The sequence below is a fragment of the Thamnophis elegans genome, chromosome 14 (genome assembly GCF_009769535.1).
Source record: "Thamnophis elegans isolate rThaEle1 chromosome 14, rThaEle1.pri, whole genome shotgun sequence".
In the NCBI taxonomy this organism is placed as follows: domain Eukaryota; kingdom Metazoa; phylum Chordata; class Lepidosauria; order Squamata; family Colubridae; genus Thamnophis; species Thamnophis elegans.
This window is the reverse complement of record NC_045554.1, coordinates 6,318,636-6,566,415: the sequence shown is the minus strand read 5'-3', so window position 1 is coordinate 6,566,415 and position 247,780 is coordinate 6,318,636. Positions and strand designations below refer to the sequence as shown.

At 45.3% G+C, this 247,780-nt stretch overlaps 9 protein-coding genes across 15 annotated transcripts in view; 7 read left to right on the top strand and 2 right to left on the bottom strand.

Annotated features, from left to right (window-relative positions):
* Positions 1 to 1,579: 1,579 nt before the first annotated feature.
* Positions 1,580 to 16,498, bottom strand: CDR2 (cerebellar degeneration related protein 2). The gene is made up of 5 exons (XM_032230548.1): positions 16,357 to 16,498; positions 7,425 to 7,537; positions 6,497 to 6,645; positions 5,074 to 5,238; positions 1,580 to 3,870 (listed from the first exon to the last, which is right to left on the bottom strand). The coding sequence occupies exons 1-5, from the start codon at positions 16,433 to 16,435 to the stop codon at positions 2,994 to 2,996; spliced, it is 1,383 nt and encodes a 460-aa protein (XP_032086439.1). The 5' UTR covers positions 16,436 to 16,498; the 3' UTR covers positions 1,580 to 2,993.
* Positions 7,472 to 30,610, top strand: LOC116517537 (transmembrane protein 180-like). Of its 4 annotated transcripts, none has more exons than XM_032230546.1 (7): positions 7,472 to 7,549; positions 21,779 to 21,959; positions 24,045 to 24,776; positions 26,581 to 26,735; positions 26,884 to 26,967; positions 28,193 to 28,336; positions 29,538 to 30,610. In XM_032230546.1, exons 2-7 carry the CDS (start codon positions 21,807 to 21,809, stop codon positions 29,665 to 29,667), a joined length of 1,398 nt encoding a protein of 465 aa, XP_032086437.1. In that variant the 5' UTR covers positions 7,472 to 7,549; positions 21,779 to 21,806; the 3' UTR covers positions 29,668 to 30,610. The 4 variants fall into 4 exon arrangements, with proteins under 4 accessions (XP_032086437.1, XP_032086435.1, XP_032086436.1 ...); XM_032230544.1 differs by lacking the exon at positions 7,472 to 7,549 and adding an exon at positions 16,776 to 16,825; XM_032230545.1 differs by lacking the exon at positions 7,472 to 7,549 and adding an exon at positions 16,820 to 16,890.
* A 2,116-nt stretch (positions 30,611 to 32,726) lies between these two features.
* On the top strand, positions 32,727 to 50,112 carry METTL9 (methyltransferase like 9). 2 transcript variants are annotated; one of them, XM_032231206.1, is made up of 5 exons: positions 32,727 to 33,201; positions 41,103 to 41,293; positions 42,962 to 43,171; positions 45,774 to 45,958; positions 49,260 to 50,112. In XM_032231206.1, the coding sequence occupies exons 1-5, from the start codon at positions 33,028 to 33,030 to the stop codon at positions 49,460 to 49,462; spliced, it is 963 nt and encodes a 320-aa protein (XP_032087097.1). In that variant the 5' UTR covers positions 32,727 to 33,027; the 3' UTR covers positions 49,463 to 50,112. The 2 variants fall into 2 exon arrangements, with proteins under 2 accessions (XP_032087097.1, XP_032087096.1); XM_032231205.1 differs by having other exon boundaries at positions 32,729 to 33,201; positions 49,257 to 50,112.
* Positions 50,113 to 56,828: 6,716 nt separating this feature from the next.
* OTOA (otoancorin) lies at positions 56,829 to 100,290 on the top strand. Its single transcript, XM_032231004.1, has 28 exons — positions 56,829 to 56,862; positions 57,327 to 57,355; positions 58,052 to 58,082; positions 58,180 to 58,207; positions 58,746 to 58,836; positions 60,210 to 60,341; positions 62,118 to 62,353; positions 63,625 to 63,728; positions 64,902 to 65,002; positions 65,868 to 66,007; positions 67,563 to 67,686; positions 69,192 to 69,407; positions 70,812 to 70,979; positions 72,491 to 72,631; positions 74,235 to 74,290; positions 75,238 to 75,355; positions 76,838 to 76,911; positions 78,379 to 78,514; positions 80,171 to 80,361; positions 81,496 to 81,589; positions 82,504 to 82,636; positions 86,469 to 86,656; positions 92,313 to 92,468; positions 93,480 to 93,622; positions 94,773 to 94,909; positions 96,284 to 96,381; positions 99,500 to 99,692; positions 100,223 to 100,290. Exons 1-28 carry the CDS (start codon positions 56,829 to 56,831, stop codon positions 100,288 to 100,290), a joined length of 3,360 nt encoding a protein of 1,119 aa, XP_032086895.1.
* A 13,090-nt stretch (positions 100,291 to 113,380) lies between these two features.
* KDELR2 (KDEL endoplasmic reticulum protein retention receptor 2) lies at positions 113,381 to 137,492 on the top strand. Its single transcript, XM_032230647.1, has 5 exons — positions 113,381 to 113,567; positions 124,544 to 124,644; positions 128,378 to 128,536; positions 131,428 to 131,680; positions 136,255 to 137,492. Exons 1-5 carry the CDS (start codon positions 113,477 to 113,479, stop codon positions 136,287 to 136,289), a joined length of 639 nt encoding a protein of 212 aa, XP_032086538.1. The 5' UTR covers positions 113,381 to 113,476; the 3' UTR covers positions 136,290 to 137,492.
* A 1,924-nt stretch (positions 137,493 to 139,416) lies between these two features.
* DAGLB (diacylglycerol lipase beta) lies at positions 139,417 to 164,639 on the top strand. Its single transcript, XM_032231080.1, has 16 exons — positions 139,417 to 139,594; positions 141,627 to 141,751; positions 143,374 to 143,525; positions 146,420 to 146,594; positions 148,080 to 148,338; positions 148,454 to 148,576; positions 149,504 to 149,631; positions 151,734 to 151,860; positions 153,909 to 153,992; positions 154,813 to 154,890; positions 156,731 to 156,811; positions 157,756 to 157,883; positions 160,388 to 160,456; positions 160,991 to 161,063; positions 162,922 to 163,175; positions 163,772 to 164,639. The coding sequence occupies exons 2-16, from the start codon at positions 141,657 to 141,659 to the stop codon at positions 163,953 to 163,955; spliced, it is 2,010 nt and encodes a 669-aa protein (XP_032086971.1). The 5' UTR covers positions 139,417 to 139,594; positions 141,627 to 141,656; the 3' UTR covers positions 163,956 to 164,639.
* A 3,643-nt stretch (positions 164,640 to 168,282) lies between these two features.
* On the bottom strand, positions 168,283 to 187,955 carry RAC1 (Rac family small GTPase 1). 2 transcript variants are annotated; one of them, XM_032230753.1, is made up of 7 exons: positions 187,671 to 187,955; positions 177,470 to 177,541; positions 176,300 to 176,417; positions 174,278 to 174,334; positions 172,270 to 172,332; positions 170,895 to 171,054; positions 168,283 to 169,245 (listed from the first exon to the last, which is right to left on the bottom strand). In XM_032230753.1, the coding sequence occupies exons 1-7, from the start codon at positions 187,703 to 187,705 to the stop codon at positions 169,115 to 169,117; spliced, it is 636 nt and encodes a 211-aa protein (XP_032086644.1). In that variant the 5' UTR covers positions 187,706 to 187,955; the 3' UTR covers positions 168,283 to 169,114. The 2 variants fall into 2 exon arrangements, with proteins under 2 accessions (XP_032086644.1, XP_032086645.1); XM_032230754.1 differs by lacking the exon at positions 174,278 to 174,334 and having other exon boundaries at positions 187,671 to 187,953.
* Positions 187,956 to 189,876: 1,921 nt separating this feature from the next.
* Positions 189,877 to 203,858, top strand: LOC116517828 (small integral membrane protein 10-like protein 1). The gene is made up of 3 exons (XM_032231003.1): positions 189,877 to 189,941; positions 198,498 to 198,630; positions 203,838 to 203,858. Exons 1-3 carry the CDS (start codon positions 189,877 to 189,879, stop codon positions 203,856 to 203,858), a joined length of 219 nt encoding a protein of 72 aa, XP_032086894.1.
* A 16,632-nt stretch (positions 203,859 to 220,490) lies between these two features.
* CYTH3 (cytohesin 3) overlaps positions 220,491 to 247,780 on the top strand; it is a 68,321-nt gene continuing 41,031 nt past the window's right edge. Inside the window, exon 1 of one of the 2 annotated variants that reach the window (XM_032230716.1) lies at positions 220,491 to 220,707. In XM_032230716.1, the coding sequence (XP_032086607.1) occupies positions 220,671 to 220,707 (37 nt within the window). In that variant the 5' untranslated portion in view covers positions 220,491 to 220,670. Of the gene's footprint in view, positions 220,708 to 223,326; positions 223,574 to 247,780 lie in introns of those variants that run through there. The other variant, XM_032230715.1, reaches the window with a different exon arrangement.

The following is a 247,780-nucleotide window of genomic DNA, read 5'->3' as shown; positions in this document are numbered from 1 at the left end:
CTGAAAATGGCTCCAAAACAGCCTAAAAACAGCTTAAAAATGCGCTGTCTTTTGGCCAGTTTTGGCTGCTTTCTGGTGCTCTGGCATCTGCGAAGACCAGCTGGTCAGCATGAGAGGGCTGTGTGCCACCTCTAGCATGGTTTGCCACCATTGGCACAGATTAACTCTGTTCCGAGTTACGTAAAATTTCCAGATCCAGACCAAAACTTTAAAGATGTTTAAAGTATCCTGTTTCCTTTTGAAAGGTGGCTTTGTTCAGATTTAACAATGCAGGCCAGGTCTCCATGGCAACTAAACCCCCTCCCACCCACCCACCCCTTTTTTTAATTCTGTAATGGAGCAGGTGACATTCATCCTTTGCTCAGTTCGGGCCAAATGATACTTCAGTGAACCTGGCACAGGGAGTGAAAATGCTGACATTATCAGGAAACAACTAATCAGATGCCCCCTTATAACCCACTTTGTGGGTTGAAATGGAAGATTAGTGCTGTGCATTCTGAAGAGCATGAAAGATGATAGAAGCGATAGGAAACTCAACATTAAGAAAACTAAGATCATGGCATCCGGCCCTCTCAATTCCTGGCAAACAGATGTAGTGACAGATTTTATTTTCCTGGGCTCCAAGATCACCGCAGATGGGGACTGCAGCCACGAAATCAAAAGACGCTTGTTCCTGGGGAGAAAAGCTATGGCAAATCTAGACAGCATCCTAAAAAGCAGAGACATCACCCTGCCAATCAAAAGTGTGTATAGTCAAGGCTTTGGTTTTCCCAGTTGCAATGGATGTCTGAAAGTTGGGACCATAAGGAAGGCTGAACACCAAAGAATGGAGGCCTTTGAACTCTGGTGCTGGAGAAGACTCCTGTGAGTCCCTTGGACTGCAAGGCCATCCAACTGGTCAGTCCTAGAGGAGATCAATCCTGGCTGCTCTTTAGAAGGCTAGATCCTGAAGAGGAAACTCAAAGACTTTGGCCACCTAAGGAGAAGGAAGAAGGACTCCCTGGAGAAGAGCCTCATGCTGGGAACGATGGAGGGCAAAAGAAGAAGGGGACGACAGAGAAGGAGGTGGCTGGACGGAGTCACCGAAGCAGCCGGCATGAGCTTAAATGGACTCCAGAGGACGGTAGAGGACAGGAAGGCTTGGAGGAATATTGTCCATGGGGTCGCGATGGATCGGACATGACTTCACAACTAACAACAACTTTAATACAGTTAGAAAGATTCCCTTTGAAAAATAATTGCACAGGAAGAGATCCACTTACGGGCACCATGATCTGCTTGCAGCCTACATCCAACACCATCTCTTGCAATGTTTTGTCCGAGATCCCACTGAACAAGAGATTCCCAGGAGGTAAACTAGACAGATGAAGGTTAAATAACCGAAGAAGGGGACGACAGAGAATGTCAGAGCCCTCATCAGAGCCTTCCCCAGACTCCAGGACTGATTCATGTTCCTCCCCAACCTCCTCACTCTCTGAATCACCACTACTCATAAACATCATTACCCCCTTCTACTGCACCCTTTCTTTGACTGAAGTCGGAAGCACATAAAATGCACCCACCAGAAACCATCACAGACTTAATTGCAGAAAGAATTTATTTGCTCTTTGCAAAACACCAATAAGACCAAACAACTGGTAGTAAATGGAAATACACCATGTGGCAAGAGTTGAGTTCCCACCTGGAACTTCTTAATTGAAGCAGAACAAGCCATCCTCAGTAGCTAAGGCAAGGTAGAACTTGTAACAGCGGCCAAAAGTTTAAAACTGCAATTGTGGGGATTTTTTTCTTTTCTTTTTGCAGGCAGCTCAAATTCTTCTTTTTAAATTAGGAATGCAATATGAAACACATCCCTTTTCTTTTTTTGGGGGGGGGGGGAGGAGGAGGGGGAAACAAGTCACTTTTTGTGACGCCGGTTGGCAACTGACCTATTCGTGGATATTTGGAGAGAACTATTTGAACTTGGTACTCTTAATTTTTCTTAAAAACTCAGAACTAAGGGAAGGGGCTTTAAATTCTCGACTTCTATTCCCAGGAGTTCCTTCTGACAAAAAAAAATAGCATATGCTTGCTGTAAAACTAATTATTGGACTTTGCAACCAATATAAGTTTCTGCAGGAGGTTTAAAAGGATGAAATATTATCACCGCATAATATTTGGCCCGTTCTACGTACAGCATATTTGCTGGTGTGATAATAGGAGACTGTGGGTGAAATTGCTGTAAATCCTTCCCAATTTGGCCTCCAGTTGGCTGTGGGGTAGACCATTTCCAGAAAATCAAATCCTTGAAGACGCGCTAAAAGGATTTAAAAGTTAAAGTGAAATTGTTGTTTTTTTAATTTTGCTCTATGCTAATCAGTTTACTTTTTATATGGAGGCTGTTTTGTAATATTCAGCCTTCTAATGCAGCGGAAGATTGACGCACCAGGAGTTTTAGTAGCCAAATTATGTACTCCAATATATATATATGGATTTTAAAATAAGACAATGGCATCCCAGCATATCGAACAGTGACAGATCTGTAAAATTTCCTCAATTAAGGAACGTGCACAATGTTTTAACAGCATGTTTGCAGTTGTATAGGACAATGGCACACTAACAAAAATCATCTCTATTTTGCTTTTCAACCCCAGGAAGTGTCCCAAGTCCAAAAAAGTTGTCATTGTGCGTAATATAACCTATGTGGCTCTTGTTTCGATAACACGGCGGGTTTTCTTCCCAGCAGAACTAGAATTGTTGAGTTGCGTAACAAAATTAATTTGCAAACTGGTGGTCAAGAGACTCACCTTCCCGAGGGAGCTTGGTTCAGGGCGAGATGGAATCCAACCGGATTCCAACTCGGTAGAACTAACCAAACGAATCCAACCCATTTTTTTTTACAGGAAATCTGCCAATCCTGAGCTTACATCTTGTTCCCTAAGAAACATTAAAAGGCTGATATCGTGGGAAAAAAACAACAATAATTATCTTTTGATCCCCGCCATATCTTTTTTTTAAGGACATTGAGAAGAGAAAGACTTATATTTTGCCCGATGTTCGTCAATGTCCTTTTTAGTTTCTTCGATACGGCTAAAGATTTCCTTGAAGAGGAGTTTATATTCGGGGAAAACGTTGGAAGAGAAGTTGGCTGAATCAGCAGTCGGGGAACTGGGCTCCCTAAAACCCCTGTCCAGGGATACCAAGCTCCCGCCATGGACATCTTTGGAGCGCTGTTTTGAGGTCTGCACAGCCTTGTGGTCCAGCAGTCCTTTGTCCGTTTGACACTTCTGCAGAAGTTCCTCGTACTTGACCTTCAAGGCGTTGTATTGGGCGTCCACCTCGTTGAGGAGGGACACGCCCCGTTGCTTGACGGCCTCCGCCCTCCTGATGCAGGTCTCTTCGTGGCCTTTGAAGAGGTCATCGCCCGCCGCGCCGCCGAGCAAGCTCTCGCTGCTGCTTCTTTTGAGGGACCTCTTCTCCAGCTCAGGAAAGATGAAGGACATCCCATCCCAAGGACCGTGGCTGAGTTCTTTTTCTAAGGGGCCCTTGAGGGAGATGAAAAAAGATTCTGGGGGCAGTTGCTCCATCCTGTTCCAACAGGGACTTCCAGAATTAAAGAGCTGCTTCATTTCGGCCACTTCCGTCTCCAGTTCCTCGGCTCTCGCCTGGTACAGGTGGATGTCCACCAGCTGTTGCTCCAGACCTGTGTTTTCCTTCAGCAGAAAACTATACTCTTCCTCCATAGACAACCGCTTCTCTTTCTCCACGTTGAGCTGCGTTTGCAAGAGATTCACCGCCTTCTTCAAATTCTGGTTTTCCTCTTCTACGGGGCTTAGTTGACTGTCCATTGATATAATCTTTTCTGCAAATATGTGATCATAGACAAAATACCTAGGTGTACACAGAAAGAGAGAAGGAAAATGCTTAGTGTGTTTATTGAGTATGTTTAGTCTGATGAAAAGAAGGACTAGGGGAGACATGATAGCAGTCTTCCAATATCTCAGATGTTGCCACAAAGAAGAGGGAACCAACCTATTCTCCAAAGCACCTGAGGACAGGAGAAGACGCAATGGGCGGAAGCTAATCAAGGAGAGAAGCAACTTAGAACTAAGGAGAAATTTCCTGACAGTTAGAACAATTAATCAGTGGAACAACTTTCCTCCAGAAGTTGTGAATGCTCCAAGACTGGAAGTTTTTAAGATGTTGGATATCTATTTGTGATGTTGGGTTTCCTGCCTAGGCAGGGGGTTGGACTAGAAGATCTCCAAGGTCCCTTCCAACTCTACATTAGACATATTAGTTTAGCATTTTAAACACCAATTTTCAAATCAAAGCACGCTATGGCGTCCTCCTTGTATGAAAACAAACCACTGGGAATTTTTTTTGGGGGGGGAATGTGGCATGCGATTGAATTGAATTTATTTCATTTATATGCCGCCCTTTTCCCCGAAGGGGACTCAGGGCGGCTCACAATCCAAGTCAAGGGAAGGGGTACAAACAAAGAATAAAAAAGACGAACAAAACAATACACAATTTAAAAACACACAACAACCATACCATTCGAAGGGGGGGGGGGCAAAAGCTCTTTAGCCCCAGGCCTGTTGGAATAGCCAGGTTTTAAGGGCTTTGCGGAAGGCCTGGAGGGTGGTGAGGGTTCGAATCTCCACGGGGAGCTCGTTCCAGAGGGTCGGAGCAGCCACAGAGAAGGCTCTCCTCCGGGTGGTCGCCAGTTGGCATTGGCCGGCGGATGGGATTTGGAGGAGGCCTAATCTGTGGGATCTAATCGGCAGTAGGTAATTGGCAGTAGGCGGTCTCTCAAGTACCCAGGTCCAATACCATGAAGGGCTTTATAAGTGACGACTAGCGCCTTGAAGCGTATCCGAAGACCGATAGGCAGCCAGTGCAGCTCGCGGAGGATAGGTGTAACGTGGGTGAACCGAGGTGCACCCACGATCACTCGCGCGGCTGCATTCTGGACAAGCTGAAGTCTCCGAATGCTCTTCAAGGGCTGCCCCATGTAGAGCACGTTGCAGTAGATCCGTATTAATTTTCAACGTCCCCCCCACACTGCGGCTTGGTGAGTGCGCGACTTACTTGCGGAGATCGTAGAGTTCTTTCAGGCATGGAAAACTCTGGACCGATTTGGGCTGCTCGGGTCTTTCGTAATTGACGTGGCTTTGCCCAGAGGCCTTCAACTCTTCCACCTGCCTCTGCAGTTCATCGATGTGAGTCTGGAGGTTTTCGATGGTCTCCGTGAGACTAAAAGGAAAGTTTAGAAAGCACATGAACCAGCATGGATAGAGCTGTCCAACTCCTTCACGTATCTGAGATGGTTGCACTTGCTCAAAGTAAAGTTTGATGTTCTCCTGACTTGGGCCTCAAAGTATAGTTTAATGTTCTCCTGACTTGGGCCTCAAAGTATAGTTTAATGTTCTCCTGACTTGGGCCTCAAAGTATAGTTTAATGTTCTCCTGACTTGGACCTCAAAGTATAGTTTAATGTTCTCCTGACTTGGGCCTCAAAGTATAGTTTAATGTTCTCCTGACTTGGGCCTCAAAGTAAAGTTTAATGTTCTCCTGACTTGGGCCTCAAAGTATAGTTTGATGTTCTCCTGACTTGGACCTCAAAGTATTGTTTGATGTTCTCCTGACTTGGACCTCAAAGTAAAGTTTAATGTTCTCCTGACTTGGACCTCAAAGTATAGTTTGATGTTCTCCTGACTTGGACCTCAAAGTAAAGTTTAATGTTCTCCTGACTTGGGCCTCAAAGTAAAGTTTAATGTTCTCCTGACTTGGGCCTCAAAGTATAGTTTAATGTTCTCCTGACTTGGGCCTCAAAGTATAGTTTGATGTTCTCCTGACTTGGACCTCAAAGTATAGTTTGATGTTCTCCTGATTTGGGCCTCTCAAAATAAAGTTTAATGTTCTCCTGATTTGGGCCTCTCAAAGTAAAGTTTAATGTTCTCCTGACTTGGACCTCAGAGTAAAGTTTAATGTTCTCCTGACTTGGACCTTGGCTGAATCCCACCGCTGCATAAATCCTTTTTTTAAAGAATAGAATAAAATAGAATGCTTTGTTGGTCATTTCCAATGCCCTTGTGACTTTGAACAGGTGGTTGTAAGTTGAAAAGGACCCGCAACATTGCAAAACCTACGAAATATTGAACCCTTTCACAATCTGCAGTTGATGGACCTGATAAAAACTCCTCACGGCACTCCTGCCCGATTCGTTTCTCGTCCTGCATTGGATGAAGTAGCTGCAGCTCACGAAAACTCAAGGCCTCCTAGCACAATTTCGTCCTCAGAAAAAAGGGCCTCTGGGACTCCCCCAGCTTTTCAGGGAGGGGGGGAGAAAAGGAGCTTCATGGGGATGGCGGGAGGAAGCACACCAGCCTATAATTCATTCTACCAACTCAAGGTCCTGCTTAGATAATCCTTTGATAAAACCGGTAATGAATCGATTTATAATAACCTGGCAGATAAGGGGAAAATATACTGCCGGCAGCCAACTTAATTACCTTCCTATCTTTTGCTGAGAGGCCCTGCTGTCGGCGATCAGCTTTTGATTCGTATCTTCTAGTTCTCTCGCCGTAACGTCCAGTTGCTCGTAGACTTTGGCGTGCTGATCGTTCATTTGGCGTAGAAGATCCACCTGCTTGGTGAGATACTGCGGAATGAAAACAGATACAGGTATTAAACCAACCTCTCCGGAGCAACTTTCATCGTTTCAAACACAGAGAGTTGTCTTTATTTTAGGACTCGTGGCAGCAGCATCCTCTTTTAATGATCCCATAATCCCTTGCGGGATGGAGGCTGGGCAACTGAATGGAGCCGAGTGTTTAGTGGCCGGATGCTTTACCTGTCGCCAATGCGGAGTTTTTCCCCCCCCAGCAGATACATTCTCAGTGTGCCCAGAGAGAGAAATATCTGCCTCTACCTAGGATTGAACTCACAGCCTTAAGTCTAGAACGGACAATATTTAGTTATTGCTGAAATTCAACCTTAGTTGACGAATTATACGTGTTTCGGTCAACCATATTTGGGGAGCATTTCCCTCTGAAGAAATGGAAGGCGTTCCTAACGAAGAATTCCCAATGAAAAGGCGTTTGTGAGTTTGCACAAGACAAATTTTATGTCGAAAAACGTGGCATTTAACCTACGCTGCAGTTGGCATCCAATAAGATCTGCTCCATTTGCATTTCAGTCCCAAAATGGGCTGGATTTACAAACTTGACTACAGGTCAGATAGTACAAAACCGTCAGCTGAAAGTAAACCCTGTGATAACTCAATACGTGTTGACTCGGCTCCTGATGCTCTCCACTTTACAAATCTTGGGGAAAACATGGATTGCTGGCCTGCCTCACCGTACTTCCACACCGTAACAGCCAACAGGCAGAGCTGAAGCGGGATATGTAATTCACATTTATAGGGCAGTCTTCAATCACCTCTATTTCCTGCAGTTGCTCCTCATTGGTGGAATACATGTGCTGCAGAGAGGACTCCAGTTCTGTGTTTCGGTCCAAAAGGGTCTTCCCCAGCTCAGCAGCCAGTTGAAGATCTACGACAAATTGTGGGTATGACTTTATTTAATGCACCAACTCGTTTTAAGGAATGTATAGGCATGAAAAACAATCAAGCACAGTATATAATTTGTAGAGTAGCGATTGGCGAACTTGTTGCCAAAAAGGGGGCACTTCTCACGTGGGCGCAGGCCTTGTATATGTGCCCACACTCATCTAGGCCACAACCAGGAAGAGGAAAATGAACTTGGTGGTTTCCGGCACGCACATGCGCCCCAGCAAGTCTTCGAGTAACTGCTGCGCATGTGCAGACGCCCATCAGCTGGCCAGCACACATGCTCACATCCTCCAAAAATGGAAGACCAGCTCTTCCGCTTTCCAGCACTGACGCATGCGTGCCAGCTGATTGTCACATGCGCATGCGCGCCAGAAACCTGGAAGAGGAATGGGCAACATCGCGCACGCCAGGCAACATGGCTCCGCGTGCCACGGTTTTAGAGGAACAAAGGTTCGCTTCGTTCGTGGAGATTAATGGTGCATTTCAAAATCTCTATAGCTCTACTTTTTGGGTGCTAGATATCAAAGTTGCCTTATTATCTGAAGCTTAATCTGTGCTTCTTACTTTGCCCTGCAGCCGTCTCATTTGAACTGTGAAAAGGTGCAGAGTGTGAAGTCCTCGCAGGATAGATTTCGAAAACAGATGCACCAGATAATTCTACTTTTCACCCGTGTCTTTTGCATTCAGTTAACCAAAAACTACCACGTCGTAAAATTAGCAGCCCCAACGAACAAGATAACATTTTATTTGCGCGGCCCTTAAAAACAGCACGGTTTCAAAACACCGCTTTTGTGGCTTGCCTAAGCGTTTGGTGTTAAAATGCTGGCTTGATCCCCGGGAATGCAAGTTATTTTTAAACTGGCTGGTATTAAGTTGGTACAAGTTTCATCACGCAAAGAATTGGCAGGTTGCAAAAAAAAGGGGGGGTTGCTAAGACTTAAGGAGCTTAAAGTTTTCCCATTACCTGTATAACGTGCAAAAAAACTTTTGCTGTTAACAATATTTTGATTGACTGGTGGTGAAATTCATTCCAAAGATTGTCGTGCTGAGAAATAGGACAACACAATGACAATTTCTTGGGGAAACTAAACACCCCCAAATGGCTGTAGCACCTCAACACGTCTCTACGCTTCATTTTAAGTTCTCCATTTGTTCTGTTTTGGTTAAACTTTTGCACTTAAATGTTGTTGGTTTTTTGCAAGTTAAATGTTTTGAAAAGAAGCTCGCTGAGGCTACAAAAACTGCTACAACTTTGACAATTTGAAATAGAAAAAAAACACATACTGTACATTGACTGGAAACCAAACAAAGGACATCAAAACTTAAAAACGCACTGATGCGTTGTAATTTTTCTATTGGATTTCTCGGTGTAAAAATTCTAGGGAAACATATTTGGGCTTCGTAACATGTCAGAGACCTCAAACCACAAAGGACAATTTTCTCTTCTTTGGTGTCTATAAAGCTACGGCTCTTGATCTTAGAAGTACGGGAAAACAATCACTGATGCTTTTTGCAAAACATTCGAGCTAGAATTTGGTGTAATCTTTTCTGGCAATCAGGGTGGCTCAGTGGCTAAGACGCTGAGATTGTTGTTTAGAAAGGTCGGCAGTTTCACGGTTCGAATCCCTAGCGCTGCGTAACGGAGTGAGCTCCCATGACTTGTCCCAGCTTCTGCCAACCTAGCAGTTCGAAAGCACGTGAAAAATGCAGGTAGAAAAATAGGGACCACCTTTGTTGGGAAGGTAACAGCGCTCTGTGCGCCTTTGGCATTGAGTCATGCCGGCCACATGACCATGGAGACGTCTTCGGATAGCGCTGGCTCTTCGGCTTTGAAATGCAGATGAGCACCGCCCCCTAGAGTTGGGAACGACTAGCACATATGTGCAAGGGGAACCTTTCTGCAGAATTGTCAGGAACACAAATGGTGACATTTTCCCAGGCTTAATAGTTCAAAGACTATCAATAATTTTCACATGACTATAATATTCTATGACCTGTCTCAAGCAACATTCAAAGTTTATAAAATACATTTTTTCTCCATCAAATTATCAAAGGAAGAACAGATAAGTCTTCGCATTGCAACAATTCGTTGAGCAACCATTCAGCGTTACAGGGGCACCGAAGAAAGTGACCCACGACAGTCCTCAGAAAACATGTTGCAGCATCCCCATGGCCACGCGATTAGCGGTGCTTGTGAACACGCGTGTATTTGCAATGTCCCCGGGTCATGCAATCCCCCATTTGTGACTTTCCTGCCAATGAGGGAAGCCAGGTTTACTTAACGACCGCACGATCCAGTTAATTGCAGAGATTCGCTTAGCAACCGTGGCAAAAAATTGATTGATTGTAAAATTGGGTGCAATTCATTTAATAGTGCCTTGCTTAGCGATGGAAATTCTGGTCACAAGTTGAGGACTGTATTTGATGACATCCCTTTCCCCAGTCTGATTCTCCCCTGGATGTATTCAAGTTCTAGATTTGCTATGGGAATGGGAGTCAAGAGCTCCATACTACGCAGATGCACCTGGTAGCAGAAATCTATTTTCCCGTGTTTTCTTTGGCATCGTTTCAGAGCAACTATTCCAATTCCAGTGAAGCTTTGCTAGTATCTTTGATCATTTAATTGCAAAGCCGTGGAAAAGTCCCTTAAGTCCACTTCTACTACTACGAAAAGCATCCACCCACGTATTCCAAAATGTACTACAGACTGAAGTTCTGTATCTCTCTTCCAACGCATCGCTTGTGCTAAAGTCTGCAGAAGTCTATTTCGGATGAAGCATTCCCTGCGGAGAATATTGAAGCTAAATTAGCTGCATCTCTTAGTATTTTTACCAGAGCGTATAACAATTTTCAGGCGAATTGAAGATCAATTGAAAGTACTCAGCAAAATTATAGGGTGATCTCAAGTGGATAACTAGCAAGAGAATTCACCTTCTCATTATCTTGCGATCTCTGCAGCATGGAGGTCGCTAAGCACTGAGCAAGAAAATTTGAAATTTGAGAGATACTCAGAAACACACCTTGCTTCTTTCACTACCGACAGTCCTCGACTTACGATCCCAATTGGGCCCCAACATTTCTGTTGTTAAAGCGAGACATTTGTTGAGAGGATTTTGCACTATTTTACCACCTTGCTTGCCACAGTTGTTAAGCGAATCACTGCGGCTGTTAAGTTAGTAACACGGTCGTTAAAAGAATCTGGCTTCCCACTTTCACTTTGCTTGTCGCAAACGGGGGGTGGGGAAATCACATGATGCTGTGCAACCGTCATAAATATGAATCAGTTGCTAGGCATCTGAATTTTGATCATGTAACCATGGAGGCAGTTCGGCGGTTCAAATCCCTAGTGCTGCATAACGGAGCTAGAATTTGGTGTAATCTTTTCTGGCAATCAGGGTGGCTCAATGGCTAAGATGCTGAGCTTGTCGTTTAGAAAGGTCGGCAGTTTCACGGTTCGAATCCCTAGCACCGCGTAACGGAGCGAGCTCCCGTGACTTGTCCCAGCTTCTGCCAACCTAGCAGTTTGAAAGCACGTGAAAAATGCAAGTAGAAAAATAGGAACCACCTTTGGTGGGACGATAACAGCATTCCTTGCGTCTTTGGTGTTGAGTCATGCCGGCCACATGACCACGGAGACGTCTTCGGACAGCGCTGGCTCTTTGGCTTTGAAACAGAGATGAGCACCGCCCCCTAGAGTCGGGGATGACTACCTTTACCCATGGAGATGCTTCAATGGTCAGAAGTGTGAAAAACAGCCATAAGTCACTTTGTTCATTGCTGTTGCAACTTAAATGGTCACTAAGGGAACTGTGTCAAGTTCACTAAAGTCAAGGATTACCTGTACCGTACGAAAAATAATCAGTTTGAAATATCTTGTAAAGCCATAATATGAGAATATGGACTGTTATCGTGTCTGGAAAATTAATCATAAATGCCACAGTCCAATATTAAACAGCATGAACCGTCTGGAACAATTAGGCTAAAGTTCAGAGTACAATAAAAGAAAATAGGTTTGCAATGTTAAGTTGTTGGGAAGGGAAATTATGTGCATGATAGTTGATAAATTTCTACCTCTCAGGTAATATAATCTTTTAGCTGAGTATGCAATTTATTTAGATGTTGCAACCGATGCAATATTTCTAACTGGCCATTTGAAGCAACAGAATAGTCCCAATGGTTTATTATGAATTTGTCTTTGTTTTAAAAAGATATGCCTTTTCCACGCTTTGAAACTGACCTAAAACTGACTTAAAATGACAGAATGTGACCACAGCTGCATTTTCGTTGCATCCAAAGCCAAGAAATCAGGGCTGTGATTCAGAATTTAAAAACCCAGCGCCGTACAACATTTTTGGAGAATAAAAATCTTGGATTAAATGAATGTATGTCTCAGATATTGCATCATCAAGCAAGAGAGTCAGGAAAAGGGAAAGGTTTGAGCCATATTGCAAGAAAGTTCTTTGTGTACAGCATTTCTTAAACAATGTATGATCTCAAATTAAAGCTATGCGCCATTTAAATATGCAGGCTTTTAGAAATGCTAAAAGTGAAGGAGATATGTTTCCACACCAGCTTTATTACACTTTTGAAGGACAGGTAATAATAGTTCCTTTCCAAAATATTTCAATATTTTTCCAACATCCAAAAGCAGACAGGCGTCTGATAATACAGAAAGGCAAAAATGTAATTTTTTTTGAGTCCTTAGATAAAGGTAAAGGTTCCCCTCGCACATATATGCTAGTCATTCCTGACTCTAGGGGGCGGTGCTCATCTCCGTTTCAAAGCCGAAGAGCCAGCGCTGTCCGAAGACGTCTCCGTGGTCATGTGGCCGGCATGACTAAACACCGAAGGTGCACGGAGCGCTGTTCCATTCCCACCAAAGGTGGTTCCTATTTTTCTACTTGCATTTTGTACGTGCTTTCGAACTGATAGTTTGGCAGAAGCTGGGACAAGTCACGGGAGCTCACCCCGTTAGGCGGTGCTAGGGATTCGAACGGCCGAACTGCCAACCTTTCTGATCGACAAACTCAGCATCTTAGCCACTTCTATTAGCCCTTTTATTATCCCCTATGATAATGCAGAAAGGCAAAAATGTAATAAAGACGTGGTGTCTCTGGAATTCACACCCAAATCCTATGCACCATTGGAGCAACCTGGCAATTTTATAGCGCAACAGAGTTGTTTGGAAAGCTCTAAATTCTAGAATAAATTTCCCCTCTCCCCCCCTCCAGTCCTATGGAACGTGAGATAACCCTCATCGTAAATTTAAAAACAGCTGTAAAACATGTGGATGGAGATTCTCAAATCATCCAGGTCACGGCTGAAGAACAGAAACGAAGAAGCTTTTTGGATGAGAAGTGAAACATTTCTCATCCAAAGGAGGAAAAAAATAAAACCAAGAATGTCCAATAATAAGATAAATAATTTTTATTTTTATTTTGCATGGAGCTGAGGTGGTGCAGTTGTTAGAGTGCTGTACTGCAGCCACTTCAGCTGACTGCTAAGCTGCAGTTCGGCGGTTCAAATCTTACCGGCTCAAGATTGACTCAGTCTTCCACCCTTCCGAGGTGGGTAAAATGAGGACCCGGATTGTTGTTGGGGGCAATATGCTGACTCTGTAAACCGCTTAGAGAGGGCTGAAAGCCCTATGAAGCGGTATATAAGTCTAACTGCTATTGCTATTGCTTATTTGCCAATTGATTTAGAATCGGAATGTTGTGCCGGCCCTAAACTCAAATTCTTTTTGCATATCTGCGCTAAACTGTGGGAATATCCCCAAAATGTTGTCTGCTACAGCGTTCCTACCTCTCAACCACTATAGTTCAGCTTCGACCGCAATAATACACAGGCAAACAATCGATACAAACCATTCCAAACTCGATTGCAGAAAATATGACTTCAGCAACAGAGGGGTCAACGCCTGGAATGCTCTACCTGACTCCGTTGTAACATCCTCAAACCCCCAAAATTTTAACCTTAAACTGTCCAGAATAGACCTCACCCCATTCCTAAGAGGTGCATAAAGGGAGTGTGCATAAGCGCACCAGCGTGCCTTCCGTCCCTGTCCTACTCTCCCCACTTATTTGTACCCATTTCCTGCGTTCACATCCATGTTTATACTTATACCTCTTATCTCGCAGATGTTTGACACACTACGTGAGTAAAATAAATAAAAGCTAAAAGTTCACCGATCTGCAGCTTTCCAGAAGCCTAACCTTTTTTCTTTTGGAAGCTGCCTTTAGCTCTGTTACTCCCAAGCCAGGATTAATACTCTGCCTGAACTCCGGATTTAGTTTCCAAATTAAACACAGCAAGGAATCAGGCTTAGCCACGTTTAATTGCATTTAAAAGTCTTTCCCCCGAAGGCTTTCGAAGAACATTACCTTCAAGGGCAACGCTTTTTCAACCTCAGCAACTTTTAAGAAGGGTTGGAATTCAACTCCCAGAATTCCTCGGCTGTGGGAATTCTGGGAGTTGAAGTCCACCCATTTTAATGTTGCTGAAGTCTGGGGGGGGGGGGGTTGTCTTCCGCCCACATTTATTTATGCTTTGTAAAGCCCCGTTTATTTTCCTGAGCTCTTTCTAGTCTTCCCCAGCCTTCCGTCCTTGTTCTCCACCAAGTTACACATCCATCATTTGTCCTTAAAGGGGCTTCCCAACTATGCCCCTCCTCTATTCATTGTCCTCCTCCCCCCCCCACTTTAAGGGCCCCCTCCCTGCCATTTTCCTTTTGACTCGTTCAAGCTCTTTTGAGGTTCTTTTTTGAGGTTCGCCTTCCCCGCTTTCTCCGTGGTGAAATGCCTTTTGATAAGGCGTTTCTTAGAGCGTTGTTCCGATGGGAATAATAGAGCAGAGGATGAAGTGGAGGAACAAAGCTGGGCAGGACAGATGTGGAAAGGAGGAAGGAGAGAAGAGAAAGAAATGGAGAAGGGTGGGTGGCAGAAAGGAGAGAAAGGGGAGTGACGGGGAAAGAAAGGAAGGAAGGGGAGAAGGGATGGAGAAGGGATGGAGAAGGAAGAAAGGAAAGTGAAAAGGAAGGAGGAGGGTGATAGAAGAAAGGAAGATGAGAAGGATGACTGACGGAGGAAGAAAGGAAAGAGGAGGAAGGGTGATAGAAGAAAGGGAGAAGAGAAGGGAGAAGGGTGATGGAGGGAAGAAAGGAAGTAAGAAGGAGGAAGGGTGATAGAAGAAAGGAAGGAAGGGGAGAAGGGATGGAGAAGGGTGATGGAGGGAAGAAAGGAAGTAAGAAGGAGGAAGGGTGACAGAAGAAAGGAAGGTGAGAAGGATGACTGACGGAGGGAAGAAAGGAAGGAGAGGTGGAAGGGTGATAGAAGAAAGGAAGAAGGGTGATGGAGGGAAGAAAGGAAGTAAGAAGGAGGAAGGGTGACAGAAGAAAGGAAGGTGAGAAGAAAGAAGGAAACAGGGAAGGGTGATGGAAGGAAGGAAGGAATAGTCGGGCTGGGGATGATGGGATTCCTTTGAGGAACAATGGGAGTGGGGATGGGGGTAAGGACAGGTGGGCAGAATTAACCAATCAAAAGATGAGGGAGGGAGAGGATGCTTGCACAGGTGAGTAGGAAGAATTAAAAGACAAAGCCATTGTCCGAAGGGAGGGATGGAAGGGACTGAGAACCCCCCCTCAATTAAGGAGGGGGGGGGTGACCCCTGCCAACCCTGAGCCGGCATCCTGCAACTACTCAACCCTTCCAGCTGGGGAGGATGGAGACTGGGGTAGAGGCAGGGAACTAACTCTCTGCAGCTGGAATCTACCCCACCCACCCCCATCTCCTTTGGATTAGCCAGGGGGTGATGGGAGCGGGAGTCCTTTGGCTGGCGGAGCACACTGGGGATGATGGGGAGCTTTCCCATAAAGGACAACGGGGATAATAGGTGTTGGAGTTCCCCTCCCCCAAAAGACTAGAGGATGTTGGCTGGAAGGTAGAGTTGCGTGGGGCGGGGACAATGGGGATTGTAGTCTGAAGCTTGAACGTAGAGCACAGGAAAAAAAATAGGAAGGGGGAGGATAATAGGCACTGGAGTTCCAAACCCTCTGCCCCAGCCTCAGAGGATGGTGGGGTTGGGTTAGTTGGGGATAATTGAGAGTGTAGTCCAGGGTTTGAACTCAGCAATGACAGGAGATGGGAAGGGAGAGGATAATAGGCGCTGGAGTCCTCCCCCCCCCCCAAGCCAAAGAGAACATTGGCTAGAAGGTGAGGGTTGGGCTGATTGGGGGATAATAGAGAATGTAGTCCAGGGCTTTGAGCTCAGAGAGGACAGGGAAGGATAATAGGTCCAGGACTTGAACTCAGATGGGAAGGGGGAGGATCATAGGCTCTGGAGTCCTTGCCCCCCCACCCCACCCCAAGTCAAACAGAACATTGGCTAGAAGGTGGGAGCTGGGCTGGTTGGGGATAATAGGCAGTGTAGTCCAGGGCTTGAGCTCAGCAAGGAGAGGAGATGGAAAGGAAGTTGGCTAGAAGCTGCGTCGGTTGGGGATAATGGAGAGTGTAGGTCCAGGGTTTGAATTCAGCGAGGAGAGGAGATGGGATGGGAGAGGATAATAGGCGCTGGAGTCCCGTCCTCCCCCCCCCACCCCCGAGAACATTGGCTAGAAGGTGAGGCTGGGGATCATAGGCAGTGTAGTCCGGGGGCTTCAGCTCAGAAAAGGAGAGGAGACGCGGGAGGATAAGAAACGCCATAAGTCCCAACCGCCAAAGAGATGGGGGCGGCGTCGGCTGGGGATCATGGGGCGTGTAGTCCAAAGGAACAGAAGCAAGTCCCGGCGCCCGGACGGCTCACCTTGCTGCAGGTCCTGCTGGTCATACCACGGCTCATCCTCGCGGATCTCGAACTCCTCCACCAGGCTGTCGGTGAGCATCGCGCTGCCGTTGCCGCCGCCGCCGCCGCTCACCGTCAGTGAAGGCGCCGGGCTGCGCGCTGCCTTTAAAGCCGCCCCCGAGCGCTTCCGAGCGCCTCCGGACGCTCCCGAACGCCCCGCCCCGCCCCTCCCGCGGGGCTCAGGGGGCGTGTCCATGAGGCTTGGACAGGCAACGTGGCAAGGACGCCCGGCGCGATTCAAAACCAGGAACCCACGCCGGCGGCAGCCAATCAGCGCGCGTCCTCCGCCGGCTGGCCCGGGCCGCTCCGACCAATGGCGAGCAGAGGGCTCCGGCTGCGGCCAATGGCAAAGAGGTTTGAGAGGGGAGGGGGTGGGGGGGAAGAAGACCCGCCCTCCGAGCTTTCTGCGCTGCCCGAGGCTGGAGTGTGGGTCAGTGCGGCGTCGCCTGGAGGGAGGGGGGGCGGTCGCCGTTGCTAGGCGGTCGCCGTTGCTAGGTGACGCGAGGGGTCGGTTGCTAAGGGGAACGAATGACGGGTCCCGTCGCCTTGAAAGCAGTTGCGGGCAGGACACGGGCAGGGTGGTCGTGGGAAGGGTGACGGGAGAGGGGGAAGGAAGTAGGCGGGTTGTTCGGGGGGGGGGGAGGGAATTCCCCCCGAGCCCGGACAGGGAATGGCGTTCCTATCTGGCAGCAATCGGTGGTCCAAATGGAAAAGGTCCCGCGGCTCATAATTCCTCTAATATATTGACTATTAATTAGAATGGCGTACATAGTCTGAAATAATTATAATCATTATAATCCTGTTCGAGCAGGGGAGGAGGGTTGGACTAGAGGACCTCCAGGGTCCCTTCCAATATTGACTATTAATTAGAATGGCATACATAGTCTGAAATAATTATAATAATTATAATCCTGTTCGAGCAGGGGAGGAGGGTTGGACTAGAGGACCTCCAGGGTCCCTTCCAATATTGACTATTAATTAGAATGGCATACATAGTCTGAAATAATTATAATAATTATAATCCTGTTCGAGCAGGGGGGAGGGTTGGACTAGAGGACCTCCAGGGTCCCTTCCAATATTGACTATTAATTAGAATGGCGTACATCGTCTGAAATCATTATAATCCTGTTCGAGCAGGAAGAGGATTGGACTAGAGGACCTCCAGGGTCCCTTCCAATATTGACTATTAATTAGAATAGCGTACATAGTCTGAAATAATTATAATAATTATAATCCTGTTTGAGCAGGGGGGAAGGGTTGGACTAGAGGACCTCCAGGGTCCCTTCCAACTCTGTTGTCTATGGAGATTCTCCGTCATAGTTAATATATAACCTTTATTGTCACTGTACATCATGTATACAATGAAATTGGTTTTAGCCTCACTGGTGCAATCCATGACCACAAATGCAAACAACATAAATAGCATAAAGAATAATCCCCATGCAAGTAATTAGGGGGGGGAGGAGAGAGAAAAAAAGAAAAAAACTAGTCCTATGTTTCATGTATGTGTGTGGAGTGATCGGGGTTGTGTTTTAAGAGTGACAGCCCAAGGATAGAAATGATTTTTAAATCTATTTGTTCGGCTGGCTACGCTCCAATGTCTCTCCCCCCCTCCCCCATGGTAGAAAGTGCGAAGAGACCCTAACCAGGGTGTGAATCATCTCTGAGTCTTCTCCAGCACCATAGTCCAAAGGCCTCCATTCTTTGGCGCTCAGCCTTCCTAATGGTCCAACTTTCACAGCCATCCATTCAGTGGTGGGATTCAGCCGGTTCGCACCTATTTGGGAGAACCGGTTGGTAACTTTCTAAGCAGTTCGGAGAACCAATTGTTGGAAGAAATCTACCTTTGTTTCTTTCCACTTTGCAGGGCTAATCCTGTAAGGAAGGCAGGAAGGAAACATTCTGGTGTTGTTTCTAGCTTAATCTTTATTGACCTGCTTACAGAAACTGCCTCTCCGGTTAACCCTTATTACATTATAACAGCTAAGGCCCATCAACCTGAGTGACCTTGAGTTGGCTATGCCCACCCAGTCACATGACCACCGAGCCCCACCTACCCAGATGGTCATTAGGGCAGAGAACCGGTTGTTAAATTATTTGAATCCCACCACTGCATCCATTGCAACTGGGAAAAACCAGAGCCTTGACTATACACATCTTTGTTGGCAGGGTGATGTCTCTGCTTTTTAGGATGCTCTCTAGCTTTGCCATAGTCTTCCTCCCCAGGAGCAAGCGTCTTTTGATTTCTTGGCTGCCGTCCCCATCTGCGGTGGTCTTGGAGCCCAGGAAAATAAAATCTGTCATCACTAACTCCCTTTCTTCCCCATCTATTTGCCAGGAATTGAGAGGGCTGGATGCTATGATCTCAGCTTTCTTAATAGCAATAGCAATAGACTTATATACCGCTTCATAGGGCTTTCAGCCCTCTCTAAGCGGTTTACAGAGAGTCAGCATATTGCCCCCAACAATCTGGGTCCTCATTTTACCCACCTCGGAAGGATGGAAGGCTGAGTCAACCCTGAGCCGGTGAGATTTGAACAGCCGAACTGCAGAACTACAGTCAGCTGAAGTAGCCTGCAGTGCTGCATTTAACCACTGCGCCACCTTGGCTCTACTAATGTTGAGTTTGAAGCCAACATGAAGAGGCTCTTGAGTTCCTCTTCACTTTCTGCCATTAGAGTGGCTCAAACGTGCTTTATTATCCAGTCTTTAAATAGGGGAAGTGGGGGGGCTGTTTGGTGCCCTTTTACAGCATCAAAGGGGCATTTGTGTTTGGAAACGCGAAGCAAACCTTTCGCCCTGTAGAAATCTTGCATCGATTGGACAAGGCACTATGAACATAGCCATGAAAATATATGAGAAGGAAAACGTGCCGTAGAATAGATGTTATTGTGCTAGGCGCCAAGATGTGGGATTGAAGCAGGGATGGGAGGTGGACCTCCCACGCAGTCAGCAACCCCTGATTCCTGCTAAATATTCTGCGTGTTGCATACCATTCATTTTTTAATCTTACCCCAGGCATTAAATGCATCAATCTTGGGATTCCATTGAAATAAATATTACTAAAGGGCAGCATTGCTCTCTATGATTAACTGATTTTTAGCTTGCTTTTGTAAAATATTGTACAAATAGGTGGATTAACTCTCTCCTTTTACAGGGGTTTTGTAGTGTCGTTGAATTGCAGATATTTTATTTGGTATATACAGTGGATTGTGGTCCATATCTTGGTTTGTTGTTGTTAGTTGTGAAGTTGTGTCCGACCCAATGTGACCCCATGGACAACGTTCTTCCAAGCCTTCCTGTCCTCTACCATCCTCTGGAGTCCATTGAAGCTCACACTGACTGCTTCGGTGACTCCATCCAGCCACCTCCTTCTCTGCCGTCCCCTTCTTCTTCTTTTGCCCTCCATCGTTCCCAGCATGAGGCTCTTCTCCAGGGAGTCCTTCCTTCTCATTAGGTGGCCAAAGTCTTTGAGTTTCCTCTTCAGGATCTGGCCTTCTCAAGAGCAGCCAGGGTGGATCTCCTCTAGGACTGACTGGTTGGATGGTCTTGCAGTCCTTCTTCTTTTGTCCTCCATCGTTCCCAGCATGAGGCTCTTCTCCAGAGAGTCCTTCTTCCTTCTCATTAGGTGGCCAAAGTCTTTGAGTTTCCTCTTCAGGATCTGGCCTTCTCAAGAGCAGCCAGGGTGGATCTCCTCTAGGACTGACTGGTTGGATGGTCTTGCAGTCCTTCTTCTTTTGTCCTCCATCGTTCCCAGCATGAGGCTCTTCTCCAGAGAGTCCTTCTTCCTTCTCATTAGGTGGCCAAAGTCTTTGAGTTTCCTCTTCAGGATCTGGCCTTCTCAAGAACAGTCAGGGTGGATCTCCTCTAGGACTGACCGGTTGGATGACCTTGCAGTCCAAGGGACTCAATGCAGGAGTCTTCTTCAGCACCAGAGTCCAAAGGCTTCCATTCTTTGGTGCTCAGCCTTCCTTATGGTCCAACTTTCACAGCCACCCATTGCAATTGGGAAAACCACAGCCTTGACACTTTCATTGACAGGATGATATCTCTGCTTTTTAGGACGCTCTCTAGATTTGCCCTAGCTTTCCTCCCCAGGAGCAAGCTTCTTTTATTAGATAGCTTGGTTTATTAAAATTTAATTTTTAAAAAAACATAAGTGAAAAGGGAGGGGCAGGCTCTTTTGTGCTCCTTCTGTATTATCTCAATTGGAAGGCAAGAGATGTCCTTCCCCCCCCCCCCCCTTTCCGGATGGATTTTGAAGGTCGATGAGGTTCTTATTTTCTGTTGTTAAATCTTGTCCAATTGCTAAGCCTTCTTGCTAGGCGTGGATCAATGTAGGTGAGAAAACGTTGCCCTCTAGTGGTTCATGTGAATTATATTCTAATTAAAAGAAGATTTATATTCTCTGTCAGCATTTAGCTTTGTTCAGCCAGGCACACTGTTGTCCTTTTAACTAATTTAATCAACGGTTTTATGCGCTAGCTGAGGACGAAATGTTCTGATTTGTAACACCCAGTTTTGGCCCTGTGTTAAAATCTAGTTTAACACTAACCATCTTATTCTAGCTTTTATTTATATATTATTTATTGTTCAAATATACGGTATATAAGTCACCCATCTTTTGTTCTTTTCGTTGGCTGCGTTCACATATATTGGCCAAAATCCAATGTACTCTTGCTTGTTCTTTTTCGTTACTATACATGCAAATAATAAATAAATCCTTTCTCAATTTATTCCTTGCCAAATTGTACAGCCCTTCTAATATATATATATATTAATTGCTTCCCCACAGAGAAAGGAACACACCCTGTGCAGTTGATAATCGCAAATTAATTTCTTTTAAAAAATTCAGCACAGTGCATTAGATCATGCAAAACTTTTTTTCCCATACTAAACTCATCAGATTAATTAGATCAGGTCATTCTGTTTTGAATTACCACCTATAACAGACTTACCCCTTTGGGAAAACAATGAAGGAGTTGTATCAAAGTGGTTACAAATCAAAAAGCATAAAACTGCTGTTTTAAATATTTGGTATTAATTAGCCTTTTTATTGTTACCCATGAACAATGTTTCTGTAATAATTTTGTTCCATTACAAACTTACTTTCGTTTTATTCTTTAGTGTGATGTTCATGTTGTGCTTTAATCATCTACTGATGGCCTCTAAGCACTGTTAAATATTGCACAAAAATGTCTTAGATTCCACAAAATTATGATTGTGCTTTAAACTGAGGCACTTCACCCTTAACCCTCTTAAGCTCTGATTCCAGCTGCACATAGATTTTAAAAAATTAGAACGCGTACTCTAGGATGTGCCATGAGAAAAGCTATATATACTTATATTTTTCCTCCCAATGGCTATTCTTTCTGTTCCACAGGGAAGAAGAAAAATATTACGGCGGAAAAATGAAGACTTTTTTAGGACTTCACCCTAATGCTCTTGCCTACTCAATGACCACATTAGGCGCTGGAATGATGAACAGCATCTTCAATTTCTATTATGTGAAACTCTTTTTAAACAAGTACAAGATCTCAGAAGCGGCATTCCATCAAGGGCAGGTAACCCTAAATAGTATTGATGTCGCTCAGCCGCCTGTTCAATTCTGGAGCCGACTGGAAGGCTGGTTGCCCCACCAGAGAGTCTCCTCCTAGCGCAACATCCTTTTTCCTCTGCCAACCAGAAGTCCAGTTCCCCTACCAGAGAGTCTCCTCCTAGCGCAACATCCTTTTTCCTCTGCCAACCGGAAGTCCAGTTCCCCTACCATAGAGTCTCCTCCTAGCGCAACATCCTTTTTCCTCTGCCAACCGGAAGTCCGGTTCCCCTACCATAGAGTCTCCTCCTAGCGCAACATCCTTTTTCCTCTGCCAACCAGAAGTCCAGTTCCCCTACCAGAGAGTCTCCTCCTAGCGCAACATCCTTTTTTCTCTGCCAACCGGAAGTCCAGTTCCCCTACCAGAGAGTCTCCTCCTAGCGCAACATCCTTTTTCCTCTGCCAACCAGAAGTCCAGTTCCCCTACCAGAGAGTCTCCTCCTAGCGCAACATCCTTTTTCCTCTGCCAACCGGAAGTCCAGTTCCCCTACCATAGAGTGTCCTCCTAGCGCGGCATCCTTTTTCCTCTATCTGTCCTAACCAAAATCCCTATCAATTGTGTAGCTGACTGGTAGCAGGGAGCCACAGCAGAGGGATGAATGAGCCACATGCAGCTCCGGAGCGGCGGGTTGTCGACCCCTGATGTAGCCGTTTATATTTTGTTTCAAAGCGTTTTTACTGTACACCCAAAATGAACAGTTTCCCATGGGATGTATTAAACAAAGGTAGCCGTAGATTATTGCCATTAGTAAAAAATTCATTCTGTAATACTCCTGGTTTGCAGTTCAGCAGGACACTTGACTTTTTTTGAGAGTAATTGTGATATTCAGATAGTCCTCGACTTAGGACCGCAATTGAGCCTGGTATTACAACTGTAAGGCATGCCAGTCATTAAGCGAGTCATCCGGTCACCATGCCCGATTTTACTAGCTTTTTTTGCAGCCTTCCTTAAGTGAATGCTGCAGTCATAAAGGTGAGCCCATTGTCCACTATGGGCCCATTTTTACTGAAAGCCAGAAGTTTTCATGCAAACTGTTGTAAAACAGGGTCACTGAGCACGAGACACTGCAAATGCCTATAAATGCAGCTCTGTTGCCGAGGGCCCCAAATGCAGTCACATGACGGGAGGGGGGCAGGGGGGGGACGACCACCACAACTTTGGATTCAGCTCATGGCCCCTTTTTCAGGTGGGTCATAAATTAGTTAATTAGTTACGAAGTTTATTTGCTGCCCCTCTCGTGTCAAACAACTCTGGGCAACTTACAGCACAATTTAAAAAAATAAATAAATAAAAATCAACAAATACAAAATGACAAAGCAGATAAATTAAGTTAGAACTAAGCCACTGACCCTAAATCAAGGATTGCCCGTATGGGGCATTTGTTATAGCCCACTGGCGACCAACAGAGCTGGCGGCAGAGTCGGACAGTGAGGAGGTTGGGGAGGAAGATGGGCCAGTCCTGGAGTCTGGGGAAGGGTCAGACGAGGGCTCTGTGTTGGAGGCAGAGAGGGATCTAGAGTCGTATGCCAGTTATCAGCTGCCTTCAGAGTCAGACATCAGTGAGGCAGAAGAACAGGTGGAGCCTGTTCCCAGAGTGTGCATGCGCAGAGTTGCCAGATGAAGGGAACAGCTGCAGAACAGGGGTCGACTTGGGAGTAAAGCCACAGGTGGACAGTGAATGGCCCCTCCCAGAGGGAATAAAAGAGGAGCAAAAAGAGAGTGGAGTTTGCAGGACACCATTAATTCATTCCCGCATTCTTGCCAAGTATTGCGGCATCTGAAAGAGTTGCCTTGCCCTGCGCTTGGAAACTAGTTATCTGGCAGCTCTCCAAGCAAGATAAGGTGCGTGTGGATAAACATTCCTTTGCTAAAGCCTTGCTGACTGTGAATGAAAGGAATTCACCGTCGTGTAAATAAAAGGGGTTTTGCCAGGACCCAGACGCTGCTTCTCACTTTTGAAGGAAGCCTGGCTCAGAACAGAATTCTTGGATTTTGTTGAGTTCCCAGTCTTGCTTGCTGAAGAAAAAACTGACCTGTCCCGTTTGCTCCTAGGTTGTTTTCATGATCTGGAATGCCATCAACGACCCTCTTTTCGGGTACCTTCAGGACAACTCTCAGGTGCCCTGCTGCTCCCGCCGTCAGTTTTCGATCCTGTACGGCGCCCCCTTGTACGCTCTGGCTTTCCTCCTCCCGTGGTTCCCTTGGAAACAGTACGGGGAAGACGACTGGCTCTGCGGGCTGCATCTGATTGTGGCCTTGTGCGCCTTTGACGGGCTGCTCACCTTCGTCTTGCTGGCGCAATGCGCCCTTTTCGCCGAAATCTCCACCCGGCACGAGAGTCGCCTCCAGCTGATTAAGTACAACCAGGTGGCCAGCTTGATTGGCTCGACCAGCATCCTGTTCTGCGGTTTGATCTCGGACAACATGGAACGCTTCGCCTACTTCCAGGCCTTCGTGGTGCTTGTAGCGGTCATCGCAACGGCGTGCATGTCCTACACTGGCTTCTACAGCACAACTCAGTACGAGCAACGGGAACTGTTGATGGAAGGGTCTGATTCAGAAAAGGGCCCCTCCCTCTCTTGGTCTTCGGTATTCTCGTTGACCCGCCAGATCTTGACTCAGAAAAACTTCCTGCTTTTTGTCGTCATGAACTTTTTCCAAGTCTTCCACTTAGCCTTCTGCAACAATTTCATGATGATCTTTGCAGATAATCTCATCCCGAACGGAGTCCTTTCCTCCTCGGTCAGAAGTTTTATGTATGGGGCAGGTTTCATTTGTCCTCAGGTAGGCAGGAAGCTGCGAGCTCTTTTTGTCATTTTTTCACAAAAAAATAATAATCGAGTCCGAACATATTTTAAGTCCTCTTTCTTGCTAGGAAAAGTTAGGGAAGATCTTGGGAGAAAAATATGATCCAGGATCCGTGACCCGACAAAAGCGCGCCCGACAACAGCGCGCTGACAAAACCATGTTGATAAAACCGCGACGATAGCGCGCCCACAAAGGCGCGCCCACAAAAGAGCGCTGACAGTAGCACCATTACAGTTAAGGTAAGGTTTAGGTTCAGGGTTAGGTTAGGGTTACGTTTAGGGTTACCTTTGGGTAAGCGCGCTTCTGTTGGCGCGCTGTTGTCGGCGCGCTTCTGTCCTCATTCTTTGGCGCGATTTCAAACTCGCGCTTTTGTCCCCACGGTTTTGTCAGCGCGCTTTTGTCGAGCGTGCATTTGTTGGTGAACCCCAGGATCATGGTTATAGAAATGGTTTGTACATACTGTTATGTAAAAGCAAAAAGTTTGCTTTTAGTTGTGTGGTTGTGTAGTTGTGATGTTGTTGCCTTTGTGCCAAAGAAAGTCAGAAGTTGGTGCCTTTTTTTTCTTTTTCTCCTCACATTACACTATACCCCATCTTTTTTTTCCCTTCCTCCCTTCTTACTTTCCCATGTTATTTTTTTCTTTCTATTTTATACAAAAAGTTTTAACTTGAGAAAAATATGATCCAGGATCAAAGATTGGGCACGACTGAGTTCGTCTAAAATTGCCTGACTTTTACATACAGTGGTACTTTGGTACTCAAATGCTTTGAAACACAATGAATTTGGTACTCAATGCATTTTGAGGTGAAATTTTTGTCCCGGTACTCATTGTTTGGTACTCGACTCACAAGCTAAAACAGGCTGTTGGCTGCCTTGTGACTCACTACATTGTTCCTTACGAAAATGTGTTTAGTATTCATCATTTTTGGTACTCATCAAACCTCCTGGAATTAATTGATGAGTACCAAGTTACCACTGTATATGATTTAATTAATGAAGGAGGTGTTTTGTTTTCACTTGTTCCCAGCATATGTATAGTACGCATACACCTGTAAAATATTCCACATACTTGTTTTGAACACAGCATGTATGTCAGAATATAATGAATAGTTTCCAAAAAGCATTTTGTTTTCTGTTTTGATAACACCATCATGACAAGAAAGAGGATTTGAGAATTACCCCTTCACCTATAGCGCCACATGATTTCTTCGTGGCACGACAAAACCGCGCTCCACTAAAGCGCGCCCGATTAAACCGCGTCGCTGACGTCATCAGCAGGGCGACAACAGCGACCACGGAGAAAAAAGGGTGCTTTAAATAGCGCTTTAAAAGCAAGCCAATTCAAGTTAAGGTAAGGGTTAGGGTTAGGGTTAGGTTAAGGGTTAGGGTTAGGTTAAGGGTTAGGGTTAGGTTAAGGGTTAGGGTTAGGGTTAGGTTTAGCGTTAGGTTAAGGGTTAGGATTAGGTTTAGCGTTAGGTTAAGGGTTAGGTTTAGGGTTAGGTTTAGGATTAGGTTTAGGGGGGTTAGGTTTAGGTTTAGGGGTTAATTTTAGCTTTAGCGTTTACAGCGTGCTTTTTTCTCCGCGCTGTTGTCGCGCTGTGATGACGTCAGCTACGCGGTTTCATCGAGCGCACTTTAGTCGAACGTGGTTTTGTGGTGGAACCGATTTCTTTCCCCATTTTTTTACCTCTTAAAGAAAAGTCTACATGCAATTCAACTTTGGTGCTAATGTAATTCTCTCTCTCTCTTTCTCTTTTTTTTTATTCCTGTTCTGTTTCAGTGTCTTGTGCTTCTCAGTCACACGTTGTTAGTGAAATTTGGTTATTACAAGATTGTCTTATTTTCTTTCTACCTGGAAGGAACAGCTGCAATTCTTATGCTCGCTCTGGGTCGAGAATATTACTATTTCCTGGCTATTTATCTCACTGTCAACATGTAAGTAACTATTCACCATCAATTTTAGGAACTGAAAGATATTGCTGACCGTTGTAGGCTGCCAAAATGGGGGAGGCCAAGATGATGTACTTTTGTGATAATGGACAAACTTGTGGGCCAAATTCACCGGATTATTTTATTCCTTCAGGGTGATGGTTCAAGCCTCCTTCAGTCTGTTTAATCTACCATTGGCCGATATCGTGGATGCCGATTTAAAGAAACATAAACGAAAGTGAGTACTGTGCCCCCAACTTTGATCATAAATGGAGCAATGGGTGCCGTTGCCGTTCTGTCTGTGCATATAGTTCATGAACTGGAATAGACATGGTAACAAGGTCAGCCAATGTATAGGCATGAAATAAAGCCCTTCATGGTATTGGACCTGGGTACTTGAGAGACCGCCTGCTGCCAATTACCTCCACCAGACCGATTAGATCCCACAGACTAGGCCTCCTCCGAATTCCATCCGCCGGCCAGTGTCGACTGGCGACTACCCGGAGGAGGGCCTTCTCTGTGGCTGCTCCGACCCTCTGGAACGAACTCCCCGTGGAGATTCGCACCCTCACCACCCTCCAGGCCTTCCGCGTAGCCCTTAAAACCTGGCTGTTCCGACAGGCCTGGGGCTAAAGAGCTGTTGCCCCTATCTCGAATGGTATGATTGTTGCGCTTTTTAAATTATGTATTGTTTTGTGTTGTTGTTAAACTGTCTGTATCCCCTTTCCCTTGTTCAAGTTGTGAGCTGCCCTGAGTCCCCCTTGGGTGAAAAGGGCGGCATACAAATGAAATAAATGAATGAATGAATGAATGAATGAATGAATGACAATTAAGTCAGCCAATGAGGGCTGTTTGGGAGCTGAAACCATTTGGAGCCTGGGCGTGGCTTAGGTCAATTGATATGTATAAATATAAGTTTTTGTGCTCATTTTATCGTCCTTCTTTCAATATGTCCTCCTTTTATACTCCTGTTAACTGTCCTTCTGTTCACTGTGCTTCTGTGATTATGCTTCTGATTCTGAGAACTGGAGGGGTATTGTATATATTCTTCAGTGGTAGGATTCAGAAGTTTTTACTACTGGTTCTGTGGGCGTGGCGTGGCTTGGTAGGCGTGGCAGGGGAAGGATACTGAAAAATCCCCATTCCCTCCCAATCAGCTGGGACTCGGGAGGCAGAGAATAGATGGGGATGGGGCCAGTCAGAGGTGGTATTTACGGGTTCTCCGGACTACTCAAAAGTTTTCGCTACCGGTTCTCCAGAACTGGTCAGAACCTGCTGAATGCCACCTCTGATTCTTCTATATAAAGAGAAGTTAATGAATCCTGCTGAATCAGTCATCTCTATGTGCTTTCTGGAATTGATTGCTGCACCAAACTCTTGACACTTTCTTATTTAACACATAGATGTTAAATGCTAAGCTGTTTCCAATATTATGTCAGATAAAACCCCTTTTTACATTTCAGATCTCCACTCTCGTCGATGGTCTTTGGAACCAACGCTCTCTTCACGAAACCAGCTCAGTCCTTAGCGCCTATGCTTGTGGTTTCCGTACTAAATCAATTTGGCTACGCAGATCTGAATAGTAAAGCCGTCAATCCTGACTCCAGGTAAGTGGCCGGTTGTTATTAAAGTGAACCCCGTGTATCTGCCTAAAAGAGTTTAAAGTTGTACAGGTAGTCCTCGACTTACGACCACAGGTTAAGTCCACAGGTTTAAGCAAACCTGGCCTCCCCCCCCCCTTTCCCCTCCTCATTAACTTGCTGGAAGCTGTTTGGGAAAGCTGTAACTGGTGATCACTTGATCACATGCCAATTGCCTGAATTTTGAACACGTGACCATGGCGATGTTATGACGGTCATAAGAGCAAGGACCTTTTTTCCCCCCAGTATCGCTGTAGCTGCAAATAGTCTTTAAGTGAATAATTGCAAGTTAAGGACTGCCTATGTAAGTTTTTTTTTTTTACACACATAGTTTGACTCTTGATTTACAGCGCTCAGTAAGATCCCACAGATTGGGCCTCCTTCAGATGCCGTCAGCCAGACAGTGTCGGCTGGCGGGCCCTCGGAGGAGAGCCTTCTCTGTGGCTGCTCCGACTCTCTGGAACCAGCTACCCCCGGAGATCCGGACCATACCCACTCTCATGGCCTTCAGGAAAGCTGTAAAAACTTGGCTGTTCCGGCAGGCCTGGGGCTGTTGACCTCACTGTTGAGGTCCAGCCCCGACTAGAATGAATGTATGAGGGTGTTTGTTGTTTTTAAATTGTTTTCTTTATCGTTATGTGTTTTTCTTATATTTTTTGTAAGGCGCCCGGAGTCCTTCGGGATTGGGCGGCATATAAATATATTTAATAAATAAATAAATAAATAAATAAACATTAGGACCCAGATTGTTGGGGGCAATACACTGGCTCTGTAAACCATTTAAAGAGGATTGTAAAGCGGTATATAAGTTTAACTGCTGTTGCTACTAGATTCTGTGTTTGATGAAATGGATCTTAATTCTGCTTGCCACGATCAATCAGTATTAAAGGTGACAGACAACTTTTTTGGTTTTGCTGGCAAAAGATGAGCATAGCTGGAGTTGGGTTGCCTGGGAAATCAGCGTATGAAATCAATAAGGAAATGGGTGGGTGTGTGTGATTTTTCTGAATAATAATAAACAAGATTTCGCTCAGGAAGCTGGGTTCCAAATGCGAACAAAAGACAGCAGGATCATTCTGAAGAATGGGAAATAAATTAGCACAGGACAGGCCGTAGCGATGCTTGGTTCTAGGAACCCGGTGGAAAATTGTACAATGTTTTCTCCTAGTCTCTACTTAGGTCTCCACGATGCTATGTTCTACATGATTTGCCTAGTGCCTCTCTGCATTGCGGCGATACAGATCCTTACCTGGACTCCTTTTTCCATCCAGAATACTCACCTGACGCCAATACTATGAACTGTGTCAAGGTGAGCATTGCTGAACGGTGTTCAATTTGACAGGTGTCAATGGCTTTTCCTGGATTTTCCTAACTCTCTGAACGAGCCAATCAAATGCAGCCTGTGCCATTTCGTGATCCTCTGCAGTTTTAAATCTTATCATTCTTTGTTATGAAGTAGGAATCTTTTTTTCTAAGTTCCATTGATATACCAAGTCAATGGAGACCAATTAAACCTTGCAAGTAAATTGGGTGCACTCTCTTTTAAGTTTCTGTCTCACCTTAACAACACGCAAGGGATAAATAAAATGCCTACGTACCACCTATTAAGACCAAAAAAAGGGGGAGATGATAAATGAACTCAGGATGGGACATCTGAACACCATACCACCATGAATGGTTTTTGGAAGGTTGAAGGAAATACGGAGGGCTGCATAACCAGGAAACCAAGTGTGGCAATATCCTAGAAGCTTTTGCTTTCTATAGAGGCCATCAATACTGGTTATATTTGTTAGAAAGAGCAGTGGTGATTTGGCATACCACAGTGTAGTTTGTCAGTGGTGGCCAAGGGGAAACTAGCAGTCTATGGTGGAATAATCGAAGTGAAGGACAGAAATTTTTGTAGGAACCTGATGAAAAGGCTTGAGAGCAGGAGAAAAGCTGTTTTCTTGGAATTTTTTCTCAAGCTGTGAAGCTTAATGTTGAGTTTCTAGGGTGATAGGAAAAATATATATTAGGAATATAGGCCTTGAATGTCTTTTAAGTGCCACTTATATATCATCCGATGTCTGCATTTTGTTTTTCTGCCTTATTAATTTGGGATTAATTTGGGATTTCTTTCTATAAAAGTCTTCCATTTTTACTGTTTTCAATAGTATTTGTAATGAATGAAAAACAAATGTTACTTGACAGGGTGAAGTCTGAATTACAACCAAAATAAATCGTACTAACCTTTGCCCAGTGGATTATTGTGTCATTTATTCTTGTAATGCATATATCCAAGCCAACTCTCCCACCCCCTTTTCATTCTTATTACAACATTGGAGAAAGGAACTTCTTAGAAAGACTAAGTTGGGCTTTAGATTTTTTTTTCTTCTTCTTATGTTGAAGTAGTTCTGGTTTATCAAATTCTTCTGTTCCAGGCCAGTGGCTTTCCCACTCCTTTTAATACATTATCCTAAAGTTTTTAATCTAATAAACCCTTAGTGCCTTTTATTATGAATTAAACTACTGTATAATGGTTCTAAATGGATTGCCTTTTTAAATCCTTACTTTTCTGCTTCTTGGGCATATTATAGGCAACCTAATGCAACTGGCTTGTATAGGTGATATTTTTGCTTGCTTGGTAAACTGGATGAACTGGTAACAGAACAGGCTTACAATGTGGAATACTGCTTAAGAATTGGAAAAAACACCCACATTTATTTAAAACACTTCCTCCGAACATTCTTATTATAGATGATGGTATTTTTCAGCACAGCTTAATTGACCGAACAAAGCTAAAATACAATTTGTCATCTGTAATAACATTATAATGCTTCTCCCTCCCCCCCCCCACCGAGTTATCTGCTAGAATGGTTGCTGATGCCAATGGCTTTTATTTATTTACTGCAACACTAATCATCCTAAAACTATGTTGGCAGAATAAGACAGGTCCTAAATCAATAGTGTATATATATATATTGCCCTGGAGTTTGTGCTTTCGTAATACATAATCCGTTTGGCATAATTGTCCAGCTCTTTTAAAGTTGGGAATTATGCCAATCCAGCAGTAGATATGTTTTTTTTTTTAAATAAGCTGACTTTCCAGTTAGACAATCTTTAATTTTTGAATATGTTTACCATGGAGAATATGGAAAAGTTCAATATTTTTTACGGGGTTTTTTTCTGGAGTGACGTGGAAGCTCACTATTGTCCATTAATTTTTTCCATTTAAAATAAGAGGCGCGTTTTCTTTTTTGCTGAAGGCTGCAGGTAATTTCTGGGTGCTTAAAGTTATTGTTCTGCCAAAGTGGTTTTATTTTGAAACCTGGAGTGTGAAAATGAAGAGTTAGGAAAAAGTCTCGCAAACAGGTACAACAGTTTAAGCTTCTTTATGAGCCATAACAGCTGTTCTCATCCATGCAAGGACAGCAAGACTTCCTTTTAAGTGATTTTCTTTCAGGAAAAATAAATACTCCTTCCCATTATTTCCATTTGATACGGGAGAAGTCGCTTCCATCAGACGCGCAAACGGCTGTTTTGGCAGTGACAGATCAAGTCGTTCATCTCATTTCTAAAATTCCGGTTCTGCAGGTAGAACCTCCTCGTATAGGTGCAGTGTATCTGGTGAACGGATATTTTCATGGTTTCTTCCCCAGCGTGAAAAGGACGGGGAAAAGGATGCTGGAAAGACAAGAATTATTAACAACACATACTAACCTATCACACTGTGCAGTTGTTATAATTATATAAATACCTATATTACATTTTTATCACATCTTATCATATTCTAGTTAGTCCTTAGAAAAGGTATTATGTATATAAAAAGGGAAAAAAGACATAAAATAACCGGTATATACAAATGAGCCGAGGTACACTGATACTGAAGTGTTGTAAAGGTGAAAATTGTGATATAAAATGAAGAAAACTGTTCAATAAAAATCATTAAAGAAAAGACAAGAATTATGATCATATTTTTTTTTCTTTTGGACTGTGTGAAAGGGAACCTCCCCATGTGGGTAAAGTCTACCTTAGGAGACCAGGCTTTGGAAAGCGTCGTTTTAACGACGGGACTTTCCCCGGGAGGGAGTGGAGGGTGGAGAGATCGCTTTACGACCATCCCACAGACCGTCTCAGAGCGGGGCGTTGAAAAGTGGAGCCGGGGGGGGGGGGTGCAGGAAGAAAGGAAAAGAACGCGTTCGGGCGGGCATGCGTGCGCGCGCGTTCGGGCACGCTCTCCCCACTCGAGGCGCGCCCCCGCGAAGGGCATTGTGCGGCGGGCGGCGCTGCTCGGGCCGTTCCGGGATTGGAGGAGCGGGGCAGAGAGGGGTGGGGGGAGCGCGCGCGAATGCGCAGGCGCGCGCCGAGGGCTTCGCGGAAGGAAGGCGGCTGGAGCCCCGAGCGCGCTCGCGGCGCGAAAGAGCGAGCAGGCGGCCGTCGGGCGCGTGCGTGTCCCTGGCCATCCTGTCCGGCCGGGCCCCCCTTCCGCGGGCCTCGGGTTCCGGCCTCGGCTGCGCGCCGGTGAGGGCGCTAAATGGGGGTCTCCGCGCTGGCTCTGGCCGCCTCCTCCTCCTCCTCCGCCGCCGCCGCCATGGAGCAAGGAGGCGGTGGTTGCGGGCGGGGGTGATCGCTCGCCCGTCTCTTTCTTCCCGTCTCCTCCGCGGCCCCTTTTTCCCCCCATGAGACTCTGCCTGGCCTGGCTGGGCTGCTGCGCCGTCTCGCTGTGGCTGCTGAGGAGGAGGATGTGGTCTGGCCCCGCTCGCTACCTCCGGAGCCCTTTATCCCGCTCTCTCTACGCGAACATGATGAGCGGCCCCGGCCACGCAGCGCCGGGCGACAAGGAGAACCAGCAGGTAGCCCCCCCCCTTCCCCTCCCCCCTCCCCCCCACGAGGGAAAGCGAGGAGGGGGCCAGCCTGAGGAGAGAGAGCCTGGGTGGGTGGGGGGCTTACCAAGACAGACGCCCCCTCTCCTCGCCTCCCTTTTGTGGTCTTCATACCCCCCTCCCTGCAAATGTGTGTGTGTGGGGGGCTTCAAGAATCCCAGCCTTTATTTTGTATGGAATATCTGGGACAGGTTCGGAGGGGGTGGAGGGAGGAACCCTCAGGACGCCCCTTGCAACTCGAAGGCCCCCTCCCCAAGGAGTTCCTGACGCTGCCCATTGAGCGGGGGGGGGGCGCGACACCCCCAGTTTGGGGGTGTCAAGCCTGGTCTGGCCTTAATGCTACACCACCACCACCCCTTGGTTGGACATCCTCTCCCCTTCAGCAGGGTCCTCTTCAGGAAGGGGAGAGTCTCTCTCTCACCCCCTTGGTCTAAGAGGGAAGACCCAAAGTCAGAGGTCTGAAAATGAGGACGGAAGGAAGGAAGAAGAAGTGGGGAAGGAGAAAGGGTGGTAGGGAAGGAAGGAAAGAGAGAAAGAAGGAAGGAGAAAAGGGAAAGGGTGAGAGGGAGGGAATGAAAGAGAGAAAGAAGGAAGGAAGGAGGAAGAAAGGAAAGAGAAAGAAGGAAGGAGAAAAGGGGAAGGAAAGAGAAGGAAGGAATGTGAATGGGTGGGAAGGAAGGAAAGAAGGAAGGAAGAAGGGAGGGGGAAGGAAAGAAAGAAAAAGGGAAGGTGGGAATGAGGGAGGAAGGAGAGAGAAGGAAGGAAGGAGAAAGGGAGGAAGAGGAAAGGGAAGTAGGAAGTCTGTGCTGGGGCATTTCTTCTTGTAGAGTGGTGATCCAGCTGCTTTCCTCCTTTGGAGGACAAGCCAGGAAGGTGCTTTTCCAAAAGGCAGCTGGACTTTTTACTTTCTTTCTTCGAAAACGTTTCGCTTCTCATCCAAGAAGCTGCTTCCATTTTTGGATAAGAAGCAAAACATTTTGAAAGGGTGGGGGGAAGAAACCCCAAGAAAGTCTAGTTGCCTTTTGGGAAGGACATCCTCCCCACACACACCTTTGGCACAACCCTGACCTGGATGATGGAGAATCTCCCCAGCCCCAAGGCAAGGAGGTGAAAAGTTCCCAGGGTCAAAGACAGGGATGGGTGATCAAGGCAGGTGATCCCGTGGTTCCCCTCTGCTTTCTCCCCTCCCAAACACGAAGAGCAGAGCCTGAGGAATAAACAATAGCAGCTCATAATCCGAACTGGGAAAGAATAGATCGGATGACACGTCTTTATAGGCTCCGTGACCGAAGGGTTGGAAGCAATTAGGGCAACGTAAGACATTTTCTCAGCCCTCCCCACTCCTTCATCCCACTTTGGTGGGTCTGGAGCAGGAAAGCAGGAAAGGGCTGGCGAAGACCGCTAAGACTTAACGCACTAGTGGTGCCCCTGCTGTGGATGGATAGTGGGGTGGTGTAAATTAGAAGGAACTTAATTTGCATTTCCCCCAATTTTAGTTTGCAAGAGCGTGACTTGTGAAAATGTCAAGAAAGATGTTTTTTGTGTGCTTTTCTCTTGAAAGAGTTTTGTCCCACTTAGCATTCTCTGGAGTAAAATTCCCAGCATTCTGAATTCCATGTAGCATTTGACTGCCTTATACTTTCTATAGGTCATTAATACCACCTATTCACTCATATTTCCATTGTTTTCTTGTTTCTTTCTCACATCTTTTCATTGGTTCCCCCCCCCCCTTAATTCTTCCTTTTTAGTTAGATCCGGGTGTCCAACCTTGCCAACTTTTAAGACTTATGGACTCCAACTCCCATGGCTGGCAGAGGAATTCTGGGAGTTGAAGTACACAAGTCTTAAAGTTAGGTGCTCTTTTTCTGATTTGATGTCCCTGGTCTCGTCCATCTTCTTCTATTTCCTTGGGGTTTTCCCCCCCCCCTTATAAGTCTTCTACATTCAAGTATTACTATTTGAGCTATATCCACAAACATCTGGACAGCTCTGATCTTGATACTGCGTGTTATTTGTATGCCTGACACTTAGTAGTAATTGAATAAGTGTAAATGTTTTCAGGTCCTAAACGTGGGCCAACATCTGCTAAAAAGCTGGAACTTTGAAAGAAACATGATTTATGGGTATTCCACTTGTGCCAGTTGGAGTTAGATCAGTGGTGGGATTCAGCCGGTTCGCACCTATTCGGGAGAACCGGTTGGTAACTTTCTAAGCAGTTGGGAGAACCGGTTGTTGGAAGAAATCTCCTTTTGTTTTTTCCCCACTTTACAGGGCTAATCCTGTAAGGAAGGCAGGAAGGAAACATTCTGGTGTTGTTTCTATCTGAATCTTTATTGCCCTGCTTATAGAAACTGCCTCTCTGGTTAACCTTTATTACATTATAACAGCTAAGGCGAAGCGCCCGTCAACGTGAGTGATGTTGAGTTGGCCATGCCCACCCAGTCACATGACCACAAAGCCCCACCTACCCTGCTGGTCATTAGGGTAGAGAACCGGTTGTTATATTATTTGAATCCCACCACTGAGTTAGATATAAATATTATCTGAAGTCTCTCCATTTTAGGGGGCTTGGATGGGTCAAAAGGCCATCCAAGGCCAAGAAAGGGCAGCTGTCCTATTGTGGATTTTTAATATGGGTTTCTAAAATGGAATCCACATTCACTTTTTACTTTTCATTGAATGAGAGCTGTTACCCTTTAAGCTTGTGGGTTTGTCTTTCTTCTTGGCATACTATTAATAATAGAATTGACTGGGTCAGTATTCTAACAGCTGCAACAAGTACAGGTAGTCCTCGACTTACGACAACAGTTCATTTAGTGGCCATTTAAAGTTACGACGATACTGGAAAGAAAGTCACTTACAGCCGATTTTCACAGCTTCCATTGCAACTTCCCCTGGGTCATGCGATCAAAATTCAGGTGCTTGGCATCTCGTATTTGTGACGGTCGCAGTGTTCCAGAGTCAACGCGATCTCTTTTTTTGCAACCTTCTTCTGACAAGCCACTTCACAGCCGCGTGACTCACTTAGCAAACGCAATCATTTACTCGGTATCTGCAGCAAGAAAAGCCGTAAAACGGGACAAACGCGCTCAGCAAACGTTTCCCTTAGCCCAGTGTTTCTCAACCTTGGCGACCAGATTCTGGGAGTTGAAGTCCACAGGACTTAAAGTCGCCAAGATTAAGAAACACTGCCTTAGCCGCATAAATTTCCGTCTGGGTTCTGGTCGTAACTTCAAGGACTTACCTGTAACCGTGAAAGGTTAAATGGATAACCAGCGACCAGTTTTCCTCGTTAGTTCATCAGGAAAACCTTCTCGTGACCCTTCTGGATGAATATTCCCACTTGCCTTCCGGCTGCCAATGTTTGAAGTCCTGTGCTAATTCATCAAAGGAGTTAAAGGCTCCTTACATTTGGCTAACGACGTTTTGATGACCTATTTGGATTTAATATATATTACTGCAATGTGCAGATAAAATCCCCCCAAAAAATGAATTGTGAAGTTTAACTGTTCTGAAGCCAAATAACCAAACAATGATTTCCCCCGTCTGGAGAATGGAAGATTTAACTGGATCCATGCATGGTTTATTGGCAACAGCATATAGTCATTTACCATTCCTTCCCCCACCCCCCTTCTGGAATTTTTCTTTTTACTTCTAAATCTAGTCTACCGCCTTGGGATATCTTTATGGTCTTCCATCTTAAGTCTTAATAAGGCCTGACAGGATCAAGGAAGTCCTGGCAGCTGCAGAGATATGACCTAATATTAAGCTTCAACTGCTTGTACAGGTCGACTTAGAGACAGTTCAAAGTTAGAAGAAAGCGACTTTGGATCCACACTTACGACCGCCGCAGCATCCCCATCGTCACGTGATCAAAATCCAGATCCTTGGCAACTGATTTCATATTTACGACGGCTGTAGTGTCCTGGACTCATGCCATCACCTGTTTTGTGACCAGCAAAGCCAATGGGAAAGACTGATTCACTTAACAACCATTACAAACTTAACAGCTGCGGTGATTCACATAACGGCGGCAAGAACTGTCGTGAAGGAGTTGCAAAATTCACTTCACAACCGTCTGGCTCGGGAACAGAAATGTTGGGCTTAACTGTCGTCGTACGTTGAGGACTAATTGTATATCGGTTCTTGGTGTGTCTAGTAGTCCTACCTTTCCTGTTAATTCTAAATTCGTTTTCTCACATATTGTAAGATAATGACAACCCACACACCAAGTCAGGCTGATGTGTCAGGCTCCCAATCATAATTATGGTGGCTCACCAGTGGAGCTGGCAGCAGATTCGGACAGTGAGGAGGTTGGAGAAGAACCTGGGCCAGTCCTGGAGTCTGGGGAAGGCTCTGATGAGGGCTCTGTGTCGGAGGCAGAGAGGGGGCAGAGCCCTATGCCACATCAGCTGCCTTCAGAATCAGACAGCAGTGAGGCAGAGGAACAGCTGGAGCCTGTTCCCAGTGTGCGCATGCGCAGAGTTGCCAGACGAAGGGAAGAGCTAAAGAACAGGGGTCGACTTGGGAGTAAGGCCACAGGTGGACGGTGAATGGCCCCTCCCAGAGGAGCGAAAGGGGAGTGGAGTTTGCAAGAGACAATTAGTTCACTTAATTGGTTCATGACTCTTCAAGACTCCTTGCCAAGTTTTGCAGATATCAGCCTGGCAGCTCTCCAAGACAGATAAAGTCTGTGACCGTAAATCCTCCCTCGAAAGACTTTGCTGGATGTGAATAAGAATTCACAGGAAATTAATCAAAGGATTTTCATCGAAGCCTCAGTCAGAACAATAATATTAACATCTTACACAGTCTTGTCCCTTCCGTCAAATTATCCAGGTGATCATTGAAAGTTATAATTTCATCCATTATAAACCTGGGGAATTTTTTTTTTAAAAAACCCCTGCTGTCTCAGAATAACAATGGGATTGAAACTTTGGACGTTTCCCTGCATTATTGTGCCTTTTTCAATTTATGACGGTAACTCAGCCTTTCGCTGCTGAATTTTGTGTGGCTGGGATCCTTTCTGTAAAGCAAATCCCTGTCTTGTAATCCCTCCCTCCCTCCCTCTCAAGAAAAGCACAGAAGACTTACCAGCTTTTATAGTAGATAATTAGAACAGCAGGAAGCCCTACAGTCAAGAGATTAATACATTTCCTGACAAGAAGTGTAAGAACTGTAAAATGGCCTCGCTGATGTTTCTAAGATTGCTTTAAAAGAGCCAGATTCTGGGTAGCCCCATCTAGGCCAGAAAGGGGAGAAAAAAACATCCCATCAGGAGTGATCAATTGGGTGTGTGTGTGTCCAGGTGTTGATTCCAGGTTTGTCCAAAGCCAAATGGTAATGAGATGTGTGAAGGGACTGTAACCGTAATTCGAATTCAAAACAATAAATCCAATTTTAAGATGCATCCTGTTCCCAGTCCCCATTGATTTTTGGAGCAGAGTGTTGTGGCCAGCCAGGAGAGCTGGCAGCAGATTCGGACAGTGAGGAGGTTGGGGAGGAATATGGGCCAGTCCTGGAGTCTGGGGAAGGCTCTGATAAGGGCTCTGTGTCGGAGGCAGAGAGGAGGCCAGAGCCGTATGCCAGTTATCAGCTGCCTTCAGAGTCAGACATCAGTGAGGCAGAAGAACAGCTGGAGCCTGTTCCCAGTGTGCGCATGCACAGAGTTGCCAGACGAAGGGAACAGCTAAAGCACAGAGGTCGACTGGGGAGTAAGGCCACAGGTGGATGATGAATGGCCCCTCCCAGAGGAAATAAAAGAGGAGCGAAGGGGGAATGGAGTTTGCAGGAGACAAATTAGTTCGCTTAATTGGTTTGTGACTCTCTGAGACTCCTTGCCAAGTTCTGCAGATACCGGCCTCCTAGCTCTCCAAGCCAGATCAGGTCTGTGACCGTAAATCCTCCCTCGAAAGACTTTGCTGGATGTGAAGGAGCAGAATTCACAGTCAATGAATAAAAGGGGTTTTTGTCGGGACCAGGAGTCTGCTTCCTGCTCTCGGGAAGCCTCAGTCAGAAAACAGGGATATCAGCTTGCTGAGAAGATTAACTGGCCTAACAAATAATCTGAGTGATTCTCAGTTGTTTCCTTTAGCACGGACTTCCTTTAAATGCCCTTTGTATGCCCACAAATAGCAATAGCAGTTAGACTTATATACCGCTTCATAGGGCTTTCATCCCTCTCTAAGCGGTTTACAGAGTCAGCATATCGCCCCCACAGTCTGGGTCCTCATTTCACCCACCTTGGAAGGATGGAAGGCTGAGTCAACCTTGAGCCGGTGAGATTAGAACCGCTGAACTGCAGATAACAGTCAGCTGAAGTGGCCTGCAATACTGCACCCTAACCACTGCGCCATCTCGGCTCTTAATCCCCAAGGCGAAGCTCAAAATTTAAATCATAACATTTTTCTCAAGCCTTGTGACAACATCATGGGTCCGTGGACCACAGGTGGAGAACCATCTATCTAATCTGGAAGTAGGACCAGGGGATGCATGATAGCGGTGTTCCAATATTTGAGTGGCTGTCCCAGAGAAGACATGGTGGTTAAGACGCTGAGGTTGTCGATCAGAAAGATCAGCAGTTCAGTGGTTCGAATCCCTAGTGCCGCATAACGGAGTGGAGGGAGAACAATCAACCAAAGGGACAGAAGTTGTCATCAGAAGTCGTGGGAGCTTCATCACTGGACGTTTTCAAGAAGAGACTGGACAGTCATCGGTCAGAAATGTTGTAGAGTCTCCTGCTTGAGCAGGGGGTTGGACTAGATGACCTACAGGATCCCTTCCGATTCTGTTATTCTGCTTGATTTTACCGCGAATACAAGTTACCAACATGTTGAAATAGATTCCTGAAGGATCATAGCAATTTTTGCCCTCTTAAATTATCAACCGAGGTTCAAAAAAAGGCATCCTTTCCTTGGCTTAACTTTTTAGCCAGTTAAGTTAAAAAGTTAACTTTTAAACTTTTGGCTTAACTTAACAGCCTAGTGTTCGCTACTCTGACTAGCAGCTCATCTCGGCAATCTTAAACATGGGAACTGACTTATTTGTATTTTTAAAATTATGTGTTTGTTAAATGTATTTGCCGCCTATTACGTCGTGGGGCTGCCGATCCATTGTCCGTGCTGACTGGCAGGAACCAATTAAGATTCCCATCATTGATCTTTGAGATATTGAGAATGGATGTTGGGACTTTGGATACACAAACTGGGTGCTTCTGGTGGATTCTGGGAGTTGAAGTCCACCCTTCTTAAAATGGCCAAGATTGAGAAACACTCTTACAGACGATAAATGCTGGGAATTTTCTGCACGCAAAACATAGGCATTGCCTGGCAATTCTTGTTCCATCTAATGGAATAGAATTCTTTATTGGCCAAGTGTGACTGGACACAGAAAGAATTTGTGCAGATGCTCTTAGTGTACATAAAGGAAAAGATACATTCATCACAAATCATATGGTACAGCACTTAATGATAGCCATAGAGTGTAAATAAGCAATCAAATCATACTAGGAAACAATCAATATAAATCGTAAGAATGCAAGCAATAAAGTTACAGTCATACAGTCACAAGTGGGATGAGATGGGTGATAGGAACAATGAGAAGATTAATAGTAATAGCAATGCAGCCTTAGTAAATAGTTTGACAGTGGTGAGGGAATTATTTGTTTAGCCGAGTAATGGCATTGGGGGGAAAAACTGTCCTTGTGTCTAGTTGCTCAGGTGCGCAGTGCCTTACAGCATCGTTTTGAGGGTAGGAGCTGAAACAATTTATGCCCAGGATGCGAGGGGTCTGTAGATATTTTCGCAGCCCTCTAATGCGCCTTCTGGCTTGGCACATCTCAAATAACCAGTCTTCATTCTTTCTCTCCCTAGTGGTATCTGTGCAATACGGAGCAGTTGTGTGAATCCCTCCAGCCTCTCTTCATCCAGAGTTACCTTGACCAAGGGACACGGATCTTCTTAAACAATAGCATTGAGAAATCTGGCTGGTTGTTCATTCAACTTTATCACTCCTTTGTATCATCTGTTTTTAGCCTGTTCATGTCCAGGACGTCCATTAATGGGTAAGTGTGAGACGTTGGCCTCTTGGGTTTGATTAAAGGGGGGGGGGGGGGTTAAAAAAAAAACCCCAATTTTTGCACATATTCCGTTACTAGTAGACTAGCTAGGAATGACATTCTCCAGCAAAATAAGCGCCATCCATTGACTTAAGGTCACAGCGTAGCCTAACATTTCCACCACTAAGCAAGGCAGTTTTAAGTGAGCTTTGCCTCATTTTACGACCTTGCTGCCGTTGTTAAAGGAATCACGGCAGTCGTTAAATTATTCCCAGGGTTAAGTCTTCCCCGTTGCCTTTGCTTGTTAGAAGGTTGCGAAAGGGGTTCGAACTAACTCGGGACCCCTTTAACCGTCCTAAATAAAATGACAAGGCAGAATTTTGATCACCTGACCCTGTGGAGGCGCCAGCGGTCGTAAGAGTGAAAACCGGTCGTAAGTCACTTGATGCAGTAACTTTGAATGGTCACTAAAGAATGGTGGCAAATTGAGGATTACTTGTATATGTTTGGATGGCTTCTGTGCCCTCTCTAATTAGCAGAAAGTTAATTTCTAAAAGGAAATGGCCAGTTTTTATGGAGAGGTATATTGATTTATAATGTGGCCTTTGTGTGTTGTGTCCAGCCATGCCTGAAAAGGTTACTAGCCCTGGATGTCATTATTGAAGTACCATGTTTCCCCTGTTATTTTCTTTCGACCCCCCCGTCCCCGAAATAAGCGCTTGGCCTTATTTTGGGGGAGGTCTTATTATTTTTGAGGTGCAGGAAGCCGCGAGCGTGGCCACCTCATGTCCGCTGCTGTGTTGGCATGTTCTGAGGCCGTCCAGCCATCTTTCCAGGACATGGCTCCATGCTGTCGGCTCGACCACCCCTCTGCGACTGGATGTCCCGTCGCTACCATCTCCTTCCTGTTCTTCGCTAATAGCTTTTGCGGTGGCCATTAGCGTGACAAAGGGGGGGGGTTGGCTAGGGTTGCGGGAGCGGCCATTAGAAAGGGCGTATGGGGTCCGTGGGGCATGTTCCCCCCTCCTAAGAGCCGAGGTGGCGCAGTGGTTAAATGCAGCACTGCAGGCGACTTCAGCTGACTGCAGTTCTGCAGTTCGGCTGTTCAAATCTCACCGGCTCAAGGTTGACTCAGCCTTCCATCCTTCCGAGGTGGGTAAAATGAGGACCCGGATTGTTGTTGGGGGCAATATGCTGACTCTGTAAACCGCTTGAGAGGGTTGAAAGCCCTATGAAGCGGTATATAAGTCTAACTGCTATTGCTATTGCTGTTCTCCCTACGGCCTCACCACCTTACCTCATGTTGTTTGCACGGCAAGCAACCAGAGGAAACGGCGGGGACTGACTGCGCATGCGGTTAAATATTTTCGGGGAGGGCTTATTTAAGCGCATGTGCTCAAAAGCCCAATTGGGCTTATTACCTGGGGAGGTCTTATTTTGGGGAAATGAGATATGTGTGGGCTCAATTGCAGTCACAAGTCAAGGACGATCCGTATAACCTTTTTTAGAGATGACTCCATCAATGTCTTAATTCTGGAGAAGGCTTTTCCTTCCCTCCTCTTGGTTTCTCCGCAGTGATCGGTCCCCTTCATGTCCCCAACGTTGAAGAAAACACGGCCTCCCGTTTGCCCCCTTCCAAAATAAACTCACCTCTCCCCATCTTTAACCTTTCAGCTTGCTGGAAAGAGGTTCCATGTTTGTGTTTTCACCTGAACAATTTCAGAGACTGCTTAAAATCAACCCAGACTGGAAGTCGCGCCGACTTCTCGATTTAGGAGCTGGAGATGGTGAAGTCACCAAAGTCATGAGTCCCCACTTTGAGGAAACGTACGTGACCGAGTTGTCGGAGACCATGATTTGGCAGCTTCAAAAGAAGAAATACAGGTAGGGTCCTGAGGCGACAACCATCTCTCTCCGAAACAGATGTTTAGCAATTCTTCATTCCACCCTAGAGCATATTGATGGTCTTCTGTGTTTTCCAAGGCTGATGTTAGAATATTGGGGTGTCCAAAAAGACAACTTCCTCATTCCTTACACTACCTAACCCTAAACTAGGTAAACAGAAAGAAGCAGAATTTTGTAGTTGAAGAACAAAAGAACAAATCCTTAGACTTAGTCCATGTATGTTAAAGTTTTGAGGTTGAGAAGCACCACTCTGTCCACCATGGTCTCTCCACCCTGACCTCCACATCTGAGCCTCTCCACCCTGACCTCCACATCTGAGTCTCTCCACCCTGGCCTCCACGTCTGATCCTCTCCACCTTGGCCTCCACATCCGAGCCTCTCCACTCTGACCTCCACATCTGAGTCTCTCCACCCTGGCCTCCCCATCTGAGTCTCTCCACCCTGACCTCTGAGTCTCTCCACCCTGGCCTCCACATCTGAGTCTCTCCACCCTGGCCTCCACGTCTGATCCTCTCCACCCTGGCCCCCACATCTGAGTCTCTCCACCCTGACCTCCACATACAAGCCTCTCCACTCTGACCTCCACATCTGAGTCTCTCCACTCTGACCCCCACATCTGAGTCTCTCCACCCCGTCCTCCATGTCTGATCCTCCCCGCCCTGGCCCCCACATCTGAGTCTCTCCATCCTGACCTCCACATCTGAGTCTCTCCATCCTGACCTCCACATCTGAGTCTCTCCATCCTGGCTTCCACGTCTGAGTCTCCCCACCCTGACCTCCACGTCTAATCCTCTCCACCCTGGCCCCCACATCTCAGCCCCATATCTGTGCTGGTCTGCCTCTTCTCCCACCAGCTGGACTCCTTTGCCTGCTTCTCTCCTTATTAAATTGAAACTTCCATTTGGCCAAAAGCTAAGGAGAATCAGCCGAACGGGGAGGACTCTGGCCTTGTCCTGTTGAACGCCAAGACCTCTTGCCAGCAAGGCCACTAGAGAGAGCGTTAAGTTGTTCTTGCATCATTCTCAGGTTGAGTGAGGAGTGAAGAATTACCCTTGACCAGGTGTCAGCGTTCCAAATATGATCCAGAATTAAATCAGAGTCCAAGGCAGAGCTTTCCTCAAAAGTTCCAATTTATTAAGAGAGACATGTTGGCACATCTGTGGAAAACCTGAATCTGAAAGCTTCCTGGGCTTTCCCACCCAGTTGAAAGTTCGTGATCTTGCCCCCTCCCCCCACAAGTCCATCACATTATCCAATCTTCCACTGCCACGCTGACATTTTCACCCATCTAGTTCCGGTCAGGTGCAGAGACAAAGGATAACCTTGGGCTTCTAGAAAGGAAGGCATTATTTTGACAACAACACATTCTACTCCTTTTTTTTTCTCCTTCAACAGTTTTTTATTTTTTTAAATCTGGAAAAAAAAATGTCATTTGCATTCTCCTGGAATCAATAGTCCCATTTTTGCATAACCAGTGAGAAAAGAATATATAACATGAAATCTTGTTTTTATTGAGACAGTACAGATTTTGTCCTAGTAAAGAGAATCCTAGCTTTGAAGGATTGATTTTCCAACCATTTCTGAAAGGCAGAAACCCCTGTTTGTAATTCTATTTTAACAAAATGCTTCTGTGGTAAAGGGGCCTAATTAATTTCCTATCAAATCCTCCTATCCCTTAAGGCATAACCCATCCCACACATTGAGAACAGCTAGAATACTTGTGTATCTCATGTAACTTTATGCATTCAGTGCTCAGTACCAGAACCTTTATTTGCTCAAACTGCATTATATAAAACTGCCAGTGACGTGCAGTCAGGGGAGGCAGAGCCTCACCACTGTCATCATGAAAAGAAAAAAAAATGTAAAAGGAAAAAGGCTGAGCTAGTTGCTGCCAGAGTCACAGTGGATGACTCTGCTTAGTGCTTAACTGTTTAAAAAAGCCTCTGAAAAAATGCTCTCTATAGGAGGAGGCAGGGGAACCACGTGCTTCATCTAGTCTGACTTTATGATCACTCAAGCAGAGTTAAGCAAGGGTTAAAAGCTGAAAAATTCCTTATGTAGATGAGGCACGTGGTTCTCTTGCCTCCTCCTGTAGAGGGCACTGTTTTAGAGGCTTTTTTAAACAGTTAAGCAGAGTCATCCATTGGGGACTCTGGCAGCAACTAGCCCAGCCTGACCTCGGGCGAAAGAAAGAAAGCGCTTTAGACATTGGGATGTCGGGGGAAAGGACTGCCTCACCAGTCATAAACCTCACCGCACGTCACTGAAAACTGCCTACCTAGAGAAGACAGTAGGAATACAATCAACCTCCTTTGTACAGCGATGTTTAGTTACCGTTTCTGGTAGTGACAACTGAGATCAATAGATTGGGAAATCTTGGGCTTCTAGAAAGGAATGTTTTATTTTGAAAACAACACATTCTGCTCCTTACTATTCCTCCCTCCCAATTACCCCACTAATGAAACAGCGTAGTAAAATAAGAGAGAGGGTGGCAGGCCAGAGATCCTAAAAGGAAAATGACAAATACGACTGCAGGCCTGACCCCAGGTATAATTCTGCGCTTCTTCCCCTCCCTCCGCAGAGTGCTTGGCATTAACGAATGGCAGAATACGGGATTCCAGTATGACGTCATCAGTTGCTTGAACCTCCTGGATCGCTGTGACCAGCCACTGACTGTATTGAAAGACATCAGGAGTGTGCTGGAACCCACGAGAGGCCGAGTCATTCTGGCACTGGTTCTGCCTTTTCACCCGTACGTGGAAAATGGTAAGGCCTCCCAGATACAGATAGCTCTCAACTTGCAACCATCCATTTAGTGACCTGTTCTGACCCCCCCCCTCCGTACGGTGAGTCACGCCGACACAAGATTACTGCTAGACAATTTATTCACAGTAAATTAACACACTGACAAGACTTTGGCAGCAACCCAGACTTCTGCAGATAAGAAATACATACCAGAGTTTCTCCAGCTTTAGTATAATAGTTGAGTCCTGCAAACAGCCTCCTCCCAAAGTCTCTTCTTGTATACTCTCTTGGGAGGAGCCTAATCACAACCACCTGGCCCCAATTATCTTCTATATCTCCGTAGTTGCTGTCGGCGCTTATCTGCCCGTCTTTGCCTGGCGTCCGGGACCAACTCCCTTAGCTCCTCCCCACTGCTCCGGGGCCTGACGTCAGGGACAAACTCCCTTTGGCTTTCACCGCTGCTCCATGCCTCAGGCGCCTCCTGGTGGCCAACCAGCCTCTCTGATCCCTGCTCGGAGTCTGAACCCTGTCCAGGGTCCTCCATATCTTCCAGAGCCGACTCAGAGGGTCCCTCGCTATCGGAGTCTGTTTGCAGCTCCAACGGCTCCTGCTGGGCCACAACAGTGACCATTCAAGGTTATGACAACACTGGAAAAAGTGACTTATGACCAGTTTTCACACTTAATGACCATTGCCACATCCCCGTGGCCACATGATCAAAATTTGGCATGTGTTTCGGATGGTTATACTGTCCCGAGGTCAAGAGATCACCCTTTATAACTTTCCTAGCTGGCTTCCGAACCAGAAGACTCAATAGGCAAAGTCAGATTCACTTAACGTCCGCACGATTCACAACTTTGATTCACTTAGCAGCGATCCGCTTAACTGTGACAAAAATGGTCGCAGAACGGGGCAAATGCATTGAACAACTGCCTTGCTTAGGAATAGAAGTGTTGGGCGCAATTGTTGGCCGTAAGTCGAGGACTTCCTGTAATCAAATGCTTGTTCGGATATAGAAAGGGGGGAGCATTGTATCATTGTAGGAGGAGCGCAGGCAGAGTTAAAGGTGTCATTAGTTTAGAGTCACGGCGTTGCCACAAAACACCCAACTCCAGCCCAATTTTTTGAATTCTGTCAACTTTTACCTAGTACGAATTTTGCGCTGATCATTAGCTGACTAGATGCTTGTGTACAGGTTGCGACAATTATAATTTACAGTGTCCGTGCTTTGAACCCAACAAATGTTCCTGGTTATTTGTGCCCAACAATCATACTTGATTGGCCCCTGGTGTCTTCTCTCGCAATTCTATAATTACAATTCCCATTTTGTCCCAAAGGTGCTTTTTCAAGAGGAAATTGGACTTTCTGGGGTTTTTTTTTAAAGACATTTCACTTCTCATCCTAGAAGCTTCTTCAGCTCTGACTGGACGGTGGGAGATGGAAGGATTGATATTCCTTGCAGGCAGAGCTGGTCATTTGCATCCTTTTAGAGAGTCCTTGAGGCCACTTGGAGGTTTATCTGTGTCCTCAGGGTCACCTGAGTGGTGCAAATGGATGCAGAGCCTTCTTGGGCCGGTTGAAAGGACCGTGTTGTAGACGGGAGATAGATGATGTCGCATCCCTCCTCCTCTGTTGAGAGAAGGCTGTCCAATTTGGACATAGACAGCCTCTTCGACCCCTCTTCTTTCAAACTAACCCCCAAGTGGCCTCAAGGATTCTTTAAAAAGAATGCAAATGACCAGCTGTCTGTCATCCAAGAATCTTCTTCAGCTCTGAGTGGATGGTGGGGGAATGGAAGGGTTTATATCCCTTGCAGGCAGAGCTGGTCATTTGCATCCTTTTAGAGGGTCCTTGAGACCACTTGGAGGCTTCTCAGTGTCCTCAGGGTCACCCGAGTGGTGCAAATGGGCGTGGAATCTCCTTGGAACTGCTGCAGATAAAACCACCAAGTGGCCTGAACAACTCTCTAAAAAGGACAGACAGCTGGTCATTTGCATTCTTTTAGAGAGTCGTTGAGGCCACTTGGAGGTTTATCTGTGTCCTCAGGGTCACCTGAGTGGCGCAAATGGATGCAGAGCCTTCTTGGACCGGTTGAAAGGACCGTGTTGTAGACGGGAGATAGATGATGTCACATCCCTCCTCCTCTGTTGAGAGAAGGCTCTCCAATTTGGACATAGATGGCCTCTTCGACCAATCTTCTTTCAAACTAACCTCCAAGTGGCCTCAACGACTCTTTAAAAGAATGCAAATGACCAGCTGTCGGTCATCCAAGATGCTTCATCAGCTCTGACTGGATGGTGGGGAACAGAAGGATTGATATTCCTTGCAGGCAGAGCTGATCATTTGCATCTTTTTAGAGAGTCCTTGAGGTCGCTTGGAGGTTTATCTGTGCCCTCAGGGCCACTCAAGTAGCCTTCTTGGAACCTCCAATTGGCCTCAACAACCTAAAAGGATGCAAATGACCAGCTGTCTGCAAGGAGTATCAATCCTTCCGTTCCCCACCATCCAGTCAGAACTGAACAAGCTTCTTGGATGAGAAGCAAAGCATCTTCAAAGAAAAACCACATAGTCCAATTGCCTTTTGCAAAAAGCTGTGTGCTGGCTGAGGAATTTTGGGAGTCGAAGTCCACAAGTCATAAAGTTTGCCAAGGTTGGAGCCCCCTGCCCTAGACAATGCCCATTTCTGTTTAATTCCGCTTACAGCATCCCTTCCATTGTGGCCCGCCAGTGGCCAGCAGAGCTGGCGGCAGATTTGGATAGTGAGGAGGTTGGGGAGGAGGAAGGGCCAGTCCTGGAATCTGGGGAAGGCTCTGATGAGGGCTCTGTGTTGGAGGGGGCCAGGGCCGTATGCCAGTTATCAGTTGCCTTCGGAGTCAGACATCAGTGAGGCGACGAACAGCTGGAGCCTGTTCCCTTGCCAGACGAAGGAAACAGTTGAAGAAGAGGGGTCGACTTGGGAGTAAGGCCACAGGTGGATGATGAATGGCCCCTCCCAGAGGAAATAAAATAGGAGCGAAGGGGGAGTGGAGTTTGCAGGAGATGATTAGTTCGCTTAATTGATTCGTAACTCTCCAAGACTCCTTGCCAAGTTCTGCAGATATCGTCCTGGCAGCTCTCCAAGCCAGAGAAGGTCTGTGACCGTAAATCCTCCCTTGAAAGACTTTGCTGGATGTGAATGAGCAGAATTCACAGTCAGTTAATAAAAGGGGTTTTTGTCGGGACCAGGAGTTTGCTCCATGCTCTCGGGGAGCCTCGGTCAGAACACCTTCGCCCTCCGTCTTGGGAAATGCGCAGCTAACAAAATCCTCTCTCCTCTCAGTAGGTGGCAAGTGGGATAAACCATCCGAAATTTTGGAAATCAAAGGACAGACGTGGGAGGAGCAGGTGAACAGCCTGCCGGAGGTCCTCAAGAAAGCCGGCTTCGCCATCGAGGCGTTCACCAGACTACCGTACCTGTGCGAAGGCGACATGTACAACGATTATTACGTCCTGGATGACGCTGTCTTCGTCCTTAGACCGATTTGAATTCGTCGGGTCCTTGGGAGTCCAGCCGGAAGCCACCAGCAAATGAAACCATTTTGATTCTTTGGATGGGTTTCGGGGGGTTTCGGTTGGGGGTTGGTTTATTTTTTATTTTTTGGGGTTGGTTGATTTTGGTGGTTTTGTTTTTTAATTGAATGATTCCTTCCCGGAAGAGGGATGTTTGTGGTTTGTCTAATCTCAGTGGACTTCTTTGACTGAAAAAAGGAAAAAAAAATACTAATTTCTTCGGAACATTCTCTCCCCCCTCCTTTTTGGTTTTGTTTTTATTTTTATTTTATTTTTTTAAAAAGGACATCTTTTTTTAAAAGACCCGAGGTTTCTCTCCATTAAGGTTTTCTTAAAACCCGAGACGTGTCTAATGAAATGGAAATATTTTTATACCTAGCCGTTTAGGACTACTGGTCAAAGTAGATGCCCAAGAAATAACGCCAGCCCGGCTGGTTCCCCCCCCCCCCCCCGAGTACCGACAGTAGAATCGTCTGTCCGCTCAACTTGGAAATCTGGATTGGTCCAAACGTCCGGCTAGAGACTCTCTCCTCTCCTTTTCTTCTGTGTCCCTGAAATGATTTGATCTGTTGGTCTCTTCAGCACATGTTTTTAATCACGCTAATAAAACTTTTTTTTGAGATGGTGCTTGTAGAAAAAGCTTGGTTTTCAGAGCCGTGGTTGCGCAGTGGTCGAAATGCAGTACTGCAGGCTGTTTCTGCTGACTGCCGGCTGCTGGTAGGTCGATCCTGACTGGCTCCCGATTGAGTCAGCCTTCCCATCTTTCCGAGGTCGGTAAAAAGAGGGCCCAGATTGTTGGGAATCAATATGCTGACTCTGTAAACCCGCTTAGAGAGGGCTGTAAAAGCACTGTAAAGCGGTATACAACTCTTCTATTGCTGCGAAGGGAAAGAAGGAAGGAAGCTGGGGTGGTACAATGGTTAGAATGAGGAATTTCAAGCTGACTCTGCCCACTGCCAGGAGTTCGATCCTGATTGGCTCAAGGTTGACTCAGCCTTCCATCCTCCGTGGTGGGTAAAATGAGGACCCAGATTGTTGGGGGAACAATAGGCTGACTCTGTAAACCGCTTAGAGAAGGCTGGAAAGCAACTATAAAGCGGTATATAAGTCTTAAGGCCTATTGCTATTTAGCCGAAGGGGATCTCAGTTTCACTTGGAGATGGAGGGATGGACAGACAAATGGACACACAAAGAGGGCCTTGAAATGAATTGATCGGGTTTACCCAATTACAGGTAGTCCTTGACCTACAAGAGTTCGTTTAACGACCGTTCAAAATTACAATGGCCCCGTTTTTCACAGTTACGACCTTTTGCGGGGTCCCCACGATCTCCTGATCCAGCTTCAGACGCTTGGCAACACTGGTTCATACTTAACGACGGTTGCTGTGACCTTCTGTCCAGCAAAGTCCATAGAAAAGTCAAAAAAATGGGGCAGAGCAAATGTCTCACTTAACAACAGAAACGTTGGATTCAAATGCAGTCATAAGTCGAGGACTACCTGTATTCAAAGTTGCAAGGCCACTGAAATAAGGGACTTAATGACCGGTTCTTGTATTTATGAGCATTGCGGTATCCCAACAGCGATGTCATCAAAATTCAGCATGTTTTTAAAACGGGTTGTCACATCATCACGCAGCTGGCTTGGGGGGGGGGGGGGTTGTAAGCCAAGTTCATTTAATGACCACACGACTCAAACAATTGCAGTGATTCGCTTAACAACTGGCAAGAAGGTTCTAAAATCCAGGCGCTGCTCACTTCAAAATGGCCTGGCTTAGCGATGGGAATTCTGATCGTAGCTCAAGGAATGCTTGTATGGTTGAACTTCCAGCCATTGAAAAGCTGCCTCAAGCCTATCGGGGGTGTTGTGGGGTGCCCAGGACAGGATCCCTTGGGGCAGTTTCCTAGGCTATTGTCATCATCATCTCCTTTTAACGACCTCAAAATCCTTTGCGGGGTGGCATCTGGGCAATTGAATGGAGCTAGATTGTTTCCTGGCTAGATGCCTTTCCTATCACCAATGAGAAGTTTTGTTCAGCAGATATATTCTCATCATGCCGAGAGAGAAATATCTGCCTCTAGCTAGGATTGAACTCACAGCCTCCTGATTGTGAGGCGAGAGCGCCGCCTCTAGGCCACCACCCCACTCTTCCTAGGCCATTGAAATGAGCATGCTAAACTTCTGCCCCCAGTTTTGCATTTCCTCCTGCAACGACATTCAAATAAAATGCATGCTGGAATTCCATTCAGGGGAAAATGATGTTAAAAGTGTTAAGATTGCAGGAGGACTAACGGCGATTCCATAAACTCTCAACTGGAATTGTGTGTATGTTGTGTGTGTATATTCACTCCACTAACCAATGGAGCTAAACCTTGAGTTTGCACAGAAGGCCACCTGTGTATTTAGGCAATGCCACCTTCCCAGGGACGTGATGGCTCAGTGGTCAAGGCACTGAGCTTGTCGATCAGAAAGGTTGGCAGTTCGAAACCCTAGCACTGCGTAACGGAGTGAGCTCCCATTACGTATCCCAGCTTCTGCCAACCTAGCCGTTCGAAAGCACGTAAAAATGCAAGTAGAAAAATAAGAACCACCTTTGCTGGGAAGGTAACAGCGTTCCTTTGGTGTTGAGTCATGCCGGCCACATGACCACGGAGATGTCTTCAGAGGGCGCTGGCTTTCCGGCTTTGAAACGGAGATGAGCACCGCCCCCTAGAGTTGAGAACGACTAGCACATACGTGCGAGGAGAAACCTTTCCCTTTTTACCTTTCCAGGATGTAAAAAGGAAGAAAAACTTGAAATCCTGATTCTCCCACTTCCCCCTAGGGGGCGCTAGAGCTCAAGGTCTACAATCTCTCTTGCCTAGAGACATCAGTTGCTAACTCTTAACCTTGAAATATAAGCTAGTTTAAGTTACCCTCTGCTGGCAAGCTAGCATCCGATGAGCAAAGCAATTCTTAGCTTCTTGGTTTGGAAGATGTCCCTCCTTTGCTGCTACGGGATGGTCAGCAGTTTGGGGGGAGGTCCAGGAGCAAACCAAGAATAAGCCAGAATATCCCAAACGGGCTATTTAACCTCGGTGGGCAGCTATCAAATCATTGCAGTTAGGAAATCAATAATGTTGTGAATCAATGCTATGGATTGAGCACATAATTTTAAAGCCATTGTACACCTCCAAACTGGTTATCTAAGCTTCCCCTCCTTTCCTTCCTTCTCTCTTTTCCTTCTCCTTTCTTCTATTTCTCCATCTCTTTTCTTTCTCCTTTTGTCTGCTCTTTTTCCCTTTCTTCTCCTCTCTTCTTTGCCTTTTCTTCTGCTCTTTCTCCTCTCTCCTTTGCTGCCTCCTTTCTTCTCTTCCTCCTCCCCCTCCTCCTGCTCTTTTTCTCCTCCTTTTTCTTCTCTCTTCTTCGCCTTCTTTCTTCTGCTCTTTCTCCTCCTCTTCACCTCTTCCTCCACCTTCTGCTCTTTCTTCACCTCTTCCTCCGCCTTCTGCTCTTTCTCTTCTTCTCCCCTTCTGCTCTTTTTCCCATTCTTCTCTACCTTCTCCTTTCTCCTCTTTTCCTTCACTTCCTCCTTTCTTCTCTTCCTCCTCTCTTCAGCTTTTCTCTTCTCTCTTCTTCGCCTGCTTTCTCCTCCTCTTCCTCCTTTCTTCTGCCCTTTCTCCTTTTCTCCTCCTCCTCTTCCTCCTGCTCTTTTTGTCCTTTCTCCTCTCTTCCTTTCTACTCCCCCCTCCTTTCCCCTCCTCCTCCTCCCCCCCTCCAGCCTCTTTCTTTCTCGGTCCCTCCCCATCACCCTTTTTCTGTCGTCCCCTTTCCAGCTCAAGAGCTGTGCTTTCCCCTCCAGCCAAACATTCTTCCCGCCAACCCATTTGATCTTAAAAGGGCTCTCGGCTTCAGGTGAGTCCAGCGCTGAGATTCAGCATCTCGTTTTTGATGGCAGGAAAGAAAAAAATCCTACTGTTCTGGGTTAGGGTGGTGGGGCCAACGATTTGAAGGATGTTTCCAGGTAGAGAAATCTTTCTTTGACGTTGGCAGTTTCATTCCTGGAATTCTGTCTGATAACTGCTTGATGCTTTTGAGGGTGTTACCGAGAGGCAAAGGATAAAGGTGTTTTTTTATATATTTTTTTCCCTTGCCCCAGATGATGAACTGATCAAAAATAAAGTAATAAAATCCTCCGATTTTCCTTTAGTTGAAAAAAAGTTTATTTTTCTATTGGATACTAAAAAAGAGAGCTTCTAGGCGTACAAAAGAATTTTAAGTTTCTTTCGATGAACGTCATAGATGGCCGCAATTCATTTTCTTTCTCCTTCCCAACTAATGTAGAGAAGGAGAAATTAAGAAACGGAGTCAGGGAAATGATGTTTTCTGAAGGCATCCGCAAAACATGTAAACAATCAAGCCATCTTTTTCACTTGAATTTTTAAAAGGAGATTGAAGGACCGCGTGGATTCATGCTCTCTACTCCCATAGTTGTGGATTCGCGGAATAAGGTTGGTGAGAATTCATACCCTGCCCTGTTAACAATGGTTTGGAAGTTAGCAAAGGTTGTAACTCCAGCTGACATTTGAGGTTCGTTTACTACCCCACATTTAACAACAACGAACGTTTGCTGTGTTGTGTGAGCCTTGTCATCATTTTGCTGAAGCGTCTTTCAGGGGTTCGGGGACCGGACTAAACCATGATCAAACATGGTGATCGCACGACCCTGGGATTGCGCAACCATCATAAATACATGCCAGTTGCGCCAAGCATCCAAATTTGGATCACATGACCATGGGAATGCTGCCACGGGCGGCCTTGTGAAACCTGGTAATAATAAGTCACTTTTCGTGGGGGGGAGTGCTGCTGTAACTTTGGTCGTTAAATGAACGGTTCCAAGTTTAGTTTTTGGGGAAATGCAGTGGTAGAAATCAAAAACTTTGTCTCTAAGAAAATTGCCCCTTTCTTTGGAAGAAAAGAATTGAAGTTGAATGTAGAACAATGATGGCCTTTGTTGTTAGTTGCAAAGTCGTGTCCAACCTATCGCGAACCCATGGACAACGTTCCTCCAGGCCTTCCTGTCCTCCATCATCCTCTGGAATCCATTCAGGCTCATGCCGACTGCTTCGGTGACTCAATCCAGCCACCTCATTCTTTGCCCTCCATCTTTCCCAACATGAGGCTCTTCTCCAGGGAGTCCTTCTTCCTTCTCACGAGGTGGCCAAAGGATTTGAGTCTCCTCTTCAGGATCTGGCCTTCTCAAGAGCAGTCAGGGTTGATCTCCTCTAGGACTGACCGGTTGGATGGCCTTGCAGTCCAAGGGACTCGCAGGAGTCTTCTCCAGCACCATAGGATCCAGCAGTATGTGGATCGAGAACTACCAAAAATACAGGCAGGATTTCGAAGAGGCAGAGGAACTAGAGATCAAATTGCCCAGATACGCTGAATCATGGAGAAAGCTAGGGGAATGGTCTTTAGCCGAGAATATTCAAGTCATAGGAAAGGAGAAACAGGGATAAAGTTTCTGTGGGTAAATTTTGGCCTCATTTGGATGTTGTACAAAACATTTTTTTCTCTAGTTTAGCTCCCCTCCTCCTCCTCCTCCACCTCCCTCTATGAAAGGTAGGGTTTGTTAAACTCAGCTGCCAGGTAATTTCAAACCTTCCCGTAAATGAATCAAGGAAAGTCTCCCACAAACACAACTCGGGTCATTGTTAGGGAAACTGGACACGGAGACAAAGCAGGGACGTGGTAGGGAAATCCCCACGGAGCAGCTTGGCAAAGCAATCCAGGGGCTTTTAACGGGGGGCAGGAGAAGATCTAAAACCAGGCTGGTTCCCAGGATTCCGATCCTTATCACCAGTCGCTCAAAATGTTCCCATCACCCTCATTCCACGTTTTTCAGCCAGCTAAATACAAGCCAGCCGTGTGCGGCGGCCGCCCAAAAAGTCAATGCAATCCTAAATTGCAATTAACAGAGGGATACAATCAAGATCAAGTGAGACACTAATACCACTCTATAAAACCTTAGTAAGGCCAGACCTAGAGTACTGCACCTGGTTTTGGTTCCCACACTATAAAAAAAGATGTTGAGACTCTGGAAAGAGTGCAGAGAAGAGCAACCAGGATGATTAAGGGACTGGAGGCTAAAACATATGAAGAACAGTTGCAGGAACTGGGTATGTCTAGTTTAATGAGAAGAAGGACCAGGGGAGTTTAATGAGAAGAAGGACCAGGGGAGACAGGAGAGCATCTTCCAATATTTGAGGGGCTGCCACAGAGAGGAGGAAGGGGTCAAGCTATTCTCCAAAGCACATGGAGTCCAGAGAAGGAACAATGGATGGAAACTGATCAAGGAGAGATTCAACTTGGAAATAAGGAGGAATTTCCTGACAGTGAGAACAATCAACCCATGGAACAGAAGTTGCCTTTGATTTTTGATTGATTTGATTGATTTTATTTCATTTATATGCCGCCCTTTTCCTCAAGGGGGACTCAGGGCGGCTCACAATTCAAATCAGGGAGGGGGGTACAGACAGAAAATAAAAAGACGAAACATAACAATACATAATTTAAAAACACACAACAGTCATACCATTCGAGACGGGGGGGCAACAGCTCTTTAGCCCCAGGCCTGTCGGAACAGCCAGGTTTTAAGGGCTTTGTGGAAGGCCTGGAGGGTGGTGAGGGTTCGAATCTCCACGGGGAGCTCGTTCCAGAGGGTCGGAGCAGCCACAGAGAAGGCTCTCCTCCGGGTAGTCGCCAGTCGGCATTGGCCGGCGGATGGAATTCGGAGGAGGCCTAATCTGTGGGATCTGATCGGTCTATTGGAGATAATTGGCAGCAGACGGTCTCTCAAGTACCCAGGTCCAATACCATGAAGGGCTTTATAAGTGACGAATCTCCACGGGGAGCCTTTGGAGGTTGCGGGAGCTTCATCCCTGGAAGCTTCCAAGAAGAGACTGGATTGCCATCTCTCAGAAACAGTGTAGGGTCTTCTGCTTGGGGTTGGACTAGATGACCTTCAAGGTCCCTCCCAACTCTGTTAATATGTACCTCCAGGGTCTTTTGATGGCAGGGATGGGGAGTGGGGAGTGGAGAAGAGGTTCCAACCTTAACTTATGGGGCAAAGGTGAGGAAAGCAAGGTTTGAAGACTTTAGGTAGGTTTCCTGATTGTCGTCGTTTCTTTTTAAAGTGGCTTCATCTCAGTTTTCTCTTTTGATTTTTATCTCCACAAAGCTGAAGGCAGGTAGTCCTCGACTTGCAACAGTTCATTAGCCACTTCCCAACCGTTGGAAAACACTCCAGAAATGTTTCTCCTGGACTGGAGAATATTTCTCCTGTTGGCCATAGTGAATTCCACCATGGAATCCGGGAATCCTTCAAACGAAAGCCAAGGTGAGATTTAAAAAAAAACAAACAAACTTCTATATCACAGAAATAGACCTCAACATTTTGGAAGAAAAGAATTGAAGTTTTGCATGTAGATTACATAGAACAATAATGACCTTTGGCGTAGAATATTTGGGGAAAGGAGAAACAAGGAGGAAGTCCAAACTTTCTGTGGGTAAATTTTGGCCCCATTTGGATGTTGTACTATACCTTTTTTTTATAGCTTAGTTCCCTTGAGATGTCTCCTCCTCCTCTTCCTCCTTCTCCTTCATCTCCTCCTCCTTTTCCTTCTCCTCCTCCATCTCCACCTCCAGCTATTCATCTCCAGTAACTTTAAACTGCTATTTGAAGATATACAGTAGCATGAATCACTATCTTTTCAGTTCTTTTAGATGCCTTATTATCTACTTTTTTGGAAGCAATTTCTTAATTTTTTTTTAAAAAATAGCTTTCCCCTCTCTGCTCCCCAGATCTACCTCCACAGCTACAAAGAACCATGGTAAGTATAGTCTCTGTCTGTCTGTCTGTCTGTCTGTCTCTGTCTGCCTGCCTGCCCGCCCGCCCACCCGCCCACATCTATCTATCTATCTATCTATCTATCTATCTATCTATCTATCTATCTATCTATCTATCTATCTACCTACCTACCTACCTACCTACCTACCTACCTACCTACCTACCTATCATCCATCTATCTATCTATCTATCTATCTATCTATCTATCTATCTACCTACCTACCTACCTACCTATCATCTATCATCTATCTATCATCTATCATCTATCATCTATCATCTATCATCTATCATCTATCATCTATCATCTATCATCTATCTATCTATCTATCTATCTATCTATCTATCTATCTATCTATCTATCTATCTATCTCTATCCATCCATCCATCCATCCATCCATCATCTTGTTTGATCATTTCTGCAATGTTTATTTTTAACATGTGTACACTGCCCTTCAAAACAATTTATATTGTTTTATATCTATTGTTTTCTATGATTTGATTTGTACTCTATGACTATCATTAAGTGTTCTACCTTATGATTCATGATGAATGTAACTTTTCAAATACACTTAGCGCACTAAAATGCATGACATTAAAACAATAAAAGCAATAGATTAAATAACAGTTTCTAACCATTTTTACATTTCCTTAGCTCAACTGTAATACTTTTTTTTTTTAGGAAGATATCATAACAGGGCAGTATTTAAACGGTAATTGGCATTAATTTTCTCTTTCTCTCTCTTCTTTTTTTTAAAATCTCATTTAATCTACTTTTATTAACTTTTCAAATATTCCCCTTTTTTCAAGCTCTCCTCAATATTCTTAATTTCCAAAGGTAAGAATTTGATTTATGTTTTTCAATGATTTAACTGGGGGAGCAGAAATCAAGCTGGATTGGATCCCAGCTTCATTGAAATAATATCCTGTAATTACTTTCTAAATGCAAAAATTGGCATTCATATTAAAGAAACTGTTGTGCCAAATAACAACCACAGCCAGTGTTTGAATTTTTGCTGCAAAATCATAAAATATGCTCATCTACAAATGAACCCAAGGATATTTTAACCTAACATTGCATGAATTTGAGCCTATGGGAAATTAACATTCTTCATTACACAGACTGAAATAATTGTGCTGATGGCATTCAAACCATAGTTTATTCCATCAGCCCAACGATCTCAGTTTGTGTAACAATCAGTATAAGTTTCCCACAGGCTTGGATTTATGCTATACAAACAATGCCAGTATGTAAAAATAAAAATGATTTGTTCTTAATAATGTGAATGATTTTGCTGCAGGCTTACAAGCATTACATTTTCCTGTACCATTCTTTAGGATAAATTATTGATTCCCTCTCGCCTTCTTCTTTTTAGCTCCAGTATTTGGACCAAAGATCTCTTCAATCAAATTATGACACATTGCCATGCTCAGAATTTTCCAATTACTTATGGCAGCTTACAGGTGGTATAGACCTCAAATGCTCATTCCAAATTGTTTAAATGTCCCACGAGGGCAGAACTAGAAATAGGATTTTTCAGGAATAAAACACTGGAAAATTGGGTTGTTGTTTTTTTTTTACATATCCCATCCTCCTTGCCTAATTATGTCATAGGTTACCCTGCTCTTGTCTCTTATCGGCTTCAGATATTCAGTGTATAATTTAGTGAAAGCACTGTGACCCAATAATTCAGGATGGGGTTGTATTTTAGTGATTGGGGGGAGGCATGCTTAGCTTTAGGGGGAAGGGAAGGGGAGAACTGTGGGTCGGTTCCACCACAAAACCACATTCGACTAAAGCGCGCTCGACGAAACCGCGTAGCTGACATCATCACAGGGCGACAACAGCGCGGAGACAGAAGCACGCTGTAAACGCTAAACCTAAAATTAACCCCTAAACCTAAACCTAACCCCCCTAAACCTAATCCTAAATCTAACCCTAAACCTAACCCTAAACCTAACCCTAACCCTTAACCTAACCCTAAACCTAACCCTAAAGCTAACCCTAAAGCTAACCCTTACCTTAAGTTGAATCTGCTTGCTTTCAAAGCGCTATTTAAAGCGCCCTTCTTTCTCCGCGCTCGCTGTTGTCGCCCTGTTGATGACATCAGCGATGCGGTTTAATCGGGCGCGCTTTAGTCGAGCGCGGTTTTGTCGTGCCACGCTGTGGGTCACCCTAGAGCAGGACAAAGGATGCCAAGGAGACTTAAAGCATCCTGTCCACGGAGGGGCTGTTCTGATCTAGAACCGTGATGGCGAATCTATGTCCCAGTTCAGCCCCACCGTGCTCTGGCCAACTGATTTTCGGGTCACTGACACACATGTTCAGGGGGCGTGGTGTATTCAGGAGATGTGTGTGCATGTGGGAGGGTAGCATGCATGTTGGGGGCAGGGGATGCATGCGCAGGGGGCGAGGGGGAGCACAGGGTGGTGCACCCCGCCCCCAATGGCCCATTTTTGGTCCCAGGAGGCTGCAAGGCAGCCTACTATGCTCAAAATGGTGCACGGGGTGGGCTGTTGCATAAACAGAGGGGCTGGGGGGTGTCATGTGCGCATGCACAAGGGGGCACGCATTGCATTATGGGTGCAGGCATGTGCGCGCTTTCGGCAGGCGAAGACCAAAAGATTAGCCATCACTGGTCTAGAGCAGAGCTGGCTGGAGAATTCTGGGAGTTGAAGTCCCCAAGTCTTAAAGTTGCCAAGTTTGGGAACCACTGGTCTAGAGGATGGATTTGCTTAGCAAGCATCATCAGAAAGACCCCTGGCATTGAGTGGGGGGGGAGATTTGAGTCTCCCCTTCCCGTATTTGAACTTGCAAAACTTTCTGCCCTGTTTTCCAGGAATCAATCAGCAGTTATTTTGAACATCTTTTCCACAACCCCAGAAGGTTGCTTTCGATCTTTCGGGATATGAGTCCTGAGGATTTTCAAGCAGCCATGAAGTACCTCTTTGGAAGGACCCAGAAGTATTTGGTAAGGACGGTTGCAGAGGCAGTATTCAGCCGGTTCGCACCAGTTCACTCGAAGCGGTAGCGGAAATTGCGGGTGGGCCTGCTCTATGCTGTCCTATTTAGGCACTTTTTCAAGCTGTGCGCATGCATGCAAGCCGTGTGTGCAATAAAAGCGCATGTGCGGAAGGCTAAGTGCATGCGTGGAATGGGGTCACGCATTTCTGTGTGCTCCCATTTGCAAAAAGGTACGGAAAATAAGTGTATACCACCCCTGGTTGGTTAGGTTACTGTTCTGTCCCCCCTTCTCTGCTCGTTAAACAGACGACAGGCAAACAAAAGGAACTCTCTTTATCAGTTCTCGGCTCCGACTGGTTGTGAGCCCAAAATAAACCTAATTACAGTCTCTGCCTGAAGATAACGGAATGAAAAACAAATCTTTCTTATGGCAACACAAGTTGAACAAAATGAAAGCAAAACACTTCTTCCAAAGTCTCTACGAATCAGGGTTACAGAAAAACAAAGCACTTATCCAAGTGTATCTTACATAAACCACGACCGATGATCAATCAATGTTGAACGAACCAAGGAACGTTGACTCCTGCAACTAGGGCGTGGCACCATCCATCCTTTTATCCCCAGAATATGCCCCTAACGAGCCCCAGCTGCATAATTAATCTTGCATCCCGAAAAGACTCACAAAAGACTGCTGCTGAGTCACAACAGGTTACTATGTGTGACAAAAAAAAACCCTGAAAGAGCGTGCCTTAAATCACCTCTTCTATCAAACATTTTTATTGTGGGTGTTAGGGCTGCAGCCATATTTGCTTGTAGATCTTTGACCTGCTGCACTTTCTATTATTCTACTATGCCTTTTCTATGGTGGGAAAATGGAAGGGGGGATTGTATGGCATTAGATGATAGGTAGCCATAACAACATTCTTTCTAGAAAGCCAAGGTCATCCTTTGTTTCGGCACCTCTGCACCTGACCGGAACTAGATGGATGGAAGCTGCCAGCATGGCCGTGGATGATTGGTCCATAGGATGGACTTGTGGGTGTGGGGGGCAAGATCTTGAAGTTTCAACTGGGTGGGGAAAACCGGGAAGCCTTCAGATTCGGGTTTTCCCAGGTGTGCCAACATGTCTCTCTTAATAAATTGGAACCTTGAGCAATACTTTGCCTTGGACTCTGATTTAATTTTGGATGCTATTTGGAACCATGACATCGGGTCTCACTCTGTGCCCTCCAAGAACTTTTTGTCTGCTCCACCCGTGCGCAGTGCGTTTGAAAAACTTACCTTCTACTGCAGCCCCGGTGTGTAAAACAGCTGAGGCGCAGCAATCCGCTGCGCCTATCAGCTGGGGCTTCAAACGAAGGAAATATAAGTGAGTAAAGCACAGAAGTGGGTGGGCAGTCGGAGAGAATTGGTTCGCTCTCAGCTGATTGTCAGAGCTACAGGCTCACCCGAACTGGTCCGAACCATCTGAATCTCATCCCTGCTTGCTGGGGAATTCTGGGAGTTGAAGTCCATGTATCTTACAGTAAAGTTGAAAAGATTAACAAACTCTCCTCCAAATTATTCCAGTTTTTTTTAACCTTTCTTAGATAGGACAATCTGTAGTCGTCGTCGTCGTCGTCGTCCTCCTCCTCCTCCTCCTCCTCCTCCTCCTCCCAATCACCGATAATTTATTTTCTCTCTGATGAATGTTAAGATTCCTGCAGAGCTCCAGTCTAACTCCTGTTGGAGATCTCCTTTTTCTTGCCATGGCTTACTGTAGATCTTTCTCTCGTATCTCCAGGATCTGGGAAATATCCTAATCGATCTACATGGAATAAGAAAGAGACTTTTCCAAAGTCCTGGAGGGAACCGTACCTTGGTCCTTATTACGTTAGAAAAGTGCTTTGGGCTCCTCAATTCTGCTGAATGCGTGGACATCTTAAGGCAGATCCTTCAAGCCTCTTCGGCCACCTATCTCCAAGCCCACAACGTGGCAAGCTTCCCTCAAGATCTTCAGAAAGAGGCTTTCCGGAATCTGTAAGTCATTTTCCTCAACAGTTTATTATGCCGAAGGAAAACAGTTATTAATGTCAGAGTTTTGGCGTGACTATTATTATGAGGTAAACCCAGGAGCAAAACACAGCACACAGAGCCTTTAGACAATTAATAGTGGTTTATATATATACATATACATTGCAGCTAAATCCCTTACCACTCAGCTACGAAAACAAGGAGAGAAATGAGATACACGATGAGAAAGAGAGAGATGCCCTCTAATGGCCACCTATATATAGACACCTCTTAAAACAGTAAAAGACTTGTGTGCACCAGCTTCTTAAACTAGCTACACCTGTATTGCTGATTCATCCTTCTGGCATCAGCTTACAGTTTACAGCTTACAACCTTACATCAACTGGCAGCTATTAAATCACTAGTACCTGAAAATTAATATTATTTGCCCAATGAAAGGGAAGGCTCGAGAAATGGATGTCCATTAATGCCCAGGGACATCACCTTATAATGCCCAACATCTTTTGAACCCACCTGATATTCTGCTCCACCTTACGGGTTTTTTTCCCAGTAAGTCACTTAGATTTTTGTTAAAAATATGCTGGCTTCATGTAAAATTAAGCTCCTGTTTCTAGCCTTACATTTATTTGTGTTTTGGACTCCATGACAGATTGAGACTTATTTTACTTGCTGGTTATCCAATCTAAACCTTTCCCTCCTGTCTCCAAGGCCATTCCCACAGACCATTATTCAAGGTTTCCCTTGCTCTAGGACAGGGGTCAGCAACTCACAGCTCTAGAGCCGCATGTGGCTCTTTCATCCCTCTGGTGCGGTTCCCTGTCGCTTAAAATGTGTGTCGCAACCGCCAATGCGCGACACCCGCCGGCACACGATTTATTGAGCTTTTCAACCTCTGGTAGGCCAACCATGGTTAAATCCAAGAAAGGAAAAATCTCAGAAGAAAACAGAACGTTTAATTCAACTAAATATGCTAGTTTTGTGATCGCGCTGTGAAATAGCCAGGCACGGGAAAGGGTTTTGTGGCTCCCAGTGTTTTCTTCTCTGTGGGAAATGGGTCCAAATGGCTCTTTGAGTGTTTAAGGTTGCCAACCCCTGGACTAGGAACATATTGGTTTCCCTCTCCATTAACCAGATTTTATTTAGTTTCGATTTATTTTATTTTAGTTTTATTTAGTTTTATTGAGTCGTGAGATAGTTTGAGTGGATCCCCCCCCCCTTTTTGCAAACAAATGAATGGGCCACCCTGTCTGATTCTTGTGTGATTTTTGGCCCAACAGATCAACAGTCTTCAAAGACCTGTATGACAGGCTAACGACAAGCTCTCAAAGGGCCGTGTACGAGTGGATGATGCAGAACCTACAAACATTCGACAACACCAGCGGTAAGTGAAATGTATTATTTCTCTATCTCTTTCTCTTTCTCTTTCTCTTTCTCTTTCTCTTTCTCTTTCTCTTTCTCTTTCTCTTTCTCTTTCTCTTTCTCTTTCTCTCTCTCCCTCCCTTCCTCCCTCCCTCTCTCTCTCTCTCTGTATGTGTGAGTGAGTGTGTGCGTGCACATGCATGGGTTTCTGGGTGCGTTTGTGGGTCGTTTGCACAGAAGTACAGCAATTGGCACCCACCCAGCTGACAGACCCTACAAACGCTAAGGAAAACAGGACACTAGTTACTGTGAGGATGGGAGACCACAAGGAAATCTCAGAATGGAAAAGCCAAAATAATATCTGAGAACCAAGCGACATCAACCAGTTCCTTTCCATTGCCAAGAAAACTATAGGAATACCAGTAGCTGGATACCCGTGCTTCGTGACAAAACTATGTGATCGGGCTATGCAGGAGAAATTTGGTTCACAATCCATTGGCTCAGTGGTGGTCGGTGATTGAAACACACAAGGGGATATCGCTCCTGCTACCTTGAGTCCAGAAGCAGTTCCATGGGTGGAAGGCATAGACATTTTGGTGAGGTATCGACGTTTAGTACTGTTAAGGAACCCCAGACCACTCCTGAGTGAAGGAGTGGAACGCCTGCCAGTTTGAACTGAGGTAACGGAATGTGAGGCAACTGGCAGTTGGAACAGAGTTCTTTTCAGGTGGGGAGGGGGAGTAGAATGTCTACCTCCTTAACATCAGAGCATGTTAATATAAGGCAACTGGCAATTGGACCAGAGTTCTTTTCAGATGGGGAGAGGGAGTAGAACTCTTTAGCATCAGAGCGGGCTAATTACTGTATAAGAAACACTAATGATCTAATAGTCATTTTGAAAAATCCTTTCTTAGCGAGCACCTAGAAGCCAAGAAGAACTTACCTGCCAAATTTCAAGTTTGTAGGCTTTACGGTTCTAGAGATTTGGTGATAAGTGAGTGGTACCTGCCTTTTATATATATATAGATATCTTGTATGTCCCCAGGAGTTGAGTTTCTGAAGAGGTTAAGCGTTTTGGTGATGTTCAGTAGAGGGCACTAGAAGAAAACAATATTGTAATCAGCTTTTTACACTGCTGATGTTCCTAGAGTTAACTAAGCATGCTGTTATAACATTGTGGCCTTCCAAGTTTCAGACAATTCCATGTCTTGGGTCAGCGCTGAAAACCTGTGGATTCTCGGGAGGTATATGGTTCACCTCCCCCTTGAAGAAATCCAGAAAATTAACCCGTATGAAGTAAGTAAAAAGAATGTCTGATTATGAAGACCGGTTATGGAAGGTCTAACCTGAAATGAATCTGGCTTTGGCCGCTGATTTTGCTTGGAAGCCAGCCGTGGTGGCACACTGGTTAGAATGCAGAATTTCAAGCTGACTTTCCACTGCCAGCAGTTCGATCCTGACCGGCTCCAGGTTGACTCAGCCTTCCATCCTTCTGAGGTGGGTAAAATGAGGACCCTGGTTGTTGGGGGCAAATAGGCTGACTCTGTAAACCACTTAGAGAGGGCTGTAAAGTACCGTGAAGTGGTATATAAGTCTGCTATTGCTTGTAAAGGTAGGTAGGTAGGTAGGAGGGAAGGAAGGAAGGAAGGAAGGAAGGAAGGAAGGTAGGTAGGAAGGAAGGAAGGAAGGAAGGAAGGAAGGAAGGAAGGAAGGAAGGAAGGAAGGAAGGAAGGAAGCAAGCCGTGGTGGCACACTGGTTAGAATGCAAAATTTCAAGCTGACTTTCCACTGCCAGCAGTTCGATCCTGACCGGCTCCAGGTTGACTCATCCTTCCATCCTTCCGAGGTGGGTAAAATGAGGACCCTGATTGTTGGGGGCAAGAGGCTGACTCTGTCAACCGCATAGAGAGGGCTGGGAAAGCCCTGTGAAGCGATATGTAAGTCTAAGTGCTATTGCTTAATACCTGCCAGTTGCTGAACAGCTGAATTTTGAGAATGTGACCATGGAGATACTGTGACAATTGTAAATGTGAGGACCAGTCAGTTGAAAGTCACTTTTTCAGCGCTGTTGCCACTATGGTTATGAAATGAATGGTTGTAAGTCCAATACTAACATGACAGTACAGTAACATATGAGATTTTTTTTTAAAATTAATCTTAGATGTGGCTGTTTGCCAGCTACGACAATGCAACCAAACAACTGGATATGGTGTACGATATCACACCGGATCTTGCGCGAGCTTTCCTGGAAAGAATCAACGCATCTGGCTTCGATATGAGGAACATATCCACTTTGTACAGGCAAGATTGATTTCCTCCAGAGTTGCCTTTCGAAGAGCTGAGCAACAGTGGAATAGTCTAACTGTGAAGGTTGCGGGTTCCCTATCTGGAGATTTTTAAGAAGAGGTTGGTGGAAACCAGAGGTGGTATGATTCAGCCAGTTCTGACTGGTTCTGGCGAACCGGTAGCCGAAATTTTGAGTAGTTCGGAGAACCAGCAAATATCACATCTGGCTGGCTGTGCCTCCATCTATTCGCTCCCTCCCGAGTCCCAGATGAGCGGCGGGGTCTCCTTCTGTTACCCTGCACCGGAGAATGGAGGTGGAAAGCAGGTTAGTGGTGTGGGGAGGGAATGGGGATTTTGCACTATCTTCCCTCCCTCCAGGAATGGGGATTTTGCAGTATCCTTCCGCTGTCACGCCCACCAGGCCAAGCCACACCCACCAAGCCACACCCACAAAACTGGTAGTAAAAAATATTGAATCCCACCACTGGTGAAAACATCTTTTTTGCGCACAAGTTGGTCTTTTGGCCCATCACAGAAGATGGATGTAGAAGGTTTCTGTCCTCCTTCCAAATTCTAGATAGTCTTGGCGGTTTCTTCCAAATCCATCATTCTTTGATGTTTGGTAAAGTTGTCTGAGGGGGGAATGTGTAAATTGGTCAAAGCCCCTCCCTTAATAATGCGTTTTGGAGGTCCACCTTGCCTTAAGATAATTTGGGACAAGTTGGGTCCACTTTGCTCACCCCAACTAGACAGGGACATGTGGCTTGAGAATTACATCTGTCTTCTTGAAAGACACCAAGAAGACACCAAGGCACCAACTTCTCAGACTGGAGTTCAGTTGCCTGCTATTTTGAGGTGGAAAACACTTCAAGTCTGAAATAGGCTTAATGAAGATAGATGGGGAGAAAAAACCATAGACAACTGTTCTGACCCCCCTCCTCCGTCCAGGAACGAAAGCTGAAACCAACGTAAATGAGAATGTTTCTTTTAATCAGTCCAGACTCTCATTGGCTGCAAGCCACATAAACAAGGAGATAAGCACTCTGGCAGCAAGTCCTACAAAACCTGGCAGCAATGCGAACAAACTCTGGCAGCAATCCAGCCTGCCAAGTTTGTTTCTTGTTAATCCTTAACGTTGACTTCTGCAAGAAGGGCGTGGCACAAGCAGTCTCTTTTATAATCAGGAGAGGATCTTAATGAGCATCAGCTGAGAGTAATCGCCTCTTGTAATTACGCTGTTGTTCTTGACGCCGAGTAGCCCTTCAACGGCGTGCATCCCGGAACAACTCACAGGTGTTTTCTGGATCACTCACTCTTGTCTCCTCCCCACTGATCCAAGGCTCAGATCCCACCTGGTGGCCAACCAGTCTCTCCTCGCCCTGCTTGGAGTCGGAACCCTGTGCAGGGTCCTCCACCTCCTCCAGGGCTGACTCATAAGACCCCTCGCTGTTGGAGTTTGGTGGCAGCTCCAACGGTTCCTGCCGGGCCACAACAGACAACATAGTTTCTCCAGAAGAAAACAAAGTCTAGAGACAGGACGGGCAGCTAACTTCTTCTGTTCCTCATGCAGGCTTGGTTTGCTGGTTTGCTTCTACCATGATTTGGCAGAGATGGATTCCACCATGGCTCGGGCCTTGCTTCACCAGATGATTAAATGTCACCAGTTAAGAAGCTTCCAGGCCAATGTGCAGAAGGTAAGGAGAGACTGGGACAACATCACTAGAGGACTGGAGATCAAAACGTATGAAGAACAGTTGCAAGAAGTGGCTATGTCTAATTTAAAGAAAAGAAGGACTAGGGGAGACATGATAGCAGTGTCCCAATATCTCAGGGGCTTCCCCAAAGAAGAGGGAGTCAAGTTATTCTCCAAGGCACCTGTGGCAGAGGTGGGTTCCTACCAGTTCGCACCTATTCAGTAGAACCAGTTTGTCAAATCTACCGAACCAGTTAGAAGAGGTTCCACCAGTGGACCCGGAAAGCAGGCCACACCTACAGAAGAGGTTCCAAAATTTTTTGAAGCCCACCACTGGTCCTTGGATATGATTATTCTACACTATCATGCTCCTATTTATAAAACTCAGTGCCTCTGTGAAAGGCAAGGATGACTACAGCGTTTGTGGTGCAATCAGAACATTGCGTGTGTTGAAGTTGTTTTAACACAAACCAAAGAAGCCTTTTAAAAAACAAGTTGACATCCTATTCTTATGCATGCCAGTGCTGTGTGTGAGGTCATTTAAGGTGGTTCTGACAAGTGTCGTCGGCATCTTCATATCCGCTCACATGGGCGGCAAGCCACTCCCATCCAGTCACATGAGCGGCAAGCCACTCCCACAAAGGAGGCCACACCCACAGAGTAGGTTCGAACAATTTTTGAAACCCACCACTGACCTGCGAGTAGGACAAGAAGCAACGGGTGGGAACTAATCAAGGAGAGAAGCAACTTAGAACTAAGGAGAAATTTCCTGACAGGGAGAACAATTAACCAGTGGAATGATTTGCCTCCAGAAGTCGTGGATGCTCCATCACTGGAGGTTTTTAAGAAGAGATTGGACAACCATTTTTCTGAAATGGTATAGGGTTTCTTGCTTGATCAGGGTGTTGGACTAGAAGACCTCCAAGGTCCCTTCCAACGCTGTTATTCTCTTTAAAAAAAAATAATTTTTATTGAATGCTCTAATCTTTAAAAACTGAAAGAAAAACACCACAAGAAAAAATAAAACAAAACACAAAACGTACATAATAATATAAAGTAATTATACAGCCCTCTGTATCGGCTTTCCTGGTTCCCTTTATAATTTTCCATTCCGCATTGCCTTCCTATTGCTTTTGCCTTGTCCTATAATATAACAACTGTAGTGCTAACACTTATAATAATATTGATTATTTATACTACCATAGATTTACATTCTCTATTTTCTGTTTTGGCTTCTGTTTTCTAGCCACTTATAAATTTTGTTCCATATTTTAAAGAAATCCGATTCTTCTCTTTCTTTTAGTTCTATTGTCATTTTGTCCATCTCTGCGCATTCAAGTACTTTTCTAATTATTGTTATTCTCTTATCACTGTTGAGGATTTCTAGTGATGTCTCAACTTTAAAACCATGCGTCTAAGCTTCTTAGCAACAGCTTTTTAAAATATTGTGGTGTGTGGTTTTTTTTTTTGCTGTTATTATCTTTGGTGTTCTTGGAATGGTTCCAGCTGAAGGCCCAACTTCTCAACGTTGCTGTCCAAAACCAGACTTTGAATGACGTCCTCGGCACCCTCTCTGATGCTGTCGTGGGTCTTGCAACCAGCCAGCTGGAATCTCTGTCCCCCACAGCTGTGCACGCTGCCATCTCCACCTTAAACCAAGTCTCCAGGTGGGCCAAGAGCCAAACTATAATTCTATCCAGCAAGTACCTGCTTTACGAAAAGGTACGTTTGGTTCTCAGAGGCGTTTTAATCACAAAACTCTTTTGCTGTGGAATTTCTTGAGATGAGAATGGAATTCTGAATAGAATAGAATAGAATAATAGAATAGAATAGAATAATGGAATTCTGAATAGAATAGAATAGAATAGAATAATGAAATGAAGAATAGAATAGAATAATGGAATGTAGAATAGAATACAATAGAATAAAATAGAATAATGGAGTGAAGAATACTATAGAATAGAATAATGGAATGAAGAATAGAATAGAATAGAATAGAAGAATAGAATAGAATAGAATAGAATAGAATAGAATAGAATAGAATAGAATAATGGGATGAAGAATAGAATAGAATAATGGGATGAAGAATAGAATAGAATAGAATAGAATAAAATAAAATAAAATAAAATAGAATAAAATAGAATAAAATAGAATAAAATAGAATAATGGAATGAAGAATAGGAAATAATGGAATGAAGAATAGAATAGAATAGACTGGAAGAATGAAATGAAGAATAGAATAGAATAGAAGAATAGAATAGAATAGAATAAAAGCATGGAATGAAGAATAGAACAGAACAGAACAACAGAACAGAACAGAACAGAACAGAACAGAATTCTTTATTGGCCAAGTGTGATTGGACACACACAAGGAATTTGTCTTTGGTGCATATTCTCTCAGGAGAATAAAATACATTCATCAAGAATAAAAAGATACAAAACTCGGTGATAGTCAACTAATAATCTATCAAATCATACTAGGAGACAAATAAAAAAATATAAATTGAAAGATACAAGCAAAATGGTTATAGTCATAAGTGGGGAGAAATAGATACTAGGAAGGAAGAGAAGAATAATAGCAATACCGTCTTAGTAAATGACAGTGTTGTAGGAATTAGTTGTTTAGCAAAGTGATGGCATTCGAGAAAAGCTCTCCTTGTGTCTAGTTGTTCTGGTGTGCAATGCTCTATAGCGTCGTTTTGAGGGTAGGAGTTGAAACAATTTGTGTCCAGGATGCGAGGGCTCTGTAGATATTTTCCCAGCCCTCTTTTTGACTCGTGCAGTGTACAGGTCCTCAATGGAAGGCAGGTTGGATTGTTTTTTCTGCGGTTCTGATTCTCCTCTGAAGTCTTGTGTCTGTCTGCCTTGTTGGGTTGCAGAGCCAAACCAGACCGTTATGGAGGTGCAGATGACAGACTCAATAATTCCTCTGTAGAACTGAATCAGCAGTTCTTCGGGCAGTTTGAGCTTTCTGAGTTGGCGCAGAAAGCTCAAACTGCCCAAAATGTTAGTTAACTCCTGCAAATGGTGGTTTACTGAACCATTTATCAATTAAGGACAATTGGCTAGGTTCGCGCGATCCTTTCGGCCATACATCCTGATTTACGCCTTCGGTTTTCTTGTAAGGCATTGTCGTTTCACAATGTTAGCCAAATGGGGGCTTTAGCACCTGGAATCGACACCCCGTCCTTCTACAATATGAACCCCAGCGAACTCTCTCAGGCCATACCGAGTGTCTTGGCACACCGGGCACTGGATCTGTCCCCAGCTCAAAGACAAGGAATCTTCCGGAAGGTAAGCGCTTATATTTCTGAGCAATAGAGAGCGGGTGAGTGAGTTGGAGAGAGACATCACGGGTTTAGAACTAGAAATATTTCCTTTCCATGTTCTTCATTAGCAAACGATCTTATCAAGAGGACTAGCTTCAGAAGTCTTAATTCTACTTTGCTGCAAAATGGGAATAACAGAATCTTGCAAGGCAGGGATGGGACTTAGCCGGTTCGGATTGGTTTGGATGAACTGATAGCTCTGACAATCACCTGGGGAGCGAACTGGTTCACTCTGATGATCAGGTGGGCTGCCCACCCCTAGCTTTGCTTATCTATATCCTCTCAGCTGATTCACGCAGCAGAGTGGGCTGCCCTGTCTCAGCTGTGTAACTCCGTAGAGGTAACATGGCAGGTAAGTTTTGTTAACCCTGTGCATTCATGCAGAGGGCGTGTCAGGCGCAGGGGCGCGAGGCACACGATCCGCAAACCAGTTGTTAAACCGGCAGGATCCCAACCACTGCTGACGGGACATCTCTTCCCCCCTCAACTTTACGGTCCAAGAAACTAGGGAGGGTTTCTTCTGAGACAGTGGTGGGTTTCAAAAAAATTTCGAACCTACTCTGTGGGTGTGGTCTCCTTTGTGGGAGTGGCTTGCTGGCCATGTGACCTGGTGGGAGTGGCTTGCCGGCCATGTGTTCTCTCTCTCTCTCTCCTTCCTTTTGTCTCTCTGTCCCTTTTTCTTTTTTTTCTTTCATCTCTCTCACTTTTTCTTTCTTTTTTTCTTTTTTATTTCTTTCTTTCTTCCTTTCTTTCTCTTTCTCTCTCTGTGTGAGTCTGTGTGTGTGTGTGTGTGTGTGTGTGTCAGTGGTGGGTTTCAAAATTTTTTGGAACTTCTTCTGTAGGTGTGGCCTGCTTTCTGGTGGAACCTCTTCTAACTGGTTCGGTAGATTTGACGAACTGGTGCGAACTGGTAGGAACCTGTTGTGACTCAGCAGATGTCTGCTGTGAGTCTTTTCGGAATGCAATGATTAACGATGCAGCTGGGGCTCATTAGTGGGGTTTGGGGAGATAAAAGGACGGATACTGCCACGCCCTAGTCGCAGGAGTCAACGTCGTTCCTTCGTGTGTTCCTGGGTTCATACAACATTGCTTGTTACACTTGGATAAGTGCTTTGGTGTTTCCTGTAACCCTGATTCATGGAGACTTTGGAAGAAGTACGTTGCTTGTAAGAGTTTTGTTTTGCATTCTTGTCGGAGACTTGTATTTATGTTATTTTTGGGCTCGAAGCCAGTTTGAACTGAGAAATGATAAAGAAAGACTTCCTTTTAAGTTTGCCTGCCTGCGTTTGTTAAGAGCCGTGAAGCGGGGACAGAACAGGAACCCACCTCTGTTCTGAGATGTGTATCACTTCCCATTCCTTCTGTGGGCTCAGCTGCCTCCTATTTGAGCGTTGTCTCGACTGTGGTTGTTCCTCCCAAGGTTGTTTCCACAGACGGTTATGGAAAATTCTCAAACGCTTCCGTTTTTTTTGACAGATCCTGGCCTCTGTGCCGCTCACGTCGGTGCTCACCGATCTGCCTAGTGCCTTTTTTACTGAGGTCTCCTTGTTCGATTTATGGAAGGCAGGAAGCTTCAATGCGTCACTGGTGGGGGGAAAAGAGCTGAGAGCAAGCCAGGTAATCTGAAAGAGCGACAGATGGATGGGTGCATGAGGGCACTTTGTGGACACCTTGGATCTGACAACCAGGAAGTGGGAGAATGGAAAGGAAATGAGGAATAGAATAGAATAGGAAGTGTAGGGTAAAATAGAATAGAATAAGAAAGGGTATGGTAGGATAGAATAGAATAGAATAGAATAGAATAATGGATGAGAATAGAAGAGAATGGAATGGAACAGAGCAGAATAGAATAGAATAATGGAATGAAGAATAGAATAGAATAGAATAGAATAGAATAGAATAGAATAAGAAGGGTAGGGTAGAATAGAATAGAATAATGAAATGAAGAATAGAATAGAATAAATGGAATGAATAGAATAGAATAGAATAGAATAATGGAATGAAGAATAGAATAGAATAGAATAGAATAATGGATGAGAATAGAAGAGAATGGAATGGAATGGAACAGAACAGAATAGAATAGAATAATGGATGAGAATAGAAGAGAATGGAATGGAATGGAATGGAACAGAATAGAATAGAATAATGGAATGAAGAATAGAATAGAATAAGAAGGGTAGGGTAGAATAGAATAGAATAATGAAATGAAGAATAGAATAGAATAAATGGAATGAATAGAATAGAATATAATAGAATAGAATAATGGAATGAAGAATAGAATAGAATAGAATAGAATAATGGAATGAAGAATAGAACAGAACAGAACAGAGTAGAATAATGGAATGAAGAATAGAATAGAATAGAATAGAATAATGGAATGAGGAATAGAATAGAAGGAAATGGAATGGAATGGAATAGAGTAGAATAATGGAATGAAGAATAGAATAGAATTAGAATAGAATAGAATAGAAAATAGAATAGTATAAAAAATAGAAAACAGAATAAAATAGAAAATAATAGAATAGAAAATAATAGTAATAGAATAGAAAATAAAATAGAATAGAAAATAGAGAATAGAATAGAATAGAATAGAATAGAAAATAGAATAGTATAAAAATAGAAAACAGAATAGAATGGAATAGAATACAATAGAAAATAATAGTAATAGAATAGAAAATAGAATAGAATAGAGAATAGAGAATAGAGAATACAATAGAATAGGAAGGGACCTTGGAGGTCTTCTAGTCCAGCCCCCTGCTCAAGCAGAAGAACCTATATCATCTCAGACAAGTGACTGTCTAGCCTCTTCTTAAAAACCTCCAGTGATGAAGCACCCACAACTTCTGGTGGCAAGCTGTTCCATTGGTTAATTGTCCTCATTGTTAGGAAGTTTCAATTCCAGGTTGCTACTCTCTTTGATTAGAAGACAAAGAGGATGACAAAGGGGGAAGTTCTCCTACAATTTGGCCCTAATCTGGATATTCTCCCAATCCCCATTGTCAGAGTGCCCCCCCCCAAAAAGCCAAGATGGCACAGACAACCATGTGATGGAAACTTGCCCCCTTTTAATCAGTGTCTGTCACTTGTCAAAGAGGGATTGACATGGTTATATGCTGGCTGGGGAATTCTGGGAGTTGAAGTCCATCTATCTTAAAGTTGCCAAAGTAAAAAATAAAATTGCTATAACATACAAATAAATCCCTTATCTGTTTAATTTCAGGCTTTGTTTCTGTATGATTTATTGTCAAGGAAAACGTCTCTGTCTGATCTCTTAAGGTAAGGGAAGCATCCCCTGATCTTAGAATGAGAACCGAAGATCCTTGTTCAAGACAACATTCTAGAACTGACGTCCTCTGGAGAGGTGGTACTACACCACCCATGCTCCTTGACTGGTTGGGAATTAGGATGCTTGTAATAGGACTCTTTGGAAAGACACACACATTGAAAGAGAGGGGTTTTTTTTATCCTAACTTAGAAAACGTCCTTTTTCAGACGTTGAGTCTGATTGAACGAGAGGGAACATTCTTAGAATTAAATTGCATCCCACACAATTACAAATACAATAGCAGAGTTGGAAGGGACCTTGGAGGTCTTCTAGTCCAACCCCCTGCCTAGGCAGGAAACCCTACACCGTTTCAGACAAATGGCTATCCAACATCTTCTTAAAGACTTCCAGTGTTGGGGCATTCACAACTTCTGGAGGCAATTTTGTTCCACTGATTAATTGTTCTCACTGTCAGGAAATTTCTCCTTAGTTCTAAGTTGCTTCTCTCCTTGATTAGTTCCCACCCATTGCTTCTTGTTCTACACTCAGGTGCTTTGGAGAATAGTTTGACTCCCTCTTCTTTGTGGCAACCCCTGAGATATTGGAACACTGCTATCATGTCTCCCTTGGTCCTTCTTTTCATTAAACTAGACCTACCCAGTTCCTGCAACCGTTCTTCATAGGTTTTAGTCTCCAGTCCCTTAATCCTCTTTGTTGCTCTTCTCTGCACTCTTTATAGAATCTCAACCTCTTTTCTACATTGTGGTGACCAAAACTGAATGCCGTATTCCAAGTGTGGCCTTACCAAGGCATTATAAAGTGGTATTAACACTTCACGTGATCTTGATTCTATCCCTCTGTTTATGCAGCCTAGAACTGTGTTGGCTTTTTTGGCAGCTGCTGCACACAGCTGGCTCAATTCTTACTTTGTATTTTTGTTTTTCCTATTTTCCTCCAGTCATGGACAGCTGTTGAAAGGACTGACCTGCCGGCACATTGAGAACCTGAGCCCAATCTCTTTTCTGAACCTTTTCCACATATTTGAAAAGCACCTTCGCCTGCTGTCTTCCTTCCAGGTCAAATATGAACATATCCTAATATGTTGGTTTTATTCCCAACGGAGAGCCTGTTTGGTCTCTGGATCACGATTTCAACTAGGGCAAATGAAATACTTGGGATTTGCATTATAAAAAGAGGATGCTTTCTGAGGGAGAATTGCATTTTATGGAGATGTTGCATTTTGGAAATAATGTCATAAGAAAAACGGCAATTCGGCACCAGTGGTGGGATTCAATTTTTTTTACTACTGGTTCGGTGGGCATGGTTTGGTGAGCATGGTTTGGTGTTCTGACCCGCCTCGTTCCGCACCAAAGCACACTCCGAGCCAGAGATAAATTACGGCATTTAATTAACAGACAAACAGGTCCTTGGCAGCAACCCAGCACAGACAAGCTTGGACAGCAATAAACACAGATAAGGCTCGGCAGCAATCCAGCCTGCCAAGCTCATACAAAGTTCTCCGACATTCAATTCTGTGTGGACTTCTGCAAAGAGGGGCGTGTACACAAGTAGCCTTTTTATAGTCTGGAGAGGAGCCTAATGACCACCAGCTGAGTGCAATCACCTCCTGTAATTGCGTAATTGTTCCTGACGCCTAGTAGCTCTTCGATGGCGTGCAGCCAGGAACAACTCACTACTGTCTTCTGACTCACTCTGCCTTGTCTCCTCCCCACTGATCCAAGGCTCAGGTGCCTCCTGGTGGCCAACCAGCATCTCTGCGCCCTGCTCGGAGTCGGAACCATGTCCAAGGTCCTCCACATCCTCCAGAGCCAACTCATAGGGCCCCTCGCTGTCGGAGTCTGGTGGCAGCTCCAACGGCTCCTGCTGGGCCACAACAGTTTGGTGGGCGTGGCAGGGGAAGGATACTGCAAAATCCCCATTCCCTCCCCACCTCACTAACCTGCTTCCCAGCTCCGTTCTCCTGTGCAGGGCAATAAAAGAAGACCCAGCCGATCAGTTGGGACTCGGGAGAAGGCAAATAGATGGGAGCGGGGCCAGCCAGAGGTGGTATTTGCCGGTTCTCCGAACTACTCACAATTTCCGCTACTGGTTCGCCATAACTGGTCAGAACCTGCTGAATCCCACCTCTGTTCCGCACGTCTCCGAATTTGGAAAGATGACACTTTTATCTAAGCAAATCCATAAAAGCATCGATGTTAGCTCTCCTACACATCTTGGTGTGTATCTGTCTGTGTGTTTAGCAGACATTAAGGAAAGCAACTCACTCAAAATGCATCATTTTGTGGGTATCAAATTGCTTGTAAATTGTGTTTAGGGATTCTACGTAGAGTGTGCCAAGTTTTGGGTTTAAAAAAAAAATCGCAGATGTGCAGAAAAAATGACAACATGTAGTTTGATATCATGTTGACTAAATGACTTGACAATGGATTAAAATTACGGATAATATGTTGGCATATATAGAAAAAAAATAGTCACTTAGGATTATAGCTTTTTTGTCTTGTTTCTATGCAATCCCATTTGAAAAATCCTTTTTGCAGGTCAATTGTTTGGCTTGGAAATTCTGGACAATTTCCGAAGCATCTGTCCCTGCCTACCTCTTAGCTGTGCTTCCGTAAGCCATTCTTTTTAATTACCTTCCTATTCTTTTTTTTCTCTGAAAAACATCATGAAAATGATAGATCTTTATAGTGCCAATACGCATATAGCATTCCAGCCAATATTCATTCATTTCTTTCACGGTTTAAAAAAAAAAAGTATTTATGATAGCTGCTGTGTCTCCAAAATAATGAAAACTTTTAAATTGGATTTTAATTATGGTATTTGGCATAGGATTGAAAGGGCTATAGGTAAGGGGAAAAATTATTTCATTGCAATCATGACAAAATTGCCACTAAATCAACATACAATGAAAGTTAAGACATCAAATTTGGAGAGGAACGGAGATTCAAACACAAGGAATTTAGTGGCCGCAAACAATTGCTTTTTTTGCATTATTATTACTAATTGGATTTGAGGCTAAGTGGCCATTTTACTAATTCTTTGGCAGAGACATGATTCAAATTTCTGGATATAAAACTCATTCGATACAAATAGCTGGGTGAATTTCACATTCAAATTTATCCATATACAACTTAAACTAAAGGCTGCCAGGTATCTGCACTGTATGTTTTTTTTTAATTGAAAAGGGTCTTTGATCTCTATTTTGGAGAAATGGCTAATTAAATTATGGAAGTATGCTTTCCTAAATCTGCTGCAAAATGCCGTTTCAAACTGGAAACCGTTTCAATCCTGAGCTACAAATATTCTCCTTTAAATTGGAAATCATTCTCGGACTTTGCTGTTTCATACACTGAACTTGTCGATCAGAAAGGTTGGCAATTCGATAGTTCGAATCCCTAGCGCCGCGTAACGGAGTGAGCTCCCGTGACTTGTCCCAGCTTCTGCCAACCTAGCAGTTTGAAAGCACGTAAATAATGCAAGTAGAAAAATAGGGACCACCTTTGGTGGGAAGGGAACAGCCTTCCATGCGCTTTTGGCGTTGAGTCATGCCGTCCACATGACCACGGAGACGTCTTCGGACAGCGCTGGCTCTTCGGCTTTGAAATGGAGATGAGCATTGCCCCCTAGAGTCAGGAATGACAAGCACAGATATGCGAGGAGAACTTTTACCTTTTTACCTCTATCTATGGTGCCCCTTGGGGTTTCTTTTCTATAGCACCATATTTCAACTTGATCCATAATTTTACTACCGGTTTAATGTTCACTGTTTGCAGGTTCTATAAGAGGTTTGTGTCTTGCTAACCGAATATGTTCAATTGAAAATTTGATGGGATAACCACTTGCAACAAATCTTTTGTTTTCTTTTATGTTCTGTCTGTCTTTCTCTCTCACTTTTTTCTTTCTTTCCATTAAAATTTTACTTAAAAATCTATACGGGCAGCTGGACATAAACCCTCCTGAAGTCAACGAGGGTGCATTTCTGATTCAGCTGATGTAGGTTAGAGGGAAGAGAGAAATAAATCCCATCTCCTTTGCTGCATTTCCACAAAGTGATCTCTGGAAAACTTTCTCTTGGCAGTGCTGAGTTCCTGGAATCTGTCGCCGGATCCCGCTGTGTCCCTTTTCTGATCAGTTTGGGAAAGGCGGGCCTTGATCATCTCGTCTGGAGCGAGCAGAAGAAGGGAGTTCTCTTGCAGAAAATCCAGAGATGCTTAGTAAGAACATCCATTATTCTAATTCCGGGTCTGTTTCTCGTTCAGGCTGATGTACAGGTAGTCCCTGATTCACGACAGTTTGCTGAGTGACCTTTCAAAGTTACAACCTGCACTGAAAAATGGTGACGCCTGACCGTTTTTCAACCTTACCGCATCCCCCACGGCCATGGGATCAAAATTCAGATAGCAATAGCAATAACACTTAGACTTATATACCGCTTCGTAATGCTTTATAGCCCAACTCAGATGCTGAGCTTGTTGATCAGAAAGGTCAGCAGTTCGGCGGTTCGAATCCCTAGCACCGCGTTAATGGAGTGAGCTCCCGTTGCTTGTCCCAGCTTCTGCCAACCTAGCAGTTCGAAAGCACGTAAAACATGCAAGTAGAAAAACGGGAACCACCTTTGGTGGGAAGGTCACAGCGTTCCGTGCACCTTTGGTGTTGAGTCATGCCGGCCACATGACCACAGAGACGTCTTTGGACAGCGCTGGCTCTTCGGCTTTGAAACGGAGTTGAGCACCTCCCCCCTAGAGTCGGGAACGACTAGCGCATATGCGCGAGAGGAATCTTCACCTTTTTAAGTAGTTTACAGAGTCAGCCTCTTGCCCCCAACAATCTGGGTCCTCATTATACCCGCCTGGGAAGGATGGAAGGCCGAGTCAACCTTGAGCCGGTCAGGATCGAACTGTTGGCAGTGGACAGAGTAAACTATAGCAATAGCACTTAGACTTATATACCGCTTTACAGTGCTTTACAATTCTCTCTAAGCGGTTTACAGAGTCAGTCTATTGCCTCCCAATAATCTGGGTCCTCATTATACCCGCCTTGGAAGGATGGAAGGCCGAGTCAACCTTGAGCCGGTCAGGATCGAACTGCTGGCAGTGGGCAGAGTTAGCCTGCAACACTGTAAAAATATGTCCGATGCTTGGCAACTGACTCATAGTTATGACAGTTGATGTGTCCCCCCCCAGGGTCATGGGATTCCTTTTTGCTACCTTCTGACGGGCAATGTCATCGGGGAAGACAGACTCCCTTAACAACCATGTTGCTAATTTAACAACTGCAGTGGTTGACTTGACAACTCTGGCAAGAAAGTTCATACATCGGGTCCAAATTAATAATGGACTCACTTAGCAACAGAAATGTTGGTTGTATCTCGAGGACTAACGGCACAGGGGAAAGGCCTGGGGGAGGTGGAATAAAAGAGATCCTGCCTAGGGAATGGTCAGAGAAGAGGGAGCAGAGCAGGGGTGGGTTTCTCGCCTCGTTCCAACCGGTTCGGTTGGAACGGGGCCGGCGGCGTCCTCGTGCACGCGCGCGGTGCACACATGCGTACTAGCGTCTGCGCAATGCTCCAGCTGCTCCTGGATGATCGTGCAGGCGCTGTATGCGTCCTGCGCATGCGTGGAAGCACAGAACTCGTCAAAACTGGGTAAGGACCGCGGGCGGGCGGGCGCGCCCTTCGCCGTTCCCAGAAGTTACTTACTTCCGGGTTCGGCAACCAACCGGTTCGCAGGGACCACCGCGAACCGGTTGAAACCCACCCCTGGAGCAGAGCCCACAGTGGCATAGTGGATGGAGAAAGGGGCCTCGAGGAGGACCCTCCCGCATTTCTCTGCCTCTTAGTTTGACTGTTGAATTGATGTGTCTTGTTTCAGGAAGGTTCGGTGGCCGATGAATATACTGTGGACTTGTTGGGCAATCTCCTTTGCCATTTGTCCCCCACGTTCATCTGTCGAGGGGTCTCCCCAGAAGTTATGACAGTCATCCTCCATCGATATAGTCAGTGCCCCCATCTCAGCTACGAGCAGAAGATGGAAGTTCAGCAGAAGCTGATTGCATTGCACGGGTAAGGCCTTTGCAGGGCCTCGTTGAGTAACAACAGCCAAAGAAGAGTGTGGTGGCTTAAACAATGGTTAAAGATGCTGAGCTTGTCAGCTGGATGGGTGCAACAGCCCAGGTTTGAGACCCGAGCGCCACGCAAGGGGGTGAGTTCCCATTCCTTGCTCCAGCTCTGCTCACCTAGCAGTTCAAAAGTATGAAACGCGAACAGATAAATAGGTACCACTTCGGTGGGAAGGTGTTGTGGCCTGCCAGCGGCCAGCAGAGCTGGCAGCAGATTCAGACAGTGAGGAGGTTGGGGAGGAACATGGGCCAGTCCTGGAGTCTGGGGAAGGCTCTGATGAGGACTCTGTGTCGGAGGCAGAGAGGGGGCCAGGGTCGTATGCCAGTTATCAGCTGCCTTCGGAGTCAGACATCAGTGAGGCAGATGAACAGCTGGAGCCTGTTCCCAGTGTGTGCATGCGCAGAGTTGCCAGACGAAGGGAACAGCTAAAGAACAGGGGTCGACTTGGGAGGAAGGCCACAGGTGGACGATGAATGGCCCCTCCCAGAGGAAATAAAAGAGGAGCGAAAGGGGAGTGGAGTTTGCAGGAGACCATTAGTTTGCTTAATTGCGTCCTGATTCTCCGAGTCTCCTTGCCAAGTTCTGCAGATATCGGTTTGGCAGCTCTCCAAGCCAGAGAAGGTCTGTGACTGTAAATCCTCCCTCAAAAGACTTTGCTGGATGTGAATGAGCAGAATTCACTGTAAACTTATAAAAGGTTTTTTTGTCAGGGCCAGGAGTTTGCTTCATGCTCTTGGGAAACCTCAGTCAGAACAGAAGGTAACAGTGTTGAGCAGATAGGCATGCTGGCCATATGATCACAGAAGCATCTTCAAACCATGCTCTGCTACGGAAACAGAGATGAGCACCGATCCTTTGAGTCAAACGTGACAGGCCGGGGGAAATGTTTGCCTTTATCTTTTTATCCCCAAAAGCTGCTACTGTATGTGCAAAGAAACTCATCTGTACTGTAAACACGTCTTCCCTCGTCTCTCTTCCAACCTTGGAAACTTACCCGTACACTTAAAAAAAAAAAAAACTTGATGGCAAATTGAAAGCTTTCTTTTTACAACTGAGATTCCAATTTTCTTTTTCCAGCTCCCCAACAAACTGGACAGTTGAAACAATTAAGGACCACGGAGCTTTTATGGTGTTATTGCCAAAGGATGACTTGATCGCCCTGCTTGAAAAGGTATTAAGGATGCTAAAAAATTTTTTTCCGCGCACTGAACCAGCAGTAATGCCAGGAGTAACCTACCCCTGACCTCACCCCATTCCCTAGAGGTCTTTAAGGGGTGTGGATAAGCGTACCAGTGTACCTACCGTCCAGTGGTGGGTTTCAAAAAATTTTCGAACCTACTCTGTGGGTGTGGCCTCCTTTGTGGGAGTGGCTTGCTGGCCATGTGACCTGGTGGGAGTGGCTTGCTGGCCATGTGTTTTCTTTCTGCCTCTCTCTCTCTCTCTCTCTCTCTCTCTTTCCTTCCTTTTGTCTCTCTGTCCCTTTTTCCTTTTTTCCTTTCATCTCTCTCTCACTTTTTCTTTCTTTTTTTCTTTCTTTCTTTCTTCCTTTCTTCCTTTCTTTCTCTTTCTCTTTCTCTCTCTGTGTGAGTCTGTCTGTCTGTCTGTCTGTCTGTCTGTGTCAGTGGTGGGTTTCAAAATTTTTTGGAACCTCTTCTGTGGGTGTGGCCTGCTTTCCGGGTCCACTGGTGGAACCTCTTCTAACCGGTTCGGTAGATTTGACGAACCGGTTCTACCGAATAGGTGCAAACTGGTAGGAACCCACCTCTGCTACCATCCCTGTCCTAATATTCCATTGTATACATATTCATTTCATGTATTCATAATCGTGTTTATGCTTATATCTGTTATACAATTCATGCTTGACAAAACAAACGAACAAACAAACTAGACATACCCAATTCCTGCAACCGTTCTTACATTTTAATTACTGTAATTTTGCCACAAGGGTTGAATGTTTCTAAGACAAGCCGGAATGTGCTGATATGAAACAGGAGATATATCATATTACACCTTCTTCAGAGCCTTCAACCAAAGCAAAAGTGACTTAAAATCCTCATCATTTTTTTTTTTCATTTCCTCCTGAAGTTTCCTGACTTCGTCTCGGAAGTAGCATCGAAAACATCCCAACGGCTCTCTGCCCCCAAGCAATTTCTCTTAGCTCAATTTGAATCCCTTTATGCCTCCAGAATTCGAATCCAAACCTCTAATTCAACTCCCGGTAAGCAATTCTAGTCTTCATGACTTCTGTCTTGTAAGAGACCCAACACTGATTTCTTTGTTATCCCTGTTGTTTAAGATAGACGTCGATATTGATCTGTCAAAATTTCTGTGACTTTCTTGGAGTGTTTTTTTTTTTCCTTTTTAAATTAGGAGGAGGTAAATGAATATTTGCTAAAAGGCATTGGCTAAACTTCTATTTCATTTTTGTTTAAAAAAAAATTTTTTTAAACAAACACAACACACAAAATCTTCCTTCCTTACATACTGTAGAAAGTGTATCAGTTGGTTACAAAAGGTTTTCGTGCATCTCTTCCACAGTCATCAAACATAATTCATATTAACTCAAGTATTTTGGTTCACCCACAAATGCGCGAACGACAAAAGCGCGCCTGACTAAACCGCGGTGACAAAACCGCGAGTTCTAAAGCGCACCGACGAATGAGCGCTGAAGCGTGCCCACAACAGTGCGCCAACAGAAGCGCGCCGTAACCCTAACCCTAAACCTAACCCTAACCCTAACCCTAACCCTAAACCTAAACCTAAACCTAAACCTAAACCTAAACCTAAACCTAAACCTAAACCTAAACCTAAACCTAAACCTAAACCTAAACCTAACCCTTACCTTAACTTAAATCGCGCTTCTGTCGGCGCGCTGTTGTCAGCGCGCTGTTGTCGGCGCGTTGATGACATCACGGTTTTAGCCCCGTGGTTTTGTCGGTGCGCTTTTGTCATGCGCGCATTTGTCGGGTCACAAAGTATTTTAACTCAAATATTTATACATTTACCCTTATATCTCCATTTATATTTGACTATAATTATTTAAACGTCCTTCATCATAAAATATTCCGAAATTTAATACATAACCACATACTGGCATTTCATTTAATATTTCTAAAATCCTCCAATAACACTGAATCCTTATGTCCTGTTCTACTAAACATCCATAATATTTAATAACAGACTTTTCTAATCCTCCTTTCCAAATCACTGTTGGCAATTTTCATCTAGTTTCCTTATATTATACTCATATATATGTGTTCTGACCCCCTCCTGCATCCAGTAACGAAAGCCGAGACAAGCTTAACTAGAATGTACTTTAATAGCAAGACCAAAATCTCGGTGGCTGAAAGCCAAGCAAACAAACAGATAAGGACCTTGGAAGCAACTCAGACAAACCTTGGCAGCAACTCAGACAAACCTTGGCAGCAATCCAGCCTGCCAAGTTAGTTACAACAATTCTCTTTAGTCAATGCGTTGACTTCTGCAAGAGGGGCGTGTGCACAAGCAGTCTTTTTTATAGTCTGGAGAGGAGCCTAATGACCACCAGCTGAGCACAATTACCTCCTGTAATTGCGTAATTGTTCCTGATGCCTAGTAGCTCTTCGATGGCGTGCATCCAGGAACAACTCACTGCTGGCTTCTGGATCACTCTCCCTTGTCTCCTCCCCACTGGTCTAAGGCTCAGGCGCCACCTGGTGGCCAACCAGTCTCTCTGCGCCCTGCTCGGAGTCGGAACCCTGTCCAGGGTCCTCCACATCCTCCAGAGCCAACTCATAGGGCCCCTCGCTGTTGGAGTCTGGGGGCAGCTCCAACGGCTCCTGCTGGGCCACAACATATATGTATATAGGTTGTCATCATTATCCATTTTTGTTGTTGATGTCTATGCTCAGCCATCCAGGTCATAGCTGTCCCCAAAGTGCTTTTGCAAGAGTTGAAGAAGCTTCTTGGGTGAGAAGCAAAACATCTTCAAAGAAAAATAAGGAAGTCGGGTGACCCTTGAAAAAGCATCTTTGAAAATAAAAATTAAGAGCTGGAAGAGACCTACAACAACAACAAAAAGAAAGGAAGAGAAGAAAAGAGGAGAGGGAAGGAAGGAAGATAGCAGTGAGGAGAGGAAAATGGAAGGGAGAAGGAGAGCAGGTAGGAAGGGGAAGAGGAAGAGGAAGAGGAAGAGAGGAGTAGGGGAGATGTAAGGGAAGAAGAAAGGGAAAGGACAGAGAAAGGAACAAAGTAGAGAAAGGAGGGAGGGAGGAAAGAAAGGGAAAAGAAGGTGGTGTCAAAACAGGGGAGGGATGGTAAACAAAGCAACCCAAATAGTATGTTATAACCCTGTAAACGGAATGACAAATGTATAAGGCGCAGTGGTTAAATGCAGCACTGCAGGCTACTTCAGCTGACTGCAGTTCTGCAGTTCGGCTGTTCAAATCTCACCGGCTCAGGGCTGACTCAGCCTTCCATCCTTCCGAGGTGGGTAAAATGAGGACCAGGATTGTTGTTGGGGGCAATATGCTGACTCTGTAAACCGCTTAGAGAGGGCTGAAAGCCCTATGAAGCGGTATATAAGTCTAACTGCTATTGCTATTGCTATAAGCATGACGAATGTAAAAAAGAATAATAAGAATAATAATATGTGAATGTATACCTATAATTGTGCATAGAGAACAAAAAAAAAACCATTTTCTTTTGGAAAAAAAGAAAAAGCATCTTTGGGACATGATAACAAAGATTCCCATGTGGAATGTCCCAAAGGTGCTTTTTCAAGAGGCAACTGGAGTTCCCATCGAGACATTTTAGGCTTGTGTGTGACCCATAAGAAGCATAGAAATTGGATAAATAAATAGGAGGCTGTAGAAAGGTGAGCCATTTCTCTGCTTCGGGTGATGGATAAGGCGATATTTTCTCACCAGTTTTTTTTTTTAAATATGGTTGATGTCATTCTTTACTCACAGGGAGTGCTCCTCTCCTCTGTACTTGGTGCAGGTACAAATGCCATCTTCCTTTTTATTATGTGTTTTTTTTTTGCAATTTGTTTTTTATTTTTAAACATCAAAAAAACATCAAAAAATTCTCATCCATTACATACAGCCTGTCGTTTGGTTACAAGTGTTTTTGCATCCATATTCTCAATTACATTTACAATCACAGATTTTCCATCTAATATAACTAGATACCTCACTTTCATTGTACACCGTATATTCAATTACATTTAATATTTTTTTTCGATAAACCTAATTCCCTTACATTCTTGATTGTCTGTTTAATAACAATGTACCTTTATATAATCACAGATCCCGATATGAAAAAGATTTACCAACCATTTATATTTGTATATCACTGTTTTCAATTATGTTTAATCCCACCAATCAACTATCAAGTATGCTTATGTTCATTATTGTCCTTGTACATCATACATTCAGAGATATTATTCCTTAATTTTTCAACAAGGTATTCTAAATAGTCACTTCATATATATATACCAATTTTTAATTACTTCCTTATTAAAATTATTTATCAACAACAAGAAATCTTTATAATATATACTTAGAGTTATACATTATATCACCAATCCTCTATCAAGTATACATAAATTCATTGTTATCCTTATCCATTTTAAAACAAAAAGTTCTAAAGTATTCAATTCATATATGTATCAGTCGTCCACTGTATCATTGTTACTCTATTTCACAGCATAATTATATTATCACTTAACTCCTTCAGTTAAAACATAAGTAGAACGTTTTTCATTTCCAGGTTTTTTCCCCCAGCCGCTGATAAAACAAGTCCCATATCTTATAAAATTGCTCGTCTTCTTGTTCTCTAATTTCAAATGTCAATTTACTCATTTCAGCACTCTCCATTATTTTTCGAATAACTTCTTCCTGTTTTGGTATTGTTTCATTTTTCCAGCTTTTTGCAAATACGATTCTGGCTGCTGTTAGAACATTTACAATCAAACATTTTAAGTCTTTGTTATAGTTTTAACCTCTCTGCCTATCGGTGCCAGTTTTCTTCGAGCGTGGAAAGGCCTCCATGTGATTCCATTTTTTCAGACTGTGAAGATGTCGCGGCCCCCTCTTCGGATGAGATTATACAATTATCAGAAGCAAACATGTTTTGGTCCATCCAGGAACTAAACTGCATGGAAAGCGGGACCTTCTCCCAAACGGTGGAAATCCTTGGCCAAGTGCGCAATTTTAACACCTCGCAGCTTGCAGTCTTGAAGGAAAAAGCTAAACAGGTAAGTAATGATAAGAGGGGAACGGAATGGAAATTCCTTGTTCTCATCCAAATCCAGCGACCAACTTCTCATGCCATGATAGCGAACCTACAGCATGCATGCCAGAAGTGGCACATGGAGCCCTCTCTGCGGGTACCTATGCAGTCGCCAGATGCTCTTCTGGTTTCCGGCACGCACATCTGTTTTCTGGCCCGTTTTCCAGCTGTTTTTCAGGGCATTTGGGGGGCATTTCCCAGACCGTTTTCAGGGCTGTTTTGGGGGCATTTTTGGCACTGTTTCAGGTTGTTTTGTACTCTAAAAATGCCCCCCCCAAAACAGCTGAAAAACAGCCTGGAAAATGGCCCCAAAAGGCCATTTTTCATGCCACTTTCCAGTTATTTTGGGACTAAAAACAGCCTGAAAATTGACCCGAAAACAGCCAAAAAACATGCATGGGTACTGGCCAGCTGGTTTTCGGGTTTCCAGCTCATGCACACACATTCCAGTTTGGGTACTTGGTGCCAAAAAGGTTTGCCATCACTCAGTGGTGGGATTCAGCCAGTTTGCACCTATTCGGGAGAACCGGTTGTTAACTTTTTAAAGCAGTTCGGAGAACCGGTTGTTGGAAAAAAATCTCCTTTTGTTTCTTTCCACTTTGCAGGGCTAATCCTGTAAGGAAGGCAGGAAGGGAACATTCTGGTTTTATTTCTAGCCTAATCTTCATTGCCTTGCTTACAGAAACTGCCTCTCCCGTTAACCCTTATTACATTGTAACTGCTAAGGCGAAACGCCCATTGACGCGAGTGACGTTGAGTTGGCCATGCCCATCCAGTCACATGACCACTGAGCCACGCCCACCCAGTCACATGACCACTGAGCCACGCCCACCCAGCCGTTCATTAGGGCAGAGAACCGGTTGTTAAATTATTTGAATCCCACCACTGCCACCACTGCTCTAACGCATCTGTATGCCCACTTCATTAGAGGTAATCCCTGACCTACAACTATTCGTTTAGTGACGGTTCGAAGTTACAGCAGCACTGGGGGGAAAAAATGACATGACTTTTTCCACACTTACAATCCCTACAGCATCCCCTTGGTCATGTGATCAAAATTTGGTTGATCTGGCGGCTGACTCATATTTATGGCGGTTGCAGTGTCCTGGGGTCACGTGACCCCCCATTTTGCGACCTCCCGTCAAACAAAATCAATGGGGAAAACAGATTCAATGCAACAACTGTGTTACCAGCTTAAAAACTGCAGGAATTCAGCTAACGGTGGCGAGAAAGGTTGCAAAATGGGGCAAAAACTCACTTAACAACTGTGTCGTTTAGCAATGGGAACGCTGGCCTCAATTGTGGTCATAAGTCGAGGACTACCTGTATCTTAGCTTGGCTAGTCTAGAGAAAAATAGGACTTGGGATGACATGGTAGCAGTATTCCAATATCTCAGGGGCTGCCACAAAGAAGAGGGAGTCAAGCTATTCTCCAAAGCACCTGAAGGCAGAACGAGAAGCAATGGAGGGAAACTAATCAAGGAGAGAAGCAACTTAGAACTGAGGAGAAACTACCTGACAATGAGAACAATTAACCAGAGGAATGGCTTGCCTTCAGAAGTCATGGATGCTCCATCACTAGAAGTTCTTACGTTTTCTTTCGTTTTCCAGAGGATCAGGTTGGAAATCCACTGGGTTGAAATAGCAATAGCAATAGCAGTTAGACTTATATACCGCTTCATAGGGCTTTCAGCCCTCTCTAAGCGGTTTACAGAGTCAGCATATCGCCCCCCACAGTCTGCGTCCTCATTTCACCCACCTCGGAAGGATGGAAGGCTGAGTCAACCCTGAGCCGGTGAGATTTGAACAGCCGAACTGCAGAACTGCAGTCAGCTGAAGTAGCCTGCAGTGCTGCATGTAACCACTGTGCCACCTCGGCTCAGACTGGGCAGCTGTTGATAGTCATGCCGGCAATTGGGAGGTACAGTAGAAATTATGAAAGTGGACATTAGGACTTCACCCTGCTTGTTCCAATATCTAAGTGTTCCAAGATATAAGTGTTCCAATATCTCAGGGGCTGCCACAAAGAAGAGGGAGTCAAGCTATTCTCCGAAGCACCTGAAGTCAGGACAAGAAGCAATGGGTGGAAACTAATCAAGGAGAGAAGCAACTTAGAACTAAGGAGAAATTTCCCGACAGTGAAGACAATTAACCAGTGGAACAACTTGCCTCCAGAAGTTGTGTGTCAACTCATAAAGCATTTGCATGTCTAATTAAGGCATCTTTCAGAAACCTAACATTGTGATGTTCCATCACTGGGGGGCTTTTAAGAAGAGACTGGACAGCCACTTGTCCGAAATGGTACAAGATCTTCTGCTTGAGCAGGGGGTTGGACTAGAAGACCTCCAAGGTCCCTTCCAGCTGTATTCCGAATCCAGCTCCATCTGCCTATTTTTCTGCTCTGTCTTTCAGATTGTGGTTATTCGCTTTAGCCCAATTTAGAAAGCCATAAACTGTTTTAGCTGTCGTGCGTCTCCTTCCGTGATGCCACCCGTGGTGGATTATTTGCTAAGCTATGGTTAAACTGTAGTTTAGAGCAATTTCAGGAGCCCTTCCATAATCACTCCGATGATTGCAGCGCTTTAAAAGAAAGAGAGAGAGAACTCACAAAAGGACACAAGGAGCGTTAAATTCATGGTTTTCTTCTTTAAAAAAATAAACAAACCAGTGCTGGTTTTTTCTTTTAATGTATTAAAAACAGCTCCCTGGTTTGTGTTTTTGCTTTTTAAAAAACTTTGTTAGCTTGCTATGAGATCTTAAATCCAGTTTTCACTTGTCCTCCTGTTTTATTGCTATTGATTTAGGCTGCGGCTGCTGTACTATTAAAATATTATTGCAATATTATATCCTGAATTATTAGCTGCACTGGGAGTGACAGGGCCAATGGAGGTGGAGGGTAGAAAAAGTAGACGAAAATAATGGTTTGAAAATGCACACGTTAATATCCTCATATTGTAATGCCCAAGGGGTACAAGTAAATAAATAAAAATCTATAATTCCAGGTAAAGCTTCCTAGGAATATTCGCAAAATACGTAATAAGACGGACAAGTGAAAATGTCGATTAGTTTCCATTCCATATCCTAAGATGAGAAATAGATATATAAAATCTTCCCAATTATATGTTTGTTCCCAAGCTTTAAAAAAAAATCACTGCACGATACAAGAGGTTTACTAAGAGTGTAGTGTTGTGGCCCACCAGACTTGAACAATGAGGAGGTTGGGGAAGAACTTGGGCCAGTTCTGGAGTCTGGAGACGGTTCTGGTGGATGCTTTGCATCGGACGCAGAGAAAGAGCCAGGGCTATCCGACACTTCCCAGCTACTGGAGAGGCAGCTGGAGGAGGCTGATATGCATGAGGAGGAAGAACAGCTGGGGCCTGCTCCAGATGCAGGTATGGGCAGAGCTGTTAGGAGAGGAGAACAATGGAGGACAAGGAGTCAACTTGGGAAGCAAAGCCCACGTGGATGCTGAATGGGCCCTCCTTGGCTGGGGAATAAATAGAAGGAAAGGGGAGTGGCTGTCGTAGGAGACAACAGTTCGTATTTCTGGAGATTTTGCTTATTGTGTTTTGTACCACAAAGACTGCTTGCCAGAACTTAATTTACAGTCTCTCGGCTGAGAGCTCACAGCCTTGCAATTATCACAAAGGATTAATAAGGTCTGTTGCTGCCGTTAACTCCTTGAAAGACTCTTGCTTGGATTTTTCGGTGGGTGAATGCAATTAATTCACAAGAGGTAAATAAAGAGGGTTTTTTTCGTGACAAGGAGTCTGTTTCTTGCTTCTGCTCAGGTTGGGTCAGAACATGTAGAAAGAGTTTTGGGGAGTTCTAAGCTCTCCAGAATAATTTGCTCCTTTGCCAATCTGCACTAAACAGTCTCTTGATCAATTGGGGAAATGAAATTGACGTGATTCAGCCTTTGAACCGAAGCAGCAGTCTGGTTCAGCTTTGCTGAAGTTGGGAGTGGCTGGGGATGATGGGATCTACCCTCCAACACATCAGATTCATGAAGGCCGGCGGTGGGCAACCTTAAACACTCAAACAACCATTTGGACCTGTTTCCCACCGAAAAGAAAACACCGGGAGCCACAAATCCCTTCCGGTGCCTGGCTATTTCCCGAGCGGCCACAGAACTAGCATCTGTATTTGAATTAAAGCTTCTGTTTTCTTCTGAAATGTTTCTTTTCTTGGATTTAACCATGGCTGGCCTACCGGGGCCGAAAAGCTCAATCAATAGCGTTCCAGCGGGTGTCGCACATTGTCAGTTGTGATGTATATTTTGAGCGACAGGGAGCCACAGCAGAGAGATGAAAGAGCCACGTGCGGCTCCAGAGCCTTGGGTTCCTCTCCCTGATCTATGCAGTGGAGATTTGAGGGTCTCCTCCATTGGTTCCCAACACGATGTGATACAGGTAGTCCTCTACTTACTCATTTAACGACCATTCAAAATGACAACAGCAGTGAAAAAAAGTGACTTACGTCTGTTTTTCACAAGATCATTGCAATCCGTCGGCGCTCACAGGATTAAAATTCAGGCACTTGGCAACTGGCAGGTATTTATGACGGTTGTAGCGCCCTGAGGGGGTGTCACGTGACTCTCTTTTGCAAACTTCAGATGAGCAACCTTTAACAGGGAAGCCAGAGCCACTTAAAGAATCTGTTACGAACTTCACCCCTGTTTTGATTCCCTTGGCAACTGTGGCCAGAAAGGTGCTAAAACGGGGCAAAACTGTCTCACTTACAGAGACATGCGGTGAGGTTTATGGCTGGTGAGGCAGCATTTTTTTTAGACTTGTGGACTTCAACTCCCAGAATTCCACAGCCAGGCATGCTCAGTTCCGATTTAAAGCGACAGCATTTGTTTTTCTCCTTTGCTAAATAAGTTTCCTTCTTTCTTTTTCTTCTCCCTTCCCCTCCTTCCTCCCTCTCTTCCTCCCTCCCCCTCTCTCAAACACACACACACACTCACAAAGTTGCACCAGGAGGATGAAGTTTGAATTCCTCCCCCTCCCTCCGACCCACACGTACCTTTTCCAGCTGTTTCAGAGAGGATTTCAACTCTGCTCTTGCCTGCCATCATGAAAAGAAAAAAAAATGTAAAAGGAAAAAGGCAAGAGCTGAGGTCAGGCTGAGCTAGTTGCTGCCAGAGTCACTGTGTGGATGACTCTGCTTAACTGTTTAAAAAAGCCTCTAAAAAAGCACCCTCTACAGGAGGAGGCAGGAGAATGATGTGCCTCATCTACGTCAGGAATTTTTCGACTTTTAACCCTTGCTTAACTCTGCTCGAGTGATCATAAAAAGTCAGGCTAGATGAGGCACGTCGTTCTCCTGCCGCCTCCTGTAGAGGGCACTTTTTTAGAGGCTTTTTTAAACAGTTAAGCAGAGTCATCCATGGTGATTCTGGGAGCAACTAGCTCAGCCTGACCTCAGCTCTTGCCTTTTTCCTTTCACATTTTTTTTTCTTTTCATGATGACAGTGGGTGAGGCTGTGCCTCCCCTGCCTCCCCTGACTGCACGTCCCTGCTCACTTAGTAACAAAGCTTTCTGGTTTCATGGTAAGCCATAAGTCGAGAACTACCAGTAATGGCTCACTGTACATTGTGCGTATGTGTTTCTAAAAGGCTTGGGGTCCGCCAGAACACTGGAAAAGATACCACATTGTCTCCCTGGGTTGCATTGTCACAGCGTTGAACGAGAAGGAAATTGAAATGCTGGATCTCAGCTTGATTGACACCGTTTCAGCCTTGACACAACAAACAGCCTGGGATCCATCTCAGGTAATAAAAGTTCACACCGAGAGTCCATTGCTAAGAGAGGTCCAGAGGAACATGGTGGCTCAGGGGCTAAGACACTGAGCTTGTCGATCAGAACGGTTGGCAGTTCGGTGGTTCGAATCCTTAGCGCCACGTAACGGAGTGAGCTCCCGTGACTTGTCCCAGCTTCTGCCAACCTAGCCGTTCGAAAGCACGGAAAAAATGCAGGTAGAAAAATAGGAACCACCTTTGGTGGGAAGGGAACAGCGTTCCGTGCGCCTTCGGCGTTGAGTCATGCCGGCCACATGACCACGGAGATGTCTTCGGACAGCGCTGGCTCTTTGGCTTTGAAACGGTGATGAGCACCGCCCCCTAGAGTCGGGAACGACTAGCACATATGTGCAAAGGGAACCTTTACCTTTATCTTCACTCCAACGTTCAAGGTTTTCCTTCAAACCTTGGATCTCAAGGAGTCCCTTCCGTCTAATGGTTAGATTAGATTAGATTTAGTTTATTTGTATGCCGCCCTTCTCCAGGAGGGACTCAGGGCGGCGAACAACTCGAAAGGGGAAAAGGGGATACAAACACAATACACATAATTAAAATACACAAGAGTCATACAGCCATACAAGTCGAGAGGGGAGGGGAACTCATCAACCCCAGGCCTGCCGGCACAGCCAGGTTTTGACAGCTTTCCGGAAGGCCTGGAGAGAGGTGAGGGTCCGAATCTCCGTGAGGAGTTCATTCCAAAGGGCCGGAGCTGCCACAGAGAAGGCCCTCCCCCGGGTGGTAGCCAGATGGCATTGGCTGGTGGACGGAACCCGGAGGAGGCCGACCCTGTGCGATCTAACCGGTCTATGGGAGGTAATTGGCAGCAGGCGGTCTGCTGGTGAATGTATTTGTGGCTGCAAATTGTTCTGTGATCAGTTTGCATAAAGTAATATGGTTTTAAGTGGAGTGGGGTGGAGAAAGACAGGGATATGCATTGTGGTCATTGTTGTTTATCATTCCACCCCCTCCGCCCCCCCCCCCCAGGCGAAATCTATTTTACAAGGTTTTCTGGATGATTCGGGACAAGAGATAGCCAGTCTCAAAAGCTTCGATCTGGTTGCTCTTGATGCCACTCTTTGCACCTTAAACGCGACAGAGGTTGCATCCATCAACGCCACCGAATTCAGGTACCCCTCTCTTCTTCTCTCTCCTCCGTGGAATGCTTCTAAAAAGTGTTGTGATAGTCCAAGGGGGATATTGCTTTTTTCAAGAGAACGGTCCGCTTTCCGTAGAGCCGTTTCTCAGGCTTGTAAAGCAAACAAAATATTATTGCAGCCAAGCTGCAGAATAGGAAAAATAATTGCCTTCGTCAATCGGGATTCTAATGTTGTCTCTGACAGCTGAAGGGGCAAAAACTTCCTTGCTCTTGTATCATTAAGTCTTTCTTTCTTTCTTTCTTTCTTTCTTTCTTTCTTTCTTTCTTTCTTTCTGTCTGTCTGTTTGTCTGTCCTTCTGTCTGTCTGTCCTTCTGTCTTTCTGTTTTTTTCTTTCCTTTTTCTTCTTTCTTTTCCTTTTTTCTTTCTTCCTTTTTTTCTTTTTCATTAACTTCCTTCCCTCCCCTCCCTCCTTCCATTCTCTTTCTTTCTTTCTCTTTCTCTTTCTTTTTTCTTCTTTCTTTTCCTTTTTTCTTTCTTCCTTTTTTCTTTTTCATTATTTTCCTTCCCTCCCTCTTTCCCTCCTTCCTTTCTCTTTCTTTCTTTCTTTCTTTCTTTCTTTCTGTCTGTCTGTGTCTGTCTGTCTGTCTGACCTTCTGTCTTTCTGTTTTTCTGTCTTACTGTCTTTTTCTTTCTTTTTTCTTCTTTTCCTTTTTTCTTTCTTCCTTTTTTCTTTTTCATTATCTTCCTTTCCTCCCCTACCTCCTTCCTTTCTCTTTCTTTCTTTCTCTTTCTTTCTTTTTTCTTCTTTCTTTTCCTTTTTTCTTTCTTCCTTTTTTCTTTTTCATTATCTTCCTCTCCGCCCTCCTTCCCTCCTTCCTTTCTCTTTCTTTCTTTCTCTTCCTCTTTATTTCTTTTCTTCTTTCTTTTTCTTCCTTCCTTCTTCTTTCCTTTCTTTCTTTTTCCTTCTCCTCCTTTCTTCCTTTCTTTATCTTTGTCTTTCTGTCTTTCTTCTTCTCTTCCTTTCTTCCCTCCTTCCCTGCCTCTCTCGTTCCCTCCCTCCCTTCCATCTGTCCGTCTCTTCATCCTCCCTTCTTCTCTTTCTTCTCCCTACAAGATGTTAGCAACCAGGTGTCAAAATTTTGGCTGATTGCAATAAGTTGTTGTTGTGTTTCCTCCACAGTGTGGTTTTAGCCAGACTGAGTTCTTTGCCGTGTAGCACAAGGACTCTGGGAGAATTTAAAAAGAAAGTCGAATCTGTATTTGGGAGCCCAACGAAATGGAACCCTGCAATTCTGCAAGAAATTGGGACTATTGCTGGTAAGAAAGTTAGTTAATCACTCCAAGCCATCATTTGCCCCACAATCCTCCAGAGGTTGTGGGTGCTCCATCACTGGAGGTTTTAAGAAGAGATTGGATGGCCATCTGTCTGAAATGGCACAGGGTCTCCTGTTTGGGCAGGGGGTTGGACTAGAAGACCTCCAAGGTCCCTCACAGCTCTGTTATTCTGTTCTGAATGGATTCACTTTCTGTGTGTCAGGCGTGCATCCATCTTTTCTTTCGGATCTTTGGCCTGCTACACTTTCTATTATTCTTATGCACTTCCTATTGTTGGAGAAAGGGAGGGGGGGGAATTGCACGGAGTTAGATGCTAGGTAGCCATAACAAAATTCTTTCTAGAAAGCCAAGGTCATCTTTTGTCTTTGCACCTCTGCACCTGACTGGAACTGGATGGGGTGGAACTGCCATGCTGGCAGTGGGAGATTGGACCATGGGATGGACATGAGTGTGGGGGGCAAGGTCTTGAACTTTCAACTGGGTGGGGAAAACCGGGTGTCAGCATTCCAAGTATCATGTAGAATTCAATCAGAGTCCAAGGCAAAACAATCCTTTTTCTTCCATTGTAATAAAGCAGACATCTTGGCATTATGCTATGAATCCCAATACTGGAAATGACATCAGAATCCCACTCAGTTAAAAGTTCATGATCTTGTCCCCACACCCACAATCCATCACATGGTCCAATCTTCTTCTTCCACGCTGGCGTCTCCACCCAGCTGCTTCCGATCAGGTCTGAAAGTGCGGAGACAAAGGATGACCTTGGCTTCTAGTAAAGAATGAAAACAACACATTCCACAATCCTACTCCTGTCTATTCCCCCCTCCCATCAACTATACTAAAGAAACAGCATAATGAAATAAGAGAAAGTGTGGCAGGCCAAAATTCTAAAAGGAATATAATTGCAGGCCTGACACCGGGAAGCCTTCAGATTTGGGTTTTCCCAGATGTGCCAACATGGCTCTCTTAATAAATTGGAACTTTGAGCAATACTTTGCCTTGGGCGCTGATTTAATTTTGGATGCTAGTTGGAACACTGAGACTATGCAACAGAAAAAGTAAAAGAAAATAGAGAAGGGGCCTTTTTGGACCCTTTCTTATTAAAAGCAAAAACCCGCAAAAATGAGAATTGCACTAATTAAGCCTGCACTTTTATTAAAGTTGGTCCCCATCAAACATTCATTTAATTGCAAAGTCTGGTCTGATTTCCCAGAGGGGCTTGAAATCCTGATTTTAGAATCAAATATTGATCGGCTCAGGGCTGGCACTCCTTAAAGCCCCCCACCCCCAAATTCTGTCTAATCGGAAGGGCGTGAAATTGGGTCCCGAATCGCTTCTCTTTTCTCTCCCGCCTAGCTGGCTTAAACGAGAAGGAATTAAGAGCCCTCGATCACGAATTGATGGCTTATTTCCAGCCTGCGGCCATCGCGTCCATCCCCAGTGACATCTTTAAAGTAAGTTGGAAAGCTTTCCATTGGGTTTGCGCAATTTTGCTGGTTTCTCCATATTTTAAAACTTTATTTGGAGGGGGGGAAATGAAGTGGGGAGGAATGTATGGCTTTGCGGCTGGTTACCTATTTAAGATACCCAATTTATTGCAGGGAGTTGAAGGCATGGGCTAGGCACTGGGCTACTGGGAATTCTAGTCCTGCCTTAGGCATGAAAGATAGCTGGGTGACTTTGGGCCAGTCACTCTCTCTCAGCCCTGGGAAGAAGTCAATGGCAAAATGCTTCCAAAGGTTTTGTCAAGAAAACTGCAGGGACTCATCCAGGCAATCAATGTGAAGACACCTAAAACTTACTATCTCTCCTTCCTTCCTTCCTTCCTTCCTTCCTTCCTTCCTTCCTCCCTCCCTCCCTCCCTCCCTCCCTCCCTCCCTCCCTCCTTTTTCAATATCAGTCTTCCTTCCTTTTCAAATCTTCCCTTCCTTAATTTTCAAAATTAGTCTTTCTTCCTTCTCAAAACCTTTCCTTCTTTTTCAAAATCAGTCTTCTTCCCTCCCTCCTATTTCTCCTTCCTTCCTTCTTCCCTCCCTTTTCAATATCAGTCTTCCTTCCTTCTCAAATCCTTCCTTCATTTTCAAAATCAGTCTTTCTTTCTCCATTCCTCCTTCCCTCCCTCCTATCTCTCCTTCCTTCCTTTTTCCCTTCCTCCCTTTTCAATATCAGTCTTCCTTTCCTCTCAAATCCTTCCTTCCTTTTCAAAATCAGTCTTCTTCCCTTTCTCCCTCCCTCCTATCTCTCCTTCCTTCCTTCTTCCCTCCCTCCCTCCCTTTTCAATATTAGTCTTCCTTCCTTCTCAAATCCTTCCTTCATTTTCAAAATCAGTCTTTCTTTCTCCATTCCTCCTTCCCTCCCTCCTATCTCTCTCTTCCTTCCCATCTTTCTTCCTTCCCTTCATTTTCAAAATCAGCCTTCCTTCTTTTCTTCCTTTCTCTCTTTCTCTCTTTCTCTCCCTTTCTTTCTCTGTCTCCACACCTTCAGTTTCCTCCCACCACTTGAAATTTTGCAGCTGTTCAAACCTGAACCCAAAGGGGGGGAAAAAAGAGAGGGATGAATTTATGTCTCATAATTACTTGCTGCCCTGGGAGACAAAGGCCTTCTTTAAAAAAAAGACAAATCCAACAAAGAGAAACTCTTTGGCATTTTTGTTAAATGTCAGTTGTTCACATTTGCTGTCATTGTTCTACAATACAAGGAAAGATAATGACTGCGCAGTTCTAATCATAGGGCTTGGCTTCCAAAGTAGGCATAATCATATGACTATGTTTGGTAGAATATTCTACATTGGGCAGGAATCAACTTTCAGGTGCTTTAATTGTCTTTATTGTCTGACTGGTATCACCACGGAAAGCTCTAATGTCACCACTTGCCTGCAGGGATGAAATCAGATGCATTTGGAAGCTTATAAATGAACAGACCAACAGAGTATGGAAGGGACCTTGGAGGTCTTCTAGTCCAACTCCCTGCTCGAGCAGGAGACCCTATACCATTTCAGACAAATGGTTGTCCAATCTCTTCTTAAAAACTGCCAGACTTGGAGCATCCACAACTTCTGGTGGCAAGCTGTTCCACTGATTTATTGTTCTCCCTGCCAGGAAATATCTCTTTAGTTCTAGGTTGCTTCTCTCCTTGATTAGATTCCATCTACTGTTTCTTGCCCTGCCTTCAGGTTTTTGGGAGAGTAGCTTGACCCCCGCTTCTTTGGGGCAGCCCCTCAAATACTGCTATCATGTCACTCCTGGTTCTTCCTTTCTTCAAACTTGCTGCTGTTGTTAGTTGAGAAGTTGTATTGCGACCCCCTGGAAAATGTTTCTCCAGGCCTTCCTGTCCTCTACCATCCTCTGGAGTCCATTTAAGCTCAAATCTACTCCTTCAGTGATTCCATCCAGCCACCTCCTTCTCTGCCGTCCCCTTCTTCTTTTGTCCTCCATCATTCCCAGCATGAGGCTCTTCTCCAGGGAGTCTTTCCTTCTCATTAGGTGGCCAAAGTCTTTGAGTTTCCTCTTCAGGATCTGGCCTTCTAAAGAGCAGTCAGGGTTGATCTCCTCTAGGACTGACCGGTTGGATGGCCTTGCAGTCCAAGGGACTCAATGCAGGAGTCTTCTCCAGCACCAGAGTTCAAAGGCCTCCATTCTTTGGCGCTCAGCCTTCCTTATGGTCCAACTTTCACAGCCATCCATTGCAACTGGGAAAACCGTAGCCTTGACTGTACGCATTTTTGTTGGCAGGGTGATGTCTCTGCTTTTTAGGATGCTGTCTAGCTTTGCCATAGCTTCCCTCCCCAGGAGCAAGCCTCTTTTAATTTCTTGGCTGCAGTTTCCATCTGCGGTGATCTTGGAGCCCAGGAAAATAAAACCAGTCCCTACCTCCATAAAACCTGTCCCTACTCCATTTCTTCCCGTCTATTTGCCCGGAATTGAGAGGGCCAGATGCCATACCCTTACTGGAATTCAAACCTGGGCTGTTTTTACATATTAGGCAGTTGTATTAACCTCTAAGCCACAAACTCTCCTCCCTTATCAGCTGAGCCAAGGAAATGACATAACACTATATATATATATATATATCATCTATATATATATATATAGATGATAGATGATAGATGATAGATGATAGATGATAGATGATAGATGATAGATGATAGATGATAGATGATAGATGATAGATGATAGATGATAGATGATAGATGATAGATGATAGATGATGATAGATTGATAGATTGATTGATAGATAGATAGATAGATAGATAGATATAGATATAGATGATATAGATATAAATGATATAGATATAATGATATAGATACAATGATATAGATATATAGATATATAGATATATAGATATAGATATATGTTTTTGTAGATTTTCACATATATATATATATGTGTGTGTGTGTGTGTGTTGTATTTGTGCTGATAAATAAATAAAGGGAGACTAGTATAGATCTATTTCAAGCTATTTAGCTCTCATCAGCTATATACACATATACATACATACATACATACATACATACATACATACATACATACATATGATCGTAAGTTGAGGACTACTTGTATTTATTATCGCAGGAACTGTCTCCAGAGCAGCTTGCAAACCTTGGTCCAGAAAATGCAGCCAGGACGACGGATTCGCAGCGGCAACATCTGAGTGAACGGCAGTTTCAGAGTCTCCAACTAGCTTTAGATGGGGGAAGGAGGAGAATCCGAGAAGTATCCTTGAATGAAAGTACAATCGACCCAACATCTGGACCTCTTTTGAACGGTGAGCTTTCTTTCTTCAAAAGCACCCTTGGACTGGATCGTCAGTATAATTCTAATGGTAATTTCATGTCTGTGTGTTGTTGTTGTTGTTTTGCTGTCCAGTAACAAGTAAAATTCTAGGATGTGATCTTAGGTGATCTCATAAATGATTAAATGGGGGAATAGAAGGGGAACTCCAGCCAGGAGTGAGATTTGGGGATTCTCCGAACTGCACGGAATCTTAGCCAGAGGTTCTCCCGAACCTCTGCGAACCCCTAGCAGCAGCCTACCCCTGGTTTAAGAGCTGACGTTGATTTTGAGAGGCATTGACCACTGAGAAAACCACTTGTCTAAGTTAAGCTTGGTCCTGCCGGCCTTCAAAACCTCAGGTGTGTGTGGTGTGGCCTACAACGCTTAACAGCTGGGAATCGGCCCAACTGGGAATCGATCAATTTCCCTCAAGTCGGCGGTTTGCTTCCTCCTGCACAACCTTGCCGTTTTGGGAGCTCGCAGGTGCTGCCTCTTAAGTTCTCCCTCCGGGTTTTCACACAGCAAAAACAGCTGTGGAGCGACACGCACAACGCTTCATTAATTCCTCTTCTTCAGCACAGCTTCGATGAGTCGGCGAGCTGGCTTGGCTCCCGCCACCGATTTCCCAGCGAGAAGGTCGGCCGCTTCCTTCTGCGCCAAGCCTTTTTATTTCATCCGACAAGGCCAGGTTGTATGAGTTGACCTCCTGTCCAGCTTTAATTCATCAAGGGGAGCCTCCCCATCTGTTTTTTTTTTCCATGCGGAGAACCCGATTCATTTTCCAGAGGATCAGGTTGGAAATCCACTGGGCTGAAAGGCTGGGCAGCTGTTGATAGTCATGCCGGCAATTGGGAGGTACAGTAGAAATTATGAAAGTGGACATTAGGACTTCACCCTGCTTGTTCCAATATTTTAGTGTCCCAAGATCTAAGTGTTACTGTTGCAGAAAATGACAGGCTTTAGACTTCTCAGGATACAGGAAAAGTTTAGGTTCAGAAAGCTAGCCCATGGCTAGCATTGCAAGTTCTGAACAACCTTCATTATCGAAGCAGACATTCTTATACATTCTCAAAAGCATTGCAACACGGAAATACTTAACACATTTCTTAGTGGTTACCTTGAGGAGAAAGCCTTATAAGGAGATGAGGGTCTTACTTCTCCTTTTGTTTCAGGTATGGCTTATGTGTTATTAACGAACTTTAATTGAACTTTGTGGTTTGGACTTTTGACATAGGTTTTGACATAGGGACGTTGGCTAGAACATCTTGTGGTTAGGCACTTGCTTCCTGTTCTTTTGCAAGCTGCAATTCTGCCTATGTGGCTTTTTAATATAGAAGTAAAGGGGTCCCGAGAGGCTGTCCAGCCTGACCCAGTAGGTTTCACACTTAATGTCCAAATCTCACTTTACGTCCTACTTTATTGCAAGATATAAGTGTTCCAATATCTCAGGGGCTGCCACAGGGAAGAGGGAATCAAGCTATTCTCCAAAGCACCAGACAAGAAGCAATGGGTGGAAACTAAGCAAGGAGAGAAGCAACTTAGAACTGAGGAGAAACTTCCTGACAATGAGAGCAACTAACCAGAGGAATGACTTGCCTTCAGAAGTTGTGGATGCTCCATCACTAGAAGTTCTTACGGAGAGATTGGACAAACGTTTGTCTGGAATGGTATCTCCTGAGCAGTGGGTTAGACTAGAAGACCTCTAAGGTCCCTTCCAACTCTGTTATTCTGTTAATACTATCATGATCAACAACTAAGAGAAGGACTTGGGTGATGTGATGGCAGTCTTCCAATATCTCAGGGGCTGCCACAAAGAAGAGGGGTGGGGGTCAACCTATTCTTCGAAGCACCTGAAGGCAGAACGAGAAGCAATGGATGGAAACTAATCCAGGAGAGAAGCAACCTAGAACTCAAGATAAATTTCCTGACAGGGAGAACAATTAACAAGTGGAATGGTTTGCCTTCAGAACAGGGGTGGGTTCCTGCCAGTTCTATAGAAGAGGTTCCACAAATCTACAGTGCCATTTAGAACTGGTTCCACCTCCCTCCCCCTGCCTGTCCGCACATCATCAAGATGAAGAGTGAGAGGAGGAATTCTGGGAGTTGAAGTCCACAAGTCTTAAAGCTGTCAAGTTTGAACACCCCTGGGGTTTTTTCTAAAGGGTTAGGGGTGCGAGGGTCTTGTAATTGACAGCTTTAAGACTTGCGTGCTTCAAATGCCAGAGTTCCTGAGCCAACATGACTGGAGGAGGAATTCTGGGAGTTGAAGTCCACAAGTCTTAAAGCTGTCAAGTTTGAACACCCCTGGGGGTTTTTCCCTAAAGGGTTAGGGGTGCAATGGTCTTGTAACTTGACAGCTTTAAGACTTGCACGCTTCAATGCCAGAGTTTCTGAGCCAACATGACTGGAGGAGGAATTCTGGGAATTGAAGTCCACAAGTCTTAAAGCTGTCAAGTTTGAACACCCCTGGGGGTTTTTTCCCTAAAGGGTTAGGGGTGCGAGGGTCTTGTAACTTGACAGCTTTAAGACTTGCACGCTTCAATGCCAGAGTTTCTGAGCCAACATGACTGGAGGAGGAATTCTGGGAGTTGAAGTCCACAAGTCTTAAAGCTGTCAAGTTTGAACACGCCTGGGGATTTTTTTTTCCTAAAGGGCTAGGGGTACAACTTGTAACTTGTAACTTGACAGCTTTAAGACTTGCGTGCTTCAAATGCCAGAGTTTCTGAGCCAACATTTTGGTTGCTAAGCAAGAGCGTTGCTAAGTGAGTTTCACCACATTTTACAAGTTGGCCACGCCCACCCAGTCACATGGCCGGCAAGCCACTCCCACAAAGCAAGCCACACTTACAGAAGAGGTTCTAAAAAATTTTGAAACCCACCACTGCTTCAGAAGTCGTGGATGCTCCATCACTGGAAGCTCTTAAGAAGTGTTTGTCTAAAGGGTTAGAGGGTTTCCTGCCTGAGCAAGGGGTTGGACTAGAAGACCTCAAGGGCCCCTTCCAACTCTGCTCCAATATCTGAGGGGCTGCCAGAAAGAAGAGGAGGTCAACCTATTCTCCAAAGCACCTGAAGGCAGGAAAAGAAGAAACGGATGGAAACTAATCAAAGAGAGAAGCAACCTAAGAACGAAGGAGAAATTTCCTAACAATGAGCGTGGCACGCCAAAACCGCAGTAGACTACAGCGCGCCCGACAAAAGCGCGTACGTGACGTCATCAGCAGCGCGACAAATAAAATTAAAAATAAATTAAATTAAAATTAAAATAAAATTAAAGCAAGCCGATTCACATAAAGGTAAGGGTTAGGGTTAGGGTTAGGTTTAGGGTTAGGTTAAGGGTTAGGGTTAGGTTTAGGGTTAGGTTTAGGGTTACGTTAAGCGTTAGGGTTAGGTTTAGGGTTAGGTTAAGGGTTAGCGTTAGGTTTAGCGTTAGGTTAAGGGTTAGGTTTAGGGTTAGGTTTAGGGTTAGGTTAAGGGTTAGGCTTAGGGTTAGGTTTAGGGTTAGGTTTGGGGGGGTTAGGTTTAGATTTACGCATTAATTTTAAGTTTATCGCTCACAGCGTGCTGTTTTCGTCGCGCTGTGATGACGTCACGTACGCGCTTTCGTCGAGCGCGCTTTAGCCTACCGCGGTTTTGTGGTGGAACCACAATGAGAACTATTAATCAGTGGAATGACTTGCCTGCAGATGCTGTGGGTGCTCCATCACTGGAGGTTCTTAAGAAGAGATTGGACAATTATTTAACTGAAATGGTATAAGGTCTCCTGCTTGAGCAGGGGAGTTAGACTAGAAGACCTCCAAGATCCCTTCCAACTCTGTTATTCTGGTGGCTTCCAGTTCTCACAAGCACCCCTTTTGCCACCCCTTTTCAGTGGCAAAAGTCCAGAATCTTAATCTGTGTTAGAACATCCGGTAACAAATATCTCGGTGGCCAGCTAGAAATAAGCCTTTCCGCCCTCTGCTCTTTTCCTGATTTCCCCAAAAAAGAATGTTCTTCTCATCCTGGATTGAGTGAGCAAATAAAAGGGAAGAATGAATGAGTGAATGTCCTCTGGACAACTTAAAAATGATGGGTAGGTGGGACTTTTCATGGTTGAATTTGATGGGAGAGGGATGAGTTTGGTACCTCTTCCTTTCCCCTAGCCCTTTTTTAAAATTACTTTTACAAATAAGCCAAGACAGCGTACACATCCAAATACCTTCCTCCTCCTATTTTTGTCAAAACAACAACCTTGTGAGGTGAGTTGGGTTGAATAGGGAGGGACAAGCGTAAAGACACCTACCTGGTTTTCATGACTAAGGCGGGACTAGAACTCCCAGTCTCCTGGTGATTGGCTCAAAGTCACCCAGCTGGCTTTCATGACTAAGGCGGGACTAGAACTCCCAGTCCCCTGGTGATTGGCTCAAAGACACCCAGCTGCCTGTCATGCCTAAGGCGGGACTAGAACCCACAGTCTCCTGGTAATTGGCTCAAAGTCACCCAGCTGGCTTTCATGCCTAAGGTGGGACTAGAACTTCCAGTCTCCTGGTGATTGGCTCAAAGTCACCCAGCTGGCGTTCATGCCTAAGGTGGGACTAGAACTTCCAGTCTCCTGGTAATTGGCTCAAAGTCACCCAGCTGGCTTTCATGCCTAAGGTGGGACTAGAACTCCCAGTCCCCTGGTGATTGGCTCAGAGTCACCCAGCTGGCTTTCATGCCTAAGGTGGGACTAGAACTTCCAGTCTCCTGGTGATTGGCTCAAAGTCACCCAGTTGGCTTTCATGCCTAAGGTGGGACTAGAACTTCCAGTCTCCTGGTGATTGGCTCAAAGTCACCCAGCTGGCGTTCATGCCTAAGGTGGGACTAGAACTCCCAGTCTCCTGGTAATTGGCTCAAAGTCACCCAGCTGGCTTTCATGCCTAAGGTGGGACTAGAACTCCCAGTCCCCTGGTGATTGGCTCAGAGTCACCCAGCTGGCTTTCATGCCTAAGGTGGGACTAGAACTTCCAGTCTCCTGGTGATTGGCTCAAAGTCACCCAGTTGGCTTTCATGCCTAAGGTGGGACTAGAACTTCCAGTCTCCTGGTGATTGGCTCAAAGTCATCCAGCTGGTTTTCATGCCTAAGTCAGGACTAGAACTCCCAGTCTCCTGGTGAGTGATTTTGATTTGATTTGATTTGATTTTGATTTGATTTTATTAATATTTGTAGGCCGCCCTTTTCCCTGGGGGGACTCAGGGCGGCTCACATAAAATCAGGGGAGGGGAAGACAAACATTGACAAAGAGACATATAATAAAATAGTCAGCAACATACATTCATCATTCGGGAGGGGCGGCTATCCTTGTCCCCAGGCCTGACGGGCTAGCCAGTTCTTAAGGGCTATGCGGAAGGCCTGGACGGTGGAGAGGGTACGAATCTCCACGGGGAGCTCGTTCCAAAGGGTCGGGGCTACTACTGAGAAGGCCCTCCTCCTTGTAGTTGCCAGCCGGCACTGGCTGGTCGATGGAATACGGAGGAGGCCTAATCTATGGGATCTTATTGGTCGCAGGGAGGTAATTGGCAGAAGGCGGTCTCTCAAGTATCCAGATCCACTACCATGTAGGGCTTTATGGGTGACTAATAGCACCTTGAAGCGCATCCGGAGATCGACAGGTAGCCAGCGCAGCTCGCGGAGGATAGGTGTTATGTGGGTGAACCGAGGTGCACCCACAATCGCTCGCGCGGCTGCGTTCTGCACTAGCTGAAGTCGCCGGATGCTCCTCAAGGGCAGCCCCATGTAGAGCACATTGCAGTATTCCAGCCTAGAGGTCACAAGGGCCCGGGTGACTGTTGTGAGCGCCTCCCGATTCAGGTAGGGTCGCAACTGGCGCACCAGGCGAACCTGGGCGAATGCCCCCCTAGTCACAGCCGTCAGGTGGTGGTCAAACAATAGCTGTGGATCTAGGAGGACTCCCAAGTTGCGAACCCTCTCTGAGGGGTATAGAATTTGACCCCCCAGCCTGAGTGATGGAATATTGGTCGAATCTTTGGGAGGGAAACACAACAGCCACTCGGTCTTTTCTGGGTTGAGCACAAGCTTGTTAACCCTCATCCAGTCCATAACGGCCTCAAGGCCTCGGTTCATCACGTCTGCCGCTTCATTGAGTTGGCATGGGGCGGACAGATACAACTGGGTATCGTCCGCATATTGATGGTATCTGATCCCGTGCCTGCGGATGATCTCTCCCAGCGGTTTCATGTAGATGTTGAATAGTAGGGGGGATAAGACCGAGCCCTGAGGCACCCCATATGTTAGGGGCCTAGGGGACGATCTCTGCCCCCCCACTAACACCGACTGCGACCTGTCCGAGAGGTAGGAAGAGAACCACCGCAACACGGTGCCTCCCACTCCCACCTCCCGCAGTCGTCGCAGAAGGATACCATGGTCGATGGTATCGAAAGCCGCTGAGAGGTCAAGGAGAACCAGGATGGAGGAAAATCCTCCATCTCTGGCTCTCCAGAGATCATCGGTCAATGCGACCAAAGCGGTTTCTGTGCTGTAACCGGGTCTGAAGCCTGACTGGAAGGGGTCGAGATAGTTTGCTTCCTCCAAGGACCGTTGGAGCTGAAAGGCCACCACCTTCTCAACAACCTTCCCAAGGAAGGGAAGGTTGGAGACTGGGCGATAGTTATTAAGAGCAGCTGGATCCAAAGATGGCTTCTTTAGGAGGGGTCTCACCACCGCCGCTTTCAGTGCGGCGGGGAAGTTCCCCTCCCGAAGAGAGGCGGTCACAACCGCCTGGATCCAGCCTCGTGTCACCTCACTGCTGTTAGTAACCAGCCATGAGGGACACGGGTCCAGAACGCAGGTGGAGGCACTTACAGCCCTCATGGCCTTGTCCACATCCCCGGGGGTAACATCCTGAAACTCAACCCAGAGATGTTCCATCTGATCCTCTTGTGCCTCGGCTGGAACTGCAGGGATGGAGTCCAAGTCCGACCGAAACCGAGCAATTTTGTCCGCTAAGAATTGGGCATAATCCTCAGCTCTGCCCTGCAAGGGTTCCCCCGCTTCCCTTTTATTTAATAGGGAGCGGGTTATCTTAAACAGGGCGGCTGGGCGGGACTCAGCGGACGCAACCAAGGTGGCTATATGAGATCTTTTCGCTGCCCTAAGTGCCCTGGTGTATTCCTTGGTGCAGGTGGTTACCATTGCTCGGTTCGATTCGGACTTATTGGACCTCCATCGGTGCTCTAGGTATCTCCTCCGGCGCTTCATCTCCCGGAGTTCCTCGGTGAACCAAGGGGGTCTCCGGGATCCGCCGCCTCGGAGGGGCCGTAGTGGCGCAATCCGGTCGAGGGCCTCTGATGCTGCCGAATGCCAAGCAGCAACCAAAGTCTCTACCGGACTGTGGGCGAAAGTATCAGGAATAACCCCAAGCTCCGTCTGGAACCTTAGCGGTTCCATAAGTCGCCTGGGGCGGAACCACCTGGTCGGTTCCTCCTCCCTACAGTGGGGGTTTGGTCTCTGGAAGTCGAGCCTCAGTAGGCAGTGGTCTGACCACGACAGGGGTATGATGTCGTTACCCCTCAGACCAAGATCACAAATCCACTGCTCCGAGAGGAATACGAGGTCGAGCATGTGACCCGCCGAATGGGTTGGGCCCCGAATTACTTGGGTCAAGCCCATGGCTGTCATGGAAGCCATGAACTCCTGCGCCCCATCAGAGTTTTCACCGAGCGAAGGCAAATTAAAGTCCCCCAGGACCATCAACCTAGGGAACTCAATTGCCAGCTCGGCTACCGACTCGAGGAGCGAGGGGAGGGCTGCTGCAACGCTGTTGGGAGGCAGGTACGTTAACAGCAGACCCACTTGACCCTTGAGGTCCAACTTTATCAGCAGAGTGGCTCAAAGTCACCCAGCTGGCTTTCATGCCTAAGGCGGGACTAGAACTCCCAGTTTCCTGGTGATTGGCTCAAAGTCACCCAGCTGGCTTTCATGCCTAAGGTGGGACTATAACTCCTCTAGTCTCTGGGTGATTGGTCTAGTCATCCATCTGGCTTTCTTGCATAAAGTGGAGCTAGAACTCACAATCTCCTGGTGATTGGCCCAAAGTCACCCAGCTGGCTTTCATGCCTAAGGTGGGACTAGAACTCCCAGTCTCCTGGTGATTGGTCCAACTGTCTTTCCTGCCTAAGGTGGGACTAGAACTCTCAGTTTCCTGGTATCTTGATGCTTTAGCCACTAGACCAAAACTACTAATTATTTGGATTTTCTCTTCACCCCCTCCCCTCAATTTTCTTGTCAGGTGCTTTCTTACCCTACAGGTTAAACCTTTGGATGTCTGCTATTTCAGTCCTGCCTCTGGTCTCTTGAACTGGCCTCTTTTGAAGTCGACAGTAAGTCTGTATTATTATGATTATTATCTCTCTTATTCATTAAACATGGAACTCAGTCAATTGAACATTTGAAAATGTATCACAAATATCATTGACTGGTACTGATGGTTGATACGGGTTGCTGCCAGCATCCTAGGTGTCAACCAAGTACCTTCTTAAAATGTACGATGTTCCGAGTAGCGCAGTCTTTTGCAGCTCCACTGGTGCTACAGCAGAAAGTTTTCTTGATGTATTTTGCAAAATTCTTGGACATGGTACCAAGTGCCCCGATGACAATGGGCATCACTGTTGAATGTTTCATCCATTATTATTATTATTATACAATTGTATCACAGTGGCCAGTTGTTTCGCCGGATTTGGCATTGGTTACTAGTCGGGCCCCACCCAGGGGCCTAGGACGTCGTAACGTATTTTCGTAATATGCGTGCAGATCCAAGCAGTGCGGCTTTTTGCATTTGACTGATGGTGATTTTGTCAATTTTTAACTGTTTTAAATGTAATTCCAGTGCTTTTGGGATAGCACCCAGTGTGCCAATTACCACTGGAATTACCACTGCTGGTTTGTGCCATAGTCTTTGAATTTCGATTTTTAAGTCCTGGTATCTTGCGATTTTTTCATGTTCCTTCTCGGCGACCCTGCTATCACCTGGTATTGCAATGTCTATGATTGTGACCTTATTTTTCTCAACCAGTGTGATGTCTGGTGTATTATGCGCCAGCATTTTGTCCGTTTGTATGCGAAAATCCCACAAGATCTTGACCATCTGATTTTCGGTGACTTTTTCAGGCTGATGTTCCCACCAGTTTGTTGCTGTTTTAATATTATAATTTTTGCACAAATTCCAATGGATCATTTGTGCTACTGAATTGTGCCGCAATTTATAATCAGTCTGTGCTATTTTTTTACAGCAGCTGAGTATGTGATCAACAGTTTCATCAGCTTCTTTGCAAAGTCTGCATTTGGCATTATTATTATTATTATTATACAATTGTATCACAGCGGCCAGTTGTTTCGCCGGATTTGGCATTGGTTACTAGTCGGGCTCCACCGACTAGTATTATTATTATTTCTTTTATTCATTAAATACGAAGCTCAGTCAACTGAACATTTAAAGATGTGTTGCAAATACCATTGATTGGTGCTAATGGTTGTTACCATCATTGTTGTTTTGATGATGATGATGACGACAACCTCACACATTGTAATTATTGTGTAACCTCTCAAAACAATGTCCTTTGAAATTATCTGCATTGTTTTTATGATGTAATGATACTGTATATGCTTGTGATGGCAAACCTATGGCACGAGTGCCATAGGTGGCACATGGAGGCATTTGTTAGAGCACGCGAGGCGTTGCCTTCTCAGCCTCCAGGGGGAGAAAAACAATCCAACGCACAAACCAGAAGTTTGGGAACCAACTTCTGATTTGGGTGTTGGGCCATTTTTCTCCCTCCGGAGGCTTCAGGGAAGCCTCCCGAATCCTCTGGAGGGCCTATGGGGTGGGGGTAGAGGGCCGTTTATGCCCTCCCCAAGCTCCTAGAAAGCTTCTGGAGCCTGGGGAGGGTGAAAAACAGGTCCATCGCGCGCCAAAGGGGGAGGGGAAGGTGGGGGTCATGCACTCATGCGTGCGGGGGTGGGTGGGTTTGCGCATGCATAGAATTAAGGGTGTGGGCATGCCTGCGCATGACCCCCTGCGCTCCCCCTGCTTTTGGCACACGATGGGAAAAAGATTAGCCATCCCTGGTATATGCGCTGGGCAGTGGTGGGTTTCAAAAATTGTTCGAACCTACTCTGTGGGTGTGGCCTCCTTTGTGGGAGTGGCTTGCCACCCATGTGACCAGATATGAAATTATGAATTAGTACTTAGGTCGGTCCAAGTAGCTATTCAGAAACTCTGGCATTAAAGCATGCAAGTCTTAAAGCTGTCAAGTTACAAGATCCTTGCACCCCTAACCCTTTAGGGAAAAAAAACTAGGGGTGTTCAAACCTGACAGCTTTAAGACTTGTGGACTTCAACTCCCAGAATTCCTCCTCCAGTCACGTTGGCTCAGAAACTCTGGCATTGAAGCATGCAAGTCTTAAAGCTGCCAAGTTACAAGATTCTTGCACCCCTAACCCTTCAGCAGTGGTGGGTTTCAAAAAATTTTGGAACCTCTTCTGTAGGTGTGGCCTGCTTTCCGGGTCCACTGGTGGAACCTCTTCTAACCTGTCCGGTAGATTTGACAAACCGGTTCTACCGAATAGGTGCGAACTGGTAGGAACCCACCTCTGGCGCTGGGAATACAACAGCGGAAGAGCACAATTCAACAAGGGATGGTTTTCTGCAGATTAAAAAGATGGGTGAAGAATGTTTTAACAACGGTGGCAAAAACGATCACAAGAACTGGTGCAACTCACTTAACAACCCTCAGCCACGGAAGTTCTAGTCCAACTGCAAGACAAGGAATACCTATGTTTATTTCTTCCACATTATTCTTACCTTGATTCTCTCCCCCCCTCCCTCAACAGAGGTTTCCAGCTGACATTGCAAAGTTGGAGGAATGTTCTTCGGGAAAACCTGCTGATGTTTGAAGAATTAAAATGATGCCTTTTTAAAATAAATTTAAAAAAAAAAACCTTGAGGACTCGGTCAGTTCCAGGAACGCATTCAACATTTGCAAGCATCTTAGATTCACGGAGGCCACAAAGTCTGTCGCAGCATTGAAAAACTTTCCTAGAAGAATATCAATAGTTTTTAGATGAACTTAGAAGACGACTATGCAAGCATTTACTTGTTTAAAACCGCTCCGTGCAGGAATGTGACTTCTGATTCAAATGTATACATGTCAAGTTTTGGAATTGGGATACTTTTCTGTTCAGACTATAGAAGCACAAAATGATATTTTTTGGAATATAAGACGCACCTTTTTTCTTCAAAAAAAGAGCCTGAAAATCTGGGTGCGTCTTATACATCGAATACAGCATTTTTTTGCCTCCTGAAGCCCCGCCCCTTCAACAAAATGGGCGTGCATACTCTTGTGGAGGCTTTCAGAGAGCTCCCGGGTAGAAATGAGCAAAAAAACGGCTGTTTTTTGCCCCCCCCCCAGCAGCACTCTATAAGGCTATGCATGCAATTTTTTGACAAAAAGGACCCGTTTTTTGCTCCTTTTTGGCTCCCCCAAGGAGCACTCTGCAAGCCCCCTTCCCAAGGCTATTCATATCTTTTTTTCAAAAAAATGGGCCCATTTTTGCAAAAAAATGGCAATTTTTAGGAGGTTGCAGAGTGCAAAAACTTTTTTTTCCTTTTGGAAAGCTCTTTAACTGATTGATGAGAATTACACTGATCAAGTGCTGTGCCAGCAGAAACAAAATCTTAGGTGCTGCAGATTGTCAGCAATTTCCTTCTCCAGCACATGGATAAATACACCTGGAAACATCTACCTACCTGCTCGCTCTCTCTCTCTCCCTACCTACCTACTGTATTTCTCTCTCTCTCTTTCTCTCTCTCTATCCCTCTACCTACCTACCTACCTACACACACTCTCTCTCCCTCCCTACTGTATTTCTCTATCATTCTATCTCTCTCTATTTCTCTCTCTCTCCCTCTGTATCCCTCTATCTATCTACCTACTTTTTTAAAAAATTGCCTCTTCAAAACCTTGGTGCATCTTAAATAATGTGAGATGGAAAAGAGAAATTTGGGGGAGAGATATCCAAACAACCTATCAAAAAACGATAGAAAAATTTCAGAAGGAAAGATATAAGATATAAGACATACAAAAAGGAGACTAATAGAATATGTATTAAATTAGGAAGTGTGTGAGCTATATTAATACTTATAAATGTGTAAAGTAATTATGTTAAATGCTTATTATATTATATATAAATAATTATATAATTGTTATATAAACATTGAATTTGAAGACACACGTTGCTTATAGAAGATGGATGGAAAGGAAACGACAACTTTTGATTTATTTTGAAAGAGAAGGGAAAAATGATATTGTTTATATATGTAATAAAAAATGAAAATCTGGAAAATATGACAAGTAAAATGGCTAAAGTTGGAAATAATGTAGAATGAATTATGTGTTTTGTGGAAATGTTAAAGGGGAAATCCGGACAACACTTTGTTCACAAAAGAATGGGACTGATTGGGGTAGATTGCAAGGGTGATACCGAAATATAATTTTATGTCATTTTATTCTATTTTACATATTTATGTATTAAATTATATTGCACCTTATCCTATGACTATTGTATTTTACCCTACTCTTATTTTAAATTGTTTGTATAAGATTTTATTGGTGATACCATTTCCCCGAAAATAAGACCTGATAGACATAGATAGATAATAGATAGGTAGGTAGGTAGATAAGATACAGATGATAGACAGGTAGCTAGGTAGATACATAAATAGTTAAAGACAGATAGATAGGTAGATAAATAGATGATAGACAGAGGTGATAGATAGATAGATAGATAGATAGATAGATAGATAGATAGATAGATAGATAGATAGATAGATAGATAGATAGATACATAGATATAGACAGGTGCTATACAGGACACATTGATTTTATATAGATAATGATAATGATAAAACAGACAAGATAGATAGACAGATAGGTAGGTAGATACATAGATGATAGTTACATAGATGATAGATATACAGATAAGATAGATGGACACAGACAGGTGATATATAGGATAGATTTGATATATATAGCAGATAGTAGAGATAGATGATAGATTAGACAAATAGATGATACAGAGAGAGAGAGAGAGGTAGGAAGGAGAAATAGATGATAGAGAGAAATACAGACAGATACAGGCAGATGATACATAAAAAGACAGAGAGAGAGAGAGAGAGAGAGAGAGAGAGAGAGGGAGAATTAAATGAATGGATGAATGGGTGGAAGAAGTAATACGTAGATAGGAAGAGAGTGGGCGCCACGTGTGACTTCAGACGGCAGCTGGCGGCAGAAGCGCATGCGCAGCCGACTGTAGGTTTAAAAAAAAAGACGAGAAATGGTTGCTTGAGTCGGCCAACGACGCGCCTGCGCAGAGCCAGCCTGCCCAAAGTCAAGCCATTGCGCACGCGCAGCAGAGGTAAGTGGGGAGGGCTTGGAAGCCAAGGAGGCGAGAGGAAGCGGTTGGCTAAGGTCAACGGCCGCCGTCGCGGTCTCCACGCATGCGCCCAAGCGGCGGCGGCGGTAGATGGGGTGGGTTGGGTGGCAGCGTGGGCGTGGCCGCCTCCTTTTCCCACGCCCCGGGAGGCGGGGCGGAGTGGGCGGGGCGCGCTTCTTTTTTTTCCCGGCGTGCCCCGCGCCCGCGCTGGCTGTCTCTGGCCACGTCCCCGGGCCACGTCGCTCGGTGCCCGCTGTGCGCTCGCCATCTTCGCCGCCTCGGTCCCCGGTTCCTCTCCCTCCGACGCCGCCATGAACGTCTTCCGCCTCACCGGGGACCTCTCCCACTTGGCGGCCATCATCATCCTGCTGCTGAAGATCTGGAAGACCCGCTCGTGCGCCGGTGCGTGGCGGGGGGGGGTCGTCGTGCCCCCGGGGGGGGGGAAATATGTGGTAGTGGTGGAGGGGTCCTTGGGTGTCCCCGTTGGGCCCAGAGAGTCTGCTGGGGCTCTCGGGAGGTCGACCCCCCGCCCACTTTTGAGTCATTTAGAGGAGAGGAGAAGAAGTGGGGGGGGGGTCCTCCCGGGGGGCGGTTGGGAATGGCTGGGAGGGGGTCGTTTAAGAGGGGAGGGAGTGGGGGTTGTTGGTCCCCCACCTGGGGCGGCTTGGGAAATGATGGGAGGGGTCGTTTAGAGGAGATGAGGGGCGCTGGGAGGGCCTTTAGAGGGGTTTGGGGGTGGTGGGTGGTCCCCCACCTGGGGGAAGAGTTGGGAAAAGGTGGGAGAGGGCCTTTAGAGGTGGGGGGTCGTTTAGAGGAGAGGGGAAGAAGTGTGTGTGTGGGGGGGTCCTCCCTGGGAGGTTGGGAAGAACTGGGAGGGGGTCGTTTAAGAGGGGAGAGAGTGGGGGTCCCCCACCTGGGGCGGCTTGGGAAATGATGGGAGGGGTCGTTTAGAGGAGATGAGGGGCGCTGGGAGGGCCTTTAGAGGGGTTTGGGGGTGGTGGGTGGCCCCCCACCTGGGGGAAGAGTTGGGAAAAGGTGGGAGAGGGCCTTTAGAGGTGGGGGGGTCGTTTAGAGGAGAGGGGAAGAAGTGTGTGGGGGTCCTCCCTGGGAGGTTGGGAAGAACTGGGAGGGGGTCGTTTAAGAGGGGAGAGAGTGGGGGTCCCCCACCTGGGGCGGCTTGGGAAAAGGTGGGAGGGGTCATTTAGAGGAGATGAGGGGCGCTGGGAGGGCCTTTAGAGGGGTTTGGGGGTGGTGGGTGGTCCCCCACCTGGGGGAAGAGTTGGGAAAAGGTGGGAAGAGGGTCTTTAGAGGTGGGAGGGGTCGTTTAGAGGAGAGGAGGGGGGTTGGGAAAAGGTGGGAGGGGGTCGTTTAGAGAAGAGGAAATGGGGGAATGCTCTTCCTTTGGGGGCTTTGAGAAGGATTGGAAGGGGGTCTCCCCTCCCCCGTTCCCGGCTGCAGGTTGGGGATGGGAGTGTTAATGGGGGGGGGGTGTCTCCCCTTAGAGTTAGGTTCCCCCTCAATTTTGGGGGGGGGGGCGTGCTGGAGAAACATTCCTCCTGCTGTCCCCCATATGTATGTGGGGTTATTCAGAAGGAACTTGGTGCTTGTTTTTTTGGGGGGGTGGTGGTGTCCCTGACACCCTGGATCAGATAGATAGATAGATAGATAGATAGATAGATAGATAGATTAGATAGATAGATAGATAGATAGATAGATAGATAGATAGATAGATAGATAGATAGATTGATAGATAGATGATAGATAGATAGATAGATAGATAGATAGATAGATAGATAGATAGATAGATAGATAGAATCTCCTCCAAGGTCCCTTCCAGCTCTGTTCCGATTGATTGATCCCTTGCAGGGTTGAGAGATTGGGGGGGGGGGTTTAGAATCCCCTTGCTTGCATCTTCCACGTGGGGGGAAGACTCTGATTTCAGGTGGGGTGGCCGAGGACTCTGCTCCCCTCCCTGTAACATGGGATTGGAGGAAGAAGAAATTTCAGTGTGGGTGGAGAGCTGTCCATGCAGAGCGTGGGGAGACTCTGCATCTTGAGGGTTGGGGGGGGTGTCTCCTGGGAGAGATTGTTGGGAGATTCCCTCCTCCCCCCCCATGCTTGAATAATTCCTCTTGTCCCCAGCTGGACTTTGCATTCTGGAAAAGAGCAGTTAAGGCGGTGTTTCTTAGCCATGACCAGCCAAGGTCGAAACCCCGCGCCCCCTAATTTAAGGACTGTAGAATTGAGGTGGGGGAGATGCCTCATTAATGGTTGGGTCAGTTGAGTTTGCATGCAGTGGGTGGGTTAGGGTGAAAGCAGGGCAAATGGCACATTGGCTTAATTCCCCTGTTTGTGACAATCCAGGGTGGGTGGGCTTCTGCCTTCAGTAAAGTCATTACTCGGTCTCTTGAGATGCATCTTACATAGCTAATGGTGGGGGGGTCTCTCGTGGGTGCAAACAATGAGGAGTATTGCATTAGAAGAGGGAGAAGTTGCAAAGTTTCAAAACAAGGGGGGATATTTTGCGGGGTCTTAAGTGATAGATTGGGTGGGTGGGGGGAGATTCAAGCTCCTAATTAACATTAGGAAGAGAGATTCAAATTCCCAGTATGCTTTTTAAATAATCTTAGATTTTTCTCAGTTTAAGCATCTCTCCCAGAATTCACGTGAGAATTGGAGTCTGTGTGAATTGTCAGTTCTAAAGATTCAGTGTCTTGTAGAAAATGGGATGGGGGTATTCCTGTCACTATATTTTGTCTCTTTATTTTGAAGGCTGAAGAACTCTTGCTCTTAAAATCTATGCTGTACTGGGAACCAGGGAATTGGTTAGGACACAGAGCCTAAAAAAACCAGCACAGAGGAAAAATATAGGCCAATTTAGAAATACCCTAAAGTACAGATATTTCTGCACTTTGTCTGCATCACTTTTTAAACGGCAGAGAGCTGTCAACTTATTACCGGGTGGAAAATCCACAGGGACTTTTTCCCTCGGGTACTCCAAAGGAAAAAACCGATGTAGGAAGATCTCGTGGGAATTAACTGGGAAGAGAAATATTACTGCTTTTTTAATTTCTTCCACGGCGTTGCTCTGTAACGCAAATACAGAGACTCCTATAGACTCTTTATAATTGAAATGGAAGATGATTGAAATCCAGGGACTCCGAAAAGGGGTCACAAATCTAGGCGGGCTATTAAAAATATCCTAAAAGGTTTACCCGAAAAAAAATCACTTGGAAATAAGAAGGGCAGGGAATAACCTTTGTCGATTGAAAGGTTGTTTTAATGGGGCAGGGAATATGTTTCACTTTTTGCATAGAAAGGCGAAGTTCATCTCTGGCAGAATTATATCCTTGGTGTTGCTTTGTTTTAGCCTGAAATCGGATAAATAAAACCAGTCTCTTCAGGGCTACACGTGCCTTTTATGTTCTTTATGGAACGAATGTGCCGAAATGTAATGAATGGACTTAGGGAGGGGGGGGAAAAAACCGGAGCAGAAGTTCAAGAGTTGTGCGTGATGATGGACCCCACCCATCCTCCTTTCAGCGGCTTTCTCTGTTTGCAAGGGCAGAACGATCCCGCTTTCTGGCCCGCAAAACTCCTGGTGGGGGGGCTGGCTGGATTTGCCGGAGGAGCCCTTCCTTCCCTAGAAAAGGCTTGGCTTTCTTTTGCCCGTGAAGGAGTTAAAAATCCAGCTCCTGACAACGGAGGCCTTTTTTTTGCTTGCCCGGCCAACGGCTGTTGGAAATTGGAAGCAAGCTTGAATCCAAGGTTGAAAAAAAAAATAGGCTTTCCATTGGAAGGGCTGGGTTAGTCTGACGTGGCAGCTGGGAGAAGGTGTGGTGAACAGCAGGGCCTGGGAAAAGAGGCATTCTTCACTTGAACCTCTCTCCGCGGAACAGCAAGAAATCCGATTGGGGAAAGAGACGGGTGTTAGTGAGCCGTTTCCCCAAATAAACCCAATGCCACTTCCCTCCCTGGTTATCTTCTTTTGAGAGTAACTTCATTGCTGATAAAGGGATGGCAGCGGCTAAGACGCTGTGCTTGTCGATCAGAAAGTTCGGCGGTTTGAATCCCTAGCGCCGCCTAACGGAGGGAGCTCCCGTGACTTGCCCCAGCTTCTGCCAACCCAGCAGTTCGAAAGCACGTAAAAAAATGCAGGTAGAAAAATAGGAACCACCTTTGGTGGGAAGAAGACAGGGTTCTGTGCGCCTTCGGCATTTAGTCATGCCAGCCACATGACCAGGGAGATGTCTTTGGACAGCGCTGGCTCTTCGGCTTTGAAACGGAGATGAGCACCGCCCCCTAGAGTCGGGAACGACTAGCACATATGTGCAAGAAGGGAACCTTTATCCTTTTTACCGCTGGTCATCGGAAACAGCCTGGGAATTCCTTTGGTTTCATTTTATGAAAGCCTCTCCCTTCCCTTGCCACGAGCATTTAAGCATTTTTTCATGCCTTTGGGTTATTTTGAAAACCCTCCTTACTGAACTTTTTAATCGTTGTCGGATTGTTTGTTTGTTTAACTTGACACTGAGGTGTGTTTGGTGCCTCTGCAAATGGGCTTTGACCCCTGGCAAGCAAGCTCAGCACTTTGCGAAGAGTGAGATTAAGGAGAATGAAATGCCACCCGTGGCTGAAACAAATCAAGGCGTTTGTTATTCCTTGGCATTTTATTAGAAGAGGATTTTAAAAGGGGGGGGGCGGGGGGAGAGAAAGCCGGAATTTGAATTATTGTGGATTGGGGGGCAGGCCCTGAAAGAGCCTTATAGGAGAAAGGACCATTCAGAATTAGGGCTCCAGTCAGATGCCTTGAATTTTTATACACACACACACAGGCACATACACAAAATATGTGTATGTATGTGTGTGTGTGTATACACACACACACAGAAAGGGATAGATATTGATTGATTTAAGGGAAGGCTAGGCTCAGTGGCTAAGACACTGAGCTTGTCGATTAGAAAGGTTTGGCAGTTCGAATCCCTAGCGCCGCGTAACGGAGTGAGCTCCCATTAACTTGACCCAGCTTCTGCCAACCTAGCAGTTCGAAAGCACATAAAAAATGCAAGTAGAAAAATAGGAACCACCTTTGGTGGGAAGGGAACAGTGTTCCGTGCGCCTTCGGCGTTTAGCCGGCCACATGACCACGGAGACGTCTTCGGACAGCGCTGGCTCTTTGGCTTTGAAACGGAGATGAGCACCGCCCCCTAGAGCTGGGAACAACTAGCACATATGTGTGGTGGGAATCTTTACCTTTTTACAGAGTTTTTCTGCAGCCTGGGGACAGCTGAGATTTAAGGGAAGGCTAGCCTGTATTTACAAATCAGAAGCCATTCCATTTAACAAATAGCTGTGTTGTTGTACACTCGCTGTTTTCCCTATATATTTTTTTCCTATGTTGTGTAAATCGTGGTTTTTTGTGTGTCATCAAGTATTAAAGCAGCGAGAGCAAATGTAATCTGGGCCTCGTCTTCCTCGTATCATGGGAAAAAACATCAACCCACCAGTGCAGAAAGCAACAGCACAGGGGAGTGGGGTGGGGGAGACTTCAGAGCCCATGATTCTTAGCACGGATGAATAGGGGCGAATGGGAATTGTGGTAGTTGAATTGGAAGGAGCTTATTGGAGAAAATTCTTGGGCTTTGTTGAATGATTTGCCTGTTTCTTTTTATCAATGATGCAAGTATTTTTGGAAATCAAAATTTGTGGAAGCATTTGGGAAGTAGAAAATTATGACTATTGTCTTTTCTGTTTGCTGCTCTTCTCGGAATACCTTAAAATGCAACATTTGGAGGCATGAGGATGAAATGTGAATTAGTTGTTGTTGTTAGTTGCAAAGTTGTGTCCGATCCATTGTGACCCTCCATGGACAACGTTCCTCCAGGCTTTCCTGTCCTCTACCTTCCTCGAAGGTAGCTCACGCCGACTGCTTTGGTGACTCCATCCAGCCACCCCATTCTCTGTCGTCCCCTTCTTCTTTTGCCCTCCATCGTTCCCAGCATAAGGCTCTTCTCCAGGGAGTCCTTCCTTCTCATTAGGTGGCCAAAGTCTTTGAGTTTCCTCTTCAGGATCTGGCCTTCTAAAGAGCAGCCAGGGTTGATCTCCTCTAGGACTGACCGGTTGGATGGCCTTGCAGTCCAAGGGACTCAATGCAGGAGTCTTCTCCAGCACCAGAGTTCAAAGGCCTCCATTCTCTGGCTTGTGAATTAGCTACATTGAAGCTAATTGTATTCCTTTAACATTTATAGTTTATAAATTTATAGTTACCTTAAAGCAAATTGGCAATAGTCGAATACACACAGACCTTCAAGAGTAGCTAAAGGGGGGGGGGACAAATTACATGAAGGCTTTTGATCTTATTTATGCAGGCTTTTTAATCTAAAACATTAAACTTTTCAAGAAATTAGAGGGATGAGAGAGCAGATTGCCCAGTTCTGACCCACACGAAAGTGCTTGAAGAAGAAGAAAAAAATAATGGACATCAATCATCCCAGTGACATATTCTTTAATCTACTCTCCTTGTTTTTTAAAAAAATACAAATATATAATGAGAGACTTCAAGGGAGCACATTTTACAGGCAATCATACTTTTCACATCACATTAAACTATATTCAGCCATGGTTTAAAATCCCTACTTAAAGCAATACTATCACCATTTAGTGGCTACACCCGTCCATCTCTCTAAATCAATGTTTCTCACCCCCATAGCAACTTTTTAGATGCTTCAATTCCCCATGCTGGCTGGGGAATTCTGGGAGTTGAAGTCCACCCTCCTTTGAATCCTAGACTAGGAAACCAACATTTCGCGGCAAAGTGAAAATGGTCCTGTCACTTTTTTCGGTGCCATTCTAACTTCACTAACAGTCACTAAATAAACTGTTGTAAGTTGAGGACTACCTCTAGTTGCCATGGTTCTCTCCCTCCCTTTTCTTTCTTTCTTTTTTTTAGTATCATGCTCTTAAGTTGCAAAGCACCTAGAGAGCTTTAGCAGTGAGACAAGTTCCGACTTCCCGCTGGCTTCCCCAATGACTTTCCTTATGGGAATCTGGCAGGGAGCATCGGAAATCTCCCCATCCCATCCCATCCGGCAGGTAAGTGGCTGCTGCTGGTTGGGAGGACTGTCACGGAAAGGTAGTCTTTGACTTATAACAGTTCATTTAGTGACCATTCGAAGTTACAACGGCATTAAAAAAGGGTGAACATCTGTGGCACGTCTAGCACACCAGTGTGTGCATAAATAAATCATGGGTGTGATCTAGGCAGATTGGACCTTGAAAAAGCGAAGTAGGGTGGGTCACGATTAGTATTTCCATGGGAGACAACTGTGACATCTCAGGTTGTAGAGTAAATCAAGAGGTCAAAAAAGCACATCTGGGAGGAAGGCAGACATCAAATATCTCTTGTTGCGAATCACAAATATAAACCGTGTCACGAATGTCCCCCATCCAGTTACTAGGAGCTGAATTTGACCCGAGGGAGTCTTTATCTTTACTTAGGATTTGTTTTTTAATGTTAGAAAAGTAGATAGACAGATCGATGTCCCCACTGGGTCATCATTTCAGAAGTATTTCCTTACCTACACCGAAACATTCCCCAAAGCAGTGAGACAAGTTCTGACTTCCCGCTGGCTTCCCCAATGACTTTCTTTATGGGAATCTGGCAGGGAGCATTGGAAATCTCCATCCCATCCCATCTGGCAAGTAAGTGGCTGCTGCTGGGTGGGAAGATTGTCACAGAAAGGTAGTCTTCGACTTATAACAGTTCATTTAGTGGCCATTTGAAGTTACAACGGCATTAAAAAAAGTGACGTATGACCATTGCAGCATCCCTAACTCACATTTATTATGGTCGCAGCGTCCCGGGGTCATGTGATCCCCTCTTGTGACCTCCTGACAAGCAAAGCCAATGGGGGAGATTCGCTTAACGACTGGGTTACTAATTTAACAACTGCAGTGATTCCCTTAACAACTGGGGCAAGCCAGGCGGTAAAATGGAGCAAAGCTGATTCAACAACCGTCTCGCTTAACACAACAGAAGTGTTGAGCTCAATTGTGGGCGTAAGTCGAGGGCTACCTGCATTACAGATAGACGTAGAATCAAGGACTAGTCCTAAATACTTCTTCAGCACATTAAAAAAAGGCAGTTTGACAATACAGAAAGTCCGTCGTTTGCTGAAATACGCAGCATTTACGGTTTTGGACAGTATGTTGACAGGAAGGCTGTGAGCATGGCAGCCCTGATCAATGAAGCATGTGAGCCCACATTATGTTCAGTTAATGGTGCATGCATTGCAGTCAACACCTGCTTTTCTGGGGGGGGAGGTGTTGGTTTTGCAGAATTGCGATCCTCGAGCTCCCACGTGGTAGTGGGGGAAAGGGGTGTGTGTCTGTTTAAACGCCTCGCTTACCGAATTGGAGCTGTGAAGGCATCCGGAGTCAAGGTGATTTAGAGCACAAGTGTGAATGCGCACAGCACCCAGCTGGCAACACCACCTTAAAAAGAGGGCTGTGAAAATATCTACAGACCTCCCTTCACATCCTGGATGGGAATTGTTTCAACTCTGACCCTCTGTACTGCAAAGTGAGACAGATAAACACAGGAACAGTTCCCCCCCCTTTCCACCACCCCCGAATGCCAATAAGGAATTCAATTCAAAGAATTCGATTCAGTTAAAAATCCCGCGTGCCTTGCAGTGACCAGGACCTGCTTCTTTGAGAAACAGATGTGCCGACAGATGTGACATTAATGCTCTCTCTTGTGTACACAAAAACCATCTTTTTCTCTTCCAAACCCGGAGCATTTTCCCATCATCTCTCAGCGGGCACATAGAATAGAATTCTTTTCTTCATTTGTTTACAACTATAATTCTATTCAGTGTGGGAACCGGACTTCCAGTCGGCTCCAGAATTGAACAGGGTGGGTGGGGGGGCTTCCGGTTAGGACCTTTGTGGCTCTGAGTGTTTAAGGTTGCCGACCCCTGGCTTAAGCCCTTGACTGACATAGAAAGCACAATCTAAAACTGCATTGGTGTCACGAAAGGCCGTGGTGTTACCCTGGGAGATCCGGTGAAAGTTAGGCGATCCGGTGAAACTCCGATAGCAAGGTTTTTTTAAAAATATATGTTTTTTAATTTTTGAATGAACACAAGCAGACAAAACACAACGAAGACCACAAAAATATCTTCCATTACAAATTGTAAAGAGTGTGTCAATTGGTTACAAAGAGCTTTCGTGCATCCCTTCCACAGTCATCACCTACAATTCACATCAAGTTATATGTTTTAAACCAAATATATTTGGTTTAATATGATAGTAATACATAGTAATAACAAGTTCAGACTCTCCGTGGCTGAAAGCCAAGTAAACAAACAGATAAGGACCTTGGCAGTAAGGCCGACAAACTTTGGCAGCAATTCAGACAAACTCTGGCAGCAATCCAGCCTACCAAGTTAGTTTCCCTTTAGTCCAAGCGTTGACTTCTGCAAGAAGGGCGTGGGACAAGCAGTCTCTTTTATAGTCTGGAGAGGAGCCTAATGACCATCAGCTGAGCGTAATTACCTCCTGTAATTACTAGTTGTTTTTAATGCCGAGTAGCCCTTCGATGGCGTGCATCCCGGAACAACTCATAGTTGGTTTGTGGATCACTCTCCCTTGTCTCCTCCCCACTGATCCAAGGCTCAGGCGCCACCTGGTGGCCAACCAGTCTCTCTGCGCCCTGCTCGGAGTCGGAACCCTGTCCAGGGTGCTCCACATCCTGCAGGGCCGACTCAGAGGGCCCCTCGCTGTCGGAGTCTGGTGGCAGCTCCAACAGCTCCTGTTGGGCCACAACAGCGACTGTGTTGTGAAGATGGTGCTTTTGAGACTTTGGTGCATCGTAAGCCTTAGGAGTCCTGAAATCTAACTCAGTTGAAAAAGGGACAGGGGAGAATATTTGTACCCCAAGGCTGAACTGAAGGGGTCCTTGGTGCTCTCTGAGGTCAGTTCTCTCCTTGCAGAAGTTTCGCTACCCAACTAGGTAACATCATCAGTGCTAGAAGGGAGCAGGGTTTGCAGAGGGGAGGAGGAGGAGGACTGTGGGGTCCTTGGTGCGCTCTGAGGTCGGTTGTTTCCTTGCAGACGTTTCATTACCAAGCTAGGTAACCTCATCAGTGCTCGATGTTATCATCTAGTTTGGTAACGAAGAGTTTTGTGGCTCCCGGGGTTTCCTTTTTGGTGGGAAATGGATCTAAATGGCTCTTTGGGTGTTTAAGGTTGCCGGCCTCTGGACTAGCCTAAAAGTCACACCTAGGCAGCTTTCACGCCTAAGACAAGGCTATAAATCAGTGTTTCTCAATCGACTTTAAGTCCTGTGGACTTCAACTCCCAGAATTCCCCAGCCAGCTAAGCTGGCTGGGGGATTCTGGGAGTTGAAGTCCACAGGACTTAAAGTCGCCAAGGTTGAGAAACACTGCTATAAATTATTCCAAATTGACTTGTCAATAATACCACTGGGCCAGCTATTTTTAATTCATCTCAACTGCCCCTGGGCTCTCCTTTATAAAGTCTTTTTAAATGAAGATTCTCAACCATATAGGTCACGGTTGTCCCAAAGGTGTTTTTTCCCCCAAAAGAATGAAGATTCAACAGAGTGCCTCATAAACTGCAAGTTTAGAATGGAATCGAAACGAAATGAAAAAGTGTCACAACTGAACAAACATCTCAAATGTGCTTTTTTCCCCCCCACGAGGAGAAAAACCCAGCCTTTTAAAGGAGCACATTTTGAGCCAACTATGAGCTGGATGGCTCCTAGTCATAGGGATGTGGTGGCTCAGTGGATAAGACACTGAGCTTGTCGATCAGAAGGTTGGCAGTTTGGCAGTTCGAATCCCTAGCGCCGCGTAACGGAGTGAGCTCCCGTGACTTGTCTCAGCTTCTATCAACCTAGCAGTTCGAAAGCACGTTAAAAAATGCAAGTAGAAAAATAGGAACCACCTTTGGTGGGAAGGGAAGAGCGTTCCATGCGCCTTTGGTGTTGAGGCCGCATGACCACGGAGACGTCTTTGGCTTCGAAGCGGCGATGAGCACCGCCCCCTAGAGTCGGGAACGACTAGCCCATATGGGAACCTTCACCCTTAATTCAAGTCTTTAGGACAAAGATCATCCACTTTTAACAACCCCATAATCCCTTGAAGGGTGAAGCCTTGGGAGCTGAGTGCTTACTGGCCGGATGCCCTTCCTGTCGCCAGTGTGGAGTTTTGCCCAGCAGTTCATATGCTCATTGTGCCGAGAGAGAGAAATACCTGCCTAGGATCGAACTCGCGTAGTGTTTAGGGCAAAGATAAGCAGCACAGTTTTGTTTTTTAAAGACTTTCCTCTTTTTCCTTTTTAATTTGCTGTAGGTATATCTGGGAAAAGTCAGCTCCTCTTTGCCTTGGTCTTCACCACTCGATACCTGGACCTCTTCACTTCGTTCATTTCACTTTATAACACTTCTATGAAGGTACAGTATACCAAATGAGTAAGGGGCCTACAAGCCATTGTAGGAAGTCCTCGACTTATGGGCAGTCCCTTTAGTGACTGTTCAGAACTGAAGAAGCTTCCTGGATGAGAAGCGAAACGTTTTTAAGGAAAACAAAAACTCGGGAAGGTCCAGTTTTGGGAGGTTGGGGCGGGGACAACAAACATATTTAATTTCATTGTTACAAGGTGCAGTGACACTAAAGTACTACTATTATTTAAATTAGAGTCTGCGTTACCTGGGAATTATATAACAAATTTCACCTATTGACGCTATCTTGGCCTTTGCAAAACCTGTCCCCTCATTTTTTAAACCTTTGCCTGGAATGAAACAACTGAGAAGGCGGTTGGACTAGATGACCTACAAGGTCCCTTCCAACTCTGTTCAGAGACTACAATTGGTCCAGAATGCGGCCGTGCGAGCGATATTGGGTGTACCAAGATACACCCAAGTTACACCTATCCTCCGCAAGCTGCACTGGCTCCATATCGGTCTCCGAACGCGCTTCAAGGTGCTGGTTATCACCTTTAAAGCCCTACATGGCCTAGGACCCGGATATCTGCGAGACCGTCTTCTGCCACACACCTCCCAACGGCCGATAAGATCACACAGGGTGGGCCTTCTCTGGGTGCCGTCGGCCAGACAATGTCGTCTGGCGACTCCTCGGGGGAGGGCCTTCTCTGTAGTTGCTCCGACCCTATGGAACGATCTACCCCCAGAGATCCAGACCCTTCCCACTCTCTCGGCCTTCCGAAAGGCTACTAAGACCTGGCTATTCCGGCAGGCCTGGGGCTGTTGACCTCATGAATGAGGTCCAGCCCCGCCTAGATTGAGTGCATGATGTGTTTCTTTTTTTTTTATTCTGCTTTTCTTTATTTTTTAATTTTTATCCTTTTAGAGATTTAATTCTGTAAGCGGCCCGGAGTCCTTCGGGATTGGGCGGCATATAAATTCATTAAACTTTGAATTTGAATCTGTTAAACCTATTAAGGCATTGAAAAACAAGAGTAGAACATCCAAGAAAGGAAATTGAATCTTGCTCTCTCTCCCTCTCCCCCACCCCAGGTTTTTTTTTTTTTAAGGTTTTTTATTTTTTTTAATACAAATTATACATATTATAGGAACAAAGAGTTGTCTTTTCTTTTACATCCTCTCATTTACATAGTCCTTTTTATTTCATAGTTTCGTTTTCACTTTCTGCCAAATTAGTCTCTTCCATTCTTTTTCATCTCTATGGTTATTTTTTCATAATACATAAACAGTATCTTCCATTGCCCCTTCAAAGTTACGCCAAATTTTCCTTTCTTATTTTCTCCACGGGTATATTTTGCTATCAACAGGATCAACCTCAGTTTGAATGATCTCCATCCATCTCTAACTTTTCTTTGGAGGCAAGATAGAATTCTTCATTCTTTATTGGCCAAGTGTGATTTGGACAGATAAGGAATTTGTCTTCGGTGCATAAGCTCTCCGTAGACATAAAAAAAAATAGGCATTCACCAAGAATCATAAGATACAACACATCGGGATAGTCATAGGATACTAAATAAGCATTCAAATCATACTAGGAAACTAAATAAAGCAATATCAATTGTAAAAATACGAACAAAGCTGATAGATGAAAGTGTTTAATCTAAAACTAGTTGGACGTAGTGAAATTTAGTGACAATAGATATGGTTAAATAAACAATTGAAAATGATAATAATGTATACATAAGTATTGGTATAACAAGTAGTAATTGGATATGAATATTGAATGGTACCTATGAAAGGAAGATGAGAAATGGTTTGGTTACATATAAAGATTAATAAAAAAGAACTAAATTATGATAATGGATATAGTCAAATAAAGGAGAGATAATGATAACAATGTATATATAGGTATGGGTACAACTTGGGGAAATTGGATGTAAATTGTAAACAGTAATTTGGAAAGGAAGATTAGAAACCTTTGTTACTAAATGTTATTGATGTTTAGCTAGAAAAGGCCATAAGGAAAAATATTATTAGGATACTAGAAATAGCAAATGAGATGCCAGTATGTGGTTATGTCTTGAGTTTTGGTATGTTTTATGATGAAGGTTTAAACAATTATAGTCAAACGTTTAAACAATTATAGTCAAACGAGAATGGGGGTAGGATGATGGTAATATTTACAAATATATTTGATTTAAAATACTAGAATTAATATGAATCATGGGTGAAAGAAATGCACGAAAAATTTTTGTAACCAACTGATACACTTTCTACAATATGTAAAGAAAGAGGATTTTTTGTGTTGTGTCTGTTTTGAAAAATAAAAATAAAAAATAGAGAGAGCCGAGGTGGCGGCAGTGGTTAGGGTGCAGTACTGCAGGCCACTTCAGCTGACTGTTATCTGCAGTTCAGCAGTTCGAACCTCACCGGCTCAAGGTTGACTCATCCTTCCATCCTTCCGAGGTGGGTGAAATGAGGACCCAGACTGTGGGGGTAATATGCTGATTCTGTAAACCGTTTAGAGAGGGCTGAAAGCCCTATAAAGCGGTATATAAGTCTAACTGCTATTGCTAAAAACTTTTATTAAAAAAATACAAACAAGGTTATAGTAATAGGAAATAGGTAATAGGAAGGATGAGAACAAGAATAGTAACACAATCCTAGTAAATAGTTTGACAGTGTTGTGAAAATAGGAATGTGGGAGAAGTGGGGCTGGGGGGGAGTGAGAAAATAGAAAAGTGAGGAAAATCATTAGGGAGAAACTCACACCCTGATTAGCACTTCTCTCTCCTACCATTAGTTAAGACCATAATGGCAAACCTATGGCATGCATGCCACAGCTGGCACATGGAGCCCTCTGGAGGCACGCGAGCTGTGGCCCAGCTCAGCTCCACAGTGCATGCGCCCCCATGCCACCTGCCAGCCAGCAGAGTTTTGGGTTTCTGCTGCAAATGTGGGAGACGTCCGCCTTCCCCCCCCACCTCATTGCCCCAAAACCGGGGGGATTAAGTGTGTGAAAAGTAGTTTCTGCATCACAGAATCCGTAATACTAAATTGCCTTTTTTTAATGTTTCAATTTTTTATTTTTAATCATTGTAATATATTTGAAGGGGTGGCTCTCAGTGGCTAAGACGCTGAGCTTGCCAACCAGAAGGTTAAAGCTTTACCTTTTGTTCGGGGAATGATGTTAAAGATGCCTAAGGTTAGCAATAGCAATAGCAGTTAGACTTATATACCGCTTCATAGGGCTTTCAGCCCTCTCTAAGCGGTTTACAGAGTCAGGATATCGCCCCCACAGTCTGGCTCCTCATTTTACCCACCTCGGAAGGATGGAAGGCTGAGTCAACCTTTGAGCTGGTGAGATTAGAACCGCTGAACCGCAGATAACAGTCAGCTGAAGTGGCCTGCAGTACTGCACCCTAACCACTGCGCCAGAGAGGCTGCGCTCAAACAGATCCTGGATCCTGGATCAAGCTGATAACATTTGACTGCGGAAACGGCCGCTTATCTGTGAATCGTTGATCCATTTATCTCCAAAGAGTTTGAGCTCCCTGTCTCGTTGGGGAACTGGCGGTCAGAGTTCAGAGAAGATTAAAAACTGTTATCTGTTGCTGAGCAAACGAGGGGGAAGGCGCCTCCGTCAAAACAATCCACAAAAGTTCCTTTCCCCACACGTAACATGTTTGTCCTTCCTCCTGGGGATCAACCTGGGTAACCCCTCTGGATCTCTCCCTTCCAGCTGATCTACATTGCTTGCGCCTACGCCACCGTTTACCTGATCTACATGAAGTTCAAGGCCACCTACGACGGGAATCACGATACCTTCAGGGTGGAGTTTCTTGTGGTCCCCGTGGGCGGATTGTCGTTCCTGGTCAATCATGATTTCTCCTCTCTGGAGGTAAGATCAGAACACGGCGGTGTTTGCGTTGATCACCAATGCAAGAATACACGGGTTAATCTTTAAATGCGCATGCATGCATACACCAGGGAATAAAAATGGTCTGCCCTCTCTGGCAATCTCTCTAATAAGGGGAGAATATGTGCAGACCTACAAGCTCTGTATAGCTCGCAGTGTAATAGAACGTGTGAATTATCTTCCACTTTCAAGGTACTAGTCGTCACTTATAAAGCCCTTCATGGTATTGGACCTGGGTACTTGAGAGACCGCCTGCTGCCAATTACCTCCCAAAGACCCATTAGATCACACAGGGTTGGCCTCCTCCGGGTTCCGTCTACCAGCCAATGTCATCTGGCTACTACCCGGAGGAGGGCCTTCTCTGTGGCGGCTCCGGCCCTTTGGAACGGACTCCCCGCAGAGATTTGGACCCTCACCTCTCTCCAGGCCTTCCGAAAAGTCGTTAAAACCTGGCTGTGTCGGCAGGCCTGGGATTGATGAGTTCCCTTCCCCTCTCGAATCGTGTGGCTGTTGGTTGTTTTAAATGCCCTGTACTTTTTGTAGTTTTTGTGTTTTTCCCTCCCCCCTCCTTGGGTTTGTGCGCCGCCTTGAGTCCTGTTGGGAATAGGGCGGCATATAAATAAAACGAACCTCGAACCACTTCTCCTTCACCACATATACAAACCCGTTCTGCTATAGGTGTTCTCTTATACCTGCCCTGGAGGAGTGCTGAAGGAAGAATGTTAAATCTGGCTCTGAAGAAAGCTATTCTTTGTTTTGGGGAGATCAGGTCATTTAGATATCTTGCCGATTCCCCCACACCCTGTTTGATTCTGTCCCTGCTGTGGAGAGGCAACCTATTTAGTTCTTCTTGGAACTCCATGTCCCTCATTCTATTGATTACTACTTGCTTTGCTTGCTCAAAGCCTAGGGGCATTAAGAATAATGGTGAGAGCCCACAAGAGCCCAGTTTGTGATCAATTGCCTGTTTCCAGGGGGATGGGAAATTGTCAGTCAATTTCAATTTCAATTTTAATGGATTTGTATGCCGCCCAATCCCGAAGGGCTCCGGGCGGCTTACATAAAAACAGTTAAAAAAATATTAAAAGAATTTAAAATACAAAGCAAAGCGAATTAAAAAAGACACAACACGCACTCGATCTTAATGGGGCTGAAGCTCAATCAGAGATCAGCAGCCCCAGGCCTGCCAGAACAGCCAGGTCTTAACCGACTTTCAGAAGGCCGAGAGAGTGGGGAGGGTCCGGATCTCAGGGGGTAGATTGTTCCATAGGGCCGGGGCAGATACAGAGAAGGCTCTCCCCCGAGGAGCCGCCAGACGACATTGTGTAGTCGACGGCACCCGGAGAAGGCCCACCCTGTGAGATCTTATTGGGCGCTGGGAGTTATGTTGCAGGAGGCGGTCACGGAGATATCCAGGTCCTAGGCTATGTAGGGCTTTAAAGTCAACACTAGTGGGGACAGTCCCTCTGGGAAGAAATGCATTTTAAGCCAATGAATGATCATCATCTTCCAGGCTCTTATCCGAATTTGAGGCATGCCTGTCTCGATTCTTAACTGGGCATTCGGAGTTCCATTGGGTGCGGCTAAGATGGCTCGCAGGAATTTAGTTTGTATAGTTTCTAGCAAGTCTTTCTTTGCAAGGATTCCTGTTTGTGGCCCATAAAGAATTTGTGCCAGTACACCAGGGAAGGGAGATTTTTGCCGGCCTTTCTCTCCATATTCAGCTGAGCTTCAGTTGGGGTAGTACACTTCCTCATTTGAGCGCTATGGTTTGACTGAATTCAAGAGAACTTCCTCCCCACCTACATACAGGAATTGCAGCTTTAGTCACTCAGAGGCTCATTTCCAAATACTGAGAAAGCGAGTTTGTCTTTCGTTCTTTCTCTCTCTGTCTGTTTGTCTCTCTGTGTCTCTGTCTGTCTGTCTCTGTCTCTCTCTCTTTCTCTGTGTATGTCTCTGTCTCTCACTCAAGAAGCATTTGGTGGCATCTGGAGGACTGAACAAGATCTACAATTTAAACACTTTAAAAAGGCACCACGGCGTAGACCAGGAGTCAGCAACCTGCGGCTCTGGAGCTGCATGTGGCTCTTTCATCCCTCTGCTGTGGCTCCCTGTTGCCGGTTGTCTCCACAATTGATAGGGCTTTCGGTTAGGACAGGTAGAGGAAAAAGGACGCCGCGCTAGGAAGAGACTCTATGGTGGGGGAACCGGACTTCCAGTTGGTAGAGGAAAAAGGACGCCGCGCTAGGAGGAGACTCTATGGTGGGGGAACCGGACCTCCAGTTGGTAGAGGAAAAAGGACGCCGTGCTAGGAGGAGACTATGGTGGGGGAACCTGACTTCCAGTTGGTAGAGGAAAAAGGACGCCGTGCTAGGAGGAGACTCTATGGTGGGGGAACCGGACTTCCAGTTGGTAGAGGAAAAAGGACGCCGCGCTAGGAGGAGACTCTATGGTGGGGGAACCGGACTTCCGGTCAGCTCCAGAATTGAACGGGGGGCTTCCGGTTAGGACCTTTGTGGCTCTTTGAGCGTTTTAGGTTGCCGACTCCTGGTGTAGATGCATGTTGTATTCTAACTCAGGGGGTCTCCAAGCTTGGCAACTTTTAACTTTTCCTGTTCCACTGATTCATTGTTCTAACCGTCAGGAAGTTTCTCCTTAACTCCAGATTGCAACTGATCCAGGTGGGATCAGTTTCCACCCATTGCTTCTTGTCCTGCCTTCAGGTGCTTTGGAGAATATAGCTTGACTCCCTCTTCTTTAGGGCAGCCCCTGGGATACAGTATTATCTCATCCCACTCCTCCTTCCCATTGCATTAGACTTACCCAATTCTGGAGGGACGTACGATTGAAATGCCTCTGTTTTGTGGTTTCAGATCCTGTGGACTTTCTCCATCTACTTGGAGTCCGTGGCGATCCTTCCCCAGCTTTTCATGATCAGTAAAACCGGGGAAGCGGAGACCATCACTACCCACTATCTCTTCTTCCTGGGCCTCTACCGTGCCTTGTACCTCATCAACTGGATTTGGCGTTACTACTTTGAGGGGTTCTTTGACCTCATAGCCGTGGTGGCTGGGGTGGTCCAGACCATTCTGTACTGCGACTTCTTCTATTTGTACGTTACAAAAGGTAAGAGACCCACAGTGACACGTATTGGGACGGTGCTTCTGAACCTTAGCAACTTTAAGGTGAGTGGACTTCAACTCCCAGAATTCCTCACTGGGGTGGGGAATTCTGGGAGTTGAAGTCAACTCAACCTAAAGTTGTTAAGGTTCAGAAACACTGCATTATGACGTAATACGTCGCCTCTTTCCTCAATTGGATAACTTGGGGCTGGGTTGGACTCCAGCTCCCATCATTCCCCGTGGCTGCAGATGCTGGGAATTGTAGTCCAGCTCACCTAGAGGGCACCATGGTGGAAAAAGGAAATCTTAGATAGCCATAGCACTTAGACTTATATGCCACTCCACAGTCCTTTACAGCCCTCTCTAAGCGGTTTACAGAGTCAGCCTCTTGCCCCCAACAATCTGGGTCCTCGTTTTACCCACCTCGGAAGGATGGAAGGCTGAGTCTGGTGAGATTTGAACACCTGGCTGTGGGGACAATCAGCCTGCAATACTTCACTTTAACCACTGTGCCAAGGAAGGAAGGAACGAAGGAAGGAAGGAACGAAGGATAGCAACAGCACTTAAGACTTGTATATTGCTTTACAATGCTTTACAGCCCTCTCTAAGCAGTTTACAGAGTCAGCCATCTTTCCTGTAGCAACCTGGGTCCTCATTTTACCCATCCCGGAAGGCTGAGTCAACCTTGAGCCTTGCGGGATTTGAACTGTCAAATTGCAGGCAGCCGGCGGTCAGCAGATGTAGCCTGTAGTACTGCACTCTAACCACTGCGCCACCAAGGCTCATCCCTCCTGTAAGTTTCCATATGAGTCACACTAAAACATCATTAAAGCAAGAATGGGTGTAGGCCAATATTTCTCAACTTTGGCAACTTTGAAGATGGGTGAACTTCCGAGAATTCAGCTGGGAATTGAAATCCACCCACCGTAAAGTTGGCAAATCCCGGTCTAGACTTTTCTCGGTCTCATTTTCACATGCAATCAACCGTAGGGTTCCAACCCCCCACCCCAACCGTCTCCTGCATCTCTATACAACTTTATAGAACTCAAGTCTTTCTATGACGAAACCCTGTTTTTGAGGGCCGCAATTTTTTAAAAAAAAGTCCACATTAACCACCAATCAATAAATACAGTTGGGAGAAATGTTGGGAGATAGTTTGAAGGGCCAATTTTCCCTTTCTTGTTTGCGTTCTTGTGTGGGTTCTTGTGTGCGCTCAAACAACGTTTATCTACAAGCCAAGTCTAGATTTTTAATGCGGTACATTTTTTTATGCATGCTAGGTTTGCATTAAAGCAGCTTGGAAAACGGGCGGACATTTGCTGACTCTTCCTTTGCGGATTTTGGGCTGGTCACCCTACTTCCACATTGTCATCCTACAGGTTGTTAAGATTGGGAGGTTCTAGGATTAGCCTGGGAGATACATCTCCATAAGTTTAATATTCTAGGCAATTTGAATATTTTCCTGTCTCCCTCCATGTCCCAACGGTGCTTTTTATTTCAAGAGGCTTTTTTCTTTGAAGATGTTTTGCTTCTCATCCAAGAAGCTTCTTCAGCTCGGAGAAGCAAAACGTTTTCAAGGAGAAAAAAACCAGAAACTCCAGTTGCCTCTTGAAGAAAAGTACATTTGGCACAACCATGACCTGGAGGACTGAGAATCTCCATAGAAGGTTTCCCTCAATGTATTTTTTAAATAAGTTCCAGCCGCGGAATGTCCTGGCTTCCAATCTCAGGTACCTGTATGTTTCCTATAGAAAGGGATGGAGTGGGTACAATAATTTTTGGGAAGGGCCTAAGTGTTCTGACCTAGGCTTCCCAAGAGCACAAAGCCGACTCCTCGTCCCGATTAAACCTCTTTTATTTAGTTTAAAGGGAATTCCTTTCCAGCAAAGTCCCGGCAAACAGTCTTTCATGAGATTTCACAACTACAGACCTTGATCGGGCTTGGAGAGCTGCCAGGCTGATATCTTCTAAACGCCATGCTGTAGCAGCAATTACTTGGCAAGAAGTCAGGAAGAGATCTTCACCCTAATGAGTTGAACTAATTGTCTCCTGCAAACTCCTCTCCCCTTTCGCTCCTCTTTTATTCCCTCTGGGAGGGGCCATTCATCGTCCACCTGTGGCCTTACTCCCTAGTCAACCCCTGTTCTTTAGCTGTTCCCTTCCTCTGGCAACTCTCCGCATGTGCACACTGGGAACAGGCTCCAGCTGTTAGTCTGCCTCACTGATATCCGACTCTGAAGGCAGCTGATAATTGGCATACGGCCCTGGCCCCCTCCCTGCCTCCGACACAGAGCCCTCATCAGAGCCTTCCCCAGACTCCAGGACTGGCCCATCTTCCTCCCCAACCTCCTCACTGTCCGAATCTGCTGCCAGCTCCACTGACGGGCCACAACACTAAGCCTAAAATGGCTCCCTTTGCAACCGTTGAGGCTGCAGTGAATGCCTTCCTGTATACAAAATGAAATAATAGAACCGGTTCTCCCAGTTGGATGGCTTCGTTTGCCATTCCCGTACGTATTTAATTCTGCCAAATATACCAATCATCCACGGGCGTATTTAAAAGGGGAAGAAAATTCAGCACCTTAAGACTTGTTTGCCTGACGAAATAATAGCCTTCGTCCCAAACAGAAATTGGGATTGAGTTCCTGACGCCCCAAGATTGGCCAGTTTTAGAGAGCTGAAGAAATTCAGACGAATAAAGTAGATTTGGTTTTTGGTGGGCGTTGCTTCCATCCTTCAATACACGTGCCGTATTTTTCAGACTATATGACACACCTAAATTTACAGGAGTGAAAGAAGAACACATTTCACATTTTCACCCTCCCTGGCCCCCAGAAGCAATCTGCAGTGCTCCAGATGGCCCGTTTTCGCCAAAAACAGGCCCATTTCCATCAAAACATGCCTGTTTTTGGCCTGCAGAGTGCTTCTGGGGGCTGGGGAGGGCGAAAACAGGAGGCCAAAAACTCCTGTATTTGGTCTATAAGACTCGCCTAAATTTTCACCGGCTTTCAGGGGGGAAAGTGGTGCGTCTTATACTCCGAAAAATACCCAGAATTCAACAGAATTCTCCCAGTTCATAAGCAAGGCTTTGAGAGCGGTGGGTTCAAGATTTACTCGTGGAATTCAATTTGTGCTTGCTAAGCAAGGGTGACCTGTAATTTGTATTCAGTTATCCACTACATATCCTTTCCATTTTCTTCTGGCTCCTCTCTTTGTCTTTCCTTGCAATGAAAATACAGATAGTTCTCGCTTAAGAAGCAGTAATAGGCTGACAAAAGGATTTGCTTACTGACTGCTACAAAAAAAACTTGTAAAATTTGGTCAGCCGCGCTTGTTGACTGGACATGGCTTATGCCTGTAATTCCAAGGATAATTACAGCATAACTTGAAGACTACTTACAGAAAAGAATTCCCCTGTCATAAGTCAAGGACAACTTCTACGAGAATTTCCCTGTCGTAAGAGGAGGACTCCCTATAGAAGAGAATTATTCTGTTGTAAGTCGGGGAGAGAATTCTGCATGAGAGAATTCTCCTGTTGTAAGTTGCGGAGTACCTACAGAAAATAATTCCCTGGTTATAAATCAAGGATTACCAGTAGAAGAGAATTCCCCTGTTGTAAGTTGAGGACTACAAGAGAATTCCCATCATAATTCAAGGACTGTAAGAGAATTCGAATCATAAGTCAAGGACTAAGAGAATTCCCTTGTCATAAGACAAGGACTGTAAGAGAATTCCCTAGTCATGTCAAGGACTAAAAGAATTTGAATCATAAGTCAAGGACTGTAAGAGAATTCCCTTGTCATAAATCGAGGACTGTAGGAGAATTCCCTTGTGATAAGTCGAGGACTGTAAGAGAATTTGAATCATAGGTCAAGGACTAAGAGAATTCCCTTGTCATAAGTCAAGGACTGTAAGAGAATTTGAATCATAAGTCAAGGACTAAGAGAATTCCCTTGTCATAAGTCAAGGACTGTAAGAGAATTTGAATCATAAGTCAAGGACTGTAAGAGAATTCCCTTGTCATAAGTCGAGGGCTGTGATGTTCCCATGGGTCGACCATGAGGCCAATGTTGAGAAAAGACAGGACACGAACTTTCTCGGGATGGAGCGACCCAGATGAGAGTCTGAGAGCCCCTTTTATTGAAACAGGACAAAGGCAGGAGGAGCAATAGCATGTGGTTAAAAACAGCCTGTAAAAGTACAATTTCTAATCTACTGCTCCAGGAAAGTTCTTTCTATATATGGTCAAATCCTGGACGTCAATGGTAGGGCACATCTCAGAATGTTATGTTATTCACTATCAGGATGTTATGGCTTTTTAGGAGTTTGTTTTCTCCTGTGTGATTCAGCGTGGCTCTGCAGGCCCTAGTATGAACTAGGCCATGGAGGACACACACCTGCACAAGGAACTATATTACAACAAATTCCCTTGTCATAAGTCGAGGGCTGTAAGAGAATTCGAATCATTAGTCAAGGACTAATTGTGGGAGAGAAATTCTCCTGCGCAGCCATGCTTTGGATGGGGGAAAGTTTGTGTATCTCTGTTGAACTGAGCTTGTTTTTCCGTTTCCCCCCCAGTGCTCAAAGGGAAGAAGCTGAGTTTGCCAGCCTAAAGTGCCACGGGGGGCTCCATCCCGGATGCGTAGAGAGAACAATCCCGACCGTCAAGAGGTTGAAGATGCTTGAACAGACGGCCCCCCCGCCCTCTCCTTGCAGAGAGACCCCCGCGCTGGGGCTGGGTGGGCTCTGTAGGTCCAGAGAACAAATGACTTCTGTTGGATGCATCTTGCCTCCCCCCCCCTTTCCCTCTCTTTTTTTATTACTATGTATAAAGATTTTTTACACGAGAGAAACTTAATACCGTGTGGATTTAATTCAGCGTGTAGTTTCAAATTGGAGTAGTTCCAAAAACACAGTGAGGTTTTTTTTTCTCCTTTCTTTCTTTTTGGGTGGGTGGGAAACTTGGGGATCAGGAATCAGCGCAAAAAAAAACCCCACTTCTTTTTCCAAAAGATTTCCTGTCAATTGCTGAATGATTTTTATTTTTGGCGCGCACAGGCCTGGGCTGATTGACGGATGGTAACTCCCTCCCTTGTTTGTTTCCAAATTTCATTCCCACCTGTATTTATTTTCCTTTTGGCTCCTCGCCCTCCAAACGTGGAGCGTTTTGTGCGTAGGCTGAAATCCAAAAAGCGTCGTCAGAAAACGCTCGCGGAAAAGGGCGTCACGGTTTCACGAATCCCTTCAATTGCTCCCTTTCGCTTTTTCCTTTCCTTAAAAATGATGCTCCCGTCGGTAGCATCTATTAATAAATACTCCCCTCTTACTTCTCTTCGCCTGAAGACACGAGTTAAAACTATTGGGTGCCAATGCACAATTTTTTATTTTTTTCCCCCTTCTAATGTAACGGTTTCGCAGCGGCCATTCTTGTTTGCATGTGCCCCCGTCTTGACTAAAATTATTCCGCAATTTTTGCAGGGTGTGTGCGCGTGTTATTTCTAAACCATTTTCTATTGACAGCAGAGTTCACCCCACCCCCTGTGATCATCGTCTGGCTGAAATCATCCACAGGCGGCAATTTTTAACGGTGTCTCCTATCTTTTTTAATACAGAATCCTTTTACAAGTAAAAACGTCTTTATTTAGCTTTTCCAGCAATTTTAGAACGTGCCTGTTGTTTTGGACGATCAATGTTCCTTTTATAGACTTGTTCCTGAATCATTCTCTTAGCTTTCTTTTCTTTTCTTTTTAAAACTGAACTCTGTTGCATGATTTATCCTGTGTTACCATCCTCAATAAACATTTTATGAAGTGGTTCTCCATTGTGGTGGTCTCAAACGATGCCCTCCCCCTAGGACGCAGTTGCTCTCCGTGAATTTGCTGTCACTTGGAAGGATTCAAAATCGGGGCTCGGTTCCATCTTTCCGTTGGACGATAAAGGCAGCTTCCCATTTTTATTATCTGCAGAATAGACGTATCTGTTTTCCCGGAAATAAGACCTCCCCGGATATTAAGCCCAATCGGGCTTTTGAGCGCATGCGCTAAAATAAGCCCTCCCGGAAAATACTGCAACACAACAGCAGCCACGAGATGACCACGCTCGCCGCCTTAAACCTCCCTGGAAATAAGATGAGAACCGCCATATGGCCTCGGCCCCCACTCTGCCTCCGACACAGAGCCCTCGTCCGAGCCTTCCCCAGCCACCAGGACTGGCCCATGCTTCTCCCCAACCTCACTGTCCGACACTACTGCCAGCTCCGTTGGTGAACCACAAGACCTTTTAAAATCCTTGCGGCATTTAATTCTGCATCAGTGAATCTTAATTAACGATTGTATCCCAATATCGCTGCAGCTTTTCAGAAACTTCTGCCTTTAATGAGTCAATGATGGTAAACAAAATATTTCCATCAAGTCTGCTAAGCCCAGATAGAATTGATTTGGTTCCGGGCCCCGTATAAACCCAGCTCTTTTAAGAATTGGAAGACCCTTTGTATGTTATGGACACACAAACCGGTCCATCAGCTTCACTTTTGCAAAGCATCACTTGCTTTGCAAAGCTGCCCAGGCACGAAATGGGCAGCCCTAATGAGGAGATGTATGAATCAGAATGCTTTGATCCAGAATGCTTTGATCCCGAGTTGATTAGAACTTGGTTTTGTGGTTGCATGTATCGCTGTAGTGTCAATTCTTAGAAGTTTGGACCAGGACATTGTGAAGCCTGATGGAAGATGCGACACAACTTCAAAGGCTTTCAAAGTATGAGAAAAATATTCTCAACCCTGATTTTCCCCCCTCCCTCTAAACGAATCACCTCCCCTCATCTGAAAAGCTATATATTCAAGCCACTTTTTCCCCTAGAACTAGGAAAAACTTGAATTCCTCCTCCTCTTGGATAAACTACACAAATGAAAATATTTTATTTGGCCGAATCGCAGGAAAACTGCCCTCAATGGGGTGTTTTGGCCAGGAAATACTTAATGTCCTAAATCCCCCCCCCCCGCCTCCAAAACTTTGCAAAGTTAAGTGTAGGCTTCAAACTCTTGAACTCTTCTTCAGTTGGGATTTGTGGGAGTTGAACTCCGCACCCCTTAAAATCCCCAAGTTTGCAAAACAGCGCCCTGATTTTATTTCCAATGCCTTGGAGGGGAAAATAAAATCATGCAAAAGTTTGGGACGCGTGTTAAAGCAGTGTTTCTCAACCTTGGCGACTTTCAGTCCTTTGGACTTCAACTCCCAGAATTCCCCCAGCCAGCTATGCTGGCTGGGGGATTCTGGGAGTTGAAGTCCACAGGACTGAAAGTCGCCAAGGTTGAGAAACACTGTGTTAAAGAGCATCATTTTGCTCCCCCAAGAGGATCGCATCAAACGCTACTCCCACTACACTACCGGGTTCTCAATGCAATTCCCCGGGGAACCGAGTCCACCCCCCTCACTTTAACAGACGAACAACTCCGCAAGCCCTTTCCCGGAACTGATGGGGATTGTAGTCCAATCCCTTTGTAAAAGGAGGCTGCCCAGCCTGAACCCCCCCCTCCCCCGGCCCCCAACTCGTGCATTCCTAACGTGGAGACTCAACCCCAGCCGGCCGGCGTCTCAAGACAGCCGAACGAAACCGCAATTGCAGCGAGCCTGCAACTCCCTCGAGTGATCCTTACCTCTTTGGCTCCGAGGGCTCCTTCCCACTTGGTCCTCCGCTCTGCGCACGCGCCTTCCTTCCAACCCCCCCCCCAGTATGCCGAGGTCAAAGGAGAGCTCTACGCATGCGCTGCTTCGGGGAAGAGGCCAACAAAACGCAGGAAAAAAAAAAGGACAGTCGGCCTGGGGATCCTGGAGTGACGTCACGGCGTTCTGACTCTCCGCGGGGCGCGAGCCGAGTCTGCTTTTGCAAAGCGGAGCGCGGAGGTTGCAAAGCCGGGCAGGTGAGTTGCAAGCTCTGGATTGGGTGGGGGGGCTGGGGGGGGGCTGGAAACAGGGAGGTCCGATGAGTTGGGGAAGGGTCCCTGGTCGTTGCAAGGGCCTGGACTGGGGAGAGGACCATCCTGGGTGGGCAAAGCTCTGGGTCGCCAGGGAGAGAGATGATTAGCATGGGGTACAGGCGGGTGGGGGGTATAAGAGAGTGGAAAGAGATGGGGATGATGGGTCTTTGTGCGGGGGGAGGAAAAGCTTGCAAAGGTGGGGAAACTGCTTGAAGGGGGCTTTTGGGGGCGTCCCCATGTTAAAGGGGGGCAGCTTGTTCTTCCAAGAACGAATTGCCCCGCAGCAAACGGGAGTGGGGGAAGCAGAAGTTGGCCCCCAAAGAGCCACTTTAAACCCTTGACCCAGATGCCTGTTTGACCACCTTCATTGGTGATGTGAGGATCTGTGGGCATCATGGTTACAGCGCCCAGCATGCCTGACTGTGATGCATGCCCCATAAATTGTTGTTAGTTGCGAAGTCGTGTCCGACCCATCGCGACCCCCACAGACAACGTTCCTCCAGGCCAGGGGTCAGCAAAATCCCCCCCCCCCGGCTTTGGAGCTGCATGTGGCTCTTTCATCCCTCTGCTGCAGCTCCCTGTTGCTCAAAATATGTGTCACAACCGCCAATGTGTGATACCCGCCAGCGCACGATTTATTGAGCTTTTTGATCCCCGGTAGACCAGCCATGAATAAATCCAAAAAAAAGAAAAGTTTCAGAAGAAAACAAAATGTTTAATTCGGCTACATAGGCTATTTTTGTGGCCACTGGGGAAATAGTCAGCAGGGGAAGAGTTTTGTGGCTTCTGGTGTTTTCTTTTCTGTGGGAAACGGGTTCTTTGAGTGTTTTAAGGTTGCCGATCCGTGCTCCAGGCCTTCCTGTCCTCTACCTTCCTCTGGAGTCCAATTAAGCTCACGCCGGCTGCTTCAGTGACTCCATCCAGCCACCTCATTCTCTGTCGTACCCTTCTTCTTTTGCCCTTCATCGTTCCCAGTTGCAATGGATGACTGTGAAAGTTGGACCATAAGGAAGGCAGATCGTCAAAGAATGGAGGTCTTTGAACTCTGGTGCTGGAGAAGATTCCAGTTCCCTTGGACTGCAAGGTGATCCAACCAGTTGCTTTCCTAGAGATCAACCCTGACTGCTCTTTAGAAGGCCAGATCCTGAAGAGGAAACTCAAAGACTTTGGCCACCTAATGAGAAGGAAGAAGGACTCCCTGGAGAAGAGCCTCATGCTGGGAACGATGGAGGGCAGAAGAAGAAGGACTGCAAGGCCATCCAACCGGTCAGTCCTAGAGGAGATCAACCCTGACTGCTCTTTAGAAGGCCAGATCCTGAAGAGGAAACTCAAAGATTTTGGCCACCTAATGAGAAGGAAGAAGGACTCCCTGGAGAAGAGCCTCATGCTTAGAACGATGGAGGGCAAAAGAAGAAGGGGACGGCAGAGAAGGAGGTGGCTGGATGGAGTCACTGAAGCAGTGGGCGTGAGCTTAATTGGACTCCAGAGGATGGTAGAGGACAGGAAGCCCTGGAGCAGGGATCGGCAACCTTAAACACTCAAAGAACCATTTGGTCCTGTTTTCTGTTTCCCACAGAAAAGAAAACACCGGGAACCACAAAACCTTTCCTGTGCCTGACAATTTCCCGAGCGGCCACAGAACTATGTAGTTAAATTAAATGTTCTGTTACTGGAACTGGAAAAACTATACGCACTTTTATTGGCAGGTTGATGTCTCTGCTTTTTAGTATAATTTACCCCATAAATTAGCAGCAGGTAAATTAGCTCAGTGTTTACATATTTTGCTCCTCTGTCGATCCAGGAAGGAGATGGAAGCCTCATGGGTTGATGCCCATGGTGTCCCCAAGAATTTTGGAAGGACATCTAGTCTTGAAGAGCAGGAAGGAAGCCTAGGAAGGCCAAACATGTTAAAAAGTTCAAGCTAACTGTGAAAGCTGTTGTGTCTGAGATGGCGGGTCTCCTTGTTCTCCTACAGGGGTAGAAGAATCGCAGCCCGATTTCCGCTATGCCTGGATTGATGTTGTTTGGCCGGCGTTGGGTTATAGGCAGTGATGACTTTGTCTTTCCTGGAGCCTTTGAATTGTTCATCAGAGTGACCTGGTAAGATGTCTGCTCCCAGAGCTCAGTTCCTGTAGATCAGGGGTGTCGAACTCAAGACCCACGGGGCCACATCCGGCCCGCGATGTGGTCAGATCCGGCCCGTGGGGCAGTCCGGTCTACCATTGCGAAGAGGAAAGATCACTCCCAGTGTGGCTTCGGCCCAGTCTACCCAGTGTGAAGAGGAAACATGCCAGCCGTTTGGAGAATGGCGTCAAGCTGGCCACGCCCACCCAGTTGGCCACACCCCACTCAGTGTCATGCCCGCCAGGCCCTCTCGAGGTCAACCACAGCCCTGTGGCGGCCCTCCCTCAATGAAATTGAGTTTGATACCCCTGCTGTAGAGGTTGGAGTCTCCAATTTGGAAAGAGAAAATCCCTCTTGTGATGGGCACCTGGTTGTGGTTGAACGTTGGCCTTTCCTCTCCTCTCTTTCATACCCACTTTAAATGTTTCCCTAGTGAAGAGAAAAGGAAGAGAATTTCAGCCACAAATCCGTAATGACGTTATGCTGTTACCAGTGTGCTAGGAAGTGGTAGTCTTCCAAGACTTCGGGGAGTCCTCCGGGATTGGGCGGCCTATAAATCGATTAAATAAAATAAATAAGACTTAGGAAGCCGAGTGGAATTCTTCAGGCTTGGCCAATACTCTTTGCATAATGTAAAGGAGGTTGACTTGCTCAACCCCTTCCAGGATGGACCTCATTCCTTGGCTGGTTTCGTGGCTGCTTCCAGTGGAGACACCAACAAAGGAGGCTTTAGGAGTCATTGTGCTTTTGTGAAACTTTGTGGTTCTTAGTTGAAAGAAGCTTTGTCTTTTGAGAAGACGAGACTTCTACTGAGAATGTTTGGCGTGATAAAGGGAGCCAAGGTGGCGCAGTGGTTAAATGCAGCACTGCAGGCTACTTCAGCTGACTGCAGTTCTGCAGTTCGGCTGTTCAAATCTCACCGGCTCAAAGGTTGACTCAGCCTTCCATCCTTCCGAGGTGGGTGAAATGAGGACCCGGATTGTTGTTGGGGGCAATATGCTGACTCTGTAAACCGCTTAGAGAGGGCTGAAAGCCCTATGAAGCGGTATATAAGTCTAACTGCTATTGCTATTGCTATAAAATCTTTTCTTCTTTTCTTTTTCCTTTCTTTTTCCTTTCCTTCCTTTCTCTTTCCTTTCTTCCTTTGTTTCTTCTCTTCCTTCCTTCCATTTTTTCCTTTTCCTTTTGTTTCCTTTCCTCTTTCTTTCTTTCTTGCATTCTTTCTTTTTCTCTCCCTTCTTCCTTCCTTCCTTCCCTCCTTTCTTTTTCCTTTCCTTTCTCCTTCTTTCCTTCCTTTCACCTTCCTTCCTTTCCCTTTCCTTTCTTCCTTTCCTTCCTTCCTTTTTCTCCTTTTTCCTTTCCTTTCCTCTTTCTTTCTTGCATTCTTTCTTTTTCCTCTTCCTTCCATCCTTTTTCTTTTCTCCTTTTTTTCCTTTTTGTTTCGTTTCCTTTCCTCCTGCTTTTTTGCATTTTTGCTTTCTTTCTTTCTCTTTCCCTCCCTCTTTCCTTCCTTCCCTCCTTTCTTTTTTCTTTCCCTTTCTCCTTCCTTCCTTCCTTTTTCTCCTTTCGTTTCCTTTCCTCTTTCTTTCTTTCCTCAGGTGGATCGGAATTTTGGTTTTGTATTCCATACACAAAGGACAGTTTAACTGTACTGGAGGAGGTCTGCTGAATAACTACCTGCTCATCCTCCTCATCCTCTTGGCACTCATCATAGCTGCCTTGTCATCTATTACATATACCAGCATGCAAGGTAATTTGTCTTTGTCAACACCTCTCCATTAATTAATTAGGAAAGAAAGACCACAAGACTCCATGTGTGGAAATCAAGTGTACTTTTACTAATTAAGAATGATTAAAGGCATAGCGAAGCGAAGTCTGATTATTTAGGTGCGAAAGCAATTGATATATAGAATAGCCCATTCCCCACCCCTTGGCATCATAGTTCCAGTCCAATCATAATTCTTCCAAGTGTCAGGTGTGAGATAACTTCAAAAGGCATCACAAAGATGGAATGTCGGTGCCGTTAGTCCTGGCGGGAAACACCCACGCATGCGTAGTCCGATCAGCCGGTGAACTCCAGAACCTTCCTCCAGCACAATGAGTAACCCCTCCCAAATACCATGCCCTCCCTCCCCGTTTCATGGCAGCCGAAGCGATAGCAAAGCAGAGGCTGACATCCTTCTTCATTAGCTTATGGATTAAGAAAAGCCACTGTGATTTTGATGATGTTGAATATCAGTCATACTAAGTGTCATACAAGAAGCTGCTTGATAGAAAAAGAAAAAAAGAAAAAACAAAAAAGACAAAAAGAACAAAACAAAAAACAAAAGAACCCCCCCCCCCAAAAGAGGTAACACAGGTATATATATATATAAAAAAAGTATATCAGCTGGTTACATGTTTTGGTGCATCTCTTCCATTAATTCATATTATAATTAATTCATATCATAATTCATATTAATTCAAATATCTTAACTCATATGTTTACCATATTGACATCATTATACCTCCACTTTTAGTTGACTACAGTTATTTAAACATCCTTCATCCTTAACTATGCCAAAGGTTTAGTCCATAACCACATGCTGACATCTCATCTTGCTTAAGAAACAAAAAATATTATTACCATTATCTTTTTTTTTAATGATAATAATTATAGTCAAATGAAAATGGATATATGATGATGGTGACATGTATGAATATTTGAGTTAAAATGCTCGAGCTAACATGAACTATGTTTCTTGACTGTGGAAGAGATCAGCAAAAGTCTACTTGTAACCAACTGATACACTTTCTATAGCATGTAAAGAAGGATGTTGTATTTGTTTTAAATTAAAAATTAAAAAAACTTTAATTAAAAAAAAAAGAAGCTGCTTGATAGAGAGATCAGCCTGTCCAAGTGGTAATTATAAATGTAAACAGATGGGTGTGTTATAATTTTGCAGCACAAAAGTATAATCTAGGAACGTCTTTGCCTATAATCTTAGAAGGTTTTCCGTTCTGTCCCCCCTTCACGGCTCGATAACAGACGGCAAGACGAATAAACTTAAAAGGAACTTTCTTTATCAGTTCTTCGAGCCCAAAAATAACATAAATACAGTCTCTAAACGAGATAACAGAATACAAAACAACTCTTACAAGCAATGCACTTCTCCAAGTGCAGCCTTGAATCAGGGTTACAAGAAACACAAAGCACTTATCCAAGTGTATATTCCATAAATCATGATTGGTGATCAAGCAATTTTGTACCAAACAAGGAACGCACGAAGGAACGTTGACTCCTGCAACTAGGGTGTGGCAGCATCCATCCTTTTATCTCCAAACCTGCCTCTAACAAGCCCCAGCTGCATAATGAATCTTGTATCCCGAAAAGACTCACAGCAGACATCAGAAACAACAGTTTTCCTTCTAGGAAAAGGTTTTTTTTTAACGTGGTAGTTAAGATATGACACCCACTACAGGGATTCCTCGACTTACGATTGAGCCCCAGATTTTTATTGCTAAGTGAGTTTTGCCCCATTTTTATGAACTTTCTTGCCACGGTTGTTAAGTGAATTGCAGCTATTGTTAAGTCGCTAACATGGTGGTTAAGTGAACTAACCACCTATTAGATCGCATAGATTAGGCCTCCTCCGAGTTCCATCTGCCAGTCAGTGTCGACTGGCAACTACACGGAGGAGAGCCTTTTCAGTAGTAGCTCCGACCCTTTGGAACGATCTCCCCGTGGAGATTCGTACCCTCACCACCGTCCAGACCTTCCGCACAGCCCTCAAGTCCTGGCTATCCCGTCAGGCCTGGGGATAAAGATCGTAATCTGTCCCCACCCGAATGATGAATGAATGTTGTGTACTATTTTTACTCATGTATTGTCTCATGTTTACTGTTTTGTACCCCCTTCCCTATATTTTGTAAGCTGCCCTGAGTCCCCTCAGGGAAAAGGGCGGCCTATAAATAATAATAAAACTAAAACTAAACTAAACTAGCTTCCCCCTTTGCTGGTCAGAAGGTCGCAAAAGGAGAACACGTGACCCCCAGAATACCGCAACCATCATAAATAGGAATCAGTTGCCAAGGGTCCAAATTTTGATCATGTAAGGCCATGGGTATGCCGCAGTGGTCGTAAGTCACTTTTCTCCAGTGCCGTGGTGACTGTGAACAGTCTCTAAAGAGACTGTTGTAAGTCAAATGTCAGGTTTCCAAAAAATGCCCTAATTGATTAATGAGCCTCGGGCCAAACTTCAAAGGAAAATTAGTCATTTATTAGGAACATTTATTTTTGGCAATATCTTTTCACAGTCAGATCTAAGCTTTGTTTGAGTTACAGCTGAACCTTACCCCTGTTCCTTCCCTCCTCTCAGTCTGTGTCATAAATCTCATTTCCCAATGAGGTGCACCCCTCCCAAGCCTGCTGCAGTAATCAGAGATCCGGCTTCATCCGACAGTACGCGTGGAATGTGTTCCCTCCTGTTCTCTTATTATGGCAACATTAGGAGTTGACATCAAGGACGACTTGTAGATGGCCCATCATCCATCAATCTATAGGAAGGGCACCTGTTTGGGTCCCCAGGTGTTTTCAGTCTAAAATAAAACCAGCCGCGGCTGTCGTATTTCTAGTCCCTAAATCGAATGACTCTTGTTTTCCAGGAACCATTTCCAACCCCGGACCACGAAAATCCCTCCCAAAACTTCTATACATCCGTCTAGCTCTCTACATCCCGGAGCTGATCTGGGCTGTGGTTGGAACGGTGTGGATAGCCGACAAGCGAGTAAACTGCGAAAGAGCTATGATCGATGCCATTTTTGGAACCGTTATTGTCAGGTGAGTCTGTTGTGCCTTCTGTTGTTGGACGGTGGGTCTGGATAGGGATATTCATCTTTTTTGGAAATGCAACTGGGTATTTTCTTTGCTTTGTGAAGATTTATTTGAGATAGAGAAGGCCTTAAGTTCATCTCCATCGCCTGTTCCCAGTGTGCGCATGCACAGAGTTGCCTGATGAAGGGAACAGTTAAAGAACAGGGGTCGACTTGGGAGGAAGGCCACAGGTAGACGGTGAATGGCCCCTCCTAGAGGAAATAAAAGAGGAGCGAAAGGGGAGTGGAGTTTGCAGGAGACAGTTCGCTAATTGGTTCGTGACTCTCCGAGACTTCTTGCCGAGTTCTGCAGAGATCGTCCTGGTAGCTCTGCTTGATTGATGGCCTGGAATTGCCTTCCTTCCTGCAGTTGTATAGAGCCGTGAAGGTTGAACCTATGCCACGCGAAGCTGTCAGCAGATTCAGACAGTGAGGAGGTTGGGGAGGAACATGGGCCAGAATGGAAAGGCCATTCATCCTTGTGGTCGTAAAATCGAGGAAAGTTATGATCCAGCTCCCACTGTTGATTAAAAAAAAAAATTGTTTCAGTTCTCATTTCTGGTGTCAAATTTTTGAATGATTTCTAGGCAGCTTCTTCTGGATGGAAATGTAGGTTAACAGTTCTAAGAGTTCTGGGAATCCCATAACATTTTAAAAAATATCTTTTTGTTAATGCTACGATGCGGGCCTTGTCGTGAAACAACCTGTACGTGTTTTTCATTGTTTTAACCATACGCAGAGATTTATAATCCAGCACCGGAGAAGAAGTCAATGATTTTTAATTTGCGTAGAAGGAAAAAGAAAACAAATGGTAAAAATAAGCAAAGGGGTTGTGGCCCACCAGGGGCCAGTGGAGTTGGCAGAAGATTCGGACAGTGAGGAGGTTGGGGAGGAACATGGGCCAGTCCTGGAGTCTGGGGAAGGCTCTGAGGAGGGCTCTGTGTTGGAGGCAGAGAGGGGGCCAGGGCCGTCCGACAGTTATCAGCTGCCTTCAGAGTCAGACATCAGTGAGGCAGAGGAACAGCTGGAGCCTGTTCCCAGTGTGCGCATGCGCAGAGTTGCCAGACGAAGGGAGCAGCTAAAGAACAGGGGTCGACTTGGGAGGAAGGCCACAGGTGGAGGATGAATGGCCCCTCCCAGAGGGAATAAAAGAGGAGCAAAAGGGGAGTGGAGTTTGCAGGAGACCATTAGTTCGATTCATTGGTTCGTGACTCTCCGAGGCTCCTTGCCAAGTTCTGCAGAGATCGGCCTGGCAGTTCTCCAAGCCAGATGAGGTCTGTGACTGTAAATCTTCCCTCGAAAGTCTTTGCTGGATGTGAATGAGCAGAATTCAGAGTCAATTAAATAAAATGAGTTTATCGGGACGAGGACTCGGCTTTGTGCTGCTGGGTAAGTCTCGGTCAGAACAAGAACTTGGATTTTACGGCCTTTCTCCTCTCCTCCTTCCCGTCAGCTGGGCGATCATAATCTTCACGTTGGTAGCTGTTTTCATTTTCTTTGACCCTCTCGGGAGGAAGACAGTCTACCTGGCTGACTGCGCCAGTCGCAATCTGGAAAGCAGCCAGTCGGAGCAGCTGTTCTTCAACATCAAGAAGAGGGCCACACGAGTCTGGGAAAAGAGGATCCGTCTGTTGTGTTGCTGCATCATGCAAAACGACGATCACCGCGTGGCTTTTACGAGCATCGCCGAACTTTTCCGTTCCTACTTCTCGGTAAGAGGTCGAGAGTCGTATTGTGCGTCGTTTTGCCTTTATGCCGTCTTCGCGACTGGGAGAAGCCTAGGTCGAAACGCCCTCTCTCTCTCTCTCTCTCTCTCTCTTTCTGCAGGACACCGACTTAGTGCCGAGCGACATAGCGGCTGGCCTGACTCTGCTCCACCAGCAACAAGATAAGGTTGAAAATTCAAAAGACCCCGACGAAGTTTTAATTCAGCCCCCATCGCCTCCAGAGGTAAGTCTGTCGCGCCCGTTACAAGGAAGGTTGCACCCAGTGCCGTTTTGTAGCTGCACACCTCCGCCTGTTTGATGAAATCCTTTTAGGCTACTTAGGCCCCAGGTTTTTTTTAAGCAGTTTAAAAAAAAATTTAAATTTAATTTTATTACTTTATTCATTTTATTTTATTATTTTATTCATTTTATTATTTTATATTTTATTTTATATTTTATTTTATATTTTTTTATTTTATTTATTTTATATAGCTGTATTATTTTATATTTTACTTCATTTATTTATTTTATTTTGGAATTTTATTTTTTATTTTATTTTTTACTTTATTATTATTTTATTTTGGAATTTTATTTTATTGTTTTATTTCATTTTATTTTATTATTTTATATTTTGTTTTATTTAATATTTTATTTTATATTTATTTCATTTTATTTATTTTATATTTTACTTCATTTATTTTATTTTGGATTGTTTAAAATTATTTTATTCTTTTATTATATTTTATATTTATTTTATGTTATTATTTTATATTTTATTTTATTTATTTTATATTGCTTTATTATTTTATATTTTACTTCATTTATTTGTTTTGTTTTATTTTTTATTTTGTTTTACTTTATTATTATTTTATTACTTATTCCTTTTGTTTGACACCTCTCTCACAAGTTGGGGCCCCTCCACACTTAACCTGACCAAACCTGAGGTACTCCATCAACCAGCCCCGTTTACGGTCATTTACAACATCCCATAGTCGCGGGATTTCATTTTATGACCGTTTTTCTGAAATCCGGCACTTAACTTGTTCGCTATGGGAAAACCCCGCCACAACAAACAAAGGGTTCCCCCCCCTTAAGACTGTGAGGTTTGCTTAACGGCTGTGTTTGCTTAATGACTCCGCAAAAAAAGGTCGTAAAATCGTCTCTTTTCCAGGGAAACGATTTGGAGGCTGAATTAGAAAACGCGGCTCATTATATGAAGTTTGCAGCGGCTGCGTACGGCTGGCCCTATTATGTCCTGCTGAATCCTTTCACGGGTCTCTGCAAGCTCAGAGGCTTCTGGTAGGTCCACTTAACCTTCTTAAAGAGCGGGATGTGTGCAGATGTTACAAGGTTGCGTGTGACGTGAGAGAATCTGGTGGTTGGAGAATTGCAAAACTGAGAGGATTAAGTGTGTGAAAAGTAATTTCTGCCTCACAGAATCCTTAATACTAAATGACCTTTTCTAGGGTTTCAAATCTTGGTTTTTATTTTTAATCATTGTAATGTTTTTGAAGGTGGCTCAGTGGCTGAGCTTGTCGATCAGAAAGGTCGGCAGTTCGGCGGTTCAAATTTCTAGTGCTGCCTAATGGAATCAGCTCCTGTGATTTGTCCCAGCTTCTGCCAACCTAGCAGTTCGAAAGCACGTAAAAAATGCAAGTAGAAAAATAGGAACCACCTTTGGTGGGAAGGTAACAGCGTTCCGTGCGCCTTCGGCGTTGAGTCATGCCAGCCCAATGACCACGGAGACGTCTTCGGACAGCGCTGGCTCTTCGGCTTTGAAACAGAGATGAGCAGCGCCCCCTAGAGTCGGGAACGACTAGCACATACGTATGTGTGAGGGACACCTTTACCTTTACCTAATGTTTTTGAAATTTTAATTTCAAGTTGTTTCTTAAAAGCAACTTGTTCTGTAGCTTAAAAACCTTGAAGTTATCCTTCTGTGTTGTTTAGCACAAATGACCTTCTCGCACTGTTCTAATCCCAACGGTGCTTTTTGTCAAGAGGCCACTGGACTTTCTTGGTTTTTCCCTTGAAGACATTTTGATTCTCATCCAAGAGGCTTCTTTCGTTCTGATTGAAGCTTCTTGGGTAAAAAGCAAAAACTTCTCTGCATTCTAAAATAAAAAATAAAAAAATGTATTCTAAAAAACTGTGACAAGAAGAAACGTAACCATTCTCTTTTTTAAAAAATGTGGTTTTTTGTTTTATTTCCAAAGTTAAAATACAAACTCCAAGAGAAGTAAAAAAAAGAAAAGAAGGGATGTAACTGTTCTCTTTTTTTTAAATATGTCTTTTGTTTTGTTTCCAAAGTTAAAATGCAAACTCCAAGAAAGGTAAAAAAGAAAAAGAAAGAAAGAAAGAAAGAAAGGATTTATATCTGTTCTCTTTTTAAAAAAAATGTCTTTTGTTTTGTTTCCAAAGTTAAAATGCAAACTCCAAGATAAGTAAAAAAAATAAAGGAAGAAAGAAGGAATGTATAACTGCTCTCTTTTTTAAAATATGTTTTTTGTTTTGTTTCTAAAGTTAAAATGCAAACTCCAAGAAAAGTAATAAAGAAAGGAAGGAAGGAAGGAAGGAAGGAAGGATGTATAACAGCTCTGTTTTTTAAAATATGTTTTTTGTATTGTTTCCAAAGTTAAAATGCAAACTCCAAGATAAATAAAATAAATAAAGGAAGAAAGAAGGGATGAATAACTGCTCTCTTTTTTAAAATATGTTTTTGTTTTATTTCTAAAGTTAAAATGCAAACTCCAAGAAAAGTTAAAAAAAATAATAAAGAAAGAAGGGATGTATAACTGTTCTCTTTTTTAATATGTTTTTGTTTTATTTCTAAAGTTACAATGCAAACTCCAAGAAAAGTAATAAAGAAAGGAAGGAAGGAAGGAAGTATATCTGTTCTCTTTTTTTAAAAAAATGCCTTTTGTTTCCAAAGTTAAAATGCAAACACCAAGAAAGGTAAAAAAGAAAGAAAGAAAGAAAGAAAGAAAGAAAGAAAGAAAGAAAGGATGTATATCTGTTCTCTTTTTTAAAAAAATGTCTTTTGTTTTGTTTCCAAAGTTAAAATGCAAACTCCAAGATAAGTAAAAAAAATAAAGGAAGAAAGAAGGAATGTATAACTGCTCTCTTTTTTAAAATATGTTTTTTGTTTTATTTCTAAAGTTAAAATGCAAACTCCAAGAGAAGTAAAAAAATAAAAATAAAGAAGGGAACAAGTACCAAACTAAGCTAAACTAGACAAAACAAAATAAAAAATGTGCATGGGGGGAAAAAAAGAACAAACAGGCATAGATTGTCCTCCCCACTAATTGAATCCTGATAAAAGTATATTTCAACAGTACCAGAAATCTAGCTATTCTCAACTGTTTTTTTTTCCCCGTTTTCTTTCTTTCCGGATTCCTTAGTTGCAGAAACAACTCGGCGCAGACGGAAATCATCGGGAGCGATTACCTTAACATGCATTTTGGCTCCATCCTGCAAATGACCGGTTTGCAGAACAGGGATTTCATTCACATCAGCTTTCACAATAAAGTAAGCATGGGAAGCACGGCTGGGCTTCAAAACGTTTAGCAAGGGGTAAAAAGCTCAGTGACTGTATATGTATACTTTTTTCTTCTATTTTTTTTTTAAAAAGGAGGAGGAAGATACATGTTAAAATTAAATGCGTATATTGAAAAGGAATTATGAATACCATAAAATGGAGCTCGCTCAGAGGCTGAAATACACCAAGTAAATGAGATGAAGAGTGGGAAGTAGAGGAGAGAGGTAAAGGAAGAAGAGAGGGATAGAAGAGAGGGCAAGGAGGGAAGAGGAGGAGAGAAATGAAGAGTGGGAAGTAGAGGAGAGAGGTAAAGGAAGGAGAGAGGGAGAGGAGAGAGGGCAAGGAGGGGAGAGGAGGAGAGAAATGAGGAGTGGGAAGTAGAGGAGAGAGATAAGGGAAGGAGAGAGGGATAGAAGAGATGGCAAGGAGGGGAGAGGAGGAGAGAAATGAGGAGTGGGAAGTAGAGGAGAGAGGTAAAGAAAGGAGAGAGGGAGAGGAGAGAGGGCAAGGAGGAGAGAGGAGGAGAGAAATGAGGAGTGGGAAGTAGAGGAGAGAGATAAGGGAAGGAGAGAGGGATAGAAGAGAGGGCAAGGAGGGGAGAGGAGGAGAGAAATGAGGAGTGGGAAGTAGAGGAGAGAGGTAAAGGAAGAAGAGAGGGATAGAAGAGAGGGCAAGGAGGGGAGAGGAGGAGAGAAATGAAGAGTGGGAAGTAGAGGAGAGAGGTAAAGGAAATAGAGAGGGAGAGGAGAGAGGGCAAGGAGGAGAGAGGAGGAGAGAAATGAGGAGTGGGAAGTAGAGGAGAGAGGTAAAGGAAGGAGAGAGGGATAGGAGAGAGGGCAAGGAGGGGAGAGGAGGAGAGAAATGAGGAGTGGGAAGTAGAGAGAGGTAAAGGAAGGAGAGAGGGATAGGAGAGAGGACAAGGGGGGGAGAGGAGGAGAGAGTAGGAGTGGAAAGGGGTGAGAGGAGAAGGAGAGAGGAAGGGGAAGTAGAGAAGAGAAGGATGACAGAGGGAAGAAAGAAGGTAGGGAGAGGGAGGAGAGAGGGAGAAGAAAGTGATGGATAAGGTACAAATATGGTTGTATGGAGAACAGAAGAGCCAATAATTGTTTTTGGGAGTTGATGGTAAGATGAATTGATGTAAACCAGTGGTAGTCAACCTGGTCTCTACCGCCCACTAGTGGGCATTCCAGCTTTCATGGTGGGCGGTAGGGATTTGCTGCAACTCTGCTTTATAAATTTTATAAAGTAAAGTTACTTCCCTACTTTATAAATCACCATTACTGTGGAACCGGTGGGCGCTTAGAAAACTTTACTACTGATACAAAAGTGGGTGGTAGGTATAAAAAGGTTGACTACCCCTGATGTAAACATTTAATAATACAATACGATGTTGGCTATGTAATAATATACATGTAGTTGTATATTATGAAAATGGAAAAAAAAAACTTTAGATATATAAAAAAACTTTCAGCAAGGGGTTCTCTGCCTGGTTGCTGGGTGGGTGTGGGCGTGGCCTAAATCTCCTGCACCACGGCGGAGGGCGTTTCTGTGCTCTCGAGCCTCCGGGAGGGTGAAAACGGCCTCCCCAGGCTCTGGAGGCCCTTTGGACGGTGGAAACAAGCATTAAGGACCCCACAGTCCTTCCTTCCTTCCTTCCTTCCTTCCTTCGCCTATACCCACGATGGGTGAAGAGGCGTCAAGATCAAGATCCTTCCTTCCTTCCTTCCTTCCTTCCTTCCTCTCTCTCTCTCTCTCTCTCTCTTTCTCTCTCCCTCCCCCCCCTCTCTTTTTTTCTTTCTTTCTCTTTCTCTGCCCCCCACCCCCACCCCACTCCCTTGTAGCACTGATGATGTTCCCTAGCTGGGTCATGAAACGTCTCCAAGAAAACAACCAGGCTGAGAGAGCGCCCAGCTACAAATAAAACTTCCCTCAGCAGCTCCCATCCCACCTAGGCAGGGTTAACCGTTGTCAGGTGATCTCCCTCAAAACAGCCCAGCCTGAAAAAGGATCCTTCTGTTTCCGCTGCTTGTGCTTTCAGATTTTTGAGATCCCTTTCTTCGTGGCCTTGGATCACCAAAAAGAAGCCATCGTGGTAGCTGTGAGAGGAACTTTATCATGTGAGGTAATCTCTCCGTGCGTGGCTCATGTGGTATTATATTGGAATAAGCTTTCGCTTATGGAATCTTTTTAAAGTTTGGCTGGTATATACCGTGGAGAGCTTGTGGCTTAAAGGCTAATACAAATGCCTAACATGTAAAAACAGCCCAGGTTTGAATCCCAGTAAGGGTATGGCTAGCTGATGAGAGCTAAATTGCTTGAAATAGATCTATACTAGTCTCCCTTCATTTATTTATCAGCACAAATGCAATACATGTATGTATGAATGTATGTATGTATGTATGTATGTATGTATGTAAATGCCTGTCTTTGTCCATGTGCGTGTGTTCCACCATAACTCTGGAACACCTCAAGCATCTAAACTTGATACATAGATGATTTTCTCTCTGGGAAAAAATACTGTGGGGGTAAGACACCCTCAAACCCCTCGGGGTGTGTGTTCTGTTAAGATACAGCCTGTTGTGCTGTAAAATGGCTTCTACTGTGCAGCGCAGTGGAGTTGCCATGGTAAAAGCTCCACAGTATTCCACAAGGGGGCTCCCTCTGGTAAGGGGGAAAACCCAACATTAGAAATTACGTTTGGTCCAGACATTTTCCCCCTATGAATAAATACCCGGGCAACGCCAGGTTATCAGCTATAACATATAAAAATCAGTTTTCAACAGCGTGTTGAAAAAAGTATTTATGGCTTTAAATCAGTATGTTGCTTTAGCGTTTTTTCCAACCGCAATCATCCTGCGCCAATAATCTTGTCTGTCTGTCTGACAGGCAAAAGAAAATTCGTGACCTGTTTTGTATTTTTGTTGTTGTTTTTTGGCACTCAGGATGTCCTAACGGACCTTTCAGCCGATTGTGAAAGCTTAACTCTTGAAGATGTCCTAGAAAATGGCCTGGTGCATAAGGTTGGTAAATATTTTTAGCGCTGTTATTGGTTTGATAGTCAACAGTAAGGCCGCTTGGCTAGTTGCCTGCTGTTGTTTGATATACCGTATTTTTCGGAGTATAAGACGCACCTTTCCCCCTCAAAAAAGAGGCTGAAAATCTGGGTGCATCTTATACACCGAATACAGCATTTTTGGCCTCCCGAAACCTTCCCCCTTCACCAAAATGGCCGTGCATAGCCTTTAGGAGGCTTCCAGAGTGCTCCTGGGGGCTGGGGAGGGCAGAAATGAGGGGGAAACAGGCAATTTTTTCCTCCGTTCCCCCCCCCCCCGGAGCATTCTATAAGCCTCCAAAAGGCTATCCATGACCTTTTTTTTTTTTTTGACAAAAAACAGGCCCGTTTTTTGCTTGCTTTTGCCCCCCCACCCTCCAGGAGCACTCTAGAAGCCTCCTAAAGGCTATTCATGCCTTTAAAAAAATGGGCCCGAAGTTTGCAGAGTGCAAAAACTCTTTTTTATTTTATTTGCCTCTTCAAAACCTTGGTGAGTCTTATACTCCAAAAAATACGGGACTTCTTACATCCCACATTCCTGTCCTCAATTTGAAACCTTTATAAGAGGAAAAGGGGGGGGGGGGAGAGGAAAAGAAATATAAACCCAGACAACAGACTATCAAATGAAGGAGGGGGAAAATAGAAAGGTATTAATACACAGATATAGGTTTAAAGGATGATGCCTGTGTAACTATCAAAATGGAAAATAAATGGAGGAATTTAAGATTGTTATGTAAATAACACCCGGATTGGTGTTGGGGGCAATACGCTGACTCTGTAAACTGCTTAGAGAGGGCTGAAAGCCCTATGAAGCGGTATATAAGTCTAACTGCTATTGCTATTGCTAAATACAGAACTGAGTTTGGTCGAAATGCCGTCCCGAAAATACACCGGATTGAAGGCGAAATATGTAAACATAACAATGGAAAGCAGGAACGGAGAGAGGAGTAGAGGGAAAGGTAGAGAGGAGAGGAAAGGAGAGGGAAAGAAGAAAGGGAAAAGGAGAGGGAAAGAAGAAAGGGAAAAGGAGAGGAAGAAATGGAGGGGAAGTAACAGTAGGAGAGTGGGTCGGAAAGGGAAGAAGAGGAGAGGAGTGGGGGAGAGGAAGGGGAAGAAGAGAAGGGAAAGGAGAGGAGGAAAGAAGAAAGCAGAGAAGGAGAGAGGGAAGGAGAAAAGCGGAGGGAAGAAGAAGTAAAACAAGATGGGCATATGGGATGGCAGGAAAGCCATCTCGGTTACATTTTTAATTTTAGGAGGAGGAAGGAACTGTTTACAAATATCAAAACACATTATTAATAATAGTTATGATAGTATCTTTGTGAATGAACGTATGAGAAATAAAAAAATTAAAAACGTATTTGTAAAGAAACCTTTAAGCCCACCAGTAATCTTTATAAGAGCAAATCAGTGACGCAGAATATTAATGTGGTCAAAACACTGAAAGGTTTGATGAAGCTCCCAGTTATGCTTCTTTGACGAGTGTCATGCTCCAGTGCTCCTCTGTAGAAAAGTGTGCAGAGAAGAGCAACCAAGAGGATTAGGGGACTGGAGACTAAAACATACGAAGAACGGTTGCAGGAACTGGGTATGTCTAATTTGAGGAAAAGAAGGACTACGGGAGACATGATAGCTGCGTTCCAATATCTCAGGGGCTGCCGCAAAGAAGAGGGGGTCAAGCTATTCTCCAAAGCACCTGCCTTGCTTAACGACCGAAATTCTGATTCTTTTGTTGTGCATGGAAAACGCATCTGCAGTTCCGAGCGAAGCCTTCACCGGTGCTGCTAACTCCTTTCCGTTTTCCCTTCTAGGGGATAACCCAGGCTGCCAATAATATTTATAGAAGGCTGATCAACGATGGGATTTTGAACCAGGCGCTCACCATCGCACCCGTAAGTTGTGCCCTTTGGACTCTGGCCTGCCTCCCTGATGCGGCAGCCGAGTCTTCTGACCCAGTTCCCCAAAAGACAACAAAACCCTCTGTTTTTAAATCAACTGTTCCTTTGTTAGTAAGAGTGCCGACAGCTTTGGCAAAAAGTTTCTCCCTCACCACAGGCTAGCAAGTCTGTCCGTCTGGAAGATGAATAGTTGTCTGCCACACCTATTCATCTCCACCCCCTGCCTTTTCTCCCCAGAGCTAGGGTGGGGCTTCCCTAGCAGCGGTGGCTCTTCTGTCCCAAGGACTGGTCCATAGATTTCCACTGCTCTCCTTTCCTCTGCCACACCTATTCATCTCTGCCCCCTGCCTTTTATCCCCAGAGATAGGGGGTGGGGGCTTCGCTAGCAGCGGTGGCTCTTCCATCCCAAGGACCGGCCCATAGATTTCCACTGCTCTCCTCTCCCCTCTGTCTTCTGCACATCCATGCATCAGGCACTGGACCCAACTGTTCCTCCTCTTCCTCATCAGCCACCTCCAGACCTTCTCCGGGAGGACTCAGGGCGGCGAACAATTCAAAGGGGAAGAAAAGGGGGAACATAAAAGACAAAATACAAATAATAAAAGTAGACAACAGTCGCACAACCATACATGTCGAGAGGGGAGGGAACTCATCACCCCCAGGCCTGCTGGCAAAGCCAGGTTTTGATGGCTTTTCGGAAGGCCTGGAGAGAGGTGAGGGTCCGAATCCCTGCGGGGAGTTCATTCCAGAGGGCCGGAGCTGCCACAGAGAAGGCCCTCCCCTGGGTAATAGCCAGGTGGCATTGGCTGGTAGATGGCACCCGGAGGAGGCCAACCCTGTGAGATCTAATGGGTCTGTGGGAGGTAATTGGCAGCAGGCGGTCTCTCAAGTACCCAGATCCAATACCATTTACATTTACTTGTTCTCTCTCTCCCTAGGAGTATAAACTGGTCGTCGCTGGCCACAGCTTAGGAGGAGGCATTGCCTCCATCCTGGCTATCATGCTCAGAAACTCCTTTCCCAACATGAGATGTTACGCTTTTTCTCCGCCTGGTGGCTTACTGAGGTACGTTATATCCCGTTGCTTCTTTTCATGGGGTGAGGGGGGTGGGGATCAGCAGATCCGTGAGGGCATAGATCAGGACATCAGGTGGAGCTGGGATTCGCCCCTGGATCTTCCTGGAGGTCATGTGGTCGTCGCTGGTTGAGTCAATTTGCTTCCCGGTAACGGTCTTTCGGCCCCATCTTAAGACTTATATACCGCTTTACAGCCCTCTCTAAGCGGTTTACAGAGTCAGCCTCTTGCCTCCGACAATCTGGGTCCTCGTTTTACCGACCTTGGAAGGATGGAAGGCTGAGTCAATCTTGAGCTGGTCAGAATCGAACTCCTGGCAGCGAGCAGAGTCATCCTGCAGTACTGCATTCTAACCACTGCGCCACTATGGCTCAGAGATGGATGGATAGATGGATGGATAGATGATTGATAGATAGATAGATAGATAGATAGATAGATAGATAGATAGATAGATAGATAGATAGATAGATGATAGATAGATAGATAGATAGATAGATAGATGGATGATAGATAGAACAAAAGCATCAGCAATAGCACTTTAGACTTATATACTGCTTCACAGTGCTTTTACAGCCCTCTCTAAGCAGTTTACAGAGTCAGCCTCTTGCCCTCAACAATCTTGGTCCTCATTTTACCAATCTCAGAAGGACGGAAGGCTGAGACAACCTTGAGCCGGCCAGGATCGAAGTGCTGGCTGTGGGCAGAGTTAGCCTGCAATAATGCATTAAGGAAAGAAGGAAGGAAGGAAAGAAGGATGGAAGGTAGGTAGGTAGGAAGGAAGGAAAGATGGATGGAAGGTAGGTAGATAGGTAGGTAGGTAGGTAGGTAGGAAGGAAGGAAGGAAGGAAGGAAGGAAGGAAGGAAGGAAGGGCGGGCAATAGCAATCACACTTAAACTTACATACTGCTTCACAACCCTCTCTAAGCGGTTTACAGAGTCAGCCTCTTGCCCCTGAACAATCTGGGTCCTCATTTTACCAACCTCTGAAGGATGGAAAGATGAGTCCAACCTTGAGCCGGTTAGGATTGAACTCCAGACACTGGGCAGAATTAAGCCTGTAATATTGCATTCTAACCATTGCGGGAGGGAGGGAAGGCAGGCAGGCAGGCAAGAATAGCAATAACACTCAGACTTATATGCTGCTTTATAGTGCTTTCCAGTCCTCTCCAAGCGGTTTACAGAGTCAGCCTCTTGCCCCCCCAACAATCTGGGTCCTCGTTTTACCCATCTCGGAAGGATGGAAGGATGAGTCCAACCTTGATCCGGTCAAAATCGAACTCTAGGCAGTGAGCAGAGTTAGCCCGCGACACTGCATAAATATGAGTCGGATGCTTGGCAACTGGTTCATATTTATGATTATCTCCTTTTTGTGACCTTCTGATGATCATCAGTGGGCAGAATTAGCCTACAATACTGCCTTTTAGCCACTGTGATACCCACAGCTCTAAAGATGAGGATATTTTGACTTTCTTCCTACAAGAAGAGAAGGGAATTGTGCGTAGAGGGGGGCCTTTGACTTACAACAGTTCATTTAGTGAACATTCTAAGTTACGACAGCCCTGGGAAAAATAACCACAACCGTTGCAACATCCCAGGTTCACTTAACAACGGTGTTACTAATTTAGCACTCCCGGTGATTCACATAACTGTCGTAAATTGAGGACCACCTGCTCACTTGTGGACCTACGACCACAGTTGAGCCCAGCGTTTCTGTCGCTAGGTGAAACCTTTGCCCAGTGAGTTCTGACCCATTTTTACGACCTTTCTGGCCACCGTGGTGACATGAATCCCTGCGGTTGTTAAGTTGGTCACACGGTCGTTAAGTGAATCTGGCTTTGCCATTGTCGGAAGGTCGCAAAAGGGCATCACTGGACCCCGGGATGCTGCCAATGTCGTAAATGTGAGTCAGTTGCCAAGCGTCTGGATTTTGATCACGTGATGCTGCAACGGTCGTTAAGGGGGACAAATAGTCGTAAGTCGCTTTTTTCAGGGCCGTGTAATTTCTGATGGTCACTAAATGAACTGTTGTTAAGTCGAGGACTACCGGTGTTAAATAAACACCTGCCTTTATTAATACTGCATTAATAAGTATTGCTTTATTAATGCTGGTCGTGAGTATCAATCATCTGTGACCCGACAACAGCGCGCCGACAAAACTGCGGCGATAAAATCGCGATGTCGACAGCGTGCCGACGAATGAGCACAGAAGCGCGCCGACAAAAGAGCGCCAACAGAAGTGCCATTATGGTTAAGGTAAGGGTTAGGGTAAGGGTTAGGTTTAGGGTTACCATTAGGGTTAGGTTTAGAGAGCACTTCTGTCGGCGCGCTGTTGTCGGCGTGCTTCTGTGCTCATTCGTCGGCGCAATTTCAAACTCGTGTTTTTCTCCCTGCGGTTCTGTCGGCGTGCTTTGGTCGAGCGAGCATTTTTTCGGTGAACCTCAATCATTGGCTGCCCTAATTGTGCTTTCTTTCTTTCCCATTTCTTCTCTTTGAAGCAAATCCCTTGCGGACTACACAAAGCAGTTTATTGTGTCAGTCGTTGTGGGAAAGGACATTGTTCCCAGGTAAGAGTGCATAACGTGCCTTGAATCTCCCTTGAAATGCTGCATTGCCGATTAGTGTTGCAAGGCAAAAACGGAGCACAGAGTCAAAACGGAGCTTCAGAGTTTAAACCGACCAAAACGAACAAAACTGCTTCCTGCAAAATACTCGTGTGCCTTTGCTGCTCCTTTACGTCTTATGGGAGGGGCCAATCATCTCCAAGCCTTACTCCCGAGTCGCCCTTTTTGTCTTAGTTGTTCTTGCCTTCTGGGAGCTCTGCGCATGCGCGCACTGGGAACAGGCTCACACAGTTCTTCTGCCTCACTGATGTCTGACTCTGAAGGCAGCTGAAAACTGTCAGACGGCCCTGGCCCCCTCTCTGCCACCGGCGCAGAGCCCTCGTCCGAGCCTTCCCCAGACCCCAGGACTGGCCCAGGTTCCTCCCCAACCTCCTCACTGTCCGAATCTGCTACCAGCTCCGCAGGCCGCCGGGGAACCACAACAGCCAGGCCTTGAATTTTGATCTTTGCTTCTTTCCGTTGTTGTATCCAACGCAGGTTAAGCATGCTCAATTTGGAAGACCTGAAAAGGAGGATCATTCGAATCGTTGCCAACTGTAACAAACCCAAGGTAAAAAAAAACCAAAAAAAACAATTATTTTAGGATGAAAAATTAAGCTGGCTTAATTTTTTTTTTGTATTCAAAAGTTTTATTTCTTTTAAAACACAAATATTTCAACATTCCTCAATCAGTAAAACATCGAAGTACAATTTTTTTGTATGCCCCTCCCTCCCTCCCCCCCCAACCCCCCTCCTCCTTCCCCCCCCCCCGACTTCCCAGAACCTGTACACGGTATGGATTTTTAACAAACACAGTCTAAAATCTATTGAGAAAAAAGAAAGAAATTAATGACATTCTACATTGACCTTAGCTTCTTCTTGCTGAGCTAACTTTAAACAATTTAAGTCATTTCTGATCTTAAGCATAGGCTAACTGGAATTTCTTGGTCCCGTATTTATTTTGTATATAGTCAATCCATTTTTTCCAGTCTCGTTTATATCTCTCATTTGAGTGGTCTTTAAGATATGCCGATATTTTAGCCATCTCGGCTAAGTTTGTGACTTTCAATGTCCATTCTTGAGTTGTAGGTAAGTCTTCCTTCTTCCAGTATTGCGCCACCAACAGTCTTGCTGCCATTATTAGGTGCAGAATCAAATTAGTCTCTACCACTGTAAAGTCAGTACATATACCTAATAAAAATAACTGAGGAGTAAACTTTATCCTTCTTTTAAAGTTATTTTGCATAATCCACCATATTTTTATCCAGAATGCCTTAACCTTTTGGCAGGTCCACCATATATGATAATATGTAGCATCGAGAGAACCACACCTCCAACATTTAGGCTGTACATTCGGATACATAGAAGCCAGCTTTTTAGGATCTAAATGCCATCTATAAAACATAAAATTTTCTCTCAGATTTTGAGCTTGTGTGAATTTTACATTTGTTATCCATATTCTTTCCCATGTGTCCAACATTATTGGTTCTTCAATATTTTGAGCCCACTTTATCATACAATCTTTAACTAATTCTGTTTCCGAATCCATCTGTATTAATACATTGTATATCCTCTTTATATGTATTAAGCCTTGATCTCTTATTTGTTTAAACAAATTATCTTCAGCTTGAATAAAACCAATTTTTTGATCTATTTTCCACCTGGCCTGTAATTTGCCCATACTGGAACCATGTTTTTTTTAATGTTTTATTTGCAGTTTTCTCTTAACAACCAACATTTTTGGGGGGACAGTATAATAGGTTAACCTATTTTTCACACACTGGTCACAGTAATAATACAATTACACATACAGAATTTGTATCTTCCGACTTCTAACCTTAATGTGCTCAGTGTAATTATATTCCTTGATCAATTATACGATGTTCCCAATTTAGACTTATTTCTTTATTGGTTGGGGTTCTTCGTTAGTGGCCAAGATGTATGGGGGGGTGGGGAGAAGTAATAGGAGAGTAGCTACTGCTGTCAGCCTCTTCTGCTGTTTCTCTTATCTGGTCTGCTATAACAAAATAAAAACAAAAGGCCACAGGTGGACGATGAATGGCCCCTCCCAGAGGGAATAAAAGAGGAGCGAAAGGGGAGTGGAGTTTGCAGGAGATGATTTGTTCACTTAATTGGTTTGTGACTCTGAGACTCCTTGCCAGGTTTTGCAGAGATCATCCTGGCAGCTCTCCAAGCCAGATAAGGTCTGTGACTGTAAATCCTCCCTCGATAGACTTTGCTGGATGTGAATGAGCAGAATTCACAGTCAATTAATAAAAGGGTTTTTTTTTTATAATAAAAGGGAGTTTGCTTCATGCTCTTGGGAAGCCTTAGTCAGAACAGTTCACCTCAATCTGATCCAAATAAAATCAATTCCACAAATTTCCTTCTCTATTTCTTTTGTTGTCTTTCGGTCGTGCAACATCCAGTACCAGATTCTCTTACACGGATGCTGGTACGAGGTTTTTGGAGGGAAACCTGATAACCTCCCAACAGAACTGGATGGCAGGAACCAAGATGCGTTGACCCAACCTCTCCTCGCCGAAGAGAGCCTGATGGCCCAGCAGTCGCCGATGTACACTAGCTTGGACGACGGTTCCCCATTAGGGTCCAGTCCTCAGTACCCCCACTTGTTTCTCCCTGGGAAAGTCATCCACATCGTTGAAGAAAACAGCACAAAAGGGTAAGTGGATTGTTTATGGGTTCGTAAGCCAGGATGGGGGTGGCTAAGACGCTGAGCTTGTCGATCAGAAAGGTCGGCAGTTCGGCGGTTCGAATCCCTAGCGCCGCGTAACGGAGTGAGCTCCCGTTACTTGTCCCAGCTTCTGCCAACCTAGCAGTTCGAAAGCACGTAAAAGTGCAAGTAGAAAAATAGGAACCACCTTTGGTGGTAACGTAACAGCGTTCCATGCGCATTCGGCATTGAGTCATGCCGGCCACATGACCACAGAGACATCTTCGGACAGCACTGGCTCTTTGGCTTAGAAACGGAGATGAGCACCGCCCCCTAGAGTCGGGAACGACTAGTACATATGTGCGAGGGGAACTGTTACCTTTATCCTTTTGAATATGCAGAGGTGTTTTGGATCTGTTGCTTGTTCAGCCTGTTCTCGGCTCCTCCCTTGCTCCCTCCAACAAAATTGTCCATTGGCCCCAAGTATTAATAATATCTAGGACAGGATGACTTACTGATTATACCTGCGAGGGAACCAAAAGTATGTAAATAAGGCACAGAATCATAGACTTCCAATCCAGCTTCGACATTCTCTTCTCTTGCAGTTGGTTCTCTTCTGAAGTCAAGTATTCAGCCAGCTGGTCGCGAGAAACTGCCTTTGGTAGTATTTTAATCAGCCCCAAGATGCTCACCGATCATTGGCCAGATATAGTCCTCCGAGCTCTCCACAGCTTGGTCCAAACGGATACATCATGCGTTTCGTGTCGATCCCAAGGCGAAGCTTTCTGAATGTTGTATCCTGGCAGAGATGGACAAGCGCAACCTGACTGTGTCCCAGGTGTTCACAAGGACAGCCTTTAGCAGTTCAGCTGCGTTGGGTCTAAAAGCAGAAACCAGAGGAAGATCTTCAGATGTTTGTGGAGGTCCGACCACCTTAAGGATTTCGGGTAACGTCGTCTGGACTGCTAGTAATGGACCGAGTATGATTTGTGTTGAAAGGTATGATTTCACAGAAGTTTTAATAGGTCACACCTGCCCAGGGACTGTGGTGATGGAGAAGAATCCAACGGATGGAAAGCGATGGTTGATGTGCTCCTGAAGATCCTTTAGATACATCTACATGTTTTTTCTAAGCACATTTCGTGTCGTCAAACCAATTCCTTGTGGCATGGTGACCCCTGACGGCAGGGATTACGAGGGACTTGTAAATGTGTAAGTAAATCAGGAATGTTGGGTGAAAATTAACTTCCAAGACTTTGCCTATTTTGGATACGGACTTGATGATGATTACGTTTCTGCTGATGATCAAAAATCTCTTGGTTTTCTTTTGTCTTGAAAGAAACGAGCGTTTTAGATGCTTTCCACTTGACGGAACTCTTTATTCTTGGGTATCTGTGCAATAACGTCTGCTTTTGTTTACAGTTCTTTTTAACACTGCTGAATGTGCAATTAATGATAGACAATTTAAAAAGCCACGGTCTTCGGCTCGTGTCAAAGCACAAACCAGAAAAGTCCTTTTATGCTCTGTATTAAAAGATTTTTTGGGGAGAAACAAATCTAAAGAGCTGATGGAAAGTTTGGTGTGATTGTCCAAGGAACAAATCCAGATCAAGTTGATTTAGAGGATTCTTCCAAACGAATTGCTCTCCTAATGGTGGTTTTCAGGTGATGTTTTTGGATAGATCTTGTAGGAGGAGGGAAATGGGCTAATTTTTAACGTATTCACTTCCTGGAAAAATTATGCCAGTCCAGGAATGGGCGTGCTGTTAAAAACATGTATTTCTGATCTGGAAGCCAACTAAATTTGAATTTGGCTTTCCTTTTTAATCTCAGTCTAATCTCAGCAAATAAGAAGTTAACAGGCACGTACGACCACAATTGAAATCAGAATCTCTTGTTGCTAAGCAAGGCAACTGAGTTGTGCCCAATTTTGAAATCATTCGCTTTCCATTGCCACGGTTGTTAAGTGAATCTCTGCAGTTTAAGCCAATCATGCGGACGTTAAAGTGAATCTGGAAGGCAGTTGGGAAGATCACAAGTGGGGATCTCCATAAGACCAGGATGCTGCTGTCCTAAATTAACATGACAATTGCCAAGCACCCAAATTTTTGATGACATGATTGTGGGAATACTGTGATGGGGAAGTGCAGGGACCAGTTTTAATCAGTTTTTTTTTCAATGTAACTTTGGTTGCGAAACAAATGGATGTTAAATCAAGGACAGCCTTGAAGGCCAAGACAGAATTCCAGAGTTAAGATTTGAAAAAAATTAGGCGTTCTCTTGCACATATTAATATCGGGTGCCTAACATGGCATTGTTTTCCATTAAGCTAACATGTGGATTAGGCTTAAGCTAATGTGAAACTGACTAGTTTTTTTTATCAACTTTATCTACCATTATTCATGCTATGCAAGAATTTTATGGGCTCGGTTTGCATTGGGAAATTTTAAAGGGTCTCACGAAAGAGGGGTCTCTCTCTCTCCCCCCAAAATGGGCCAAATATCACTGAGCCGAGTGCTTAGAGAGCAGTCCTGCAGGCTACTTCAGATGACTGCTAGCTGCAGTTCGGCAGTTCGAATCTCACCAGGCTAAGGTTGACTCAGCCTTCCATCCTTTCGAGGTGGGTAAAATGAGGACCCAGATTGTTGGGGGCAAGAGAGGCTGACTCTGTAAACCGCTTAGAGTGGGCTGGAAAGCACTGGGAAACGGTATCTAAATGCTATTGCTATCTACACTCAGCTTCCTAAAGCTTGCGTTATTTTTGGTTTCCATGAAAAGTGTTTCTGCATAAAAGCGACTGTGTTGGAAGAATAGATAAAAAGTGGCATTCTGGACATTATTCCCTGTTGTGTGCGGCAAATGCACAAAATTATGGAAGTGGTCTCTAGCGAGAAAGGCTGCTGGCCTAAGCTTCATCTATAGATAACATCCCGATATCCTCCCCCCCCAATTAAAAATAAGTTTCCACCAAATCAGTTTGATGCGTTTTCTCCTTTCAAGGTCATAAACAGGATGATTCATGGCAGGGTGTCAAACACTGCTGACATGAGAAGTTGCACAGGTAACGTCGCAAGAGTTGCTTTCCATATTGGTTAGACTGGTGTTTCTTGACTGGGTGGACTTCAACTCCCAGAATTCCCTAGCCAGCCCTGGAGAATTCTGGGAGTTGAAGTCCTTATGACTTCTTATGAGTTGCTAAAGAGTTGAGAAGCAGTGATAAGCTATGCATTTCACCACAATCTTATAAAGAAAATACCAGCGTATGGGTAGTCCTTGACATACAACAATTGAGCCCAAACGTTGTGTAGCTAAAACTGTTAACCCCCCCCCCCAATCTTATGACCTTTCTTGCCACAGTTAAGTGAAAAACTGCTGTCGCTACCGTATTTTTTGGACTATAAGATGCACTGGAGTATCAGACACACCAAGATTTTGAAGAGGTACAGGGGAAAAAAAGTTTTTGCTCTCCTTGGCCCCCAGGAGCACTCTGCAGGCCTCCCAAACCCTCTGCGTGCCCCATTTTTGCAAAAATGGGACACACAGGGTGGGGTTTCCAGAGACCAAAAATGGCTTGTATTCAGTGTATAAGACGCACCAACATTTCCATCCTCTTTTTAGGGGGGGGGGGGAGTGTATCTTGTACTCCGAAAAGTACAGGAAGTTAGTAACACAATTGATAAGTGGATGTGGCTTCCCCATTGACTTTGCTTGTCAGAATGTCGCAAAAGGGGATCACAGCCCCCTGGATAACTGCAACCGTCGTAAATAGGAGTCAGTTACCAAGTGTCCGAATTTTGATCCTTTTGATCATGGAGATTTGTTGCAGTTACCAAGTGTCCGAATTTTGATCCTTTTGATCATGGAGATTTGTTGCAGTTACCAGGAAAAAAATGGTCATGTCACTTTTTCAATGCCCGTGTAACTTCCAACGGCTACTAAATGAACTTTTGTAAGTGGAGGATTACCCGGAGGTTTTTGTTTTTTGTTTTAAATTAGGAAGCAAAACAAAAGCAGAGTGGGTTAAGAGGCAAGGAAACAAGCCACAGTACAACGCTCCAGCCTTGTTGTGTATCTGCACAACCGGCACCCAGAATTTAACCCACGAGGTGCTTAAATTCCCATCCCTGGGGATGGAGAAGAGTCCTGCAACAGGATGGCACATTCGATACACACCAATGCGTCTCACGGAGTCCAAACGGAAAACCCGGGTGTGGTTTAAGAATTTATTAAGTCATACATGCAAAACAGATTTGCTAAACTTGCATTACCAAAAAAGATCCAATGTAAAAACTTCACAATCTTGCAAACTCCAATTTATATATATTTATATTTATATATATATATGTATATATTTGTTTCTAGTGATTGAAAGGGGGGGAGCGGGGGGAGAGAAATCAACGCGTTCTTGCCAGCATCTGACGTACAGAACCTCACAGGCTATTAAACAGGGTTTCCTGGAAATGTTTTTTTTTTAAAAAGCGAGCCATGTCAGTGTTAGTAAAATTAATACAGCTCCAGGATACCTGGCAGATAAAGAGAGACATTAGCCAGAGGGGAAAAGTGGGGTGAATTTTTTTTTTTAAAAGAAAAAGTGAGTCGATCAGCTGCCCTTGATTTTTACACAGTTACCTTCAAGACTGACAAAAGCCTTTTAAACCAGCTACATAATTAGGACAGTTGGGGGGAAATAAAAGACAGAAGGCTACGTTTGACTACTCTATCTTATCAAAAAAAAAAAAGTGGCTAATACAATTTTTAAAAAAATGCTTTAAAATACAAATTAATATTTGGAAGAGATTCTATAAGAAAAGTATCCAGCAAGAACCATGTGGGAAAGGGACCCAGCTCAAAATTGTAATAAGCTTAAAGTCCCACCAGAATCATATGAGTGAATACTCTAGAGCAGTGTTTCTCAACCTTGGCAACTTGAAGATGTCCGGATTTCAACTCCCAGAATTCCCCAGCCAGCATTCGCTGGCTGGGGAATTCTGGGAGTTGAAGTCCGGACATCTTCAAGTTGCCAAGGTTGAGAAACACTGCTCTAGGAAAAAAAAAACCCAGCCTCCTGTTCAGCTGGTTCAGAAGGAAGGAATCCTTTTGTGGGTTTTTCATCGTACAAGCGAGAGAAAGTAATATCCCCCTCGGTTTTAAACAAGTGTGTTAACAGTGTAGTGTAAATTTGATCTTTACAGTGTCAAAATACTGCCTGGCAGATTCCGTAGACCAAAAAGTTCAATCGTCTTTCCTCCGAGAAAATAGTTAATTCTGCCGTGAAGGAAGACAAAAAATACATTTCAAGGAAAAAAAAATAGCTTTAATCACAGACCTTAGTAGATTTGAGATATATAGATATATATATTTAAAAAAGGGGGAGGGTTAATCTGGAGTTGTCAATTATTGCATTTGTTCAAGCATGAAAAGATGGGTGTGAAGAAGCTGTCGGATGAACGAGTGCATTTTTAGACAGCAATGGTTTTTTTTTCCCCCCCTTCCTGGGTGGGAATAAAAGAACCCAATTAAAGTGTTGCAACTGCTAATAAAACATTAGTATTTTTTTTTTAAAGACGCCTGCCTGACTTCGTAAGAAAAAAGAGAGAGAGAGGCCCGGTGGCTTCACATAACAAAGCACAAGAAATCCAAGAGGAATCAAAAGGAGCAGAAAATTTTGGCAACGATTGATTAAGCGGAGCGAAAAAGGGATGGGGTGGGAAATAAGGCCTTTTATATAAGTTTGTCTTTTTTAAAAAGAGAGGGAAGGAAGGAAGAAGCTAACTTTTTTTAAACAAAGGAAAATATGTAAGATGGGTGTTTAAGATAACCTGAAGGAGAGACAACCAATTTTTTTAAAAAAAAAAACGAATGCAGGAATGCTCCGTTATTCCAAGCAAAGCACAAAAGGTTTTTGTTTTTTTTTGGAGGGGGGGTTGAGGGGGAGAGCAGAAGCGGCATTAGAGCAGCAGGCATTTTCTCTTCCTCTTCTTGACTGGAGGGGGGCACAGCACGGCTCGGATGGCTTCGTCAAAGACCGTCTTGAGGCCCCGCTGCGTAAGTGCCGAGCATTCTAGATATTTGACTGCACCTACAAAAACAAAAAAAAAAGGAAAGAGCAGCTGAGGAATTCGCAAATCCTAAAATTAAAAAGCAGCGGCCACGTTCCTGGTGGTGGGGAAGCAGGGAGACTGAAATGTGCAGCCTCTCGAAAGGATTTAAGGATCTCGTTTCGTCTGTCTGCCAATCTTCCCTCTTTCTCTCATCTGTCCTTTTATCAGTCCATCTCGTCTATCAATTTATCTAAATCCAAGCAAATTATCGTATATTTTTCTCTTTATCTATCATCAGCTGGACTGAGTTCAGATGCCACCTCTCCCTTGTTCTCTGCTTTCTACCTGGTGGTTTTTTTTTGTGTGTGTGTGTGTGTGTGTAAAAGTTGTATTTCTCTCGCTGTGTCCCCTTTTATTTTTCTGTAGTTTTACTTCTGTTCACGCTCTTTCCATTTCTTCCTTTTTATTGTTTGTAAGACACCTCTCTTACAAAGTAAGAGATAAGGGGCAAATAATACATTTAACAAAAACGTAAATCTATTCATCCATATCTATTCATCACCCTATCTCATCTATCAATCTAACCCAGGGGTGTCAAACTCAATTTCATTGAGGGATGCATCAAGGTTGTGTTTGACCTCAGGAGGAGGGGGGGGGGGCATGGCCAGGGTGGGTGTGGCCAGCTTGGCATCACTTGTGTCGGGGGCACCTGTGGCGTCCCGGGTGGGGCTGAGCGAAAACAGAATTCGGGAGGGTCACACGTGGCCTCCTGCAGCCTTCTGCAGGTGAAAACGGACCTCCGTTTTTGCTAGCAGATGGCTGCAGGGGGCCATCCCGGAGGCGGTGTTCAGCCCTGTCGTGCTCCATTTTTGCTGGCAGAGGCCCCACGGGCCAGTCTTTCGCTATGGAGATCCGCACCCTCACCACCGTCCAGGCCTTCCGCACAGCCCTCAAGATCTGGCTATCCCGTCAGGCCTGGGGATAAGACTTTACTCTCGCCCCTCCCGAATGTTGAATGAATGTTGTGTTTTTACTGCTAATTATTTGTTACTCACATTTTCTTTTGTGTTTTGTCCTGCACTCCCCTCCCCTATTATTGTAAGCCGCCCTGAGTCCCCTCAGGGAAAAGGGCGGCCTATAAATGTTTAATAAAAAAAACTAAACTATTTCCAGATGTGGCCTGCGAGCCGTGAGCCGAGGTGGCGCAGTGGTTAGAGTGCAGTACTGCAGCCACTTCAGCTGACTGTTACCAGCAGTTCAGCGGTTCAAATCTCATCGGCTCAAGGTTGACTCAGCCTTCCATCCTTCTGAGGTGGGTGAAATGGGGACCCAGACTGTGGGGGCAATATGCTGACTCTGTAAACTGCTTAGAGAGGGCTGAAAGCCCTATGAAGCGGTATATAAGTCTAATTGCTATTGCTATTGCCACCTCTGATCTAACCTATCATCTTTTTGTCATCTGTCTATCCAACTCATCTTAACATGTGTGTATTTATTTATCTATATCTCATCGATCTATCATCTCTCAATCAATTTATCTTGTATCTTTAATAGGTATGGACTCCCAACTCCCAGAATTCCTGGCTGGAGAAACTGGAATTCTGGGAGTTGAAATCTACACTTCTTAAAATTGCCAACCTTCCAAAGAGACTCTAAAAATAGCCCTCCGAATGGGCCAAGGGCCTACCGATCTCCTTCGCCATGGCTAGGCCTTGTGGGTAGGTGATCGGCGTCAGCTTCTTCTCCTTGAGTTTTTCAATAGTGTCTTTGTCATCTCGGAGGTCAAGTTTGGTTCCCACTAGGATGATGGGGGTGTTGGGGCAGTGGTGTCGCACCTCTGGATACCACTGCGGAAGAAGGGGGGAAAATGTCAAATTGTTCTGCCTAGAAAATCAACACTGTCAAAAGAGATACAAAGCCAACTTCTCCACCAATGAGCCAGAGTCTTAAGTCATGCCACCTAATGGGGCGCTCCACAAAAAAACCTCCACATAGAAACAAATAGAATGGAATGGAATGCAATAGAACAGAACAGAACATTGGAATGGAATAGAATAGAATAGAGAACAGAATGGAATAGAATAGTGAATAGAATGGAATAGAATAGAGAATGGAATAGAACAGAGAGTGGAACGGAACAGAGAATAGAGAACAGGATGGAATGGAATAGAATAGAGAATAGAATGGAATAGAATAGAGAATGGAATAGAACAGAGAGTGGAACGGAACAGAGAATAGAGAACAGGATGGAATGGAATAGAATAGAGAATGGAATGGAATAGAATAGAGAATGGAATGGAATAGAGAATAGAATAGAGAACAGGATGGAATGGAATAGAATAGAGAATGGAATGGAATAGAGAATAGAATAGAGAACAGGATGGAATGGAATAGAATAGAGAATAGAGTGGAATAGAATAGAGAATGGAATGGAATACAGAATAGAAGAGAGAATAGAATGGAATAGAATAGAGAATGGAATGGAATAGAGAATAGAATAGAAAACAGGATGGAATAGAATAGAATAGAGAATAGAATGGAATAGAATAGAGAATAGAATAGAATTCTTTATTGGCCAAGGTGATTGGACACACAAGGAATTTCTCTGGTGCATAAGCTCTCAGTGTACAGAAGAATAATAAAATACAGTCATCAAGAGTAAGAAGATACAACACTTAGTGATAGTCAAGGTTACTAATAAGCTATCAAATTGTTCTAGGAATCAATCAATATAAATCGTAAGGATACAAGCACAAAGTTACAGTCATGGGAGGAGATGGGTGATAGGAACCATGAGAAGATTAATAGGAAGCAGAACAAACAAGCAAGAGTTCAGAGCTCTATTTCATTATGAGCTTGAATAACTTCTGCCCCTGGCTTTTGCCTTTAACGTTAAGCACAGTGTGGCAAGCGGGATATCGGTTCTATTTCCAAAATGATTTCCGTCATTTAAAAGCCATTCACCGAACTCCTTGGCTGATTCCTTTTCCTCCCTATTAATAGCCTAGGTCGTCTCTTAAAAGGAGGGGAGGAGAAACAATAAGGATGATTTTTTAACTCACCTTTGCACGGACATTTTCGAAGGATGCTGGGCTCACAAGGGAAAAGCAAATTAAGAACACATCCTGCAAAACAACATCAACAGAACCTCAGTCTCCAGGGGGTTGATAAGATTTTCACATAACCGAGCTCCACGGAGGAGTTCTAATTGCCAAGGAAGAGCAATTTGGGGCTGGCTGGATAGAATATGTCAAAATTATGGCATTCAAAATGGTATTAAATACTAGCAGGCAAGAAACGCTACAAGAATGAAAGGACATGGGTGACTTAGTCCTTCACACCATTCCATATGAGTTTCTGTCTTAAAAAGGTACTGATTCCTTCTCTGCTGCATAGATTTTTATTTATTTATATCCCACCTTTGTTATTTTGTTAACTCAAGGCAGCTAGCATAATTAATGCTCCTCCTTCCTCCTCCTACTTTCCCCACAGCGACATCCCTGTAAAGTGGACCGGGCTGAGAGAGAGAGGCCAAAGTCACTCATTTGGCTTCCATGCCTAAGGCAGGACTAGAACTCACAGTCTCCTAGTGACTGGCCGAAGGTTACCCAGCTGGCTTTCATGCCTAAGGCAAGACTAGAACTCACAGTCCCCTGGTGATTGGTCCAAAGTCACCCAGCTGGCTTTCTTGCGTAAGGTGGAACTAGAACTCACAATCTCCTGGTGATTGGCCCAAAGTCACCTACCTGGATTTCATGGCTAAGGTGGGACTAGAACTTAAGAGTCTCCTAGTGATTGGGCCCCAAGGTTACCCACCTGGCTTTCATGCCTAAGGTGGGACTAGAATTCAGTCTCCTGGCACCTTCACCACTAAACCAAACTACATGAGGGCTGCACACTGTATTAAATCACACTCAGCTAGTCGCCCTCACGTCAATGTTCCATAAAGTGTCAGCCGCTGAGCCAATACACAACTTTCAAGTTTTCTTTAGCGCCGTTCTTTAACGCAACTTGAGAGCCTGGAAAATAACCTCCCAACATTTGTTCCAGAAACGAATCTGTGATTAGCCCACCATTCCCGAACGCTGTTTCTCAAACATCAAAAATCCCGCTAGGCCTACACCACATCTTCCCCTGCGCATCGATAGCTGGGCTGTTACAAATCAGAGAACCCAGATTGTGGCGTATTAGTTGATTTGAGCTGTAGCTCTTGGCCACCGGAGAGGCCTTCCCAAGTTAAGCATTGGCAACCGTAATTAAGCATGCACGCATGTAATGGGTGGAAAGTGTGCATGCGCCCCATGAGTCCCCACAGCACCTCTCATTGGCTCCTGCCCAGACCATCTCCTTCCCATCATTCCCAGCCCCTTGGAAGGAAGTGGCTTTTGTAAATGCTTGGATTTAACTGCTTGTAATTACCTAGAACAGGGGTGTCCAACCGTGGCAATTTTAAGGCCTATAGCAGTGATGGTGAACCTTTTCGGCTCAGAGTGCCAAACTGGAACGCAGGTGCCTGCGTGCGCCAGCCAGCTGGTCTTCGGATTTCCAGTATGCACATTCATGCTGGCCAGCTGGTCTTCATCAGCGCGACAGCACCAAAAACCAATAGCCATCTGGCCCACACGGGCATGCATGTCCTTTGGCATTTTTGGCTGTTTTTCCAGGCCGTTTGTGGCCTGAAAAATGGCCTGGAAAATGGCCCCAAAACAGCCTGTTTTTTGGCTGGTTTTGAGGCTATTTTCTAGCGCTCTGGCACCTGTGAAGATTAGCTGTCTAGAAACCAGAAAAGCAGCTGGCTACTGCACGCGTGCCCAGAGAGAGGGCTCTGCGTGCCACCTCTGACGCACGTTACCATAGGTTCGCCATCACAGATCTATAGATTTCAACTCCCAGAGGTCCCCCAGCCGGCAGAGCTGAAGTCCACATCCCTTCAAAGGGGCCAATGCTGGAGTGGCAGGAAGGTGCCCGGAGGAGAGGAAGCCAAGTTTTAAGGCTGCAGAAGTGGCAAAGATGAAGACGTAGGGCACACCGCAAAGCGCTTGGGACGTAATGGATGAAAGCATTACATACGCAGAGTGGCTGCCTCTTCCCACTGGGGCTTAAATCCTTACCACTCGTTGCTTCAACCTAGTAATAGCACGAGACAATTTGGGTTAATGTTAGGAGACGCTGGAAAAAGATGCTCTTTGCGCATTGGGAGGAAAGCGGGCGCGACGTTCCCGGGGCTTGACGGCTTCGGAAGTACGAGGGATCGGATCTTAAGATTGAAGTGGGCCACGTTTTTTTTTTAAAGTTTCAAATTCTTCTGCTTGTAGAAAACTAGTCCAGAGAGGAACTTACTTGAGGCTCAACTTTGGCTGGCAAGTTATTCAACTTTTGTTTTTGAGAATATTAACAAAGGAGAATGGGAGAGGCAGCGCAATGGCTCCTGCGCTCTTTCTCCACTCCGCTACACTTCGGAGGTGTGCTTTCCCCCCCCCTCCTCATTTGATTGCTGTCCCAGATAAATCCCGCTTCTCTGGAACAAAGGAGTCCTTTTTGTTTTTCCCTTTTCTTTTCTGGCAGTTTTTTTGTTGGAAGCAAATGAAGCCGTCAACAAAGGGCTCTTGCCGAATTTGCTCTTCCGCAGAGCCAAAGCAGGTCACAAAAAACTGCCTTCCCGGAGTTGTACGTGTAAAACGGTTAGTGAGCAAGCAAAGAAGAAGAAGAAGAAGGGGGGGGGAGTTCAGAGAACTGAACAGTTGAGCATTTTCAGGGGAGGGATGGCAAGGGGGAGGAAAAGAAAAAAAACACCCCAAATCGATTGAAGAGCCAGGAAAGGATCTCAGTTCTCTTTGTGGGAACTTTTGTGTGTTAATTATTCTGATTAGTTTTGAGAGCAGCAAGTTTGGGACAAAGCCGCAAGGAGAAGCCGAAGAAATACCTGGATCACAGGTGTACCATTTGGCCCGTTCTGATAAGCAAAATATTGTGACTCATAAAAGCCACGTTAAATTCATGGTAGGTCTAAATTCTAGACCCTAGAACAAGCTTCAATGGACATTGCAGAAGAAACCTTGCTGGCCAGAAAGGTGTTAAAATATTTGTGTGTCCTTGTGTGTGTTAGAACATGCTTAAGGTTAACTTATCAATAGTTTGTGCGTGCTTAGGCTTTGGTTGAGATTTTACAGCTGGGCAGTTCCTAAATTTGACGAATAAAATGAAAACAGTTCTTGAATTTATCTAATTATGACCAAGTTTTGGAAAAACACGCTTTTCGCACAACAAGCGTTCCCTTAACTTGGCAGGGTGGAAGCGGGAAAACCCAAAACAACCCTAGCTAGTTTCTTACTTTAAAAGACAAAAAATAAAGGCAAGAATTATGCTGTAAAGTAGTGCTTTCTAGGTTGGCAGACTCTGGGTCAAGTAACGGGAGCTAACTCTGCTACGCGGCACAAGGGATTTGAACTGTTGAATTGCCGACCTTCTGATCGACAAGCTAAGCGTCTTAGCCACTGAGCCACCGCATCCCTCAAAAAGTACGCAAGAAGGAATTCATGACGGCAGCAAAGAGAGGGGAAGCAATCACACTCAAGGGAAGCTGCTCATTCCAAGCCCCTTGGATATTAGAAATTGATTCCTGACAGTTTACTGGAAAGGCCACAAATCCCAGAATTGCACTAGGCTGCTCGAGGAGAGAGAGAATGGTTTGAGCATAAGACTTATGGCACTCACAGGGCAGGAAGGAATACTAGAGGTGACATGGGAACTACGACGCCAGTTTGCAAGAGACTGTGACGGTGGGTTAGTTCGGGGAGAGGCTCTGGGCCGTGGATCGGTACAGTACCGCAGCCTGTTGGGAACCGGGCCACACAAGCAGCAGGCGAGTGAGCAAAGCTTTATCTGGCATGCAGGGGATCTAAGTTGCAAGTGTAACACCCCCCCCCCCCCCAGGTCCGTGGAAAACTTGTCTTCCACAAAACTGGTCCCTGGTGCCAGAAAGGTTGGGGACCGCTGGGTTGGTTCATTTTAACATTAGAGCTAGGAGCTTCTCTGACTGTCAGCAAGCCTGTAAGAAGACGAGGCAGGCGACTGCCAGCGTGTAACGCTTACTGTTTGCGGGTAAGACAGCGGGCGTAGCCTGTCGTAGTCTTCCTGTCCGGCAGTATCCCACAAGCCCAGGTTGACCGGCTTCCCGTCCACCATCACATTGGCAGAGTAGTTGTCAAATCTGCCAGGAAACATGAAACAATTAGCGCCGTCTTAACCATGCTCGGGCGTTCTGCTTGAAACGGAAAGACACAAAATGCCAACCGAGCACTGATGAGGTTACTTGGCTGGTTAACGAAACGTCTGCAAGAAAACAAGCAAGGACAGAGAGCACAAAGGAGCCCTCAATGTTAACTCTGGGTTGCAACGAAAAGGCCCGTTTCAGAGGATAGAAGTACTGTTTATTATGGTTTAGTCTACTTCAAAGGGCGAGGCGTGTGCTTTAGGTTTTTAATCTGGGCTGAAGAAAGTTGGAAGTCATTTTTTTCTATAGCATTCCCCCCCTCTTCGTTGTCAGGCCTCATATTTGTTTTTTCCTACCCTGCCCTTTTTAATTTTCAATTCTTTTTTTTAAAACACTTTTCTAAACCTAAACAAAAAAAACCCAGCACATTCTCTTCAAAGCCGGGTCAGAGTACATGCAGATTAAAACACCACCTCCGTTAAGAGGTTTAAGCCCAAAGTAAGGAATGTGGCTTATCCTTTAAATGATAAAAAGAAGAGAAACCATGCCATCTTCAAAGATTAGTAATTTTATATTTTCAAAGTTGATTCTGGTCCGTGAAATCTTGTGTCTTTCAGACACTGAAGACTTCCCACCACAAGTTTTTTTCTCTCTCCCCAAAAACTGGCAATGTGCTTCTGTAATGCAATATCGTGATATTTCTGCGTTTTTTAAAAGTACTTTATTATAGTAACCTGCAATATTAATTTAAATGAATGCAGAATTATTTCAATGTCTTAGAAGAGTGCAAGTATTTCAGCACACGGAGCCCACGTCACAGGAAGCCTCTCCCATATGAGTTATGTTAAAACAAATGATAACAATGTTGGACTTCAGTCAACAGATGCTGCTCAAAAATCCTCAGGCATTGCAAACTTCTGACATGCTAGTTTTTTATTATTATTTCATAGTTTATATGAGCAGCTCCTCTATTATAAAGCAATCCAATCAAGCCTCTTTATGATCTTTTGAACACTTAAAAATGATCAAAAGAAAAATAAAATACTCACACAGTTGGTATATATTCTCCAGGAAATGCATTGGTTGTATAACTGATGAGTAGGCATGTTTTACCTACAGCACTGTGAAAGAGAGGGGGAAAAAATTATTAAAAAATTATTCATGTGATGGAGATAACAAGGAAGCCATTCAGCAGAGATAATCAGCTGTTTATTAGTACTTGAATTTAAACAAGATAAATCTAATCCTTTTAAGTACTGTATATTTATGATTTATGTCAGCCAAGTTAGATAAAGGATTCAAAGTCTTTAAAATGCATACTTGGCTGAAATATTTCAGATACACCTTTCTTACAGACTGCTAATTTGCAGGCCAGACATGCAAGCTTTCCACAAACACAGAGAACACTGACATTTGGTTTTGTGAATTTTCTGGAAACACACAGAAGGCCGTTATGGAGGGCTGGATACTGGATGGGGTTCTGAAATCTTTCTGCAAAAGATGTCATCAGAAAAGCACAACGAAGAATGTTCTTTCTGCACCAACTCAGGATGCTCAAACTGCCCAAGAAGCTGCTGATACAGTTTGACAGAGGAATTATTGAGTCTTGTCATCTGCACCTCCATAACTGTCTGGTTGGGTTCTGCAACCCAACAAGACAGAGGTTATCCTTTAGAGCAGTGGTAGTCAATCTGGTCCCTACCACCCACTCGTGGGCGTTCCAGCTTTCATGGTGGGCGGTAGGGATTTGCTGTAACTCTGCTTTATAAATTTTATAAAGTAAAGTTACTTCCCTACTTTATAAATCACCATTACTGTGGAACCGGTGGGCTGTTAGAAAATTTTACTACTAACAGAGATACAAAAGTGGGCGGTAGGTATATAAAGGTTGACTACCCCTGCTTTAGAGGATAATTAGAACTGCAGAAAAAACAGTGGCTACCAACCTGCCTTCTGTTGAGGACCTGTACACTGCAGAAGTCAAAAAGAGGGCCGGGAAAATATCTACAGACCCCTCGCATCCTGGACATAAATTGTTTCAACTCGAAGCTATAGAGCACTGCACACCAAGACAACTAGATATAAGAACAGTTTTTTCCGGAACGTCATCACTCTGCTAAACAAATAATTCTCTCACCACTGTCAAACTATTCCCTAAGCCTCCACTAGTATTAGTCTTCTCATTGTTCCTATCACCCATCTCCTCCCGCATATGACTGCATGACTTAAGAATAGAATGGAATAAAAGAGTTGAAGGGACTGTAACTTTGTTGCTTGTATCCTTACAATTGCTTATTTGTACCCTATGACTATCATTAAGTGTTGTACCTTATGATTTGAGACGAATGTATCTTTTTTTTTATGTACACTGAGAGCATCTTCATCAGACAAAATTTCTTGTGTCCAATCACACTTGGCCAGGAAGGAAGGAAGGAAGGAAGGAAGGAAGGAAAGGAAGGAATACACTAAGAGCATATACACTAAAGACAAATTCCTTGTGTATCCAATCACACTTGGCCAATAAGGAAGGAAGGAAGGAAGGAAGGAAGGAAGGAAGGAAGGAAGGAAGATATACACTGAGTATATACACTAAAGACAAATTCCTTGTGTGTCCAATCACACTTGGCAAGGAAGGAAGGAAGGAAGGAAGGAAGGAAGATATAAACTAAGAGCATATACACTAAAGACAAATTCCTTGTGTATCCAATTACACTTGGCCAATAAGGAAGGAAGGAAGGAAGGAAGGAAGGAAGGAAGGAAGAAAAGAATAGAAAGATGTACACTAAGGGCATATAGACTAAAGACAAATTCCTTGTGTGTCCAATCACACTTGGCCAATAAAGAAGAAAGAAAGAAAGAATTCAATGTTCATTCAAGCTCTGAAGTCAGAATTTGTCATCCCAGCTTTGGGTTATTATTAGACCTTTTTAATTTTCTTAACCTGCCCGTGGACTGTGATTTCTGGGGTTTGCAAAGCCCGTGCCGCCAACGTTTAAAGCCAACTGTCTGTTTTGAAAGAATAGTCCCTTCCTGTGAGGCACATGTGGGCTGGAGTTAACTTAACGTGCATCGCTGTGCATTTAAAGCCATGAAGTCTCAATCAATGGAGCAAATGGCATTTCGTGTGGCAGGGAGAAAAAGAGCCTCACCGCGGGGAGACGCCTATCAGCAGCACAGAGTGAAGGAAAACACCCACAAGCACAGGACGTTTTAGGAGAAACTGAGGTTTCTTGAGCTTTTTTTTACAGAGAGGGCTGAATTCAAGGAGGGTCTCATGAATTGGTTCCCTTCTCGGGGTAGTGAAAGAAAGAGAGGAAACCATGGAAAGAGAACACTTGGTGCTATTTTCATCCACCAAAGTCCTCTTCAATGCACTGTGAATGCACCACAGCCCCAATTGTACCACTCGGCGTGGACTTTTGAATGACATCATTATTTTAAAGTAATGGATTGACAGGAGGTTTTTTTTTAAATTATTTTTCTTCAGCTAAAATGAGAAACGCCTATGAATGCAAACATGTGATCTCCGACATGGGGACCGATGGGAATAAAATGAGTTGCTTTCTGTAATGCATCCATTACTTTTCTCTCCTAATAAAAATTGGATTTTTCAACTGTCCTGGGGGGAGGAAAATCCATTTCCATCTCCAGATAATGTCATGTTTTTTCATTGGGGCTTGATGATCTGGGTGGAAATTCTTAAGTCATTCTGGCATGACTACAGGAATGTTACTTCAAAATCAAAAAACTAAAATTGCTAGAAGCTTTGAAAGTGTTTGATTGCTGGGGGGTGGGGTAGGGGAGTATCTTAAGCATAACAACAAAAGGTACATATGGCTCCTTCTGACAGTTTAGTTGCAGAAGGGATTATTTGTAGCTCAGGGTAGAACTGTCTTTGGTGCTCTCTGAGGTTGTTTTCTTGCAGACATTTCATTACCCAACTAGGTAACATCATCAGTACTAGAGGGGAGTTGGGTTTGCTGTTTTTTTTAAAAAAATCCTAACATTGATGATGCTACCTAATTGGAAAACATCTGCAAGAAAACAACCTCAGAGCGCACCAAGGTAAAGGTTCCCCTCGCACATATGTGCTAGTCGTTCCCGACTCCAAGGAGCGGTGCTTATCTCCGTTTCAAAGGCGAAGAGCCAGCGCTGTCCGAAGATGTCTCTGTGGTCATGTGGCCAGCATGACTCAATGCCGAAGGCGCACGGAACGGTGTTCCCTTCCCATCCAAGGCGGTTCCTATTTTTCTACTTGCATTTTTCACATGCTTTCGAACTGCTAGGTTGGCAGAAGCTGGGACAGGTAACTGCTAGGTTGGCAGAAGCTGGGACAGGTAACAGGAGCTCACTCTGTTACATGGCGCTAGGGATTTGAACCTTCTGATCGACAAGCTCAGCATCTTAGCCACTGATCCACGCGTCCCTTCCATAAAGCGCACTGGGAAATATATATTGCAAGTTTCACTAGTGTCCAACGAATGTAGATTTGCTTGCTGTGGATTTTAACTGGACCTGTTCTTCTTGCCTTGGGTTTTAAGATGCTGCCTTTGTTCTGGAATTATTACAAAACCAAACCAGCAATTTCATAAGTAACTAAATGCAGATTATTTTCTCCTTCGACCGCTTAAAAGGTTTTGAGAAGCAAATCTGTCTCAGATTTCCTACAAGGCAAGAACCTTTCAGAGCCACTCCAAAATGTTGAAAAGGGGGTAGGTAGGAAAGGTTTTTAACCGGGGCCTTTAAAGCAAGCCTCCTCAGCACAAGTCAAACAGGTCCAGGGAGAGAAGGAAATGCACACAAGAACAAACGCATTCGTTCTATTCGAAATCTCCCATTTTCAAAGCTTGCTGGCTTTCAGCCCGATAAGCCAGCTCTGTAATCGGTCCCAAGATGAAAAGTTTGATTTACCTAGAGATTCTGTCGTGATCCTCCAGATCAAGTAAACAGAACACTTCTTAGGGAAGCCAAGTTTATTTCAGAGAGAGAGAAAAACGACGTCAAATCTGCTGGATGCGTTAACTAGTCAAAAGCCCCGAAGAGCTGCACACAAGCCAGAAAAATGCAGGAATACAGAATACTGATTTGTTTAATCCTGCAGAGGTCTCGTCTCCCCCCCCCCAAAAAAAATGAGCTGGAGCTTGGAAGGGGGGGGGGGGAACAGGCAGATTCTGTAATTTCCACAGCCCTGTTTATCGATCTATTTTCCTTGGGCCAGGAAATCGCATCGCGCTCCTTCAGAAAACAGGCAACCGTTGCTTACTTGGCAATTCGCTTTCTAGGCCCATTGTTCCCAACCTAATTCCATCAATATGCACGGGACCTGAATTCTCATCATCCACAGCCGTTCCCAGCCAATGGTGAGGACCGGCTGGAAGTTACGGGAGCTGCAATCAGCACAAAAGGATGGTGCTAAATCTGGGAACGAATGTTCTGGGCCCACATTGTAAAAAGCTGGGATACCTCATCAGCTCATGAACCACAATAAAAGGCTGACTGCAGCTCGTACACTTGCACAGACGACAGCAGAGGCTCAAAAAACCAAGCAATGGATATCTATGGGTAGTCCTCGATTTACAGCAGTTCATTTAGTGACCAAAGTTGCAACGGCACTGGAAAAAAGGGGATTTACGACTCTTTTTCACACTTAAGGTCATTGCAGCATCCCCGTGGTCAGGTGATCAAAATTCAGACGCTTGGCAACTGGCTCATAGCTATGACGGTGGCAGTGTCCCCGGGGTCATGTGATTCCCTTTTACGAGTGAGGTCAATGGGGAAGCCAGATTCGCTTAACAACCGGGTACGCAACTCATCAAGTGCAGCGATTCACTTAACAGCGGATGCAAGAATGGTTGGAAAATGGGGCAAAACTCACTTGACAAGTGTCTCGCTTAACAACAGAAATCCTGGGCTCGATTGTGGTCGCAAGTCACTTCATTTCCCCAACCTTATAGTCACAGGGAGGGCATTATCAACCCCAGCAGACGCAGGAATAATTTATCTGCAAACAAGAGTTAACGATACACCGGTGGCCAGTGGTTTTTTTTTTCCTGATTTTTCCCCTTGCAGGACCAGCTAAGAAAATTCCCCTCTTTTGCGTTTGCATCCAGGGTTTTTTCTGAGAAGGGGGGGGAGGGAGGGAGGAAAAGAGAGAACGGGAAAGGTCGCTCATATATCAAACCTCATTTCCTGGAGCATGAGAGCATGTCAGCTTTTCAGTAAACATAGGAATCATAGAAAGGAGTGGATGCTGTATCAATCAGCTTTAAATTACCACTGCTTAAAATTGGCCTAAAGGTTAGTGGGAAACTTTTTAAAGCTGTTGTCTTGAAGCTAGGGGAAGAGAGGGAGTCTCCGCTGTTGTGAGGGGCCGGGAGACAAACACGAGGGAGTCACAAAAGCTGCTCCTAGCACATATGGTTCCAATTGGTGCAGGGAAAGGAAGCAGAAGGGTGTTTCTAAGTAAATAATTGGCTGTTCTTTCCATTATCACTTTTTCCCGTTTTACCTATTAGGTCATGATGCAAAGAAGGAGAACGTGGAGGCCTAGAGCCATGATTTTGGATTTTGGCAATACAAAGCTTTAGAAGCAGGGGTGTCCAAATTTGGGAACTTTTAAGACATGTGGACTTCAACTCCCAGAATTCCCATTCTGCCATCATGCTGGCTGGGGAATTCTGGGAGTTGAAGTCCACAAGTCTTAAAGTTCCCCAAGTTTGGACACCCCTGCTTTAAGAGAGAGTTAGGAATTACACAAGTAACATCTATTTTATCTTTTTAATGTGTCAGAAAAAGCTGCCCTTTGCAACGGTGAAAGGCAGAGAATCTATAAGGCAGTGTTCCAGTGTATGGACTTCAAATCCCAGAATTCCAGAGTCTGCAGAGCCATGGCTGAGAATTCTGGGAGCTGAAGCTGAACTTTGACTTTGCCTCTTTTACACTAAGAGTGTTTTTAGATTCCTAAAATCCCACCACTGATCTACATGCTGAGCTAATCCTCCTTAAAGAATACTAGAATTTGGGGGGATAATTTATACTCCACATTATCAGACCTCAACTACATTTTAAATTGTATTCAGTTTAGCGGGTGTGTTGTTGAACTGTACACTTAAATAGCTGAACATGAACAAAATGAAAAATATTAACAAGAAGCAGATAGCATTAGAAACAATGACACCTGCTATTACAAAACCTGGTTATTGGTCATAAAATCTGTGAATTGCAAGGCTTAAGTCTGATCAGGAAGTTTGTATTTTATCCCAGTTTCATTCATAAAGCAAGATTTTTCAAACAGTCCCAAATCTCAAAGTTATCCATTTTAGAGAATCAGCAAAGATATCATGGTATAAAATAATGCATAAACAAAAGTAGTAATATACACAATAATCGTTTAGCGATGTATTTCCTCTGGGAAACAAAAGCTGCACAGCTCAAAGAACTAAATTTTGTGCACCACTTTCTCCCATGACCAACTGCAGCAAATTTAACAAAGGAAATATCTGCTAAATCCTCCTCCACTCTCAAGCCAAATCAAGAGTCAATAAAGGCAGGGCTTGAAAAATATTTTAAATATTTGAGAACTAGAATCATAGTTACGATGCTATCCAGAGCTATTTTTAAAAAAAATAATTTTAGGCATCATTATTTCACTTTAGAGGTGTGGATGATGCCCAGCTATCTGGAGGATTTTTGAAAGCCATCTGGATCCCTCTGAAAAAAAAATTTTTAAACTTATTTCCAAAATTCTGAAACAATGAAATTAAAAATTAAGCCACATTTTCAATGCCTGAATGGCACCATTTCCTCATTCTCAAAGGTAAGTTGCTACTCAAATTTAGTCAGATTGTGGATAAGGTTTCAGGGAAATTTCAGAGTTCAAAATAAATAAAGGCATGACTCATTATGTTAATAGTTAAGTTGTGCATAACTACCTCTGTTAAGGTAGAACATTCACAACTGATCTCACCATGATCCCCCTTAATAAAAAAGGAGTGTTCATATTACTAGAGTTCATTTATTTCCATTTTCAAACTGATTCATCTCAAAAGGCTCCATGCAGGAAGTACAACTTCTCCAAAAAATATTTTGGGAACCGGCCAGTTGCTCCAAAGGCCTGGCTTCTTTTTAAAGATAGCTAAAAATAGTCTTAAAATAACTCCAGACTTCGAGAAAAAAAAAATGTTTCTTTTGTTAACCACAAAACAAAGCGAAGTTTCATATTCTTCGGATCCTTACCGAAGGAAGGCAGAAAGCAGCCCAACACAGCACACAGCAGCAAATCACTAAATTGTTGGGACCTCAAACCCCCCCACCCCAAGGATTAGGGATTCTGCCCAATACACACTTCAAGGAAATCTACACAACTCCACGTTTGAGCATTCCAAAGCCTCAGTTACCGTGATAACTTTTCAGAAAGAAAAAAAAAAAAACCTTTACAAAAGCCAACCATTTTTATATCCAGGGGGATTTAGTGTCCACATAAAAACTCTGGGCTTGCCACAAGGGGAGAAAAAAGCTCTTTTTAAAGGAATATTTGTCTTGTTTTCCCATCTTAAGTCATTCCTCACTTAGGGAACAAAGAAAGAAAGCCAGGAATCTATTGAGAAACTGCCCCACAGCAGAGAAAGACAAAGGTTTAACCTTTATCTTACAATCCAAGGAGTGCCTTAGGCTTCACTTATTAAAATCAGCTTGATCAGGACAATCGAAAGGGGAGTCACATGATGCCCAAGGAAACCATAAATCAGGATCAGGGGAAGGAAGAGAAAACAGTAACAGGCAGTCCCTGACTTACGACCACAATTGAGTCCAATTTTGTTGTTGAGTGAGATAGTTGTTAAGGGAGTTTTGCCCCATTTTACGACCTTTCTTGTTAAGTGAATCACTTGCAGTTCCTTGCAACTAGCAACAGTGAATCTGGTTTCCCCCAATTGACTTTGCTTTGAGTCTGGTTTCCCCCAATTGTCAGATAGTCGCAAAAGGGGATCACACGATTCTGGGACATGGCAACTGTTGTAAATTTGTCTGCTGTCAAGCATCCGAATTTAAATCACGTGGCCAAGGGGACCCTGCAACAGTCCTCAGAGTGAAAAGGGTCGTAACTCACTTTTTCCAGTGCCGCTGTAACTTTGAACGGTCAGTAAGCGAGCTGTCGTAAGCCGAGGACTAACTGTACTGTAGCCGAGCCTGAACACAATACATGATTCAGCCCCACTGAAACACATTTATCTGACAGACAAGTCTACCTAGTTTAAGAAAGGTTTATGTAAAGCCAAGATAGACTTGCTGCGGGCTATTTAGTAACTCGCAGAGAAGTCCCAGCTCCCAGGAACAAATTGCAAACATATCTGAGCTGCAATCTTGCATAGATGAACGAACAAGTTTCAATTAATCGGGTAGTAATGAGACAGGATTTGGAGACCTAAAGCAGAATCAAACTTATCCTAACTCTCCCAAGCAGCCTTCCTAACTTGGCACTGTGAGCTGGGCTGGCCTGCAATCCACCACACACACCCGGCCCCACCCAGCGCGATTTTATTGTATCTCATTGTAAATTAAATGCCAAAAATTGTAATCCAACCTGAACAAAGAACATCGCATTGGAGAAGGCTGCCCCCCCCCAAAAGGAGCAGACAATTAAAGAGACATTAAAAAGTTCTACATTTCTGGCATTTCCTGTTGCTAAAGGTTTTTTTTTTTTAAAGGAATGGGAACTCAAGCAAAAGAATGCCCTTCACAAGCTAATGGAAACCCAGCAAAGATTGGGGATGGGGGAGATCAAAGCACAGCTAATGAAATAAAATTATCCAGAGTTGTTGAAAATCATGGGACACACCCCTTTTATAAATACATCCCTTTTGAATGCATTTCCAAATCTTTCTGGCAAATATGTCCATGTTTCCCTGCCCATCTGGCAATTTTCTTTCCTTTCCTTGGTCCCTGGTCCCAAAAGTGCTTCCACCCCCCCACCCCCGAAAAAGGAAATTGGATTTTCTTGATTCCCCCCTCCCCTCTGAAAACATATCCCTTCTCATCCAAGGAGCTTCTTCAATTCAGTTCAACAGAACAGAGGCAGCTTCTTGGATGAAGATTTCTTTGTTTCAAAAGAAATAAAAAGAAACCAAGAAAGTCCAGTTGCCTTTTGGAAAAGAAGAGAGGAGAAAAAAGTGAAGAGAAAAGTGGAGGAGAAAGGAGGAAAAAGAGAAAAAGAAGAGAAAAGAGGAGAAAGAAGAGAAGAGAAGAAAAGAGAGAAAGAGAAGAAAAGACTAAAAGAGAGAGAGGAGAGAAAGAAGAGAAGGGGAGAAGAAAGAGAAGAGGAAAAGAAATAAAAAGAAACCAAGAAAGTCCAGTTGCCTTTTGGAAAAGAAGAGAGGAGAAAAAAGTGAAGAGAAAAGTGGAGGAGAAAGGAGGAGAAAAAGAAGAGAAAAGAGGAGAAAGAAGAGAAGAGAAGAAAAGAGAGAAAGAGAAGAGAAGACTAGAAGAGAGAGAGGAGAGAAAGAAGAGAAGGGGAGAAGAAAGAGAAGAGGAAATAGGAAGGAGAAAAGGGAAGAGAAAAGAGAAGAAAAGAGAAGAAAAGCAGAGAAAACAGTTGAAGAGAGAAGAGAAAAGAAGAGAAAGAGAAAAGGGAGGAGAGAAGAAAAGAGAGAAGAGAAAAGAGAAGGAAAGAACAAAAGAAAAGAGAAAAAAGAAGAGAAAAGAGAAGAAACAAAGAAGAAGAGAAAAGAGAGAGGAGAAAAAAAGAAAAGAAAAAGAACTTTTGGGACAACCATGGCTTGGATGATGAAGAATCCCCATAGACTCCCAATGCACGTCCATCATTTTGAGACCCAAAATCGACCTAAAATAAAGACTACCCTATACACAACCATACCCACCCACCCCGCCCGGGAAGATTAAAGGGGGAGAGGGGGGAACCCCACTTTCCTGCCCCCCTTTGTGGCTCCCCAGCCCATTTAAACATCCCCTCCGTCCCCTTTTAAAGCTCTTTTTTGGCATGGAGAAGAGAAGACCTCATCCTCAGGCCTCTTTGAGAGGGAAACCCCCTCCCCACCTCAATTCCTTTCAGGGTCCATATTCAGGCCTGGGGGTGAGGGGGGGGGGCTTGGATTTCTTCCCCCCACCTCATGGCTGGACTCCGACCCCCATAAGGCGCAGCCAAGCGCCGGCAGGGCGAATAAGCTCCCCTCAGCCCCGGGGTGGGGACGTGGAGGGGGTCGACGCGAGTGGGGGAGGGGGGGCTTGGTCACTCACCCGTCGCCCACCACCACACACTTGATGGCCTGCATCGGGGCGGCTGCTCGGTCGGGGCGAGCGTGGGCGCGAAGGAGAGAAAAGAAAGGCCCTCAGCGGCCTCGGCTGCCTCTCGGGCTTCGGGGCTAGCGCTGCTTCCCTCGGAAGGAACCGCGAGGAGGGCCCGGGGGAGGAGGCGGAGAAAAGGGCGGCGGGAGCTGAGGAGGCAACGGCCACCACCCAAAGCGCAGGGCGGGCGACTGAGGCGAGCGCGGAGGAAACCGGAAGCGGCCGCTCCGCTCACTTCCGGCCGCCAGCGAGCGAGAGAGCGCCCTCCCCCTTCCCCCCGCCTCCTCCTCCTCCTCCTTTTCTCGGGCCCGCCTTCTTCCGGAAGGCCTTCGGACGCCCGATGAGAAGAGGGGTGGGTGGGACGGGGTCGAAGCGCTTCGGGAGGTTCCGACGCCCACTACGGCCACGCCCGGCGCCTGGCGAGGGAAGGACGAAGAGCTTCGGGAAGGCTCGGGTAGCGCGCGCGCGCCTCGCCTCGGATTTCGGGTCTTCGGTTCAATCCGTCGATCTTCGCGCTGCGGCTTCGGGTATCGGTCGGCGTCGCACGGGGGCGCCACGTTGGCGGTCTCTTTGCGCCAGAGTTATGAAAAGTAGTGGGGAAAAGCACTAAAAAGAAGGCTGGTTATTCCTCCCGACTTTTGTTTGATCTTATAGCCACTACAAAGGTCACTTTTTCCTAAGACAAAGTAAGCGATCTAAAATGAATTTCTGGAATTGGGGTTTTGAACCCAGTTGGATTTGAACTAGGATTGGCTTAATGCACACTAAGCATAACGATACAAGGTGGGTCAGTGGCTAAGACGCTGAGCTTGTCGATCAGAAAGGTCAGCGGTTCAAATCCTCAGCTCCGCATAACGGAGGGAGCTCCCGTGACTTGTCCCAGCTTCTGCCAACCTAGCAGTTCGAAAGCACGTAAAAAATGCAAGTAGAAAAATAGGCACCACCTTTGGTGGGAAAGTAACAGCGTTCCATGTGCCTTCGGCGTTGAATCATGCCGACCACATGACCACAGAGACCTCTTCGGACAGCGCTGGCTCTTCGGCTTTGAAACGGAGATGAGCACCACCCCCTAGAGTCGGGAACGACTAGCACAAGGGAACTTTTACCTTAAGCATAACTATAGTTTGTGAACCTCCATATCTAGGTTATGTTGATAGTGTTGTCTATTTGATAATGGACTCCACACTCCTCCTCTCTGCAAACCCCTGTCTCGTCTAGCACTGATGATGTTACATAGTTGTGTAATAAAACGCCTGCAAAAAAAACCAACCTAGCACCAAGAAGCTCTCCGTCCTCCCCTTCCTCTTCCTCCTCTTAACCCCATTCCTTTCTAGCGCTGATGATGTTATCTAGTTTGGTAATGAAACGATCGAGCTCAGCTGTTAGCACCCAGGACCCCACAGGCGTCGTCCTCCTCCTCCTCTCTGCAAACCGCACTCCCTTCTAGCACTGATGCCGTTACGTAGTTTGGTAATGAAACGCCTGCAAGAAAACGACCAACTTCACAGCACACCAAGGACCCCCACTTAATGTCTCTAGCAACACTGATCATCTTATGGGCCCACTTTTTGTATTAATAATATCTACATTCGGGGTGTGTTTTAACTGCATTTGCCAATGAAGTGGTTACAATGCCACAGTTGTTTTTTTTAAAATAGCACCATTGCCTAGAAAAAATTCCCTGCACTTGTTTTCTATTAATACCTCACAAGGGGCATAAAACTTTGAAAGAGATTTAAGCCAAGGGTGTCCGATTGGTGCTTGCATTCCATGTTCAGCAAACTCAGAGCTAGCTGGGAGAACAATTTTAACATGTATATCTGTTTCTCTCATCTTGATCTTGTAATGTGATTTTTATTTTTATTTTATTTATGCTTGCCGTATGCTGCTCAGTCGCTTTTGATCAGATGAGCATCTGTACAAATTTGAAGAATAAATCTAGATATATAAAAATGGCTCTGTGTGTGTCTTTGTGTGTGTTCCAGCATAATTCTGGAATGCCTTGAGTAATTTCAACCAAACTTGGTACACAGATGACTTACTCTCTGGAAAAAAAATACTGTGGGGGGTAAGACACCCTTAGCATCCCTCAGGGTGTGTGTTCTGTTAAGCTACAGCCTGTTGTGCCTTCAAATGGCTTCTACTGTACTGTCGTAAAATGGCTTCTACTGTGCAGCACAGTGGAGTTGCCATGGCAATGGCTCCACAGTACTCCACAAGGGGGCTCCGTCTGGTAAGAGGGGAAATCCAAACATGAGAAATTACGTTTGGTCCGGACATTCTCCCCTCTATAAATAAATACTTTGGCAACGCGGGGTTATCAGCTAGTAACTAATAAACAAGTCGTGTTATAGCTGAATGTGAAAGTGGAACAGTAACACTATTTATGCACTTATATTTATCTGTCCGTATTCCTGGACTCCGAGGTTGAAATCATTCCCATAACTTAAATCACGTTTTCATTGTTTTACATCAGAGGGTCAAACACTAATTTAAAAAAACCACCCAAACTTATGTAAATGAAACTGAATGTCTCAATCATCTTTTATTAGGGCGAGGGAAACCACTTCTTTCCCCATAAAGTCGGTCGGTATTGTAAGTCTGGCAAATGTTATTTCCTCAATTCGAACCTCTCTGAAAAAAAACAGTTCTTTCTTAGAAAAAAAGGAAATCCGTTTTAAAATACAGCTGGAGCTGTTGTGCAGGGGATTTTTAGCATGGCAACAAAAGGCATGATTAATGTACATGGGTGTGCCTGGCAGAGTAATCCCGCTGATGTAATTCTGGAAAAAAAACGACACACGTTGCAGAATGCAAAAGAGGAGAGAATAAAATCGAATTCCACATCACCTCTTGAAAAGTCCCAAGTTTACATTATAAAGACCAAAAACAAGAAAAAGGTATAGGCCCAGTTATAATTGGCACTGATGTTTACAAGTTCATGCAAAACATTTTCGTAAATATTTAAGAGACCTATGCTATTCCCCCCCCCCCTGTTATTATCACTGGTCTATTCTTATCAAAAGGGACATGGTGGCTCATTGGTTAAGACACTGAGCTTGTCAATCAGAAAGGTCAGCAGTTCGAATCCCTAGCGCCGCGTAACGAGGTGAGCTCCCGTTACTTGTCCTAGCTTTGCCAACCTAGCAGTTCGAAAGCAAGTAGAAAAATAGGAACCACCTTTGGTGGGAAGGTAACAGCGTTCCCTGCGGCATTGAGTCATGCTGGCCACATGACCATGGAGACGTCTTCGGATAGCGCTGGCTCTTTGGCTTGGAAACGGAGACGAGCACCGCCCCCTAGAGTCGGGAACGACTAGCACATAAAAATCATTAATCTATTCTTATCAAATTCATTCCGAGTTTGGGTGATCCCCTTATTCCTTTCTATGGGCTTGTAAACCTTCAGCTTGATGACTTTTTCTAGGATGTTCTACCTCAAAAAAGTGGTGGACTTGCATTGAAGCTAAAAGATACTGGACTAAAATCCACATGTGGTTTGAGAAAATGACACACAAACAAATAGACTTTAAACCAGAGGTCTTTTTATTGGGGATCATACCAGAAATATATAACAAAGACTTAAAATATTTGATTGTAAATGTGTTAACAGCAGCCAGAATCGTATTTGCAAAAAAAATGGAAAAATGAAACAATACCAAAACAGGAAGAAGTTATTCAAAAAATAATGGACTGTGCTGAAATGAGTAAATTGACACTTGAAATTGGAGAACAAGAGAACGAGCAATTTTATAAGATATGGGACTTGTTTTATTAGTGGCTGGGGGAAAAACTTGGAAATGAAAAATGTTTTATTCATGTTTTAACTGAAGGAGTTAAATGATGCTGTGAAATAAATTAACAACGATACAATGAAAAACTGATATATCTATGAATTGAATACTTTAGAATTTTTTGCTTTAAAAAGGATAAGGATAACAACGATTTTATGTATACTTGATAGAGGATTGGTGATATAATGTATAACCTTAAGAACATATTACAATGATGTCTTGTTGATAAATAATTTTAATAAGGGAATAATTAAAAAATTGGTATATATATGTAGCGACCATTTAGAATATTTTGTTGAAAAATGAAGGAATAAGATTTCTGTTTGAAGGCATGAGGTACAAGGATAACAATGAACATAAGCATACCTGATAGTTGATTGGTGGAATTATGTATAAGGGGAAATAGTGATATATAAATATAAATGGTTGGTAAAAAAAAAAACCTTTTCTTTCACATGGGGATTATATAAAGGTATACTGTTATCAAATAGATAATCAAGAATGTAAGGGAACTATGATTTATTGGAAAAAACGATAATATTAATCGTAATTGAACATATACTGTACAATGAAAGTGAGGTATTTAGTTATACTAGATGAAAAATATGTGATGGTAAATGTTATTCGAGAATATGGATGTTAAAACACCTATAACCAAACGACATGCTGTATGTGATGATGCTTTTGTGTGTGTGTGTGTGTGTTTTGTTCTTTTTTTATTGTTGTCTGTATGTATTGTCTGTGTAATAAAAATTAAAATTAAAAAAGAAAAACTGGAAGTATATTCTCTCATCTCAATCTTTCTGGCAGGTTCTCATTTCCAACCAGGAATTCCCCAAAATCACAGTCATGGATTGTGCGATCACATCTGCCAGATCCTTTAGTATCCCTTCATTCAAAGCTGCCTGGTCTCCTTTCATCACTTCCCTGGCTATGTTGACATACATTTCTCGTCTGTCTTCTTCTCTGGGTGCAAGTTCTAATAAAGTTGAGCAAAAGATGGAGGGAAAGGGGGAATTAAGCCTCTGTTTATTCCCCGTCTACTCCTTGCCATCTTCTTAACCAGTTGACCAACCGCTTTGCATATTTCCTTTCTGTTTTGTCTTGCACATAATTCTTCATATTTCTTGCAAACTTCAGCTCATTCCAAGTCTTGGTCTTTTTGATCCCCTTCTTCAAGATCCAGGTCATTTCCTGATAATCTGCGCTCTACATGGGGCTGCCCCTGAAAAGTGTTCGGAGACTACAGTTGGTCCAGAATGCAGCCGCGCGAGCGATATCGGGTGTACCTAGATACACCCATATTACACCCATCCTCCGCGAGCTGCACTGGCTTCCTATTGGTCTCCGAACGCGCTTCAAGGTGCTAGTTATTACTTTTAAAGCCCTACATGGCTTGGGACCTGGATATCTGAGAGACCGCCTCCTGCCACTTACCTCCCAACGACCGATAAGATCTCACAGGTTGGGCCTTCTCCGGGTGCCGTCGACCAGACAATGCCGGCTGGCGGCCCCTCGGGGGAGGGCCTTCTCTGTAGTTGCTCCGGCCCTGTGGAACGATCTACCCGTAGAGATCCGGACCTTTCCCACGCTCTCGGCCTTCCGAAAAGCCACTAAAACCTGGCTATTCCGGCAGGCCTGGGGCTGTTGACTTCACGAACAAGGTCCAGCCCCACCAGACAGAATGTACAGGGCGGGGCATAACCTTTTCCTAGGGGGTCACAGCAACACTTGTAATAACAACACAAATAATTCATACACCATTCGAAAGCCCATCAAAAACTGAGTTTATTGACACGATTTAATAGTCAGTATGACCACCATTAGCCCTTCGAACAGCATTCAAACGAGGTGGATAAGAACACAACAAATCTTCAAACAGTTCCGTTCGATTTTCCAGATTTTTCAACACAGTTTCCAAATTCATTCTCAAAGTTTCAACCGAATATCGATTTTGACCTTGCTCCTGAATCATCAGAGCTTCCACTTCATCCTTAATTATGGCCCCAATGTTCTCTGCCGGATTGAGATCTGGCGAATTTCCCGGCCAGACGTCATTGCCCCAAAATTCGACATTGTTTTCCTTTAACAATTGCTGAGTCGCATTTGCACGCATGCAAGGAGCTTTGTCATGAAGAAAGACAGCCTCACCAACCACCAAGACATTGTCTGGATCACTGAGAAATGGAATGACATTCTCCAATAAAATTTTCTCACGGAAATAACTGCCATCCCAGGATTCCCCTTTATCCTTCAAAACCCAATGCAGTTTCTTGGCTGTGAAAATGACGAAAATCCCGATGCAAGTCGGATTGCGAACGATTTGTCGATATCGTTCATGTTTGGCGATGTCGTCGACGTCTTTAGCCCAAATTCGATCGTTCTGGAAATTCGGTTTTCGAATGGCATAAACGAAGAATTCGTCAGATGGCGCCAAATGAAGAAAATCTTCCTCGGTCCATTCAGACAACCAATCGCACAACCAAAGCCGATCTTGAACGTGTGTTTGAGTTTTCAATGGTTTGCAAATGACGTGGAATGGCTTCAAACCTTCTCGTTCTCGATATCGGCCGATTGTCCTTTGATCAACTCGTTTTCCACGAATTTGAAGGATTTCTTGGGCCACTTTTCGGTTTCCTTTTCGTTGTTTGCGACTGCCAGTTGCAATGATGGCTTTGCTTTCTTGGGACAGTTGCAGAGGACGCCCTTCTCCAAATTTTGTGAAACATTCTTGGGCTGTTTTGTTCCAATTATCAGTAACCCAATCCGGATGACGTTTCAATTTGTTTGCAATCCATTTTCGATTGATAAACGTCGCTCCAGCATCGCGAGCCTCTCGAAAGGCAATGTATTTTATTCTGTCAATGATCCTTTGTTCTTCCGAATCGAATTTTCCAGCCATTCTTAAAGCAAATTTAACATTTAATAGCTCATTCAATTCAGTTTTTTATGGGCTTTAAAATGAGGTGTCGCGGAAGTTGTAAACTGCTGTCGATCTTGCTGTGACCCCCTAGGAAAAGGTTATGCCCCGCCCTGTATGATGTGTTGTTATAAATTTGTTTCTTTTTATTTTTAACTTTTTAACTTTTATCTTGGTTCTGTAAGCAGCCCGGAGTCCTACGGGATTGGGCGGCATACAAATTTATTAAATTACTAATTACTAAATTACTAATCTGCTTTCATTAATGTCCCTCTTTCCATCTTTGAGGGCCACGCTTCTTGCTTCTTAGATGATCAGAAACCATACTGATCTCAGCGGTCTTCCCTTTTTCTTTCTCTTTAGTATGGTTCGGAGCCTTAATCCTCTCATTTTTCAGGAATTCCCAGTCCTCGTCAACTGTGTCCCTCTTCAAGATCTCCACCTACGGAGTCCTTCTACTTTTTCCTCTTGCTTGTTGAAGTCTTGAAATCCAGAACATTCATCTAGCTAACATCTGTTCTCCATTTCCCAAAGCACCAGAAGGCAAGGAGGGAAACAATGGATGGAAACCGATCAAGGAGAGAAGCAACTTGGAATTTAGGAGAAACTTCTTAACAGGGAGGACAATTTATCAGGGGAACAGTGCTTGCCTTCGGAAGTCGTAGATGCTTCATCACTGGTGGTTTTTAAGAAGAGACTGGACAGCCACTTGACTCAATAGATATGGGGTCTTCTGCTTGAGCAGGGGGTTGGACTAGAAGACCTCTGCCCCTTCCAGCTCTAGTCTGATTGATTGGTTAGCAATAGCAATAGCAATAGCAATAGCAATAGCAATAGCAGTTAGACTTATATACCGCTTCATAGGGCTTTCAGCCCTCTCTAAGCGGTTTACAGAGTCAGCATATCGCCCCCACAGTCTGGGTCCTCATTTCACCCACCTCGGAAGGATGGAAGGCTGAGTCAACCTTGAGCCGGTGAAATTTGAACAGCCGAACTGCCGAACTAGCAGTCAGCTGAAGTAGCCTGCAGTGCTGCATTTAACCACTGCGCCACCTCGTCTCTTTTGATTGATTGATTGATTGAAATATGGCAAGTTCTAAAATGATATGGTAATGTTCTCCTATTGAGTTCAACTCGCTTGAAATCCAGAACATTCATCTGATTAACGTCGGTTCTCCCTGCCTGGAATCTAGTGAATTCTAAAATCACATTGAAAAGATCCCTGAAGGATTAGAGCATACACCGAGTGTAACCCAATTCAGCTTTTGTTAAATTGCTGTTGAGAGAAGCTCCATGGTGACCTAACGTGCCAACTGCATAGATAAAACTTCTAGGCAAATTGCCAAGCTTAGCCTAGTCAAGGTAACTTACTTGTGAAAAGTAAAAAGTGGATTATTGCCAAGTAACCTTGCTTGTAACTTGAAATGTGCGTTCAGCATTCCCTAACAAAGCTCTGTCTTACTGGTATATATATATATATATATATATATATATATATATATATATATATATATATATATATATATATATATATATATATATATATATATATATTCATTTTTCATTTTCATACACTCACATGTATACACCATACAGTATTAAACAATAGTTGCATCAATTCCTCTTGTCGACAATGCCCCAGAAAATAAAAGCCTAATATACCTCTTCCATTCTCCATACACCTCTTTCTTCCACCACCTTCCAACTTTCTATCTTCCCTCCATCATCCCCCTCTGGTTCCACCACAAAACCGCAGTAGACTAAAGCGCGCTCGACGAAAGCGCGTACGTGACGTCATCACAATGCGACGAAAACAGCACGTTGTGAGCGGTAAACTTAAAATTAACACGTAAATCTAAACCTAACCCCCCCAAACCTAACCCTAAACCTAACCCTAAGCCTAACCCTTAACCTAACCCTAAACCTAACCCTATACCTAACCCTTAACCTAACGCTAACCCTTAACCTAACCCTAACCCTAACGCTTAACGTAACCCTAAACCTAACCCTAACCCTTAACCTAATCCTAACCCTAACCCTAACCCTAACCCTAACCCTAACCCTAACCCTTACCTTTATGTGAATCGGCTTGCTTTAAAAGCGCTTTTTAAAGCGCCCTTTTTTCTCCGCGGTCGTATTTGTCGCGCTGCTGATGACGTCAGGTACGCGCTTTAATCGGGCGCGCTTTAGTGGACCGCGGTTTTGACGGGTCACGTCCCCCTCTACCCTACTTCCCCTCCCCCTCTACCACTCCTCTCTCCAAATCCGCTCCCCCCCTTCCTTTTCGCCTCCCCCCCCCACCCTCTCTCCCATCCCTCTCTACCCATCTTTCTTCTTCCCTACTCCTCCTCCCCTTGGTGTATTTCCACTATATGTCAATGTACTTGGCTTATCCTATTTTTAAAGAAAAATTAAAGAAAAACAGTATACATGTAAGTCACATTGCATTGAGATCTAACACATTGTGTCTAGCCTAATATCTATCCCTCCCTCCCCCCTCCCCCTCCCCCCTCCCCCTCCCCCCTCCCCCTCCCCCCACCTCCCCCCCCCGACTTCCCAGAACCCGTACACGGTACAGATATTTAACAAACAGTCTAAAATCTATTGAGAAAAAAGAAATAAAAAAAATTAATAACATCTCTACATTGAACTTAGCTCCTCCTTGCTAAGCTAACTTTAAACAATTTCAATCATTCCTGATCTTAAGCATAGGCTAACTGGAATTTCTTAGTCCCATATTTATTTTGTATATAGTCAGTCCATTTTTCCCCAGTCTCGTTTATATCTCTCATTTGAACAAAACTCTGTCTTATATGCCAGAAAATGTATTCCTTTCCTCTTCTAAAGTCTATGGAGAAAAATCATGATGTTTGCATAACATGAAATAACGTTTCTAACACTATGATGATCTCTACAAGCTGTGCAAGACTGTAAGAAGTTTGACAAAAGAGTTTTTTTTCACGACTGGACGGTGAGGTTCCTGCCTGTTTTTTTTCTCTCTCTCTCTGCCTGCTTTGTTAAGGTGGGAGACAAAAATGCCGCCACCTCTTTTTGCATTCTGCAGAAAATAAAAACTGATTATCAGTAGTGTTGAAAGAAATGTCCTTCTGGGTTCGGCTCCAAGTGGGGAAAAAGACACTGGAGACACGGAGGCTGCTTGGAAAGATGGTTTATTGTTGGACAGGGCCACATGGCTTGAGCCCTGGACAGAAAAGGTGATCACATGCTTCAGTGTTGGTGGAGAAGAAGAGAAGGGCTGAAGGAGGGGCTTGCTAGGCTTTTTATACCCTGTTCAGTCCCACCTCTCTGTTTCCTGTTCCTGTGTAAGAAATGTATTCTGATTGGTTGTCAGACTCCCATGGGGCCATGCAGGGGGCTACTTCTCTAGGCTGTGATGAGTTCTCAGATGCCTTGTGGTCAGTTGAGTATATTATCATGCCTTTCTGTAGCTGCTGGTGAAGTCTTTATTATGTAAAGTGGGCTAGCCTGGCCATCTCAATGGCCCATTAACTGGGGATGGGCAGAAAGCTACAGGCAACTATTCTGTCTTTTAAAACATGTTTCTTTCTTTTCACATCCAGAGAAATATTCTGCCTTGTCAATATTTCCTAGGATATTTCATTTTTCTGGGAGAGGGCTGGGTGATAACTTCCCACAAGCAGCCTCGTGTTCTGAGTTTCATTGGAATTATCAGATTCTGAGCTGAATTCAAAAACCTTACAACGTGATCTTGTTCTGCCCATTGTCCATCAACTTCCTGGTAGCAAGCGCCACTCATCTCCTGATTTTCCTTCCTTCGCCTTTTCGACCATGAACTGGATGGGAGGGGAATATTATGATAGAAAGATTGGATTGGTTGAGATGGAGCAGCGCATTGTGACATAGAAATGTCATGTCATCGTCATCCACACAGCAAGATAACATCCCAGTCTTCTCTTGGGCTGCATTGCTTTGATCTATGGGCCTTCAGTTCTTTGTGCACGATGTGGCTTGACAGGTGGACAATGAAGGTGGGAAGTCTGCTTCTATCTATTTTGGTTGCCCGGCTCCCCCAGTTGGTGACCAGCCGTTCCTATGGGATCTTCTGTAAAGGATTGACACGGACCTTCCTCGTCTTCTTTGAACTGGCCTGGAAATTCCACACCAACTTCTCCTACCTGTATCTGATCACGTCCATGATCTTCAACATCAGGCTACAGGTAATGTCGGAAGGAGGATTCAGCCCAGGAGCCGAGTATGGCTCATTCCGTTTATCTGCTTTCATTTTTGCAATTGTTTCTGAACTAGGCTTCCCCAAAAAGCATGAGGCAGATTTCTGGTCCCGACAAAACCCCTTTTATTAAACGAATGTGAATTCCTCTCATTCACGTTCAGCAAAGGCCTGGCAAAGAGTCTTTCAAAGGAATATTTATCATTACAGACCTTATCTATCTTGGAAAGCTGCCAAGTCAATATTTTCCAAATGAGGTGCTGTGCAAGGAAAGACTTGGGCACAGAGTCTCTGAGATTCACGGACATATCTTCACACTCCTGGAACGAATCTAACGACTGAACGAATGACTTGTTTCCTGCAAAAGCCCACTCCCCTTTTACTCCTCTTTTATGTCCTATGGGAGGGGCCAATCACCTTCCACCTGTGGCTTTACTCCCAAGTCTACCCTGGTTTCTGAATTGTTCTTTTCTCCTGGCAGCTCTGCGCATGGGCACACTGAGAACAGGCTCCAGCTGTTCCTCTGCCTCACTGCTCTCTAGCTCCAAAGGCAGCTGAGAACTGCCAGATGGCTCTGCCCCCCTCTCTGCCTCCAATGCAGAGCCCTCGTCCGAGCCTTCCCCAGCCTCCAGGACTGGCCCATGCTCCTCCCCAACCTCCTCACTGTCTAATTCTGCTGCCAGCTCCACTGATGGGCCACAACAGTAATCCATTTGGCTTCACCCATTATTCAATCTATGGCTTGTGCATTTGTGAGCAAACCAAAGTTCCTGGGCTCGTGTCACACATGAAGCGGGAACCAAGTCAACGTGATGATCGTTTGCAGTGCCCACCTGCAATCAAACAATGGTTTGCTGAAGCGATTCCATTTTCTGGGTTTACACTACCCATGTTTACACCACGCACTGGCAGCCAAGTTCATTTATTTTCTGGGTTCATACAATGCATTGCTTCCTAAACTTTAAACAAAGTGGCTAAGACGCTGAGCTTGTCGATCAGAAAGGTCGGCAGTTCAGCGGTTCGAATCCCTAGTGCCGCGTAACAGAGTGAGCTCCCGTTGCTTGTCCCAGCTTCTGCCAACCTAGCAGTTTGAAAGCACGTAAAAAATGCAAGTAGAAAAATAGGGACCACCTTTGGTGGGAAGGGAACAGCGTTCCATGCGCCTTCGGCGTTGAGTCATGCTGGCCACATGACCACGGAGATGTCTTTGGACAGTGCTGGCTCTTCAGCTTTGAAACCAAGGTGAGTACCGCCTCCTAGAGTCGGGAATGACTAGCACATATGTGCGAGGGGAACCTTTACCTTTTTATAGCAACAGCAATAGCAGTTATATACTGCTTCATAGGGCTTTCAGCCCTCTCTAAGCGGTTTACAGAGTCAGCATATCGCCCCCACAGTCTGGGTCCTCATTTTACCCACCTCGGAAGGATGGAAGGCTGAGTCAACCCTGAGCCGATGAGATTTGAACCGCCGAACTGCAGCTAACAGTCAGCTGAAGTGGCTGCCGTACTGCACTCTAACCACTGCGCCACCTCGGCTCTTTAAACTTAATAAAAGGATTAAATTTGTGCTCAATGCACACAAGGGCCAAGCCACAGAAAGCAATTTAGCCCGATGTGTACATGATGTGCCCAGCCCAGTGACTAAACATGGAACATGATTAAATCATCAGAGAATCACGAGCAACGGACAAGGTGTAACATGCCCCCTAGTCAATCATGTTGATGCTGGAGCTTGCAATATTTACCTATGGCTAAGTCAACAATTTGTTAAGGTAATGCACCTGTCTAGACTTATATTGCTGAATCAGCAGGTAACTGCAGGAGGTGGGTGGCTGCAACACACCAGAGCATAGAACTTAAATCTTCACTATTTATTTCTTCTCGCCGATCAAGAACCATTTATTGCATACACATCGCTAGAAGTGGCGCAGTGGTTAAATGCAGCACTGCAGGCTACTTCAGCTGACTGAAGTTCTGCAGTTCGGCTGTTCAAATCTCACCGGCTCAGGGTTGACTCAGCCTTCCATCCTTCCGAGGTGGGTAAAATGAGGACCCGGATTGTTGTTGTTGGGGGCAATATGCTGACTCTGTAAACCGCTTAGAGAGGGCTGAAAGCCCTATGAAGCGGTGTATAAGTCTAACTGCTATTGCTATTGCTATTTTGCCAGGCAGCAATTAACATTCACAAACAAATAATTAAGGATGCCAGGCATGGGTTCATATAAGATATTATTGTGGCCCACCAGATTCGAAGAGTGAGGAGGTTGGGGAGGAACCTGGGCCAGTCCTGGAGTCTGGGGATGGCTCTGATGAGGGCTCTGTGTCGGAGGCAGAGAGGGGGCCAGAGCCATATGCCAGTTATCAGCTGCCTTCGGAGTCAGACATCAGTGAGGCAGACGAACAGCTGGAGCCTGTTCCCAGTGTGCGCATGCACAGAATTGCCAGACAAAGGGAACAACTAGAGAACGGGGGTCGACTTGGGAGTGAGGCCACAGGTGGACGATGAATGGCCCCTCCCAGAGGAAATAAAAGAGGAGCGAAAGGGGAGTGGAGTTTGCAGGAGACCATTAGTTCGCTAAATTGGTTCGTGACTCTCCGAGACTCCTTGCCAAGTTTTGCAGATATCATCCTGGCAGCTGTCCAAGCAAGATAAGGTCTGTGACCGTAAATCCTCCCTTGAAAGACTTTGCTGGATGTGAATGAGCAGAATTCATAGTAAATTAATAAAATGGGTTTTTGTCAGGATCAGGAGTTTGCGTCATGCTCTTGGGAAGCCTCGGTCAGAACAGATATCTTTTTCAAAAATATGATAGCCGTGTATTAGCAATTCTGACTTTTATTTATCTCAGTTTCAGTGTCATTGTTGAAACGGGTGTAATTTCCCCCCCCCCTGATTATAAGCTTTAAGTCACTTTTTTCAGTGGTCACTGAACAAAAACTGTTGTAAGTCGAGGTTTGCCTTGTAGAATAAATTCCCTCTCAATGCATTCTTCTCACGGTGAAGATTGTTCGTAACCATTCTAAACTTAGCAGGAACTCCACGGATTAAAAATGAGAATAAACGCAATGCAAGATGCCATTTTATTTTTGAAGGAAGTGACACTTAGGAATCCTAGTTGATTATGACATCATAGAATGCGTCCTGAAGTCTTAACTGGTTGGAATAAGGGATTGTTGCCTAATAAATATTCTGCTCTTTCATTTGCTGGAGGATGGCAAGTGATGTATAAGACTTAACTAAAAGGCCGAAGGGTTGAGTAACAGTAAAGAAAGAGAAGGAATGAGAAACCACAGATCGAGCAATGTAAGTCTTTGAAGTGACATAACCCTATTCACTAAGGGACACGGTGGCTCAGTGGCTAAGACGCTGAGCTTGTCAATCAGAAAGCTCGGCAGTTTGGCAGTTCGAATCCCTAGTGCCGTGTAACAGAGTGAGCTCCCGTTACTTGTCCCAGCTTCTGCCAACCTAGCAGTTCGAAAGCACGTAAAAAATGCAAGTAGAAAAATAGGGACCACCTTTGGTGGGAAGGGAACAGCGTTCCATGCGCTTTCGGCATTGAGTTACGCCGGCCACATGACCACGGAGACGTCTTCGGACAGCGCTGGCTCTTGGGCTTTGAAACGGAGATGAGCACCGCCCCCTAGAGTCGGGAACGACTAGCACATATGTGTGCGGGGAACCTTTACCTTTAACCTTATTCTATGAACTCCAAAATGAGACAGAAGCCGCTTAAGGTATAGTTGTGTCTGACAGAAAGGCCGCAGAAATCTCTGTTTTGTATAATAAAGGGAGTCTTATTTCACACCAAGCTTTTATGGAGTCATTCTATAATTCTAACAATATGCATTTTTTAAGAAGTGATTGGACAAGCAATATCTCAGGGGTTGCCAGAAAGAAGAGGGAGTCAAACTATTCTCCAAGGCACCTGAGTGTAGAACAAGAAGCAATGGGTGGAAACTAATCAAGGAGAGAAGCAACTTAGAACTGAGGAGAAATTTCCTGACAGTTAGAACAATTCATCAGTGGAACAACTTGCCTCCAGAAGTTGTGAATGCTCCAACACTGGATGTCTTTAAGAAGATGTTGGATAGCCATTTGTCTGAAGGGATGTAGGGTCTCCTGCCTAAGCAGGGGGTTGGACTAGAAGACCCCCAAGTCCCTTCCAATAACATTCTGTTTTTCTACGTTCAATTGGGAAACGTAGAAATTTGAGGGTCGGAAAACTAGATCTCCCAACTTGTGATTCCGTAGGGCAGGAATTCCCAAAACATTCCATACAAATGGATTTCAATCTTTGCTGGCAAAATCTCCAGCGATGAAGCCCCTGTGACTGCAGGAAGCCAACTGCTTAAAGCCAGGAAATTCCTCCTTATTGCGAGTTTGGATCTTCTGTAAAGTTTCCAACTGTTGCGTGTTTTTTTCAACCTGGTCTACTCAAATATTTGACGGAGAATACCGCTTCCACTTTCGCCTTTCAGCCCCAATCCAGGAGCCTTCGCACGACAAACTGTTATGTGTCAAATTTATATTTACTGACAAACAAAATAAAGGGAGACTAATATAGATCGATTGCAAGCTATTTAGCTGTCCTCAGCTAGCTATACACATCTGGAATTCGAACCTGGACTGCTTGCATATTAGGTAGATGTATTAACCTCTAAGCCACAGGTTCTCCTCACTTTGTCAGCTGTACCAGGGGAGAGAATCAGTAGTGGGGTTCAATTTTTTTAAAATATCGGTTCTGTGGGCGTGGCTTGGTGGGTGTGGCAGTGGAAGGATACTGCAAAATCCTCATTCCCACCTCACTCCTGGGGAAGGATACTGCAAAATCCCCATTCCCTCCCCATCCCACTGATCTGCTTTCCAGCTCCGTTCTCCCATGCAGGGCAACAAAAGAAGACCCAGTTGATTAGCTGGGACCCGGGAGGCAGCGAATAGATGGGGGGCGAGGCCAGCCAGAGGTGACATTTGCCGGTTCTCTGAACTACTCACAATTTCCGCTATTGGTTCTCCAGAACTGGTCAGAATCGGTTGAATACCACCTCTGGAGAAATTGTTTTTTTTTTCTATCAGGGAAACCTGGTCTACCCAAATATGGGGAGAAGCATACTGCTTCCCTTTCCAGCTGTTGATTCTTGTCCAACTCTTGTTAAAAATTGTTAAATTTTTCCCATTATTTTTGCTTTATCGCAGGTTCATATTGAGATCCATTAAATTGTGACTTACGTTGCCAAGGAAGGCATCCTGGGCTTCCCAACAATGCAGAGCGTCGAGGACCGGGTGACGCCCCTCTCTGCTCTGACGATGGCCCAGGAAGATGAGGTGGGACAGCAGCTGCAGGAAAACACCTTGGATCAGCCCGAGAAGATCCTCCACCTTCCCAATATCCGCACCTTAATGGCTCACTCTCGAGCCAACAATAACCATTTGCAAAAGGAATTCTTCTCCCTCAAGATCAGGAACTGCCCTCTGTTCAACGCTGTCCCACTTCCCCATATTGGTAAAAAAAACCTGCCCAACTTGAGTCAGGTGGCCAACGGAGTTGTGTCTTCCAAGGAATCCCTCAATCTGCATTTCTTACCCGAGAACCAGCTCTTGGAGAAGATCTTCAGCTACTTTGATAGCACCTCGGTACCAGGTTGGCAGGAGAAGGCTCAAGGTGTCCTCAGCGAGCTGGGCAAGTGGAGCTCCTCCAGGGAAAACTTTGTGCAATTTGCACACTTCTGGCTCTCTGAGCTCCAACACGACCAGAAGCAACAATTGTTGGAGCTGGAACTGGGGGTGATCGAAGATGAAGTCCACCTTGCGTTCCTGGAAGGGCTGGACTCCAAGGAACTCCAGCCTTCGGAGTTGAGTTCCATCCTGTTGGTGGCCCTGAGCGAATACCCAACGGGGTTGGCCAGCAATCAATACCCCTACATTTTTCTGGATTACTTGAACCTCATGTCTTCACCCGACACACCCGGATACAGGGAAATGCTTTCCAACATCCAGTATCCCAGCAAAAACCCTCAGGTCACTCGGTGGCTGCTGGCTATACGAGAATTTGCCCTTGCCAATCTCTGGCACGCTATGGTCAAGGTAAAAACCCAGGTGGGAAATGGTGGTCTGCGGGGGAGGAGGGCACAGGATTGCATCCTGCCTTATATGTTGTTGTTTTCAACATTGCCCATGTGCTGAGACTGCATTAACAAGGGGGCTTTGACACCACCCTAGAAAACCAGGGGTGAAATCCGGTTCCACCACAAATCTGCGAAGCCCTTATCCGCGGAGACGTAAGCGCGAAGACTAATTCGCGCCGTTCGAAGCGCTAAGGAAAAACACGACCCTACCACGATGACATAATCGCGGAGGGCAAATTCGCGCATTCCCAAGCACTCAGCATCCTAAACCTAACCCTAAACCTAACCCTAACCCTAACCCTAACCCTAACCCTAAAACAAACCCCTAAACCTAATCCTAACCCTTACCTTAATTTAAATCCGCTTTCTGTCGCCGCGCTGTTGTGACGCGATTTTATCACCACTATTTTGATGAGCGTGGTTTTGTCGTGCCACGGTGAAATCCAGCAGGTTCTGACAGGTTCTGGAGAACCGGTAGCAGAAATGTTTTTTTTAAATCATTTATTTATTTATTTTCAAAACAAACATATATTGTAAAAAGTATATCAGCTGGTTACAAAAAGCTTTTGTGCATCTCTTCCACCGTCATCAAATATAATTCATATTAATTCAAATATCTTAATTCAAATATTTACTATATTAACATCATCATATCTCCACTTTTATTCGACTACAGTTATTTAAACATCCTTCATCCTTAAGTATACCAAGATTCAATCCATAACTACATGCTGGCATTTCATTTACTTACTTATAAAATCCTCCGTTAACATTAAGTCCTGATATCCTGTTTTAGCTAAACATCCATAATATTTACTACCAAAGTTTTCTAATCTTCCTTGTATATAATTTATTATCATTATCCTTTCTTTATTTAACTATATCCTATATCATAGCATTTTCCCCCTATTAGTTAAAATTTAACTCTATATAGTTTTGTTTTTTTATTATAATTATTATTGTTATTAATAATCTTTATATATAGTCCCAAAATATTTCTAACCTTCCCTTCTCATATCCAATTATTACTTATCATAACAGCTCAACCTTGTATACATTACTATCGTTATCAATTTTTATTTAACTATACCTATTACCAATGGATTTCACTAAGTTTAGCTAATTTTGAATTATACTCTTCCATCTAGCAGAAATGTTGAGTAGTTTGGAGAACTGGCAAATGCCACCTCCAGCTAGCCCCAGAGTGGGGTGAGAATGGAGATTTCGCAGTACCCTTCCCCGGCCGTGCCCACCAAGCCACGCCCACCAAGCCACGCCCACAGAACCGGTAGCAAAAAAAAATGGATTTCACCACGGCAGAAAACCGATATTACGTAGCATTAAGGGATTAGGAAAAGAGGTGGGATTCAGCCGGTACCAACTGGTTAGGGAGAACTACATGCTAATTTTACATCTGGTTCGTCGAACTGATAGTTGGAAGGACTGACTGGCTCCACCCACCCCCTGCCCCTCCCCTCCCCTCTCCGGAATCTCCACGTGGCCCATTCATCATGCCAGGTAAATGCAGGGCCCGCGTGGAGGGTCTGGGAGGGCGAAAAATGGGTCTCCTGGAAGTTCAGGAAGTCCAGAAACAGGCCTGTATCTGGCCTCTGGAGGGCCTCCAGAGCCCATTTTTGTCCTCCCAGAAACTCAAGGAAAGCTTCCGGAGCCTGGGGAGGGCAAAAACACCTCCTCCCCGTGGTACAGGAAGCAGAATAGGCTACCCCGCATGGCCACACCCAGCCAGCAACCAGGCAGAGAATGGGTTGCTAAAAAAAATTCAATCCCACTCCTGGTTAGGAAGTTGGATAAATTGGACCCGGACACCAAATTAGCATCCAATTAGCCTCAATAGGGGTTGTGTCTTTTTGTGTCTCCGAATGGTTGGCCATCTGCTATAGAAGCGACATCTTTCTCGGCCAATCCTAGCTTTTTGCAGTTTTGCTTGTTAGAATAGCAAGATCTGGGTTGCTGTTCTTAGAATAACGGGAGTTGGAAGGGACCTTGGAGGTCTTCTAGTTCAATCCCCTAGTAATAAACGGAGAGCAAACCCCGCTGTCTTCTAGCGCTGAGGAAGTTACCTAGTGGGGTAAATGAAATGTCTGCGAGAAAACCATCAAGCTGAGAGAGACCACCAAGACCTTCTGTCTACCCTTGAGCTACAGATATTCTATTCTGTTTATGCACAACTGTCCCAGTGTCAAGCCTGCAATTATATTCTTTTTAGAATTTTGGCCTGCCACACTTTCTCTTATTTCATTATGCTGTTTCTTTAGTATAGTCGATGGGAGGGGGGAATAGACAGGAGTAGGATTGTGGAATGTATTGTTTTCATTCTTTACTAGAAGCCAAGGTCATCCTTTGTCTCCGCCCCAGTACACCTGACCGGAAGAAGCTGGGTGTGGATGCCAGCGTGGAAGAAGAAGATTGGACCATGTGATGGATTGTGGGTGTGGGGACAAGATCATGAACGTTTAACTGGGTGGGATTCTGATGTCATTTCCAGTATTGGGATGCCATAGCACGATGCCAATTTGTCTGTCTTATTAAATTGGAACCTTAAGGATAGCTCTGCCTTGGATTCTGATTTAATTCTGCATGATATTTGGAACGCTGACACCCAGCTGTGCTTTTCTTGTGGTCATAATTTCTTTTTCAATGTTGATTAATTCAAGATATTTGGAGTTATCATGCACCTTCACATATTAAGGGTCCTACTTTTGAAATTTAGTTCTACAAGGTATTGGTCAGTACCCAACTCTCTCCCGAAGCAGCTATCAAGAGTCCGAGTTCTGTTCCCAAACAAGAAACTGGAGAAGTGATGAAAGACAGGTAAGAATATTGACATACATTCAATCTCCTTGACTATATCGTTTTTTTTTTGGCAAAGAAGGAATCTTTGCCTGACGAACACAATTGGGAGGGAGCCTCCATTGTAGGTTGTTGCTGTTGGCAGGGCCGGATTTTCCTATAGGCTAACTAGGCTTCAGCCTAGGGCCTCAAGATCAAGAGGGGCCTACATTCAAATTGTTAGCAAAATTAAAAATACACTATTCTAAAAACAGTGAACACTAAAACACTGAACCGAAAATAAGGAGAAATTCTAGGCATATGACTAATAAACAAACATAAAAACGTATTGGTTAAGATCGTTCCAGCGCCACGGCAGTTGGGGTGCCCGCCCATGTTCCCGGCACCGGCGGTCGGGCGAGAGGCGTGGCCGCTCCCCGTAGCCGCCCCGTCGACGCGGAGCCCACCAGCGGCCAGGCAGGTGAGGGCGAGGGGGCCGAGGCGGGCAGCTGAGCGCAGCAGGGGAGGCGGCTGGCCTCGCTGCCTTTGCCACAGAGCAGAGCCGCCCTCCGTCGGGAGGCCAGCTATATATATTGATATATATTGATATATATCACAGTAATGATGTATTTTATTGTCTCTCATGTAATTTACAATCTTAAAAATGAGGTGAAAGGGCCTCATAAGTGGAATAGCCTAGGGCCTCTTTTAATCTAAATCCGGCCCTGGCCAGTCAGACCCAAGTTTAGGACAATATTTACAACAGTTGTTAAACGAATCACAGACTTCTTAAATAAAACCAGCCACCCCGATGGTGCGCATGCGTGCAAGAAGACCGGAAGATCATCTGCCCGGCGCCCGAACCCAGAAGAGCAACAGGCGATGGCTCTGTGTGACACTTCCGGCACGCGTGCCACAGGTTCGCCCTCTACTCCGTTGGTTGATCATTGCTAACTCCTGTCTGGGTTACACTCCCTCACAGGCTTCAGAGTCAAGGTTGCTTTCAATATTTCTAAACTAGACACCTTCTGTGGCCAAGTAATTGGGTGGAAGAACCAGGCGGAATCATCAACGGTGCTTTGCAAAACCTTCATGCATCCATGAGGGAATTCAGGCTGTAAGAGTAGTGGGATTCAGCCAGTTCGCACCTATTTGGGAGAACCGGTTGTTAACTTTCTAAGCAGTTCGAGAACCAGTTGTTGGAAGAAATCTCCTTTTGGTTTTTTCCCCCACTTTACAAGGCTAATCCTGTAAGGAAGGCAGGAAGGAAACATTCTAGTGTTGTTTCTAGCCTAATCTTTATTGCCCTGCTTACAGAAACTGCCTCTCCGATTAACCTTTATTATACTGTAACAGCTAAGGTGAAGCGCCCAACGACCTGAGTGACATTGAGTTGGTCATGCCCACCCAGTCACATGACCACCGAGCCAAACCTACCCAGCTGGTCATTAGGGCAGAGAACCGGTTGTTAAATGATTTGAATCCCATCACTGGGCTGTAACCACAATCGTGCCTTGCAACCAACCAAGATCTTTAACGCTGATAGGAATTGGAGTCCTGCCATTTGGCCTTTACGTTCTGAGACAAAGCCAGAGATATCATCTTTGAGCTCTTACCTAATCCAGCATCCTGCTTACGACATTATTTTGAGGGCGGAGATCTGCATACAGCTCAGAAGTTGTGTTTACACATTCATGCTAAGCCTGAGATTTACAAATCTCGGTATATTGCTGAAGTTAGAATGCCTTAGGACAGGAGAGAGGTTCGCCTGTCATATGAAGTCCACCGATGGTCACACCTGCATGGCGCCTGTCTTTGGGAGCGACCCAGGAGTGTCTACCCTCAATATGTCTGCTCTGTTTTTTTTTTGAGCTCTCTAAGCCTGGCTGGCACTGTCTCTACGCTGGGTGACACCAGGTCCTGAAATCCTGTGAGGATCCATCTTCTCCATGTAACTAAGTTGGAAGCAGGAGAATGGAGAGGTTGGAAGGTAGAGCAGATGAGACCTGCCCCAGGGGTTCAAAAGCAGAAAACAAAATCACCGGTTAGATATGGATCTTGGTGGGGAAGGAAGAGAAATGATAGGTAGGTAGGTAGGTAGGTAGGTAGGTAGGTAGGTAGGTGGGTGGGTGGGTGGGTGGGTGGGTGGGTGGGTGGGTGGATGGGTGGGTGGGTGGATGGATGGATGGTAGAAAATTGATGATAGATAGATAGATAGATAGACAGACAGACAGACAGACAGACAGATGGTATAGAAATGATGGATGGATGGATGGATGGATGGATGGATGGATGGATTGGACAGAGAGAGAGATAGATAGACAGACAGACAGACAGACAGACAGAAGGACAGAAGGACAGACAGAAGGACAGGTAGATGGTAGAAAAATAATAGAAAGACAGACAGACAGATGGACGGACAGATGGATGGATGGATGGATAAATGGATGGACAGACAGACAGACAGATAAATAGATGGTAGAAAAATGATAGACAGACAGATGGACAGATGGATGGATAGATGGATAAATGGATGGACAGACAGACAGACAGACAGACAGATAAATAGATGGTAGAAAAATGATGGATGGATGGATGGATGGATGGATGGATGGATAGATAGAGATAGATAGATAGATAGATAGATAGATAGATAGATAGATAGACAGACAGACAGACAGACAGACAGACAGACAGACAGACAGACAGACAGGTAGATGGTAGAAAAATGATAGACAGACAGACAGACAGACAGACAGACATAGATGGATGGATGGATAAATGGATGGATGGATGGATGGATGCATAAATAGATAGATGATAGATAGATTAGATAGATTAGATAGATAGATAGATAGATAGATAGATAGATAGATAGATGATAGATAGATAGATAGATAGATAGATAGATAGATAGATAGATAGATAGATAGATAGATAGATAGATAGATAGATATGGATGGACGGACGGACGGACGGACGGATGATAGATAATAGATGGATGATACATCATACAGATTTGCTTAACAACCATATGATTCACTTAACAGCTGAAGTGATTTGCTTAACGACCATTGCAGAAAAGGTTGCAAAAATTGCGATGACTCCCTTAACAACTACCTTTCTTAGCAATGGAAACGCTGGTCGTAAGTGGAGGGCCACCTGTATCTATCTGCAAACGCCTACTCGTTTCTCTACACTTGATGTAGACTAGAGTCTTCTGTTAGAAAGCCGATTCCTCCAGCTGCTGTCAAATCTGATTAGGACACAGTTTAACGAAAGGAGCATCTGGATAACCAGAAGTCTCTTCAATTAGAAATGAGGTGTGCATAGAACAAAACTCTTGTCTTGAGGCGGATGAGGGAATTGCTAGTTCACACCACTGGAGGGTGCTAGAGGCCAGATGTTTGTAAGGACTAAAGCTGGGAGATTTCACTTCTTTTTTTAAAATATTTTATTTTTATTTTTAAACAAACAAAAAGCATAAAACACATTCAACCTTCTTCCATTTCATATAGCGTGTCGTTTGGTTACAAGATTTTGTGCGTCCTTTCCATGGTTACCACTTACAATTATATATCGAATCACAGATTGTTCATTAGATAAACATAAGTACATTATTATTAAGAGATTTCACTTCTTCATTGAGGGAATCACTTGTACCAACTTTGAAATGTCAACTCACAGAATTCCTCAGCCAGCCAAAGTTGAAGTCCACAAGTCTTAAAGTTCCCAACAGTGGTGGGTTTCAAAAATTGTTGGAAGCTACTCTGTGGGTGTGGCCCCCTTTGTGGGAGTGGCTTGCCGCCCATGTGACCGGATATGAAATTATGAATTAGTACTTAGGTCGGTCCAAGTAGCTATTCAGAAACTCTGGCATTGAAGCATGCAGATTTTAAAGCTGTCAAGTTACAAGACCCTCGCACCCCTAACCCTTTAGGAAAAAAAAACCCAGGGGTGTTCAAACTTGACAGCTTTAAGACTTGTGGACTTCAACTCCCAGAATTCCTCCTCCAGTCACGTTGGCTCAGGAACTCTGGCATTGAAGCATGCAAGTCTTAAAGCTCTCAAGTTATAAGACCCTTGCACCCCTAACCCTTCAGCAGTAGTGGGTTTCAAAAAATTTTGGAACCTCTTCTGTAGCTGTGGCCTGCTTTCCGGGTCCACTGGTGGAACCTCTTCTAACTGGTCCGGTAGATTTGACGAACCGGTTCTACCGAATAGGTGCGAACTGGTAGGAACCCACCTCTGGTTCCCAAGTTTGGATACCTCTGGTCTAGTCCTTTTGCAAATAGTTTTAACTATTCCATGTCTTTGTTTTTCTGCCTCCTAAGAACTCTGCAGACGGTCCAGTGGGGATACGCTGATGTCTTGGATTATCTGGTCCGAAGCCAGAAGCTGGACTTGAGCATCGTGGATGAAAAGAACCGAAATCTTTTATTTTTGGCCACTATCTATGACCAGTCTAAGATTCTGGAGTATTTTCTTGAAATGGTCAGTGCAGTGCAAGAAACCTTGATGATTGCAGATTTCTCAAAGAGAGTATAAACTAACTTAACGACTGCGGTGAATAATTTAACCTACTGTGCAGGGGTGGGATGGAAAAAGTATAGCAATGGCGGGGTGGGCGTGGCCACGGGGGTGTGGCCTAGTCAGCTTCCTGCGCCACAGAAGGTGTGTGTGTGTTTTTGCCCTCCCCAGACTCCAGAGGATTTCCTTGAGCCTCCGGGAGGGCAAAAACGATCTCCCCCGGGCTCCGGAGGCTGGATATGGAACCGTTTCCGGACTTCCGTTACTTCTAGTAGGCCCGTGTTAGAGCATTCATGTGGGCCCTGCATTTATCTGGCATCCAAAATGGGCTGCGTGGAGACTCCTGGGAGGGGAGGGGAGAGGTGGACGGGGCCAGCCGGTCCTCAACTACTGGTTCGGCGAATTAGATGTAAAATTAACACCCGGTTGGCACGGATCAGTCCGATCCGGCTGAATCTCACCCCTGCAACGGTGGCAAGGAAGGTGGTAACATGGAGCAATACTCACTTGTCAGCTGCCTCTCTTAACAACAGAAATTCTGGGGCTACACCCAGAATACACCCATGTTACACCCATCCTCCGCGAGTTGCACTGGCTCCCCATTGGTCTCCGGACGCGCTTCAAGGTGCTAGTCGTTACTTTTAAGGTTCCACCACAAATCTGCGAAGCCCTTATCCGTGGAGACATAAGCGCGAAGACTAATTCGCGCCGTTCGAAGCGCTAAGGAAAAACACGACCCTACCGCGATGACATAATCACGGAGGGCAAATCCGCGCATTCCCAAGCACTCAGCATCCTAAACCTAACCCTAAATCTAACCCTAACCTAACCCTAACCCTAAACCTAAACCTAAACCTAACCCTAAAACAAACCCCTAAACCTAATCCTAACCCTTACCTTAATTTAAACCCGCTTTCTGCCGCCACGCTGTTTTAAAGCACCCTTCTGTCGCCGCGCTGTTGTCGTGGCGGTGATGACGCGCGGTGATGACGTCGCGGCTTTAGTGACGCGATTTTATCACCGCTATTTTGACAAGCGCGGTTTTGTCGTGCCACGACTTTTAAAGCCCTACATGGTTTAGGACCTGGCTACCTGAGAGACCGCCTCCTGCCACTTACCTCCCAACGACCAACAAGATCACACAGGTTGGGCCTCCTCCGGGTGCCGTCGACCGGACAATGCCGGCTGGCGGCCCCCCGGGGGAGGGCCTTCTCTGTAGCTGCGCCGGCCCTGTGGAACGATCTTCCCGTAGAGATCCGGACCCTTACTATTCTCCCGGCCTTCCGTAAAGCCACCAAGACCTGGCTGTTCCGGCAGGCCTGGGGCTGTTGATTGATATCCAGCCCCACTTAGATGGAATGGATGTTGTGGAATTTTTAACAACTTGTATCATTGTTTTAATTTTTTTATGTGTTCTTTTGTCTTGCTGTGAGCCACCCAGAGTCCCAAGGGAGTGGGCGGCATACAAATTTTATTAAAGTAAAGTAAAGGCTCAACTGTGGGCATAAGCCGAGAACTTACCTGTGTTGGAGATCTCAAGTTATGTTCTTTCCTGCTAATGCCTTTCCGTGATGATTTGCAGGCTCTCCCCGTACCTGACATAAACCAAGCAGCCGAAAATGGGAACACTCCCCTGCATGCTGCAGTGAACACTGGCAAAATGCATCTCATTTCTCTGCTTTTGCATTATCCTGGGATTAATGTGAACGTCCAAAACCCCCAGTGTGACGGGGCAACTCCGTTGCATTTGGCAATTGTTTATGGTAAATATGAAAATATTGCTCCCAATTTTAGTCACCACGATACAAAAAAGATGTGGAGATTCTAGAAAGAGGGCAGAGAAGAGCAACAAAGATGATTAGGGGATTGGAGGCTAAAGCCTTTGAGGAACGGTTGCAGGAACTGGGTATGTCTAGTTTGGTGAAAAGACGGACCAGGGGAGACATGATAGCAGTCTTACGATATCTCAGGGATTGCCACAAAAAGGGAGTCAAACTATTATCCAATAGTTGGCACCTCAGGGTAAAACAAGAAGCAATGGGTGGAAAATAATCCAATAGCAATAGCAGTTAGACTTATATACCGCTTCATAGGGCTTTCAGCCCTCTCTAAGTGGTTTACAGAGTCATCATATCGCCCCCAACAACAATCCGGGTCCTCATTTTACCCACCTCGGAAGGATGGAAGGCTGAGTCAACCCTGAGCCGGTGAGATTTGAACAGCCGAACTGCAGAACTGCAGTCAGCTGAAGTAGCCTGCAGTGCTGCATTTAACCACTGCGCCACCTTGGCTCTATAATCCAGGAGGGAAGCAACCTAGAAGGAGGGATTTCCTGATAGTTAGATCAATTAACCAGTGGAACAACTTGCCTCCAGAAGTTGTGAATGCTCCAACACTGGACGTCTTTAAGAAGAGGTTGGATAGCCATTTGTCTGAAGGGATGTAGGGTTTCCTGCCTAGGCAGGAGGTTAGACTAGAAGACCTCCAAGGTCCCTTCCAACTCTGTTATTCTATTCTAAGAATCGGGTATGTCTAGTTTAATGAAAAGAAGGACCAGGGGAGACACGATAGCAGTCTTCCAATATCTCAGGGGCTGCCCCAAAGAAGAGGGAGTCAAGCTATTCTCCAAGGCACCTGAGTGGAGAAGCAATGGGTGGAAACTAATCCAGGAGAGAAGCAACTTAGAACTGAGGAGGAATTTCCTGATAGTTAGATCAATTAACCAGTGGAACAACTTGCCTCCAGAAGTTGTGAATGCTCCAACACTGGACGTCTTTAAGAAGATGTTGGATAGCCATTTGTCTGAAGGGATGTAGGGTTTCCTGCCTAGGCAGGAGGTTGGACTAGAAGACCTCCAAGGTCCCTTCCAACTCTGTTGTTCTATTCTAAGAATTGGGTATGTCTATTTAATGAAAAGAAGGACCAGGGGAGACATGATAGCAGTCTTCCAATATCTCAGGGGCTGCCACAAAGAAGAGGGAGTCAAACTATTCTCCAAAGTGCCCGAAGCCCACCCACGATTTTCGCTACCGGTTCGTGCAAACCGACTCAAACTGATTGAATATCACCTCTTGTCTGAAGGCAGGACAAGAAGCAATGGATTGAAACTAAACAGGGAGAGAAGCAACGTAGAATTAAAGAGAAATTTCCTAAGGGGAAATTAGAAATTAGAAAACGTTCCTAATTGTCCTATAAGAGGACAATTAATCAGTGGAATTGCTTGCCTCCAGAAATTGTGGGTGGAGGTTTTCAAGAAGAGACTGGACAGTCATTTATCTGACGTAGTAAAAGGTCTCCTGCTTGAGCAGGGGGTTGGACTAGAAGACCTTCAAGGTCCCTTCCAACTCTGTTATTCTGTAAACTTTGGCCATTGAGCTATATCCTCTTCAGGATATAAAATCCTCCTAAATTTTTATTTGATGCTTGGATAATGGGCATTTTTACTGGGGTTTTCCTCCTTGGATCCTTCATAAAATAATGTTATGATGGCTATAATTCTCCCTTATTGATAGCCTCAGTGGAAGCTGGATTTCAGGGCAGCCATAAAAGGCGCTTGGGTTATAAACCAGACTAAATCTATCATAAACAGCCGTTGTTGGAAATAAGAAAAGTGAGCCCACAACGATGTGTGAATGTGCCGAAGCAACTCGGTGAGGTTTTCAAATGTGGAGGCGTTGTTAGCTAGGCTTCTCCAAAAAGCACGAGGCAGAATCCTGACAAAACCCCTTTTATTAAATGAATGTGAATTCATCTTGTTCACATCCAACAAAGGCCTGGCAAACAGTCTTTCAAAGGTGTATTTATGACCACAGACCTTATCTAGCTTGGAAAGCGGCCAGGTCAATATTTTCCAAATGAGGCGCTGTGCAAGGAAAGACTTGGGCACAGAGTTTCTGAGATTCACGGACAGATCTTCACACTCCTGGAACGAATCTGAACGAACGAAATGTTTCCACAAAAGCCCCTTTCGCTCCTCTTCTATTTCCTATGGGAGGGGCCATTCACCTTCCACCTGTGGCTTTACTCCCAAGTCGACCCTGATTTCTGAGCTGTTCTTTTCCTCTGGCAGCTCTGCGCATGCGCACACTGTTAGTAACATGGTTTTTAACTGAATCTGACTCTCCCATGGACTTGGCTTGTCAGAAGGTCGCAAAAAAGGACCATTTGACCCCGGGACACTGCATCCGTCATAAGTACCTGCCAGTGGCCAAGCGTCTGAATTTTGATCACATGATCATGGGGCTACCTTGAGGGTCGCAAGTGTGAGGACCCATTGTAAGTCCCTTTTACACGTTGAATGGTTATTAATGGTCAAGGACTACTTGTAGATTAATCCTCCTCCATCAGCCCAACTTGCCATATAAGGTTGTCGTTGAAGAAGGAAATAATTCCAATGTGATAAGTTTATATTAGATATAAATCTAATCATGAATAAGTAATTAATAGAGAAGCTAAAATAAATCTCATGGCAGATTTGGCATAAATGGAGAGAGAGAATCATTTCATAAAATTTCTTTCTTTCTTTTTTCCTTCCCTCCCCCCTTCTTTTCTTTCTTCCTTTCCTTTCCTTCTTTCCTTTCCTTTCTTTTTTCCTTCCTTCCTTCCCTCCCTCCTCCTCCTTTTCTTTCTTCCTTTCCTTCTTTCCTTTCTTTCTTTTTTCCTTCCCTCTCTCCTCTTCTTTCTTCCTTTCCTTTCCATTCTTTCTTTTTTCCTTCCCTCCCTCCTCCTTTTCTTTCTTTTCCTTCTTTCTTTTCCTTTCCTTTCTTTTTTCCTTCCCTCCCTTCTTTCTTCCTTTCCTTCTTTCCTTTCTTTTTTCCTTTCCTCCCTCCTCCTTTTCTTTCCTCCTTTCCTTTCCTTTCCTTTCTTTTTTCCTTCCCTCCCTCCTCCTCCTCCTTTTCTTTCTTCTTTTCCCTTCCTTTCCTTCTTTCCTTTCTTTTTTTCCTTCCTTCCCTCCCTCCTCCTCCCTTTCTTTCTTTCTTTCTTTCTTTTCCTTCTTTCCTTTCTTTTCCTTTCTTTCTTTTTTCCTTCCTTCCCTCCTTCCTTCCTTCCCTCCCTCCTGCTTTCCTTCCTTCCTTTCAGGGCATCTGGGCATTTGCTACTTATTGCTGAATGCTGCCGCAGATGTAAATAGCGTGATGGGAGGCCTGACCCCTTTGCAGCTCGCCGAAATGTTTCACAACGAAGCCATCACCGGTTTGATCAAAATGCACGTGAAGAAAACTCAGCTTGAAAACACCATCTTCGCTCGATCCACCTCCGAAGGGAATTCGATCGAATTTTAACAAATGCATCTTTTCTAGATTTTTTCTTTGTTTGTTCTCCTTTTATAATAAAGCTTCTTTTCAAACTTGGGATGTGTTTTTCATCCAACCTGTTGTGTCAGGGTTGATATTAATTCCAATCACACCTCCTTGCATGCTTAAATTCCACTTGAGTTCTACCCTCGGTTACATCTGGATTTTCTGGTCGTGCTGGTTTGACAATCCAACTTGGAAGCAATGGAGGAATGGTGGGAAGAAAAATTGGGCTTCCTTTATTTTTGCGGGGGGGGGGGATAAAAATATGAAGCAGGTTGTTTTGACCGAGGCTTCCCGAAAGCCTGAAGCAAACTCCTGGTCCCGACAAAAAAACCCTTTTATTCATTGACTGTGAATTCTGCTCATTCACACCCAGCAAAGTCTTTCAAGGGAGGATTTACAGTCACAGACCTTCTCTGGCTTGGAGAACTGCCAGGATGATATCTGCAAAACTTGGCAAAGAATCTCAGAGAGTCCCAAACCAATGAAGTGAACTAATGGTCTCCTGCAAACGCCACTCCCCTTTTGCTCCTCTTTTATTTCCTCTGGGAGGGGCCATTCACTGTCCACCTGCGGCCTCACTCCCAAGTCGCCCCCTGTTCTTTAGCTGTTCCCTTCATCTGGCAATTCTGTGCATGCGCACACTGGGAACAGGCTCCAGCTGTTCCTCTGCCTCACTGATGTCTGACTCTGAAGGCAGCTGATAACTGGCATACGGCCCTGGCCCACTCTCTGCCTCCGACACAGAGCCCTCATCCGAGCCTTCCCCGGACTCCAGGACTGGCCCATCTTCCTCCCCAACCTCCTCACTGTCCGAATCTGCAGCCAGCTCTGCTGGTGGCCCACAACACCAAGCTTTGTTGTTTTCTTGGAGACATTTCATCACCCAACTAGGTAACATCATCAGAGCACTCTGACGATGTTACCTAAAGGGATCAGCTGTCTTTATGTTATTGAGATGAACATTAAAAACTGACGTTAGAGGGGCTCACTTTAATTTCCGAGAGTTCCTATTTGTTCCGATAGCCCATCTTCCTCCCCAACCTCCTCACTGTCTGATTCTGACCTCATATTTTTTTGTTTGTTTTATTTTTTTGCTTCTTAACCAAGGATCAAAGAACCAAAGAGTCTCATTTGGGCAAAGTTGTTATTTGTAAAATAAATTGTCCAGGGTTTTCCTCTGCCTCTCATGGCGGTGGGCTTAAAACAATGAAAATGATCAGAATTATTCATTTTGAAATTGTAAGGACTGTGGTGTGCATGTGAACTTTACGTGACTCGGTTAGTTTAAGGAAGGGAACTTGAAAAGGGGTTTCCAGCAGACATTTCTTCCAGCAGAAGAATTTCGAGAGCTTGAGAAGCACGTAGGTGGCCTACGGAGACCACGAAACCACAGTTGGAAACATACGAGGTTGAGTACTGCCTGGAGATCACCCACGTCTTAACCTCAGCAGACGGCTGATTCACTGCTGAAAGCACAATTGGTGGCCCTTGCTTTGCCGTTGCGAAGGTTAGACGTTAATACGGATGCCTTTCGTTGCACTGTTTTTAACATGCAAAAGAGTGAGCAGTGATATTGAGATAGATGATAGGGAGACAGACAAATAAAGAGAGAATGAGGGATAGACAGAGAGAAAGAGGGAGAGAGAGAGAAAAACAGACAGAGAGACAGACATGGAGAGAATGAGAGATAGAGAATGACACACACACACACACAGATAAAGAGAGATAGAGAGAGACAGAGAATGAGACAGACAGACAGACAGACATGGAGAGAATGAGAGATAGAGAGAATGACACAGAGAGAGAGAGAGAGAGATAAAGAGAGACACAGAGAGAGACATGGAGAGAATGAAAGAGAGAGAGAGAATGACACACAGAGAGTGATAGAGAGACAGAATGAGAGACAGACAGACACACAGACAGAGAGACAGAAAGAATGAGAGAGAGAGAATGACAGAGAGAGATAAAAAGAGAGAGACACACAGAGAGACAGACAGTGAGAGAGGCAGAGAATTATAGAGCGAGAGAGAAAGAAAAAGAGAGATAGAGAGATGAAGACAGAGAGAGAGAATGAGATAGATGGAGAGAAAGAGACAGACAGACAGAGACAGACAGAGAGAGACAAGACAGAGACATAGAATGACAGAAAAAGAGAAAGACAGACAGACAGAGAGACACAAAGAGAGAAAGATAAAGAGAGATAGAGATAGAGACAGATGAGAAAGAGAGAAAGAGAGAGAGAGAGAGAGAGAGAGAGAGACAGAGAGAGAGAGAGAGAGAGAGAGAGAGAGAGAGAGAGAGAAAATGATTGGAAAATTTGCTTCGCCTATTTTGAATTGAATTGAATCCAAGTCGACTACAATTGAGCTCCAAATCTCCGTTGCTAAATGAGACAGTGAAATTTCCGCCCCATTTTATGACATTGCTTGCCACAGCCATTAAGCAAATCACTGCAGTTAATAACAAAGCTGCCAAGAGAACCTGGCTTCCTCATTGACTTCGCTTAGTCAGGAGGGCACAAAAGGAGATCACGTGGCAACACCCCCCCCCCCCGCAGCCATCGTAAATGCGAGTCATTTGCCAGGGAACTGTCATAAGTGTGAAAATCGGTCATAACTCCCTTTTTTGTCCAGTGCGGTTTGTAACTTCACCGAATGAACTGTTGTTAAGTTGTGGTCTTCCCGCACAATCCAACACAACATCATACCAGAACATGGCACATCCCTAAGGCTAAAGTTTGGGGGGGGGGTGTTGGGGGTTAAGGTGTCAATCACTCCCTTTAAGCTTCCCAGGGTACCAACTCTAAGAACCAGGTGGATGGATGGAGAGAGGATGGAGAGGGTGCATCATTCTCCAGACCAGTATCCTTTTTGGGGGGTGGGTGGGTGGGAGAGACCCATCTGGCCCCTGGGTCCCCCTCGGCTGCCCCCTGGCGGTGGTTGGTTGGAGAGGTGCCCCTGAATGGCTCCCTCCCTCCCTTCCCCAGCCCTCCCCTTCCCCTCCCTGGGCATCCCTCCCTCTCCCCTGGCCGGAGCCAAGCAGCGCAGCGCAGGCGGGGCAGAAGGAGCCGGGGGAGAGGCGAGGCATCCTCGCCCGCCCATTTCCGCGGAGGCTGCACCGGGTCAGATGAGCCGGGCGGGCCGAGCCAGCGGCGGCTGAAAACAGCTGCAACAGCTGCAGAAGCGGCGGCGGTGGGAAGCCAGGCGGGCGGCGGCGGAGCTTCCTTTCCCGGCCGAGCCGAGCGGCTGTGGTTGCTTCTGCTCCGGGGGAGACGCTGCCCCACCATGGACGAAGACGGAGGAGGAGGAGGAGGAGGAAGCGGTGAGTTGCCAAGGCCGGCCGCGGCTGGCGTTGCATCCGAGCCGGGCGAGCCGCTCCGGGCGAAAGGAGGCTGGGGAGGGGGCTCAGAGAGAGGGGTTTCCTCCCCCCCCACTCCAACTCCGTGCCGCGTCGGGGTCGGACGAGAGTGCCTCTGAGCGCGTGCAGAGGGGCACCCCAAGATTTCAAGACGGGCATTTTTAAGAGGCGCCTTTTGGGGGAGACTGGAGGGAGCGCAGATGGAGGGCTTTCCCCCCCCCCATTTCCTTCCCATGTTGGGGTCGGGCGAGAGTGCCTCTGAGTGCGTGCAGAGGGGCACCCCAAGATTTCAAGCTGGGCATTTTTAAGGGGCGCCTTTTGGGGGAGACTGGAGAGGGGGGAGCGCAGATGGAGGGCTTCCCCCCCCATTTCCTTCCCATGTTGGGGTCGGACGAGAGTGCCTCTGAGCGCGTGCAGAGAGGCACCCCAAGATTTCAAGACGGGCATTTTTAAGGGGCGCCTTTTGGGGGAGACTGGAGAGGGGGGAGCGCAGATGGAGGGCTTCCCCCCCCATTTCCTTCCCATGTTGGGGTCGGACGAGAGTGCCTCTGAGCGCGTGCAGAGGGGCACCCCAAGATTTCAAGACGGGCATTTTTAAGGGGCGCCTTTTGGGGGAGACTGGAGAGGGGGGAGCGCAGATGGAGGGCTTTCCCCCCCATTTCCTTCCCATGTTGGGGTCGGGCGAGAGTGCCTCTGAGAGCGTACAGAGAGGCACCCCAAGATTTGAAGCCGCGCATTCTTAGGGGGGCGCCTTTGGAGGGGAGGGAGAGGAGGCAGCCCAGGTGTTTCCCCCCCCCAATCTCCGTCCCGTGCTGGGGTCGGACGAGAGTGCCTCTGAGCGCGTGCAGAGGGGCACCCCAAGATTTCAAGACGGGCATTCTTAAGGGGCGCCTTTTGGGGGAGACTGGAGAGGAGGGAGCGCAGATGGAGGGCTTTCCCCCCCATTTCCTTCCCATGTTGGGGTCGGACGAGAGTGCCTCTGAGCGCGTGCAGAGGGGCACCCCAAGATTTCAAGCTGGGCATTCTTAAGGGGCGCCTTTTGGGGGAGACTGGAGAGGGGGGAGCGCAGATGGAGGGCTTTCCCCCCCATTTCCTTCCCATGTTGGGGTCGGACGAGAGTGCCTCTGAGCGCGTGCAGAGGGGCACCCCAAGATTTCAAGACGGGCATTTTTAAGGGGCGCCTTTTGGGGGAGACTGGAGAGGGGGGAGCGCAGATGGAGGGCTTTCCCCCCCATTTCCTTCCCATGTTGGGGTCGGGCGAGAGTGCCTCTGAGAGCGTACAGAGAGGCACCCCAAGATTTGAAGCCGCGCATTCTTAGGGGGGCGCCTTTGGAGGGGAGGGAGAGGAGGCAGCCCAGGTGTTTCCCCCCCCCCCAATCTCCGTCCCGTGCTGGGGTCGGACGAGAGTGCCTCTGAGCGCGTGCAGAGGGGCACCCCAAGATTTCAAGACGGGCATTCTTAAGGGGCGCCTTTTGGGGGAGACTGGAGAGGAGGGAGCGCAGATGGAGGGCTTTCCCCCCCATTTCCTTCCCATGTTGGGGTCGGACGAGAGTGCCTCTGAGCGCGTGCAGAGGGGCACCCCAAGATTTCAAGCTGGGCATTCTTAAGGGGCGCCTTTTGGGGGAGACTGGAGAGGGGGGAGCGCAGATGGAGGGCTTTCCCCCCCATTTCCTTCCCATGTTGGGGTCGGACGAGAGTGCCTCTGAGCGCGTGCAGAGGGGCACCCCAAGATTTCAAGACGGGCATTTTTAAGGGGCGCCTTTTGGGGGAGACTGGAGAGGGGGGAGCGCAGATGGAGGGCTTTCCCCCCCATTTCCTTCCCATGTTGGGGTCGGGCGAGAGTGCCTCTGAGAGCGTACAGAGAGGCACCCCAAGATTTGAAGCCGCGCATTCTTAGGGGGGCGCCTTTGGAGGGGAGGGAGAGGAGGCAGCCCAGGTGTTTCCCCCCCCCAATCTCCGTCCCGTGCTGGGGTCGGACGAGAGTGCCTCTGAGCGCGTGCAGAGGGGCACCCCAAGATTTCAAGACGGGCATTCTTAAGGGGCGCCTTTTGGGGGAGACTGGAGAGGAGGGAGCGCAGATGGAGGGCTTTCCCCCCCATTTCCTTCCCATGCTGGGGTCGGACGAGAGTGCCTCTGAGCGCGTGCAGAGGGACACCCCAAGATTTGAAGCCGCGCATTCTTAAGGGGCGCCTTTTTGGGCGGGGGACTGGAGAGAAGGGACCGCAGATAGAGGGGTCTGCCGCCCTCTCCCCCCCCCCGCCCGGTGCCGGGGTCGGACGAGAGTGCCTCTGAGCGCGTGCAAAGAGGCTCTCCAAGATTTCACGTCGGGCATTCTTGGGGGAAGGGGCGCCTTTTTGTGGGGTGCTGGGGAGGAAGGAGCCGGGCAAAGTAGACTCCCGGGAGAGGGGCGGTAGGCGATTCTCCCCTCTCCCCCAGTTTGAGGGTTTGGGTTTTGGGATGGGGGGGTGGAGGAATCGTGAACACGCTTCGGTAGGTTCCCACGATCCGGCTTGGCACGGGAAGGCGAAAGACCAGCCAAAGCGCTTAACACGGTTTAGGGTTGGCGTCTCTGTGCGTGATCCCCAGGGCTGTGGGCTGATGGAGGTGGATTCTCTTGTGGGACACACACACGCACACACACACACACAAACACACGTGATTCAAGCCTGTGCGGGACGCCGCGGAGTAAATAGCTTGAGCTCAGCAAAGTCGGAACACGACAGGCTGGCCTTTGGGTGCCGCTGTGCCAACCTGCCCCTCTGCTCTGGGGTCAAGGATGATGGGAGCTGGAGTCCAGTTGAAGTCTCCTATCCCCGGGGTGCAGCCAGAGATAGTTTCACGGTTTGGGAAGCTTGCTAATCATATTGGGGAGCCTGCTATGAATAGTTCGTGTGGAAGTGGTGATTTTAGAATGGGAATCTGGGCATTTGGGTTCCTCTCGTGCGGGGGGGGGGTGATCTCTAGATTTTAGACACCCCCACCCCAAATTCTGTTCTCAACCTCCCTCCCCCCATGGATTCCTGCCCCCAACCTGTCTCCATTTCTATCGGCGTGGAAGGACTTGGCACCACACTGCATGCTCTTTTTTCCCCCTGTCAATGTTGTGCATGTGATTTCTGACGCTGTGGATTTTGATCCGGGCTCCTGGTGGCCTCAGTTGAACCGAATTGATTATTAAAAAAACGTCCCCCCCCCCATCGCCCCGAATTTCTGGCCCTGCTTGGTTTGTAAAAAGATCCGCTTGATTTGCAGCTTGCTTGATTTGGATAAGCCAGAATTGGAGGGTGGGAAAAAATGGAAAATAACCAGGCCTTTTTCCCCCCCTTCTGACATTCCTTCTTCTGTTGGTTGACCAGGATTAGAGATAAAATCCTGGTTTTGGCCTTTGTTCTCCTGAATGGCCGGAGTTGCAGTGACTGCAGTTTCAGTTCAGTTTCACATTTAAACACACACACACACACACCTGAATTAATAAGCTGTGTTAAAAACAACCCTGGATTTGCATAACAATCTAAAACCCCAAACAACCTTCCTTCATCTGCATAACATCAAAGCCTGCTGATCCATATTCTGGAGATCGGATCTGTGTGTGTTCGTTTTTTAGCTCCATGCTGAGAATTTAAAAAAACATCTGTATCCCAGCACATCTGGAAAAGCAGAGATGCTTGGATCAATTACTGGGGGAATTTTGAGTTTTGTGGTCAAGTTGTCTTTTCTTACCCAACTGGGCAGATTCCCCAAAAACCAAGGGCCAACTTTTGAGTCTAGATGTCGATGGATGGTTGCAAGAATTTAGTTTCGTCTTAGTGGATAAAGCACCAGGCTAGAAACCAGGTGACGGTGAATTCTAGTCCTGTCTTGGGTATGAAAGCCAGCTGGGTGACTTTGGGCCAGTCATCAGGAGATGGAGAGTTCTAGTCCTGCCTTAGGAATGAAAGCTGGCTGGGTGACTTTGGACCAATCACCAGGAGATGGAGAGTTCTAGTCCTGCCTTAGGAATGAAAGCTGGCTGGGTGACTTTGGACCAATCACCAGGAGATGGAGAGTTCTAGTCCCGCCTTAGGCATGAAAGTCAGCTGTGTGACTACTGGTTCTGTAGGCGTGGCTTGGTGGGTGTGGCTTGGTGGGCGTGGCTTGGTGGGCGTGGCAGGGAAAGGATACTGTAAAATCTCCATTCCCTCCCCACTCCAGGGGAAGGATATTGCAAAATCCCCATTCCCTCCCCACTCCAGGGGAAGGATACTGCAAAATCCCCATTGCCTCCCCACTCCAGGGGAAGGATACTGCAAAATCTCCATTCCCTCCCCACTCCAGGGGAAGGATACTGCAAAATCCCCATTCCCTTCCCACTCCAGGGGAAGGATACTGCAAAATCTCCATTCCGTCCCCACTCCAGGGAGAGGATACTGCAAAATCTCCATTCCCTCCCCACTCCAGGGGAAGGATACTGCAAAATCCCCATTCCCTCCCCACTCCAGGGAAAGGATACTGTACAATCTCCATTCCCTCCACACTCCAGGGGAAGGATACTGTAAAATCTCCATTCCCTCCCCACTCCAGGGGAAGGATATTGCAAAATCCCCATTCCCTCCCCGCTCCAGGGGAAGGATACTGCAAAATCCCCATTCCCCCCCCACTCCAGGGGAAGGATACTGCAAAATCCCCATTCCCTCCCCACTCCAGGGGAAGGATACTGCAAAATCTCCACTCCCACCTCACTCTGGGGCCAGCCAGAAGTGGCATTTGCCGGTTCTCCGAACTACTCAAAGTTTCCGCTACCGGTTCTCCAGAACTTGCTGGATTTCACCCCTGCAAAGACCCCTTTTCCAGATGCTTCTTGCTATCAACCAGCAGCTTGTTTGGAAGACAATGCCACGAATGGGGACTTTCTGGTGGTGATGGTGGGGGGGTGGATAGAAGGGAGTCCTTTGGAAGAATCCAGCTGTAGGGAGCCTGGTCCGATTCGGGTTTGTCTTCCATTCAGTGGGGAAGACAATCAAGAGTTTGTTTTATATGCCGTAATCTAAATTATGGATTTTTCTGCCCCTCCCCCCCGCACTGCGTTTCCCCCTCAAAGGTCAACTGTTTCTGAAAAGAAGAAAAATGAAAGCTTAGTTGTGTCCGGGGGTTGGAAAAAGTAATGAATGAATGCTTGATTAGGCCTGGAGATAAAGATCCTATAGAAATGGAGAAAGATGGACGGAGGGCCATCTGGAGAGAGAGGTTTCTGCTTTCGTAGAGTCGATTTGTGCTGGTGGTATCAATGCCAACCATAAATGGTATAGTTTCTTGTTTTGGGACATAGGGCAACCATTGTCTGCTATTTCCCCCCCCCCCCCAGTTGCTGGTTGGACATGCCCAAAACTTTGTTACTTTTAACTAACAACCACTGTCAGTTTGTATATCCTCTTGTTAGTTTTGAAGTCGTGTCCGACCCATCGCGACCCCATGGACAACGTTCCTCCAGGCCTTCCTGTCCTCTACTATCCTCTGGAGTCCATTTAAGCTCACGCCGACTACTTCGGTGACTCCATCCAGCCACCTCCTTCTCTGTCGTCCCCTTCTTCTTTTGCCCTCCATCGTTCCCAGCATGAGGCTCTTCTCCAGGGAGTCCTTCTTCCTTCTCATGAGGTGGCCAAAGTCTTTGAGTTTCCTCTTCAGGATCTGACCTTCTAAAGAGCAGTTCAGGGTTGATCTCCTCTAGGACTGACCAGTTGGATGGCCTTGCAGTCCAAGGGACTCAATGCAGGAGTCTTCTCCAGCGCCAGAGCTCAAAGGCCTCCATTCTTTGGTGCTCAGCCTTCCTTATGGTCCAACCTTCACAGCCATACTTTGCATTACATCTTACTAAGGATTTATTTAATCATGATTTGTTCAATAGACCATTAAGTGGCGGGTTAAGCTTTCGGCTTAGTGGATGGGCAGATCAAGTTTTATGACTGTAGGTGAAGTTTTATGACTGTAGATAATCCATGAATGGATTCTTCCGTAAGCTTTAATTTAAACAAACAATGGCTTGCTATGATACGAGAACCGAGCAAGCGATCATTTTTATACATCGCACCCAAGTCAGTGTTTTTTTCAACCGTGGCAATTTTAAGATGTGTGGACTTCAACTCCCAGAATTCTCCAATCAGTACCTAACCAATTCCCAGAATTCTCCATGCTGGCTGGGGAATTCTGGGAGTTGAAGTCTGCCCATGGGGGAGGGGAGCTCGGGGTGGTGGTGGTCATGTGTGCAAGCGTGCGGGTGGGGCGCACAGGATGGGGGGTCACACATTATGGGCGTGCGCATGCTTTCAGCACGCAGCAATTAAAAGATTAGCTGTCAATGCGCTAGGGGATCGGACTTGCCACGTTCCCTGCTTCCCCACTCTAGTGGGTGGGGTAGATGTGACCTACAAGAGATGGTCATTCATGGTCCCAAGCCATGAAGGGCTGTAAAGGTGACGACCAGCACCTTGAATTGGCACCCGGGGAAATGGTTTCTTTCGGTGTGAGGAAATCCACCCGTAAAATATTCATGGAGCCATGGGCGCCTGTCTTTTTAGCAGCTCTGACGGCAACATCTAGAGATGTTCCTCAGATGAAAAGCTGCACCAGGCTGAAGATGCTGCAGGAGAAGCCGAAGGAGAAGCGAGAGGTCTTCCCTCCCCCGCACCACCTTTCTGAAAGTGTTGCAGAACGAATAAGCAAAGCCTCTTGATGTGGTTTCCTTTTGTTTTCACACCTCTAACGTGCTCACACACAGAGCCACACTTTGGATGTAGTCGTCTCTACGTCCCTCCTTTCGCTCTGTCCTTTCACGGAGCAGTGATCCTTGAACATCATTATTGTGATACGGTTTGATTGGTTCAAGGCCGGGGGAAATTGAGCTGCGGGTGGCGTTTCTGCTTTCAGCTAGAATTAGAAGAGAATAGAGTTGGAAGGGACCTTGGAGGTCTTCTAGTCTAACCTGCTGTTTAGGCAAGAAGCCCTACACTACTTCAGACAAATGGTTATCCAACATCTTCTTAAAAACTTCCAGTGTTGGGGCATTCACAACTTCTGGAGGCAACTTCTGTTCCACTGGTTAATTGTTCTATCTGTCAGGAAATTTCTCCTCAGTTCTAAGCTGCTTCTCTCCTTGATTAGTTTCCACCCCTTATTTTCCTGTCCTTTAAGATGAGCCGAGGTGGCACAGTGGTTAGAGTGCAGCACTGCAGGCCACTTCAGCTGAACTGCAGTTCAGCAGTTCGGCTGTTCAAATCTCACCGGCTCAGGGTTGACTCAGCCTTCCATCCTTCCGAGGTGGGTAAAATGAGGACCCGGATTGTTTTGGGGGCAATATGCTGACTCTGTAAACCGCTTAGAGAGGGCTGAAAGCCCTATGAAGCGGTATATAAGTCTAACTGCTATTGCTATTTAATTTTTTCCTACTCCGACCGTCTCTACTAATCCCTGCCTTTTTACTCAAGACGTTTGACAGTTCTCTTGAGCTGACAGATGCTCCGTATAGCGAAATATGGCTTGGCAGGGCTGTGTTTCCCTCTTTTTTCTTGGCACGCCGTTCGCGAGAAAGCCATGTGTGCGTCGCTTTTTTCTCTCCTCTTCTGCTACTCCTTGGAGATTTACCCGAAGAAAGGAACAGCTCAACCTGTTGGTTGCTACGAAGGACAAAGACTCCCTGTTTATGTCTGGAGCGAACATCTGAGTTGGGTTTCTTCGGTTTCCTTTTGGAGGTTTGTGAAACCTGGTGGTTCTGAGCCGTTCTTTACAGAACCCAAACCAAGCACCAATGCAGTTTGTTACAATGCAAACGGTTGCAGGAACTGGGCCTGGCTAGTCTAGTGAAGAGAAGGACCAGGGGAGACAGGAGAGCATCTTCTAATATTTGAGGGGCTGCCACAGAGAGGAGGGGGGGGTCAAGCTATTCTCCAAGGTACCCCAAGGCCAGGCAAGGAATAATGGATGGAAACTGATCAAGGAGAGATTCAACCTGGAAATAAGGAGGAATTTGCTGACAGTGAGAACCCTCAGCCCCATGGAACAGAAGTTGCCTTCAGAAGTTGTGGGAGCTTCATCCCTGGAGGCTTTCAAGAAGAGACTGGACTGTCGTTTGTCAGAAATGGTGTAGGGTCTCCTGCTTGGGCGGGGTGGGTGGGTGGGACTAGATGACCTATAAGGTCCCTTCCAACTCTCTTAATATGTACTTGAATCTGTGTTAATAGCAATAGCAATCGCAATAGCAGTTAGACTTATATACCGCTTCATAGGGCTTTCAGCCCTCTCTAAGCGGTTTACAGAGTCAGCATATGGCCCCCAACAACAATCCAGGTCCTCATTTTACCCACCTCGGAAGGATGGAAGGCTGAGTCAACCCTGAGCCGGTGAGATTTGAACAGCCGAACTGCCGAACTAGCAGTCAGCTGAAGTAGCCTGCAGTACAGTACTCTAACCACTGCGCCACCTTTACCTAAGGTAAAGGTAGACTCCGTAAAAATACAGATATGACCATCGCATGCTGATTAGTGCACATTCAAAGTGACGAAAAGTTATTCTAAGCGTAGGTAAATCTAACCACGAGATACTCCTTGATTTACAACTGGAACTTTGTCGTTAAGCTATGTGGTCCTTAAGTTAGTTGGCCTCAATTTGGGACTCTGGTGGGGTCATAAATCGTATAAATTTCTAAATCATAAATTTCTAAGGCTGGATTCACGGAACGCCAAAATATATCCCGCGGTTGTTTTGATTTCGCCAGTTGTGTGAATCGAGACAACTGTGGTTTTGCAGGGATTATGTGTTGAATGTGTGAGGCGAGGCGTTTTTCACGGAGCCAGAAAATATTTAAGTGAATCTCTTCCGGAGATATTTGGGCGGTCAAAAATTCTCAATAGATTTGAACCATCCAAATCATATTTCCCTCTCCCTTTTTGGATATTGCTTCAATTCTCCGACATTTCTTTTTCCTGGCGAACTAGAGGTCTGGAAACCTCAAAAAGCTAAAAATATATGTTATTTATGAAGCACAAAAAGAAAGTACTGAGAGGTTATAAGCCTTAAGAGTAAGTTAAAGGCGAATATGAAGCTTCTTGTGGAAATGCAGGCAGGAAATACACATGGTCTTCTGTGTAATTAATCAAAGGGATAAATTACAGATATTTTCCTATAAGGGCCAGGCAAGATTAATCTACCGTATTTTTCGGAGTATAAGACACAGCTTTTTCCCTCGAAAAAGAGGGTGAAAATCTGGGTGCGTCTTATACACTGAATGCAGCATATTTGGCCTCCCGAAATCCCGTCCCCTTTGCAAAAATGGCTGTGCATAGCCTTTAGGAGGCTTATAGCGTGCTCCTGGGGACTGGGGAGGGCAGAAATGAGCGAAAAATGGGCTGATTTTTGCTCAATTTTGCCCCACAGCCCTCAGGAGCTCTCTATAAGCCTCCTAATGCCCTTTCTGACAAAAAATGGGCCTGTTTTCGCAAAAAACGGACTGTGTTTTGCTCATTTGGGGGGGGCACACCCCCAGGAACACTCTACAAGCCTCCTAAAGACTATTTATGCCCTTTAAAAAAAAATGGGTCCATTTTCACAAAAAACGGGCCGTTTTTGGGATGTCTGCAGAGTGCAAAACCTTTTTTTAAAATTTGCCTCTTCAAAATCTTGGTGCGTCTTATACTGCGGTGCATCTTATACTCTGAATAATACGGTATATAACTGGACACTCCAGTTATAGTTTTCAAAGCGCTCACATATCCCCCTTCAACGTTCAATTTACTTAGGAGTATTTTTGTATTCTGGACGCAAATAATCATCTCCATCGGCTATCCTTTTTAGCCCGAGCTTCAAAAACCCGTCAGAGCTGAGAATGAGAAACTAAACAGCTGATATATTTAATTATAGAAAGAACTGCATTCAAAAGAGCCAGCAGGAGCCTTAAAAAAACCTTGAGGATATTTGCTTTCATTAAAAAAAGAAAAACACGCTTAGTCCGTAAGGCTACGGCTACAAAATATTTACATCCACATTCTGGAATTCAAGACACAGGTGTAAAAACACCTCTGCCTTTCCTGCCATTTTCGACTCTAAAATATGGGAGGTGTTCCAAATATTTGCAGGGGCCCTTTTCAGAAAGGGTCAAGAGCCAAGGAGAAATGGGGGAAGCGTCTTTAAAAACTGCACTCCCGTATTATTAGTCAAATTCAAACAAGTTTGTTGCAGGTACGGATTTTAAGCCCCCACCCCCCACCCCCAAGAAATGCCGAACAAATCAAGAAAATGGTAAAATAGAAATTGCACGTCAAAAATATAAACATTAAAAAACAAAAAAAACACCACACCGGTAAAAACGGAGCGAAATTCACCTAATAAATCTCTCGCTTAGCCACAAAAATGGGGGGGGGGGGGGGGTTGAACCGTAATCGTACTACCTTGTATTTTTTTTCCCTACGTGTTTGCACTCCGGTGGGAAAACTGCATTAATTCAGTATTGCCTAAGTGTGCTTGCGATATCCTTGCGTGCATTGTGGGTGCCTTCCAAACAAACACTTGCAAATAATACAAAGTTCATTTCTGCACACAGATCTTCTCGATGCATTGGGGGGGGGGGGGGGGAATATGGCTCAGCCCCACTGAAGTAGTAGACCATACCAGGAAATCAACTCCACGGGAAAGCTTAAACCGCTTTGACTGAGATTGGCTATAAAAACAGAATTTTGCATCGCCTCTCCTTTTTAATATGCTTTAATATGTTTAGGGAGGCGTCTGTCTGAGCCGCTTCCGAATGTTATCTCATTGCTCTGGAGTTTAAAAACACGTTTCCGCCCCTTAGGCCTAGGGGTAAACGTTGCTTCATATAGGTAGTCCTTATAAAGGGGAATATTTGTCGTTCAGGGTTGAAATGAGGGGGTCCTTAATGCTCTCTGAGCTTGGTGGTTTTCTTGCAGACGTTTCATGACCCAACTAGGGAACATCATCAGTGCTAGAAGGGAGTGGAGGGAAGGCTGTGAGGTCCTTAATGCTCTCTGAGCTTGGTGGTTTTCTTGCAGACGTTTCATGACCCAACTAGGGAACATCATCAGTGCTAGAAGGGAGTGGAAGGAAGGCTGTGAGGTCCTTAATGCTCTCTAAGCTTGGTGGTTTTCTTGCAGACGTTTCATGACCCAACTAGGGAACATCATCAGTGCTAGAAGGGAGTGGAGGGAAGGCTGTGAGGTCCTTAATGCCCTCTGAGCTTGGTGGTTTTCTTGCAGACGTTTCAGGACCCAACTAGGGAACCTCATCAAGGCTACAAGGGAGTGGGATTTGTGGAGTGTGGAAGGAGGAGGAGAATTGGGAGGTTCTTCACTAGACTAGCCAAGCCCAGTTCCTGCAACCGTTCATCGCATGTTTTAGCCTCCAGTCCTCTAATCATCCTGGTTGCTCTTCTCTGCACTCTTTCTAGAATCTCAACATCTTTTTTATAGTGTGGGGACCAAAACTGGATGCAGGATTCTAGGCGTGGTCTTATTTGTGTGTGTGTGTGCTGCAGGGGTGGGTTCCAGCTTCTTTTACTGCTGGTTCGCTCAGGGACGCGCCAGCAGTGGTTGGTGGCGGCACAAAAACCTAATACAATCCTTAGTCCCTTCCAGCCAGTGGTGGGTTTCAAATTTTTTTAGAAACTCTTCTGTAGGTGTGGCCTACTTTGTGGGAGTGGCTTGCCAGCCATGTGACCGGGTGGGAGTGGCTTGCCAGCCATGTGACTGGGTGGGCATGGCCAACTTGTAAAATGTGGTGAAACTCACTTAACAATGCTCTTGCTTAGCAACCAAAACGTTGGCTCAGAAACTCTGGATTTGAAGCACACAAGTCTTAAAGCTGTCAAGTTACAGAACCCTTGCACCCCTAACTCTTTAGAAAAAAAAGCCCAGGGTGTTCAAACTTGACAGCTTTAAGACTTGTGGACTTCAACTCCCAGAATTCCTCCTCCAGTCATGTTGGCTCAGGAACTCTGGCATTGAAGCGTGCCAGTCTTAAAGCTGTCAAGTTACAAGACCCTTGCACCCGAACCCTTTAGAAAAAAAACCCAGGGGTGTTCAAACTTGACAGCTTTAAGACTTGTGGACTTCAACTCCCAGAATTCCTCCTCTCGCTCTTCATCTTGATGATGTGCAGACGGGCGGGGAGAGGGAGCTGGAACCGGTTCTAAATGGCACTGTAGATTTGTGGAACCTCTTCTATAGAAGAGGTTAGAACTGGCAGGAACCCACCCCTGGTGTGCTGATACTGTCTATTTGCAGCCCTTGAATTCTCCTCTGCAGTGGAAACCCTCCCCCGCTAACTGAAAAGTTTGTGGGTCAACAGGATAAGCCTTGGACGCGTCTGTTGGGCAAATGCATCCGAGACATCCTTCATCCCCCTTCCCCGCCATCTGGTAACCTTACATGTAACTAGTGCCGCATTGAGGGCGACGGCGTGTCTCGAAAATAGCTGCAAATATTGTTTATAGATCAGCTGCTGCAATCTAGGTTCAATGCAAGCGAATTGGAAAGTATGCAGCTGGGCCTTAACAGCTGTTAGGTATTTTCTCCTGCGTCTCTCTCTCTCTCTCTCTCTCTCTCTCTCTCCCTCCTCTCTCTTTCTCCTCTCTCTCTCTCCCCCCCCCTCTCTCTCAAATGAAACGTTCGGCGCAGGAGAATGTGCATCGTCCCAGCTTTCTCTCCATCCGCTGGTACAAATTGTTCTGGAAAGTTCCGAACAGAAGAAAAATTTAAGGCAAAGTTTAGGTCCAGCAGATTAAAGTTAAGAGTAGAAGGAGAGATCATAATGCACCAAAGACAAATTCCTCGTGTGTCCAATCACATTTGGCCAAGAAATGAATTCTGTTCTGTTCTGTTCTGTTCTATTCTATTCTATTCTAAACTCTTATTCTATTCTATTTTCTATTCTATTCTATTTTCTATTCTATTCTTTCTATTTTCTATTCTATCCTATCCTATCCTATCCTATCCTATCCTTTCTCCTTCCTTCCATTCTATTCTATTCTATTCTATTCTCCTATCCTATCCCATCCTTTCTCCTTTCTCCTTTCTCTATTCTTTTCTATTCTTCATTCCATTATTCTATTCTATTATCTATCCTACTCTACCCTACCCTACCCTACCCTACCCTACCCTATCCTATCCTATCCTATCCTATCCTATCCTATCCTATCCTATCCTATCCTATCCTTTCTCCTTTCTTCTTTCTCTATTCTTTTCTATTCTTCATTCCATTATTCTATTCTATTATCCTATCCTATCCTACCCTTTCTCCTTCCTTCTTTCTCTATTCTATTCTATTCTATTCTATTCTATTCTATTCTATTCCATTGCATTTCATTCCATTCCCTTCCATAGCTTACGGCCACAACTGAGCCCCAAATTTATGCTGCAAAGCGAGACATCAATTCAGCGAATTTTACCCCCTTGCACAACACGTCTTGCCACTGTTGTTAAGTGAATCACTGCAGCGCTTCAGTTAGTCACAGTGTTGTTAAGTGAATCTGGCTTCCTTATTGAGCTTGCTTGTCGGAAGGTCACAAAAGGCGATCATGGGATCTCAGGATCATGTCATAAAGCCGAGTCCGGTTGCCAAGCATCTGGATTTTGAGCACGTGTCCGCGGGGATGCCGCAGCAGTCGTGAGTGTGAAAAAAGGGTCATAACCAAGTCACCGTTTTCAGTGCCGTTGTAACTTTGGACGGTCAGCAAATGAAATGTGGCAAAACGAGGACTTCGTTGTAATCCGAGTTTAGACTGAGACGGCATCCGGGACCACCCAAAACAGATCTTAATTACGGTGGGAGGCTGTGCAGGAGACACAATTCTTGGGTTTTTTTCCTTCTTCTCACCGCTGGATTCACAGGGTGGTCAAATACCTTGGCGCCATTTATTGGCACCGCTGGTATTTGTTTAGTTTGGATTCGGGCACGTGTGAAGCTAGCCTTTTGTGGTTTAGACAATAAACTGTGGTTTGGTAAATGCTAGGTTGGTGAGTTTGTCCGAGGGCGGCTCCTGGCTCGGCACGCTAAGCCAAACACAACATACCACATCGTAGGGCTTGAGCTAAGCCTGAGAAACGTCCAGCTGTGGCAGCTTTGAGGTAAACACGGAAGGAACAGAGGACATGTGATTGCAAAAAGCCAGATTTTTATTCAACTTATCCTAAACGGCTGACTCAGGCCGGCTGATTTCCTGCTTTATAGCCCTTTGAACGTTCTTTTGGTCCATTATTTCAGATTACAGATTAACAAGAGTTGGAGGGGACCTCATAGGTCGTCTAGCCGAACCCCCCGCTCAAGCAGGAGATCCTACACCATTCCTGAGAAATGACAGTCCAGTCTCTTCTTGAAAGCCTCCAGGGATGAAGCTCCCACAACTTCCAACGGCAACATGGGTTGATGGTTCTCACCGTCAGAAAGTTCCTCCTTATTTCTAGATTGAATCTCCTCTTGGTCAGTTTCCATCCATTATTCTTTGTCTGGCCTTCAGGTGCCTTGGAAAATAGTTTGACCTCCCTCCTCTCTGGGGCAGCCCCTCAAATATTGGAAGACCGCTATCCTGTCTCGTGGCACGACAAAACTGCGCTCGACTAAGCCGCGCCCGATTAAACCGCGTCGCTGACGTCATCAACAGGGCGACAACAGCGAACGTGGAGAAAGAAGCGTGCTTTAAATAGCGCTTTGAAAGCAAGCCGATTCAACTTAAGGTAAGGATTAGGTTTAGGGTTAGCTTTAGGGTTAGCTTTAGGGTTAGGTTAAGGGTTAGGGTTAGGGTTAGGGTTAGGGTTAGGGTTAGGGTTAGGGTTAGGTTAAGGGTTAGGGTTAGGGTTAGGGTTAGGGTTAGGTTAAGGGTTAGGATTAGGTTTAGGGTTAGGTTAAGGGTTAGGGTTAGGGTTAGGGTTAGGTTAAGGGTTAGGTTTAGGGTTAGGTTTAGGGGGGTTAGGTTTAGGTTTAGGGGTTAATTTTAGGTTTAGTGTTTACAGCTTGCTTCTGTCTCCGCAAAGTTGTCGCCCTGTTGATGACGTCAGCTACGCGGTTTCGTCGAGCACGGTTTAGTCGAATGCGGTTTTGTGGTGGAACCATCCTGTCTCCCCTGGTCCTTCTCTTCCCTAGACTAGCCATGTCCAGTTCCTGCAACCGTTCATCGTATGTTTGAGCCTCCGGTCCCCTCATCATCCTGGTTGCTCTTCTCTGCCCTCTTTCTAGAGTCTCAACATCTTTTTTATAGTGTGGTGACCAAAACTGGATGCAGGATTCTAGGTGTGACCTTACTAGGGGCTTTACAGAGTGGCATTAGTACCTCCCTTGCTCTGTTTTCATTTGGAAGTTTCAGGGACCGTTTGTATCGGGGACATTTACGTGATGGAAGAGTTCTCGTTCCCCTCTTGGAAAAGAGCAACAGATGGGGCCTTCGGTCTCCCAACATTTGAGGGGTTGCCCCAAAGAAGAGGGGGGGTCAAGCTATTCTCTGAGGCAGCTGAAGGCAGGACAAGAAGCAACAGGTGGAAACTGACCAAGGACAGAAGCAACGTAGAAATAAGGAGGAATTTCCTGACAGAATCATCCGTCAGCAGAACGACTTGTCACCAGAGGTTGTAGGGGCTCCATCCCTGAAGATTTTTAAGAAGATATTAGGCAGCCATTTTTTCAATTTTCCATTCAGAATAGAGCTGGAAGCAGGGGTGGGTTCCTGTCAGTTCTAACCTCTTCTATAGAAGAGGTTCCACAAATCTACCGTGCCGTTTAGAAGCGGTTCCAGCTCCCTCCCTCCCCCTGCCCATCCGCACATCATCAAGATGAAGAGCGAGAGGAGGAATTCTGGGAGTTGAAGTCCACAAGTCTTAAAGCTGTCAAGTTTGAACACCCCTGGGTTTTTTTTTCCCTAAAGGGTTAGGGGTGCAAGGGTCTTGTAACTTGACAGCTTTAAGACTTGTGTCCTTCAATGCCAGAGTCCCTGAGCCAACATGACTGATGGAGGAATTCTGGGAGTTGAAGTCCACAAGTCTTAAAGCTGTCAAGTTTGAACACCCCTGAGTTTTTTTTTCCTAAAGGGTTAGGGGTGCAAGGGTCTTGTAACTTGACAGCTTTAAGACTTGTGTCCTTCAATGCCAGAGTTCCTGAGCCAACATGACTGATGGAGGAATTCTGGGAGTTGAAGTCCACAAGTTTTAAAGCTGTCAAGTTTGAACACCCCTGGGGATTTTTTTTCTAAAGGGTCTTGTAACTTGACAGCTTTAAGACTTGTGTGCTTCAAATGCCAGAGTTTCTGAGCCAACATTTTGGTTGCTAAGTTGTTAAGTGAGTTTCACCACATTTTACAAGTTGGCCACACCCACCCAGTCACATGGCTGGCAAGCCACTCCCACCCAGTCACATGGCTGCAAGCCACTCCCACCCAGTCACATGGCCAGCAAGCCACTCCCACAAAGCAGGCCACACCTACAGAAGAGGTTCTAAAAAATTTGGAAACCCACCACTGGCTGGAAGGGACTAAGGATTGTATTAGTTTTTTGTGCCGCCACCACCCACTGCTGGCTCCTATTTAAGTAATTGTCCACTAGGGCTCCCACTCACAGTTAATGTTTTTGGAACCAAGTTTTGCCTAATCTGTACTCTTGCCTAGGTGTGTAAAAACCTTGCTTTTCTCCACATTAAATTTCATTTTGTTGAATAGGGTCCATTGTTCAATTCCATCCAATTCCTTTTGGATCCTGAACTTCTTATCTCCACTTTGGGCGAATCGGATGCTAATTTTGCATCTGGTTTGCTGAACCAGTAGTTGGAAGGACTGGCTGGCCCCACCCCACCTCACCCCACCTCACGCCTCCCAGGAGTCTCCGCACGGCCTGTTCATCATGCCTAGTAAATGCTGTGCCTGCACAGAGGCTCCGGGAAGGCGAAAACAGGTCTCCCGGAAGTCCACAAACGGCCTCCTGAGCTCGGGGAGGGGAGGCCATTTTTGCCCTCCCAGCAGCTCAAGGACAGCCTTCGGAGCGTGGGGAGGGTAAAAACGCCCCCCCTCACCATGGTGCAGGAGGCCGAGCAGGCCACACCCACCCATGGCCACACCCACCTAACAACCAGGCAAAGAACGTGTTGTTAAACATTTTCAATCCCACCCCTGGGTGTTGGCTATTCCACATTCCGTTCCGCATTTATCCAGAATAGTATAGGATCTCCTGCTTGAGCAAAGAACGAGCTTAGTGAAGCAAATATTGTGTGAATTTCAGATTAGCAGGAAGTGGCACCTTGGGCACCATGGTGAGGGTAGGTGTTAAAGCTGGTCTCCCAAGGGCGCCTTGGTGCTTGCTGTTTCATAGCAACCTACCTAACAAAAGTCAGATTTCAACCGCTAATTGTGTGGGAAGAGAACGTGCGTCGCCCGATTAGGAAAATATAATGCCGTATTTATATGTGTGTCTGCTGGACACACTTATTTTGAATGGAGAATGGAGACAGCCTCAAAATCTGGAAGCTTTGCCTGCGTTCCCACTTCAGTCAAACCTTTTTCTGAAAGCCTTGAGGAAGTGAATTCTCCTTATCATGGGATAGGGATGGGAGCAGAGGTGGGTTCCTACCAGTTCGGACCTATTCGGTAGAACCGGTTCATCAAATCTACCGAACCGGTTAGAAGAGGTTCCACCAGTGGACCCGGAAAGCAGGCCACACCTACAGAAGAGGTTCCAAAATTTTTTGAAACCCACCACTGCCCCACACACACACACACAGTGAGAGAGAGAGACAGACACAGAGAGAGAGAGAAAGAGAAAGAAAGGAATAAATAAATAAATAAATAGATAAATAAGAAAAAAAGAGTGAGAGAGAGATGAAAGAAAAAAAGAAAAAAGGGACAGAGACAAAAGGAAGGAGAGAGAAAGAGAAAGAGAGAGAGAGAGAGAGAGAGAGAGAGAACACATGGCCAGTAAGCCACTCCCACCAGGTCACATGGCCGGCAAGCCACTCCCACAAAGGAGGCCACACCCACAGAGTAGGTTCCAAAAAATTTTGAAACCCACCACTGGATGGGAGGATTGATCTGCCATGCTGCTCATGTATTTGTAGTGGCCAACAGAATAACACAACAGAATCACAGAGTTGGAAGGGACCTTGGAGGTCTTCTAGCCCAACCCCTTGCTCAAGCAGGAGACCCTATACCATTTCAGACAAATGGTGGTCCAATCTCTTCTTAAAACCCTCTCGTAGGGGAGCAACCCATAACTTCTGGAGGCAAGCAGTTCCCCCGGTTAATTGTTCTCATTGTTAGGACATTTCTCCTTAGTTCTGATGAAAGAAATGTCCTTCTGGGTTCAGCTCCAAGTGGGGAAAAAGACACTGGAGACATGGAGGCTGCCTGGAAAGATGGTTTATTGTTGGACAGGACCACATGGCTTGAGCCCTGAACAGAAAAGGTGACCACATGCTTCAGTGTTGGTGGAGAAGAAGAGAAGGGCTGAAGGAGGGGCTTGCTAGGCTTTTTATACCCTGTTCAGTCCCACCTCTCTGTTTCCTGTTCCTGTGTAAGAAATGTATTCTGATTGGTTGTCAGACTCCCATGGGGCTATGCAGGGGCAACTCTCTGGGCTGTGTTTTGAATCCAGGTATGGATGAGTTCTCAGATGCCCTGTGGTCAGTAAAGTTCCAATATCCCTTCCCCCTGCAGCTGCAGTGGAGAAGTCTTTATTATGTAAAAGGGACTAGCTTGGCCTTCTTAATGGCCCATTGACAAAGTGGGGATGGGCAGGAAGCTACAGGCAACCATTCTGTCTTTTAAAACATGTTTCTTTCTTTTCATATCCAGAGAAATATTCTGCCTTTTCAATATTTCCTAGGATATTTCATTTTTCTGGGAGAGGGCTGGATGATAACTTCCCACAGTTCTAAGTTGCTTCTCTCCTTGATTCTGTTGGAAGAAACGTCCTTCTGGGTTCAGTTTCAAGTGGAAGAAAAAAGACACATGGAGTCTGCTGAGGAAGATGGTTTTAATGGTGGACAGGACCACATGGCTTGAGGTCCTGGGAGAAAAAGGAGAGAGATGCTGAGAGTGCCCTGGTTTTATGCCCTCTCTGGGCTTTCGAATTTGAGCTTGCATTCTCATTGGTTGTCAGACTCCCATGGGGTCATTGCAGGGGCAACTCTGTAGGCTGTCTTGAGTCCCAGGCTTGGTTGACTCTTGCTGGGTGATGATGTCATGAAAGGGCTTTGGGATTCCTATTATGGCTCTGCCTGAAGGAGGTAGATCTTTGTTATGCTCAGTCTATTAATAAGGCCTTAATGGCCCATTGACAAAGGTGGGGGCAGCTGAGTATCTGCCTCCTTTTTAATATTTCCTAAAATATTTCATTTTTCTAAGGGAGAGGGGTGGGTGCTAACTTCCTACAATTCCACCCATTGTTTCTTGTCCTAGAGCCGAGGTGGCTCAGTGGGTAGAGTGCAGTACTGCAGGCCACTTCAGCTGACTGTTAGTTCTGCAGCTCGGCGGTTCAAATCTCACCAGCTCAGGGTTGACTCAGCCTTCCATCCTTCTGAGGTGGGTAAAATGAGGACCCAGATTGTGGGGGCAGTATGCCGACTCTGTAAACCGCTTAGAGAGGTATATGAAGCGGTATATAAGTAACTGCTATTGCTATTGCTACCTTCAGATGCTTTGGAGAATAGCTTGAACCCCCCCGCCTCTTCTCTGTGGCAGCCTCTCAAATATCAGAAGACTGCTATCATGTCACCCCTAGTTCTTCTTTTCACTAGAGTAGACCTACCCCAGTTCCTGCAACTGTTCTTCATATGTTTTAGCCTCCAGTTCCCTATTCATCTCGGCTGCTCTTCTCCGTTCCTTCGTATGGAATAAATGGATGGGAGGAATTTCTTTTTTAAAAAATTTTTTATTTTATTTTAAACACATAAGCACATCAATAAAAACAAACACATAACTTAAAAACAACATAGGAACAATAAGTTCCATTGTATATCATACCGCAGTTCCGAATCGGTTTCTTTGCAGTTAGTGTTTTCCCTTCTATACATTTCTATCTTTCATTCATAATCTCCTTATTTGTTATCCATTTTTATGTACATTTCTTTATTTATTTAAACTTAGCTACTTATGACCAAATATTATTTACCTATATTATGCTTTATATTTTTACTGTCATTTATTCTCTTACATACAGATTATAGATATACATTCACATAATTATTCTTTTTCTTTGCTATTCTTATATTATTATTATTCCATTTGAAAGGTTATAAGGTATAGTTTAAAATGCTTTGTTTACCATCCTTCGCACCTGCTAAGACACCACCTTGTTTTCTCTTTCTTTTCTCCCTCCCTTCCTTCTCTACTTCCTTCCTTCCTCGTCTCCATCCCCTTCTTGGACGGGAGGAATTTCTATACTTTAAAAAAAAATCATTTTTTTTAAACGATCAGATGCAAGGCACATGCCTATGTGCAAGAGGGAAAAAATGGTCGGGTCACAATCTTGGAAAAAAAATAATTTATGATCATGTAGGTCAAATTTTCCCACTGCTGGGAGGCTCTTGAGCATTATAAACATAGCTTTCGAACATCTGGGAATAATACAGGATCCAGCTGTCGGGGGATTTCTCTCTCTCTCTCTCTCTCTTCTGTTTGTGAATGAGCTGGGTTTAGTGGCGGTCAAGCCTTACTCATTGTGTAAAAATTCTCAAGGAAGAGGGCAGGGTGGGAAAAAGAAAATGACACCGTGCAAAAATATTCAAAGAAAATCAAACAGGAAGTCGGCCTCTCCATTTCAGGCCTGTTATTTTCAGATGCCATATTGAAATAATTTTTTTTTTTTTAAACCCACAGTTTAAATGTTTAGGGGCTTTTTTCCGTGATTGGCGCCTGAAAATTTTTATTTCTCCTTTCAGAATGAAATAAATAGTTGGGTCATAAAAAAAACAACAGCAAAAATGCCCGTGTTTTCCATAGAAATTTATGCTTTTAGAGAAAGGTGGGGGGAGGAATATTGCGATTTTAAAGGAGAAAATGCCTTGATGGACCGATTAACCATAGGTCTCCACCAGTGGTGAGATTCAAACTTTTTAACTACCGGTTCTGTGGGCGTGGCTTTGTGGGTGTGGCTTTGTGGCCACTCCAGGGGAAGGATACTGTAAAATCTCCATTCCCTCCCCACTCCAGGGGAAGGATACTGCAAAATCTCCATTCCCTCCCCACTCCAGGGGAAGGATACTGTAAAATCTCCATTCCCTCCCCACTCCAGGGGAAGGATACTGCAAAATAGCAATAGCAATAGCAGTAGACTTATATACCGCTTCATAGGGCTTTCAGCCCTCTCTAAGCGGTTTACAGAGAGTCAGCATATTGCCCCCAACAATCCGGGTCCTCATTTTACCCACCTCGGAAGGATGGAAGGCTGAGTCAACCCTGAGCCGGTGAGATTTGAACCGCTGAACTACTGATCTAGCAGTAGCCTGCAGTGCTGCATTTAACCACTGCGCCACCTCGGCTCTTATTCCCTCCCCACTCCAGGGGAAGGATACTGTAAAATCTCCATTTCCTCCCCACTCCAGGGGAAAGATACTGCAAAATCTCCATTCCCTCCCCACTCCAGGGGAAGGATACTGCAAAATCCCCATTCCCTCCCCACTCCAGGGGAAGGATACTGTAAAATCTCCATTCCCTCCCCACTCCAGGGTAAGGATACTGCAAAATCTCCATTCCCTCCCCACTCCAGGGGAAGGATACTGTAAAATCTCCATTCCCTCCCCACTCCAGGGGAAGGATACCCCAAATCCACATTCCCTCCCAATCAGCTGGGACTCGGGATGCAGAGAATAGATGGGGGCGGAGCCAGTCATAGGTGGTATTTACCGGTTCTCTGAACTACTCAAAATTTCTACTACTGGTTCTCCAGAACTGGTCAGAACCTGCTGAATCCCACCTCTGGTCTCCACGTTAGGCGCAGGGGACCTTTGGCTCTCATGACATCGCTAAACTACAAACCCCAGCATCCCCTGCCATTGACCAGAGAGCCTGGGACTCTTGGAAATTGTAAAGCTCAACCTACATTCAGTTTTAGTTGCCAAGATTTAAAAAAGATGTGGAGACTCTGGAAAGAGTGCAGAGAAGAGCAACAAAGATGATTAGGGGACATATGAAGAACAATTGCAGGAACTGGGTATGTCTAGTTTAATGAAAAGAAGGACTACGGGAGACATGATAGCAGTCTTCCAATATCTCAGGGGTTGCCACAAAGAAGAGGGAGTCAAGCTATTCTCCAAGGCACCTGAGGGTAGGACAAGGAGCAATGGGTGGAAACTAATCAAGGAGAGAAGCAACTTAGAACTGAGGAGAAATTTCCTGAGAGTGAGAACAATTAATCAGTGGAACAGAAGTTGCCTCCAGAAGTTGTGAATGCTCCAACACTGCAAGTTTTAAAGAAGATGTTGGATAACCATTTGTCTGAAGTGGTGTAGGGTTTTCTGCCTAAGAAGGGGGTTGGACTAGAAGGCCTTCAAGGTCCCCTCCAACTCTGTTATTCTATTCTATTCTATTCTATTCATTCCATTCCATCTATTCTATTTCTATTATATTCTACCTCTGAAAGGCTGAAGATATCCACATCTGTTAAGAGTCTTTGCCACCAAATATAAAAAAAGAAAAAGAAGGAAGATACTGCAATTGACTGATGAACAGGGGAAAAAATGCCTTCAAAAGGACGTAAACGTCCTTCAGAAGATCCAGTAAATGATTCTGAGATTCTATCTGTGGTGTGATTGAATCACCAGACTTCCTCTTTCCCAAAAGGGCGCTGGATTGGACAAATGAAGAAGTTAATGAAGTTGGCTAATGTTAATAAATTGTTAATAAATAAAGGAAGTTAATGAAGTTGGCTAATGTTAATGAAGACTCCTGCGAGTCCCTTGGACTGCAAGGCCGTCCAACCGGTCAGTCCTAGAGGAGATCAACCCTGACTGCTCTTTAGATGGCCAGATCCTGAAGAGGAAACTCAAAGACTTTGGCCACCTAATGAGAAGGAAGAAGGACTCCCTGGAGAAGAGCCTCATGCTGGGAATGATGGAGGGCAAAAGAAGAAGGACTGCAAGGCCATCCAACCGGTCAGTCCTAGAGGAGATCCACCCTGACTGCTCTTTAGATGGCCAGATCCTGAAGAGGAAACTCAAAGACTTTGGCCACCTAATGAGAAGGAAGAAGGACTTCCTGGAGAAGAGCCTCATGCTGGGAATGATGGAGGGCAAAAGAAGAAGGACTGCAAGGCCATCCAACTGGTCAGTCCTAGAGGAGATCAATCCTGGCTGCTCTTTAGATGGCCAGATCCTGAAGAGGAAACTCAAAGACTTTGGCCACCTAATGAGAAGGAAGAAGGACTCCCTGGAGAAGAGCCTCATGCTGGGAATGATGGAGGGCAAAAGAAGAAGGACTGCAAGGCCATCCAACTGGTCAGTCCTAGAGGAGATCAATCCTGGCTGCTCTTTAGAAGGCTAGATCCTGAAGAGGAAACTCAAAGACTTTGGCCACCTAAGGAGAAGGAAGAAGGACTCCCTGGAGAAGAGCCTCATGCTGGGAACGATGGAGGGCAAAAGAAGAAGGACTGCAAGGCCATCCAACCGGTCAGTCCTAGAGGAGATCCACCCTGGCTGCTCTTTAGATGGCCAGATCCTGAAGAGGAAACTCAAAGACTTTGGCCACCTAAGGAGAAGGAAGAAGGACTCCCTGGAGAAGAGCCTCATGCTGGGAATGATGGAGGGCAAAAGAAGAAGGACTGCAAGGCCATCCAACCGGTCAGTCCTAGAGGAGATCCACCCTGGCTGCTCTTTAGATGGCCAGATCCTGAAGAGGAAACTCAAAGACTTTGGCCACCTAATGAGAAGGAAGAAGGACTTCCTGGAGAAGAGCCTCATGCTGGGAATGATGGAGGGCAAAAGAAGAAGGACTGCAAGGCCATCCAACTGGTCAGTCCTAGAGGAGATCAATCCTGGCTGCTCTTTAGAAGGCTAGATCCTGAAGAGGAAACTCAAAGACTTTGGCCACCTAAGGAGAAGGAAGAAGGACTCCCTGGAGAAGAGCCTCATGCTGAGAACGATGGAGGGCAAAAGAAGGACTGCAAGGCCATCCAACCGGTCAGTCCTAGAGGAGATCCACCCTGAGTGCTCTTTAGAAGGCCAGATCCTGAAGAGGAAACTCAAAGGCTTTGGCCACCTAATGAGGAAGAAGAAAGACTCCCTGGAGAAGAGCCTCATGCTGGTAACGATGGAGGGCAGAAAAAGAAGGAATGCAAGGCCATCCAACCGGTCAGTCCTGGAGGAGATCCACCCTGGCTGCTCTTTAGAAGGCCAGATCCTGAAGAGGAAACTCAACTACTTTGGCCACCTAAGGAGAAGGAAGAAGGACTCCCTGGAGAAGAGCCTCATGCTGGGAACGATGGAGGGCAAAAGAAGAAGGACTGCAAGGCCATCCAACCGGTCAGTCCTAGAGGAGATCCACCCTGGCTGCTCTTTAGAAGGCCAGATCCTGAAGAGGAAACTCAAAGACTTTGGCCACCTAATGAGGAAGAAGAAGGACTCCCTGGAGAAGAGCCTCATGCTGGTAACGATGGAGGGCAGAAAAAGAAGGAATGCAAGGCCATCCAACCGGTCAGTCCTGGAGGAGATCCACCCTGGCTGCTCTTTAGAAGGCCAGATCCTGAAGAGGAAACTCAACTACTTTGGCCACCTAAGGAGAAGGAAGAAGGACTCCCTGGAGAAGAGCCTCATGCTGGGAACGATGGAGGGCAGAAGAAGAAGAAGGGGACGACAGAGAATGAGGTGGCTGGGTGGAGTCACCGAAGCAGTCGGCATGAGCTTAAATGGACTCCAGAGGATGGTAGAGGACAGGAAGGCCTAGAGGAACATTGTCCATGGTGTCACGATGGAACTTCACAACTAACAACAACAACGAAGTTGGCAGCATGCAATTTGTAGATTTTGTAGATTTTTTTTGTAGATTTTATTAATATTTGTAGGCCGCCCTTTTCCCTGAGGGGACTCAGGGCGGCTCACATAAAATCGGGGAAGGGGAATACAGACATTAAGATAAGACATATAATAAAATAGTAAACAACACACATTCATCATTCGGGAGGGGCGGCTAACCTTGTCCCCAGGCCTGACGGGCGAGCCAGTTCTTCAAGGCTGTGCGGAAGGCCTGGACGGTGGCGAGGGTGCGAATCTCCACGGGGAGCTCGTTCCAAAGGGTCGGGGCTACTACTGAGTAGGCCCTCCTCCTTGTAGTTGCCAGCCGACACTGGCTGGCCGATGGGATACGGAGGAGGCCTAATCTATGTGATCTTATTGGTCGCAGGGATGTAATTGGCAGAAGGCGGTCTCTCAAGTATCCAGATCCACTGCCATGTAGGGCTTTATGGGTGACTAATAGCACCTTGAAGCGCATCCGGAGATCGACAGGTAGCCAGCGTAGCTCGCGGAGGATAGGTGTTATGCGGGTGAACCGAGGTGCACCCACAATCACTCGCGCGGCCGCATTCTGTACTAGCTGAAGTCGCCGGATGCTCTTCAAGGGCAGCCCCATGTAGAGCACGTTGCAGTATTCCAGCCTAGAGGTTACAAGGGCCCGGGTGACTGTTGTGAGAGCCTCCCGATTCAGGTAGGGTCGCAACTGGCGCACCAGGCAAACCTGGGCGAATGCCCCCCTGGTCACAGCCATTAAATGGTGGTCAAACGATAGCTGTGAGTCCAGGAGGACTCCCAAGTTGCGAACCCTCTCTGAGGGGTGTAGAATTTGACCCCCCAGCCTGAGTGATGGAATATTGATCGAATCTCTGGGAGGGAAACAAATTTGGGGTCTGTATCTTCTCCGGGATCCTAGAAAAAAGGTGCTATTAGTCACCCATAAAGCCCTTCATGGCAGTGGATCTGGATACTTGAGAGACCGCCTTCTGCCAATTACCTCCCTGCGACCAATAAGATCACATAGATTAGGCCTCCTCCGTATTCCATCGGCCAGCCAGTGTCGGCTGGCAACTACAAGGAGGAGGGCCTTCTCAGTAGTAGCCCCGACCCTTTGGAACGAACTCCCCGTGGAGATTCGTACCCTCTCCACCGTCCAGGCCTTCCGCATAGCCCTTAAGAACTGGCTAGCCCGTCAGGCCTGGGGACAAGGTTAGCCGCCCCTCCCGAATGAAGAATGTATGTTGTTGAATATTTTATTATATGTTTCTCTGTTAATGTTTGTCTTCCCCCTCCCTTGATTTTATGTGAGCCGCCCTGAGTCCCCTCAGGGAAAAGGGCGGCCTACAAATATTAATAAAATCAAATCAAAAATCAAAATCAAAAAAGACCCTGGCCCAACCAGAGAAAACCGTGTTCCCAGGAGGCATCTAAGTAGACATAATGACCAAATGCCGTCCATCCTTCCATTCCTTCTGCGGTTAAGGTCCTAAAGTGTCGAAGTTCTTATACGTATGTAATGCCATGGCTGTCAGAGGCTTGCGTTAGCATAGCAGTTAATAATATGCATCCGGGAACTATAATTAGGTGCTGCGATACAATCTAATTATGTCTAATTATAGCATTGGCACATTCCATCCACCATGGTGCCTTCAAAATCACTTGCTCTGCTCTGAATTCATTCATTCTAAATGACAGCTGCGCTCCATACGAAGATATCATATATTGGCCACAACTTATACAGGCTGTTGTGTCCTTCCAGTGGCCAGCGGAGCTGGCAGCAGATTCGGACAGTGAGGAGATTGGGGAGGAAACTGGGCCAGTCCTGGAGTCTGGGGAAGGCTTGGATGAGGGCTCTGTGTCGGAGGCAGAGAGGGGACCAGAGCTGTCTGACAGTTATCCGCTGCCTTCAGAGTCAGACATCAGTGAGGCAGAAGAACAGCTGAAGCCTGTTCCCAGTGTGCTCATGCGCAGTTGCCAGACGAAGGGAGCAGCTAAAGAACAAGGGTCAACTTGGGAGTAAGGCCACTGGTGGACGGTGAATGGCCCCTCCCAGAGGAGATAAAAGAGGAGCGAAAGGGGAGTGGAGTTT

Bases quoted from the DNA above. Each gene is read 5' to 3' on its own strand.
- CDR2 (XM_032230548.1), bottom strand. From the start codon at position 16,435: ATGCTCACCGACAGCCTGGTGGAGGAGTTCGAGATCCGCGAGGATGAG. The intron at 7,538-16,356 runs GTGAGCCGTCCG...AATTTGTCGTAG, and splicing joins CCAGCAGGACCTGCAGCAAG to ATCTTCAACTGGCTGCTGAG. The intron at 6,646-7,424 runs GTGATTGAAGAC...TTCATTCCGCAG, and splicing joins AGCAACTGCAGGAAATAGAG to TATCTCACCAAGCAGGTGGA.
- LOC116517537 (XM_032230543.1), top strand. From the start codon at position 17,066: ATGGCGTTCCTATCTGGCAGCAATCGGTGGTCCAAATGGAAAAG. The intron at 17,110-21,778 runs GTCCCGCGGCTC...TCTGTTCCACAG, and splicing joins CGGTGGTCCAAATGGAAAAG to GGAAGAAGAAAAATATTACG. The intron at 24,777-26,580 runs GTAGGCAGGAAG...GTTCTGTTTCAG, and splicing joins CAGGTTTCATTTGTCCTCAG to TGTCTTGTGCTTCTCAGTCA.
- METTL9 (XM_032231205.1), top strand. From the start codon at position 33,028: ATGAGACTCTGCCTGGCCTGGCTGGGCTGCTGCGCCGTCTCGCTGTGG. The intron at 41,294-42,961 runs GTAAGTGTGAGA...TTAACCTTTCAG, and splicing joins TCCAGGACGTCCATTAATGG to CTTGCTGGAAAGAGGTTCCA. The intron at 45,959-49,256 runs GTAAGGCCTCCC...CTCTCCTCTCAG, and splicing joins TCACCCGTACGTGGAAAATG to TAGGTGGCAAGTGGGATAAA.
- OTOA (XM_032231004.1), top strand. From the start codon at position 56,829: ATGGAATCCGGGAATCCTTCAAACGAAAGCCAAG. The intron at 62,354-63,624 runs GTAAGTCATTTT...TTGGCCCAACAG, and splicing joins AAAGAGGCTTTCCGGAATCT to ATCAACAGTCTTCAAAGACC. The intron at 67,687-69,191 runs GTAAGGAGAGAC...GAATGGTTCCAG, and splicing joins TCCAGGCCAATGTGCAGAAG to CTGAAGGCCCAACTTCTCAA.
- KDELR2 (XM_032230647.1), top strand. From the start codon at position 113,477: ATGAACGTCTTCCGCCTCACCGGGGACCTCTCCCACTTGGCGGCCATC. The intron at 113,568-124,543 runs GTGCGTGGCGGG...AATTTGCTGTAG, and splicing joins GAAGACCCGCTCGTGCGCCG to GTATATCTGGGAAAAGTCAG. The intron at 128,537-131,427 runs GTAAGATCAGAA...TTGTGGTTTCAG, and splicing joins ATGATTTCTCCTCTCTGGAG to ATCCTGTGGACTTTCTCCAT.
- DAGLB (XM_032231080.1), top strand. From the start codon at position 141,657: ATGCCTGGATTGATGTTGTTTGGCCGGCGTTGGGTTATAGGCAGTGAT. The intron at 143,526-146,419 runs GTAATTTGTCTT...CTTGTTTTCCAG, and splicing joins TACATATACCAGCATGCAAG to GAACCATTTCCAACCCCGGA. The intron at 151,861-153,908 runs GTAAGCATGGGA...TTGTGCTTTCAG, and splicing joins ACATCAGCTTTCACAATAAA to ATTTTTGAGATCCCTTTCTT.
- RAC1 (XM_032230753.1), bottom strand. From the start codon at position 187,705: ATGCAGGCCATCAAGTGTGTGGTGGTGGGCGACGG. The intron at 177,542-187,670 runs GTGAGTGACCAA...TCTCTTTCACAG, and splicing joins TGTGTGGTGGTGGGCGACGG to TGCTGTAGGTAAAACATGCC. The intron at 172,333-174,277 runs GTATGTAATGCT...GTTGTTTTGCAG, and splicing joins GGAAGAGGCAGCCACTCTGC to GATGTGTTCTTAATTTGCTT.
- LOC116517828 (XM_032231003.1), top strand. From the start codon at position 189,877: ATGGCTTCTACTGTGCAGCACAGTGGAGTTGCCATGGCAATGGCTCCA. The intron at 189,942-198,497 runs GCTCCGTCTGGT...GTTGGTGACCAG, and splicing joins CCACAGTACTCCACAAGGGG to CCGTTCCTATGGGATCTTCT. The intron at 198,631-203,837 runs GTAATGTCGGAA...GCTTTATCGCAG, and splicing joins TCTTCAACATCAGGCTACAG to GTTCATATTGAGATCCATTA.